At 59.0% G+C, this 242,911-nt stretch overlaps 15 protein-coding genes across 30 annotated transcripts; 9 read left to right on the top strand and 6 right to left on the bottom strand.

The window, feature by feature from the left end:
* Positions 1-2,396: 2,396 nt before the first annotated feature.
* On the bottom strand, positions 2,397-17,170 carry SARNP (SAP domain containing ribonucleoprotein). 6 transcript variants are annotated; one of them, XM_085562811.1, is made up of 12 exons: positions 17,112-17,170; positions 13,298-13,397; positions 13,133-13,179; positions 11,662-11,729; positions 11,023-11,074; positions 10,308-10,381; positions 9,761-9,789; positions 9,466-9,491; positions 9,088-9,156; positions 8,549-8,629; positions 7,879-7,941; positions 2,397-2,614 (listed from the first exon to the last, which is right to left on the bottom strand). In XM_085562811.1, exons 1-11 carry the CDS (start codon positions 17,145-17,147, stop codon positions 7,900-7,902), a joined length of 624 nt encoding a protein of 207 aa, XP_085418937.1. In that variant the 5' UTR covers positions 17,148-17,170; the 3' UTR covers positions 2,397-2,614; positions 7,879-7,899. The 6 variants fall into 6 exon arrangements, with proteins under 6 accessions (XP_085418937.1, XP_085418938.1, XP_085418936.1 ...); XM_077788706.2 differs by lacking the exon at positions 2,397-2,614 and adding an exon at positions 6,820-7,202; XM_085562812.1 differs by lacking the exon at positions 9,088-9,156.
* Positions 17,171-18,425: 1,255 nt separating this feature from the next.
* Positions 18,426-23,359, bottom strand: DNAJC14 (DnaJ heat shock protein family (Hsp40) member C14). Its single transcript, XM_085562845.1, has 4 exons — positions 23,350-23,359; positions 21,244-21,341; positions 20,094-20,197; positions 18,426-18,764 (listed from the first exon to the last, which is right to left on the bottom strand). Exons 1-4 carry the CDS (start codon positions 23,350-23,352, stop codon positions 18,610-18,612), a joined length of 360 nt encoding a protein of 119 aa, XP_085418971.1. The 5' UTR covers positions 23,353-23,359; the 3' UTR covers positions 18,426-18,609.
* On the bottom strand, positions 22,146-30,717 carry PYM1 (PYM1 exon junction complex associated factor). The gene is made up of 4 exons (XM_085562813.1): positions 30,603-30,717; positions 28,393-28,486; positions 23,492-27,480; positions 22,146-22,973 (listed from the first exon to the last, which is right to left on the bottom strand). The coding sequence occupies exons 1-3, from the start codon at positions 30,631-30,633 to the stop codon at positions 26,406-26,408; spliced, it is 1,200 nt and encodes a 399-aa protein (XP_085418939.1). The 5' UTR covers positions 30,634-30,717; the 3' UTR covers positions 22,146-22,973; positions 23,492-26,405.
* Positions 30,718-32,401: 1,684 nt separating this feature from the next.
* On the bottom strand, positions 32,402-48,061 carry PMEL (premelanosome protein). 2 transcript variants are annotated; one of them, XM_085562772.1, is made up of 12 exons: positions 45,014-48,061; positions 42,306-42,425; positions 41,414-41,560; positions 39,465-39,590; positions 38,548-38,709; positions 36,602-37,021; positions 35,484-35,741; positions 34,695-35,042; positions 34,508-34,592; positions 34,211-34,413; positions 33,910-33,997; positions 32,402-32,690 (listed from the first exon to the last, which is right to left on the bottom strand). In XM_085562772.1, exons 1-12 carry the CDS (start codon positions 45,846-45,848, stop codon positions 32,528-32,530), a joined length of 2,955 nt encoding a protein of 984 aa, XP_085418898.1. In that variant the 5' UTR covers positions 45,849-48,061; the 3' UTR covers positions 32,402-32,527. The 2 variants fall into 2 exon arrangements, with proteins under 2 accessions (XP_085418898.1, XP_085418897.1); XM_085562771.1 differs by having other exon boundaries at positions 34,508-35,042.
* An 85-nt stretch (positions 48,062-48,146) lies between these two features.
* On the top strand, positions 48,147-58,633 carry CDK2 (cyclin dependent kinase 2). Of its 2 annotated transcripts, none has more exons than XM_077788709.2 (7): positions 48,147-49,202; positions 49,288-49,365; positions 52,926-53,046; positions 53,970-54,140; positions 55,154-55,255; positions 56,373-56,576; positions 57,764-58,633. In XM_077788709.2, the coding sequence occupies exons 1-7, from the start codon at positions 49,087-49,089 to the stop codon at positions 57,866-57,868; spliced, it is 897 nt and encodes a 298-aa protein (XP_077644835.2). In that variant the 5' UTR covers positions 48,147-49,086; the 3' UTR covers positions 57,869-58,633. The 2 variants fall into 2 exon arrangements, with proteins under 2 accessions (XP_077644835.2, XP_085418961.1); XM_085562835.1 differs by having other exon boundaries at positions 48,943-49,202; positions 53,949-54,140.
* Positions 58,634-59,349: 716 nt separating this feature from the next.
* On the top strand, positions 59,350-66,794 carry RAB5B (RAB5B, member RAS oncogene family). The gene is made up of 6 exons (XM_085562843.1): positions 59,350-59,463; positions 60,681-60,873; positions 61,462-61,613; positions 63,802-63,924; positions 65,289-65,382; positions 66,439-66,794. Exons 2-6 carry the CDS (start codon positions 60,711-60,713, stop codon positions 66,552-66,554), a joined length of 648 nt encoding a protein of 215 aa, XP_085418969.1. The 5' UTR covers positions 59,350-59,463; positions 60,681-60,710; the 3' UTR covers positions 66,555-66,794.
* Positions 66,795-73,093: 6,299 nt separating this feature from the next.
* Positions 73,094-80,019, top strand: SUOX (sulfite oxidase). 3 transcript variants are annotated; one of them, XM_085562796.1, is made up of 6 exons: positions 73,094-73,150; positions 74,140-74,214; positions 74,299-74,530; positions 75,901-77,103; positions 78,254-78,463; positions 78,609-80,019. In XM_085562796.1, the coding sequence occupies exons 2-6, from the start codon at positions 74,183-74,185 to the stop codon at positions 78,651-78,653; spliced, it is 1,722 nt and encodes a 573-aa protein (XP_085418922.1). In that variant the 5' UTR covers positions 73,094-73,150; positions 74,140-74,182; the 3' UTR covers positions 78,654-80,019. The 3 variants fall into 3 exon arrangements, with proteins under 3 accessions (XP_085418922.1, XP_085418924.1, XP_085418923.1); XM_085562798.1 differs by lacking the exons at positions 78,254-78,463; positions 78,609-80,019 and adding an exon at positions 78,194-78,232 and having other exon boundaries at positions 73,096-73,150; XM_085562797.1 differs by lacking the exon at positions 78,609-80,019 and having other exon boundaries at positions 73,097-73,150; positions 78,254-78,594.
* A 2,645-nt stretch (positions 80,020-82,664) lies between these two features.
* On the top strand, positions 82,665-116,634 carry IKZF4 (IKAROS family zinc finger 4). 4 transcript variants are annotated; one of them, XM_085562785.1, is made up of 9 exons: positions 82,665-82,756; positions 87,420-87,473; positions 90,395-90,505; positions 96,840-96,938; positions 99,929-100,237; positions 103,431-103,598; positions 105,250-105,381; positions 108,721-108,846; positions 113,850-116,634. In XM_085562785.1, exons 2-9 carry the CDS (start codon positions 87,434-87,436, stop codon positions 114,536-114,538), a joined length of 1,674 nt encoding a protein of 557 aa, XP_085418911.1. In that variant the 5' UTR covers positions 82,665-82,756; positions 87,420-87,433; the 3' UTR covers positions 114,539-116,634. The 4 variants fall into 4 exon arrangements, with proteins under 4 accessions (XP_085418911.1, XP_085418910.1, XP_085418909.1 ...); XM_085562786.1 differs by lacking the exon at positions 82,665-82,756 and adding an exon at positions 85,884-86,641; XM_085562784.1 differs by lacking the exons at positions 82,665-82,756; positions 105,250-105,381; positions 108,721-108,846; positions 113,850-116,634 and adding exons at positions 85,179-86,221; positions 86,286-86,641 and having other exon boundaries at positions 103,431-105,032.
* Positions 116,635-120,559: 3,925 nt separating this feature from the next.
* RPS26 (ribosomal protein S26) lies at positions 120,560-125,741 on the top strand. The gene is made up of 5 exons (XM_077788710.2): positions 120,560-120,791; positions 120,834-120,931; positions 121,577-121,754; positions 124,192-124,322; positions 125,651-125,741. The coding sequence occupies exons 1-5, from the start codon at positions 120,560-120,562 to the stop codon at positions 125,684-125,686; spliced, it is 675 nt and encodes a 224-aa protein (XP_077644836.2). The 3' UTR covers positions 125,687-125,741.
* A 1,549-nt stretch (positions 125,742-127,290) lies between these two features.
* On the top strand, positions 127,291-160,049 carry ERBB3 (erb-b2 receptor tyrosine kinase 3). The gene is made up of 28 exons (XM_085562851.1): positions 127,291-127,422; positions 131,422-131,573; positions 132,856-133,042; positions 133,811-133,936; positions 134,773-134,838; positions 135,145-135,263; positions 135,927-136,068; positions 136,154-136,267; positions 136,349-136,469; positions 136,558-136,631; positions 136,747-136,837; positions 138,574-138,773; positions 140,351-140,483; positions 141,555-141,645; positions 141,736-141,890; positions 142,643-142,696; positions 143,208-143,349; positions 144,716-144,835; positions 146,013-146,111; positions 146,756-146,941; positions 148,493-148,648; positions 151,242-151,317; positions 152,615-152,761; positions 153,750-153,847; positions 154,830-155,015; positions 155,900-155,971; positions 157,091-157,364; positions 158,627-160,049. The coding sequence occupies exons 1-28, from the start codon at positions 127,335-127,337 to the stop codon at positions 159,151-159,153; spliced, it is 3,996 nt and encodes a 1,331-aa protein (XP_085418977.1). The 5' UTR covers positions 127,291-127,334; the 3' UTR covers positions 159,154-160,049.
* A 1,060-nt stretch (positions 160,050-161,109) lies between these two features.
* PA2G4 (proliferation-associated 2G4) lies at positions 161,110-185,040 on the top strand. Of its 3 annotated transcripts, none has more exons than XM_085562806.1 (15): positions 161,110-161,326; positions 165,630-165,758; positions 166,493-166,598; positions 168,199-168,268; positions 169,651-169,764; positions 170,055-170,118; positions 172,558-172,636; positions 173,560-173,638; positions 174,845-174,978; positions 177,808-177,902; positions 179,383-179,510; positions 180,633-180,686; positions 180,789-183,358; positions 184,615-184,637; positions 184,870-185,040. In XM_085562806.1, the coding sequence occupies exons 1-13, from the start codon at positions 161,239-161,241 to the stop codon at positions 180,852-180,854; spliced, it is 1,206 nt and encodes a 401-aa protein (XP_085418932.1). In that variant the 5' UTR covers positions 161,110-161,238; the 3' UTR covers positions 180,855-183,358; positions 184,615-184,637; positions 184,870-185,040. The 3 variants fall into 3 exon arrangements, with proteins under 3 accessions (XP_085418932.1, XP_085418933.1, XP_077644839.1); XM_085562807.1 differs by having other exon boundaries at positions 180,789-183,401; XM_077788713.2 differs by having other exon boundaries at positions 161,114-161,326; positions 169,672-169,764.
* Positions 185,041-185,784: 744 nt separating this feature from the next.
* Positions 185,785-188,394, top strand: ZC3H10 (zinc finger CCCH-type containing 10). Its single transcript, XM_021554987.3, has 2 exons — positions 185,785-185,882; positions 186,900-188,394. Exon 2 carries the CDS (start codon positions 186,914-186,916, stop codon positions 188,087-188,089), a length of 1,176 nt encoding a protein of 391 aa, XP_021410662.1. The 5' UTR covers positions 185,785-185,882; positions 186,900-186,913; the 3' UTR covers positions 188,090-188,394.
* A 135-nt stretch (positions 188,395-188,529) lies between these two features.
* ESYT1 (extended synaptotagmin 1) lies at positions 188,530-213,106 on the top strand. 2 transcript variants are annotated; one of them, XM_085562768.1, is made up of 31 exons: positions 188,542-189,059; positions 190,278-190,319; positions 192,111-192,245; positions 192,862-192,935; positions 193,063-193,135; positions 193,233-193,322; positions 195,041-195,096; positions 195,168-195,291; positions 196,286-196,462; positions 197,864-197,946; positions 198,045-198,093; positions 198,214-198,303; positions 198,396-198,488; positions 198,581-198,652; positions 198,742-198,828; positions 199,974-200,123; positions 200,711-200,839; positions 201,886-202,062; positions 203,247-203,329; positions 204,442-204,490; positions 205,078-205,167; positions 207,588-207,683; positions 208,719-208,790; positions 209,050-209,136; positions 209,882-210,019; positions 210,092-210,234; positions 211,106-211,198; positions 211,278-211,409; positions 211,489-211,594; positions 211,700-211,749; positions 212,154-213,106. In XM_085562768.1, the coding sequence occupies exons 1-31, from the start codon at positions 188,784-188,786 to the stop codon at positions 212,185-212,187; spliced, it is 3,150 nt and encodes a 1,049-aa protein (XP_085418894.1). In that variant the 5' UTR covers positions 188,542-188,783; the 3' UTR covers positions 212,188-213,106. The 2 variants fall into 2 exon arrangements, with proteins under 2 accessions (XP_085418895.1, XP_085418894.1); XM_085562769.1 differs by lacking the exons at positions 209,882-210,019; positions 210,092-210,234; positions 211,106-211,198; ... (2 more) ...; positions 211,700-211,749; positions 212,154-213,106 and adding an exon at positions 209,562-209,767 and having other exon boundaries at positions 188,530-189,059.
* Positions 213,107-214,150: 1,044 nt separating this feature from the next.
* LOC146764996 (forkhead box protein J1-like) lies at positions 214,151-216,336 on the bottom strand. The gene is made up of 2 exons (XM_085562853.1): positions 215,320-216,336; positions 214,151-215,203 (listed from the first exon to the last, which is right to left on the bottom strand). Exons 1-2 carry the CDS (start codon positions 216,121-216,123, stop codon positions 214,469-214,471), a joined length of 1,539 nt encoding a protein of 512 aa, XP_085418979.1. The 5' UTR covers positions 216,124-216,336; the 3' UTR covers positions 214,151-214,468.
* Positions 216,337-217,270: 934 nt separating this feature from the next.
* On the bottom strand, positions 217,271-226,524 carry LOC110484572 (ankyrin repeat domain-containing protein 33B). Its single transcript, XM_085562852.1, has 4 exons — positions 225,318-226,524; positions 223,288-223,417; positions 221,521-221,661; positions 217,271-219,111 (listed from the first exon to the last, which is right to left on the bottom strand). Exons 1-4 carry the CDS (start codon positions 226,161-226,163, stop codon positions 218,147-218,149), a joined length of 2,082 nt encoding a protein of 693 aa, XP_085418978.1. The 5' UTR covers positions 226,164-226,524; the 3' UTR covers positions 217,271-218,146.
* Positions 226,525-242,911: the final 16,387 nt, after the last annotated feature.

Here is a 242,911-nt window from a genome sequence, read left to right as displayed (position 1 = left end):
ACCCCCGGGGACCCCCGGGCAAGGGCGGCCGCAGGGGCCGGAGCCTCCGCCCGGGCTTTGGATGCAGCCCTGGCACCGGCCCCGGCGCTGCGCCGGGGGGTGAGGGCGGTCCGGCGGCCCGGGGGTCACCCGGAGGCGACACCAGAATTGTTGGGAGGCTCCGGCTGGGGCTGAAATTCCGCTTACGCCGCACATTCGCCTCCCGCTGCCCTCGGAGGGTTTGGGTTTTGTTTTTTATTTTGGTTTTTATTTTTTTTCCCCCCCCTCCTCCCCGTTGTTTGTGTTTGTTTCACGTGAGAACGAACCCCCCGAGGCTCCGCCGCGGTTCCCTCCCGGCCCCGAGCGATGCGGGCGGGGCCGGGACCCGGCGCCGGAGCGGCCGCGGCCGGAGGAGGCTCCGGGAAGGGGGAGAAGCCCCCGCGGCCCCCGGGCCCAGCACTTATCCCCGGGGGGCTCCGGGCGGAGCAGCACTTAGGGCGACTCACGGCCCGGGGGCTCTCGGCATCTTTAGCACTTGTCGCCGGTTCCGCCGCAGCCCCGCGGAGCCCGGAGCGCTCACGGGGCCGAGGCGGCCCCGGGGGGACGACGCGGCTCCCCCGGGACCCCCTCCCGGCGCCGCAGCACTTAGGGAGCCCCCGGTGCCAGGCCGGTGCCGCCGCCCGGTGCCGCCGCCCCGGTGGCGACGGGGACAGCGGGGAGGGGGCAGGGAGGGAACGGAGGGGTCCCCGCGCCCCCAAAACGGGCACAAGCCTGGCCCGCGTGGCCGCCAGCCCCTCACGGTGCCCCCCGGACCCTCACGGTGCCCCCCAGACCCTCACGGTGACCCCTAGACCCTGGTGGTGACCCCCAGACCCTCCTGGTGACCCCCAGACCCTCACGGTGCCCCCCAGACCCTCCTGGTGCCCCCCAGACCCTCACGGTGCCCCCAGCCCTTGGTGGTGACCCCCAGCCCTTGGCGGTGACCCCCAGACCCTCCTGGTGCCCCCCAGACCCTGGTGGTGACCCCCAGCCCTTGGTGGTGCCCCCCAGCCCTTGGTGGTGCCCCCCAGCCCTTGGTGGTGCCCCCCAGACCCTCCTGGTGACCCCCAGACCCTCCCGGTGCCCCCCAGCCCTTGGTGGTGCCCCCCAGACCCTCCTGGTGACCCCAGCCCTTGGTGGTGCCCCCCAGCCCCTGGCGGTGGCCGTGCCCCCCAGCCGGGGATGCCAACCCGGGGTCGGGGGTCGCGGCGCCCCCCGGCCCTGCCCGTCGGTGCCCGGGGGGCTCCGGGGCCGGAGGGGGGCAGGGGACGCCCCCCGTGCCCAGCGCTGCCCGCACCGGGAGGTCCAGAACGACTGGGAGGGACTGGGAGGGACTGGGAGGGACTGGGAGCCCCAAAACCCCGGGCCCCGCACCCCAAAAACCCCGCGGGGACCCGGGGCTGGCACGGGAGGTGGCACTGGAGGGGACTGGGAGGGTGGGAACTGGGACCAGTCAGAGCCGGGCACTGGGACCAGTTGGAACTGGGTACTGGGACCAGTCAGTCCTGGGCACTGGGACCAGTTAGAACTGGGTACTGGGACCAGTCAGTCCTGGGCACTGGGACCAGTTACCCCTTGGCACTGGGACCAGTGCGTGGCTCTGACTGGTCCCAGTTCCTGGTTCTAACTGGTCCCAATACCCAGGACTGACCAGTCCCAGTACCCGGCTCTAACTAGTCCCAGTACCTGGCTCTAACTAGTTCCAGTGCCCAGCTCTAACTGGTCCCAGTGCCCAGCTCTAACTGGTCCCAGTACCCAGCTCTAACTGGTCCCAATGCCCGGTTCTGACTGGTCCCAATGCCCGGTTCTGACTGGTCCCAGTACCCAGTTCTAACTGGTCCCAGTGCCCAGCTCTGACTGGTCCCAGTGCCCGGCTCTAACTGGTCCCAGTGCCCGGTTCTAACTGGTCCCAGTGCCTGGCTCTGACTGGTCCCAGTGCCCAGGAGTGACCAGTCCCAGTCCCTGGTTCTAACTGGTTCCAGTGCCTGGTTCTAACTGGTCCCAGTGCCCGGCTCTAACTGGTTCCAGTGCCTGGCTCTGACTGGTCCCAGTGCCCAGCTCTAACTGGTCCCAGTACCCAGTTCTAACTGGTCCCAGTACCCAGCTCTAACTGGTCCCAATACCCAGTTCTAACTGGTCCCAGTACCCAGCCCTGACTGGTCCCAGTGCTCGGCTCTAACTGGTCCCAGTGCCCGGTTCTAACTGGTCCCAGTGCCTGGCTCTGACTGGTCCCAGTGCCCAGGAGTGACCAGTCCCAGTCCCTGGTTCTAACTGGTTCCAGTGCCCGGCTCTAACTGGTTCCAGTACCCAGTTCTAACTGGTTCCAGTGCCCGGCTCTTACTGGTCCCAGTGCCCGGCTCTGACTGGTGCCACAGGCAGGGGGTGGCAGGGGGGGTGGCGGCCCCCCGAGTATATTATTATTCTAATTATTCTAATTATTCTAATTATTTCCCGCTCTCGGGCTGTGCGTGACGTCTTAGGTTCCTTTTCTGTTGGTCCGTCCGTTGTTTTTGTCCCTCGTTCTGGCGCTCCGGGGGGACCCGGGGGGGTCCCGGGGGGGGTCCCGGGGGAGGGGGGGGCGGGGCCGAACTCAGCACTTGAACAGCAAAAATATAAAAAGAAAGAATAAAAAAAATTCCCAAAAAAAAAAATTAAAAATGGGGTTTTTTAAAAAGAAAAAAAAGAGAAATAATGCGAGCGTTCCGAGGTTTCAGCTCCACCCCGATGTCCCCATTGTCACCTTTGTCACCTCCCGGGGAGGGGTTTGGGGACCTTGGGGGTGGCACCGGGGACAGAGGGGACGGGGGACACCGAACAGCCCCAGGCTGGCACCGGGACAACGGCACCAGGGCTGAGCCCTGGGGCCTTGGGGACAGCGGGCATGGGGACAACATTGGGTGTGGGGACAGTGCCATGGGGACAACATTGGGCATGGGGACATGGGGACAGCGGGCATGGGGACATGGGGACAGTGGGCATGGGGACAACATTGGGCGTGGGGACGTGGGCATGGGGACAACATTGGGCATGGGGACAGTGCCATGGGGACAGCGGGCATGGGGACATGGGGACAGCGGGCATGGGGACATGGGGACAGTGGGCATGGGGACAACATTGGGCGTGGGGACGTGGGCATGGGGACATGGGGACATGGGCATGGGGACATGGGCATGGGGACATGGGGACATGGGCATGGGGACAACATTGGGCGTGGGGACAGTGCCATGGGGACAGCGGGCATGGGGACAACATTGGGTGTGGGGACAGTGCCATGGGGACAGCGGGCATGGGGACAACATTGGGTGTGGGGACAGTGCCATGGGGACAGCGGGCATGGGGACAACATTGGGTGTGGGGACAGTGCCATGGGGACAGCGGGCATGGGGACAACATTGGGTGTGGGGACAGTGCCATGGGGACATGGGCATGGGGACATGGGCATGGGGACATGGGGACATGGGCATGGGGACATGGGGACAGTGGGCATGGGGACAACATTGGGCGTGGGGACATGGGCATGGGGACAACATTGGGCATGGGGACATGGGGACAGCGGGCATGGGGACATGGGGACAGTGGGCATGGGGACAACACTGGGCGTGGGGACATGGGCATGGGGACAACATTGGGCATGGGGACAGTGCCATGGGGACATGGGCATGGGGACAACATTGGGTGTGGGGACAGTGCCATGGGGACAGCGGGCATGGGGACAACATTGGGTGTGGGGACAGTGCCATGGGGACAGCGGGCATGGGGACAACATTGGGTGTGGGGACAGTGCCATGGGGACATGGGCATGGGGACAGTGCCATGGGGACATGGGCATGGGGACAACATTGGGTGTGGGGACAGTGCCATGGGGACATGGGCATGGGGACATGGGGACAGTGGGCATGGGGACAACATTGGGCGTGGGGACGTGGGCATGGGGACATGGGGACATGGGCATGGGGACATGGGCATGGGGACATGGGGACATGGGCATGGGGACAACATTGGGCGTGGGGACATGGGGACAGTGCCATGGGGACACCGGGTATGGGGACATGGGCATGGGGACATGGGGACAACACTGGCCATGGGGACAAAGGGACACCGGGCATGGGGACATGGGGACACTCAACATGGGGACATGGGGACAACATTGGGTGTGGGGACGTGGGGACATGGGCATGGGGACAGCGGGCATGGGGACAGTGCCATGGGGACATGGGGACACTCAACATGGGGACATGGGGACAGTGCCATGGGGACATGGCCACTGCTACACATTTGGGACGGGCTGGGGACATTTGGGACGGGAATGGGGACACTCAGAATGGGCTGGGGACATTTTGGGACAGGAATGGGGACATTTGGGACGGGCTGGGGACACTTGGGACAGGAATGGGGACACTTGGGACAGGAATGGGGACACTTGGGACAGGAATGGGGACATTTGGGACAGGAATGGGGACACTCAGGATGGGGCTGGGGACATTTGGGACAGGAATGGGGACATTCGGGACAGGGCTGGGGACATTTGGGACAGGAATGGGGACATTCGGGACAGGGCTGGGGACATTTGGGACAGGGCTGGGGACATTTGGGACAGGAATGGGGACATTTGGGACAGGAATGGGGACATTCGGGACAGGGCTGGGGACATTTGGGACAGGAATGGGGACATTTGGGGTCCTGGCACGGCCCCATGGCTGTAAAAGGGGATTTTAAAAGGGGATTTCAAATGGGGGAATTTTAATGGGGAATTTTAGGGGGATTTTCAATGGGGGATTTTTAAGGGGGAGGATTTTAAGGGAGAATTTTTATTGGGGATTTTAAGGGGGAATTTTTAACGGGGGATTTTTAATGGGGATTTTAAGGGGGAATTTTTAATGGGGATTTTAAGGGGGAATTTTTAATGGGGGAATTTAAGAGAGGATTTTACTGGGGATTTTAAGGGGGAGGATTTTAATGGGGGATTTTAAGGGGGAGGATTTTAATGGGGGATTTTACGAGCGGAGCCGGAGCCTCATTAGGGGCCGCAGCGATGCCGGGAATGTCCCCGGCTAATTAGGGACCGGAGGCACCCGGGGGTGGCACCGGGGGAGGGTGACACCTTTTTTCCCATTTCCCATTTCCCCATTCCTGGTTCCTGTTCTCCATTTCCCCTTTTTCCATTCCCTTTTCCTGTTCCCTATTCCCATTTCCCTTTTTCCTCGCCCTTTCCCCCTTTCCTGTTTCCCATTTCCTGATCCCCTTTTCCCATTTCCCCTTTTCCCAATCCCCTTTTCCCAGTTCCCATTCCCATTTCCCATTCTCGTTTTCCCATTTCCCCTTTTCCTGTTCCCATTTCCCATTCCCCTTTTCCCATTCCAATTCCCGGTTCCCGTTCCCATTCCCAATCCCCTTTTCCCCGTTCCCCTTTTCCCGTTCCCATTCCCGACCTCCATTCCCCATTCCTGGTTCCCATTTCCCCTTTTTCCATTCCCATTCCCGTTTTCCCATTTCCCATTCCCGGTTCCCCTTTCCCTTTTCCTGTTCCCCTTTTCCCAGTTCCCATTTCCCATTCCCGGTTCCCGTTCCCCATTCCCAGTTCCCATTTCCCCTTTTCCTATTCCTCATTCCCGTTTCCCGTTCCCCATTCCCATTTCCCCTTTTCCCATTTCCCATTCCCCTTTTCCCAGTTTCTGTTCCCATTCCTGGCTCCCCTTTTCCCATTCCCATTCCTGTTTCCTGTTCCCATTTCCCCTTTTCCTGGTTCCCATTTCCCCTTTTCCTGGTTCCCATTTCCTTTCCCCATTCCCCATTCCCATTTCCCATTTCCCGGTTCCCATTCCCGTTCCCATTTCCCCATTCCTGTTTCCCATTCCCGGTTCCCGTTCCCATTTCCCCTTTCCCCATTCCCATTCCCCTTTTCCCGGTTCCCATTCCCATTTCTCGTTTTCCCATTCCCATTCCCATTCCCATTCCCATTTCCCATTTCCCATTCCCATTTCCCATTTCCCAGTTCCCGTTCCCATTTCCCATTCCCATTCCCATTCCCATTCCCATTCCCATTCCCATTCCCACTCCCCCGGCCCAGCTGGAGCCACGGGGCCACCCAGGGTGCCGGGGCGCTAATGAGCACCGTTAATTAACGCTGTTAATTAACGCCGTTCATTAACGCCGCTCATTAACTGAGCGCAACTTGGCCGCGATCCACCCAGCGAGGGGACAGGAATTCCTGGGAAAGCTCAGGAAAATCGGGATTTAACCCCAGGAATTCCTGGGAAAGCTCAGGAAAATCGGGATTTAACCCCAGGAATTCCTGGGAAAGCTCAGGAAAATCGGGATTTAACCCCAGGAATTCCTGGGAAAGCTCAGGAAAATCGGGATTTAACCCCAGGAATTCCTGGGAAAGCTCAGGAAAATCGGGATTTAACCCCAGGAATTCCTGGGAAAGCTCAGGAAAATCAGGATTTAACCCCAGGAATTCCTGGAAAAGCTCAGGAAAATTGGGATTTAACCCCAGGAATTCCTGGGAAAGCTCAGGAAAATCGGGATTTAACCCCAGGAATTCCTGGGAAAGCTCAGGAAAATCGGGATTTAACCCCAGGAATTCCTGGGAAAGCTCAGGAAAATCAGGATTTAACCCCAGGAATTCCTGGGAAATCTGGATAACAGCAGGAAAATTGCAGAAATTCCTGAGACTTGGAAAATTGGGATTTAACCCCAGGAATTCCTGGAAAACCTCAGGAATGGCCCAGGAAAGGAGGGAATTCCCGGAATTCCAGTTCCAGCCCCAAATCCAAACCCCTGGGTAAAAAAAACCCGGGATTTCCTTGGAAAAGGGAAGTTTTTTATTGGGAATTGAGGGACGAGGGGCAGCGCCCGACCCTTCCGAGGGAAAAACCGGGAAAATAGAAAAACTGGGAATAAAAAACCCGGGAAAAAACCGGGAAAAAAAAGAGGGAGGAGCCCCAGGGATGCGCCCGGATCCCGAGGATTTCCGGGATGGGAAGGAGCATCCCGGAAAATTCCCGGAGCTTCCGAGGTTCCCGAGGGGTGGGAAAGGAAAATTCCCAAAAAAATAGAATATCTCAGGCTGGGAACGGCCCCGGAATTCCGGGAATGGCCCCGAATTCCCGAAATTCCCGCCGGGAATTGCAAATCCTGGCAGCTCAAGTCTTCAACAGGGGAAGGGTTCAGGCAACGCCCACCTGGAAATCCAAGAAATTCCCCTGGAATTCCTGCTTGGGTTCCGCGGGAAATTCCCAAAAATCCCACGGGATTGGGATGCTGGGATTCCCCGTGGGAGTTGTTCCATAAATCCCCCAAAATCCCTGGAAAATGCCCCCAGATTCCTGGGAAAATGGTCCCAAAATCCCTGGAAAAACAGCCCCAAATTCCTGGGAAAAACAACCCCAGATCCCTGGAAAATGAGCTTCAAAATCCCTGGAAAAACATCCCCAAATCCATGGAAAAATCTCCTCAAATCCCTGGAAAATTGGTCCCAAATCCCTGGGAAAAACAATCCCAAATTCCTGGAAAAATGGTCCCAAAATCCCTGAAAAAACAGCTCTAAATCCCTGGAAAAACACCCCAAATCCCTGGGAAAAAAAAAAACAAAAACAAAATCCCTGGAAAATTGGCCCCAAATCCATGGAAAAATCTCCTCATATCCCTGGAAAACCCCGATATTTTAAGAATTGTGCCCAAAATTCCCAAGATTTGGGAATTCCCAAGCCCAGCTCCTCACTTTCCCTTCGATTTTTTGGGAAAAATTCAAAAACTGAGGAGGAAAATCCTCAGAGGAAATGGGAATTCCATGGAAAATCGGGAATTCCCTGGAAAAATCGGGAATTCCCTGGAAAGTTGGGAACAGTGGATCCTGACCTGAGGTGGCTCCGGAGCGGCTCAGACGATCCCGAACCTTTCCGCCCTTTTCCGCTTCTTTGCCTGGATTTGGGAAAGGCCAAAAATTGGGAAAATCCCGGAAATCCGTGGGGAGAATCCCGGGAAAGGGAGGGGGGTGGGAATGGGGAAATTCCTGATCCCAAAGGGCAGGAAAATCCCGGGATTTGGGGGGGGTTTTCCAAGGAAATGAGGCCCAAAACACAGGGAATTCCAAACCTGGAATTCCTGGGAAAATATGGCCCCAAATTCCTGGGAAAACAGCCCCAAAATTCCTGGAAAAATGGGTCCAAATTCCTGGAAAAACAGTCCTGAAATTCCTGGAAAAATGGGCCCAAATTCCTTGAAAACAGAACCAGAATTCCTGCAAAAATGACCCCAAATTCCTGGGAAAAAGGCCCCAAAATTCCTGGAAAAATGGGTCCCAAATCCCTGGGAAAACAGTCCTGAAATTCCTGGAAAAGTGGGTCGAAAATTCCTGGGAAAATGGCCCCAAAATTCCTGGAAAAGTGGGTCAAAAATTCCTGGAAAATTGACCCCAGAATTCCTAGAAAATTGACCCCAAATTCCTGGAAAAACAGCCCCAAAATTATTGGAAAAATGGCCCCAAATCCCGGGAATTCCGACCCAAATCCCGGAATTCCGGCCCCACCTCGGAGTCGTCGGCGGCTCCGGCCCCGGTGACGATCCCGAACCGTTCCTTCCTCTTCTTCAGCTTCTCGTCCTCCTCGCTCTGGGAATTCCGGGAATTTCGGGATTGGGAATGTTGGGAACGGCTCCAAATTCCCAAATTCTCCTGGATTTCCTCCCATAATTCCCAAATTTCCCCCCATAATTCCCAATTTTCCCCTCAGATACCCGCCCAGAATTCCCGAACGGGATTGGGAATGTTGGGATTGGGAATGTTTGGAACGGCCCCAAATTCCCCTGGATTTCCCCCCAAAATTCCCAAATTCCCCCAGAATTCCCAATTTCCCCCCAGAATTTCCTCACAGAATTCCCAAATTTCCCCTTAGAATTCCCAAATTCCCCCTCAGATACCCCCCAGAATTCCCAAAAACCCAAATCCCCAAAACTAACAACTCCCAAAAAAACCCAAAATTCCTGAAAAACCCCAATTCCCCAAATTCCCAAAATACCCAAATCCCCAAAATTCCCGGAATTCCCAAAATTCCCGGAATTCCATCTCACCTTCCTGGAGAGGGAGGAGACGTTGAGGCCGAACCTCTGGGCCCTTTCCTTCAGCTTCTCCAGGTTCAGCTGGGAGAGGAAATTTGGGAATTTTGGGGATTTTTTGGGAATTTTTGGGATTTGGGATCAACTTCAAAGGGGGAAATTCCCAAAATTCCGGAGGCTTTTCCAGAGGGGCTGATCCCGGAAAAACTCCTGGGGGTTTTGGGGAATTAAATTCCAGCTGGGATCCCAAAATTCCCAATCCTGATCCCAAAATTCCAGCTGGGATCCCAAAAATTTCAAACTGAATTCCCAAAATTCCCCCCAGAGTCCCAAATTTCCACTTAAATCCCCCCAAAATTCCTTGAGAATTCCCAAATTCCCGGATTTTCTCACCGTGGGTTTGGAGTCAGCCGCGAGCCCTGGGAAGGAGAAAATTCCCATCAGGAATTGCCCAAATTCCTGAATTTTCCCCGGATCTGGGAATTCCCTCAGGAATTCCTGGAAAATCCCAACCCCGGATCCCTCAGGATGAGAATTCCCAGGAAAATCTGGGATCCTCCGGGAGCTTTTCCCGCATTTCCCACTCCCAGAATTCCCAAATTTCCCATTCCCAGAAATGCAGGAAAGGGGATTGGAGATGGCAGAAATTCCCAGAATTCCCAAAATTCCCAAATTTCCGGCTCCTCACCTTTTGTGGGAATTGTGGCCAGGCCGAAGCTGCAGGAAGGAAAAAAACGGGAATTAGGGATGGAATTTTGGGGATCAGGGATGGAATTTTGGGATTTAGGGCAGGAAATTTGGGAATTATAGCCAGAATTTCCCCAAGAATTCCCAAATCTCCCTGGAATTCCCCCCTAGCAAAGTTCCAAAATTTCCACCCATAATTCCCAAATTTCCCCCCAGAATTCCCAATTTCCCCCAGGATTCCCAAATTTCCCCTCAGAATTCCCAAACCTCCCCCCAGAATTCCCAATTTTCCCTGGAATTTCCACCCAAATTCCCAAACTTCCCCCAAAATTCCCAATTTCCCCCGATTTCCCTGGAATTTCCCCCCAGAATTCCCAAATCTTCCTCAGATTTCCCAGGAATCCCCCCCTAAAATTCCCAATTTTCTCCCGATTTCCCTGGAATTTCCCCCCAGAATTCCCAATTTCTCCTCCAGAATTCCCCGTTTTCCCCCAAAACCCCCAAATTTTCCCCAAAATTCCCGATTTTTCCTGGAATTTTGGGCTCACCGCGCCGCCCTCGCCGCCTTTTTGCTCTCCAGGCTGACGGGGACGTTGAAGCGCTCGGCTCGTTTCTGCATCCGCTGCCAATTCCCAAAAAATCCCAAAAATCCCAACAAATCCCATCAACATCCCACAAAAAATCCCATCAACATCCCATTAAAATCCAAAGAAATCCCCAAAAACCCAAATAATCCCATTAGAAACCCACAGAATCCCAAAAATCCCACGAGAATCTCAGAAATCCCACAAAAAATCCCATTAAAATCCCACAAAATCCCATTAAAGTTCCATTAAAATCCTATTAACATCCCATTAAAATAAAAAAAAATCCCACAAATTCCCCAAAAAAAATCCTGTTAAAATCCCACAAAATCCCATTAAAATCCCACTAAAATCCCACTAAAATCCCACTAAAATCCCATTAAAATAAAAAAAAAATCCCATTAAAAAAAAAATCCCACTAAAATCCCTAAAATCCCATTAACATCCCATAAAAATCCCAAAAAATCCTATTAACATCTCACAAAATCCCAAAAATCCCCATTAACATCCCATTAAAGCCCAAAAATATCCCAAAAATCCCCAAAAAAACCCTGAAAAATCCCCACAAAATTCCAAAACTCCCCCCCCCAAAATCACCCAAAAATCCCACAAGATTTTTAAAAATCCCAAAAAACCCTCAAAAATCCCAAAAAATCCCCAAAAATTCCCCAAATTTCACCTCCATCTGGGAGATGTCCGAGGAGATCTTCACCACTTTCTTCTCCTGGATCCTGGAAAAATTTGGGAAAAACGGGAAAAAATCAGGGAAGCTCTGGGGGAATTTGGGATCTGCCCCCATCCCCAGGATTTGGGAATTTCTCTGGGATTTGGGAATTTTTCTGGGATTTGGGAATTCCCCAGAGGAATTTTTAGGGTGGGAAAAGTGCCTGGGATTGGGAAGGGATTGCGGGGAAAGAATTCCAGAGGGTTGGGAATGTTGGGAATTCCAGATCCAGGAATTCCCAAATCCCAGAATCCCAAATCCCAGGAATTCCCAAATCCAGGAAATCCCAACTCCAGGGAATTCCCAATCCTATGGCATTCTAAATCCAGAAATGCCCAAATCCGGGAATCCTAAATCCAGGGAATGCCAAACCCCAGGAATTCCCAAATCCCAAGGAATCCCAAATCCAGGAATCCCAAATCCAGGGAATTCCCAATCCCAGGAATCCCAACCCCACAGAATTCCCAATCCCGAAATTCCAAATCCCGAAATTCCAAATCTTGGAAATTCCAACCCCAGGGGATTCCCAATCCCAGGGAATTCCCAATCCCAGGAGCCCGGCCCCGTTCCCGAGCTTTTCCCGGGAATTCTCACACATCCGGCGACTTCAGCGGCGCCTCCTCCACCTTCCCGGGCGGCTCCGGTGCCTTGGGCTCCTCCTCCTGAAATCCGGGAAAATCCATGGAAAACCCAGGGAAAATCCATGGAAAACCCAGGGAAAATCCATGGGAAACCCAGGGAAAATCCATAAAACCCATGGGAAATCCATGGGAAATCCATAAAACCCATGGAAAATCCATGGAAAATCCCCAGGAAAACCCATGGGAAATCCATGGGAAAATCCATGGGAAAATCCATAAAACCCACGGAAAATCCATAAAACCCGTGGAAAATCCATGGGAAAATCCATGAAAAAATTCATGGAAGAATCCATAATAGAATCCATGGAAAAATCCATGGAAAAATCCATGGGAGAAATTAATGGAAAATCCATGGGAAACCCATCAAATCCATGGGAAATCCATGGGAAATCCAGGGAAATCAATGGGAAATCCAGGGAAAATCCATGGGAAATCCATAAAACCCATGGAAAATCCATGGAAAATCCCCGGGAAAACCCATGGGAAATCCATGGGAAAATCCACGGGAGAAATTAATGGAAAATCCATGAGAAACCCATCAAATCCATGGGAAATCCATGGAAAATCCGGGGAAATCAATGGGAAATCCATGGGAAATCCACAGGAAATCCACGGGAAAATCCATCAAATCCATGGAAAATCCAAGGGAGATCCATCAAATCCAGGGAAAATCCATGGGAAATCCATGGAAAATCCAACGAAAATCCATGGGAAACTCCTCAAATCCATGTGAAATCCAAGGAAAAGCCACAAAATCCCCCCCAGCTCGTGGCCATTCCCAAGGAAAATTCCCAAATCCAGCCCCAAATTCCTGGATTTCCACACATGGGTTCCAAATTCCCAATTTTCCCAAGCTCCAGGAATTTTGGGATGCACGAGGAGCCGGGAATAATTCCAGTGTGATGCTCCCATCCCAAATATTCCATGGAAAAATCAGGAAAATTCCCAATTTCAATCTTCTGCCCAGTAGGAAAAATCAATTCCCGAAGTTTTCTTGGCAAAAAATTCCTTTTTCAGGTGTGATTTCTTCTCAAAATCCAAAAAAATCCCAAAATTCCCCTTTTTTCCTGGATTTTCCCCATCCCAGGGAACTCCAGCCTGATCTGGGATAATTCCAGGGATGGGGAATTCTGTTCTAGGCAGGAATTCCACCCAAAATCCCAAAAAAATCTCCCAAAATTTCCCTTTTTTCCCACCATTCCCCCATCCCAGGGCAGGAATCAAACCCAAAACCTCGGATCCCAAAATCCCAGATCCCAAAATCCCAAATTCCCGGGATCTGGAGCATCCCAGGCACCAAATCCAGCGGATTTAAACCCAAAAAAAAACCCCCCTAAAATTCCACCTGGAGTTTCCACCTGGGAATCCGCCTCAATCCCATCCCAAACCCTCCGGAAAATCGGGATGATCCCAAAAATCCCCACCTCGATCTCCTCCCCCAGCACGTCCTCCTCGTTGGGCTCCTCCTCGGCTGCAGAGAAAAACAGGGAAAGGTCGGAGCGGGAAAATTCCCGGGAGAAGGAGGGGTCTGGAGGGGGTGGGGGGAATTTTGGGAATTCCGGGAATTTTGGGAATTGCGGAGCTCCCACCGTGCTCCTCCAGGTAGGCCTGGAGCCGATGGATCAGGTCCTGCTTGTTGCCTTTGGCCTCCAGGCCCCGCGCCAGGCACTCCTGCTTCAGCTCTGCCAGCTGGGAATTCGGGAAAACCGGGAATGAGGGGGAAACCGGGAATGAGGGGGGAAACCAGGAATGGGGGGGGAAACCGGGAATGAGGGGGGAAACCGGGAATGGGAAAAACCTGGGAATGAGGGGGGAAACCGGGAATGAGGGGGGAAACCGGGAATGGGAAAAACCTGGGAATGAGGGGGGAAACCGGGAATGAGGGGGGAAACCGGGAATGAGGGGGGAAACCCGGAATGAGGGGGAAAACTGGAATGAGGGGGGAAACCGGGAATGAGGGGGGAAACCGGGAATGGGAAAAACCTGGGAATGAGGGGGGAAAACTGGGAATGAGGGGGGAAACCGGGAATGAGGGGGGAAACCGGGAATGAGGGGGGAAACCGGGAATGAGGGGGGAAAACCGGAATGAGGGGGGAAACCGGGAATGGGAAAAACCTGGGAATGAGGGGGGAAACTGGGAATGAGGGGGGAAACCGGGAATGAGGGGGGAAACCGGGAATGGGAAAAACCTGGGAATGAGGGGGGAAACCGGGAATGGGAAAAACCTGGGAATGAGGGGGGAAAACTGGGAATGAGGGGGGAAACCGGGAATGAGGGGGGAAACCGGGAATGGGAAAAACCTGGGAATGAGGGGGGAAACCGGGAATGAGGGGGGAAACCGGGAATGAGGGGGGAAACCGGGAATGGGAAAAACCTGGGAATGAGGGGGGAAAACTGGGAATGAGGGGGGAAAACCCGGAATGAGGGGGGAAAACCGGGAATGAGGGGGGAAACCCGGAATGAGGGGGGAAACCGGGAATGGGAAAAACCTGGGAATGAGGGGGGAAAACCCAGGCATGGGAATGAGAGAGGAATTCGGGAATGAGAGGGAATTTGGGAATGGAAGGGAAATCCAGGAATGAGAGGGAATTCGGGAATGGGAATGAGAAAGGAATTTGGGAATGAGCGGGGAAAACCCAGGAATGAGAGGGAAAATCAGGAATGAGAGGGAATTCGGGAATGGGAATGAGAGAGGAATTTGGGAATGAGCGGGGAAAACCCAGGAATGAGAGGGAAAATCAGGAGTGGGAATGAGAGGGAATTCAGGAATGAGCGGGAAAAACCTGGACTGTGACAGAATCCAGGAATGGGAATGGGAAAGGAATTCAGGAACGAGAGGGAATCCGGAAATGGGAATGAGAGAAGAATTTGGGAATGAGAGGGAATCCGGGAATGGGAATGAGAGAGGAATTTGGGAATGAGTGGAGAAAACCCAGGAATGAGAGAGAAAAACAGGATGGGAATGAGAAGGAATTCAGGAATGAGCGAGAAAAACCTGGGAATGAGAATGAGAGGGAATCGGGGTTGAGTCCCGGTTCTCTCCCATTCCCGGTTCCCCCATTCCCGGTTCTCCCCCAGTCCCGGTTCTCCCATTCCCGGTTCTCTCCCATTCCTGGTTCTCTCCCATTCCCGGTTCTCCCATTCCCGGTTCCCCCATTCCCAGTTCTCCCCCATTCCCGGTTCTCCCCCATTCCCGGTTCTCTCCCATTCCCGGTTCCCCCATTCCCAGTTCTCCCCCAGTCCCGGTTCTCCCCCAGTCCCAGTTCCCCCATTCCCAGTTCTCTCCCATTCCCGGTTCTCCCATTCCCAGTTCTCTCCCATTCCCGGTTCTCCCCCATTCCCGGTTCTCCCCCAGTCCCAGTTCCCCCATTCCCAGTTCTCTCCCATTCCCGGTTCTCCCATTCCCAGTTCTCTCCCATTCCCAGTTCTCTCCCATTCCCGGTTCCCCCATTCCCAGTTCTCTCCCAGTCCCGGTTCCCCCAGTCCCGGTTCTCTCCCATTCCCAGTTCTCTCCCAGTCCCGGTTCTCTCCCATTCCCGGTTCTCTCCCATTCCCGGTTCTCTCCCATTCCCGGTTCCCCCATTCCCGGTTCTCTCCCATTCCCAGTTCTCCCCCATTCCCGGTTCCCCCATTCCCAGTTCTCCCCCATTCCCAGTTCTCTCCCATTCCCAGTTCTCTCCCATTCCCAGTTCTCTCCCATTCCCGGTTCCCCCATTCCCAGTTCTCCCCCATTCCCGGTTCCCCCATTCCCAGTTCTCTCCCATTCCCGGTTCCCCCGGAGCCCTGCCCCGCTCCCCTCGGTCCCGGTTCCATTCCCGCTTCCCTCAGAGCCCCCTCGAGACCCCCCAGAGCCCCTCAGACACTCCGAGTCCCCTCAGAGCCTCCTCAGAGCCCCAGAGCCCCTCAGACCCTCAAAACCCCTCAGAGCCTCCTCAGAGCCTCCTCAGAGCCCCAGAACCCCCTCAGAGCCTCCTCAGACCCCCAGAGCCCCTCAGACCCTCAGAACCCCCTCAGAGCCTCCTCAGAGCCCCAGAACCCCCTCAGAGCCTCCTCAGAGCCCCTCAGACCCTCAAAACCCCTCAGAGCCTCCTCAGAGCCCCAGAACCCCCTCAGAGCCTCCTCAGAGCCCCAGAACCCCCTCAGAGCCTCCTCAGACCCCCAGAACCCCCTCAGAGCCTCCTCAGAGCCCCAGAACCCCCTCAGAGCCTCCTCAGAGCCCCTCAGACCCTCAGAACCCCCTCAGAGCCTCCTCGGAGCCACTCAGACCCTCAGAACCCCCTCAGAGCCTCCTCGGAGCCCCTCAGACCCTCAGAACCCCCTCAGAGCCTCCTCAGAGCCTCCTCAGAGCCCCAGAACCCCCTCAGAGCCCCTCAGACCCTCAGAACCCCCTCAGAGCCTCCTCGGAGCCCCTCAGACCCTCAAAACCCCTCAGAACTCCATCAGAACCCCTCAGACCCTCAGAACCTCTCAGAACCACTCAGAACCCACTCAGACCCCTCAGAACTCCCTCAGAACCCCCTCAGAACTCCATCAGAGCCCCTCAGAACCCCCTCAGACCCCTCAAAGCTCCCTCAGAGCCCCCTCAGAACTCCCTCAGAACTCCATCAGAACTTCATCAGAACCCCTCAGACCCCCCTCAGAACCTCTCAGAACCACTCAGAACCCACTCAGACCCTCATAGCTCCCTCAGACCCCCCTCAGAGCCCTTCAGACTCTCAGAGCCCCTCAGAACTCCATCAGAACCCCTCAGACCCCTCAGAGCCGCCTCAGACCCTCATAGCTCCCTCAGAACTCCCTCAGAACCCCTCAGAGCCCCCTCAGAACTCCATCAAAACTCCATCAGAACCCCTCAGACCCTCAAAACTCCCTCAGAGCCCCTCAGACCCTCAGAGTCCCTCAGAACCCCCTCAGAACTCCATCAGAACTCCCTCAGAACCCCTCAGAGCTCCCTCAGAACCCCTCAGACCCTCAGAACCCCTCAGACTCTCAGAGCCCCTCAGAACTCCATTAGAACCCCTCAGAACTCCCTCAGAGCCCCTCAGAGCTCCCTCAAGACCCTCAGAGCCCCCCAGAGCTCCTTCAGAACCCCCTCAGACTCTCAGAGCCCCTCAGACCCTCAGAGCCCCCCAGAGCTCCTTCAGAACCCCCTCAGACTCTCAGAGCCCCTCAGACCCTCAGAACTCCATCAGAACTCCCTCAGAGCCCCCTCAAGACCCTCAGAGCCCCCCAGAGCTCCCTCAGGACCCCTCCGAGCTTCCGGCCCGTTTCCCGCCGTTCCCCCGCGCGCTCCCTCCGTCCCAGCCGCAGTCCCCGCGCTGCCCCCGCGGGCAGTGGCGGTTGCCGGGTTCTGTCCCCGTTCTCTCCCCGCGGTTTTCCCGGCTCCGTTCCCTCTCCCAGCGGCACCTTCAGCTTGTGCAGCTCCACCGGCTCCGCCGCCATCTTGGCACCCCCGCGCCCGCCCCGCCCCTCCCGCCGCTCCCACCAATCAGCGCCGCTCCCACCAATCAGCGCCGCGCGTCCCCCGCCGTTCCGCCCAAATCCGCCGCTCGCCATTGGTCAGCGCTGCCGGCAGCGCCCGCCGGTGATTGGCTTATCGGGGAATAGAGGCGGGGACATGTTGACTGACGTGCGGATAAACCAATGGAAATAGGGAGGTGCGGGGATACAGCCAATGGGAAGAGAGGGCGGGAAACGCGGACTTCCGGGAGGTGGGGCTAGGAGCGGAGCGGGGTCATTGAGGGACTGGGGTATAATTAATTATTAAAAATTATCTCCCTTCATTAAACTATTAACCTTCCTGGATAAAATTAGATATTTATTATTTACTACCTCTGGTTATTTTGTGTTTATTGCTTATAGTGTTGTTATGTTCTTTGCAGTACTTTTATCTATTATAATATAGCCTTTGTTATGATTTAACTTCATTGTTGTTTAATTATTAGCGAAAATTTGCTTATATTTGCGTTATTTAATTACCGTTTTTGTGCATTAAATGCTTTGCATTAATTCTTTGTTATAAATTCATTCATTATAATTCATTCATTTGTGCTTCACCCAGCGGTGCAGAGCACAAATTTGGGGCCATTTTCCAAAACATTCCTGCGTTTCCCACTCCTTTCCCTTCTCCAGTCGCTGCTCCCAAGGGCTGCTGCTTTATTCCCTTATTAATAAATTATTATCACTTAATTTATTAATAACTTTATTTAGTACTACTGCATATCTTTCTATTTCTCATTAAAAACACTTCCAATCTCCAGCACAGCCTCCGCTTCCCGCGGCTCCTGAGCCACAACCCCCTCTTGTTATCATTAAAATAACTCAAATAATTCAATTAATTCAAATTATTCAAATGAGCTTCTCTTTTGGGCGTGGCGGCCGCCATGATGGATGTCGTGCCCGCCATGATGGTTGCGGGCAACCTCCGTGACGGCAGCGGCCGCTTCCCCGTCGCTCCAAACCGCATCTCCCGCACTAACCGGACACACCCTCCCCCCACGGGTCGTTCCCGGTCGCTCCGGCCCCGCCGCAATCCCGGTACCGGCGCCTGAAGCGCCGCCTTGCCCACACTCAAGATGGCGCCGCGCTCTGCACCCTCATAGAACCCACCAACATGGCAGCGCCCACAACGGCGTCAGTGACGTTAATCTTATTCCTGCGCAGACCGGAAGTGCTGCCGCCATATCGTGATTTAGGGACCCTCAAATTTCCACTCCCCTCTTTTTAAATTTAAAATACAAAAAACACCACTCGATTTTATTTTTAAAAAACCAAATAAAGTCAAATAAAAAAAAATAGATTTTTTAAAAAATTCCAAGCCCTTTTTTTGTGGAGTTTTTAGGTTTTTTGGGGTTTTTTTTTGAGGTTCTTGGTTTTTTGGGGTGAGGGTCTGGGGGGGTTTTTCCTAAGCGCGGCTGCGGCCGCCGCCCCTTCTTCCTCCTCTTGTGCTTCGTGTCCCCCTTGGGGGGACCCCCCTGGCCTTGGGGGGGTCCCTGGAAAAGGTGGGCCAGGAAATCCTGGGGGGCGCTGGGGGAGGGAGCGCTGCCCTTGGGGGAGGCCCTGGGGAGGGAGAGAAAAGGGGTTGGGGCACAGCTGGGCACAGCTGGATACACCTGGGCACTGCCTGGGCACACCTGGATGTACCTGGGCACCCCCTGGGCACACCTGGGTACACCTGGATGTACCTGGGCACTGCCTGGGCACACCTGGATGTACCTGGGCACCCCCTGGGCACACCTGGGTACACATGGATGTACCTGGGCACTGCCAGGGCACACCTGTGTACACCTGGATGTACCTGGGCACTGCCCGGGCACTCTTGGTCGCTCCTTACCATCCCATCCCCAAGGACTGACCACTGGTGTCCAGCTCCAGGTCACTCCAGGCCACCCCTGACACCCCAGTACACCCCTGGGTACCCCCAGAATACCTCGGGACACCCCTGGGTACCCCCAGGACACCCCGAGACACCCCTAGAACACCCCAGGACATCCCCAAGACACCCCAGGCCACCCCAGGACACCCCAGGCCACCCCGGAACACCCCGGGACACCCCCAGGACACGAGGGGACATGGGGGACATGGGGACATTGGGGACACTGGGGACATTGGGAACATTGGGAGATTGGGGACATGGGGACATTGGGGACACTGGGGACATTGGAGAGATTTGGGACATTGGGGACACTGGGGACATTGGGAACATTGGGAGATTGGGGACATGGGGACATGGGGACATTGGGGACACTGGGGACATTGGGTATGGGACACCACCAGGGATATTTGGGACACCAGGAACATTGGGGACACGGTGACACCCCCAGGGACACTGGGGAGATTTGGGACATTGGGGTCATTGAGGGCATGGGCACATTTGTCCCCACAGTGTCCCCAATGTCCCCACAGTGTTCCCAGTGTCCCCAGTGTCCCCTCGGTGTCCCCAATGTCCCCTCGGTGTCCCCAGTGTCCCCTCGGTGTCCCCAGTGTCCCCTCAGTGTCCCCAATGTCCCCACAGTGTCCCCAGTGTCCCCAATGTCCCCTCGGTGTCCCCACTGTCCCCTCAGTGTCCCCAATGTCCCCACAGTGTCCCCAGTGTCCCCAATGTCCCCTCGGTGTCCCCAATGTCCCCACAGTGTCCCCAATGTCCCCTCGGTGTCCCCAGTGTCCCCTCGGTGTCCCCAGTGTCCCCACAGTGTTCCCAGTGTCCCCAATGTCCCCTCGGTGTCCCCAGTGTCCCCTCGGTGTCCCCAGTGTCCCCACAGTGTTCCCAGTGTCCCCAATGTCCCCTCGGTGTCCCCAGTGTCCCCACTGTCCCCTCGGTGTCCCCAATGTCCCCACAGTGTCCCCAATGTCCCCTCGGTGTCCCCAATGTCCCCTCGGTGTCCCCACCTGTGGCACCCCCGCAGCGGGTGCAGCCCATGGCGTCCCTGAGCTCCTCCTGCAGCCGGGCCAGGAACGCGCCCAGCACCAGCTCTAACCACACCAGCTGCTTCCTGCGGCCCAAAAAACGGGAATTAGAGCCCAAAAAATGGGATGGGCACCCCAAAAAATGGGATGGGAACCCCGAAAAATGGGAATGACAGCCCCAAAAACATCCTCAGCACCCACGCCGGCTCCAACCGTGCCAGCTGCTTCCTGCGGCCCAAAAAATGGGAATTAGAACCCAAAAATGGGATTGGCATCCCAAAAAATGGGATGGGAACCCTGAAAAATGGGATGGGCACCCCAAAAAATGGGATTGGCACCCTGAAAAATGGGATGGGCACCCCGAAAAATGGGAATGACAGCCCCAAAAACACGTCCCGTGCCCGCACCAGCTCTGACCGTGCCAGTTGCTTCCTGCGGCCCAAAAAACGGGAATTAGAACCCAAAAAATGGGATTGGCATCCTGAAAAATGGGATGGAAACCCCAAAAAATGGGATGGGCACCCCTAAAAATGGGATGGGCACCCCAGAAAAAGGGATTTATACAAAAAAATGGGATTGGCACCCTGAAAAATGGGAATTACAGCCCCAAAAATGCGCCCAGCGCCCGCGCCAGCTCTGACCATGCCAGCTGCTTCCTGAGGCCCAAAAAATGGGAATTACACCCCGAAATCTGGGATTGGCACCCTGAAAAATGGGATTGGCACCCGAAAACCCAGCATTGCCACCCCAAAAAATGGGATTTATACCCCAAAATCTGGGATTTTTCACCCCAAAGTCACGCCTGGAACTCGCGCTGCCTCTCGGGGCTGCTCACCCGCTCCGATCCCGCCCCAAAACCCGGGATTTACATCCTAATATATTGGATTTTCAGCCCAACATTTGTGATTTTCGCCCCAAAAATGGGACTTACACCCCCAAATTTGGGCTTTTTCACCCCAAACTCACGCCTGGAACTCGCGCCGCCTCTCGGGGCTGCTCAGCTGCTCCCATCCCACCCCAAAACCCGGGATTTACATCCCAATATATTGGATTTTCACCCCAACATTTGTGATTTACACCCCAGAGATGGGATTTACACCCCCAAATTTGGGATTTTTCGCCCCAAACTCACGCCTGGAACTCGCGCCGCCTCTCGGGGCTGCTCAGCCGCTCCCGCAGCACCGGGAACGCCGCCTCCGCCCGGGGGTCGCGGCTCTTGTCGGGGTGCACCTGCCAAGCGACGACCCTCAGCGTCCCCAAATTGTCCCCAAATTGTCCCCAGGATGTCCCCAAAGTGTCCCCAAAGTGTCCCCAAAGTGTCCCCAAAGTGTCCCCGACACCCACCAGCAGCGCCAGCCTCCGGCACGCCCGCCTCAGCTCGGTGTCGCTGGCCGCGGGCTGCACCCCGAGCCCCCGGAACGGCTCCGGCTCCTCCTCGGCCACCACGGCCACCAAACGTGTCACCTCCTCCTCCTCCTCCTCCTCCCGGTGGCCGCCGCCGCCTCCGGTGCCGGTGGCGTGGCTCGCCCGCCGCCGCAGCCACGGGCGCAGCAGGTCCCGGGAGCGGCGGAGGAAGGAGCGGAGCCCCCCGAGGAGGAGGAGGAGGAGGAGGAGGAGGAAGAGCGCGACCCCCGCCCGGGCCACCCCTAGCGACAGCCGCTGTCCCCTCCCGGGGTCGTCGTGGCGTTGTCGCGGTGGCCGCCGCGCCCCGCGGGTGTCGCCGGTGCCGTCCCGGGGTCCCCGGTGGCGGCAGCCGAGGCCGCACGGGAGGTCCCGGGAGGGGCTCGGGGGAGAGCAGCCGCAGCGACCCCCGGGGCTGGGGACACCGGAGGGGTTGGGGACATTGCCCGGGGTGGGGACACTGCGAGGGGTGGGGACATTGGAGGGGTTGGGGACATTGCCCGGGGTGGGGACACTGCCGGGGGTGGGGACATTGCCCGGGGGTGGGGACACTGCCAGGGGTGGGGACATTGGAGGGGTTGGGGACATTGCCCGGGGGTGGGGACACTGCCAGGGGTGGGGACATTGGAGGGGTTGGGGACACTGCCAGGGGTGGGGACACCCTGAGGGTTGGGACACCCTGAAATTTGGGGACACTGCCAGGGGTGGGGACATCCTGAGGGTTGGGACACCCTGAAATTTGGGGACACTGCCAGGGGTGGGGACATCCTGAGGGTTGGGACACCCTGAAGTTTGGGGACACTGCTGGGGGTGGGGACACCCTGAGCTCTGGGGATGCTGACAGGTTTGGGGACATTGTTGAGGGTGGGGAGACCCCGAGCTTTGGGGACATTGCCGGGGTTGGGGACACCCTGAAGTTTGGGGGCACTGCCCAGGGTGGGGACACCCTGAGGGTTGGGGACACCCTGAAGTTTGGGGACACTGCCCAGGGTGGGGACACCCTGAGGGTTGGGGACATTGCCGGGGGTGGGGACACTGTCGAGGTTGGGGACATTGCCAGGGTTGGGGACACCCTGAGCTCTGGGGACATTGCCAGGGGTGGGGGACACTGCCCGGGGTGGGGACACTGGAGGGGTTGGGGACATTGTGAGGATTGGGGACACTCCCGGGATTGGGGACATTGCCGGGGGTGGGGACACTCCCGGGACCGCGGTCGCCACCGGGGCCGGTGACAGGAGGGTCGCGCTCGCCGCTCTCGTCGCCGCCTCCCGCCGTGCCGGTACCGGTCCCGGTGCCGGTGCCGGTGCCGGTCCCGGTGCCGGTGGCAGCGGGGGGGTGGCCGCAGCTCCCGTTGCCGGCGGCGCTGGAGCCCCCCCCGGGCCCGCTCCCCCCGGGGCCGCCCCTGGCCGCCTCCCGGTACCGGGGCCGCTCCATCGGAGCGGGGTTAGGTCACGGCCGTGCCTGGGACAGAGCGGGGACAGGGAGGGGACAGCGGCGTCAGCGCCCCCGGAACGGCCCCGGGACCCCGGAACGGCCCCGGGACCCCGGAACGGCCCCGGAGGGACCCCCGGAACGGCCCCGGGACACCCGAACCGAGCCCGGGGACCCCCAGAACGGCCCCGGGACCCCGGAACGGCACCGGAGGGACCCCCGGAACGGCACCGGGAACCCGGAACAGCCTCGAGAACCCCAGAACGGCACCGGAATCCCCGAAATCCGGTACCGGGGACCCTCTGACCCCTCCCCGAACGGAACCGGGAGCCCCCAAACCGGGCCGGGAGCCCCGGACGCTCGGAGCGGCTCTCGGAGCTCCGGTACCGGGGGGTTCGGGACTCACCATTCCGGTACCGGGGGGTTCGGGACTCACCATTCCGGTACCGGGGGAGTTCGGGACTCACCATTCCGGTACCGGGGGGTTCGGGACTCACCATTCCGGTACCGGGGGGGTTCGGAGGGGTCTGGGGCGGTTCGGGACTCACCATTCCGGTACCGGGGGGGTCCCGGGGGGGTCGCTCCGCCGCCCCCCCCCCGGGGTCCCCTCAAGGCCGCGCTTCCGCTTCCCACCCGTGGCGCGCGCTGGCCACGCCCATTTCCGGGGTGGGGCAGCCGCGCGCGCCCATTGCCTTAAAAGGAAAAGGCCACGCCCCCCAGCGGCACGAGCCCGTCCCTACATGGGCACGGCCTCGTTTGAAATCTGCATGGCCACGCCCCTCATTTGTATAGAGACACGCCCCTTAAACGGGTAACGTTTCTTAAAGGGGCAACGCCGCCATCCCGTCACCGCGGTGGGCCCCAGTGCCCTTCCCAGTGCTCCCAGTTCTCCCAGTTTGGGGTTTCTCCCAGTGCTCCCAGTGCCCCCTCCCAGCGCTCCCACTTCTCCCAGTTTGGGGTTTCTCCCAGTGCTCCCAGTGCCCCCTCCCAGCGCTCCCACTTCTCCCAGTTTGGGGTTTCTCCCAGTGCTCCCAGTTCCCCCTCCCAGTTCCCCCAGTTTGGGGTCTCTCCCAGTTCCCCTTCCCAGTTCTCCCAGTTCCCCCTCCCAGTTCCCCCAGTTTGGGGTCTCTCCCAGTTCCCCTTCCCAGTTCTCCCAGTTCTCCCTCCCAGTTTTCCCAGTTCCCGCAGTTCGGGGTTTCTCCCAGTGCTCCCAGTTCCCCCAATTCCACCTCCCAGTTCTCCCAATTTGGGATCTCTCCCAGCTCCCCTTCCCAGTTCTCCCAGTTCCCCCAGTTTGGGGTCTCTCCCAGTGCTCCCAGTTCCCCCAATTCCACCTCCCAGTTCTCCCAATTTGGGATCTCTCCCAGCTCCCCTTCCCAGTTCTCCCAGTTCCCCCAGTTTGGGATCTCTCCCAGTTCCCCCTCCCAGTTCCCCCTCCCAGTTCCCCCAGTTCCCCCTCCCAGTTCCCCCAGTTCTCCCAGTTCCCCCAGTTTGGGGTCTCCCCCAGTTCCCCCTCCCAGTTCTCCCAGTTCCCCCAGTTTGGGATCTCTCCCTCCCAGTTCTCCCAGTTCCCCCAGTTTGGGATCTCTCCCTCCCAGTTCTCCCAGTTCTCCCAGTTTGGGATCTCTCCCAGTTCTCCCAGTTCTCCCAGTTTGGGATCTCTCCCAGTTCTCCCAGTTCCTCCAGTTTGGGATCTCTCCCAGTTCTCCCAGTTCCCTCTCCCAGTTCTCCCAGTTCTCCTAATTTGGGATCTCTCCCAGTTCTCCCAGTTCCCTCTCCCAGTTCCCCCAGTTCTCCCAGTTCCCCCAGTTTGGGATCTCTCCCTCCCAGTTCTCCCAGTTCCACCGGGCCCCTCTGGGTCTGTTTTTTGGTTTGTTTTTTTTTTATTCTTCCACGTTGGGAAAAACCGAAGCCAAAAAAAGGCAAAAAAAGAGAAAATCGGGGTGGGGGAGGGGCACGGGGGGGGGGGCACGGCCCCGATTTTGGGGTTTTTACCCCCATTTTTTAATCCCAATAAAAAGAGGGAATCGATTCAGGATGAAGGAGCCAAAAGGAAAAAAAAATGAAAATAAAATTAGGGGAAAAAATTGAGAAAAAAGGGGAAAAAAATGGAAATAAAATTTAAAATAATAAAAAATTAAAACCCCAATTAAAAAAAACAAACACCCAAAAAACCCAAAAACCCCCAAAAAACCAAAAAAGGAAAAAAAAAAAAACAAAAAGAAAGCAAAAAACCCCAAAACAAAACCAAAATACCAAAACCAAACAAAAAATAAATAAATCAGTAAAATGAAATGAAAAATAAACAAAAACAAAATAGAAATAAACAAAAATTTCAACTGAAACGAAATAAACTAAAAATGGAAAAATGAAATTAAAATAAAAGAAGAAAAAAAATCAATAAAATAAAAAATTAAACTGGAAAAATCAAAATTTAAAATGAAATTACAGAAAAATAAAACAAAATGAAGTAAAATAAATAAAGCAAATAAAGTAAAACAGAAGAAAATGAAATTAAATAGAATAAAATAAAACAATAAAATTTTAAAAAGTAAAATAATATTCCAAATAAAATTGAAATTAAAATAAACTAAATAAAACCAAATAAAAAGAAAATATTCAAAATAAAATTAAAATTAAAATAACAAACGAAATAAAACAAAAGAAAACCTCCCCCAAAAAACCAACAAAAAAAAAATCAAAGAAACCTTTAAAAAACTAACGAAAAACCCGAAAATCCCTCCAAAAAAACCCAAAAAAAACCCCAAAAATAAATAAAAAAAAAATCCCCGGTTGCTCTGGTCAGGATCCGAGCTCCAGTGTGCGCAGCTGCTCGGGGCTGGGATGCGGCAACGAAATACCCAAAAAAACCTCAAAAAAACCCCAAAAATCCCAAAAAAATAAAATTAAAAAAAACCAAACAACAAAAAAATCTGAAAATAATCCGAAAATCCACAAAAATTTCCCGGGGCTCCGGTTAGGATCCGAACTCCAGCGCACGCAGCTGCTCGGGGCTGGGATGCGGCGAGGAAATACCCAAAAAAACCTCCAAAACAATTCCCAAAAAAACCCCAAAATACCCCAAAAATAAACCCCCAAAAAATCCGAAAAAAATCCGAAAATTCCCAAACAAACCCCCCAAAATCGCGGTCAGGAGCCGAGCTCCAGCGCCGTGTGCCGCGCCCGCTCCCGCAGCTGCGAGGGGCTGGGATGCGGCAACACAATACCCCAAAAAAACCCCCAAAAAATCCGAAAAAAATCTGGAAAAAAACCCCAAAAATTCCCAAAAAACAGGGTTAGGAGCCGAGCTCCAGCGCCCGCAGCTCGGCCTCCAGCGCCCCGCGCCGCGCCCGCTCCCGCAGCTGCTCGGGGCTGGGATGCGGCAACACAATACCCCAAAAAACCCCCAAAAAACCCGAAAAAAATCTGGAAAAAAACCCCAAAAATTCCCAAAAAACAGGGTTAGGAGCCGAGCTCCAGCGCCCGCAGCTCGGCCTCCAGCGCCCCGCGCCGCGCCAGCTTCTGCAGCTGCTCGGGGCTGGGCCGGGGCCCCGCGCCGCCCTCCAGCCGCCGCCGCAGCTCCTCCACCTGCCGCAGCTTTTTCCGCAGGTTCTTCATGCGCCGCCCGCGCTCCGAGCTCCCGCCGTCATCCCCCGCGACATTCCCGGCGATATTCCCGGGGTTGTCTCCCGAAATATCCCCGGAGTTGCTCCCCGAATGCATCGCGGCGTTGCTCCCCGAATCATCACCGGAGTTGCTCCCCGAATTCTTCCCGATGTTGCTCCCCGAATTCTTTGTGGAATTATCTCCGGAGCTTTTCCCGACGTTGCTACCGGAATTCAGCCCGGCGTTATTCCCCAGATTCTTCCCGGAATTATCTCCGGAGCTATTCCCGACGTGACACCCCGAAATATTCCCGGAGTTGCTTCCCGAATTAATGCCGGCATTGCTCCCCGAATTATTCCCGGAGTTGCTCCCCGAATTCTTCCCTAAATTATTCCTGGAATTATCCCCGCAGCTATTCCCGACGTTACTCCCGGAATTCCTCCCCGAATTCTTCCCCGAATGACTCCCGCTGTTATTCCCGCAATTATCCCTGGAATTACTCCCGGAATTAACCCCGGGGTTCTCGCCGGGATTCTTGCTGGAATCGGCGGGATTCTTGCTGGGATTCTTGCCGGAATTCCCAGGATTTTCCACGTTTTTCTCCCCTCCCTTCTCCCCCGCTGTCCCTCCTCCTCCTCCTCCTCCTCCTCCTCCTCCTCCTCCTCCCAGCCCGATTTTTTCCAGCGCCTGGCTCAGTCCGTCCCCGCCGCCGTTTTCCCGATCTTTTTCCTTTTCCTGCTGCTGTTTCCTTTTCTCTTTGCGTTTCAGGTTCCTGCGGGCGCTCTTGGATAAAGTTGGGGAGGGGTCGCAGCCCTCGGGCCGCCCCCCGGGGGGGTTCCCTCGGCTCGATGGGGAGGGGGCGGCCTCGGGGTTTAAACCCGGCGGCAGTTCGGGTTTGCTCCGGAAGAATTTCACGTATTTGTTCTCGTAGCTGTGGTGCAGGGGGGGAAAAAAGGGGAAAAAAAGGGGAAAAAAAAGGGTCAGGGGGTTTTGGGGGGATCCCGAAGGGGGTTGGGGGGCACAGGAGGGGTTTGGGAAGGGTTCTGGAGGGGTTTTGGGGGGTTCTGGAGGGGTCCTGGAGGGATTTAGGGGGTCCTGGATAGGTTTAGGAGGAACAGGAGGGGTTTGGGAGGGGTTCTGGAGGGGTTTGGGGGGCACAGGAGGGGTTTGGGAGGGGTTCTGGAGGGGTTTTGGGGGTGTCCTGGAGGGGTCCTGGAGGGATTTAGGGGGTCCTGGATAGGTTTAGGAGGAACAGGAGGGGTCTGGGGGGGTTCTGGAGGGGTTTGGGGGGCACAGGAGGGGTTTGGGGGTGTCCTGGAGGGGTCCTGGAGGGGTCCTGGAGGGATTTAGGGGGTCCTGGATAGGTTTAGGAGGAACAGGAGGGGTTTGGGTGGCACAGGAGGGGTCTGGGGGGGTTTTGGAGGGGTTTGGGGGGCACAGGAGGGGTTTGGGGGGGTCTTGGAGGGGTTTGGGGGGCACAGGAGGGGTTTTGGGGGCACAGGAGGGGTTTGGGGGGTTCAGGAGGGGATTTGAAGGGTCTGGGGGACCCAGGGAGGACCCAGAGCCAGGCCTGGGTGGGACCTGACCCCTCCCCACACCCTGGGGACCCTCAGGACCTGCCCAGGACCCCCAGGACCCCCAGGACCCCCCACTCACACGGGCACCTCCTCCTGGGACCCCTCCCCACACCCTGGGGACCCCAGGACCCCCCAGGACCCCCAGGACCCCCCAGGACCCCCAGGACCCCCAGGACCCCCCACTCACACGGGCACCTCCTCCTGGGACCCCTCCCCACACCCTGGGGACCCCAGGACCCCCCAGGACCCCCAGGACCCCCACTCACACGGGCACCTCCTCCTGGGGCACGTAGCCCTCCTTGACCCGGCGCTGCTTCCGCCAGGTCCCGTCCGGGCGCTGCGTGGACGGGATGTACCTGCCTGGGGACAGGGGACAGCTTGGGGACAGCCTGGGGACACTGTGGGGACAGCTTGGGGACAGCCTGGGGACATGGGGACAGGGACACGGGGACAGCCTGGGGACACGGGGACAGGGACATGGGGACAGGGACACAGGGACAAAGTCTGGGACACAGCCTGGGGACATGGGGACAGGGACACGGGGACAGCGTGGGGACAGCCTGGGGACACGGGGACAGCCTGGGGACACTGTGGGGACAGCCTGGGGACAGCCTGGGGACAGGGGGACAGCCTGGGGACAGGGGACAGCCTGGGGACAGGGGACAGCCTGGGGACACAGGGATGGGGACAGGGGACAGCTTGGGGACAGCCTGGGGACATGGGGACAGGGACATGGGGACAGCCTGGGGACAGGGGACAGCATGGGGACACTGTGGGGACAGCTTGGGGACAGCTTGGGGACAGCCTGGGGACACTGTGGGGACAGCTTGGGGACAGTCTGGGGACACGGGGACAGCTTGGGGACAGCCTGGGGACACTGTGGGGACAGCCTGGGGACAGCCTGGGGACACGGGGACACTGTGGGGACAACCTGGGGACATGGGGACAGGGACATGGGGACAGTTGGGGACACGGGGACAGCTTGGGGACAGTGTGGGGACACGGGGACAGTGTGGAGACAACCTGGGGACATGGGGACAGGGACATGGGGACGGTCTGGGGACACGGGGACAGCTTGGGGATAGCCTGGGGACAGTGAGGGGACAGTTTGGGGACATGGGGACAGCACAGGGACACGCCCACAAACACCACAGGGACTTGGGGACACCCTGGGACACCTTGGGGACACTCTGGGGACATGGGGACACCCCCAGAGACATCAGGGTGACATGAGGATATCCTGGGGACACCCTGGGGACATCCTGGGACACCCTGGGGACACCCTCAAGGCCCTGCCAGGACCCCCAGGGGGCTCGGGGACATTTCTGGGGACCCCCCCAGGGACCCTGGGCCACCCTCCCAAATCCAACCCTCCCTCAGAGACCCCAAAAACCTCCCAGGGACCCCAAACCCCTCACGGGGACCCCAAAACCCCTCACGGGGACCCCCAGGACCCCTCTCCAAATACCCCAGGACCCCCCCAGACCCCTCAAGGGGGTCCCTGGACCCCTCCCCAAATCCAACCTCCCCTCAGAGACCCCTAAACCCCTCCCAGACACCCCAAAACCCCTCATGGAGACCCCAAAACCCCCACAGAGACCCCAAACCCCCTCAGAGACCCCAAACCCCTCACAGACACCCCAAAAAACCCTCCTGGAGACCCCAAACCCCTCACGGGGACCCCAAATCCCCCTCAGAGACCCCAAACCCCTCATGGACACCCCAAAAACCCCTCAGAGACCCCAAAACCCCTCCTGGGGACCCCAAATCCCCCTCAGAGACCCCAAACCCCTCCTGGAGACCCCAAACCCCTCACGGGGACCCCCAGGACCCCTCCTCAAATACCCCAGGACCCCCCCAGACCCCTCACGGGAGTCCCAGGACCCCTCCCCAAATCCAACCCACCCCCACCCCAGACACCCCTAAACCCCTCATGGAGACCCCGAACCCCTCACAGGGACCCCAAAACCCTCACGGGGACCCCAAAACCCACTCAGAGACCCCAAACCCCTCACGGAGATCCCAAAACCCCTTACGGACACCCCAAACCCCCCTCAGAGACCCCAAATCTCCCTCAGAGACCCCAAACCCCTCACGGACACCCCAAAACCCCTCACGGAGACCCCAAAACCCACTCAGAGACCCCAAACCCCTCACGGGGACCCCAAAACCCTTCATGGAGACCCCAAACCCCCCTCAGAGACCCCAAACCCCTCCTGGGGACCCCAAACCACTCACGGAGACCCCAAACCCCCCTCAGAGACCCCAAATCTCCCTCAGAGACCCCAAACCCCTCACGGACACCCCAAAACCCCTCACGGGGACCCCCGGGACCCCTCCCCAAAACCCTCCCCCCTCAGGCCCCTCACGGGGGTCCCGCCGCCGGGAGCCCCGCGCGGGCTCCGGGGGGGTCCCGGGGCGGCCCCGGGGGGGGTCCCGGAGCCCCCCCCGCCCGCCGGGGCCCCCCCGCGCTCACCGGTTGCGTCCGTCACATAGGGCGTCGCCATCTTTGCGCCCCGGAAGTGACGCAACGGCGGCGGCGCGCGGGGGCGTGGCGCCGAGGGAAGGGGGCGTGGCCACGTCTGGGTTATGCTAATTAGGGGGCGGGGCTAGACGCAGAAGGCAGCGCTGCTTATATGGTAATTAGGGGCGTGGCAATGTGTTAAAATGGAAATTAAGGGGCGTGGCCAGTGAGTAAAACGAATTTGTGTTAGTGTAAGGGGCGTGGCCAGGTGTGGGGTTATGTTAATTAGAGGGTGGGGCTAAAATCAGAAATGAGCGATGCTTAATATGGAAATTAGGGGCGTGGTCATGCGTTAGAGAAATTAATGGGTATGGACAGTGGTGATGTTTAATTAATATGGAAATTAAGGGGCGTGGTCATTGGATAAAATGGGAATTGGGTGGTATTTGAGGGGGTGTAGACATTGATGGATATGGTAATTAGAGGGCGTGGCTAAAAAGGAAATGAGCTTTGTTTAAGATAATATGTTGATAGGGTAATTAGTGAGTGTGGCCACTGAGTATATTTAAATAATAATGAAATTAAGGGGGGTGGTCATCGATGGATATGGAAATTAGAGGGCGGGGCTAAACGCAGAAATTAGCATTGTATATACGGTAATTAGAGAGTGTGGTCGGGAAATTAGTGGGTGGAGACACTGATGATATTTAAATAATATGGAAATTATGGGGCGTGGTGGAAAATGGGGACTGGGTGGTAGTTGGGGGCGTGGCCACTGAGAGATATGGAAATTAGGGGGTGTGGTAATGTGTTGATAGGGAAATCAGTAGGTGGGGACATTGATGATATTTAAATTATATGGAAATTAAGGGATATGGTCATTGGGTAAATTGTGTGGGTGGTAGTTGAGGGGGTGTGGCCATTGGTGGATATGGAAATTAGAGGGCATACCCAAAATAAGGACACGGCCTTTAATTAATATGTAAATTAGAGGGTGTGGTCACTTGGTGGTGTACAAATAGTGGAGATGATAATGAATATGGAAATTAAGGGGTGTGGTCACCCCAAACCCCCCCAGGACACCCTCAGACCCCCAACCCCCCCCCCCAAAATCCCCCAAATTCCCCCCAAAATTCCCCTGAACCCCTCAGAGCCCCCCAAAATCCACTCAGGACAACCCCAGACCCCCCCAAAATCCACCCAAACCCCCCCCAAAACCCCCCCAGGACAACCTTAGACCCCCCAAAACCCAGCCAAAATCTCCCCAAAACCCCCCAGGACACCCCCAGACACCCCAAAATCCCCCCAGGACACCCCCAGACCCCCCAAAACCCAGCCAAAATCTCCCCAAACCCCCCCAGGACACCTCCAGACACCCCAAAACCCAGCCAAAATCTCCCCAGAACCCCCCAGGACACCTCCAGACACCCCAAAACCCAGCCAAAACCCCCCCAAAACCCCCCAGGACACCCCCAGACCCCCCAAAATCCACCCAAAATCTCCCCAAAACCCCCCCAAATCCCCTCAGAGACCCCCAAAATCATCCCAGACCTCCCCCAAAACCCCCCCAGATCCCCTCAGAGACCCCCAAAACCTCCCCAAAACCACCCCAAAACATCCCCAGGACACTCCAAAACTCACCCAAACCCACCCAAAACCGCCCCCAAACCCCCCCAGATCCCCTCAGAGACCCCCAAAACCTCCCCAAAACCACCCCAAAACTCCCCCAGGACACCTCCAGACCCCCCCAAAACCCACCCGGATCCCCTGAGACCCCCAAAACCTCCCCAAAATCCCCCCAAAACCCCCCGGGACCCCCCCAAAAGCACAGAGGGAGCCGGAGCCGCGGCCACATCGGGGATTTAATCTCGGTGTCACCGAGGCCACCACGCGTGTCCCGGGGGGGTTTTGGGGGGTCGGTTTTGGGGCGGGGGTCCCTAAACGGAGCGGCCCCGGAGGAGGGGGCTGCTCTCGCCGCTCGGGACCCCCCCCAGGACGCGCTGCAGCAGCCGCCGGACGGTGACATTTGGGGACAGCCACCCCCGGGGCCACCCGCGGGGCGTGGGGGGCGGTGGGGACAGCGCCGGGTCCTTGACACGTCTGGGGTGGGGGCGACACGGGGAGGGGGGACACGGTGTCACCTCCTTGTCACCTGCCCCCCGTGGGGTGTCCCCGATGTCCCCAACCCCATAAAGGATGTCCCCAACCCCACAGTGTCACCTCCCTCCCGTGGGGTGTCCCCGATGTCCCCAACCCCATAAAGGATGTCCCCAACCCCATAGGGAGTGTCCCCAACCCCACGGTGTCACCTCCAACCCATGGTGTCACCTCCTCCCTGTGGAGTGTCCCCGATGTCCCCAACCCCATAAAAAATGTCCCCAACCCCATAAAGGATGTCCCCAACCCCACAGTGTCACCTCCCTCCCGTGGGGTGTCCCCGATGTCCCCAACCCCATAAAGGATGTCCCCAACCCCATAGGGAGTGTCCCCAACCCCATAAAGGATGTCCCCAACCCCACAGTGTCACCCTCAACCCCAGTGTCATCTCCCTCCCGTGGGGTGTCCCCAATGTCCCCAACACCATAAAGAATGTCCCCAACCCCACAGTGTCACCTCCTCCCCACAGGGAGTGTCCCCGATGTCCCCAACCCCACAGAGAGTGTCCTTGATGTCCCCAACCCCATAGGGAGTGTCCCCAACCCCACAGTGTCACCTCCACCCCACGGTGTCACCTCCTCCCTGTGGGGTATCCCCACTGTCCCCACTGTCCCCACTGTCCCCAGTGTCCTCAATGTCCCCAGTGTCCCCGATGTCCCCAGTGTCCCCAATGTCCCCACTGTCCCCAGTGTCCCCTCAATGTCCCCAGTGTCCCCGATGTCCCCACTGTCCCCAATGTCCCCACTGTCCCCAGTGTCCCCTCAATGTCCCCACTGTCCCCAGTGTCCCCAGTGTCCTCGATGTCCCCGATGTCCCCAGTGTCCCCAATGTCCCCACTGTCCCCAGTGTCCCCGATGTCCCCACTGTCCCCACTGTCCCCACTGTCCCCAGTGTCCCCGATGTCCCCACTGTCCCCGATGTCCCCACTGTCCCCGTATCCCCACTGTCCCCAATGTTCCCGATGTCCCCAGTGTCCCCGATGTCCCCACTGTCCCCACTGTCCCCAGTGTCCCCAGTGTCCTCGATGTCCCCAGTGTCCCCGATGTCCCCAATGTCCCCAATGTTCCCAGTGTTCCTGATGTCCCCAGTGTCCCCAATGTCCCCAGTGTCCCCACTGTCCCCGATGTCCCCAATGTTCCCGATGTCCCCAGTGTCCCCTCACCTGTAGGTGTACGCGGCCGTGCCCAGGGCAGCCGCCACCAGCACGAGCCCCACGAACAGCGTGGTGCGGCCGGTGGCCGGGGTGGCACCTGGGGACAGCGACAGCTCAGTGTCACCCCTTGGGGACATCCCTGGGACCCTGTCCCCGTCACCTCCGGCAGGGCAGGGACAGCTCAGTGCCACCCAAAGGGACCTTGGGGACATCCCCAGGGACATGTCCCCGTGTCCCTGTCACCTCCAGCAGGGCAGGGACAGCTCAGTGCCACCCGGGGGACTTTGGGGACGCCGTCCCCGTGTCGCACCTCCCACGGCCACGCGCGTGGTGGCCACGGCCAGCCCGTTGCCGTTGGCCAGGGACACGTTGAGGCAGAAGAGGCCGGAGCGGTTGAAGTCCTGCCGCAGCACCAGCTCGCAGCCGAGCGACGGCGACACCGGCGAGCACGACTCCGCCTCCGCCGTGCGACACTCGGCGTCCGCCACCACCGTGCACACCTCCTCGGGCACCCTGCGGGCGCGCCCCGTCAGCACCGGAGACACCCGCGCCCGGCTCTGCCGCCGCCGGGGCCGCCACCGGGGCCGCCACCGGGGCCGCCACTCACCCGCCCTCGCACGTCACCGTCAGCTCCACGCTGCTGCCGCCGCCCTCGGGCACCACCTGCACGATGGCCACACTCTCGATGCCCTCTGCGGGGAGCGAGGAGGGGTCGGCGGGGTTGGGGACCCCCGGTTGGGCTCCTCGGGACCGCCCCGGGACCGCCCCGGGACCCCCGGGACCCCCGGACTCACGGACGATGTCCAGCTGGGTGGCGAAGGTGCCGTAGCGGTACAGGACACAGCCGGGCGGGTCCTCGGCCGGGGCCTGGCGCTTGACCAGTGCCAGGGGCTGGGCTGTGGTGCCAGCTGTGGCTCCAGCTGTGGCGCCAGCTGTGGCGCCAGCTGTGGCTCCAGCTGTGGCGCCGGCCGTGACAGCGGCCAGGGACACAGCGGTGGCTCCCGCGGTGGCTTCTATGGTGGCACCCACCGTGACGCCAAGCGTGGCCGCGGCCGTGGCATCGAGGGCAGATCCAGCTGTGGCCGGTCCAGATGTGGCCGATCCAGCTGTGACACCACCCGCGCCTCCGTCTGTCGCCGCATCTGCAGGGACACACGGGAAACGCTGGGCGAGGACAAGGGGACAGCGAGAGCTTGGGGACAGCGAGGACAAGGGGACAGCGAGGACAAGGGGACAGTGACCTTGGGGACAGCGAGGACAAGGGGACAGGGAAACCTTGGGGACAGCGACCTTGGGGACAGCGACCTTGGGGACAGCGACCTTGGGGACAGCGAGGACAAGGGGACAGCGAGGACAAGGGGACAGGGAAACCTTGGGGACAGCGACCTTGGGGACAGCGAGGACAAGGGGACAGGGAAACCTTGGGGACAGCGACCTTGGGGACAGCGAGGACAAGGGGACAGCGACCTTGGGGACAACGAGCCCTTGGGGACAGGGAGCTGTTGGGGACAGTGAGCTCTTGGGGACACCCCCGACACGTCCCCTCCCCGCTGTCGCCACCCCCGGCCCGGGCCAGCACCCACCTGCAGCCGCTGTCCCCTCCGCGGGGACGGCGGTGACAGAGATGTCCCCGGCCGCGGTGGCGGCAGCGGGGGACACGGAGGAGGCGACAGCCGCGGTGCTGGCAGCGGGGGCGGCGGCGGAGGGGACCGAGAGCTCGGTGACAGCGGCGGCAGAGGGCTCGGTGGCGGCGGGGACAGCGGGGTCGGTGACAGCGGGGTCCGAGGGTTCCGCCGCCGAGCCCCCCGTGGGCTCCGCGGGCTCCCCGGAGGCTGCGGGGGCTGCGGGAAAAGTGGGGCTGGGGTCACACCGGGACCCCCCAGAGCAGGGTTTGGGGTCACCTCTGGTTTGGGACCCCCTCAAAGTCCGGGTTGGGGCCACACCGGGACCCCCCCAGAGTCCGGGTTGGGGTCACCTCTGGTTTGGGACCACCCGGGACCCCCCCAGCTCCAGTGTCGGGGGTGCTCCGTGTCCCCTGGTGGCACTGGGGACACACACCGAGGGGTGGGGTGGCTCTGTGGGGTGAGGGGACATTGGGGACACACACTGTGGGGTGAGGGGACACTGGTGACACACCCCATGGGGTGGGGTGGCTCTGTGGGGTGAGGGGACATTGGGGACACACATTATGGGCTGAGGGGACACTGGTGACACACTCCATGAGGTGGGGTGGCTCTGTGGGGTTGAGGGGACATTGGGGACACACATTATGGGGTGAGGGGACATTGGGGACACACCCCATGCGGTGGCTCTGGGGGCTGAGGGGACATTGGGGACACACCCCATGGAGTGAAGTGGCTCTGTGGGGTGAGGGGACACTGGTGACACACTCCATGGGGTGGGGTGGCTCTGTGGGGTGAGGGGACACTGGTGACACACCCCATGGGGTGGCTTTGAGGGGTGGAGGGACATTGGGGACAAACATTATGGGGTGAGGGGACACTGGTGACACACTCCATGGGGTGGGGTGGCTCTGTGGGGTGAGGGGACACTGGTGACACACTCCATGGGGTGGCTCTGGGGGCTGAGGGGACACTGGTGACACCCCCCGTGGCACGGCGGACACTGTGACCACACCCCACGGAGCACCGGGAACACCGGGACCCCCGCAGCGGGCGATGCCACCCCCCGTCCCCCTTACCCGTGCTGGCCACCGGGGCCGCCGTGCTCTGTCCCCCGGCCGGGCTGGTGGCCGCGGGCCCGGTGGCCCCGGTGGGAGCCGCGCTGGGAGCCGCGCTGGGAGCCCCGGTGGGAGCCCCGGTGGGACCGGGCGCGGTCGTGGGGCCGCAGGGGCTGAGCGGGATGGCGGCCTGGAGCACCAGGCGGGCCGAGAAGCTGCCGGTGTCCCGGTAGGTGTGGGTGACGGTGGCGCTGCGCGTGATCAGGGTCCCGCTGTCGTCGCCGAAGTCCCACGAGTAGGACACGTCGGCGTGGCGGAGGTACCGGCTCGGGTCGTGCAGCCGCACCGCGAACGCCACCGGCCGGTTCCGCACCAGCGGAGCGGGGCCGCTGCCCGCGTCCTCCCGCAGCTGCGACACGGCCACGGCCAGAGGGACTTGGTCTGCGGGGACACGGGGGGACACGGGGGACACGGGCGACACGGGGGACACGGGGGACACGGGGGAGAGCAGGGGGACAGAGAGGGGACAGCGAGGGGACAGAGAGGGGACAGAGAGGGGACAGAGAGGGGACAGAGAGGGGACAGCCGGGGACAGCGAGGGGACAGAGAGGGGACACGAGGGACACGAGGGGACACGGGGGACAGAGAGGGGACACGGGGGACACGGGGGGACACGGGGGACACGAGGGGACACGGGGGACACGGGGGACAGAGAGGGGACAGCGAGGGGACAGAGAGGGGACAGAGAGGGGACAGAGAGGGGACAGAGAGGGGACAGCCGGGGACAGCGAGGGGACAGAGAGGGGACACGAGGGACACGAGGGGACACGGGGGACAGAGAGGGGACACGGGGGACACGGGGGGACACGGGGGACAGAGAGGGGACACGGGGGACACGGGGGGACACGAGGGGACAGTGAGGGACAGAGAGGGGACACGAGGGGACACGAGGGGACACGGGGGAGAGCGAGGGGACAGTGAGGGGACAGCGAGGGGACAGCGAGGGGACCCGAGGGGACAGTGAGGGGACACGAGGGGACACGGGGGAGAGCGAGGGGACACAAGGGGACACGAGGGGATAGTGAGGGGACAGAGAGGGGACACGAGGGGACACGGGGGGACACGAGGGGACACGAGGGACACGGGGGACAGAGAGGGGACACGGTGGACACGGGGGGACACGAGGGGACAGAGAGGGGACAGAGAAGGGACAGAGAGGGGACAGCGAGGGGACACGGGGGGACAGAGAGGGGACACGGGGGACACGAGGGGACACGGGGGACAGCGAGTGGACAGAGAGGGGACAGCGAGGGACACGAGGGGACACGAGGGGACACGAGGGGACAGAGAGGGGACACGAGGGGACACGAGGGGACACGGGGGACAGAGAGGGGACAGAGAGGGGACACGAGGGGACACGAGGGGACAGCGAGGGGACAGCCAGGGACACGAGGGGACAGAGAGGGGACAGCGAGGGACAAGAGGGAGGGCAGGGGGACAGAGGTGGGGACGGGAGTTGGTCTGAGCGGTGCCTGGAGTGCTGGCACCAGGTGGCACCTGCAGCCGGTGGCACCCACTGTCACCTGCAGCCGGTGGCACCGACAGCCAATGTCACCTATACCCAGTGCCACCTGCACTGTCACCTGCACTGTCACCTGCACCCAGTGTCACTTACAGCCAGTGGCACCTACAGCCGGTGGCACCCAGCGCCCAGTGTCACCTACAGCCAGTGTCACCCACATCCACTGTCACCTGTGCCCAGTGTCACCCACACCCAATGCCACCATCACCCAGTGTCACCCCCACCCAGTGTCACCCCACCCACATCCCCAGCACCCCTTCACCCACAACCCCCACCCCAACCCCCTGCCCCATTTCCCCGGTGCCCACCCCGTGCCCCCCATGCCCCCTGGTGCCCCCCGGTGTCCCCCCCGGTGTCCCCCCCGGTGTCCCCCGGTGTCACCCACCGGTGATGCTGAACTGGGAGCTGGCGTGGCCGATGGGGATGAACTTCTGGCGGCCCCGGTAGTGGTACACGGCCACCTCCATGGTGTAGGAGCCCAGCGCCACCCCGGCCGTGCCCACCGTGAGCCGCGACGCCGCGCCGTCCACCACCTGCCAGTAGCGCCCTGGGGACAGCGGGGACAGTGCCACCGTGGTGGGGACAGTGCCACCGTGGTGGGGACAGTGCCACCACAGCGGGGACAGTGCCACCGTGGTGGGGACAGTGACACCACGGCTGGGTCAGTGCCACCGTGGCGGGGTCAGTGCCACCATGGTGGGGACAGTGCCACCACGGCGGGGTCAGTGACACCACGGTGGGGTCAGTGCCACCACAGCGGGGACAGTGCCACCACGGCGGGGTCAGTGCCACCGTGGTGGGGACAGTGCCACCGTGGTGGGGTCAGTGCCACCAAGGTGGGGTCAGTGCCACCACAGCGGGGACAGTGCCACCACGGCGGGGACAGTGCCACCGCGGTGGGGACAGTGCCACCATGGTGGGGACAGTGCCACCGTGGTGGGGACAGTGCCACCGTGGTGGGGACAGTGCCACCATGGCCATGCCCACCCTGAGCCTGTCCACCACCTGCCAGTAGCGCCCTGGGGACAGCGGGGACAGTGCCACGATGGTGGGGACAGTGCCACCATGGCGAGGTCGGTGCCACCATGGCAGGGTCACTGCCACCGCAGTGGGGTCAGTGCCACCACGGTGGGGACAATGCCACCCCAGCGTGGTCAGTGACACCACAATGTGGTCAGTGCCACCATGGTGGGGACAATGCCACCCCAGCGTGGTCGGTGCCACCACAGTGGGGACAATGCCACCCCAGCGTGGTCGGTGCCACCTCGGGGAGCCCCGGAGCGGTCTCGGTGCCATCCTCACCCCACGTCCACCAGACGTAGACGAACTTGCCCCGCCTGCCCGCGGGCATGGGCTGCCCGTCCGGAAAGGTCCCGGCGGCGTCCGGCTGCTCGGAGAACACCGGGTCCCCCGGTGCCACCCGCGTGCCTGGGGGACACGCGGCGTGAGGGGACATCGGGGACACCAGGGACACCGAGGGGACATCGGGGACACCATGGGGACATCGGGGACACAAAGGGTGAGGGGACATTGGGGACACCGAGGGGACATTGGGGACACCAGGGACACCGAGGGGACACGCGGTGTGAGGGGACATCGGGGACACCAGGGACACCGAGGGGACATCGGGGACACCATGGGGACATCGGGGACACAAAGGGTGAGGGGACACCAGGGACACTGAGGGGACATCGGGGACATCAAGGGGACATCAGGGACACAAAGGGTGAGGGGACAATGGGGACACCGAGGGGACATTGGGGACACCGAGGGGACATTGGGGACACCGAGGGGACATCGGGGATGCCGAGGGGACACACAGGGCGAGGGGACACCAGGGACACTGTGGGGACATCGGGGACACCGAGGGGACCCAGGGTGGGGGGACTCTGGGGACACCGGGGTTTCAGGGGTTGAGGGGGTTTTGGGGGGTTCCAGGGTTTTTGGGGTGGTTTTGGGTGGTTTTGGGGTGGTTTGGGACAGTTTTTGGGGTGGTTTGGGGTGATTTCAGGATGGCTTTGGGGTTTTGGTATGGTTTGGGTTGGTTTTGGTATGGTTTGGGTTGGTTTTGGGGTGGTTTCGGGTTGGTTTTGGTATGGTTTGGGTTGGTTTTGGTATGGTTTGGGTTGGTTTTGGGGTGGTTTCGGGTTGGCTTTGGGGGTAGTCTGGAGTGGTTTGGGGTGGTTTGGGGTGGTTTTAGGGCAGTTTCGCGATGGCTTTGGGGTGGTTTGGGGCAGTTTTGGGGTGGTTTGAGGTGGTTTTGGGCAGTTTCAGGATGGTTTTGTGCTGGTTTTGGGATGGTTTATGGTGCTTTTGGAGTGGTTTGGGGCAATTTTGGGCTGGTTTCAGGGTGGTTTGGGGTGGTTTGGGGTGGTTTCAGGGTGGTTTGGGACAGTTTTGGGGTGGTTTCAGGGTGGTTTGGGACAGTTTGGGGGTGGTTTACGGTGGTTTGGGTCAGTTTTGGGCTGGTTTAGGGAGGTTTTGGGGCGGTTTGGGACAGTTTTGGGGTGGTTTCAGGGTGGTTTGGGTTAGTTTTGGGCTGGTTCAGGGCAGTTTTGGGGCGGTTTGGGACAGTTTTGGGCTGGTTCAGGGCAGTTTTGGGGCGGTTTGGGACAGTTTTGGGCTGGTTTAGGGAGGTTTTGGGGTGGTTTGGGACAGTTTGGGGCTGGTTTAGGGTGGTTTGGGACAGTTTTGGAGTGGTTTAGGGTGGTTTTGGGGCGGTTTGGGACAGTTTTGGGGTGGTTTCAGGGTGGTTTGGGACAGTTTGGGGCTGGTTTAGGGTGGTTTGGGTCAGTTTTGGAGTGGTTTAGGGTGGTTTTGGGGCGGTTTGGGACAGTTTTGGGGTGGTTTCAGGGTGGTTTGGGACAGTTTGGGGCTGGTTTAGGGTGGTTTGGGTCAGTTTTGGAGTGGTTTAGGGTGGTTTTGGGGCGGTTTGGGACGGTTTTGGGCTGGTTTAGGGAGGTTTTGGGCTGGTTTAGGGAGGTTTTGGGCTGGTTTGGTTCAGTTTTGGGTTGGTTTGGGACAGTTTTGGGTTGGTTTGGGTCAGTTTTGGGGTGGTTTAGGGAGGTTTGGGGTTGGTTTGGGTCAGTTTTGGGGTGGTTTAGAGAGGTTTTGGGCTGGTTTAGGGCGGTTTTGGGGCAGTTGGGGACAGTTTTGGGCTGGTTTAGGGAGGTTTTGGGCTGGTTTGGGTCAGTTTTGGGTTGGTTTGGGTCAGTTTTGGGGCGGCTGGGGGGAATTCGGGTCTCACTGACCGTTGACCGTGCAGTTCTGCCCCCAGACCACGCGGCCGTCGGGCAGGACGCGCTGCGTGCCCGGCAGGCGCAGGGCGATGGAGAAGGTGGCCTGGGCACCCGCCATGGTGGGAGCGTCGTTGCTGATGTCGAAGGTGACATCGCCACCTGCTCGGGGACACCATCGGAGGGTGGCACGGGGGGGTGACACGGCCAGGACCAGGTGGGTGACATGGCCAGGACTGGGTGGGTGACAGGGCCACCATGGGTGAGTGACACAGCCACCATGGGTGGGTGACACGGCCAGGACTGGCTGGGTGACACGGCCAGGACTGGGTGGGTGACAGGGCTAACCCAGGTGGGTGACATGGCCACTCTGAGTGGGTGACACAGCCACCATGGATGGGTGACACGGCCAGCATGGGGTGGGTGACATGGCCAGCAGGGGTAGGGGACAAAGCCAGCAGGGGTAGGGGACAAAGCCAGCACCAGCAGGTGACATGGCCAGGACTGGGTGGGTGACACGGCCACCTCGGGTGGGTGACAGGGCCACGTGGGTGGGTGACAGGGCCACCCCGGGTGTGTAACACGGCCACCCGGGTGGGTGACAGGGCCACGCGGGTGGGTGACACGGCCACCCAGGGTGGGTGACATGGCCACGTGGGAGGGTGACACGGCCACCCCGGGAGGGTGACACGGCCACGCGGGTGGGTGACACGGCCACCCGGGTGTGTGACACGGCCACCATGGGTGTGTGACACGGCCACCCGGGTGTGTAACACAGCCACCCGGGTGTGTGACACGGCCAACCCGGGAGGGTGACACGGCCACGCGGGAGGGTGACACGGCCACGCGGGTGTGTGACACGGCCACCCGGGTGTGTGACACGGCCACGCGGGAGGGTGGCACTCACCTCGCCAGCAGTCGCCCGTGCCCGGCTGCCAGGGAGGGAACCGCGCCGTGTCCCAGCCCCGGAACGGCGCCGCCCGCCCGCCCCAGGCCGGGCTGCGCCCGCGGCTCCGGCCGGCGGCTCCTGCGGGACCCCGGAGCCCGGTCAGGCCGGCGGCGGCGCCACGCCTCACCGTGTCCTGGAGGGCTGCGTGTCCCCCCTGTCCCCACTGTTGGGGTTGGCGTGTCCCCCCTGTCCCCCATTTCCGGGGGCTGCCGGGTCCCACATGTCCCCCCTGTCCCCCACTTTTGGGGTTTGTCGTGTCCCCCCGTCCCCATTTTTGGGGGCTCTCATGTCCCCCCTGTCCCCCACTTTTGGGGATGTCATGTCCCCCCTGTCCCCCATTTTTGGGGGCTCTCATGTCCCCCCTGTCCCCATTCTCAGGGGTTTGTCATGTCCCCCTTGTCCCCCACTTTTGGGGGCTCTCATGTCCCCCCTGTCCCCCACTTTTGGGGTTGTCATGTCCCCCCCATCCCCATTTTTGGGGGCCGTCATGTCCCCACATGTCCTTTGTGCTCAGGGGGATGAAGGGTCCCCCATGTCCCCCATGTCCCCCCTGTCCCCAATGTCCCCCGTGTCCCCCACTCCCAGGACACTGCCAGGTCCCCCTTGTCCCCAACTCACAGGGGTCTGTGAGGTCCCCGTGTCCCCAGTGTCCCCAATGTCCCCCCCAATGTCCCCAATATCCCCCCCAGTGTCCCCAATGTCCCCCTCTACCAGGGGTCTGCCACCCCCACCCCTGGCGTGTCCAGCCTGAGGGGACCCTGGGGTGACCCTGAGAGGACCCGGGGTGACCCTGGGGTGACCATGACGGGACCTGGGGGGACCCAGGGGATACCGGGGGGTACCGGGGATGACCCGGGGGGACCCTGAGGGGACCCGGGGTGACCCTGGGGTGACCATGAAGTGACCCGGGGGGACCCTGAGGGGACCCGGGGGTGACCGGGGGTGACCGGGGGGTACCGGGGATGACCCGGGGGGACCCTGAGGGGACCCGGGGTGACCCTGGGGTGACCATGAAGGGACCCTGGGGTGACCATGAGGTGACCCGGGGGGACCCTGAGGGGACCCGGGGGTGACCGGGGGGGATCGGGGGGATAACGGGGGGTGACCGGGGGTGACCGGGGGGTACCGGGGAGACCCGGGGGGGGGACCCGGGGGCCGCGTGACGGGGCTCGGGTGAGCCACGCGCGGGCAAAGCCATCACATGGCCCCAAAGCCCTTTCATGTGACGCTCAGCTGAGCCGGGCCGGGCCGGGCCGGGACGGGACGGGCACCCCCCGTGAGCCCCCAGGGTCGGGGGGCTGCGGGGAACCCCAGGGTTGGGGGGCTGCGGGGAACCCCAGGGTTGGGGGGCTGCGGGGAACACAGGGTCGGGGGGCTCACAAGGAACCCCAGGGTTGGGGGGCTGCGGGGAACCCCAGGGTCGGGGGGCTGCGGGGCACCCCAGGGTTGGGGGGCTGCGGGGAACCCCAGGGTTGGGGGGCTCACGGGGGAAACCAGGGTTGGGGGGCTGCGGGGAACACAGGGTCGGGGGGCTCACAAGGAACCCCAGAGTTGGGGGGCTGCGGGGGAACCCAGGGTTGGGGGGCCGCAAAGTCCCCCGTGTCCCCCCAAGGTTGGGGGGCTGCAGAGCCCCCTCTGTCCCCCCAAGTTGGGGGGCTACAAAGTCCCCCGTGTCCCCCCCAATTTCGGGGGGCTGCAGCGTCCCTTCATGTCCCCCCACTGTCCCCACGGGAGATTTTGCAGCCCCCCGAAATTGGGGGGGACACGGGGGATTTTGTAGCCCCCGAACACACGGGGGACCCGGCAGCCCCCCAACATTGGGGTGACCCTGTAGCCCCCCAACATTGGGGGGACACCGGGGACTTTGTAGCCCCCCAACTTTGGGAGACACGGGGGATTCTGCAGCCCCCCAACACTGGTTTGCCGGGTCCCCCCTGTCCCCCCACTCCCAAGACCCCCAAGTCCCCCCCATTTTCGGGGGTCTCTCAGCTTCCCCCTGCCCCCCCATTCTCGGGGGTCTCTCAGCTCTCCCCGTCCCCCCTTCACACGGGGCTGCCACTTCCCCCCCACTCAAAAAACGGGGTCCCCCCCTTGACGGGGAAACCCGGGCTGCGTGCCCCCCATTTCCAGCGGGGTGGAGACCCCCACATCCCACCCCACACCCCAAAACCACCCCCTGGAACCCCAAAACCACCCCCTGGAACCCCAAAACCACCCCCGGGGACCCCAAAACCACCCCCGGGGACCCCCCATAACCTCTCCCAATGGGGATTATCGGGGTACAACCGAACCCCGTGAAGGATTTGCCTTTACGGGGGGGCTCTGCACCCCAAAAACCCCCAAAGAATGGGACTCCGGACACCCCCCACACCCCCAAAAAAACTCATTTATGTCCAAGCCCGAACCCCAATGGGGATTATCGGGGTACAACCGAACTCCGTGACGGATTTTTCTTTAAGGAGAGGCTCTGCACCCCAAAACCCCCAAAATATGAAGCTCCGGGCGCCCCCCGCACCCCAAAAAAATTATGTCACAAACCCGCGAACCCCATGGGGATTATCGGGGTACAACCCAACCCCGTGACGGATTTTTCTTTAAGAGGGGGCTTTGCACCCCAAAATATGAAGCTCCGGACGCCCCCCGCACCCCAAAAAAACCCCACTTACGCCTCTGAGCCTCAGCCAGGAGCAGCAGCACCCCAAAAACCGCGATGGCCCCGAGCCCCCTCATGGTCCCCGCTCGTCTCCCCCCACGCTCGGCACGGCCGGGGCAGAGGCGCCGGGCTCGGGGAGAGCCGCACAAAAAGGGGGCGCTCATTTGCATAGCCACGCCCCCCCAAAAAAGGGGGGGACAGGGGCCGTGACCCCCCCAAATCCGCCCCCAAAATCCCCCCCCCTCCCCTGCCACGTGGGGCCACCCGCGGTCACACGGTGCGGGGGGGGGGGAGGTTTTGGGGACCCCCCACAAAACGGCGAAGGGGTTTTGGGGGGACCCCCCCCCAAATTCCGGCACGCGGAGAGCGCGGGGATGGGGTTTGGGGTTTTTGGGGGTCGGGGTTTTTGGGGTTTTGGGGGTTTGTGGGGGGTTTTGGGGACCCCCCACAAAACGGCGAGGGGGTTTTGGGGGGACCCCCCCCCAAATTCCGGCACGCGGAGAGCGCGGGGATGGGGTTTGGGGTTTTTGGGGGTCGGGGTTTTGGGGTTTTTGGGGGTCGGGGTTTTGGGGTTTTTGGGGTTTGGGATTTTGTGGTTTGGGATTTTTGGGGGTTTTGGGATTTGGGGTTTTTGGGGGACCCCCCCCAAATTCCGGCACGCGGAGACCCCAGGGATGGGGATTTGGGATTTTTGGGGTTTGGGATTTTTGGGGTTTGGGATTTTTGGGATTTGGGATTTTTGTCGTTTTTGGGGTTTTTGGGATTTGGGACTTTTGCGGTTTGGGGTTTTGGAGTTTTTTGGGTTTGGGAGTTTTGGGGTTTGGGGGGATCATGGGGGTGACAGCCATGGGGGGGGGGGTCCCCAATTCTGCACACAGCGGGGGGACCCCCGGTTTGACACTCAGTGAGAGTGGGGGACCCCCAGCCTGGCACGGGAGGGGTGGGGACCCCAATTCCGGGGGGTCACCCGTGGGGGCCCCCGATGACACAGGGGGACCCCAAACCTGGTGGGTGACACAGGGGGGGACCCCAATAATGGACAAAAGGCGGAGGGGTCCCCAGTTCTGCACACGCAGGGGGACCCCGAACCTGGTGGGTGACACGGGGGGACCCCGATTTCAGTGGGTGACACGGGGGGACCCCGATGACACAGGGGGACCCCGAACCTGGTGGGTGACATGAGGGGGGGACCCCAACCATGGAGATAACGGGGAGGGGTCCCCAATTCTGCACACGCAGGGCGACCCCAATCTCGGTGGGTGACACGGGTGGGAACCCCGATTTCAGCGGGTGACACGGGGAGGGACCCCGATGACACAGGGGGACCTCGATCTCGGTGGGTGACACGGGGGGGACCCCGATCCCGGTGGGTGACCCCCATCTTTCCTGCTCCGGCCGTTTCCGTGCCCCCGGGGCTGTCCCGGTGCGTGCGGGCCCGTTCCGGTGGGGCCACGTGTGCGGAGAGCCCCGTGACCCCCGGGAGCCCCGTGACCCCCGGGAGCCCCGTGACCCCCGGGAGCCCCGTGACCCCCGTGCGGCCCCCGGGGCTGCTCCCCGTGACCCCCGCGTGTCCGGTTGTGGTCTGGCCGCAGCCCGAGCTGTGGTCCCGGTGTCCGGTCCCGGTGCCCGGTGCCCGGTGCAGGCACTGGCTGAGCAGCCCGGACAGAGGCTGCGGCGTCCCGGTCCTGACCCCGACCCCATCCTGGTCCCTGTCCTTGTTCCGATCCCATCCTTATCCCGGATCCTGATCCCAAATCCCCGGTCCCGGTCTCAGTCCCGATCTGATTCCCGGTCCTTGGTCCCATTCCCGATTCCGATTCCCGGTCCCGGTCTCGGTCCTTGTCCCTGTTTCAGTTGCTGGTCTCGGTTCCTGATCCCAAATCCCCGGTCCCGGTCTCAGTCCCGATCTGATTCCCGGTCCTTGGTCCCATTCCCGATTCCGATTCCCGGTCCCGGTCTCGGTCCTTGTCCCTGTTTCAGTTGCTGGTCTCGGTTCCTGATCCCAAACCCGGTCCCTGTCCCTGTCCCGGTCCCAATCCGGTTCCTGGTCCCGGTCCCTGTCCCCATCCCAAACCCGGTCCCTGTCCCTGTCCCCAATGTCCCGATCCCTGTCCTGTCCCTGTCCCTGTCCTGTCCCTGTCCCCAAAGTCCCAATCCCAATCCCCTGTCCCTGTCCCCAATGTCCCGATCATGTCCCGGTCCCTGTCCCTGTCCCGGTCCCTGTCCCCGGTCCCTGTCCCTGTCCTTGTCCCTGTCCCTGTCCTGGTCCCAATCCGGTTCCTGGTCCCGGTCCCTGTCCCCATCCCAAACCCGGTCCCTGTCCCTGTCCCCAATGTCCCGATCCCTGTCCTGTCCCTGTCCCTGTCCCTGTCCTGTCCCTGTCCCTGTCCCTGTCCCTGTCCCTGTCCTGTCCCTGTCCCTGTCCCTGTCCTGTCCCTGTCCCTGTCCCGGTCCCCAATGTCCCGATCCCTGTCCCTGTCCCTGTCCATGTCCTGTCCCTGTCCCTGTCCCTGTCCCGATCCTTGTTCCTGTCCCTGTCCCTGTCCTGTCCCTGTCCCTGTCCCTGTCCTGTCCCTGTCCCTGTCCCTGTCCTGTCCCTGTCCCTGTCCTGTCCATGTCCCTGTCCCTGTCCCTGTCCCTGTCCATGTCCTGTCCCTGTCCCGATCCCTGTCCCTCTCCCTGTCCCTGTCCCTGTCCCTGTCCCTGTCCTGTCCCTGCCCCTGTCCTGTCCTGTCCTGTCCCTGTCCCTGTCCCGGTCCCCAATGTCCCGATCCCTGTCCCTGTCCCTGTCCATGTCCTGTCCCTGTCCCTGTCCCTGTCCCTGTCCCTGTCCTGTCCCTGTCCTGTCCCTGTCCTGTCCTGTCCTGTCCCTGTCCCTGTCCCTGTCCCGGTCCCCAATGTCCCGGTCCCTGTCCCCATTGCCGCCGTCTCTCCCGGTAGTGTGCCTGTCTCTTTAAGGTATCTCCCGCCTCTCCAGTGACGTCACGCGCGGCTCAGCCAATGGGCGGCGGCGCGGGGGGCGTGGCCGGCGGCAAGGCGGGAAGCGGCGCGGGCGGGGCCGCCGCGGGTTTGGCGCGCGCGGGGGGGACGCGGCGGCCGCGCTCGGGACCCCCGGGAACCCCCCCAGGGACACCCCGGGACAACCGGGGACCCCCAGAACCCCCCCGGACACCCCGGCCCCGCCGGGGACACCCCCGGCACCGGGACTGCCCCGCAGCCCCACCCCCACCCCGGATATCCCTCCCGGCGACCCCCAGAACCCCTCCGGGGCACCCCCGGTGACACCGGGACACCCCCGGGGACACCCAGAGACCCCCGGGATAGCTCCGGAACCCCAGCCCCACCCCGGATATCCCTCCCGGGGACCCCCAGAACCCCTCCGGGGCACCCCCGGTAACACCGGGACACCCCCGGTGACACCCGGACACCCTCGGGAATACCCAGAGACCCCCGGGATACACCCGGTGACACCCCCGGATCCCCACCCCCACCCCGAATATCCCTCCCGGGGACCCCCAGAACCTCTCCGGGGCACCCCCGGTGACACCGGGACACCCCCGGTAACACCGGGACACCCCCGGTAACACCGGGGATACCTCCGGGGACACCCAGAGACCCCCGGGATAGCTCCGGAACCCCAGCCCCACCCCGGATATCCCTCCCGGGGATCCCCAGAACCTCTCCGGGGCACCCCCGGTGACACCGGGACACCCCCGGTAACACCGGGGACACCCCCGGGGACACCCAGAGACCCCGGGACAGCTCCGCAACCCCACCCCGACCCCAGATATCCCTCCCGGGGACCCTCGAGGATACCCAGAGACCCCCAGGGACACCCCCGGTGACACCGGGTACACCCCCGGTAACACACAGAACCCCACCGGCGACACCCCCGGCGACACTCAGGGACCGCCGGGGACACCCCCAGACCCCCGTGCCACCCCCGGCAATCCCCGCCCTTACCCCGGGTATCCCTCCCTGCGACCACCGCCCACCTCCGGGACCACCCCCGTCCCCATTCCCAGTGTGCCCCGCCACTCCCGGTGTCCCCCCGCCACTCCCGGTGTCCCCCCCGGTGTCCCCTCCATGGAGAACTTCCAGAAGGTGGAGAAGATCGGTGAGGGCACCTACGGCGTGGTCTACAAGGCCCGCAACAAGGTGACGGGAGAGGTGGTGGCACTCAAGAAGATCCGCCTGGACACGTGAGTGGGGGGTCCCGGGGGGTCCCGGGGGTCTCCCGGGGGGTCCCCGGGCTCACGGCCACCCCCGGCGCCGCTGTCACGGCAGGGAGACCGAGGGTGTCCCCAGCACGGCCATCAGGGAGATCTCGCTGCTCAAGGAGCTCAACCACCCCAACATCGTCAAGTGAGGCCGGGGGTGCTGGGGGTGGGTTTTGGGGGGCTCTGGGGGGTGATGGTAACGGGCAGGGGTCCCCGGGATTGCCCCGGGGGGTTTGGGGGTGGTGGTAACGGGGAGGGGTCCCCGGGAGTGTCCCGGGGGGTTTTGGGGGGCTTTGGGGGGTGATGGTAACGGGGAGGGGTCCCCGGGAGTGTCCTGGGGGGTTTTGGGGGTGATGGTAACGGGGAGGGGTCCCTAGGATTGTCTTGGTGGGTTTTGGGGGGAGCTGGTAATGGGGAGGGGTCCCCGGGATTGTCCTGGGGGGTTTTGGGGGGGCTTTGGGGGGTGATGGTAACGGGGAGGGGTCCCCGGGATTGTCTTGGGGGGTTTTGGGGGGAGCTGGTAACGGGGAGGGGTCCCCGGGATTGTCCTGGTGGGTTTTGGGGGGAGCTGGTAATGGGGAGGGGTCCCCGGGAGTGTCCTGGTGGGTTTTGGGGGGAGGTGGTAATGGGGAGGGGTCCCCGGGATTGTCCTGGGGGGTTTGGGGGTGATGGTAACGGGGAGGGGTCCCCGGGATTGTCCTGGGGGGTTTGGGGGTGATGGTAATGGGGAGGGGTCCCCGGGATTGTCCTGGTGGGTTTTGGGGGGAGCTGGTACTGGGGAGGGGTCCCCGGGATTGTCCTGGTGGGTTTTGGGGGGAGCTGGTAATGGGGAGGGGTCCCCAGGATTGTCCTGGTGGGTTTTGGGGGGAGCTGGTACTGGGGAGGGGTCCCCGGGATTGTCCTGGTGGGTTTTGGGGGGAGGTGGTAACGGGGAGGGGTCCCCGGGATTGTCCTGGTGGGTTTTGGGGGGAGCTGGTAACGGGGAGGGGTCCCCAGGATTGTCTTGGGGGGTTTTGGGGGGACGTGGTAATGGGGAGGGGTCCCCAGGATTGTCCTGGTGGGTTTTGGGGGTGATGGTAACGGGGAGGGGTCCCCGGGATTGTCCTGGGGGGTTTTGGGGGGAGGTGGTAATGGGGAGGGGTCCCCGGGATTGTCCTGGTGGGTTTTGGGGGGAGCTGGTAACGGGGAGGGGTCCCCAGGATTGTCTTGGGGGGTTTTGGGGGGACGTGGTAACGGGGAGGGGTCCCCAGGATTGTCCTGGGGGGCTTTGGGGGTGATGGTAACGGGGAGGGGTCCCCGGGATTGTCCTGGGGGGTTTTGGGGGGTTTTGGGGGGAGCTGGTAATGGGGAGGGGTCCCCAGGATTGTCTTGGGGGGTTTTGGGGGGACGTGGTAATGGGGAGGGGTCCCCAGGATTGTCCTGGGGGGTTTGGGGGGAGCTGGTACTGGGGAGGGGTCCCCGGGATTGTCCTGGGGGGTTTTGGGGGGGTTTTGGGGGGCTTTAGGGGTGATGGTAATGGGCAGGGGTCCCCAGGATTGTCCTGGGGGGCTTTGGGGGTGATGGTAATGGGTAGGGGTCCCCGGGATTGTCCTGGTGGGTTTTGGGGGTGATGGTAATGGGGAGGGGTCCCCGGGATTGTCCTGGGGGGTTTTGGGGGGAGGTGGTACTGGGGAGGGGTCCCCGGGATTGTCCTGGGGGGTTTTGGGGGGGTTTTGGGGGGCTTTAGGGGTGATGGTAATGGGCAGGGGTCCCCAGGATTGTCCTGGTGGGTTTTGGGGGTGATGGTAATGGGGAGGGGTCCCCAGGATTGTCCTGGGGGTGTCTCGGGGGGTCTTGGGGGGCTCTGGAGGGTCCTGGTGGGCTTTTGGGGGGTTCTGGGGGGGAATGTCACTGAGGAGGGGTCCCCAGGAGTGTCCTGGGGGGGCTTTGTGGTGTCCCTGTGGCCATGGGACCCCTGGGGCTGTGGTGTCCCCGTGTCCCTGTCCCCATGTCCCTGTCCCCAGGCTGTCCCCATGTCCCCAAGCTGTCCCTGTGTCCCCAGACTGTCCCCATGTCCCTGTCCCCGTGTCCCCAAGCTGTCCCCGTGTCCCTGTCCCTCTGTCCCTGTCCCCAAGCTGTCCCCGTGTCCCAGGCTGTGTCCCAGACTTTGTCCCTGTGTCCCTGTCCCCGTGTCCCTGTCCCCGTGTCCCTGTCCCCAGGCTGTCCCCATGTCCCCAAGCTGTCCCCAGGCTGTCCCTGTGTCCCCAGACTGTCCCCATGTCCCTGTCCCCGTGTCCCCAGGCTGTCCCCGTGTCCCCAGGCTGTCCCCACACTGTCCCCACGCTGTCCCCATGTCCCCAGGCTGCTGGATGTCATCCACACAGAGAACAAGCTGTACCTGGTGTTCGAGTTCCTGTCCCAGTGTCCCTGTCCCTCTGTCCCTGTCCCCAAGCTGTCCCCGTGTCCCAGGCTGTGTCCCAGACTTTGTCCCCGTGTCCCTGTCCCCGTGTCCCTGTCCCCATGTCCCTGTCCCCAGGCTGTCCCCATGTCCCCAAGCTGTCCCCAGGCTGTCCCTGTGTCCCCAGACTGTCCCCATGTCCCTGTCCCCGTGTCCCCAGGCTGTCCCCACACTGTCCCCACGCTGTCCCCGTGTCCCTGTCCCCGTGTCCCTGTCCCCATGTCCCCAGGCTGTCCCCAGGCTGTCCCTCTGTCCCTGTCCCCAAGCTGTCCCCGTGTCCCAGGCTGTGTCCCAGACTTTGTCCCTGTGTCCCTGTCCCCATGTCCCAGGGCTGTCCCCACACTGTCCCCAAGCTGTCCCCGTGGTCCCAGGCTGTGTCCCAGACTTTGTCCCCATGTCCCTGTCCCCGTGTCCCCAGGCTGTCCCCGTGTCCCTGTCCCCGTGTCCCCAGGCTGTCCCCACACTGTCCCCACGCTGTCCCCATGTCCCCAGGCTGCTGGATGTCATCCACACAGAGAACAAGCTGTACCTGGTGTTCGAGTTCCTGTCCCAGTGTCCCTGTCCCTCTGTCCCTGTCCCCAAGCTGTCCCCGTGTCCCAGGCTGTGTCCCAGACTTTGTCCCTGTGTCCCTGTCCCTGTGTCCCTGTCCCTGTCCCCGTGTCCCTGTCCCCGTGTCCCCAAGCTGTCCCCGTGTCCCTGTCCCCATGTCCCTGTCCCCAAGCTGTCCCCGTGTCCCAGGCTGTGTCCCAGACTTTGTCCCCGTGTCCCTGTCCCCAGGCTGTCCCCGTGTCCCTGTCCCTGTGTCCCTGTCCCCGTGTCCCTGTCCCCGTGTCCCCAGGCTGTCCCCACACTGTCCCCAAGCTGTCCCCGTGTCCCCAGGCTGCTGGATGTCCTCCACACGGAGAACAAGCTGTACCTGGTGTTCGAGTTCCTGTCCCCGTGTCCCTGTCCCCATGTCCCAGGCTGTCCCCACACTGTCCCCAGGCTGTCCCCATGTCCCTGTCCCCGTGTCCCCACACTGTCCCCAAGCTGTCCCCGTGTCCCCACGCTGTCCCCATGTCCCTGTCCCCAAGCTGTCCCCGTGTCCCCAGGCTGCTGGATGTCATCCACACGGAGAACAAGCTGTACCTGGTATTCGAGTTCCTGTCCCAGTGTCCCTGTCCCCATGTCCCAGGGCTGTCCCCGTGTCCCCAGGCTGTCCCCGTGTCCCTGTCCCCGTGTCCCCAGGCTGTCCCCACACTGTCCCCAAGCTGTCCCCGTGTCCCCAGGCTGCTGGATGTCATCCACACGGAGAACAAGCTGTACCTGGTGTTCGAGTTCCTGCACCAGGACCTCAAGAAGTTCATGGACTCCTCCTCGCTCAGCGGGATCGCGCTGCCGCTCATCAAGGTGGGACCCCGAAACATCTGGGGGGGCCCTAAAACATCTGGGGGGGCCCTAAAACATCTGGGGAGGCCCTAAAACATCTGGGGGGGCCTAAAACTTCTTGAGGACATTGGGGGAACCCTAAAGCACCTTGTGTCATTGGGGTCCCCTGGGTCACTCAGGGGTCACTCAGGGGATGTCCCCAGTGTCCCAAACGATGTCCCCAATGTCCCCAGTGATGTCCCCAATGTCCCAAACGATGTCCCCAATGTCCCCATCGCTGTCCCCAGAGTCACCTGTCCCATCTGCTGCAGGGGCTGCTGTTCTGCCAGGTGACCCCAAAACCCCGAACCCATTCTGGGGGTCCCCTGGGTCACTCAGGGGTCACTCAGGGGTCTGAAACGATGTCCCCAATGTCCCCAGTGATGTCCCCAATGTCCCAAACAATGTCCCCAATGTCCCCATCGCTGTCTCCAGAGTCACCTGTCCCATCTGCTGCAGGGGCTGCTGTTCTGCCAGGTGACCCCAAAACCCCAAACCCACCCCGGGGGTCCCATTGGTCACTCAGGGGTCACTCAGGGGTCTGACCTTGATGTCCCCAATGTCCCAAACAATGTCCCCAATGTCCCCAATGCTGTCTCCAGAGTCACCTGTCCCATCTGCTGCAGGGGCTGCTGTTCTGCTGGGTGACCCCAAAACCCCAAACCCACCCCGGGGGTCCCCTGGGTCACTCAGGGGTCACTCAGGGGATGTCCCCAGTGTCCCAAACGATGTCCCCAGTGTCCCCATCGCTGTCCCCAGAGTTACCTGTTCCAGCTGCTGCAGGGGCTGCTGTTCTGCTGGGTGACCCCAGAACCCCAAACCCACCTCGGGGGTCCCCTAGGTCACTCAGGGGATGTCCCCAGTGTCCCAAACGCTGTCCCCAGTGTCCCCATCGCTGTCCCCAGAGTTACCTGTTCCAGCTGCTGCAGGGGCTGGCTTTCTGCCACGCTCACCGGGTGCTGCACCGGGACCTGAAGCCGCAGAATTTGCTCATCAACGCCGAGGGCTCCATCAAGCTCGCCGACTTCGGGCTGGCCCGCGCCTTCGGGGTGCCCGTCCGCACCTACACCCACGAGGTGGGGCCTGGTGGGGGGTTTGGGGGGGATTTGGGGGGCTCAGAACCCATTTAGGGTCCCCATGTAAACCTACACCCACGAGGTGGGGCATGGTGGGGGGTTTGGGGGGGATTTGGGGGGCTCAGAACCCATTTAGGGTCCCCATATAAACCTACACCCACGAGGTGGGGCATGGCAGGGGATTTTGGGGGGATTTGGGGGGTTTGGGGGGGGATTTGGGGGGCTCAGAACCCATTTAGGGTCCCCATGTAAACCTACACCCACGAGGTGGGGCCTGGCGGGGGATTTGGGGGGGGATTTGGGGGGATTTTGGGGGGTTTGGGGGGAATTTTGGGGGGCTCAGAACCCATTTAGGGTCCCCATATAAACCTACACATATGAGGTGTGGGGTTTTGGGGGGATTTTGGGGGGTTTGGGGGGGGGATTTGGGGGGCTCAGAACCCATTTAGGGTCCCCATATAAACCTACACCCACAAGGTGGGGCCTGGTGGGGGGTTTGGGGGATTTTGGGGGGGATTTGGGGGACTCAGAACCCATTTAGGGTCCCCATATAAACCTACACCCACGAGGTGGGGCATGGTGGGGGGTTTGGGGGGATTTGGGGGGCTCAGAACCCATTTAGGGTCCCCATATAAACCTACACATATGAGGTGTGGGGTTTTGGGGGGATTTGGGGGGCTCACAACCCATTTAGGGTCCCCATATAAATGTGGGGTTTGGGGGGGATTTTGGGGGTATTTAGGGGGCATTTGGGGGGGATTTTTGGGGGTCCTGTCCCTGACAGTGTCCTCAATGTCCCCGATGTCCCCAGGTGGTGACACTCTGGTACCTTTGGGATGTCCCAATGTCTCCTCAATGTCCCCAATGTCCCCAGTGTCCCCAATGTCCCCTCAATGTCCCCGATGTCCCCAGGTGGTGACACTCTGGTACCTTTGGGATGTCCCAATGTCTCCTCAATGTCCCCAATGTCCCCAGTGTCCCCAATGTCCCCTCAATGTCCCCGATGTCCCCAGGTGGTGACACTCTGGTACCGTGCCCCCGAGATCCTGCTGGGCTGCAAATACTACAGCACGGCCGTGGACATCTGGAGCCTGGGCTGCATCTTCGCCGAGATGGTGGGTGGCACTTGGGGACATTGGGGACATTTGGGGACACTGGGGTGTCACACAGCCTGGCTGCATCTTCGCCGAGATGGTGGGTGGCACTTGGGGACATTGGGGACATTTGGGGACACTGGGGTGTCACACAGCCTGGCTGCATCTTCGCCGAGATGGTGGGTGGCACTTGGGGACACCGAGGGGGACATTGGGGTCCTCAGGGTGACACGTGGGTCCCCAAACCCCCTTAGGTGACACCGGGGGTGACACTGATGTCCCCAAAGCCTCCCTGTGATGTCCCACTGATGTCCCCAACATCCCTGTGATGTCCCCAAATGTCCCCAATGTCCCCAGATCACGCGCCGTGCCCTGTTCCCGGGGGACTCCGAGATCGACCGGCTGTTTCCCATTGTGTCCCCAATGTCCCATTGATGTCCCCAATGTCCCCAATGTCCCATTGATGTCCCCAGTGTCCTGTTGATGTCCCCAAATGTCCCCAATGTCCCCAGATCACCTGCCATGCCCTGTTCCCTGGTGACTCTGAGATCGACCAGCTGTTCCCATTGTGTCCAATGTCCCAGTGTCCCATTGATGTCCCCAATGTCCCCAACATCCCATTGATGTCCCCAATGTCCCCAATGTCCCGTTGATGTCCCCAACATCCCATTGATGTCCCCAATGTCCCACTGATGTCCCCAATGTCCCATTGATGTCCCCAATGTCCCCAGATCACGCGCCGTGCCCTGTTCCCGGGCAACTCCGAGATCGACCGGCTGTTCCCATTGTCCTGATCCCATATCCCCAGTGTCCCATTGATATCCCAGGGATGTCCCCAGTGTCCCATTGGTGTCCCCAATGTCCCGTTGATGTCCCCAGTGTCCCATTGGTGTCCCCAACATCCCGTTGATGTCCCCAATGTCCCATTGATGTCCCCAACATCCCAGTGATTTCCCCAATGTCCCGTTGATGTCCCCAATGTCCCGTTGATGTCCCCAACGTCCCGTTGATGTCCCCAATGTCCCATTGATGTCCCCAACGTCCCGTTGATGTCCCCAACATCCCATTGATGTCCCCAACATCCCGTTGATGTCCCCAACATCCCGTTGATGTCCCCAACGTCCCTGTCACCCCCCAGATCACGCGCCGCGCCCTGTTCCCGGGCGACTCCGAGATCGACCAGCTGTTCCGCATTTTCCGCACGCTGGGCACGCCGGACGAGGCCGCCTGGCCGGGGGTGTCGGCGCTGCCCGACTACAAAGCCACCTTCCCCCGCTGGGCGCGCCAGGACCTGGCCAAGGTTTTGCCACCCCTGGACGACGAGGGCCGCAAGCTCCTGGCGGTGAGGCACAATTCCCAATTTCCCCTGGCTTTTCCACAGCTTTTCCTTCATTTTCCCTGATTTTTCTGTGATTTTCCCTGATTTTTCTGTGATTTTTCCTGATTTTCCCACAAGTTTTCCTTAGTTTTCCCCAGTTTTTCCTTAATTTTCCCCCACTTGTTCCCAATTTCCCGATTTTTCCCCAAGTTTTCCTGATTTTCCCCAATTTTTCCTGATTTCCCCCAATTTTTCCTTGATTTTCCCCAATTTTTCCTTGATTTTCCCCACTTTTTCCTGATTTTTCCCCACTTGTTCCCAATTTCCCGATTTTTCCCCAAGTTTTCCTTATTTTCCCCAATTTTTCCTTGATTTCCCCCAATTTTTCCTTGATTTTCCCCAGTTCTTCCTTGATTTTCCCCACTTTTTCCTGATTTTTCCCAACTTGTTCCCAATTTCCTGATTTTTCCCCAAGTTTTCCTGATTTTCCCAAGTTTTCCTTAGTTTTCCCGTTTTTCCTTGATTTTCCCCACTTTTTCCTGATTTTTCCCCACTTGTTCCCCATTTCCCGATTTTCCCCCAAGTTTTCCTGATTTTCCCCAATTTTTCCTTGATTTTCCCCAATTTTTCCTGATTTCCCCCAATTTTTCCTTGATTTTCCCTAATTTATCCTGATTTTTTCCCTGATCTTTCCCATTTTTCCAATTTCCTCCCAATTTTTCCCCAAATTTTCCCTAATTTTTTCCATTTCCCCCAATTTTTCCTTGATTATTTTCCCTTTTCCCTCTTTTTTTTTGCCATTTTCCCCTGATTTCCCTCCCATTTCCCCCCATTTTCCTAATTTCCCCCCATTTTTCCCCATTTCCCCCCCATTTTTCCCCCCATTTTCCCCCATTTCCCTTTTTTCCCCATTTCGTGCCCATTTTCCCAATTTCCCCCATTTTTTCCTGCATTTCCCCCCAATTTCTCTCTGCTTTTTTTTCCTTTTCCCCCATTTCCCCCATTTTTCCCATTTCCCCCCAATTTTCCCGATTTTTCCCCTTTTTTCCCCATTTTTTCCCCAATTTTCCCCTGATTTTTCCCCTTTTTTCCCCATTTTTTCCCCAATTTTCCCCTGATTTTCCCCCTTTTTTCCCCCTCCCCCTCCCTTTTTTCCCCATTTCCCCCATTTTTTCCCCGTTTTTTCCCATTTTCCCCGTTTTTCTCCCCAGCACATGCTGCATTACGACCCCAACAAGAGAATTTCGGCCAAGGCCGCCCTGGGCCACCCCTTCTTCAGGGACGTCACCAGAGCTGTCCCCCACCTGCGCCTCTGACCCCAAAAATGACCCCAAAATATCCCCAAAACCCCCCAAAATTACCCCAACCCCCCCAAAATATCCCCAAACCCCCCAAAAATTACCCCAAAACCAAGAAAAACGGCCCCAAATCCTCCAAAAACGACCCCAAAACCGTCCCAAACAGCCCCAAAAACTCCAAAATATCCTCAAAACCATCCCAAAATGGCCCCAAACCCCCCAAAAATGACCCTAAATCCCCCAAAATATCCCCAAACCACAAAACAGCCCCAAAACCCCCAAAATATCCCCAAAACTAGAGAAAGTGGCCCCAAAACCTCCAAAATATCCCCAAAATGAGACAAAACGGCCCCAAATTCCTCAAAAAAGGTCCCAAACTACCAAAATGACCCTAAAACCCCTAAAATATCCCCAAAACCATGCAGAATGGTCCCAAACTAACAAAATGACCCAAAACCCATCCAAAATCCCCCAAAACCACCCCAAAATTCCACAAATTCCAAGGGCCCCAAAACAGCCCAAAAATGACCCCAAATTTACCCAAAATGTCCCCAAAAGTACCCAAAATACCCCGAATGTCCCCAAAAGGTCTCTAAAACGTCCCAAATGTCCCCAAAATTCCCCAAAATCCCCCAAATTGTCCCCAAATTGTCCCCAGTGCCACCCCCTCCATGTCCCCTTTGTCCCCTCCTCCCCCCTGCCACGGTTTTTGGGGCCGAATTTTGGTTTTTTTGTGATTTTATGGAAAAAATTTGTAATAAAATTTCTGCGGTTTTTAATCCCGGGAAGGTCAGGGTGGCATCGTCACCTCCCCCCCCCCCTCCGTCCTGAGACCCCCAAAATGTCCCCAAGTGTCCCCAAAACCCCAAAAATGTCCCCAAATGTCCCCAAACTCCTCCCCAAGTGTCCTGGAAACCCCAAAAATCTTCCCAAACCCCAAAAATCTCCCTGAAACCCCTAAAAAATGTCCCCGAACCCCTCAAATGCCCACAAACTCCTCAAGTGTCCCCAAAACCCCAAAAATGTCCCGAAACCCCCAAAAAATGTCCCCAAATGTCTCCCCCTGGCTTTCCCAGGCCACGCCCCCTGGTCTACAAACCACGCCCACTCGCGACCACGCCCACAACACAGTCTGAGCCTCTTGATTGGTCCTTCCAAGCCACGCCCCCTTCGCATGAGCTCTCCACACTGTCAATCAAAGTTAGCACCTCTGATTGGGCGAGGCTTCCTCTCTCCCCGCCTTCTCATTGGGTGATGCAGCCGCGCGGCTCCGCCCCCTCCGGTCACCTTATTTGTTGTCCGCCCCGCCTTTTCTCGCGTTTTTTATTTTTATTGGTTGCCAGCCTTGTCACTCACCGCAAACCCCACCTCCTCACCGCCTTTCCCCTTCCCCACTGGCCAAGCTCTCTCCTCTCCTTATTGGCCGCTGTGCTGTCCATCACCCATCCCCTCCATCCTATTGGTGCAGCACAGCGGGGTGTCCCCCACCTCTTTTCCCATTGGCGGAGCGCAAAGGCGGGCTCTTCTCCTATTGGTTCATTCCGCTGTTAGTCCCGCCCCTCTCCGTGAGGGGCTTGGCGGAGCCGCTGTTTGTGCGCCGGCAGGGCCCGGAGGTACCGGGGGGCGCCGGGGGCGGCCCCGGGGGGCTCCGAGCGGCTCCGAGCCCCGGGGCGAGCCGCGCTGAGGGCGGGGCGGGAGCCACGGGTGCGGATTTGGGGGGGGGTCGCGGCCATGAGAGGGATCCGGTCCTGAGGGGGCTCCGGGCTTGGGGGGCCCTGAGGGGGCTCCGGGCTTGGGGGGGCTCCGGGCTCTGGTGGGGTTCCAGCCCCTGAGGTGGTCCCAGCCCTGAGGGGGCTCCGGGCTTGGGGGGCTCCGGGCTTGAGGGGGCTTCATGCCCTGAGGGGGTTCCCAGCCCCTATGATCCCGTCCCAGTGGGGTTATCCCAGTTGGGTTATCCCAGTGTTCTGATCCTATCCCAGTTGAATTATCCCAGTGGGGTGACCCCATCCCAGTGACCCCATTGCAGTGTGCTGACCCCATCCCAATTGGGTTATCCCAGTTGGGTGACCCCATCCCAGGGACCCCATCCCAGTGGGGTGACCCCATCCCATCCCGGTGCTGTGACCCCATCCCAGGGATCCCATCCCAATGGGGTGACCCCATCCCAGTTGGGTTATCCCATTTGGGTGACCCCATCCCGGTGCTGTGACCCCATCCCAGGGACCCCATTCCAGGGACCCTATCCCAGTGGGGTGACCCCATCCCAGCTGGGTTATCCCATTTGGGTGACCCCATCCCAAGGACCCCTATCCCGGTGCTGTGACCCCGTGCCACCCTCTCTGTGTCCCCAGGATTGCGGTGCCATTGCACCCAGCCCATCCCAGTGTTCCCAGTTTGCTGACCGCATCCCAGCTGGGTTGTCCCAGTTGGGTGACCCCATCCCAGTGACCCCATCCCGGCGCTGTGACCCCGTGCCACCCTCTCTGTGTCCCCAGGACCGCGGTGCCATCGTGCCCAGCCCATCCCAGTGTTCCCAGTTTGCTGACCCCATCCCAGCTGGGTTATCCCAGTTGGGCTATCCCGGCGCTGTGACCCCATCCCAGTGACCCCATCCCGGTGCTGTGACCCCGTGCCACCCTCTCTGTGTCCCCAGGACCGCGGTGCCATTGTGCCCAGCCCATCCCAGTGTTCCCAGTTTGCTGACCCCATCCCAGTTGGGTTATCCCATTTGGGTGACCCCATCCCAGTGACCTCATCCCATTCGGGTGACCCCATCCCAGTGACCCCATCCCGGCGCTGTGACCCCGTGCCACCCTCTCTGTGTCCCCAGGACCGCGGTGCCATTGTGCCCAGCCCGGCCATGGCCGCCCGCGGTGCCCAGCGGCCCAACGGGCACTCGCAGCCCAGTAAGATCTGCCAGTTCAAACTGGTGCTGCTGGGAGAGTCGGCCGTGGGCAAGTCCAGCCTGGTGCTGCGCTTCGTCAAGGGCCAGTTCCACGAGTACCAGGAGAGCACCATCGGCGGTGAGCCGGGATCTGGGGATCCCACGGGGATTTGGGGTGTCCTAAAGGGGTCTGGAGCTGTCCTGGCTGGGATTTGGGGTGATTCCATGGGGATCTGGGGGTCCCATGGGGATTTGGGGATGGTCAGGGTGGGATTTGGGGTGATCCCAGGTGGGATTTGGGGTGCAGGGCTTTGTCAGGGGTCAGTTCCACGAGTACCAGGAGAGCACCATTGGCGGTGAGCCGGGATTTGGGGATCCCATGGGGATCTGGGGATCCCACAGGAATTTGGGGTGTAGGAAGGGCTCTTTGGAAAGGTTTGGGACACCCTGAGGTGTCCCTGGCTGGGTTGGTGACACTGGTGACACTTTGGTGACACTTTGGTGGCCCTGTCCCTGTCCCCAGCGGCGTTCCTGACGCAGTCCGTGTGCCTGGCCGGGTTTGGGGTGCAGTGAGGTGTCCCTGGCCGGGTTGGTGACACTGAGGTGACACTGGTGACACTCTGGCCGGGTTGGTGACACTCTGGTGACACTGGTGACACTCTGGCCGGGTTGGTGACACTCTGGTGACACCGAGGTGACACTTTGGTGGCCCTGTCCCTGTCCCCAGCGGCGTTCCTGACGCAGTCCGTGTGCCTGGACGACACCACGGTCAAGTTTGAGATCTGGGACACGGCGGGGCAGGAGCGCTACCACAGCCTGGCCCCCATGTACTACCGGGGGGCCCAGGCTGCCATCGTGGTCTACGACATCACCAACCAGGTCTGGGGGCTTTGGGGGGTCCTGAGGGGGATTTGGGGGGGTCCCAAAGGGATTTGAGGGGGTTTTGGGGTGATTTGAGGGGGTTTTGGGGTGATTTGAGGGAGTTTGGGGGGCTCTCAGGTTGTATTACCGGGGGGCCCAGGCTGCCATCGTGGTCTACGACATCACCAACCAGGTCTGGGGGCTTTGGGGGGTCCTGAGGGGGATTTGGGGGGGTCCCAAAGGGATTTGAGGGGGTTTTGGGGTGATTTGAGGGGGTTTTGGGGTGATTTGAGGGAGTTTGGGGGGCTCTCAGGTTGTATTACCGGGGGGCCCAGGCTGCCATCGTGGTCTACGACATCACCAACCAGGTCTGGGGGCTTTGGGGGTCTCAGGGGGGATTTGGGGGGCATTTGAGGGGCTTTTGGGGTGATTTGAGGGGCTTTTGGGGTGATTTGAGGGAGTTTGGGGGGTCTCAGGTTGTACTACCGGGGGGCCCAGGCTGCCATCGTGGTCTACGACATCACCAACCAGGTTTGGGGGGTCTCAGAGGGGATTTGGGGGGGATTTGGGGGTCTCAGGGGGGATTTGGGGTAATTTGAGGGGCTTTTGGGGTGATTTGAGGGAGTTTGGGGGGTCTCAGGTTGTATTACCGGGGGGCCCAGGCTGCCATCGTGGTCTACGACATCACCGACCAGGTCTGGGGGGCTTTGGGGGGTCCTGAGGGGATTTGGGGGGGATTTGGGGGGGATTTGAGGGGCTTTTGGGGTGATTTGAGGGAGTTTGGGGGGTCTCAGGTTGTATTACCGGGGGGCTCAGGCTGCCATCGTGGTCTACGACATCACCAAGCAGGTCTGGGGGCTTTGGGGGTCTCAGGGGGGTTCTGAACGGATTTGGGGTGATTTGGGAGGGTTTTGGGGTGGTTTGAGGAGGTTTTGGGGGGTCTGTGGGTATTTAGGGAGGGGTCTGAGGTAATTTGGGGAGGGGTCTGAGGTAATTTGGGGAGGGGTCTCACCCTCCCAAATCCCCAGGAAACGTTCAGATGGGCGCGGGGCTGGGTGAAGGAGCTGCAGGGGGGTCTGTGGTTATCTGGGGAGGGGTCTCAGGACTGTGAGGATTTGAGGAGGGGTCTGAGGTAATTTGGGGAGGGGTCTCAGGTAATTTGGGGAGGGATCAGAGGTAATTTGGGGAGGTGTCTGAGGTAATTTGGGGAGGGGTCTCAGGTAATTTGGGGAGGGGTCTGCGGTAATTTGTGGAGGGGTCTGAGGTAATTTGGGGAGGGGTCTCGGGTAATTTGGGGAGGGGTCTCACCCTCCCAAACCCCCCAGGAGATGTTCGGGCGGGCGCGGGGCTGGGTGAAGGAGCTGCAGGGGGGTCTGTGGTTATCTGGGGAGGGGTCTCAGGACTGTGAGGATTTGAGGAGGGGTCTGAGGTAATTTGGGGAGGGATCTGAGGTAATTTGGGGAGGGGTCTCACCCTCCCAAATCCCCAGGAAACGTTCAGATGGGCGCGGGGCTGGGTGAAGGAGCTGCAGGGGGGTCTGTGGTTATCTGGGGAGGGGTCTCAGGACTGTGAGGATTTGAGGAGGGGTCTGAGGTAATTTGGGGAGGGGTCTCGGGTAATTTGAGGAGGGATCTCGGGTAATTTGGGGAGGGGTCTCACCCTCCCAACCCCCAGGAGACCTTCGGGCGGGCGCGGGGCTGGGTGAAGGAGCTGCAGGGGGGTCTGTGGTTATCTGGGGAGGGGTCTCAGGACTGTGAGGATTTGAGGAGGGGTCTGAGGTAATTTGGGGAGGGGTCTCGGGTAATTTGGGGAGGGGTCTCACCCTCCCAACCCCCAGGAGACCTTCGGGCGGGCGCGGGGCTGGGTGAAGGAGCTGCAGGGGGGTCTGTGGTTATCTGGGGAGGGGTCTCAGGACTGTGAGGATTTGGGGAGGGATCTCAGGTAATTTGGGGAGGGGTTTGAGGTAATTTGGGGAGGGGTCTCGGGTAATTTGAGGAGGGATCTCGGGTAATTTGGGGAGGGGTCTCACCCTCCCAACCCCCAGGAGACCTTCGGGCGGGCGCGGGGCTGGGTGAAGGAGCTGCAGGGGGGTCTGTGGTTATCTGGGGAGGGGTCTCAGGACTGTGAGGATTTGAGGAGGGGTCTGAGGTAATTTGGGGAGGGGTCTCGGGTAATTTGGGGAGGGGTCTCACCCTCCCACCCCCAGGAGACCTTCGGGCGGGCGCGGGGCTGGGTGAAGGAGCTGCAGCGCCAGGCCAGCCCCAGCATCGTCATCGCCCTGGCCGGCAACAAGGCCGACCTGGCCAGCAAGAGGATGGTGGAGTACGAGGTCAGCACGGGCCATTTTGGGCCATTTTGGGCCATTTTGGGCCATTTTGGTGATTTTTGGGGATTTTGAGGGGAATATTGGCAGGTTTTGGCTTTTTTTGAGGGATTTTTTGGGGGGATTTTGGGGATTTTTTTGGTGTTTTGGGGGAGTTTTGGATTTTTTGGGGGATTTTTTTTGGGGATTTTGGTGGGTATTTGGGATTTTTGAGGGGATTTGGGGGAATTTTTGGGGGGTTTTAGCGGATTTTGGGGATTTTTTGGGGAATTTTTGGGATTTTTTTTTAACTTTTAGGGGAATTAGGGTTTTTTAAAATTTTTGGAGGATTTGGAGGGGTTTTTTGGGAATTTTTGGGAATTTTTAGGGTAATTTTGCTTTTTTGGAGGGATTTTATTTGGAATTTTGTTTTTTTTTTTATTTTGGGGGATTTGGGGACTTTTTGGACAATTTTGGGGGGATTTTTTGGGGAATTTTGGCACTTTTGGGGGATTTGGGGATATTTTGGGGGGAATTCTTGTGGAATTTTGGGCTCAGTTTGGGAATATTGTGGGATTTTTGAAGGGTAGTTGGGGATTTTTTTGGGAATTTTTGGGGGATTTTGGGGGAATTCTCGGGTGTTTTTTGTAATTTCTGGGATGTTTTGAGGAATTCCTGGGGCTGTTTTTGGGAATTCCTGGGGATGTTTTTGGGAATTTCTGGGGCTGTTTTTGGGAATTCCTGGGGATGTTTTCGGGAATTTCTGGGGCTGTTTTTGGGAATTCCTGGGGATGTTTTCGGGAATTTCTGGGGCTGTTCTGGGACTATATTCAGGAATTTCTGGGACTGCTCTCAGGAATTTCTGGGGCTGTTTTCAGGAATTTTTGTGACTATTTTCAGGAACTTTTTGGGGCTATTCTCAGGAATTTTTGGGGCTGTTTTTAGGAATTTCTGGGACTATTCTCAGGAATTTCTGGGGCTGTTCTCAGGAATTTCTGGGGCTGTTTTGGGACTATTTTCAGGAATTTTTGTGACTATTTTCAGGAATTTCTGGGACTATTTTTAGGAATTTCTGGGACTATTTTTAGGAATTTTTTGGGGCTATTCTCAGGAATTTCTGGGGCTGTTCTGGGACTATTTTCAGTAATTTTTGTGACTATTTTAAGGAACTTTTTGGGGCTATTCTCAGGATTTTTTGGGGCTGTTTTGGAACTATTTTCAGGAATTTCTGGGACTATTTTCAGGAATTTCTGGGACTATTCTCAGGAATGTTTTGGGGCTGTTCTCAGGAATTTCTGGGGCTGTTCTCAGGAATTTCTGGGGCTGTTTCTGGCCCGTTCCCGCGGGTTTTTTGGGGGGATTTGGGGATTTTTGCTGAGCTGTCCCCGCAGGAAGCCCAGGCCTACGCCGACGACAACAGCCTGCTCTTCATGGAGACCTCGGCCAAGACGGCCATGAACGTCAACGACCTGTTCCTGGCCATCGGTGAGGGGCTGCGGGGGGTCCTGGGGGGTCCTGAGGGGCTGCGGGGGGTCCTGAGGGGCTTTGGGGGGTTCCTGGGGGGTCCTGAGGGGGGTTTGGGGGGTCTCAGGGGGTCCTGAGGGGCTTTGGGGGGGTCTCAGGGGGGTCCTGGGGGGGTTTGGGGGGTCTCAGGGGGTCCTGAGGGGCTTTGGGGGGGTCTCAGGGGGGTCCTGGGGGGGTTTGGGGGGTCCTGAGGGGCTGCGGGGGGTCCTGGGGGGGTTTGGGGGGTCCTGAGGGGCTTTGGGGGGGTCTCAGGGGGGTCCTGAGGGGGGTTTGGGGGGTCCTGAGGGGCTTTGGGGGGTCCTGAGGGGCTTTGGGGGGGTCCTGGGGGGTCCTGAGGGGGGTTTGGGGGGTCCTGAGGGGTTTTGGGGGGGTCCTGGGGGGTCCTGAGGGGTTTTGGGGGTCTCAGGGGGGTCCTGAGGGGTTTTGGGGAGGTTCTGAGAGGTCTCAGGGGGGTCTGGAGGGTCTCAGAGGGGTTTTGGGGGGGTCTCAGGGGGGTCCTGAGGGGTTTTGGGGGGGTCTCAGGGGGGTCCTGAGGGGTTTTGGGGGGTCCTGAGGGGCTTTGGGGGGTCCTGAGGGGCTTTGGGGGGGTCCTGGGGGGTCCTGAGGGGGGTTTGGGGGGTCCTGAGGGGCTTTGGGGGGTCTCAGGGGGGTCCTGAGGGGTTTTGGGGGGGTCTCAGGGGGGTCCTGGGGGGGGTTTGGGGGGTCCTGAGGGGTCTCGGGGAGGTTCTGAGAGGTCTCAGGGGGGTCTGGAGGGTCTCAGGGGGGTCCTGAGGGGTTTTGGGGGTCTCAGGGGGGTCCTGAGGGTTTTCTGGGGGCTCTGAGGGGGTCTCAGAGGGTTTTGGGGGGGTCTCAGGGGGTCTCAGGGGGGTCCTGAGGGGTTTTGGGGGTCTCAGGGGGGTCAGGGAAGGCTTTGGTGACCCCAAACCATGCCAAATGACCTGAATTGACCCCGAGTGACCCCAGCTGACCCCGAGTGACCCCAGGTGACCCCGAGTGACCGCCCCTCCCCCGTTGCAGCCAAGAAGCTGCCCAGGACGGAGGCGCCGAGCTCGGCCGGGGCCGGGGGCCGGGGCCGGGGCGTGGACCTGAGCCAGGAGAGCCCCCGGGGCCGGGGCCAGTGCTGCGGGAACTGAGGGATCCGCTGGGATCCACTGGGATCCACTGGGATCCACTGGGATCCACTGGGATCCACTGGGATCCACTGGGATCCGCTGGGATCGATCCAGCCCGAATCCAGCCGGGATCCACCGGACCTGAGCCAGGAGAGCCCCCGGGGCCGGGGCCAGTGCTGCGGGAACTGAGGGATCCGCTGGGATCCACTGGGATCCACTGGGATCTGCTGGGATCCGCTGGGATCCACTGGGATCTGCTGGGATCGACCCAGCCCAAATCCAGCCAGGACCCACAGGACCTGAGCCAGGAGAGCCCCCGGGGCCGGGGCCAGTGCTGCGGGAACTGAGGGATCCGCTGGGATCCGCTGGGATCAATCCAGCCCAAATCCAGCCGGGATCCACTGGACCTGAGCCAGGAGAGCCCCCGGGGCCGGGGCCAGTGCTGCGGGAACTGAGGGATCCGCTGGGATCCGCTGGGATCCACTGGGATCCACTGGGATCTGCTGGGATCCGCTGGGATCAATCCAGCCCAAATCCAGCCGGGATCCACTGGACCTGAGCCAGGAGAGCCCCCGGGGCCGGGGGCAGTGCTGCGGGAACTGAGGGATCCGCTGGGATCTACTGGGATCAGCTGGGATCAATCCAGCCCAAATCCAGCCGGGATCCACCAGACCTGAGCCAGGAGAGCCCCCGGGGCCGGGGGCAGTGCTGCGGGAACTGAGGGATCCGCTGGGATCCACTGGGATCCACTGGGATAGATCCAGCCCAAATCCAGCCAGGACCCACCAGACCTGAGCCAGGAGAGCCCCCGGGGCCGTGGGCAGTGCTGCGGGAACTGAGGGATCCGCTGGGATCCGCTGGGATCTGCTGGGATCCGCTGGGATCAATCCAGCCCAAATCCAGACGGGATCCACCGGACCTGAGCCAGGAGAGCCCCCGGGGCCGGGGGCAGTGCTGCGGGAACTGAGGGATCCACTGGGATCCGCTGGGATCCGCTGGGATCTGCTGGGATCAATCCAGCCCAAATCCAGCCGGGATCCACCGGGATCCGCCGGGATCCACCCCAGTCACAGCCGGGACCCACCGGACCTGAGCCAGGAGAGCCCCCGGGGCCGGGGCCAGTGCTGCAGGAATTGAGATCCAACGGGATCTACTGGGATCAACCCAGCCCAAATCCACTCGGGATCCACTGGGATCTACTGGGATCGATCCAGCCGGGATCCACAGGACCTGAGCCAGGAGAGCCCCCGGGGCCGCGGGCAGTGCTGCGGGAACTGAGATCCAACGGGATCTGCTGGCTCCTCCGGGCTCCTCCAGATCCTTCCTGGATCCACCAGACTCTGCTGGGATCGCCCAGATTCCCAGCTGGATCCTCCAGATCCTTCCTGGATCCACCAGACTCTGCTGGGATCGCCCAGATTCCCAGCTGGATCCTCCAGATCCTTCCTGGATCCACCAGGCCCCTCCTGGATCCCTGAGATCTCACACAGCTCCTCCAAACTCTGCTGGGATCCACGAGAACCCTCCTGGCTCCACCAGATCCCTCCTGGATCCTCCAGGCCCCACTTGGATCTACCAGATCCCACTTGGACCTTCCAGATTGCACATGGCTCCTCCAGATCCCTCCTGGCTCCTCCAGATCCCTCCTGGCTCCTCCAGATCCCTCCTGGCTCCTCCAGATCCCTCCTGGCTCCTCCAGATCCCTCCTGGATCCTCCAGGCCCCGCTTGGATCTACCAGATCCCACCTGGACCTTCCAGATTGCACATGGCTCCTCCAGATCCCTCCTGGCTGCTCCAGATCCCTCCTGGCTGCTCCAGATCCCTCATGGATCCTCCAGGCCCCACTTGGATCTACCAGATCCCACCTGGACCTTCCGGATTTCACACGGATCCTTCAGCCCCCTCCTGGCTCCTCCAGATCCCTCCTGGATCCTCCAGATCTCACACGGATCCTCCAGACTTTGCTGGGGTCCGCCAGATCCTGCCTGGACCCCCCAGACTCCACCAGGATCCTCCAGATCCCTCCTGGATCCTCCAGACTCCTCCTGGCTCCACCAGGTCTCTCCTGGATCCACCAGATCTGCTGGGACCCTGCCAGATCCCTCCTGGATCCTCCAGATCCCTCCTGGATCCTCCAGACTCCACCTGGATCCTCCAGACTCCACCTGGATCCTCCAGACTCCACCTGGATCCTCCAGGTCCCTCCTGGATCCTCCAGACTCCACCTGGATCCTCCAGATCCCTCCTGGATCCTCCAGACTCCTCCTGGCTCCACCAGGTCCCTCCTGGATCCTCCAGACTCCACCTGGATCCTCCAGGTCCCTCCTGGATCCTCCAGACTCCACCTGGATCCTCCAGGTCCCTCCTGGATCCTCCAGACTCCACCTGGACCCCCCAGATCTCTCCTGGACCCCCGAGATCTCACACAGAAACTCCAGACTCTGCCGGGGTCCCCTCCATGGCCCCTGCTGGTCCCAGTGGTGGCCACCATGTCCTCAGGTGGTCCCAGCCATGGTGGCCCTGCAGGTGACATCCCCCAGGTGATCCCAGTGGTGGCCTCAATGTCCCCAGGTGATCCCAGTGGTGGCCACAATGTCCCAATGGTGGCCTCAATGTCCCCAGGTGATCCCAGTGGTGGCCATGATGTCCCCAGGTGGTCCCAGTGGTGGCCACCATGTCCCAATGGTGGCCCTGATGTCCTCAGGTGGTCCCAGCCATGGTGGCCTTCCAGGTGACGTCCCCCAGGTGGTCCCAGTGGTGGCCACGATGTCCCAATGGTGGCCTCAGTGTCTCCTCAGTGGTCCCAGTGGTGGCCGTGACGTCCCCCAGGTGATCCCAATGGTGGCCATGATGTCCCAATGGTGGCCTCAATGTCTCCTCAGTGGTCCCAGTGGTGGCCTCAATGTCCCCAGGTGGTCCCAGTGGTGGCCACGATGTCCCAGTGGTGGCCCTGATGTCCCCAGGTGGTCCCAGCCATGGTGGCCCTGCAGGTGACATCCCCCAGGTGGTCCCAATGGTGGCCTCAATGTCCCCAGGTGGTCCCAGTGGTGGCCACCATGTCCCAGTGGTGGCCTCAATGTCTCCTCAGTGGTCCCAGTGGTGGCCATGATGTCCCAATGGTGGTCACCATGTCCTCAGGTGGTCCCAGCCATGGTGGCCTTCCAGGTGACGTCCCCCAGGTGATCCCAATGGTGGCCTCAATGTCCCCAGGTGGTCCCAGTGGTAGCCATGATGTCCCAATGGTGGCCTCAGTGTCTCCTCAGTGGTCCCAGTGGTGGCCACGATGTCCCAATGGTGGCCTCAATGTCCCCAGGTGGTCCCACTGGTGGCCACGATGTCCCAGTGGTGGCCACCATGTCCCCAGGTGGTCCCAGCCATGGTGGCCTTCCAGGTGACGTCCCCCAGGTGATCCCAGTGGTGGCCACGATGTCCCAATGGTGGCCTCAATGTCTCCTCAGTGGTCCCAGTGGTGGCCTCAATGTCCCCAGGTGGTCCCAGTGGTGGCCACCATGTCCTCAGGTGGTCCCAGCCATGGTGGCCTTCCAGGTGACGTCCCCCAGGTGATCCCAGTGGTGGCCACGATGTCCCAATGGTGGCCTCCATGTCCCCAGGTGATCCCAGTGGTGGCCACGATGTCCCAGTGGTGGCCACCATGTCCCCAGGTGGTCCCAGCCATGGTGGCCCTGCAGGTGACATCCCCCAGGTGATCCCAGTGGTGGCCATGATGTCCCCAGGTGGTCCCAGTGGTGGCCACCATGTCCCAATGGTGGCCCTGATGTCCTCAGGTGGTCCCAGCCATGGTGGCCTTCCAGGTGACGTCCCCCAGGTGATCCCAGTGGTGGCCCTGATGTCCCCAGGTGGTCCCAGCCATGGTGGCCCTGCAGGTGACATCCCCCAGGTGATCCCAATGGTGGCCTCAATGTCCCCAGGTGGTCCCAGTGGTGGCCACCATGTCCCAGTGGTGGCCCTGATGTCCCCAGGTGGTCCCAGCCATGGTGGCCCCCCAGGTGCCACCCCCAGTTTGTCCCTGTCCCCATCCTGGCCCGTCCCCACTTTGCACTTTATGGTCACACGGCCCGAGGTGGTGGCACCCCAAAACTGGGGACACCCCGAGGTGGTGGCACCCGGAATTTGGGACACCCCAGATCGGTGACACACAGAATTTGGGACACCTCGAGGTGGTGGCACCTGGAATTTGGGACACCCCAAAACGGTGACACACGGAATTTGGGACACCCCGAGGTGGTGGCACCCTGAAATTTGGGACACCCCAACTTGGGGACACCCGGATTGTCCCCCCAGGCGTGGGGGGTGGCGGCTGTGGGGTGGAGGGACCCGGTCCTGTGTGACACCCCTGGGGACACCTTGGGGACACCTTGGGGACACCTTGGGGACACCTTGGGGACATTCCCGGTGCTCCAGAGCCTCTGGAGTTGGTGACATCGATGTCCCCAGGGTGGTGACAGAGCCCGCAGGGTCCTTGCCCTGTCCCCACCCTCGGGGACACCTCGGGGACACTCTGGGGACACCTTGGGGACACCTTGGGGACACCTTGAGGACACCTTGGGGACACTCTAGGGACACTTCAGGGACACTGCCAGGGACACTCCCGGAGCCACCTTGGGGACACCTCGGGGACAATCCTGGGGCCACCTTGAGGACACCTTGGGGACATTCCCAGGGACATTCCCGGGGCCACCTCAAGGCCTTTCTGAGGCCACCTTGGGGACACTCTGGGGACACTCCCAGGGCCACCTTGGGGACACCTTGGGGACATTCCCAGGGACACTCCCGGAGCCACCTTGGGGACACCTTGGGGACACCTCAAGGCCTTTCTGAGGCCACCTTGGGGACACCTCGGGAACAATCCTGGGGCCACCTTGGGGACATTCCTAGGGACACTCCCAGGCCCACCTTGGGGACACCTCGAGGCCTTTCTGAGGCCACCTTGGGGACATTCCCGGGGCCACCCTGGGGACATCTCGGGGACAATCCTGGGGCCGCCTTGGGGCCACCTTGGGGACACCTCAAGGCCTTTGTGGGGCCACCTTGGGGACACCTTTGGGCCTTTCTAGAGCCACCTTGGGGACTTTCTGAGGCCACCTTGGGGACACTCCCAGGGCCACCTTAGGGACACCTTGGGGACATTCCCAGGGACACTCCTGGAGCCACCTTGGGGACACCTCGGGAACAATCCTGGGGCCACCTTGGGGCCACCTTGGGGACATTCCCAGGGACATTCCCGGGGCCACCTTGGGGACACCTCGGGGACAATCCTGGGGCCACCTTGGGGACACCTTGGGGACACCTCAAGGTCTTTGTGGGGCCACCTTGGGGACACCTTTGGGCCTTTCTAGAGCCACCTTGGGGCCTTTCCGAGGCCACCTTGGGGACACTGTGGGGACACCTCAAGGGCTTTTTGAGGCCACCTTGGGGCCTTTCCGAGGCCACCTTGGGGACACTCCCGGGGCCACCCTGGGGACATTCCCGGTGCTCCAGAGCCTCTGGAACGGGTGACATCGATGTCCCCAGGGTGGTGGCCCCGTGTCCCAGCCCTGGACACTGCAGCTCCTGCCACTCTTCTATTTTCCTTTATTTTCCCCCTTTTTTTTCTTTCTTTTTTCCCGTTTTTCACCTTTTCCCTCAGATTTCTTTTTCTTTATTTTTTCCCGTTTTTCTCCTTTTCCCTCAGATTTGTTTTTCTTTCTTTTTTCCCGTTTTTCACCTTTTCCCTCAGATTTTTTTTTCTTTCTTTTTTCCCGTTTTTCACCTTTTCCCTCAGATTTGTTTTTCTTTATTTTTTCCCGTTTTCCTCCTTTTCCCTCAGATTTTTTTTTTCTTTCTTTTCTCTGTTTTTCACCTTTTTCCTCAGATTTTTTTTCTTTCTTTTCTCCGTTTTTCACCTTTTTGCTCAGATTTGTTTTTCTTTCTTTTTTCCCGGTTTTCACCTTTTTCCTCAGATTTTTTTTTCTTTCTTTTCCCCCTTTTTCACCTTTTCCCTCGGATTTGGTTTTTCCTTCCTCTCCGGTTTTTTCCCCTGCCCTTGGGGCCGCTCCTCCCTCGCGGTGAAATCACGATCGTGGTAACCACAGGCTCGGGTCGCTGATTCACCCGTGTATTTAATGTAAAAAACAACAAAAAAACGCCAACAAGGACAAAAAAAAAAAAAAACAAGGAAAAAATCCCAAAAAAACCAAAAATTCCCAACTTTTTTTTTGTGTACTCAAGGAGGGGACAGGCGACAACACCGAGGCCACCCGGTGCCACCTGCTGCCAGATGGTGCCCTGCCCTGATAAGGCTTATCAGAGCTGGCAGCTGCCTGGCGACTCCTGTTTTTTGCCGGTTTTTTTGCCTTTTTTTCCCGTTTTTTCCCCCAAATTGCCAGCGGGAAGTTCGGGAGCGGCGTTGCCCCTTTAAAGCCGCGTGGCCGCTTTAAGAGCCCCTTTGAGCGGGCGGCGGTGGGGCCCACCGCGAGGCCACGCCCACCCGGCCCCCGTTAAAGTAAACAGAGGGGGCGTGGCCAGGCGGGCGCGCCTTGCGGAGGCCACGCCCATCGCCCCCCTCTTAAAGCGGCCGCGCCCGCGGGGACATCGCGGGACCGGAACCGTTACGCAGGTGGGCGGCGGGGGGAACCGGGAACCGGGACAACCGGGACGGAAATGGGGCGAGAAAACCGGGAGAGGGGTGGGGCTGAGGGCAGGGAGAAGCGGGACTCCGTTGGGGCTGGAGGGAAAACAACGGGGACCGGGAGAGGTTTGGGGACAACCGGGACTGGCCTGGGCCTGCGGCGGGGACAACCGGGAGCGGACCGGGCTGGGGACGGGATAACCGGGACCGGGATGGCGCTGGGGACGGGACAACCGGGATGGGGCTGGGGACAACCGGACCGGGATGGGGACGGGGTAACCGTGATGGGGTTGGGGACGGGATAACCGGACCGGGATGGCGCCGGGGGAGGAGACAACCGGGACCGGGATGGGGACGAGATAACCGGGACCGGACCGGGCTGGGGACGGGACAACCGGGATGGGGCTGGGGACGACCGGACCGGGCTGGGGACGGGGTAACCGGACCGGGATGGCGCCGGGGGAGGAGACAACCGGGACCGGACCGAGCTGAGAACAACCGGGACCGGACCGGGCTAGGGACGGGATAACCGGACCGGGATGGCGCTGGGGACGGGACAACCGGGACCGGGATGGGGACGAGATAACCGGGACCGGACCGGGCTGGGGACGGGACAACCGGGATGGGGCTGGGGACGACCGGGACCGGACCGGGATGGCGCCGTAGGAGGGGACAACCGGGACCGGACCGGGCTGGGAACAACCGGGACCGAGCTGGCGCTGAGGACAACCGGGACCGGGACCGGGTTGGGGACGGGATAACCGGGACCGGGATAGGGTTGGGGACGGGATAACCGGGACCGGAGTGGGGTTGGGGACGGGATAACCGGGACCGGAGTGGGGTTGGGGACGGGATAACCGGGACCGGACTGGGCTGGGCACAACCGGGACCGGGCCGGGGTTGCGGAGGGGCAGAACCGGAGCGGGAACCGGGCGCGGTTGTGCCGCACCGGAGGCTCCTGATTGTCTCCCCGGCAGCGTCACCGGCGCCGTTTCCCGGTCCCATCCCGCCGCCGCCGCGATGCTGCTGCTCCGGGCCATGGCCGGCCGCAGGTAGGAGCGGCCCCGTCGGGGCTCCCGGTGTCCCCCGGTGTCCCCCGGTGTCCCGGGACCGCTGTGACCCCGCTGTCCCCGCAGGCTCCCGCCGCTGATGCGGCTGCCCCGCGGCTGCTCCCGGTTGGCCGCCGGTAGTGCCGCCCCGGAGGGACACCGGGGAGCGGCCCCGGCCCCGGAGGGACACCGGGGAGCGGCCCCGGCCCCGGAGGGACACCGGGGAGAGGCCCCGGGGGGACACCGCGGAGCGGTCCCGGTGCTGGCGGCGCTGCTCGGGCTCGGGACCGTCCTGGCCTACGGAGAGCGGCGGCGGAGGGTGAGCGACACCGCGGGGACACCGCGGGCGGTGGCACCGGGGTGGCGGCACCGGGAGGGGGGTGGCGACATCCCCGGGGTCCTTCACCCCACGGGAGAACCGGGGTGGGGCCGGATCGCGGCGGGAGGCGGCGCCTGAGGGGCGGATCCCGGTGAGAGGTGACACCGGGACAGCGGGAACGGGGAGCGGGGGTGGCACCGGGGGGTGGATCCCGGGGAAGGGGTGGCACCGGGACAGGGGTGACACCGGGACAGGGGATCCCGGTACGGGAGTGACACCGGGACAGGGGGATTCCAGTACGGGGGGTGACACCGGGACAGGGGTGACACCGGGACAGCGGGAACGGGGAGCGGGGGAGGCACCGGGGGAAGGATCCCGGGGGAAGGGGTGGCACCGGGACAGGGACAGCCCGGGGACCGGGTGGCACCGGGGGAAGGATCCCGGGGGAGGGTGTGACACCGGGACAGGGGGATCCCGGTACGGGGGGTGACACCGGGACAGGGGTGACACCGGGACAGCGGAAACGGGGAGCGGGGGGTGGCACCGGGGGGTGGATCCCGGGGGAAGGGGTGGCACCGGGACAGGGGGATCCCGGTACGGGAGTGGCACCGGGACAGGGACAGCCCGGGGACCGGGTGGCACCGGGGGAAGGATCCCGGGGGAGGGTGTGACACCGGGACAGGGGAATCCCGGTACGGGAGCGACGCCGGTACGGGAGTGACACCGGGACAGGGGGATTCCAGTACGGGAGTGACACCGGGACAGGGGGATTCCAGTACGGGGGGTGACACCGGGACAGGGGTGACACCGGGACAGCGGGAACGGGGAGCGAGGGTGGCACCGGGGGGTGGATCCCGGGGAAAGGGGTGGCACCGGGACAGGGGGATCCCGGGTACGGGGGAATCCCGGGACAAGGGAATCCCGGTACGGGAGTGACACCGGGAAAGGGACAGCCTGAGGACCGGGTGGCACCGGGACAGCGGAAAGCCAGGACGGGAATAGCACCGGGACAGGGATGACACCGGGACAGGAGGATCCCGGTACGGGGGTGACACCGGGACAGCGGTGACACCGGAATAGGGGGATCCCGGGACAGGGGGTGACACCGGGGCAGGAGGATCCCGGTACGGGAGTGACACCGGGACACGGATCCCGGTACGGGAATGACACCGGGACAGGGATCCCGGTACGGGAATGACACCGGGACACGGATCCCGGTACGGGAATGACACCGGGACACGGATCCCGGTACGGGACTGACACCGGGACAGGGATCCCGGTACGGGAATGACACCGGGACACGGATCCCGGGGCGGCGCGGGGGTGACACCGCGATCCCGGGATCCCGCTGACCCTCCCGGTACCCTCAGACCGCCGAGGCCGCCCAGGCGCCCCGTGCCCCTCGGTACCCCCGTTACACCCGGGCGGAGGTGGCGCAGCACCGCAGCCCGAGCGAGCGCGTGTGGGTCACGTACGGCACCGAGGTGTTCGATGTCACCGAATTCGTGGAGTTACACCCGGGGGGACCGGACAAAATCCTGCTGGCGGCCGGCGGCGCCCTGGAGCCTTTCTGGGCTCTTTACGCCGTCCACAGCCAAGCCCATGTGCTGGAGCTGCTCCGTGACTACAAAATCGGCGAGCTGAGCCCCGAGGAAGCCTCGCCGCCACCGGGCGACACCGGCGACCCGTTCGCCGGTGATCCCCCGCGGCACCCGGCGCTGCGGGTGAACAGCCTGAAGCCTTTTAACGCCGAACCTCCCCCGGAGCTGCTGACCCAAAGTTTCCTGACGCCCAACGAGCTTTTCTTCACCCGTAACCACCTCCCGGTGCCCTCCGTGGAACCGGGCTCCTACCGGCTGCGCGTGGAGGGTCCCGGTGGCCGCGCCTTGTCGCTGTCGCTGGCGGAGCTCCGGCAGCGCTTCCCGAAGCACGAGGTGACGGCCACGCTGCAGTGCGCCGGTAACCGGAGGTCGGAGATGAGCCGGGTCCGCCCGGTGAAAGGCTTGGCGTGGGATATCGGTGCCATCAGCACGGCCCGGTGGGGCGGGGCGCGGCTCCGCGACGTGCTGCTGGCCGCCGGTGTGCGCGACAACACCGGCGACAACACCGGCGACAACACCGGCGACGACCGCGAGTGGCACGTGTGCTTCGAGGGGCTGGACGCGGACGCCTCGGGGACGCCGTACGGGGCGTCCATCCCGTTAAAACGGGCGCTGAGCGCCGAGGCCGAGGTGCTGCTGGCGTACGAGATGAACGGGACGGAGCTGCCGCGGGATCACGGGTTCCCGGTGCGCGTGGTGGTGCCCGGTGTGGTCGGGGCGCGGAGCGTGAAGTGGCTGCGGAGCGTGGCGGTGTCGCCGGCGGAGAGCCCGAGCCACTGGCAGCAGAAGGATTACAAGGGTTTCTGCCCGTCCGTGGATTGGGATTCCGTGGATTTCGGGGCCGCTCCCGCCATCCAGGAGCTGCCGGTGCAGTCGGCGATCACCGAGCCCCGGCCCGGGGCTGCCGTGCCCGCCGGGGAGCTGACGGTGAAGGGATACGCGTGGAGCGGAGGAGGAAGGGAGGTGGTGAGGGTGAGTGGGGGAAATGGGGGGGAAATGGGGGGAAATGGGGGGAAATGGGGGGAATGGGGTGGGGAAATGGGGGGGAAATGGGGGGGAAATGGGGAATGGGGTGGGGAAATGGGGAATGGGGTGGGGAAATGGGGAATGGGGTGGGGAAATGGGGGGGAAATGGGTGGGGAAATGGGGGGAATGGGGTGGGGAAATGGGGGGGAAATGAGGTGGGGGAAATGAGGGGGAATGGGGTGGGAAAAATGAGGGGGAAATAGGGGGGAAATGGGGAATGGGGTGGGGAAATGGGGAATGGGGTGGGGAAATGGGGGGGAAATGGGGGGAATGGGGATGGGAAATGGGGGGGAAATGAGGGGGAAATGGGGGGAATGGGGTGGGGAAATGGGGAATGGGGTGGGGAAATGGGGGGAATGGCGTGGGGAAATGGGGGGGAAATAGGGGGGGAATGGGGGGAATGGTGTGGGGAAATGGGGAATGGGGTGGGGAAATGGGGGGGAAATGGGGGGGAAATGGGGGGGAAATGGGGGGAATGGGGTGGGGAAATGGGGGGAGTGAATGGGGATGAGGGGAAATGGGGATGGGGAAAATGAGGGGGAAATAGGGGGGAAATGGGGAATGGGGTGGGGAATGGGGGGAAAATGGGGGGAAATGAATGGGGAAATGGGGGGAAATGGGGTGGGGAATTGGGGGGGGAATGGGGGAGGAAATGAATGGGGAATGGGGAAATAGGGTGGGGAGTGGGATGGGGAAAATGAGGATGGGGATGGGAAAATGGGGATGGGGGAATGGGGAGAAATGGGGGAAATGGGGAGTGGGATGGGAGGAAATGGGGAATGGGATGGGGAAATGGAGATCGGGGAAATGAATGGGGTGGGGAAAATGGGGAATGGAGAAATAGGGGGGAAATTGGGAATGGGGAGAAAATGGGATGGGGAAATGGGGGGAAATGAATGGGGTGGGGAAAATGGGGAATGGAGAAATAGGGGGGAAATTGGGAATGGGGAGAAAATGGGATGGGGAAATGGGGGGAAATGAATGGGGATGGGGGAACGGGTGTGAAAATGGAGAAAGCGTTCCCGTCTCTGGACAGCAGCGGAACGTGGCTCCGTGCTAATGAATTCCCGCTAATTACCGGGATGGTGGCGGGCAGGTGGACGTGTCCCTGGACGGCGGGCGGACGTGGCGCGCGGCCGAGCTGGGCCCGCGGCCGGAGCGCGGCCGGGGCTGGGCCTGGGCGCTGTGGCAGCTGCGGGCGCCGGTGCCCGCGGGCGCCCGCCTGGACATCGTCTGCAAGGCCGTGGACCGGAGCTACAACGTGCAGCCGGACAGCGTGGCGCCCATCTGGAACCTGCGCGGGGTCCTCAGCAACGCCTGGCACCGCGTCAGCGTCAGCGTCACCCGCTGAGGGCACCGGGGTACCGGGGACACTGGGGACACTGGGGACATGGGGGACACCGGGGACACTGGGACATCAGGGACATTGGGGACACTGGGGACACTGGAACCTGAGCAACGCCTGGCACCGCGTCAGCGTCAGCGTCACCCGCTGAGGGCACCGGGGTACCGGGGTACCGGGGACACCGGGGACATTGGGGACATGGGGGACATTGGGGACATGGGGGACACCGGGGACATTGGGGACATTGGGACATCAGGGACATTGGGGGACATTGGGGACATTGGGGACATTGGGGACACTGGGGACATTGGGGACATTTGGGACACTGGGACATTGGGGACATTGGGACATCAGGGACATTGGGGGACATTGGGGACACTGGGGACACTGGGGACATTTGGACATTGGGACATTTGGACATTGGGACATTGGGGACATTGGGACATCAGGGACATTGGTGACATTGGGGACACTGGGGCATTGGGGTATTGGGGACATCTGGAACCTGAGCAACGCCTGGCACCGTGTCACCGTCACCGTCACCCGCTGAGGGACACCATCAGGACATCGGGGACAGCAGGGATCCCTGGAGATCAGTGGGATCTGCAGATCCTAAAGGGTTCCATGGCCACAAAATGTCCTGCTGGCCCCAAATGTCCTGCAGACCCCAAAATGTCCTACAGGCCCCACTGGGTTCTACAGACCCCAAAATGTCCTGCAGACCCCAAATGTCCTGCAGACCCCAAATGTCCTGCTGGCCCCAAATGTCCTGCAGACCCCAAATGTCCTACAGGCCCCAAAATGTCCTACAGGCCCCAAATGTCCTGCAGACCCCAAATGTCCTGCAGACCCCAAATGTCCTACAGGCCCCCAGCTTCTACTGACCCCAAAAGATTCCACAGACCCCAAAAGATTCCACAGACCCCAAAAGGCTTTTAGGGCCCCTCAGAGGATTTTATGGACCCCAAAGGGTTCCACAGACCCCAAAAGGATTTTATGGACCCCAAAGGGTTCCATGGACCCCAGAAGGATTTTATGGACTTCAGAAGGATTTTATGGACCCCAAAGGGTTCCACAGACCCCAAAAGGATTTTATGGACCCCAAAGGGTTCTGGAAACCCCAAAAGGATTTTGTGGACTTCAGAAGGATTTTGTGGACCCCAAAGGGTTCTGGAAACCCCAAAAGGATTTTGTGGACTTCAGAAGGATTTTATGGACCCCAAAGGGTTCCATGGACCCCAGAAGGATTTTATGGACTTCAGAAGGATTTTATGGACCCCAAAGGGTTCTGGAAACCCCAAAGATTCCCACGGCCCCGAAGGACTCTGCGGGTTGGTGCAGCTCGAAGGTCAGCGGGGTTTTATGGCCCCACATTTTATGGCCCCACATTTTATGGCCCCACGTTTTATGGCCCCACACGTTTCTGGCCCCACGTTTTATGGGCGCGGGGGTTTATGGCCCCGCGCTTCCAGCCCGATGTGTGAAAGTGGCTCCTGCCATAAAGATCTGGGAACTTCCATGGGCTCGGCGCCTTCCTGGGGCAGCGAGGGCAGAGAGGGGTGGGGGAGTTCTGCCGCCCCTGACCCGGCGGGACCCCCTGATCCCATGGGACCCCCTGATCCTATAGGGGACCCCCTGATCCTATAGGGGACCCCCTGATCCCATGGGACCCCCTGATCCTGTGGGACCCCTGGGACCCCCTGATCCTGTGGGACCCCCTGACCCTATATGGGACCCCCTGACCCTATATGGGACCCCCTGATCCTATAGGGGACCCCCTGATCCTATATGGGACCCCCTGATCTGATATGGGACCCTCTGATCTGATATGGGACCCCCTGATCCTATATGGGACCCCCTGACCCTGTGGGACCCCCTGACCCTATATGGGACCCCCTGACCCTATATGGGACCCCCTGATCCTATGGGACCCCCTGATCCTATAGGGGACCCCCTGATCCTATAGGGGACCCCCTGATCCTGTGGGACCCCCTGACCCTATATGGGACCCCCTGATCTGATATGGGACCCTCTGATCCTATATGGGACCCCTGGGACCCCCTGATCCTATGGGACCCCCTGACCCTGTGGGACCCCCTGACCCTATACGGGACCCCCTGACCCTATATGGGACCCCCTGACCCTATATGGGACCCCCTGATCCTATATGGGACCCCCTGACCCTATATGGGACCCCCTGATCCTATATGGGACCCCCTGACCCTATATGGGACCCCCTGACCCTATACGGGACCCCCTGATCCTATGGGACCCCCTGATCCTATAGGGGACCCCCTGATCCTATATGGGACCCCCTGATCCTATACGGGACCCCCTGACCCTATACGGGACCCCCTGACCCTGTGGGACCCCCTGATCCTATATGGGACCCCCTGATCCTATATGGGACCCCCTGATCCTATATGGGACCCCCTGATCCTATATGGGACCCCCTGATCCTATAGGAGACTGTGACCCCATGGGATCCCCCTGACCCCACGGGATCCCCCGACCCCAGATAACCCCTGACCCCAGATGACCCCTGACCCTATAGAACCCCCCTGACCCCAGATAACCCCTGACCCCAGATAACCCCTGACCCCACGGGATCCCCTGACCCCAGATAACCCCTGACCCCAGATGACCCCTGACCCTATAGAACCCCCCTGACCCCAGATAACCCCTGACCCCAGATAACCCCTGACCCCACGGGATCCCCTGACCCCAGATAACCCCTGACCCCAGATGACCCCTGACCCTATAGAACCCCCCTGACCCCAGATGACCCCTGACCCCAGATGACCCCTGACCTTTAGGGATTCTCTGACCCTGTGGGAGCTCGTGACCCCAAATCCCCACTGACCCTGCGGGGGCCCGCTGATCCCGGTATGGATCCCGTTATTGATCCCGTTATTGATCCCGTTACTGATCCCGTCATTAGCGGCCATTTATCCATTCCGTTATCAATCCCCGTTATCAATCCCTGTTATCGATCCCGTCATTAACTGCCATTTATTCATTCCGTTATCAATTCCTGTTATCGATCCCTGTTATCGATCCCGTCATTAACTGCCATTTATCCATTCCGTTATCAATTCCCGTTATCGATCCCGTTATTGATCCCGTTATCAATCCCCATTATCAATCCCTGTTATCAATCCCCATTATCAATCCCTGTTATCAATCCCGTCATTAACCGCCATTTATCCATTCCGTTATCAATTCCCATTATCGATCCCGTTATCAATCCTTGTTATCAATCCCGTCATTAACCACCATTTATCTCTTCCGTTATCAATTCCCGTTATCGATGCCGTTATCAATCCCGTTATCAATCCCCGTTATCAATCCCTGTTATCAATCCCGTCATTAACCGCCATTTATCCATTCTGTTATCAATTCCCGTTATCAATCCCGTTATAAATCCCCGTTATTGATCCCCATTATCAATCCCGTAATCAATCCCCGTTATTGATCCTGTCATTAACCGCCATTTATCCATTCCGTTATCAATCCCTGTTATCAATCCCCGTTATTGATCCCATTATCGATCCCCGTAATCAATCCCCGTTATTGATCCTGTCATTAACCGCCATTTATCCATTCCGTTATCAATCCCTGTTATCGATCCCCGTTATCGATCCCCGTTATCGATCCCCGCTATCAATCCCGTTATCGATTCCCGTTATAGATCCCGTTATCGATCCCGTTATTGATCCCCGTTACGGACCCCGTTATCAATCCCCTTATCAATCCCCGTTATCGATCCCGTTATCGATCCCGCTATCAATCCCCGTTATCGATCCCCATTATCGATCCCCGTTATCGATCCCGCTATCAATCCCCGTTATCGATCCCGTTATCGATCCCCATTATCGATCCCGTTATCGATCCCGTTATCGATCCCGCTATCAATCCCGCTATCAATCCCCGTTATCGATCCCGTTATCAATCCCCGTTATCAATCCCCGTTATCGATCCCGTTATCAATCTCCGTTATCAATCCCGTTATCAATCACCCCCTCCCCATCGACTCTCTCGGCGCTCCCCTCCCCGCCCTGCCCCGCTCGATGCTCTCGGCGTGCCCTGTAGGCCCGGGGGCGGCGCCGGAAGTGGCGGGGGCGGTGCCGGAAGTGGCGGGGCGGTGCCGGAAGTGGCGGGGGCTGGGGGGGGCCCGGGGCCTCCTCAGGAGCCGCCGCCGCCGCCCCCGAACCGGCCCCGGGACCCCCCGGACCCCCCCGGGGCTCAGAGCCGGTGAGTGGGGGCGGGGCGGGTCCCGGCCCGGGGTCCCGGGTAAATGGGGGGGGGGAGACCCCGGAGGGGCTCGGGGGGTGCGGGACCGGAACTGGGGGGGCTCGGGGCTGCATTTGGGGGGGGGTCTCGGTTCTTGGGGTCGGTCTCACGCTGAACTTGGTGGGTCCGGATTTTGGGGGGGGTCTCGGCTGGATTTGGGGGGGGTCGTGTCCCCCTGAGGGGTCAGCGATGGATTTTGGGGGGTGGTCTCCTCTTTTTGAGGGGGGTCGTGTCCCTCCCCTCAGGTCCGGATTTTGGGGGGGGTCTGGGTTGGATTTGGGGGGGGTCGTGTCCCCCTGAGGGGTCAGCGATGGATTTTGGGGGGGGGGCTCTGGTTATTCTGGGGGGGGTCGTGTCCCTCCCCTCAGGTCCGGATTTTGGGGGGGGGTCTCTGCTGGATTTGAGGGGGGGTCGCTGGTTCTTCCTGAGGGTCTCAGGGTTGGATTTTGGGGGGGGGTCTCAGGCTGGATTTGGGGGGGGTCGTGTCCTCTCAGGGGTTTTGGCGGACTCAGAATTTGGGGGGGGTCTCTGGTCCTACCTGAGGGTCTCAGGGCTGGATTTGAGGGGGGGTCTCTGCTGGATTTGGGGGGGGTCTCTGGTTCTTCCTGAGGGTCTCAGGCTGGATTTGGGGGGGGTCGTGTCCCCCTGAGGGGTCAGCGATGGATTTTGGGGGGGGGGCTCTGGTTATTCTGGGGGGGGTCGTGTCCCTCCCCTCAGGTCCGGATTTTGGGGGGGGGTCTCTGCTGGATTTGAGGGGGGGTCGCTGGTTCTTCCTGAGGGTCTCAGGGTTGGATTTTGGGGGGGGGTCTCAGGCTGGATTTTGGGGGGGGTCGTGTCCCCTCAGGGGTTTTGGCGGACTCAGAATTTGGGGGGGGTCTCTGGTCCTACCTGAGGGTCTCAGGGCTGGATTTGAGGGGGGGTCTCTGCTGGATTTGGGGGGGGTCTCTGGTTCTTCCTGAGGGTCTCTGCTGGATTTGGGGGGGGTCGTGTCCCCTGAGGGTCTCAGGGCTGGATTTTGGGGGGGGGTCTCCTCTTTTTGAGGGGGGTCGTGTCCCTCCCCTCAGGTCCGGATTTTGGGGGGGGGTCTCTGCTGGATTTGAGGGGGGTCGTGTCCCCTTAGGGATTTTGGCGGACTCAGAATTTGGGGGGGGGTCGCTGGTTCTTCCTGAGGGTCTCAGGGCTGGATTTGGGGGGGGTCGTGTCCCCCTGAGGGGTCAGCGATGGATTTTGGGGGGGGGGCTCTGGTTATTCTGGGGGGGGTCGTGTCCCTCCCCTCAGGTCCGGATTTTGGGGGGGGTCTCAGGCTGGATTTGAGGGGGGGTCTCTGCTGGATTTGGGGGGAGTCGTGTCCCCCTGAGGGTCTCAGGTCCGGATTTTGGGGGGGGTCTCGGCTGGATTTGAGGGGGGTCGTGTCCCCTCAGGGATTTTGGCGGGATCGGAATTTGGGGGGGGTCTCTGGTCCTACCTGAGGGTCTCAGGGTTGGATTTTGGGGGGGGGTCGCTGGTTCTTCCTGAGGGTCTCTGGGTTGGATTTGGGGGGGGGTCTCGTGTCCCCCTGAGGGTCTCAGGGCTGGATTTTGGGGGGGGGCTCTGGTTATTATGGGGGGGGTCGTGTCCCCTCAGGGATTTTGGCGGGATCGGAATTTGGGGGGGGGTCTCTGGCCCTACCTGAGGGTCTCAGGGCTGGATTTTGGGGGGGGTCTCCTCTTTTTGAGGGGGGTCGTGTCCCTCCCCTCAGGTCTGGTTATTTTGGGGGGGGTCTCTGAGGGGGGGTCGTGTCCCCTCAGGGGTTTTGGTGGGCTCAGAATTTGGGGGGGGGGTCGCTGGTCCTACCTGGGGGTCTCGGGGCTGAATTTTGGGGAGGGTCTCCCCTTTTTTGGGGGGGGCATGTCTCTGTGAAGGTCTAAAGGCTCAATTTGGGGGGGGGTCTCGATTTTTTGGGGGGGGTCGTGTCCCCTCAGGGGTTTTGGCGGGATTGGAATTTGGGGGGGGGTCTCTGGTCCTACCTGATGGTCTCAGGCTGGATTTTGGGGGTCTCAGGCTGGATTTGGGGAGGGGGTCTCGATTTTTGGGGGTCTCAGGCTGGATTTGGGGAGGGGGTCTCGATTTTTGGGGGGGTCTCAGGCTGAATTTTGGGGGGGCTCTTGTCCCTTTTAGGGGTCTCTGGTTTTTTTGGGGAGGGGGTCTCGATTTTTGGGGGTCTCAGGCTGGATTTTGGGGGGGGTCTCGATTTTGGGGAGGGGGTCTCGATTTTTGGGGGTCTCAGGCTGGATTTTGGGGGGCTCTTGTCCCTTTTAGGGGTCTCTGGTTTTTTTGGGGAGGGGGTCTCGATTTTTGGGGGTCTCAGGCTGGATTTTGGGGGGGGTCTCGATTTTGGGGAGGGGGTCTCGATTTTTGGGGGTCTCAGGCTGGATTTTGGGGGGCTCTTGTCCCTTTTAGGGGTCTCTGGTTTTTTTGGGGAGGGGGTCTCGATTTTTGGGGGTCTCTGATTTTTTTATTTTTTATTTTTTATTTTTTTTTATTTTTTTTGGATAACGCAAAATTTGGGGAATTTTAACCAAAATTTCCCCTCAAATCCCAAAATTTCCCCTCCCAAAAAAAAAAAAAAATTCAGGTTTTTTCCCCTTTTGGATTTTTGGGAATTTTGGGGGATTTTTTGGGATCTTTTTCCACCTCGGATCCCTCGGGAATTTCGGGATTTGAGGCCGCCGAGATTTTTTTGGGATCTCATCCCGAGGGAGCTGCTCCAGTTTGGAATGAAAATGAAAAAATAATTAAAAATAAATCGGGAAAAGCAGCTGCAGCCTCATCCCAGAAATTCCTGGAATTGTTTTCCCAGGGATTTATCCCAAAAAAAATGAAAATAAATTGGAAAAAGCAGCTGGAGCCTCTTCCCGGAATTGTTTTTCCTTTTTTTTTTCCAGGGATTTATCCCAAAAAAAATGAAAATAAATTGGAAAAAGCAGCTGGAGCCTCATTTTGGAATATCCTGGAATTGTTTTTCCTGGGATTTATCCCAAAAAAATCAAAATAAATCCAGGATGGAGCAGAATCCCAAAAATCCCAGATATTTTGGGGGGGGATTTTTGGGATTTTTTGGAGTTTTGGGGATTTTTTTGGGGGGTTTTGGGGGAGTTTCGGATTTTGGGGGTTTTTTTGGGGGGATTTTTTGGGATATTTTGGGATTTTTTTGGGATTTCTTTGGGAGTTTTGGGGGATTTTTTGTGGGGATTTTTTGGGGGATTTTTTTGGGAGATTTTGGATTTTTTTTTTGGGCATTTTGGGGGATTTTTGGGATATTTTGGGGGGATTTTGGGGGATTTTTGAGAAAAAATTGGAAACCGGGAAAAAAAGTGGGAAAAGTGGGAAAATCCCTGGATTTTAAGGTGGGAGAGGGGAAAAAAGTGGGAAAATCTGGGAAAAAAAGTGGGAAAATCTGGGAAAAAAGTGGGAAAATCTGGGAAAAAAGTGGGAAAATCTGGGAAAAAAGTGGGAAAATCTGGGAAAAAAGTGGGAAAATCTGGGAAAAAAGTGGGAAAATCCCAGGATTTTCAAGTGGGAGAGGGAAAAAGTGGGAACATTTATGGATTTTGGTGGAAAAAAATGGGAAAATCTGGGGAAAAAGTGGGAAAATATGGGAAAAAATTGGGAAAAAGTAGGAAAAAATTGGGGAAAAGTGGGAAAAAATTGGGAAAATTGGGGAAATTCCCGGATTTTGCAGCCTGGGATGGATTTGAGGGAATTTTCCGGAGCCGATCCCGGAATTCCTCGGGATGAGGAGCCGGGGCGGTTTCATTGGAATTTTTCCCGAGGGATTTTTGGGTTTTTTTCCTGGAATTTTCCCAGGTGAGGAAAAGGATTCGGGGCTGCCCCAATTCCCAAATTCCCGAGGGGTCCCTGGCCTGATTTTCCCGGGAATTTCTCCCGGGAATTTGCTTTTTTTGGAGTTTTCTCCTAAAAAAAAAAACCTCCCAAAAAAACCAGGAATGAGCTCAGGGATGGAGGAATTGAAGGAATTTGGATTTTTCCCGGTTTTTAACCAACTGGGATTGAAAAATTCCAACTTTTCCTACTCAGGAACTGAGAATTCCCAATTTTTCCTGCCCAGGAATTGAAGGAATTCTGATTTTTCCTGGAAAAAATCCCCGAATCCTGAGGAATTTTCCAGGATCCTGAGAGATCTCCCAAGGAATTGTCCAGGATTTCCCATGGAATTTTCTGGGATCCTGAGGAATTTTTTTGGGATTTCCCACGGAATTTCCGGGATTTTGAGGCGTTTTCCAGGAGTTCCTCAGGAATTTCCGGGATTTTGAGGAATTTTCTGGGATTTCCTGAGGGATTTTTTGGGGATTTCCTAAGGAAATTTCTGGATTCTGAAGGATTTTTCTGGATCCTGAGGGAATTTCCCGGATCTTGAGGAATTTTTTGGGATTTCCCGAGGGATTTTCTGGGATTCTGAGGAATTTCCCGAGGGATTTCCCGGGATTCTGAGGGATTTTCCCCGGATCCCGAGGGATTTTCGGGATTTCCTGAGGAATTTCCCAGCTCTTGGATTTCCTGGGATCCTCGGGGTTTTTTTTGGGATTTTCCAAGGAATTTCCAGGAATTTTCTGTTCCCTTCCAGGCGGTTCCGGGGCCATGGACGTCGAGGAGTGCAGCGCTCGCTCCTACATCACCGGTGAGCTCAGAATTCCCAAATTTCCGGGATTTCCCTGGAATTTCTGGGATTTTCCTGCATTTCCCTGAATTTCCCCCCGCTTTCCCTGGAATTTCTGCCATTTTCCCTGGAATTTCCCCCCATTTTCCCCTGGAATTTCCCCCCATTTTTCAGGAATTTCCCCTATTTTTTCCTGGAATTTCTGGGATTTCTGTCAATTTTCCTGGGATTTGCCTGGATTTTCCCTGGATTTTCCCATTTTTCCAGGAATTTCTGTGAGTTTCCCAATTTTCTGGGATTTTCCTGGATTTTCCCCCATTTTTCCTGGAGTTTCTGGGATTTTCCCCACATTTTTCATTAATTTTCCTGGATTTCCCTCAAGTTTTCCCGGAGTTTCTGGGATTTCTCCATTTTCTGGGATTTTCCTGGATTTCCCTCATTTTTTCCTGGATTTCCCCTGGATTTCCCCTGGATTTTCAGGGATTTTCTCTGGAATTTCTGGACATTTTCCCCCCCTCCATTTTTCCTGGATTTTCTGGGATTTCCGTCTATTTTCCTGGATTTTTTCCTGGATTTTCCCCATTTTCCCTGGAATTTCTGCCATTTTCCCTGGAATTTCTGGGATTTTCCCCACCTTTCCTGGATTTTCCTGGATTTTCCCCATTTTTCCTGAAATTTCTGGGATTTTCCCAATTTTCTTCCATTTTTCATGGAATTTCTGGGATTTTCCCTGGAAATTTCCCCATTTTTCCTGGATTTCCCCCAATTTCCCCCCAATTTTCCCCATTTTTCCAATTTTTTCCCAGTTTTCCCCCATTTTTTCCCAGTTTATTCCCAGTTTATTCCCATTTTTTTGGATCCCAGGCAATCCCGAGGGACTTTGGACGTTCCATCCCCAAAATCCCGATTTTTCTGGGATTTATCCCAATTCCCACTCAGCTGCAGCAGAAATTCCAGAATTTTTCCAGCTTTTCCTGGAAAATCCCCAGGGAATTTTCCCAAGGGGGAAAATCCGGGAATTGAGGGGAAAAAATTCGGGAATCGGGGTGGAAAAATGGGAATGAAAGGGGGAAAAATGGGAATTAGGGGGGAAAATTGGGAATGGGGGGGAAATTGGGATTTGGGGAGAAAAAACCAGGAATTAATGACAAAAAACTGGGAATTGGGGAGGAAAAAAGCCGGGAATTGGGGGGGAAACTGGGAATTGAGGAGAAAAAACCGGGAATTGGGGAGAAAAAACCGGGAATTGGGGGGGAAAAACCGGGAATTGTGGACAAAAACCGGGAATTGAGGAGAAAAAACCGGGAATTGTGGAGAAAAAACCGGGAATTGTGGACAAAAACCGGGAATTAAGGAGAAAAACCGGGAATTAAGGACAAAAACCGGGAATTGGGGAGAAAAAACCGGGAATTAAGGAGAAAAACCGGGAATTAAGGACAAAACCCGGGAATTGGGGAGGGAAAACCGGGAACTGGGGAGAAAAAACCGGGAATTGTGGACAAAAACCGGGAATTGGGGAGGGAAAACCGGGAATTGGGGAGAAAAAACCGGGAATTAAGGACAAAACCCGGGAATTGGGGAGAAAAAACCGGGAATTAAGGAGAAAAACCGGGAATTAAGGACAAAAACCGGGAATTAAGGAGAAAAAACCGGGAATTGTGGACAAAAACCGGGAATTAAGGACAAAAGCCGGGAATTGGGGCCCGCGGGTGGGAAATTCCCGCCTGGATCGCGGCTGGAATTTCCAGGAGGGGCGGGAAGGGCTCCAATTCCTTCCTGGCAGGAGGGAGGGGAGGGCGGGGATGAAATCCAGGAAAATTCCATCCGGGAGAAGCTTTGGAATGTTCCCAGGGAAGTTTGGAATGTTCCCAGGGCGGGCTGGGGGAGGGGAATTTTCCGCCTCCTCCGGGAGGAGCATCCCGAAAAAATGGGGAAAAATGGGGAAAAAACGGGAAAAACGGGAAAAAGGGGGATGGAGGGAAATCCCGAGCCACTGGGTCCATCCCCAATTCCCTAAATCCATCCCAAATTCCCTAAATCCATCCCAAATTCCCTAAATCCATCCCAAATTCCCTGGGTCCATCCCAAATTCCCTGGATCCATCCCAAATCCCAAATTCCCCAAATTCATCCCAAATTTCCTGGGTCTGTCCCAAATCCCAAATTCCCCGAATCCATCCCGGGTCCTGCTGATTCCCTGGATCCATCCCAAATCCCAAATTCCCCAAATCCCTCCCAAATTCCCAAAAAATTGGGGCTGGAGCCGAATTCCTGCTGGGGGAGGGAGCCCCTGGATCCATCCCAAATTCCCCAAATCCCAAATTCCCTGAATCCCTCCCGAATCCCAAATTCCCCTGGATCCATCCCAGGTCCTGGGTCCGTCCCAAATTCCCGAATCCCAAATTCCCCAAATCCCAAATTAATTCCCGAATCCCTCCCCACATTCCCGGCTCCGTTCCCGCTCCTGGAATTTTGGGAATTCCCCATTTCCCACCCCGGTCCCGCTGGAATTTGGGATCCTGCTCTGCTGCCCTGCCCACATTCCCGAATTCCCGAATTCCCACATTCCCGAATTCCCGAATTCCCACATTCCCGAATTCCCATCCCTCCTCCCCTCCCATTCCCGATGGAATTTCCACTCCCTGATTTTTGGGATGCTCCAATCCCCACCCCCCATCCCACGAAAATTCCCGGAATCCCACTAAAACCTTGGAATTCCTCCCTCCCACATTCCCAAATTCCTGAATTCCCACATTCCCACCCCTCCTCCCCTCCCATTCCCGATGGAATTTCCACTCCCTGCCTGGAAAAATTCCCCTTTTTTCCCTGAAAAACGCTGGAATTTCCCCTAAAATCCTGGAATTCCCCCAAATCCCGGCTCCCTCCCGCCTTTCCCACATTTCTGACGGGATTTTCCCGGTTTTTTTTCCCGGATTTTTTTAGGGATTTGCTCCCCGTGGAAGGTGAGCGGCGCCGCCCCGCGTCCCGCAGGGATCCCGCGCTGCTTCCCGGGAATTCCCATCCAGGGATCCGCGGGATTTCCGCCCCAGCAAGGTACGGATTCCCAAAAAAAACTGGGAAAAATCGATCCCAAAGGATTCCCAAAAAAATCCCCCAAAAAATCGCAAAAAAAACCCGGGAAAAATCGCAAAAAAATCGCAGAAAATGCCAAAAAAATCCTGAAAAAATGAAAATAAATCCCGGAAAAAAACCCCCAAAATATGCTGAAAAAAATCCTTAAAAATTCCAAAAAATCCTCCCAAAAATTCCAATAAAAGTAACACAAACATTCCCAAAAATTTCCTTCCACGCTGCTTCCCTGGAATTCCCATCCAGGGATCCGCGGGATTTCCGCCCCAGCAAGGTACGGATTCCCAAAAAAAAACTGGGAAAAATCAATCCCAAAGAATTCCCAAAAAAATCCCGAAGAAAAAAAAAGAAATCCCAAAAAAATCGTAAAAAAACCCCCTGAAAAAATCGCAAAAAAATCCCCAAAAATGCCAAAAAATCCTGAAAAAATGGCAAAAAATCCTGGAAAAAAAACCCCCAAATATCCTGAAAATAATTCCCAAAAAATCCCCAAAATATCCTGAAAAAATTGCCAAAAAAATCCAACCCCCCCCCCCCCAAAATTCTCCCCAAAAATCCCCGAAAAATGCCAAAAATCCTCCCAAAAATCTGAAAAAATTGCAAAAAATCCCCAAAAAATCCCTCAAAAATAAAAAAAAAATCCCGTGAAAAATCCCCCAAAAAAACCCCCAAAATCTCAATAAAACCCCCCAAAAAAAACCCCAAAAAATCCGGAAAAATCCCCCAAACCCCCCAAAAAACTCCTTAAAACCCCTCAAAATTCCAAAAAATCCCAAAAAACCCCAAAAGCCCCAAAAAACTCCTTAAAAAATCCCCAAAAATCCCAAAAAACCCCCAAAAAACTCCTTAAAAAACCCCAAAAAATCCCAAAAAATCCCAAACCCCCCCAAAAATCCCAAAAACCCCCCAAAAAACCGCAAAAAACCCCAAAAAACTCCTTTAAAAACCCCCAAAAATAAAAAAAAAATCCCAAAAAACCCCTTAAAAAAACCCCAAAAATTCCAAAAAACCCCAAAACCCCCAAAAAACTCCTTTAAAAACCCCCAAAATCCCCCAAACCCCCCAAAAAACTCCTTTAAAAACCCCCAAAAATCCCCCAAAACCCCAAAAAACTCCTTAAAAAAACCCCAAAATCCCAAAAAAATCCCAAAAAACCCCAAAACCCCCAAAAACCTCCTTTAAAAACCCCCAAAAATCCCAAAACCCCCCAAAAAACTCCCTTTAAAAACCCCCAAAAATCCCAAAACCCCCCAAAAAACTCCTTTTAAAAACCCCAAAAATCTCCTTTAAAAACCCCCCAAAACCCCCCAAAATACTCCCTTAAAAATCCCCCAAAATCCAAAAAATCCCAAAAAAATCCCCAAAAACCCCCAAAAAACTCCTTTAAAAACCCCCAAAAACCCCAAAACCCCCAAAAACCTCCTTTAAAACCCCCCAAAAATCCCAGAAAATCCCAAAAAACCCAAAAAGCTCCTTAAAAAATCCCAAAAAATCCCAAAAATCCCCAAAATCCTCCTCACAAACCCCCCGCTGTTTATTTTTGGGCTCCGAGCTCGCGTGGGATTCGCGGAATTCCCGGCTGGAATTCCGGGAGGAGGAGGAAGAAAAGCGGGAACGCTGCGGCGCCGCCCCTGGGCGGGATCCGGGCGGATTTTTGGGAATTTTTTCGGTTTTTTTGGGATTTGGGAGGAGCCGGAGATTCCCGGAGCTCCTCCGGGATTTGGGGATTTGGGGCAGCGAGCGGCGCCGGGATGAGGCTCCAGGAGATTCCCAGAGGTCGGGCCGGGAATTTGGGGAATTTTGGGGTTTTTTTGGGAATTTTGGGGTTTGGGATTTGGGATTTTGGGACTCTGGAATTTCCTTTTCCATGGGAAAATCCCTTCGGGGTCGGATCTGAGCCGGGAGGGGTCGGGAAGAGGCTCCGGGATCATCCCAAAATTTGGCACCGGGGGATTTTTGGGAATTTTGGGGTTTTTGGGGTTTCTGGGAATTTGGGATTTTTGGGGATTTGGGATTTTGGGGTTTTTTGGGATTTGGGAGGAGCCGGAGATTCCGGAGCCTCCGGGATTTGGGGATTTGGGGATTTGGGGATTTGGGGATTTGGGGAGCGGGATGAAGCTCCAGGAGATTCCCAAAGGTCAATCTGGGAATTTTGGGAATTTTGGGGGTTTTTGGGATTTGGGATTTGGGATTTTGGGACTCTGGAATTTCCTTTTCCACGGGAAAATCCCTTCGGGGTCGGATCTGAGCCGGGAGGGGTCGGGAAGAGGCTCCGGGATCATCCCAAAATTTGGCACCGGGGGATTTTTGGGAATTTTGGGGGTTTTTTGGGAATTTTGGGGGTTTTTTGGGATTTGGGATTTGGGATTTGGGGTCCTGGAATGGGATTTTGGGACTCTGGAATTTCCTTTTCCATGGGAAAATCCCTTCGGGGTCGGATCTGAGCCGGGAGGGGTCGGGAAGAGGCTCCGGGATCATCCCAAAAATTGGCACCGGGGGATTTTTGGGAATTTTGGGATTTTTGGGGTTTTTGGGGTTTCTGGGAATTTGGGATTTTTGGGGATTTGGGATTTTGGGGTTTTTTGGGATTTGGGAGGAGCCGGAGATTCCGGAGCCTCCGGGATTTGGGGATTTGGGGATTTGGGGAGCGGGATGAGGCTCCAGGAGATTCCCAGAGGTCGGTCCGGGAATTTTGGGAATTTTGGGGTTTTTGGGATTTGGGATTTGGGATTTTGGGACTCTGGAATTTCCTTTTCCATGGGAAAATCCCTTCGGGGTCGGATCTGAGCCGGGAGGGGTCGGGAAGAGGCTCCGGGATCATCCCAAAATTTGGCCCTGGAGGATTTTTGGGAATTTTGGGGGTTTTTGGGATTTGGGATTTGCCTCTGGAATAAGCAGAGATGGGATTTGGGATCCTGGAATTCCCTTCCCAGGATAGAGGAGTCAGATCCAGCTCCAGAGGGAAATTTGGGAATTCTGGAGAGGAAAAATTTGGGAATTCTGGAGAGGAAATTTGGGAATCCTGAAGGGGAATTTAGGGATGCAGGAGAGGAAATTTGGGAATCCTGAAGGGGAATTTAAGGACCCTGGAGAGGGAAATTTTGGGAATTTTGGAGGGGGATTTGGGGATGCTGGACAGGAAAAATTTGGGAATCCTGAAAGGGATTTGAGGGTCCTGGAGAGGAGAAATTTGGGAATTTTGGAGAGGAAAAATTTGGGAATTTTGGATGTCACTTTAAGGATCCTGGAGAGGGAAATTTTGGGAATTCAGGAGGGGGATTTGGGGATATTCAGGGATAATTCTGGAGAGGAGAAATTTGGGAATTCTGGATGGGACTTTAAGGGTCCTGGAGAGGAAAATTTGGGAATTTTGGAGGGGGATTTAGGGATGCTGGAGAGGGAAATTTGGGAATTTTGGAGGAGAAATTTGGGGATGCTGGAGAGGGAAATTTGGGAATTTTGGAGGAGAAATTTGGGGATGCTGGAGTGGAAAATCTGGGAATTCAGGAGGGGGATTTGGGGATATTTAGGAATAATTCTGGAGAGGAGAAATTTGGGAATTCTGGTTGGGACTTTAAGGGTCCTGGAGAGGGAAATTTGGGAATTTTGGATGTCACTTTAAGGGTCCTGGAGAGGGAAATTTGGGAATTTTGGATGTCACTTTAAGGATCCTGGAGAGGGAAATTTGGGAATTTTGGATGTCACTTTAAGGATCCTGGAGAGGGAAATTTGGGAATTCTGGATGTCACTTTAAGGGTCCTGGAGAGGGAAATTTTGGGAATTCTGGATGTCACTTTAAGGGTCCTGGAGAGGGAAATTTGGGAATTTTGGATGTCACTTTAAGGGTCCTGGAGAGGGAAAATTTGGGAATTCTGGTTGGGACTTTAAGGATCCTGGAGAGGGAAAATTTGGGAATTTTGGATGTCACTTTAAGGGTCCTGGAGAGGGAAAATTTGGGAATTCAGGAGAGGGAATTCAGGAGGGGGATTTGGGGATGCTGGAGAGGAAAAAATGGGAATTCAGGAGAGGAAAAAAAAAGGGAATTCAGGAGGGGGATTTGGGGATATTCAGGGATAACTCAGAGAGAATTTGGGAATTGTGGAACCTGAGAAATCCCAATTTTTCCCGGGATTCTCCCCTGGAATATCCGGATTTTCCAGCCCCGGCTCCCCTCTCCCTTCCCCCAGCCCGGCCTCGACATTCCCAACATTCCCCGGGATGGGAACGGCTCCTCCCGGCCTTTCCCAGGCTTTTCCCGGGAATTTGGGAATTTTCCAAGCCCTCCCCCCTCGGGAGATTTTCCCGGGAGTTTTTTTTGGGTTTTTTTTTTTTGGCAAACGGTAAAAAAATTCCAGCTGGGCCGGAAAAAAAAAAAAACCAAAAAAACTTTTGGAAATCTCATTCCCAGCTGCTCCAGGGGGAATTTTCCAGCCCCAAAAAATTCCGGCTGTTCCCACGGAAGGAGGGGGAGGGGAGGGGGAGGGGATTTGGGAGGGAAATTTTGGGATTTTTTGGGGGGAAATTTGGGGATTTTGGGGGATTTGGGATCAGAATTTGGGATGGGGAGGGAATTTGGGATTGGGGAAAGGGAATTTGGGGATGGAGGGGATTTGGGGGAGGAAATTTGGGAATTGCGGGGGGGGGAAATTTGGGATTTGGGATCAGAATTTGGGATGGGGAGGGATTTTGGGGGGGAAATTTGGGATTTTGGGGGGGGAAATTTGGGATTTGGGGGATTTGGGATCAGAATTTGGGAATTGGGGGGAAAATCTGGAACTGGGGAGAAAATCTGGGATCGGAAATTTGGGATGGGGGAAAGGAAATTTGGGGATGGAGGGGATTTGGGGGAGGAAATTTGGGATTTGGGGGAGGAAATTTGGGAATTGGGATCAGAATTTGGGATGGGGAGGGAATTTGGGATTTGGGGCGGAAAATCTGGAATTGGGGAGAAAATCTGGGATCGGAAATTTGGGATGGAGGAAAGGAAATTTGGGATTGGATGGGGGAGATTTGGGATTGGGGAGGAAATTTGGGAATTCCAGATCCTGGGAAAGGGACCTGGGGGGGAATTGGGGAATTGGGATGGGGAAAATTCCCAAATCCAGGGGGAGATTTGGGATTGGGAATTCCCAGAATTCCCAAATCCGGGGGAGATTTTGGGATTGGGAATGGGGGAAATTCCCAAATCCAGGGGGAGATTTGGGATTGGGAATTCCCAGAATTCCCAAATCTGGGTGAGATTTGGGATTGGGAATTCCCAGAATTCCCAAATCCGGGGGAGATTTTGGGATTGGGAATTCCTGGAATTCCCAGGTCCAGGTGAGAATTTGGGATCGGGAATTCCCAGAATTCCCAAATCCAGGTGAGGGTTTTGGGAATTTTGGGAATTCCTGGATCCATCCTATTCCCGTGTTTCCCATTTTCCCCATTTTTCACATGATTTTTCCCATTTTCCTGTTATTTTTCCCTTTTCCAATTTTACCCGTTTTTCCCTTTTTTCCCATTTTTTCCCCATTTTTCCTGGTTTGTCCAATTCTTTCCCATTTTTCCTGTTATTTTTCCTGTTATTTTTACCATTATTTTTCCAAATTTTCCCATTTTCCCATTTTTTCCCTTTTTCCTGTTTTTTTTCCCCATTTTCCCATTATTTTTCCTGGGTTTTTTTCCAATTTTTCCCATTTTCCCCATTTTTCCCATTTTTTTGTTATTTTTCCCGTTATTTTTCCCATTATTTTTTCCCTCTATTTTTCCCATTTTTCCTGTTATTTTTCCCATTATTTTTCCCATTATTTTTCCCCTTGTTTTCCCCCATTTTTCCCATTATTTTTCCCATTATGTTTCCCGTTTTTCCTGTTATTTTTCCTGTTGTTTTCCTTGTTTTTCCCATTATTTTTCCCGTTATTTTTCCCCCCATTTTCCCTATTATTTTTCCTGTTATTTTTCCCGTTGTTTCCCCCATTTTTCCCATTATTTTTCCCGTTATTTTTCCCATTATTTTTCCCCTTGTTTTCCCCGTTTCTCCCATTATTTTTCCCATTTTTCCCCCGTTTTTCCCATTATTTTTCCCCTTGTTTCCCCATTTTTCCCATTATTTTTCCTGTTATTTTTCCCCTTTTTTCCCCCATTTTTCCCATGATTTTTCCCCTTGTTTCCCCCATTTTTCCCGTTATTTTTCCTGTTATTTTTCCCCTTTTTTCCCCCATTTTTCCCGTTATTTTTCCCGTTGTTTCCCCCATTTTTCCCATGATTTTTCCCGTTGTTTTCCCCATTTTTCCCATGATTTTCCGTGTTTTTCCAGGCCGGGGGGATTCCCCTCTGGAGCAGGAATTCCGCTCGGCCGTGGGGGGAGGGGCGGCCCGGAGCCCCCCCAGCCCCCGCTCGTCCCCGCGCTCGCCCGGTGAGTGGCCCAGAATTCCCAAAGATTCCTGGGATAGGCCCTAAACATTCCCAAAAGATTCCCAAAATATTCCCAAAATATTCCCAAAAGATTCCCGGGACAGCCCCTAAACATTCCCAAAACATCCCCAAAAGATTCCCAAAATATTCCTGGGACAGCCCCTAAACATTCCCAAAACATCCCCACAATATTCCTAAAAGATTCCCAAAATATTCCCGGGACAGCCCCTAAACATTCCCGAAACATCCTCACAATATTCCCAAAATATTCCTGGGATAGCCCCTAAACATTCCCAAAACATCCCCACAATATTCCTAAAAGATTCCCAAAATATTCCCAAAATATTCCTGGGATAGCCCCTAAACATTCCCAAAACATCCCCACAATATTCCCAAAAGATTCCTGGGATAGGCCCTAAACATTCCCAAAATGTCCCCAAAATATTCCCAAAAGATTCCTGGGACAGCCCCTAAACATTCCCAAAACATCCCCACAATATTCCCACAATATTCCCAAAAGATTCCTGGGACAGCCCCTAAACATTCCCAAAACGTCCCCACAATATTCCCAAAAGATTCCCAAAATATTCCTGGGACAGCCCCTAAACATTCCCAAAACATCCCCAAAATATTCCCACAATATTCCCAAAATATTCCTGGGACAGCCCCTAAACATTCCCAAAACATTCCCAAAATATTCCCAAAATATTCCCAAAATATTCCCGGGACAGCCCCTAAACATTCCCAAAATGTCCCCAGAACAGCTCCAAAAATATCCCCAGAATATTCCCAAAATATTCCCAGAATATTCCCACAAGATCCCCAAAATACTCCCAGAATCTCCCAAAATATTCCCAAAACAGCCCTGGAATACTGCCAAAGGATTCCCAGAATATTCCCAGAATATCCCCTAAATATTCCCAAAATATCCCCGAAATATTATCAAAATATCCCTGAAATATTCCCAGAATATTCCCCAAATAGTCTCAGAACATCCCCATAACGTTCCCAAAAAATTCCCCAAATATCCCAAAACCAGCTCTGAAATATTCCCAAAATATTCCCTAAACATCCTCAGAATATTCCCAAATCCCAAAATCCCTCCCCAAATCCCAGCCCTGATTCCCAAATCCCAAAATCCCAGCCCTGATTCCCAAATCTCCAAATCCCAAAATCCCAAATCCCAAAATCCCAAATCCCAAAATCCCAAATCCCAAAATCCCTCCCCAAATCCCAGCCCTGATTCCCAAATCCCCAAATCCCAAATCCCAAAATCCCAAATCCCAAAATCCCAAATCCCAAAATCCCAGCCCTGATTCCCAAATCCCAAAATCCCAAAATCCCAAATCCCCAAATCCCTTCCCGGATTCCCTTCCCTGGTTCCTTTTCCCAAATCCTTTTCCCCATCCCATTTTTCCACATTTTCCCTCTCCTGATCCCATTTTTCCCTCTCCCCATCCCAGAATTTCCCCTCTCCCAATCCCATTTTTCCCCATTTTTCTTCTCTCTCCCCCATTTTTCCCCATTTTCCCCATTTTCCCCCTCTCCCAATCCCATTTTTCCCCATTTTCCCCATTTTCCCCCTCTCCCAATCCCATTTTTCCCCATTTTTCCCCATTTTTCCCCATTTTTCCCCATTTTTCCCCATTTTTCCCCATTTTTCCCCATTTTTCCCCATTTTTCCCCATTTTCCCGTCTCCCAGTCCCATTTTTTCCCATTTTTCCCGATTTCCCCTCTCCTGTTCCCATTTTCCCCTCTCCCAATCCCATTTTCCCCCATTTTCCACCTCTCCTGATCCCATTTTTCCCCATTTTTTTTCCCCATTTTTCCCCATTTTTCCTGATTTCCCCTCTCCCGATCCCATTTTCCCGATTTCCCGATCCCATTTTCCCCATTTTCCCATTTTCCCGATTTCCCAATCCCATTTTCCCCTCTCCCATTCCTGTTTTCCCCCCTCCCGATCCCATTTTCCCATTTTCCCGATTTCCTGATCCCATTTCCCCATTTTCCTGATTTCCCTATCCCATTTTCCCCATTTTCCCAATTTCCTGATCCCATTTCCCATTTTTCCCGGTTTTCCCCGTCTCCCGATCCCATTTTCCTGATTTCCCAATCCCATTTCCCCATTTTCCCGATTTCCCGATCCCATTTTCCCATTTTCCCCCTCTCCTGATCCCATTTTCCTGATTTCCCTCCTCCCGATCCCATTTTCCCAATTTCCCTATCCCATTTTCCCGATTTCCCGATCCCATTTCCCCATTTTCCCGATTTCCTGGTCCCATTTTCCCCATTTTCCCAATTTCCTGATCCCATTTTCCCATTTTTCCCGATCCCATTTCCCCATTTTCCCATTTTCCCAATTTCCCTATCCCATTTTCCCCATTTTCCCATTTTCCCGATTTCCCAATCCCGTTTCCCCATTTTCCCGATTTCCCGATCCCATTTTCCCGATTTCCCGATCCCATTTTCCCCATTTTCCCGATTTCCCGACCCTGTTTCCCTGTTTTCCCCTCTCCCAATCCCATTTTCCCCCCTCCCAATCCCGTTTTCCCGATTTCCCGACCCCGTTTTCCCCATTTCCCCATTTTCCCGATTTCCCAATCCCATTTTCCCGTTTTCCCGACCCCGTTTTCCCCATTTTCCCATTTTCCCCCTCTCCCAATCCCATTTTCCCATTTTCCCGACCCCGTTTTCCCCATTTTCCCATTTTCCCCCTCTCCCAATCCCATTTTCCCGTTTTCCCGACCCCGTTTTCCCCATTTTCCCATTTTCCCCCTCTCCCAATCCCATTTTCCCATTTTCCCGACCCCGTTTTCCCCATTTTCCCATTTTCCCCCTCTCCCAATCCCATTTTCCCGTTTTCCCGACCCCGTTTCCCCCATTTTCCCATTTTCCCCCTCTCCCAATCCCATTTTCCCATTTTCCCAATCCCGTTTTTCCCGTTTTTCCCGTTTTCCCGCCCGCTGACGCCGTTCCCCGGGGATCCGCAGCCACCTCCATCAAGGTGGAGATGTCGTCGGACGAGGAGTCGCCGGGCCGGGCGCTGGCGCAGGACGAGCGGGAGGCGCTTCCCGAGGATTCCCTGCCGGAGCCCTTCCCGGAGCAATTCCCGGAGCAATTCCCGGAGCAATTCCCGGAGCAATTCCAGGAACAATTCCCGGAACAATTCCCGGAACAATTCCCGGAGCCGACCTCGCCGGGCGGGATCCGCCTGCCCAACGGGAAACTCAAATGCGACGTCTGCGGCATGGTGTGCATCGGCCCCAACGTGCTGATGGTGCACAAGCGCAGCCACACCGGTGAGGGGAAAAATGGGAAAAATGGGGAAAAATGGGGAAAAATGGGGAAAAACGGGAAAAAATGAGAGAAAACGGAGCAAAAATGGGGAAAAAGGGAATTCCGGAGTGTGGGATGGGCGGCATCGGCCCCAACGTGCTGATGGTGCACAAGCGCAGCCACACCGGTGAGGGGAAAAACGGAAAAAATGGGAAAAATGGGGAAAAATGGGGAAAAAATGGGGAAAAACGGTGAAAAAATGAGAGAAAACGGAGCAAAAATGGGGAAAAAGGGAATTCCGGAGTGTGGGATGGGCGGCATCGGCCCCAACGTGCTGATGGTGCACAAGCGCAGCCACACCGGTGAGGGGAAAAATGGGAAAAATGGGGAAAAATGGGGAAAAATGGGGAAAATGGGGAAAAACGGTGAAAAAATGGGGAAAAACGGAGAAAAAATGGGAAAAAAGGGAATTCCGGAGTGTGGGATGGGCGGCATCGGCCCCAACGTGCTGATGGTGCACAAGCGCAGCCACACCGGTGAGGGGATGGGGAAAAACGGGAAAAAATGGGGAAAAATGGGAAAACGGTGAAAAAACAGCAAAAAAACGGGGAAAAACGGAGCAAAAATGGGGAAAAGGGGAATTCTGGAGTGTGGGATGGGCGGCATCAGCCCCAACGTGCTGATGGTGCACAAGCGCAGCCACACCGGTGAGGGGAAAAATGGGAAAAATGGGAAAAAATGGGGAAAAATGGGGAAAAATGGGGAAAAATGGGGAAAAAATGGGAAAAAATGGGGAAAAAATGGGGAAAAATGGGGAAAAATGGGGAAAAATGGGGAAAAAATGGGGAAAAAATGGGGAAAAAATGGGAAAAAATGGGGAAAAAATGGGAAAAAAGGGAATTCTGGAGTGTGGGATGGGCGGCATCGGCCCCAACGTGCTGATGGTGCACAAGCGCAGCCACACCGGTGAGGAGATGGGGAAAAATGGGAAAAATGGGAAAAATGGGGAAAAAATGGGGAAAAATGGGGAAAAAATGGGGAAAAACGGGGAAAAAATGGGGAAAAACGGTGAAAAAATGAGAGAAAACGGAGCAAAAATGGGAAAAAAGGGAATTCCAGAGTGTGGGATGGGCGGCATCGGCCCCAACGTGCTGATGGTGCACAAGCGCAGCCACACCGGTGAGGAGATGGGGAAAAATGGGAAAAAATGGGGAAAATTGGGGAAAAATGGGGAAAAATGGGGAAAAAATGGGGAAAAACGGTGAAAAAATGAGAGAAAATGGAGCAAAAATGGGGAAAAACGGAGCAAAAATGGGGAAAAAGGGAATTCCCAAGTGAGGGATGGGCGGCATCGGCCCCAACGTGCTGATGGTGCACAAGCGCAGCCACACCGGTGAGGAGATGGGGAAAAACGGGAAAAAATGGGAAAAATGGGGAAAAAATGGGGAAAAACGGTGAAAAAATGAGAGAAAACGGAGCAAAAATGGGGAAAAACAGAGCAAAAATGGGGAAAAAGGGAATTCCCGAGTGTGGGATGGGCGGCATCGGCCCCAACGTGCTGATGGTGCACAAGCGCAGCCACACCGGTGAGGGGAAAAATGGGAAAAATGGGAAAAATGGGGAAAAATGGGGAAAAACGGGAAAAAATGGGGAAAAACGGTGAAAAAACGGGGAAAAACGGAGCAAAAATGAGAGAAAATGGAGCAAAAATGGGGAAAAAACGGGGGTAAAACAGATTAAAACCGGGGATAAAATGGGAAAAAAACCCCTTGGAATTCTGGAATTCCCATTGGGATTTTGGTGTTTCCAGGATTGGTAGTTGTGGGTTTTGGGACCCGTTTCCATGGAATTTTGGGAATTTCGGGAATGTTTTCCAGAACGGACGTTCCAGTGCCAGCAGTGCTGGTTTAGGTTAGAATTGGGATTATTTGAGATCCGTTCCCATGGGAATTTTGGGATTTTGGCGTTTCCCATGATTGGTATTTGTGGTTTTCGGGCTCCGTTCCCATGGGAATTTTGGGAATTTCAGGAATTCCAGGACTGTTTTCCAGGAGAACGGCCCTTCCAGTGCCAGCAGTGCAGGCTCAGGATCAGGGTCAGGATCAGGATCAGGATCAGGGTCGGGATCAGGATCAGGGTTCTTTGGGATCCATTCCCATTGGGATTTTGGCATTTCTCAGGATGGGTATTTTTGTTTTTCGGGACCCGTTCCCATTGGAATTTCGGGAATTCCGGGACTGTTTTCCAGGAGAACGGCCCTTCCAGTGCCAGCAGTGCAGGGTCAGGATCAGGCTCAGGATCAGGGTTGGGATCAGGGTCAGGGTTCTTTGGGATCCATTCCCATTGGGATTTTGGCATTTCTCAGGATGGGTATTTGTGTTTTTCGGGACCCGTTTCCATTGGAATTTCGGGAATTTTGGGACTGTTTTCCAGGAGAACGGCCCTTCCAGTGCCAGCAGTGCAGGGTCGGGATCAGGATCAGGGTCAGGCTCAGGATCAGGCTCAGGATCAGGGTCAGGATCAGGGTCAGGGTTCTTTGGGATTTTGGGGTTTCTGATGGATCTCATGATGAGGAATTGTGTTCTTTGGACCCGTTCCCATTGTAATTTTGGGAATTTGGGAATTTTGGGACTGTTTTCCAGGAGAACGGCCCTTCCAGTGCCAGCAGTGCGGGCTCAGGATCAGGATCAGGGTCAGGGTTCTTTGGGATCCATTCCCATTGGGATTTTGGCATTTCTCAGGATGGGTATTTTTGTTTTTCGGGACCCATTTCCATTGGAATTTTGGGAATTCCGGGACTGTTTTCCAGGAGAACGGCCCTTCCAGTGCCAGCAGTGCAGGGTCAGGATCAGGCTCAGGATCAGGGTCGGGATCAGGGTTGGGATCAGGGTCAGGGTCAGATTCAGGCTCAGATTCAGGGTCAGGGTTCTTTGGGATTTTGGCATTTCTCAGGATGGGTATTTGTGTTTTTCGGGACCCGTTCCCATTGGAATTTCGGGAATTTCAGGAATTCCGGGACTGTTTTCCAGGAGAACGGCCCTTCCAGTGCCAGCAGTGCAGGCTCAGGATCAGGGTCGGGATCAGGGTCAGGATCAGGGTTCTTTGGGATCCATTCCCATTGGGATTTTGGCGTTTCCCACGATTGGTATTTGTGTTCTTTGGACCCGTTCCCATTGGAATTTCGGGAATTTCGGGAATTCCGGGACTGTTTTCCAGGAGAACGGCCCTTCCAGTGCCAGCAGTGCGGCGCGTCCTTCACGCAGAAGGGGAACCTGCTGCGCCACATCAAGCTGCACTCGGGGGAGAAGCCCTTCAAGTGTCCCTTCTGCTCCTACGCCTGCCGGCGCCGCGACGCCCTCAGCGGCCACCTGCGCACCCATTCCGGTGGGAAGCCGGGAATTCCCGGAGCTCGGGAATCACGGCGGGAAAACGGCCCGGAGAAGCCGTTGGGGTGGGAAAGGGAATCTGTTGGGTGGAAAGGGAATTTTTTGGGTGGGAAAGGGAATTTGTTGGGTGGGAAAGGGAATTTGTTGGGGTGGGAAAGGGAATTTGTTGGGGTGGGAAAGGGAATTTGTTGGGTGGGAAAGGGAATTTTTTAGGTTGGAAAAGGGAATTTGTTGGGTGGGAAAGGGAATTTGTTGGGTGGGAAAGGGAATTTGTTGGGTGGGAAAAGGGAATTTGTTGGGTTGGAAAGGGAATTTGTTGGGTGGGAAAGGGAATTTGTTGGGGTGGGAAAGGGAATTTGTTGGGGTGGGAAAGGGAATTTGTTGGGTTGGAAAGGGAATTTGTTGGGTGGAAAAGGGAATTTTTTGGGTGGGAAAGGGAATTTGTTGGGTGGGAAAAGGGAATTTGTTGGGGTGGGAAAGGGAATTTGTTGGGGTGGGAAAGGGAATTTGTTGGGTGGGAAAGGGAATTTTTTGGGGGGAAAAGGGAATTTGTTGGGTTGGAAAGGGAATTTGTTGGGTGGGAAAGGGAATTTTTTGGGGGGAAAAGGGAATTTGTTGGGTGGAAAGGGAATTTGTTGGGGTGGGAAAGGGAATTTGTTGGGTGGGAAAGGGAATTTTTTAGGTTGGAAAAGGGAATTTGTTGGGTGGGAAAGGGAATTTGTTGGGTGGAAAGGGAATTTTTGGGGTTGGGAAAGGGAATTTGTTGGGTGGGAAAGGGAATTTGTTGGGTGGGAAAGGGAATTGTTTGGGGTTGCTGGAGGGTTTGGGGTTGGGAAAGGGAATTTTTTAGGTTGGGAAAGGGAATTTTTGGGGTTGGCAAAGGGAATTTTTTGGGTTGGAAAAGGGAATTTTTTGGGTTGGCAAAGGGAATTTTTTGGGGTGGAAAACGGAATTTTTTGGGGTTGCTGGAGGGTTTGGGGTTGGCAAAGGGAATTTGTTGGGGTGGCAAAGGGAATTTGTTGGGGTTGCAAAGGGAATTTGTTGGGGTTGCAAAGGGAATTTTTTGGGTTGGCAAAGGGAATTTTTCAGGTTGGAAAAGGGAATTTGTTGGGTTGCAAAGGGAATTTTTTGGGTTTGCTGGAGGTTTTTGGTGAGGGTGGAGGGAGGTGGGAAATGGGGAGAATCCAAAAGGAATCCAGTTCCCATAGACAGTATCCCAAATCCCAGGTCCTAAATCCTGATCCCAAATCCCAAATCCTGATCCCAAACCCCAAATCCCAAATCCTGATCCCAAATCCCAAACCCCAAACCCCAAATCCTGATCCCAAACCCCAAATCCTGATCCCAAATCCCAAACCCCAAATCCTGATCCCAAACCCCAAACCCCACATCCCAAATCCTGACCCCAAACCCCAAATCCTGACCCCAAACCCCGTTGCAGTCTCCTCGCCCGTGGTGGGGAAGCCGCACAAGTGCAGCTCAGCCTGTGAATCCTGACCCCAATTCCCAAATCCTGATCCCAAATCCCAAATTCCAAACCCCAAACCCCAAATCCTGATCCCAAATCCCAAATCCTGATCCCAAATCCTGATCCCAAATCCCAAATCCTGACCCCAATTCCCAAACCCTGACCCCAAACCCCGTTGCAGTCTCCTCGCCCGTGGTGGGGAAGCCGCACAAGTGCAGCTCCTGCGGCCGCAGCTACAAGCAGCAGAGCAGCCTGGAGGAGCACCGGGAGCGCTGCCACGGGCACCGGCACCGCCGCAGCCCCGCGCCCGCAGGTGGGCTGGGAATCCCCAAAATCCCGGGAAATATCCCGGGAAAATCCCGGGAAAATCCCAAAAATAGCCCAGAAAAATCCTGGGAAAATCCCAGAAATAGCCCAAAAAATATCCTGGGAAAATCCCAGAAATAGCCCAGAAAAATCCTGGGGAAATCCTGGAAATAGCCCAGAAAAATAGCAGAAATATCCCAAGAAAATCCTGAAACAATCCCAGAAAAGTCCTGGGAAAATCCCAGAAATAGCCCAGAAAAATCCTGGGAAAATTCTGGAAAATTCCCAGGAAAATCCCGGAAAAATTCCAGAAATATCCCAGAAAAATCCAGGATCCCAAATCCATGGATAAAGGGAGCGTTGCCAGAGCCACCGGCACCGCCGCAGCTCCGCGCCCCAAAAATCTTGGGAAAATTCCTGGGAATACCCCAAAAATATCCCAGAAAAATCCTGGGAAAATCCCAGAAAAATCCTGGGAAAATCCCAGAAATATCCTGGGAAAATCCTTGGAAAATCCCAGAAATAGACCGGAGAAATCCTGGGGAAATCCCAGAAATATCCTGGGAAAATCCTTGGAAAATCCCAGAAATAGACCAGAAAAATCCCGGAGTAATCATGGGAAAATCCCACAGAAGGCCCAAGAAAATCCCAGAAAAATCCCGGGAAAATCCCAGAAATATTCCAGGAAAATCCTGGAAAAATTCCAGGAAAATCCCAGAAATAGCCCGGAAAAATCCTGGGAAAATCCCAGAAAAATCCTGGGACTATTCCAGAAATATCCTGGAAAAAATCCCGGGAAATCCCAGAAAAATCCTGGAAAAATCCTGGAGACATTTTGGAGAAATCCTAGAAAAATCCCAGAAAAATCCTGAAAAAAATCCCCGGAAAATCCCGCAAAAATCCCAGATCCCAAACCCCTGGGGACAGGAAAAGGGGTTGGGAATGCGATCCCAAATCCATGGAAACGTGTGGGAAATTTTGGGAATGTGATCCCAAATCCATGGAAAAGGGCTGGGAAGTTTTGGGATCATGCTCCCGGTGCCGTGAGTCGACGCCCCCACAGCAGATTTTTGGGAATATTTTAATTTGGGATTCCCAGGATTTTTGGGAATGTTCCCATTTGGGATCCCATTCCAGAGCAGGATTTTTGGGAATATTCCCATTTAGGGTTTCCAGGATCAGAGCCCATTTCAGAGTGGGATTTTTGGGAATATTCCCATTGGGATTCCCAGGATTTGGGGCCATTCCAGAGCAGGATTTTTGGGAGCCGGATCATTCCTAATTAGGATTTTTAGGATCAGGGACCATTTCAGAGGAGAATTTTTGGGATCAGGGATAATTTCAAAGGAGGATCTTTGGGATCAGGGATCATTTCAAAGGAGGATTTTTGGGATCAGGGATCATTTCAAAGGATTTTTAGGATCAGGGATCATTTCAAAGGAGGATTTTTAGGATTAGGGATCATTTCAAAGGATTTTTAGGATCAGGGATCATTTCAAAGGAGGATTTTTAGGATTAGGGATCATTTCAAAGGATTTTTAGGATCAGGGATCATTTCAAAGGAGGATTTTTAGGATTAGGGATCATTTCAAAGGATTTTTAGGATCAGGGATCATTTCAAAGGAGGATTTTTAGGATCAGGGATCAAAGGAGGATTTTTAGGATTAGGGATCATTTCAAAGGAGGATTCCCGGGATCAGTGACAATTCCTGCCTGGAATCCCTCAGCTCCGGGACCATTCCCAAGCAGGATTCCCAGGATCAGTGACCATTCCCAAGCAGGATTCCCAGGATCAGTGACCATTCCAGACCGGGATTTTTAGGCTCAGGAACCATTTCAGATCAGGATTTTTAGGATGACTGACCCTTCCCAAGCAGGATTCCCAGGATCAGTGACAATTCCTGCCTGGAATCCCTCAGCTCAGTGACCATTCCCAAGCAGGATTCCCGGGATCAGTGACCATTCCAGACCGGGGTTTTTAGTTTCAGGAACCATTTCAGATCAGGATTTTTAGGCTCAGTGACCCTTCCTGACCAGGATTTCTGGGATCGGTGACCATTCCCAAGCAGGATTCCCGGGATCAGTGACAATTCCTGCCTGGAATCCCTCAGCTCAGTGACCATTCCCAAGCAGGATTTCTGGGATCGGTGACCATTCCCAAGCAGGATTCCCGGGATCAGTGACAATTCCTGCCTGGAATCCCTCAGCTCAGTGACCATTCCCAGGCAGGATTCCCGGGATCAGTGACCATTCCAGACCGGGATTTTTAATCTCAGGAACCATTTCAGACCAGGATTTTTAGGATCACTGACCCTTCCTGAGCAGGATTCCCGGGATCCGTGACCATTCCTGCCTGGAATCCCTCAGCTCCGGGGCCATTCCCGCCCGGCATTTTTAGGCTCGGTGACCCTTCCCGAGCAGGATTTCTGGGATCAGTGACCATTCCCAAGCAGGATTTCTGGGATCAGTGACAATTCCTGCCTGGAATCCCTCAGCTCAGTGACCATTCCCAAGCAGGATTCCCAGGATCAGTGACCATTCCAGACCGGGATTTTTAGGCTCAGGAACCATTTCAGATCAGGATTTTTAGGATGACTGACCCTTTCCAAGCAGGATTCCCAGGATCAGTGACCATTCCAGACCGGGATTTTTAGTTTCAGGAACCATTTCAGACCAGGATTTTTAGGCTCGGTGACCCTTCCTGACCAGGATTTCTGGGATCGGTGACCCTTTCCAAGCAGGATTCCCAGGATCAGTGACCATTCCTGCCTGGAATCCCTCAGCTCAGTGACCCATCCCAAGCAGGATTCCCGGGATCAGTGACCATTCCAGACCGGGATTTTTAGTCTCAGGAACCATTTCAGATCAGGATTTTTAGGCTCGGTGACCCTTCCTGACCAGGATTTCTGGGATCGGTGACCCTTTCCAAGCAGGATTCCCGGGATCAGTGACCATTCCTGCCTGGAATCCCTCAGCTCCGGGGCCATTCCCGCCCGGCATTTTTCGGCTCGGTGACCCTTCCCGAGCAGGATTTCCGGGCTCACTGACCCTTCCCGAGCGGCATTTTTCGTCTCGGGAGCCATTTCACAGCGGCACTCTCGACCCCCGAGCGTTCCCGGCAGGGTTTCCGCGCTCCCCGCCCGTCCCTCCCTCATCCCCGGCCGGGCCCGGCCGCTCCGGGGCCATGGCGGGGCTGGAGCCCTGAGGCCGCCTCCTCTCCCTCCCCTCACACCGCTCCGCCAGCGCCTGCCGCACATCCCGTCCCGCCCCGCTCATCTCCTATTTTTTCTTTTTTTTTTTTTTCCTTTTTTTTTTTTTTTTTTCCGTCTTTGTTTGCCGTCTGCAGGAGAGGAAATCCGGGAGCTGGACATGGTGCCCGAGGCGTTGCTTCATCCTGAGCGCCCCACCTTCATCGAGCGTTTGGCAGGCAGCTTTACTAAAAGGAAACGATCCACGCCTCAGAAATTTGTGGGTAAGGAAAAAGATGGAAAAGGTGGAGGGAAAAAAATGGAAAAGCTGGAAAAATTCCCTCGGCGGGAAGTGAGGGGCGGACTCGGGGATGGGCGAGTGGGGGGGGGGGGACAGGGAACGATTTCTCCACACAAAGGCCTCAAATTAATTAAAAAAAACCGGCTTAAAGTGAAAGATAAATTCAACTTTTTAAAAATCATCCCTTTAAAAAAAACAGAAAAAATACTATTAAAATTTTTTTCCCTCACACTAAAAAAAAAAATCCCTTTAAATGTAAAAATACCCGCAAAATAACAAAAAAAAAAAGCTGAAATCAGCAAAAATCCGAGAGGAAATTCTCCAAGCCGCAGAAATTTGTGGGTGAGGAAAAGATGGAAAAGGTGGAAAAAAATTGGAAAAGGTGGAAAATTTCCTCAGCGGGAAGTGAGGGGTGGACTCGGGGATGAGCGAGTGGGGGGGGGGATAGGGAAGGATTTCCCCACACAAAGGCCCCAAATTAATAAAAATCCTGCTTAAAATGAAAAATATATTAAATTTAAAAGTAAAGCATCCGTTTAAAAAAACATAAAAAATACTACTAAAAAATTTTTCCCTCACAATAAAAAAAAAATCCCTTTAAATGTAAAAATACCCGCAAAATAACAAAAAAAAAAAATCCTGAAATCAGGAAAAATCTGGGATGAAACAAGCTGCAGAAATGTGTGGGTAAAGAAAATATGGAAAAGGTGAAAAAAAATGGAAAAGCTGGAAAAATTCCCTCAGAGGGAAGTGAGGGGCGGACTCGGGGATGGGTGGGGGGGGTGGGAAGGGATTCCCCACACAAAAGCCTCAAATTAACAAAAATCCTGCTTAAAATGAAAAATATATTCCATTTAAAAGTAAAGCATCCCTTTAAAAAACCATAAAAAATACTACTAAAAAATTTTTCCCTCACACTAAAAAAAAAATCCCTTTAAATGTAAAAATACCCGCAAAATAACCAAAGAAAAAATGCTGAAATCAGCAAAAATCCGAGAGGAAATTCTCCAAGCCGCAGAAATTTGTGGGTGAGGAAAATATGGAAAAGGTGGAAAAAAATGGAAAAGATGGAAAAATTCCCTCAGCGGGAAGTGAGGGGCGGACTCGGGGATGGGTGGGGGGGGTGGGAAGGGATTCTCCACACAAAAGCCTCAAATTAACAAAAATCCTGCTTAAAATGAAAAATATATTCAATTTAAAAGTAAAGCATCCCTTTAAAAAAACATAAAAAATACTATTAAAAAATTTTTCCCTCACACTAAAAAAATCCCTTTAAATGTAAAAATACCCGCAAAATAACAAAAAAAAAAATCCTGAAATCAGCAAAAATCCGAGAGGATATTCTCCAAGCCACAGAAATTTGTGGGTGAGGAAAAGGTGGAAAAAAATTGGAAAAGGTGGAAAAATTCCCTCAGCGGGAAGTGAGGGGTGGCCTCAGGGATGGGTGGGTGGGGGGGGAGCGGGAAGGGATTTCCCACACAAAAGCCTCAAAGTGGAGCTCAGATTAACAAAAAAAACTGGCTTAAAATTAAAAATATGAATTAAAATTAAAATAAAAACATCCCTTTAAAAGATAAAAAAATTATTTAAAAATTTTTCCCTCACATTAACAAAAAATCCCCCTTAAAGGAAAAAATACAAAATAACCAAAAAATATCCTGAAATCAGCAAAAATCCGAGAGGAAATTCTCCAAGCCGCAGAAATTTGTGGGTAAGGAAAAGCTGGAAAAGGTGGAAAAGATGGAAAAGGTGGAAAAATTCCCTGGGCGGGAAGTGAGGGGCAGCCTCAGGCATTCCCCACACAAAGCCCTCAAATTAACAAAAATTCGGCTTATATTGGAAAATATAAATTCAAATTAAAAGAAAAGCAACTTGTTTTTTAAAAAAGCTTTAATTAAAGAAAATTCGCCTCACGCTAAAGAAAAACCCCCTTTAAAATAAAAAATGCCCGCAAAATAACCCACAAAATGGAGCTCAGGTTAACCAAAAACCGGCTTAAAATGAAAAATATAAATTCAAATTAAAAGCAAAGCCGTTCATTTTTTTAAAAAAGCTTTAATTAAAGAAAATTCCCCTCACACAAAAAAAACCCCACCTTAAATTAAAAAATATCTGCAAATTAATGGAAAAAACCCTCAAACTAACAGAAAATAGCTCAAATTGAAAAATACAAATTTAAATTAAAAGAAAAGCCGCTCATTTTTTAAAAAAACTTTTAATTAAAGAAATTTCTCCTCACAGTAAAGAAAACCCCTTTAAACTAAACAATACCTGCAAATTAATGAAAAAACCCTCAAATTAACAAAAAAACCACCTCAGTTTAAAAAAATACCCTTAAATTAAAAAAGAACCCCTCGAATTAAAAGAATTCTGCCTTTAAATTATAAAAAAACACCTTAAATTAACAGAAAAAACCCTTAATGGCTCAAATAAACAAAAAAAGCCACATCAAATTTAAAAAAAATACCTTAAATTTAAAAAAAAACCCTCAAATTAAACAATTTTGCCTTCAAATTTAAAAAAAACCCCTAAATTTACCAAAAAAACACCTAAAATCAAAAATACTTCTCAAATTAAAAAATTCTCTCCTCAAATTAACAAATCCCCCCCTCAAATTCCAAATTCTCCCCTCAGAATAAAAATTCACCTCAATTAAAACCCCTTAAACTAAAAGCAGCCCCTCAAATTAACAAAATACCCTTTTAAAATTTTTAAATATTATTTTTTTTAATTTTTAAAAAAATTTTAAAAGCCCAAATTTGGGTGTCCTCGTTCCATCCCAACCCCTCTGTCTGATTTTGGGGTTCCCCCATCCCACCTTGACCCCTTGTCAGAGATTTTGGGGTGTCTGTTCCCCACCCCTCTCTCTGATTTTGGGGCGCCCTGATGGTGTCCCCACAATTTCTCTCTCTGATTTGGGGTCCCCTCTCACATTTTGGGGTCCCCTCTCAGATTTTGGGCTTCCCGTCTCACATTTGGGGTTTCCCTCTCAGATTTTGAGGTTCTCCTCTCACATTTTGGGGTCCCCTCTCAGATTTTGGGGTTCCCCTCTCACATTTGGGGTGCCCCTCTCACATTTTGGGGTTCCCTCTCAGATTTCGGGGCTTCCCTCTCAGATTTTGGAGTCCCCTCTCTGATTTGGGGGTTCCCTGTCAGATTTTGGGGTTCCCTCTCTGATTTTGGGGTTCCCTCTCTCAGATTTCGGGGTTCCCCTCTCATATTTCGGGGTGCTCCCCTCCGATTTCGGGGTGCCCCTCTCAGATTTTGGGGTTCCCCTCTCAGATTCCAGGGTTCCCTCTCCAATTTTGGGCTGCCCCTCTCAGATTTCAGTGTTCCCCTTTCACATTTGGGGTTCTGCTCTCCGATTTCAGGATTCCCTCTCCGATTCCGGGGTTCCCTCTCTGGTCCCTCTCAGATTCCGGGGTTCCCTCTCCGATTTTGGGGTGCCCTTCTAACATTTCAGTGTTTCCCTCTCAGATTTTAGGTTCTGCTCTCTAATTTCAGGATTCCCCTCTCAGATTCCGGGGTTCCCTGTCAGATTTTAGGGTTCCCCTCTCAGATTTTTTTTTTTTCTGTCTGATTTTGGGGTGCCCTTCTCCCCGTCTCTGATTTTGGGGTGCCGCTCTCAGATCTTGGTGTTCCTCTCTCAGATTTCGGGGTTCCCCTCTCATATTTCGAGGTGCTCCCCTCCGATTTTGGGGTGCCCCTCTCAGATTTTGGGGTTCCCTCTCAGATTTTGGGGTTCCCTCTCCAATTTTGGGCTGCCCCTCTCAGATTTTGGGGTTCCCCTGTCAGATTTTGGGTTCCGCTCTCCGATTTCAGGATTCCCTCTCCGATTCCGTGGTTCTCTCTCAGATTTCGGGGCTCCCCTCTCACATTTTGGGGTTCCCTCTCAGATTTCGGGGCTTCCCTCTCACATTTTGGGGTCCCCTCTCTGATTTTAGGGTTCCCTCTCTCAGATTTCGGGGTTCCCCTCTCCTATTTCGGGGCTCCCCTCCAATTTTGGGGTGCCCCTCTCAGATTTCAGTGTTCCCCTCTCAGAGTTTGGGTTCCGCTCTCCGATTTCAGGATTCCCTCTCCGATTCCGGGGTTCCCTCTCAGATTTCGGGGCTCCCCTCTCACATTTTGGGGTTCCCTCTCACATTTTGGGGTTCCCTCTCTGATTTTGGGGTTCCCTCTCTCAGATTTCGGGGTTCCCCTCTCATATTTCGGGGTGCTCCCCTCAGATTTTGGTGTTCCCCTCTCACATTTTGGGTTCCGCTCTCCGATTTCAGGATTCCCTCTCCGATTCCGTGGTTCCCTCTCACATTTTGGGGTTCCCCTCTCAGATTTTGGTGTTCCCCTCTAACATTTTGGGTTCCGCTCTCCGATTTCAGGATTCCCTCTCCAATTCCTCGGTTCCCTCTCTGATTTTGGGGCTCCCTTCTCACATTTTGGGGTTCCCCTCTCAGATTTTGGTGTTCCCCTCTCACATTTTGGGTTCCACTCTCTGGTTTCAGGATTCCCTCTCCAATTCCTCGGTTCCCTCTCACATTTTGGGGTTCCCTCTCACATTTTGGGGCTCCCCTCTCACACTTTGGGGTTCCCCTCTCACACTTTGGGGTTCCCCTCTCACACTTTGGGGTTCCCTCTCTAATTCTGGGTTCCCCCGCAGGTGAGAAGCAGATGCGCTTCGCCCTCTCGGAGCTGCCCTTCGATGTCAGCCCCGCGTTCGACAAGGACGTGGGGGTTCCCTCTCTCACATTTTGGGGTTCCCTCTCACATTTTGGGGTTCCCTCTCTGATTTTGGGGTTCCCTCTCTCAGATTTCGGGGTTCCCCTCTCATATTTCGGGGTGCTCCCCTCAGATTTCAGTGTTCCCCTCTCACATTTTGGGTTCCGCTCTCCGATTTCAGGATTCCCTCTCCAATTCCTCGGTTCCCTCTCACACTTTGGGGTTCCCTCTCACATTTTGGGGTTCCCCCTCTAATTCTGGGTTCCCCCGCAGGTGAGAAGCAGATGCGCTTCGCCCTCTCGGAGCTGCCCTTCGATGTCAGCCCCGCGTTCGACAAGGACGTGGAGGTGCTCCCGTCCCGCGGCCACTCCCTGGAGCCGCCCTACGCCGGGCCGCTCTCGCTGCTGGGCTCCGCCGACCCTCTCCGCCCGCTCCGCCTGGCCACCAACTGCATCACCGAGGTCACGCCGGTCATCAGCTCCGTCTACACCCAAATCCAAGCCCTGCCCGCCCGCCTCGAGCTGCCGCGGGGCCGCGGCGACTCCTCGGAGGACGGCGCCGAAGGAATCCCGGTGATTTTCCGCAGCTCGGCCGGCGGGGCGTCCCCGTCCAACGGCTGCCACGACTCCACGGACACCGACAGCACCCAGGAGGAGCGAGCGGGCGGCGGCAGCAGCCGCCACAGCCCCGCCTATGCCAAGGAGGAGCCCAAGGAGGATCCCGACGGAGCGGCGAGGTGTTTCCCCAAGGAATCGCTGCGGGTGCTCAACGAGGAGGGCGAGCAGCTGCGGGCGTTCTGCTGCGAGCACTGCCGCGTGCTCTTCCTGGACCACGTCATGTTCACCATCCACATGGGCTGCCACGGCTTCAGGGACCCTTTCGAGTGCAACATCTGCGGCTACCGCAGCCAGGACCGCTACGAGTTCTCCTCGCACATCGTGCGCGGGGAGCACAAGATCTGAGGTGGGAGACGTCGCCCTTTCCTGCCTCCAATTTTCTGATTTTACCCCGGTTTTCCCCTCCTAAATTGTGCTCAGCAAACACAAATGTGAGATGGGAAAATTCCCCCTTTTCTTGCCTTCAATTTTCTGATTTTACCCCGGTTTTCCCCTCAAATCGTGCTCAGCAAACACAAAATGTGAGATGGGAAAATCCCCCCCTTTCCTGCCTCCAATTTTCTGATTTTACCCCGGTTTTCCCCTCCTAAATCGTGCTCAGCAAACACAAATGTGAGATGGGAAAATCCCCCCTTTTCCTGCCTCCAATTTTCTGATTTTACCCCGGTTTTCCCCTCCTAAATTGTGCTCAGCAAACACAAAATGTGAGATGGGAAAATCCCCGCTTTTCCTGCCTCAGATTCCCCAATTTCTTCCTCCTAAATCGTGCTCAGCAAACACAAAATGTGAGATGGGAAAATCCCCCCTTTCCTGCCTCCAATTTTCTGATTTTACCCCGGTTTCGCCTCGGTTTGCCCCTCCTGAGTTGTGCGTGGCAAGCACAAGATAGGGGTAGGAAAAGTTCTCCCCTTTTCCTGCCTCAAATTTCTCAATTTTCCCCTCCTAAATCGTGCTCAGCAAACACAAATGTGAGATGGGAAAATCCCCCCCTTTCCTGCCTCCAATTTTCTGATTTCGCCCCAGTTTTCCCTTCAAATCGTGCTCAGCAAACACAAATGTGAGATGGGAAAATCCCCCTTTTCCTGCCTCAAATTCCTGAATTTTCCCTTCCTGCATTGTGCAGGGCAAGCACAAAATGTGAGATGGGAAAATCCCCCTTTTTCTGCCCCCAATTTTCTGATCTCACCCCAGTTTTCCCCTCCTAAGTCGTGCACAGCAAACACAAATGTGAGATGGGAAAATCCCTCTTTTTCTGCCCCCAATTTTCTGATTTCACCCCAGTTTTCTCCTCCTAAGTCGTGCACAGCAAACTCAAAATGTGAGATGGGAAAATCCCCTTTTTCCTGCCTCCAATTCCCCAGTTTTCCCCTTCCAAACACAAAATGTGAGGTGGGAAAATCCCTCCCTTTCCTTCCTCCAATTCCCTGATTTTCCCCTCCCAAACAAAAAATGTGAGTTTGGAAAATTCCCCATCCTCAAATTCCCCTTTTTCTCCTCCCATTTCCTCTCCCACATTGTGGGCAAAATGTGAGGTTGGAAAAAAAAATCCCCTCTGTCTCAAATTCCCACTTTTCCCCCCCAATTTCCCCTCCTATTTCCCCTTTTTTTCCCTGTCCCATTTTCCCCTTTTCCCCTTGATTTTCCCCTCCTATTTTCCCATTTTTCCCTGATTTTCCCCTGCTATTTCCCCTTTTTCCCCCCTCCTATTTTCCCTTTTTCCCCCCAATTTTCCCCTCCCACATCATGCGCCACGAGCACAAAATGTGAGGTTGGAAAAATTCCCTCAAATTCCCTTTTTTCTCCCCAATTTTCCCCCTCCCTCCCATCCTTATAGGGCATGGAACTGTTGGGTTGTGTTATTTTTATTTTTATTTTCTTTTATACTCCTTTGCACTGACTTTGGCTAGAAAAAACAACAAAACAACACAAAAAAGTATTTAACAACAACAACAAAAAACCCCCAAAAAAACCCCAAAACCCGACCAGCCCCACCTAGGGAGAGCCCTTAATCCTCCTTTTTATAAACAAAGTTATTTAAATATTGAATAGGAACTTTTTTTCTGCTTTTTATTTCCCTTTCCCCTCGTTATTTATTAAGCTTTTCCGTTGCTCTTTTGATAATTCTTGGGGTTTTTCACCCCAAAAAAAAAGACAAAAAAAAAAAAAAAAAGACAAAAAAAGGTCTCACTTGAATTTTTGGAGACTGTTCCCCCCCTTGCCCTGCTCCCGCCCGTTCCCGGGCTAAAGGAACCTCAAAATTCGGTGCTAAACCCCCCCGGGACCCCCCAAAACTCAGCCTGACCCCCCCAGCCCGGGGGGAGCTGCCCCATCCTCAGCTTTAACCGGGGTACCCCGGAATGGGACGTGGGGACCCCCAAATCCTGCCCCAAATTCTCCCCCACATCCTTCCCCAATCCTTCCCCAAACCCCCAAAAAAGTCTCCCCCAAATCCTCTCCCAAATCCCCCAAATTCTTCCCTAAATCCCCCCAAAATCCTTCCCCAAATCCCCAAAAAATCCTGCCCCAAATTCTCCCCCAAATCCTTCCCTAAATCCTGCAAAAATTCTCCCCCAAATTCTCCCCCAGATACTTCCCCAAATTCTCCCCCAATCTTTCCCTAAATCCCTAAATTCTCCCCCAAATCCCCCAAAAATTCTCCCCAAATCCTTCCCAAATTCTCCCCCAAATCCTTCCCCAAGTCTCCCAAAAATCTTCCCCCAAATCCTTCCCAAATTCTCCCCCAAATTCTGCCCCAAATCCCCCAAAAATTCTCCCCAAATCCTTCCCAAATTCTCCCCCAAATCCCCCCAAGATTCTCCCCAAATCCTCCCCAAATCCTTCCCCAAATCCCCCAAAAATTCTCTTCCAAATCCCCCCCAAATTCTTCCCCAATCCTTCCCCAAATTTTTCCCCAAATCCCCCCCAAATTCTTCCCCAAGCCCCCCCCAAATCCTCTCCTGACCCCCCTAAATTGAGGGTGGGGGTCCTGGGGTCTCCCCCTCCCCCTGGGCACAGCCAGGGTGGGACCCCCAGATTTGGGGGATCCCCCAAATTTGGGCTGTGACAAAGAGGGAGGAGCTGGGGGGACCCCCAACCCCAGCCCCCCACCCATGGGGGACCCCAACCCCTCAGATTTGGGGGACCCCAGCCCCATTTCCCCCCATTTTGGGAGTCATCCCGCCCCCCATTTCCCTTCCAATTTGGGGGTCCCCCCCACCCCATTTCCCCCCAATTTTGGGGGGTCCCTCCACCCCACTCCCCCCACTTTAGGGGTCCCCCAGCCCCATTTCCCCCCACATTGGGTGGTCCCCCCACCCCATTTTGTGGGTTCCCCCCACCCCACTCCCCCATTTTGGGGGTGCCCCACATTTCCTCCCACATTTTGGGGGTCCCACTCCCCCCCACTTTGGGGGGGTCCCCCATTTCCCCCTTTTAGGGTCCCCCCACCCCATTTCCTCCTTTTAGGGTCCCCCCACCCCATTTCCCCCCCACTTTGGGTGCTCCCCCCACTTTGGGGGGATCCCCCCCATTCCCCCCCACATTTTGGGGTCCCACTGCACCCCCATTTCGGGGGTCCCCCATTTCCCCCTTTTAGGGTCCCCCCACCCCATTTCCTCCTTTTAGGGTCCCCCCACCCCATTTCCCCCCCACTTTGGGTGCTCCCCCCACTTTGGGGGGATCCCCCCCATTCCCCCCCACATTTTGGGGTCCTCCCCCATTCCCCCCACATTTTGGGGTCCCACTGCCCCCCATTTCGGGGGTCCCCCCACCCCATTTCCCCCTCTTAGGGTCCCCCCACCCCATTTCCCCCCCACTTTGGGTGCTCCCCCCACTTTGGGGTCCTCCCCCATTCCCCCCCACATTTTGGGGTCCTCCCCCATTTCCCCCCACATTTTGGGGTCCCACTGCCCCCCATTTCGGGGGTCCCCCCAGTTCCCCCGTTTGGGGGTGCCCCGGCCCAGGACGAACCAAACCAAAGCCGTTCCCTCGTGGGGACACCCGAGCACCTCAGCAGCGCCCGCTGCCCCCCCCCAAATTTTGGGGACTTTTGGGGACTTTCCCCCTCCCCCACGGCGCTCAGGGGGGGTCCCCCCATTTTTGGGGTACCCCCACCCCTCCCCCGGCGCCGGAACCGACCCAAAAAAGGGGCTTTGAACCCCAAAAAAGGGTTTGAGTTTTGGGGACTTTTGGGGACTTTTCCCCCTTTCCCCTCCCCCACGGCGCTCAGGGGGGTCCCCCAATTCCCATCCCCATTTTTGGGGTACCCCCACCCCTCCCCCGGCGCCGGAACCGACCCAAAACAGGGGCTTTGAACCCCAAAAAAAGGGTTTCAGTCCCAAATGGGGCTTTCCCTTTTTTCCATTCTTTTTCCCCTTTTTTCTCCCACATTTTCCATTTTATTTCCCTTTTTTTCCCCTTTTTTCTCCCCTTTTTCCTCCCCATTTTCCATTTTATTTCCCTTTTCCTCCCTTTTTTTCTCCCCTTTTCCATTTTATTTCATTTCCTCCCCCTTTTCCCCCCTTTTTTCTCCCCCTTCCCTATTTTATTTCAGTTTTCCCCCTTTTTTCTGCCCCTTTTTCCTTTTTCTCCCCCTTTTCCATTTTATTCCCCTTTTTTCCATTCTTTTCCCCCCATTTTTTCCACTTTTCCATTTTATTTCCCTTTTCCCCCCTTTTTCCATTCTTTTTTCCTCCTTTTCCATTTTATTCCCTTTTTACCATTCCTTTCTCCCCTTTTTTCTCCCCTTTTCCATTTTATTTCATTTCCCCCTTTTTCTCCCCCTTTTTTCCTCCCTTTCCCATTTTATTTCCATTTTCCCCCCTTTTTTCCTCCCTTTCCCATTTTATTTCCATTTCCCCCCTTTTTTCTCCCCTTTTCCCCATTATTTCCCCCCCATTTTCTTCCCCTTTCCCATTTAATTTCCATTTTATTTCCCTTTTTCCCCCTATTTCCCCCCCCCCACCCCCCAAACTGTAGGAATTTAAGAATTTAGGAAATTTAGGAATTTTCTACGACCTCCAGGTGGCTTTACCCTGTAAATATCTATTTTTTAAACCCGACAGATGAAGAACAAAACGAGGATGTGCAATACCCCCAACCCCCCAAAAAAATCCCGAGGAATTCATGGATTTGCCGTTGTTTTTTTTGATTTTTTTTCCTTTTTTTCCCTTTTTTTGTGAGGTTTTGGAGCCTTTTTTTCCCCCCCTTTTCCCGGGAGCTTTTGTAGCTGTAAAATATTGTAATTAATGACTTGTTGTTAACGAGATCTGCTGTAAGTTTTGTACTGTAACTGCCCGAGGCTCGGCTTCCAATTAAACGGGAATAATTTAATGTGCCCCAAAATTCCAGGGCCTGCTTGGGGACACTGGGGACAGAAATGGGGATAAATGACACAGAAATGGGGAAAAAGGACACGGAAATGGGAATAAAGGACACGGAAATGGGGAAAAAGGACAGAAATGGGGATAAAGGACACGGAAATGGGGATAAAGGACACGGAAATGGGGAAAAAGGACACGGAAATGGGGATAAAGGACACGGAAATGGGGATAAAGGACACGGAAATGGGGAAAAAGGACACGGAAATGGGGATAAAGGACACGGAAATGGGGAAAAAGGACACGGAAATGGGGATAAAGGACAGAAATGGGGATAAAGGACACGGAAATGGGGATAAAGGACACGGAAATGGGGATAAAGGACACGGAAATGGGGAAAAAGGACACGGAAATGGGGATAAAGGACAGAAATGGGGATAAAGGACACGGAAATGGGGAAAAAGGACACGGAAATGGGGATAAAGGACACGGAAATGGGGATAAAGGACACGGAAATGGGGATAAATGACACAGAAATGGGGATAAAGGACACGGAAATGGGGACAGGGATGGGGACAGGGGACATTTGGGACATTGGGGACATCCAGAAATGGGGACAAAGGGCAGAAATGGGGACAGGGAAAATCAGAAATGGGGACAGGGGACACTGGGGACATCCAGAAATGGGGGCAGTGGACATTGGGGACACAGAAATGGGGACAGGGGTAGAAACGGGGACATTGGGGACACAGAAATGGGGACAGGGGACAGAAACGGGGACATTGGGTACAACCAAAAATGGGGACAGGGGACACAGAAACGGGGACAAGGGACATGGGGGACATCCAGGAATGGGGACAAAGAGCATGGGGGACACCCGGACATTGGGGACACTGGGGACAAAGGACATTGGGGTCTCTCTTAGGGGATTTTGGGGGGGCACAGGACACTGGGGATCCCCAAGAGGGGACAGGGGACACTGGGGATCCCCAAGAGGGGACAGGGGACACTGGGGACACCCGGCCTTGGGGACACCCCCATGTCACCGATGCCCCCCAGAAATGGCGGCGGGGCCACCGCCCCATTCCGGACTCCATTTCCCAGCAGCCCTCGCGGCGCGCGCGCCCTGCGGATGACGTCACACGCACAGCGCGGGAGCAATCTCACGTGCGCGGCGCGGATCCCTCCGCCCACCGCAGGAAAAATAGTCCCCAAAACCATCCCCGCTCCCGTTAATTCCCCCGCCGCTCTCCGCCCGCCCCACCCGCTCCGGTGCCTCGGTGGAGTCTCCGCGAGTCTTTCTGGGGTATCCGCGTGAGAAGCGGAGCGGAGGGAGCGGAGGGAGCGGAGGGAGCGGAGGGATATAAGGGCGGCGGTGCTGCGGTCGCGCCTCTTCCGGTTCTCCCTCAGAGCCGCCATGGTGAGCGCGGCGTGGCCGGGAGCGCCCGGGGGGCTCGGGGGGGATCGTGGGGGGACCGGGAGGGATCGGGGGGGGCTCGGGGGGCTCCGAGGGACCCTCTGAGGGGGGGCGGGGGGGCGGGGGAGGGGTTTGGGGGGGGGATCGGAGAGGGGTGTGGGGTCTGTGTGGGGCTGGGGGTGCTGAGGGGGATTTGGGGTATCCAGGAGGATTTTGGGGGCGATCAAAGAGGGTTTTGGGGTCTGTGTGGGGCAGGGGGTGCTGAGGGGGTTTTGGGGTCTCCAGGAGGATTTTGGGGGACACAAAGAGCAGTGTGAGTTTTTGGGGCTGATCCAGGTGAGTTTTTGGGATTTTTCTCACACTAATCCAGATGAGTTTTTGGGATTTTTCTGAGCCTGATCCAGGTGAGTTTTTGGGGCTGATCCAGGTGATTTTTTGGGATTTTTCTGACGCTGATCCAGGATTTTTCTTGGGCTGACCCAGATGACATTTTTGGATTTTTTCTTAGCCTCACCCACTCAAAATTCCTCTCTTTTCCTCGCGCTTCACCGAATTCCCCCCAGCACTTTCCCCACTGGACCTTTCACTATTCCCCCCACGCCAGCCCATAATTTCCCCCTTTCACCCCCTCGTTTTTCCCCCTTTCAGACCAAGAAGAGGAGGAACAACGGGCGTGCCAAGAAGGGCCGGGGGCACGTGCAGCCCATCCGCTGCACCAACTGCGCCCGCTGCGTGCCCAAGGACAAGGCCATCAAGAAATTCGTCATCAGGAACATCGTGGAGGCTGCTGCAGTCAGGGACATCTCCGAGGCCAGCGTCTTCGACTGTGAGTCTGGGGAACCCCAAAAAACCTGTCCCTGCTGGGCCCTGAAATCTGGGATTTTGGCGCATCGAATAATTCAAATTTTTCGCTCCAAAAAGTTGTTACTGTGCTTTCGAAATTAGCGGCGTTGAGCCCCCAAAACAGTGTTTCTGTCAAGCCAAAATAAAGCACTTTTCACCTCAAAAAATAGTCCTTGTCCCAGCCCAAAAAGTAGTAATTGTCATCCTCGAAAATTAGTCTGTCACCCCTAAAAAATAGTTCTTGTCACTCCCAAAGCAGTGCCACTGTAACCCCTAAAAAATAGTCCTTGTCACCCTCAAAACAGTGTCTCTGTCACCCCCAAAAATAGTCCTTGTCACCCCCAAAACAGTGTCTCTGTCACCCCTAAAAAAATAGCTTTTGTCACCCATAAAAGTGTCTGTCACCCCCAAAAATAGTTCTTGTCACCCCCAAAACAGTGTTTCTGTCAAGCCAAAACAAAGCACTTTTCACCTCAAAAAATAGTCCCTGTCCCAGCCCAAAAAGTAGTAATTGTCATCCCCAAAAAATAGTCTGTCACCCCTAAAAAATAGTTCTTGTCAGCCCCAAAATGAAGTCCTTTTTACCCCCAGAAAATAGTCCTTGTCACCCCAAAATCGGTCCCTGGTGTGCCCTGAAATCGGGGGTTTTGGTGTTTGGAGCTTGGAGTATTTTGTGCTGTTCACCCCCCAAAAAATTGTCCTTGTCTCATCCCAAAATAGTGCCTCTGTCACCCTCAGAAAATTGTCCCTCTCATCCCAAAATATTGTTCTTTTCTCACCCCAAAAAAATAGTTCTTCTCACCCCCAGTCCCAAAAACTCCAATCCCAAAAATCCCAAAAACTCACCTGGATCAGCCCCATAAACACCCCGCAGATTGACCTGGATCAGGCTCAGAAAAATCCCAAAATCTCACCTGGATCAGGCTCAGAAAAATCCCAAAAACTCACCTGGATCAGGCTCAGAAAAATCCCAAAGACCCCCTGGATCAGCCCCAAATAGTGTCCTTGTTACCCCAAAATAAAGTCCTTTTTATCCCCCAAAAATAGTCCCTGTCACCCCCAAAAAATAGTCCTTGTCTCCCCAAAAAACAGTCCTTGTCACCCCAAAAAACAGTCCTTGTTTCCCCAAAAAACAGTCCTTGTCTCCCCAAAAAACAGTCCTTGTCACCCCAAAAAACAGTCCTTGTTTCCCCAAAAAACAGTCCTTGTCACCCCCAAATAGCCCCTATGGCACCCCAAAATAGTGCCTGCCACCCCCAGGGTCCCTGGCTGTATTTTTGGGGTCCCTGGATATGTTTTTGGGGGTCCCCGAGTGTATTTTTTGGTGTTTTTGGGGTTCCTGGTGTGGGGTTTTTGGGGTCCCTGGATGTATTTTTGGGATCCCTGGCTGTGTTTTTTGGGGTTTTTGTTATCCCTGGATGCGTTTTTTGGGGTTTTTGGGGTCCCTGGGTGTGTTTTTTAGGGTTTTTGGAATCCCTGGTTACATTTTTGGGGTCCCTGGTTACGTTTTTGGGGTGTCTGAACCCCGTTTTCCCTCCCCAGCCTACGTGCTGCCCAAGCTGTACGTGAAGCTGCATTACTGGGGGTGTTTTTGGGGTCTCTGAGTGTATTTTTTTGGGGTTTTTGGGGTCCCTGGTTACGTTTTTGGGGTCCCTGAACCCCGTTTTCCCTCCCCAGCCTACGTGCTGCCCAAGCTGTACGTGAAGCTGCATTACTGGGGGTGTTTTTGGGGTCCCTGGGTGTGTTTTTGGGGTTTTTGTGATTCCTGGTTACATTTTTGGGGTCCCTGGGTGTGTTTTTTGGGGTTTTTGGGGTCCCTGGGTGTGTTTTTGGGGTCCCTGGTTACGTTTTTGGGGTCCCTGAACCCCGTTTTCCCTCCCCAGCCTACGTGCTGCCCAAGCTGTACGTCAAGCTGCATTACTGGGGGTGTTTTTGGGGTCCCTGGGTGTGTTTTTTAGGGTTTTTGAGCTCCCTGGGTGTGGTTTTTGGGGTTTTTGGGGTCCCAGGTTAGGTTTTTGGGGTCCCTGGTTACATTTTTGGGGTCCCTGGTTACGTTTTTGGGGTGTCTGAACCCCGTTTTCCCTCCCCAGCCTACGTGCTGCCCAAGCTGTACGTGAAGCTGCATTACTGGGGGTGTTTTTGGGGTCCCTGGGTGTGTTTTTTAGGGTTTTTGGGGTCCCTGGGTGTGGTTTTTGGGGTTTTTGGGGTCCCTGGTTACGTTTTTGGGGTCCCTGAACCCCGTTTTCCCTCCCCAGCCTACGTGCTGCCCAAGCTGTACGTCAAGCTGCATTACTGGGGGTGTTTTTGGGGTCCCTGGGTGTGTTTTTTAGGGTTTTTGGGGTCCCTGGGTGTGGTTTTTGGGGTTTTTGGGGTCCCTGGTTACGTTTTTGGGGTGCCTGAACCCCGTTTTCCCTCCCCAGCCTACGTGCTGCCCAAGCTGTACGTCAAGCTGCATTACTGCGTCAGCTGCGCCATCCACAGCAAGGTGGTTCGCAACCGCTCCCGCGAGGCCCGCAAGGACCGGACCCCCCCGCCCCGCTTCCGCCCCGCCGTGAGTCTGGGGGGTCCCCGAGGGGTTTGGGGGGGTCCCCGAAGGGTTTGGGGGGGTCCATGAGGGGTCTGGGGGGTCCTTGAGGTGTCTGGGGGGGTCCATGAGGGGTTTGGGAGGGTCCCCGAGGGGTCTGGGGGGGTCCATGAGGGGTTTGGGGGGGTCCATGAGGGGTTTGGGGGGTCCCCGAGGGGTTTGGGGGGGTCCATGAAGGGTTTGGGGGGTCCCCGAGGGGTCTGGGGGGGTTTATGAGGGGTCTGGGGGGTCCCCGAGGGGTTTGTGGGGTCCCTAAGGGGTTTGGGAGGGTCCCCGAGGGGTCTGGGGGGGTCCCTGAGGGGTTTGGGAGGGTCCCTGACGGGTTTGGGGGGTCCATTAGAGGTTTGTGGGGTTCTCAAGGTGTCTGGGGGGGTCCCCGAGGTGTCTGGGGGGGTCCATGAGGGGTTTGGGGGGGTCCATGAAGGGTTTGGGGGGTCCATGAGGGGTTTGGGGGGGTCCCCGAGGGGTCTGGGGGTGTCCCTGAGGGGTTTGGGAGGGTCCCTGAGGGGTCTGGGGGGTCCATGAGGGGTTTGGGGGGTCCCTGAGGGGATTGAAGGGTCCCAGGTGTGTTCAAAAGGGGTTTGGGGGGGTCTCTGTGGGGTTGGGGGTGTCCCCGATGGGTTTGGAAGGGTCCTGGAGGGGTTTGGGGGGGTCCCAGGGCGGTTTGGGGGTGCCCCAGGCTTCTTTGGGGGCATCCCTGAGGGGTTTTGGGGGGTCCCCGAGGGGTTTGAGGGGTCCCAAGGGTGTTCAGAAGGGTCCTGGAGGGGTTTGGGGGGGTCCCCCAGGGGTCCCAGGGGCTTGGCGGGGTCTGGGGGTGTCCCTGAGGGGTTTTGGGGGTCCCTGAGGGGTTTGGAGGTCCCAGGGATGTTTGGGGGGGGATCCCCAAGGGGTTTGGGGGGTCCCAGGGGTGTTGAGAAGGGACCTGGAGGGGTCCCAGAGGGGTTTTGGGGGGTCCCAGAGGGCGTTTGGGGGGGTCTGGGGGTACCTGGAGGGGGTTTTGGGGGTCCTAAAGGGTTCTTGAGGGGGTCCCAGGGAGCATTTGGGGGGATTTTGGGGGCACCAAAGGGGTTTGGGGGGGTCCTTGGGGGTCCCACACAATTTAGGGGATCCCAAGGGGTCTCAGGGGGTTTTGGGGGGTCCCAGGGGACGTTTGGGGGGGATCCTGGAGGGGTCTGGGGGTACCTGGGTGGGGGTCCCACACAGTTTTGGGGGTTCCTGGAAGGATTTTTGGGGGGTCCCATGGGTCTGTGCCCCCCCCCCCTCCAGCCCCCCTAATTTTGGGGTTCTCTCTGCAGGGAGCCGCCCCCCGCCCCCCCCCAAAACCCATGTGAGGACCCCCGGAGCCGCGGGACCCCCAGAGCAGCGTCAATAAAGGATCTGCCCCAGCCCGCTCGTTTTGGGGGGATTTGGGAATTTGGGGGGTCCTGAGGGTGTTTTGGGGGGGATTTGGGATTTTTGGGGGGTCCTGAGGGGTCTCAGGATCTCCCCCAGCCCGCTCGTTTTGGGGGGATTTGGGAATTTGGGGGGTCCTGAGGGTGTTTTGGGGGGGATTTGGGATTTTTGGGGGGTCCTGAGGGGTCTCAGGATCTCCCCCAGCCCGCTTGTTTTGGGGGGATTTGGGATTTTTGGGGGGTCCTGAGGGTGTTTTGGGGGGATTTGGGATTTTGGGGGGTCCTGAGTGAGGGGGTCTCAGGATCTGCCCGAACCCGTTCGATTTTTGGGGGGACTCGGGGTTTTGGGGGGTCCTGAGGGGGTCTCTGATCTTACTCCGTGGTTTTGGGGATTTGGGGGGGCTCCGGGTTCCTCCAGTGTGGCCTGGGGGTGTTTGGGGCCAGACCCCCCGTTTTTGGGGTGTTTGGGGCCAGACCCCCCCCATTTTGGGGTGTTTGGGGCCAGACCCCCCGGTTTTGGGGTGTTTGGGGCCAGACCCCCCCCATTTTGGGGTGTTTGGGGCCAGACCCCCCGTTTTTGGGGCCAGACCCCCCCCATTTTGGGGTGTTTGGGGCCAGACCCCCTGGTTTTGGGGCAGGACCCTCCCCGTTTTTGGGGTGTTTGGGGTCAGACCCCCCGGTTTTGGGATTTTTTGGGGTCAGACCCCCCGTTTTTGGGGTGTTTGGGGTCAGACCCCCCGTTTTTGGGGTCAGAACCGCCGGTTTTGGCATTTTTGGGGTCAGACCCCTGCCCCCGTTTTGGGGGGGGTCTTCAATGGTCCCTACCTCCCCTCCCCCTCCCGTTCGATTCTTTGGGGAGGGGTCTCGATGAGACCGGGGGGTACAAACGGGGCTGGGGGGCACCGGTGACCGGACCGGGGGCATGGAGAGGGTGAACCGGGACCGGGGGTGTGAACGGGACCGGGGGCACGGAGGGGGCGAATTGAGACCGGGACCGGGACCGGGGGTCGGCGGGACCGGGCGTGTGAACGGGGCTGGGGGCACCGGCGACCGGACCGGGGGTCCAGAGGGGGCGAACCGGGACCGGGACCGGGGGTGTGAACGGGACTGGGGGCACCGGGAGTCCGGAGGGGGCGAATTTGCTCCGGTACCGGGACTGGGACCGGGGGCGCGGCGGGACCGGTGGTGTGAACGGGGCTGGGGGGGCACCGGCGACCGGACCGGGGCTCGGAGAGGGCGAACCGGGACCGGGGGATGTGAACGGGGCCGGGGGCACCGGGAGCTCGTAGAGGGCGAATTTGCACCGGGACCGGCACCGGGACCGGGCTGGGGGCGTGGGGGCTTCACTTGACCGGACCGGAGGGCCCCGGGCCGGGCTGGAGGCGCCGCGCGGGGCCGGTCCCGGCCCGGTGAGGGCGGCCGCTGCCGGTGCCACCGCCCCGGGCGGGTCCCGGGAGGGGCGGGGAGGGGCAGCGGGGTGTCCTCCCCCCCTCCGCCATCCCCGGCCCGGCCCGGCCCGGCCCCGCCCGCCCCGGGGCCCCGCGCCAGGTGCATTCCCGGGCACGCTCCGCCGCTACCGGCGCCCGCGATGGAGCCGCACCGGGAGCGGCACCGGGCGCTGCTGCCGCTGCTGCTGCCGGTGCTGCTGCTCCCCGCGCCCGGCTCCGCGCAGGCAGGTGAGCACCGGCACCGGCACCGGCACCGGCACCGGGGGGAGCGGGGCTGCACCGCGGGATCGGGCACAGGGGAACCGGGGAAGCACCGGAGCGCTCGGGGCTCCCGGGATGGGCGGCGGGAGCGGGAGCGCTCGGGGCTGGCGGCGGTGCTGCTGTCCCGACTCCGCCGGTACCGGACCCCGCTCCAATCCCGGTAATTCCCGCGGCTGTTTCCGCCGCGGGGGCGTCCCGGGATCCCCCGGTGCTGCCCCCGGGGGGACCGCACGGCTCCGGGGACACCGGGACCGGCGCTGAAACCTCCCCGGGACTGCGGCTCCGGCGGGGCTGGGGCTCGGTGGCCGCTCCCGGGGCTCGGTGCCCCTTTCCGGGACTCGGTCCTTGGCTCGGTGGCCGCCCCCGGGATCCGTCCTAGACTCGGTGCCCCTTCCCGGGGCTCGGTCCCGCTCTCGGTGCCCTCTCCCTGATTCGGTCCCGGGGCTCGGTGCCCCTTTTTGGGGCTCGGTCCCGTTCTCGGTGTCCCCTCCCGTTCTCGGTGTCCCCTCCCGGGGCTCGGTGCCCCCTCCCGGGCTCGGTGTCCCCTCCCGGGCTCGGTCCCGTTCTCGGTGCCCCCTCCCGTTCTCGGTGTCCCCTCCCGGGCTCGGTGTCCCTTCCCGGGCTCGGTCCCGTTCTCGGTGCCCCCTCCCGTTCTCGGTGCCCCCTCCCGTTCTCGGTGCCCCCTCCCGTTCTCGGTGTCCCCTCCCGGGCTCGGTCCCGTTCTCGGTGCCCCCTCCCGTTCTCGGTGCCCCCTCCCGTTCTCGGTGTCCCCTCCCGGGGCTCGGTGTCCCCTCCCGGGCTCGGTGTCCCCTCCCGGGCTCGGTCCCGTTCTCGGTGCCCCCTCCCGTTCTCGGTGCCCCCTCCCGTTCTCGGTGTCCCCTCCCGGGCTCGGTCCCGTTCTCGGTGTCCCCTCCCGTTCTCGGTGTCCCCTCCCGTTCTCGGTGTCCCCTCCCGGGCTCGACACCTGCGGCCCCGCAGCTGCCCGCGCTAATTTTAGGCTGCGGGGCCGAGCCCGGCGATGCTTTTGGGCTCCGGGCGGGACCCCCGAGGGGGGTCGGGGGTGGGGGGGATCCTTCCAGCGGGGGACCCCCGGAGGATCCCCCCGGTGCCGTCCCGCGAGGCCGCCCCGCACCCCCGGTACCCCGGAAGGGCCGCGGCCGCCCGGGAGTTGTTTTTCAATCCCCAAAGGAAAAACACCGAGGGCTGGACGCGCAGGTGGGGCCGGCGCCGCCCCGAAACACCGGGGGATGCCCGGGGGGGTGCCCGGGGGTGCCCGGGGGGGGTGCCCGGGGGTGGGGGGCACACCGGGGGGACCCCTCGCTGTGTCCCCCGCTCCATGTGCCACCGGCGACGCTTCGGGTGCCACCCACGGGCTCCGGATCCGAGGGGACAGAGGGAGCCTCGGGGACACTCGGGGGGCTCGGGGACACTCGGGGGGCTCGGGGACACCCCGGGGACACCCCGGGGACACCCCGGGAGCGGCCCCAGCTCTGCACCCCCCAAACCCCGGCTCTGAGAGCCCCCTTTGTTCGGGGCCCGGCACGCACACAGCCCCCTTTGTGCCGCCGCCGGGACCGAGGGCAGGAGGTCGCTCCGAGCCCCTCCCGGTGCCCCCCGGTGCCCCCCGGTGCCCCCGGTGCTATTCCTGGCGCCGGGGGCCGCGGTGGCACGCGGTTGATAGCGGGGACGTGCCGGAGCTGCCGGCGGGGCCCCGCGCTGATAACGCCCGGTCCCGCCGCCGCCGCGGCGCCCGGGGGGAACCGGGGGGGTCCCACCATCGCCGCCCACCCCCCCGCGGGCAGGTGCAACCGGGGGTCGCGGCCCCCCAAAATCCCCCCGCGGGACCCTCGGAGCCTTGAAGGTGTCGGTGGGTCATTAACGGAGGAGCCGGCGGACAGGGCTGGATGCTGCCCCCCGGCACCTTGGGGTCCCCCCCGGTGTTTCACGGGGGTCGCAGCACCCCCCGGTCCGGGCTCCCCCCGTGCCCCTCCCCGGTGCGGCGGGGCCCGGGGCCGCTGCCGTCGCAGCTGGGACCTTTTTATAGCCCCGTTCCCTGCTCAAATGGCCCGGGCCGGGCCGGGGGGGCCCTTCCCGTGCGTGCCCCGAGCTCCGCCGCCGCCCCCGGAGGGGTCCCGGGCCGGACAAAGCCGCCTTTGACCGCGGCCCCCCCTCCCCGCGCCCCGGCCTGAGTCACGGCTGGCGGATCCGGGGGGGCCCCGCGCCCCTCGGTGCCCCCGGGGGTCCCGGTTTGGGGGGCGTCCCCCGCCACAATCGCGGCTTTGTGCGGTGCCGGCCCCGCGCACAAAGGGGGCCCTGTGCGCCCGCACGACAACCGGGGGACCCCGAGCCGCCGCCCCCGCCGGGACCCCGCAGCGGGGCGGGCGCGGGGCTCGGCCCGCGGGGCGGCGGCGGCGGCGGGGCCGAAGTCCGGGCGGGCGTGGCGGGGCCGTGCCCGAGGCGCCCGCCTTGCGCAAGGCTCGCCCGGCCGGTTCGGGCACCGCGAGCGGGGAGGGACCGCGAGGGAGCGGCGGGGGAGGACCCGGGGCGGGGAGAGCGGCGGGGAGGGGGACACCGCGGGCTGGGTGACACGGAGGGGACAGGGACACCGCGGGCTGGGTGACACGGAGGGGACAGGGACACCGTGGAGGGGACAGGGACACCGTGGAGGGGACAGGGACATGGAGAGGACAGGGACATGGAGGGGACAAGGACATGGAGGGGACAGGGGCGTGGTGGAGGGGACACAGCCACCATGGAGGGGACAGGGACACCGTGGAGGGGACAGGGACACGGAGGGGACAGGGACATGGAGGGGACAGGGACATGGAGGGGACAGGGACACCGCGGGCTGGGTGACATGGAGGGGACAGGGACACCATGGAAGGGACAGGGACACCATGGAGGGAATAAGGACATGGAGGAGACAGGGGCATGGTGGAGGGGACAAGGACATGGAGGAGACAAGGACGTGGTGGAGGGGACAGGGACACCCTGAAGGGGAACACCATGGAGGGGTGGGGACGTTTGCAGGGGACACCATGGAAAGGACAGAACCCCCATGGGGACACTGCCATAGCCAGGAGACCATGGAGGGGACAGGGCCACCACGGGGGCCACCACGGGCAGGACATGTCCAGCTCTGAGGGGACAGGAGTAGTGACCATCCAAGGGACGTTGTGACCACTGAGGAGGTGACACAGCGACCATGGGGACCGTGGCCAGTTTGGAGGGGTTGGGGACATCAAGGGACGTGAAGGGGATGACATGGCCATGAGGAGGTGACACAACCACCACGACCGTGGCCACCACGGGCAGGACATGGCCAGCTGGGAGGGGACATTGCTGTGACCGTGCAGGGGTGGCTGTGGTGGCCCCAGTGGCCCCGTTGCCCATGGTGGCTGTGGTGGCCCTGGTAGCCCTGGTGGCCCTGGTCACCCTGGTGACTGTGGTGGCCCCAGTGACGTGGTGGCCCTGGTGGTCATGGTGGCCACGGTGGCCCCGGTGACCCTGGTGATCCTGGTGGCCCTGGTGACCCTGGTGATCCTGGTGGCCCTGGTGACCCTGGTGGCTGTGGTGGCCATGGTGGTGGCCCCAGTGGCCCTGGTGGCCCCGGTGGCCATGGTGGTCCCGGTGACCCTGGTGGCCCTGGTGGCTGTGGTGGCCCTGGTGGCCCCAATGGCCCTGGTGGCCGCGGTGGCCCCGGTGACCCTGGTGGCTGTGGTGGCCCTGGTGGCCGTGGTGGCCCTGGTGGCCCCAGTGGCCCTGGTGGCCGTGGTGGCCCTGGTGGCCCCAATGGCCCTGGTGACCCTGGTGGCCATTGTGGCCCTGGTGGCTGTGGTGGCCCCGGTGGCCCTGGTGGCCATGGTGGCCCCGGTGACCCTGGTGGCCCTGGTGGCCGCGGTGGCCCCGGTGACCCTGGTGGCCGTGGTGGCCGCGGTGGCCCCGGTGACGCGGTGGTGCCCGCAGTGTGCGCGGGGACGCTGAACGGGCTGAGCGTGACGGGCGACGCGCAGCACCAGTACCAGACCCTGCACAAGATGTACAACAACTGCGAGATCGTCATGGGCAACCTGGAGATCGTCCTCATCGACCACACCCAGGACCTCTCCTTCCTCCAGGTGACCCCCAGGGACACGCGGGGGTGGCCGAGGGGGGGACGTGGCCAGCTCCGAGGGGACAGGGACCTCAGAGGGGACAGGGACCTCAGAGGGGACAGGGACCTCAGAGGGGACATCGCTGCGGTCATCAAGGGGAGGACGTGGCCAGTTTGGTGGTCACATGTCCACCATGGAGACCATGGCCACCATGTGCAGGACATGGCCAGCTGGACATGTGGACACGGGACCATGGTCATTAAGGGGAGGACGTCACCATTGAGGTGACACAGCCACCATGGGGACAGTGGCCACCATGTTCAGGACATGTCCAGTTGGACATGTGGATGTGGGACCATGGCTATCAAGTGGAGGATGTGACCATTGAGGTGACACAGCCACCACAGGGACAGTGACCATCAAAAGGAGGACATGGCCAGTTTGGGCATGACATGTCCATCATGGGGACCATGGCCATCAAGGGGAGGATGTGACCATTGAGGAGGTCACATGTCCACCATGGGGACCATGGCCACCATGTGCAGGACATGGCCAGCTGGACATGTGGACATGGGGCCATGGCCATCGAGGGGAGGACGTGACCATTGAGGTGACACAGCCACCATGGGGACCGTGACCATCAGTTGGAGGACATGGCCAGTTTGAGGGCCACATGTCCACCATGGGGACAATGACCACCAAAAGCAGGGCATGGCCAGGAGGACATGACCAATTTGGAGGTGACATGTCCACCACGGGGACAGTGACCATCAAAAGCAGGGCATGGCCAGGAGGACATGACCAGTTTGGAGGTGACACAGCCACCACGAGGACAGTGACCATCAAAAGGAGGACATGGCCAGTTTGGAGGTGACACAGCCACCATGGGGACCATGGCCATGGCCACCATGTGCAGGACATGGCCAGTTTGACATGGGACCATGGCCATCAAGGGGAGGACGTGACCATTGAGGAGGTGACATGTCCACCATGGGGACCATGGCCATGGCCACCATGTGCAGGACATGTTCAGTTGGACACGTGACCATGGCCATCAAGGGGAAGATGTGACCATTGAGGAGGTGACATGTCCACCACGGGGACAGTGACCATCAAAAGGAGGACATGGCCAGGTGGACATGTGGACATGGGGCCATGGCCATTGAGGGGAGGACGTGACCATTGAGGTGACATGTCCACCACGGGGACCGTGACCATCCATTGGAGGACATGGCCATTTTGAGGGCCACATGTCCACCCCGGGGACAGCGGCCATGGCCACCAGGTGACCCCGAGCCCCCCGCAGACCATCCGGGAGGTGACCGGCTACATCCTGATCGCCATGAACGTGTTCTCAGCGCTGCCGCTGCAGAACCTGCGCGTGATCCGCGGCACGCAGTTCTACGAGGAACGCTTCGCGCTCTTCGTGCTGCTCAACTACAACCCCAACACCACCCACGCCCTGCGCCAGCTCGGCCTCAACCAGCTCACGGGTGGGACACCGGCCTGGGGACACCACTCAGGCTTGGGGACATCGTGGTGGGCCGGGGACACCGGCCTGGGGACATCATGGAGGGTTGGGGACATTGTGTGGGGTTGGGGACATCATGGAGGGTTGGGGACATTGTGTGGGGTTGGGGACATTTTGGGGTGTTGGGGACATCATGGAGGGTTGGGGACATTGTGTGGGGTTGGGGACATCATTGAGGGCTGGGGACATCACAGGGGGTTGAGGACATTGCAGGGGCTGAGGACATTGTGGAGGGTTGAGGACATCATTGACGGTTGGGGACATTGTGGGATTGGGGACATTGGGTGGTTGAGGACATTATGGGGTTGGGGACATCGTAGGAGTTGGGGACATCACAGGGGCTGGGGACATCTTTGAGGGTGGGGACGTCATGGAGGGTTGGGGACATCACGGGGCTTGGGGACATCGTGGAGTGTTGAGGACATTGTGGTGGGTTGGGGACATCATGGAGGATTGGGGACACCGTGGTGGACTTGGGACATCATGGAGGGTTGGGGACATTGTGGGGGGCCGGGGGGTCTGTCTTGTCACCCCCTGTCACCCCCTCATGTCCCCCGTCCTCTGTGCTGTCCCTTGGAGCAGGGATGGTCCCCAAGGTTCCTGTCCTGTTCCTGCTCTACCAGGCGGGTCTGGGGGGGTCTGTCCGTCCTTGTCACCCCCTGTCACCCCGATGTCACCCCGATGTCACCCCCTGTCACCCCCTGTCACCCCGTTGTCCCCCTGTCCGCAGAGATCCTGGCGGGGGGGGTGTACATCGAGAAGAACGCGCAGCTCTGCCACGTGGACACGGTGGAGTGGAGGGACATCATGAGGGACCCGCGCCTGGAGCCGCTCGTGCGGGACAACGGCCGCGGCTGTGCGCGGGGACCCGGCCTTCGGGGGGCTGGGGGCACCCCGGGGTGTGGGGGGCTGGGGGCACCCCGGGGTGTGGGGGCACCCCTGGGTGTGGGGGGCTGGGGGCACCCCTGGGTGTGGGGGCGCCCCTGGGTGTGGGGGGCTGGGGGCACCCTTGGGTGTGGGGGGCACCCCTGGGTGTGGGGGCACCCCGGGCTTCGGGGTGTGGGGGCACCCTTGGGTGTGGGGGCACCCCGGAGTGTGGGGGCACCCCTGGGTGTGGGGGCACCCCGGGCTTTGGGGGGCTGGGGGCACCCCGGGGTGTGGGGGGCTGGGGGGCACCCCGGAGTGTGGGGGCACCCCTGGGTGTGGGGGCACCCCGGGGTGTGGGGGGCTGGGGGCACCCCTGGGTGTGGGGGCACCCCTGGGTGTGGGGGCACCCCTGGGTGTGGGGGGCTGGGGGCACCCCGAGTTTGGGGGGCTTGGAGGTCACCCCTGGGTGAGGGGTCACGTTGGGGTCATCCCTGGGTTTGGGGTCAATCCTGGGTTTGGGGAGCTTGGGGGTCCCTGTGGGTGCCCCATTTTTGGGGTAACCTTTGGGGTGCCCCATTTTTGGGGTCTCTTTGGGGTGCCCCATTTTTGGGGTCCCTGGAGGGTGTCCCCATCTTTGGGGTGCCCCATTTTTGGGGTCCCTTCGGGGCGCCCCATTTTTGTGGTCCCTTTGTGGTGCCCCATTTTTGGGGTAACCCTTTGTGGTGCCCCGTTTTTGGGGTCCCTTTGTGGTGCCCCATTTTTGGGGTAACCCTTCGGGGCGCCCCGTTTTTGGGGTCCCGGGGTGACGCCCGCTCCGTCCCGCAGGCGCCCCGTGCCACGAGAGCTGCGGCGGGCACTGCTGGGGGCCGGGCCCCGACGACTGCCAGAAACGTGGGTACCGGGGGGCTACGGGGGGGATCGGGGGTTCGGCCGGACCCCCGGCCCCGGTGGTGCCCCGGTGGTGCCCCGGTGGTGCCCGGTGGTGCCCCGGTGGTGCCCCGGCGCCCCGGTGGTGCCCAGTGGTGCCCGGTGGTGCCCCGGTGGTGCCCGGTGGTGCCCGGTGGTGCCCGGCGGTGCCCCGGTGCCCCGGTGCCCCGGTGGTGCCCGGTGGTGCCCGGTGGTGCCCGGATGGCGCCCCAGTGCCCCGGTGGTGCCCGGCGGTGCCCCGGTGCCCCGGTGACCGCGCTGTCCCCGCAGTGACCAAGACCATCTGCGCCCCGCAGTGCAACGGGCGCTGCTTCGGCCGCGCGCCCAACGAGTGCTGCCACGAGGAGTGCGCGGGCGGCTGCACCGGGCCCCTGCGCACACACTGCTTCGTACGTCCGTCCGTCCGTCTGTCTGTCCGTCCGGCTGGCTGTCTGTCTGTCCCTCCAGCTGGCTGTCCGGCTGTCCGGCCACCCCTGTGTCTGTCTGTTTGTCCGGCCAACCGCCGGCCCCTGTGTCCGCTCGGCGTTCGGCCGGCCGGCCATCCCTCCCCGTGTGCGTGCGTCCGTCCATCCCTGTGTCCGTCTGTTCATCCGTCCATCCATCCTATGTCCATCTGTCCGTCCCTGTGTCTATCCATCCATCCAACCATCATCCATCCCCATGTCCATCTGTCCATCCATCCATCTCCATGTGTGTGCGTCCATCCATCCATCCGTCCATCCCATGTCCGTCCGTCCATCCCCTGTCCATCCGTCCATCCCATGTCCATCCATCCATCTGTCTGTCCATCCGTCCATCCATCCCATGTCCGTCCGTCCATCCCCTGTCCATCCGTCCATCCTCTGTCCATCCATCCATCCCATGCCCACCTGTCCGTCTGTCCGTCCACAGGCCTGCCGCCACTTCAACGACAGCGGCTCGTGCGTGCCGCTGTGCCCATCCCTGTGTCCATCCCCGTGTCCATCTGTCCATCCCCATGTCCATCTGTCCATCCCATGTCCATCTGTCCATCCGTCCATCCCATGCCCATCTGTCCGTCTGTCCGTCCGCAGGCCTGCCGCCACTTCAACGACAGCGGCTCGTGCGTGCCGCTGTGCCCGCAGCCGCTCATCTACAACAAGCTGACCTTCCAGCTGGAGCCCAACCCCGACACCAAGTACCAGTACGGGGGGGTCTGCGTGCGGCAGTGCCCCCGTGAGTTTCGGGGGGTCTCGGGGGGGTTCTGGGGGCGGCCCTGGGGTGGGGGGGACACCGAGCGACCCCCGAGGCGTCCCCCCAGACAACTTCGTGGTGGACCAGAGCTCGTGCGTGCGCGCCTGCCCCAACGACAAGATGGAGGTGGAGAAGAACGGGCTGAAGATCTGCGAGCCCTGCGCGGGGCTGTGCCCCAAGGGTACGGGGGCAGGTTTGGGGTCCCCCATGGGGGGTCTGGGGGTGGTGAGACCCCCCCTGACCCCCTGCCCACGCCCCGCAGCCTGCGAGGGCACCGGCGCCGGCAGCAAGTACCAAACGGTGGACTCCAGCAACATCGACACCTTCATCAACTGCACCAAGATCCTGGGCAACCTCGACTTCCTCATCACGGGCCTGGAGGGGTGAGGGGTGGAATTTGGGGGGCTCGTGGGGGGGCTTTAGGGGGTGCAGCCCCCCTCCCCAGCCCCGCTGACCCCCCCGGCCCCGCAGGGACCCCTGGCGCAACATCTCGGCGCTGGACCCGGAGAAGCTGAACGTGTTCCGGACGGTGCGGGAGATCACGGGTGAGCAGCGGGGCTGGGGGTGCTGGGACCCCCCCGGAGCCTCCCCGAGACCCCCGGGACCCCCCGGGACCCCCGAGACCCCCCGGGACCCCCTGAGCCCTCGGTGTCCCCCCAGGCTACCTGAACATCCAGTCCTGGCCCAAGCACATGAACAACTTCAGCGTCTTCTCCAACCTCGAGACCATCGGGGGACGGAGCCTCTACAAGTGAGGAGCCCCTGCCCGGCATCCCCCATCCCCAGATTCCCCCTTTTCCCATCCCCGAATTCCCCCTTTTCCCCATCCCCAAATTCCCCCTTTTCCCAATCCCCAAATTCCCCCTTTTCCCATCCCCGAATTCCCCCTTTTCCCCATCCCTGAATTCCCCCTTTTCCCCATCCCTGAATTCCCCCTTTTCCTCATCCCTGAATTCCCCCTTTTCCCAATCCCCAAATTCCCCCTTTTCCCCATCCCTGAATTCCCCCTTTTCCTCATCCCTGAATCCCCCCTTTTCCCAATCCCCGAATTCCCCCTTTTCCCAATCCCCAAATTCCCCCTTTTCCCAATCCCCAAATTCCCCCTTTTCCCCATCCCCGAATTCCCCCTTTTCCAATCCCCGAATTCCCCCTTTTCCCAATCCCTCATTTCCCCCTTTTCCCCATCCCCAAATTCCCTCTTTTCCAATCCCCGAATTCCCCCTTTTCCCCATCCCTGAATTCCCCCTTTTCCCAATCCCCGAATTCCCCCTTTTCCCAATCCCTGATTTCCCCATTTTCCCTAATTCCTGCATCCCTGAATTCCCCATGTTCCCAATCCCCGAATTCCCTGTTTTCCCTAATTCTGCATCCCCCGGTATCCCGATCCTTGAGCATCCCCTCAATCCCAGAATATCCCCGCGGCTCCCGGGGCATCCTCCCGGTTCCTCCCCCGGCTCCCGGTTCACCCCCAGGCTCCCGGTTCGCCCCCGACCGTTCATTCCCGGTTCACCCTCTGCCTCCCGGTTCACTCCCGGTCTCCTGGTTCCCCCCCGCCTCCCGGAGCATCCCCTGGCCGTTCATTCCCGGTTCACCTCCGGGCTCCCGGTTCATCCCCAGTCGTTCATTCCCGGTTCATCCCCCGACTCCCGGTTCATTCCCGGGCTCCCGGTTCATTCCCCGGCTCCCGTTCATCCCCCGACTCCCGGTTCATCCCCGGGCTCCCGGTTCATCCCCCGACTCCCGGTTCATTCCCCGGCTCCCGTTCATCCCCCGACTCCCGGTTCATCCCCGGGCTCCCGGTTCATTCCCCGGCTCCCGGTTCATCCCCTGCCACTTATTCCCGGTTCACCCCCGCCTCCTGGTTCACCCCCAGGCTCCCGGTTCGCCCCCGACCGTTCATTCCCGGTTCACCCTCTGCCTCCCGGTTCACTCCCGGTCTCCCGATTCCCCCCCGCCTCCCGGAGCATCCCCTGGCCGTTCATTCCCGGTTCACCCCGGGCTCCCGTTTCACCCCCGTCCACTCATTCCCGGTTCATCCCCCGACTCCCGGTTCATTCCCCGGCTCTCGGTTTCCCCCCGGGCTCCCGGTTTCCCCCGGTTTCCCAAAGCATCCCCGGCTGCTCATTCCCCGTTCATCCCCCGACTCCCGGTTCATTCCCGGGCTCCCGGTTCATTCCCGGGCTCCCGGTTCATCCCCGGGCTCCCGGTTCATTCCCGGGCTCCCGGTTCATCCCCGGGCTCCCGGTTCATCCCCCGACTCCCGGTTCATTCCCGGGTTCCCGGTTCATCCCCGGGCTCCCGGTTCATTCCCGGGCTCCCGGTTCATCCCCGGGCTCCCGGTTCATTCCCGGGCTCCCGGTTCATCCCCGGGCTCCCGGTTGCCCCCCGCCTCCCGGAGCACCCCTCGGCCGCTCATTCCCGGTTCCCCGCCGGTGTCCCGGTTCCCCGCCGGTTGATCCCCGGTGTCCCGGCGCCCCGTTCCCGCAGCCGCGGCTTCTCGCTGCTGATCATGAAGAACGAGAACGTGACGTCGCTGGGGCTGCGCTCGCTGCGGGAGGTGAGCGCGGGCCGCGTGTACATCACGGAGAACCGGCGGCTCTGCTTCCTGCACACCGTGCACTGGGCCGCGCTGCGCCGCAGCCGCGCCGACCTCGACATCCGCAACAACCGGCCCCGCAGCAAGTGCCGTGCGTGGGGGGCTGCGCGGGACCCCCGGGACCCCCGGGACCCCCCGGGACCACCGGGACCCCCCCGGGACCATCCCCGGGACACCCAGACCCCTCGGGAGAGTCCCGGTCCATCCCACAGGGACCCCCAACAACCGGCCCCGCAGCAAGTGCCGTGCGTGGGGGGCTGCGCGGGACCCCCGGGACCCCATGGAACCCCCCGGGACCCCATGGGACCCCCCGGGACCCCCGGGACCCCATGGAACCCCCCGGGACCCCATGGGACCCCATGGGACCCCCCCCCGGGACCCCCCCGGGACCCCCCGGGACCCCATGGGACCCCCGGGACCCCCCCCCGGGACCCCCCGGGACCCCCGGGACCCCCCCCCGGGACCCCCCGGGACCCCCGGGACCCCCCCGGGACCCCCACCGGGACCCCCCGGGACACCCAGACCCCTCGGGAGGGTCCCGGTCCATCCCACAGGGGAGGGGTCACCGGGACCCCCAACAACCGGCCCCGCAGCAAGTGCCGTGCGTGGGGGGCTGCGCGGGACCCCCGGGACCCCACCCCGGACCCCCCGGGACCCAAATCCCACACTGAACCCCAATCCCTTACCCTGCGAGGGGCGCGGGACCCCCGGGACCACCCGGGGACCCCCAGACCCTCCCGGGGGCGATCCCAAACTGAGACCCCCGGGGACCCCAAACTGAGACCCCCGGGGACCCCACACTGAGACCCCCGGGGACTCCACACTGAGACCCCCGGGGACCCCAAACTGAGACCCCCAGAGATCCCACACTGAGACCCCCAGAGATCCCAAACTGAGACCCCCGGGGCCCCCACACTGAGACCCCCAGAGATCCCAAACTGAGACCCCCATCCATCCCATAGAGAAGGGGAGACAGGGACCCCCAAATCCCGCACTGAACCCCAATCCCTTACCCTGCAAGGGGCGCGGGACCCCCGGGACCACCCGGGGACCCCCAGACCCTCCCGGGGGCGATCCCAAACTGAGACCCCCGGGGACCCCAAACTGAGACCCCCGGGGACCCCACACTGAGACCCCCATCCATCCCATAGAGAAGGGGAGACAGGGACCCCCAAATCCCGCACTGAACCCCAATCCCTTACACTGGGAGGGGGCGTGGGACCCCCCCTGGGACCCCTCGGGGACCCCGAGACCCACTCTGAGCCCACGGGTGACCCCAGCCCCTCTCTGCCCCCCAGCCCCACTCTGAGCCCACGGGTGACCCCAGCCCCTCTCTGCCCCCCTGCCCCCCACCCCTCTCAGACCCCCAGGGTGACCCCAGCCCCTCTCTGCCCCCCAGCCCCACTCTGAGCCCACGGGTGACCCCAGCCCCTCTCAGACCCCCTGCCCCCCACCCCTCTCAGACCCCCTGGGTGACCCCAGCCCCTCTCTGCCCCCCTGCCCCCCAGCCCCTCTCAGACCCCCTGGGTGACCCCAGCCCCTCTCTGCCCCCCTGCCCCCCACCCCTCTCAGACCCCCAGGGTGACCCCAGCCCCTCTCTGCCCCCCACCCCTCTCAGACCCCCGTGCCCCCCCAGCCCCCCGTGACCCGTGCCCCCCGTGCCCGCAGAGCAAGAGGGCAAGGTGTGTGACCCGCTGTGCTCGGCCGAGGGCTGCTGGGGGCCCGGCCCGGGGCAGTGCCTGTCCTGCCGCTACTACAGCCGGAGGGGCGTCTGCGTGCCCACCTGCCGCTTCAGCCAGGGGTCAGCGGGCACCGGGGCACGGGGGGCACCGGGGGCACGGGGGGCACCGGGGGAACGGGGGGTGAGGGGGGCACGGGGGGTGAGGGGGGCAAGAAGGGCACGGGGGGAAAAGGGGACATGGAGAGCATGGGGGGCAAGGGGGCAAGGGGGGCATGGTGGGTGAGGGGGGCACGGAGGATGAGGGGGGCAAGGGGGGACATGGGGGGCACGGGGGTATGGAGGGCAAGAAGGGCACGGGGGGATATGGGGGGAATGGAGGGCATGGGGGACAGAGGGAGACGTGGGGGGCACGGGGGGACATGGGGCACACGGGGGGTGAGAGGGGCACAGGGGGATAGGGGGGACATGGGGGGCATGGGAGCGGTTATGGGGGCACGGGGGATATTTGGGGCACGGTGGGCACAGGGGGCAAGGGGGCATGGGGGGCATGGGGGGCACAGGGGACATGGGGGGCACAGGAGGCAAGGGGGGCACAGGGGGTACAGGGGACAAGGAGGAAATGGGGGGACACTGGGGGACAAGGGGGGCACGGGGGGGGACATGGTGGGGTGGGGGGACACCGGCCCTGTCACCTTTGGGGTGTCCCTGTCACATCAGACTGTCCCTGGCACCCCGGGGTGTCCCTGTCACCCCAGGGTGTCCCTGTCACCCCTGGGATGTCCCTGCCACCCCCGGGATGTCCCTGCCACCCCCATGGTGTCCCTGTCACCTTCGGGGTGTCCCTGTCACCCCGGGATGTCCCTGTCACCCCCATGGTGTCCCTGTCACCTTCGGGGTGTCCCTGTCACCCTGGGATGTCCCTGCCACCTCGGGGTGTCCCTGCCACCTCGGGGTGTCCCTGCCACCCCGGCATGTCCCTGCCACCTCGGGGTGTCCCTGCCACCTCGGGGTGTCCCTGCCACCCCGGGATGTCCCTGCCACCTCGGGGTGTCCCTGCCACCCCGGGATGTCCCTGCCACCTCGGGGTGTCCCTGCCACCCCAGGGTGTCCCTGCCACCTGGGGATGTCCCTGCCACCCCATGGTGTCCCTGCCACCCCGTGTCACCCCGCTGAGCGCTGGGGTGGCCGCAGGGAGCCGCGGGAGTTCTCGCAGGGCGGCGAATGCTCCGAGTGCCACCCCGAGTGCCAACCCATCGCGGGCGCTGCCACCTGCAACGGCTCGGTACGGCCCCGCCGCCGGCCCCGCGCCGTCCCCGCCGTCCCCACGCGGCTGTCCCCACCCGTGTCACCCACCCACCCCCCAAAACTGCAGGGCGCCGACACGTGCACGCGCTGCGCCCACTATCGCGACGGGCCGCACTGCGTGGCGCGATGTCCCGACGGGGTCCTGGGCGAGCGCGGCCCCATCTTCAAATTCCCCGACGGCGGCCGCGAGTGCCGGCCCTGCCACGAGAACTGCAGCCGCGGGTGGGCGCCGCCCCGGGGGGCTTCGGGGGGCTGGGGGGGCGGGACCCCGCTGGGACCCCGTACGGGGCGGGGTGGGGGTCCTGGGGTGTCGCTTAGGGCAGGGTGGGGGTCTCCAAACCTCTTTGGGGAGGGAATTTGGGAGTCCTGGGGCATCATTTTGGGGGTCCTGGGCAGGTTGAGGGGCTCAGGACCCCCTGGGACCCCGTACAGGGCAGGGTGGGGGTCCTGGGGTGTCGCTTAGGGCAGGGTGGGGGTCCTGGGGTGTCGCTTAGGGCAGGGTGGGGGGTCCCCTGACCTCTTTGGGGAGGGAATTTGGGAGCCCTGGGGCAGGGTGGGGGTCCTGGGGTGTAAGTGGAGGAGCCCGGGGGGGGCTGGGGGACTCAGGACCCCCCTGAGACCCTGTGGAAGTCAGGGTGGGGGTCCCCAGAACTCTCTGGGGAGCAGGGTGGGGGTCCTGGGGTGTTGCTTAGGGCAGGGTGGGGGTCCTGGGGTGTCACTGGGGGCAGGGTGGGGGTCCCCAAACCTCTTTGGGGAGGGAATTTGGGAGCCCTGGGGCATCATTTGGGGCAGGGTGGGGGTCCCCAAACCTCTTTGGGGAACAGGGTGGGGGTCCTGGGGTCAGGACTGGGGGCTCGGGACCTCCCTGGTGGTATTTTGGGGTCTGGGGACCCCGCGGGGCACAAGTCGGGGTTCGGGGTCCCCCCATCCTGGGGGGGTCCCCCGGGGGCTGAGCCCCATCTCCCACCCCACAGATGTGTGGGGCCGCTGCTGCGGGACTGCCTGGGGGACGCCCTGCCCGTGGCCAGGTACGGGGGGCTCGGGGGTCCCGGGGGGCTCGGGGGTCCCGGGGGGCTCGGGGGGCTCGGGGGTCCCGGGGGGCTTGGGGGTCCCGGGGGGCTCGGGGGGCTCGGGGGGCTCGGGGGTCCCGGGGGGCTCGGGCGGGGGTGTTGGGGGGCTCGGGGGGTTCGGGGGATCCCGGGGGGGCTGCAGGGACCCCGAGGGGCAGCGGGGACCCTCAGCCGGTGCTTTTCCCCATCCCCATCCCCATCATCTCCATCTCTTGCCCGTTCCCACCCCGGTCCCGCCTGTTCCCGGTACCGTTCCCGGTGCCATTCCCGGTGCCGTTCCCGGTGCCATTCCCGGTGCCATTCCCGGTGCCGTTCCCGGTGCCATTCCCGCCCGCTCCCGGTGCCATTGCCGGTGCCGTTCCCGGTGCCGCTCCCGGTGCTGTTCCCGGTGCTGTTCCCGGTGCCATTCCCGGTGCCATTGCCGGTGCCATTCTCGGTGCCGTTCCCGGCGCCGCTCCCGGTGCCGCAGGCGGACGCCGACGCTGATCGCGGTCATGGTGGTCGGGGCCGTTTTCCTCTCGTGCTCGCTCGTGCTGCTGGCGCTGCTCTACTGGCGGGGCAAGAAGATCCAGAAGAAACGGGCGATGCGGCGCTACCTGGAGCGGGGCGAGGTCAGCGCCGGGACAACCGGAGCGGCGCCGGGAGCGGCCCCGGGAGTGGTCCCGGGGCGCGGGGAGGGGTCCCGAGATGGCGGGGAGGGGTCCCGGGGCGCGGGGAGGGGTCCCGGGGCGGCGGGGAGGGGTCCCGGGGCGGCGGGGAGGGGCCCCGGGGCGGCGGGGAGGGGTCCCGGGGCGGCGGGGAGGGGTCCCGGGGCGGCGGGGTGGGGTCGGGTCCCGTGTCCGGCCGGGCAGAGCCGCGTCCGGTCTCGCCACCGGCCCCGTCCGGCCCCGTCCCTCTCCAGCTCTGCTTCCGTGCCGGTCGCTCTCCGTCCTCGTCCTGCTGTGCTGCTGTCCCTGTCCCTGTCCCTGTCCCTGTCCCTGTCCCTGTCCCTTTCCCTGTCCCTGTCCCTGTCCCTGTCCCTGTCCCTGTCCATGTCCCTGTCCATGTCCCTGTCCCTGTCCCTGTCCTGTCCCTGTCCATGTCCCTGTCCCTGTCCCTGTCCCTGTCCATGTCCCTGTCCCTGTCCCTGTCCCTTTCCCTGTCCCTGTCCCTGTCCCTGTCCCTGTCCCTGTCCATGTCCCTGTCCATGTCCCTGTCCCTGTCCCTGTCCCCAATGTCCCTGTCCCCAATGTCCCTGTCCCTGTCCCTGTCCCTGTCCCTGTCCCTGGTCCCTGTCCCGTGTTCCAATCCCAATCCCTGTCCCTGTCCCTGTGTGTGTCCCTGTCCCCATCCTATTCCCATTCCATCCCTTTCCCCATGCCTGTCCCCACGCCGTGTCCCCATCCCATGTCCCCATCCCCACACTGTGTCCCTGTCCCCACGCTGCGTCCCCTCGCCGTGTCCCTGTCCCCATCCCCACGCCGTGTCCCTGTCCCCACCCCATGTCCCCACGCCGTGTCCCCATCCCGTGTCCCCATCCCGTGTCCCCACGCCATGTCCCCATCCCGTGTCCCCATCCCGTGTTCCCGTCCCCACCCCGTGTCCCCACACCGTGTCCTCATCCCGTGTCCCTGTCCCATGTCCCCACACCGTGTCCCCATCCCGTGTTCCCGTCCCCACGCCGTGTCCCCATCCCGTGTCCCCTCGCTGTGTTCCCGTCCCCACGCCGTGTCCCCATCCCGTGTCCCTGTCCCGTGTCCCCACGCCGTGTCCCCATCCCGTGTCCCCATCCCGTGTCCCCGTCCCCACACCGTGTCCCCATCCCGTGTCCCCATCCCGTGTCCCCATCCCGTGTCCCCACACCGTGTCCCCATCCCGTGTCCCCATCCCGTGTCCCCACACCGTGTCCCCATCCCGTGTCCCTGTCCCGTGTCCCCACACCGTGTCCCCATCCCGTGTTCCCGTCCCCACGCCGTGTCCCCTCGCCGTGTCCCGCAGAGCCTGGAGCCGCTGGACCCCAGTGAAAAAGCCAACAAGGTCCTGGCCCGGATCTTCAAGGAGTCGGAGCTGAAGCGCCTCAAGGTGCTGGGCTCGGGCGTCTTCGGCACCGTGCACAAGGTGGGGCTTGGGGTGCCACCCCATGGATCCCCCCATGGACCCCCCATGGATCCCCCCATGGATCCCCCCATGGATCCGCCCCATGGATCCCACCCCATGGAACCCACCCCATGGATCCACCCCATGGATCCCCCCATGGACCCACCCCATGGATCCCCCCATGGATCCCCCCATGGATCCCCCCATGGATCCCCCCATGGATCCACCCCATGGATCCACCCCATGGATCCCCCCATGGACCCACCCCATGGATCCCCCCATGGATCCACCCATGGATCCCCCCATGGATCCCCCCATGGATCCCCCCATGGATCCACCCATGGATCCCCCCATGGATCCCATCCCATGGATCCACCCCATAGATCCCACCCCCATGGATCCACCCCATGGACCCACCCCATGGATCCCCCCATGGACCCACCCCATGGATCCACCCCATGGATCCGCCCCATGGATCCCATCCCATAAATCCCACCCCATTGATCCCACCCCATGGATCCACCCATGGACCCACCCCATGGATCCCCCCATGGACCCACCCCATGGATCCACCCCATGGATCCACCCCATGGATCCGCCCCATGGATCCCATCCCATAAATCCCACCCCATTGATCCCAGCCCATGGATCCCCCCATGGATCCCCCCATGGATCCCCCCATGGATCCACCCATGGATCCCCCCATGGACCCACCCCATGGATCCACCCCATGGATCCGCCCCATGGATCCACCCCATAGATCCCACCCCCATGCATCCACCCCATGGATCCACCCCATAGATCCCATCCCATAGATCCCACCCCATTGATCCCATCCCATAAATCCCACCCCATGGATCCATCCCATGGATCCACCCCATGGATCCCATCAATCCCACCCTCACTGATCCCATAAATCCTACCCCATAGATCCCACCCCATGGATCCACCCCATGGATCCACCCCATGGATCCATCCCATGGATCCACCCCATAGATCCCATCCCATAAATCCCACCCCATTGATCCCATCCCATAAATCCCACCCCATGGATTCACCCCATGGATCCACCCCATGGATCCCATGGATCCCACCCCACTAATCCCATAAATCCCATCCCAAATCCCATAAATCCCATCCCAAATCCCATCCCAAATCCCGCCGCTCCCGTTACCGCCCCGTGGCTCCGGCCCCGCAGGGGATCTGGATCCCGGACGGGGATTCCATCAAGATCCCGGTCAGCATCAAGGTGATCCAGGGCTGGAGCGGGCAGCAATCCTTCCACGCCGTCACCGACGTGAGCGCCGGGCACCGGGGGCACCGGGGGGGGGGCACCGGGGGGTTTGGGGGGTCCAGGGGCACTGGGGGTTTGGGGGGTCCGGGGGAACCGGGGGGTTTGGGGGGGTCCCCCTTGGGCCGGGGGGTCTGGGGATGCTCCAGGGCAGCTCTGGGGGGCTGACGCTGTCCCCCCAAAGCCGGGGGGATTTGGGGACACCCTGGGGACACCCTGGGGCCACTGGGGATGCTCTGGGGACACTGGGGACACCCTGGGGACACCCAGTGACACCCAGTGACCCTCGGGTCTGACGCTGTCCCATGGAAACCAGGGGGATTTGGGGACACCCTGGGGACACCTGGTGACATCCAGTGACACCCGGTGACCCCGGTGACCCCGGTGACCCGGTGACCCCGGTGACCCCGGGTGTGACGCTGTCCCATGGGAGCCAGGGGGATTTGGGGACACCCCAGTGACCCCGGTGACCCGGGTGTGACGCTGTCCCATGGGAGCCAGGGGGATTTGGGGACCCCCGGTGACCCGGTGACCCGGTGACCCCCGTGACCCGGCGTGGCGCTGTCCCATGGGAGCCAGGGGGATTTGGGGACCCCCGGTGACCCCGGTGACCCGGTGACCCCCGTGACCCGGCGTGGCGCTGTCCCCAGCACATGCTGGCCATCGGCAGCCTGGAGCACTCGTACATCGTGCGCCTGCTGGGGATCTGCCCGGGCCCGCAGCTGCAGCTGGTGACGCAGCTGCTGCCGCTGGGCTCGCTGCTGGCCTACGTGCGCAAGAACCGCGCCAGCATCGGGCCCCAGCTGCTGCTCAACTGGTGCGTGCAGGTGGCCAAGGTCGGTGCCGGGGCTCCTCGCCGCCTCTGGGTCCCAGAAACGGGGAGAGAAGGGGTTGGGGGGATCCTCGGCTTCCTTCTGTCCTAGAAACGGGGAGAGAAGGGTTTGGGGGGATCCTTGGCTTCCTTCTGTCCCAGAAACGGGGAGAGAAGGGGTTGGGGGGATCCTCGGCTTCCTTCTGTCCTAGAAATGGAGAGAGAAGGGGTTGGGGGGCTCCTTGGCTTCCTTCTGTCCTAGAAACGGGGAGAGAAGGGTTTGGGGGGATCCTTGGCTTCCTTCTGTCCTAGAAATGGAGAGAGAAGGGTTTGGGGGGATCCTTGGCTTCCTTCTGTCCCAGAAACGGGGAGAGAAGGGGTTGGGGGGATCCTCGGCTTCCTTCTGTCCTAGAAATGGAGAGAGAAGGGTTTGGGGGGATCCTTGGCTTCCTTCTGTCCCAGAAACGGGGAGAGAAGGGGTTGGGGGGATCCTCGGCTTCCTTCTGTCCTAGAAATGGAGAGAGAAGGGTTTGGGGGGCTTCTCGCATTCCTTCTGTCCCAGAAATGGAGAGAGAAGGGCTTGGGGGGCTCCTGTGCATTCCTTCGGTCCCAGAAACGGGGAGGGAAGGGGTTGGGGGGATCCTCAGCTTCCTTCTGTCCTAAAAATGGAGAGAGAAGGGCTTGGGGGGATTCTCGCCTTCCTTTGGGCTTAAATACTGAGCATGAAGGGTTTTGGGGGGATCCTTCACTTCCTTCTGTCCTAAAAATGGAGAGAGAAGGGGTTTGGGGGCGCTCCTCGCCTTCCTTCGGTCCTAAAAATTGAAAAAGAAAAGGGTTTTGGGGGAATCCTGCTGATTCATTCTGTCCCAAAAACCAAGAGGTTAAATGGGGATGAGGGTTTGAGGGGCTCCTGTCTATCCCTGCTGTCCTCAAGGCTGAGGGTGAAGGGTGTTGGGGTGGTTCCTTATTTTATAAATTTAATATAATAATATAATATAACATAATATAATAGATTATATTACTTATTTTACCTACATAACATTATGTTATATTACATTACTTTAAATTATATGATGGTTATATAACATAATGCAATGTAGGTAAAATAAGTACTATAATATAATCCATTATATTATATTACTTGTTTTACCTGCATTACATTATATTATATTGTTTTATATATATATGATATGATATGATATGATATGATATGATATGATGATATGATATGATTGATATGATATGATTCTATTCTATTCTATTCTATGATTATGATTTATATTATATTATATTTAATATTATATTATATTATATTATATTATATTATATTATATTATATTATATTATATTATATATACATCAATACATAATTATCAACACAATACAACCAACACAACACTTGCAATCCACAATAATGCAAATAATACCCCTCTACACCCCTAAAACAACACTCCCCATCCCCCAGAACAACACATACAACAACACAATCTTTTATAATTTTTTTTTAATACCCAAATACCGATTATTTTATCGACAAACCCCCCAAAATCCCCTTTTCCACCCGCTGCGGCCGCAGGGCATGTACTACCTGGAGGAGCACCGCATGGTGCACCGCAACCTGGCGGCGCGCAACGTGCTGCTGAAGTCGCCCAGCCAGGCGCAGGTGGCCGACTTCGGCATCGCCGACCTGCTCTACCCCGACGACAAGAAGTACTTCTACAACGAGCTCAAGGTGGGCGCGCGGGGACACGGGAAACGGCGTTGGGGACACGGGAAACGGCGTTGGGGACACGGGAAAATGGCATTGGGGACATGGGAAATGGCACAAATGGCATTGGGGACATGGGAAATGGCATTGGGGACATGGGAAATGGCACAAATGGCATTGGGGACAGCAAAATGGCATTGGGGACATGGAGAATGGCACTGGGGACACGGGAAATGGCAGCGGGGACACGGGAAACGGCGTTGGGGACACGGGAAATGGCACTGGGGACATGGGAAATGGCACAAATGGCATAAATGGCATTGGGGACAGCAAAATGGCATTGGGGACACGGGAAATGGCATTGGGGACACGGGAAACGGCACTGGGGACACGGGAAATGGCACAAATGGCATTGGGGACATGGGAAATGGCATTGGGGACACGGGAAATGGCACTGGGGACACGGGAAATGGCACAAATGGCATTGGGGACACGGGAGATGGCACTGGGGACACGGGAAATGGCACTGGGGACACGGGAAATGACACTGGGGACACGGGAAATGGCACTGGGGACACAGGAAATGGCACTGGGGACACGGGAAATGACATAAATGGCATTGGGGACAGCAAAATGGCATTGGGGACATGGAGAATGGCATTGGGGACACGGGAAATGACACTGGGGACACGGGAAATGGCAACAGGGACACAGGAAAATGGCATTGGGGACATGGAGACTGGCACTGGGGACATGGGAAAATGGCACAAATGGCATTGGGGACACGGGAAATGACATTGGGGACACGGGAAACGGCATTGGGGACACGGGAAATGACACTGGGGACACAGGAAACAACACTGGGGACATGGGAAACGGCACAAATGGCATTGGGGACATGGGAAATGGCATTGGGGACACGATAAACGACACAAATGGCATCAGGGCACAGGAAAATGGCACAAATGGCATTGGGGACACGGGAGATGACACTGGGGACACGGGAAACGGCATAAATGGCATTGGGGACACAGGAAATGGCATAAATGGCAGCGGGGACACGGGAAACGGCACTGGGGACATGGGAAAATGGCATTGGGGACATGGAGAATGGCACTGGGGACACGGGAAATGGCATCAGGGCACGGGAAAATGGCAAATGGCATTGGGGACAGCAAAATGGCACAAATGGCATTGGGGACACGGGAAATGGCACAAATGGCATCGTGGACAGCAAAATGGCACTGGGGACATGGAGAATGGCATTGGGGACACGGGAAACGGCACTGGGGACACGGGAAATGGCACAAATGGCATTGGGGACACGGGAAACGGCATAAATGGCATTGGGGACATGGGAAATGGCATTGGGGACACGGGAAATGGCATAAATGGCATTGGGGACATGGGAAAATGGCATTGGGGACATGGGAAACGGCATTGGGGACACGGGAAATGACACTGGGGACACGGGAAATGACACTGGGGACACGGGAAATGGCACAAATGGCATTGGGGACACGGGAAACGGCATTGGGGACACGGGAAATGGCATTTGGGACACGGGAAATGGCATAAATGGCATTGGGGACACGGGAAATGGCACAAATGGCATCGGGGACACGGGAAAATTGGCATTGGGGATATGGCAAAATGGCACTGGGGACAGATAAATGGCACAAATGGCAGCGGGGACACGGGAAATGGCACAAATGGCATTGGGGATATGGCAAATGGCATTGGGGACAAAAATAAATGGCACAAATGGCACTGGGGACATGGGAAATGGCACAAATGGCATCGGGGACACGGGAAATGGCATAAATGGCATTGGGGACAGCAAAATGGCACTGGGGACACGGGAGATGACACTGGGGACATGGGAAATGGCATTGGGGACACGGGGGTGGCAGCAGGGACACGGAGAATGGCAGCGGGGACATGGGAGAATGGCACAAATGGCATTGGGGACAAAGATAAATGGCACCCATGTCACCCCAAATGGCATCCCATTGTCCCCATGTCCCCACATTGTCCCCGTGTCCCCATGTCCACGTGTCCCCGTGTCCCCATATCCCCATGTCCCCATGTCCCCGTGTCCATGTCCCCATGTCCACGTGTCCCTGTGTCCCCATGTCCCCATACCCCCATTGTCCCCATGTCCCCATGTCGCCATGTCCCCGTGTCGCCATGTCCACGTGTCCCCCTGTCCCCATGTCCCCATGTCCACGTGTCCCCATGTCCCCGTGTCCCCATGTCCATGTGTCCCCATGTCCCCCTGTCCCCATGTCCCCATGTCCACGTGTCCACGTGTCCCCATGTCCCCATACCCCCATTGTCCCCATGTCCCCACATTGTCCCCGTGTCCCCATGTCCACGTGTCCCCATGTTCACGTGTCCCCATGTCCCCATGTCCATGTCCCCATGTCCATGTGTCCCCGTGTCCCCATATCCCCATGTCCCCATGTCCCCCATTGTACCCATGTCACTGTGTTGTCCTCACATCCCCATGTCCCTGTGTCCCCACGTTGTCCCCACGTTGTCCCCATGTCCCCCACTGTCCCCATGTCCCCACATTGTCCCCATTGTCCCCGTGTCCGTGTCCCCTGTCCCGCAGACGCCCATCAAGTGGATGGCGTTGGAGAGCATCCACTTCGGCAAGTACACGCACCAGAGCGACGTCTGGAGCTACGGTGAGCAGCCCGCTGTCCCCAGGGTCCCCAGTGTCCCCAAAGTCCCCTTGTGTCCCCCTCTGTCCCCCAGTGTCCCAACTGTCCCCAGTGTCCACAATGTCCCCCTGCTGTCCCCCTGTGTCCTCCCATGTCCCCTGCTGTACCCCTGGTGTCTCCGGCTGTCCCTGCTGTCCCCTACTCTCCCCTGGTGTCCCTGCTGTCCCCGCTGTCCCCTGGTGTCCCCGTGGCTCACGAGCTGTCCCCTGGTGTCCCCCCTGTCCCCTCTGTCCCCCAGGGGTGACGCTGTGGGAGATGATGACCTTTGGGGCTGAGCCCTACATCCCCTGTGTCCCCACTGTCCCCTGCTGTCCCCGGTGTCCCCATAGCTCACGGGCTGTCCCCATGGCTCATGGGCTGTCCCCACTGTCCCCTGCTGTCCCTGGTGTCCCCATTGTCCCCACAGGGGTGACGCTGTGTGACCTTCAGGGCCGAGCTGTACATCCCCTGTGTCCCCACTGTCCCCTGCTGTCCCCAGTGTCCCCATGGCTCACGGGCTGTCCCCATGGCTCATGGGCTGTCCCCACTGTCCCCTGCTGTCCCTGGTGTCCCCATTGTCCCCACAGGGGTGACGCTGTGTGACCTTCAGGGCCGAGCTGTACATCCCCTGTGTCCCCACTGTCCCCTGCTGTCCCCGGTGTCCCTGTGGCTCACGGGCTGTCCCCTCTGTCCCCCCTGTCCCCTCTGTCCCGCAGGGGTGACACTGTGGGAGATGATGACCTTCGGGGCCGAGCTGTACATCCCCTGTGTCCCCACTGTCCCCGGTGTCCCCATGGCTCATGGGGTGTCCCCATGGCTCACGGGCTGTCCCCACTGTCCCCCTCTGTCCCCAGTGTCCCCATGGCTCACGGGGTGTCCCTGTGGCTCACGGGCTGTCCCCTCTGTCCCCCCTGTCCCCTCTGTCCCGCAGGGGTGACGCTGTGGGAGATGATGATGTTCAGAGCTGAGCCCTACATCCCCTGTGTCCCCACTGTCCCCGGTGTCCCCATGGCTCACAGGCTGTCCCCATGGCTCATGGGCTGTCCCCACTGTCCCCTGCTGTCCCCGGTGTCCCTGTGGCTCACGGGCTGTCCCCTCTGTCCCCCCTGTCCCCGCTGTCCCGCAGGGGTGACGCTGTGGGAGATGATGACCTTCGGGACTGAGCTGTACATCCCCTGTGTCCCCACTGTCCCCTCTGTCCCCAGTGTCCCCATAGCTCATGGGGTGTCCCTGTGGCTCACGGGGTGTCCCCTCTGTCCCCCCTGTCCCCGCTGTCCCGCAGGGGTGACGCTGTGGGAGATGATGACCTTCGGGGCCGAGCCCTACGCCGGGATCCGCCTGGCCGAGGTGCCGGACCTGCTGGAGAAGGGCGAGCGGCTCTCGCAGCCGCACATCTGCACCATCGACGTCTACATGGTCATGGTCAAATGTGAGCGCCGGGGGTCCCCGCTGGCGCCGGGGGGTCCCCAGGGCGGGGAGGGGTCCCCAGAGCGGGGAGGGTCCCCAGGGGTGTCCCCAGAGTGGGGAGGGGTCCCCAGGGCGGGGAGGTTCCTCAGGGGTGTCCCCAGAATGGGGAGGGGTCCCCAGGGCGGGGAGGTTCCTCAGGGGTGTCCCCAGGGCGGGGAGGGGTCCCCAGAGCTGTCCCCAGAGTGGGGAGGGGTCCCCAGAGCTGTACCCAGAGTGGGGAGGGGTCCCTAGAGCGGGGAGGGGTCCCCACGGGTGTCCCCAGAATGGGGAGGGGTCCCCAGAGCTGTCCCCAGAGCTGGGCAGGGTCCCCAGAGCGGGGAGGGTCCCCAGAGCTGTCCCCAGAGTGGGGAGGGGTCCCCAGAGCGGGGAGGGGTCCCCAGAGCTGTCCCCAGAGCTGGGCAGGGTCCCCAGAGCGGGGAGGGGTCCCCAGAGCTGTCCCCAGAGCTGGGCAGGGTCCCCAGGGCGGGGAGGGGTCCCCAGGGGTGTCCCCAGAGCGGGGAGGGGTCCCCAGGGGTGTCCCCAGAGCGGGGAGGGGTCCCCAGGGGTGTCCCCAGAGTGGGGAGGGTCCCCAGAGCGGGGAGGGGTCCCCAGAGCTGTCCCCAGCCCTGGACAGGGTCCTGCTCCTGTCCTCACCCCTGTCCCCACCCCAGGGTGGCTCCTGGCCGTGTCCCCACGTGTGACCATGTCCCCAGGGCCATGTCCCCACCCCAGGCCGTGTCCCCACCCCTGGCCGTGTCCCCACGTGTGACCGTGTCCCCACGTGTGACCGTGTCCCCGGGGCCATGTCCCCACCCCAGGCCGTGTCCCCACGTGTGACCGTGTCCCCACGTGTGACCGTGTCCCCGGGGTGGCTCCTGGCCGTGTCCCCACCCCAGGCCGTGTCCCCACGTGTGACCGTGTCCCCACGTGTGACCGTGTCCCCACTGTGACCGTGTCCCCGTCCCCCCCAGGCTGGATGATCGATGAGAACATCCGCCCCACCTTCAAGGAGCTGGCCAACGAGTTCACCCGCATGGCCCGCGACCCCCCGCGCTACCTGGTCATCAAGGTGAGACCCCCGACCCCCCAGAGCCCCCCCAAGACCCCCCCAAAGACCCCCAACCCCCCCAGAACCCCCCAAACCCCCCCGAGAACCCCCCAAACCCCCCCAAACCCCCACGCTACCTGATCATCAAAGTGAGCCCCCCAGACCCCCCAAGGACCCCCAGACCCCATCCCCAACTCCCCAACCCCCCCTAAACCCCATCCCAGACCCCCCAAATCCCATCCCCGACCCCCCCAGACCCCCCAAACCCCATCCCCGACCCCCCCCAAGGACCCCCAGACCCCACCCCAGATCCCCCAGACCCCATCCCAGACCCCCCCAAACACCCTCAAACCCCATCCCAGACCCCCCAGACCCCCCAGACCACATCCCAGACCCCATCCCAGACCCCCCAAACCCCATCCCCGACCCCCCCAAACACCCTCAAACCCCATCCCAGACCCCCCAGACCCCCCAGACCCCCCAGACCCCCCAGACCCCATCCCAGACCCCACAAACCCCACCCCAGACCCCCCAGACCCCCCCAGACCCCACCCCAGATCCCCCAGACCCCACCCCAGACCCCCCAGACCCCCAAGGACCCCCAGACCCCATCCCAGACCCCCCAGACCCCATCCCAGACCCCACAAACCCCACCCCAGACCCCCCAGACCCCCCCAGACCCCACCCCAGACCCCCAAGGACCCCCAGACCCCATCCCAGACCCCCCAGACCCCACCCCAGACCCCCCAGACCCCATCCCAGACCCCCCAGACCACATCCCAGACCCCCCAGACCCCACCCCAGACCCCCAGGGACCCCCAGACCCCATCCCAGACCCCCCAGACCCCACCCCAGACCCCATCCCAGACCCCCCCAGACCCCACCCCAGACCCCCAAGGACCCCCAGACCCCATCCCAGACCCCACAAACCCCACCCCAGACCCCCAGGGACCCCCAGACCCCACCCCAGACCCCCAAGGACCCCCAGACCCCATCCCCGCAGGAGAGCGGGGCCGCGCCCCCCGGCGAGCCCCCCACCCTGAGCGAGAAGGAGCTGGAGGAGGTGGAGACGCTGGAGCTGGAGGAGGAGGAGGACGAGGAGCAGGAGGAGGAGGAGGAGCTGGACGCGGCCTTCGGCCTCGCCGGCCCCGGGCTGTGCCCGCAGCGCCCGCGGGGCAGCTGCGGCCGGGTGAGACCCCCGGGACCCCCGCGGGGGCTGGGGGGGGTCCGGGGAAGGGGGAAAGGGAGGGAAGGAGGGATTGGGGAATTGGGGAATTGGGGAATTGGGGGATCGGGGGATTGGGGAATTGGGGGATTGGGGAATTGGGGGATTGGGGGATTGGGGAATTGGGGGGATTGGGGAATTGGGGGATCGGGGGATTGGGGGATCGGGGGATTGGGGGATCGGGGGATTGGGGGATTGGGGGGGATTGGGGAATTGGGGGATTGGGGGATTGGGGGATCGGGGGATTGGGGGATTGGGGGATTGGGGGGGATTGGGGAATTGGGGGGGATTGGGGGGATTGGGGAATTGGGGGATTGGAGGATTGGGGGATTGGGGGGGATTGGGGAATTGGGGGATCGGGGGGGATTGGAGAATTGGGGGGGATTGGGGGGGATTGGGGGGATTGGGGGGGATTGGGGGGATTGGGGAATTGGGGGATCGGGGAATTGGGGGGGATTGGGGAATTGGGGAATTGGGGGGGATTGGGGAATTGGGGGGGATTGGGGAATTGGGGGGGATTGGGGAATTGGGGAATTGGGGGGATCGGGGGGGATCCAGGATCGGGGGAAAGGGGGAAAGGGGGGGTGTCCCCTCGGTGCCAGCCCCGCCGTGTCCCCGTGATGTCTCCATAGTGCCCCTGTGATGTCCCTGCCGTGTCCCCATAATGTCCCTATGGTGTCCCCTTGATGTCCCCTCGATGTCCCCGCGGTGTCCCCGCGGTGCCAGCCCCGTGTCCCCGCGGTGTCCCGGTGTCCCCGCGGTGCCATCCCCGTGTCCCCTCGATGTCCCCTCGATGTCCCCTCGATGTCCCCGCGGTGCCAGCCCCGTGTCCCCGCCTGTCCCCGCAGAGCCCGAGCCTGCTGAGCGCCCCCGCCGGGTACATCCCCATGAACCCGCCGGGCCTGGGCTGCCCCCGCCAGGTACGGGGGGCTCGGGGGGCTCGGGGGGCTCGGGGGGATCGGGGGGATCTGGGGGATCGGGGGGATCTGGGGGGCTCGGGGGGATCGGGGGGATCTGGGGGATCTGGGGGATCTGGGGGGATCGGGGGGATCGGGGGGATCTGGGGGGATCGGGGGGATCTGGGGGGATCGGGGGGATCGGGGGGATCTGGGGGGATCTGGGGGGCTCGGGGGGATCGGGGGGATCTGGGGGATCTGGGGGATCGGGGGGATCTGGGGGATCGGGGGGATCGGGGGGATCTGGGGGGCTCAGGGCAGGTTTGGGGTGTCCCCCCTCACCATCCCCCTGCTGTCCTCAGGCTGGGGGGTCCCAGGGTGGGTTCGGGGTCCCATGACCAGTTCGGGGTCCCGGGGCCGGTTGGGGGTCCTGGAGCCGGTTGGGGTCCCGGGGCCGGTTGGGGGTCCCGCGGTGAACTCGGGGTCCCGGGGCCGGTTGGGGGTCCCTGGACAGGTTCGGGATCCCGGGGCCGGTTGGGGGTCCCGGGGCCGGTTGGGGGTCCCGGGGCGGGTTCGGGGTCCTGGAGCCGGTTGGGGTCCCGGGGCCGGTTGGGGTCCCGGGGCCGGTTGGGGGTCCCGCGGTGAACTCGGGGTCCCGGGGCCGGTTGGGGTCCCGGGGCCGGTTGGGGGTCCCTGGACAGGTTCGGGGTCCCGGGGCCGGTTGGGGTCCCGGGGCCGGTTGGGGGTCCCGGGGCCGGTTGGGGTCCCGGGGCCGGTTGGGGGTCCCGGGGCCGGTTGGGGGTCCCGCGGTGAACTCGGGGTCCCGGGGCCGGTTGGGGTCCCGGGGCCGGTTGGGGGTCCCTGGACAGGTTCGGGGTCCCGGGGCCGGTTGGGGTCCCGGGGCCGGTTGGGGTCCCGGGGCCGGTTGGGGTCCCGGGGCCGGTTGGGGGTCCCGCGGTGAACTCGGGGTCCCGGGGCCGGTTGGGGTCCCGGGGCCGGTTGGGGTCCGGGGCCGGTTGGGGTCCGGGGCCGGTTGGGGGTCCCGCGGTGAACTCGGGGTCCCGCGGTGAACTCGGGGTCCCGGGGCCGGTTGGGGTCCGGGGCCGGTTGGGGGTCCCGCGGTGAACTCGGGGTGTCCCCCAGCCCGCGGGCTCGCGGCCGCCGCGGCGGGGCCGGCAGGACTCGCTGGGCCGGTCGGTGTCGGAGTCGTCCGAGGGTCGCGGCGCCGGCTCGGAACCGGAGCCGGGCGCGGGGGGCGGCCCGGCCGGGAGCCTCGGGCGCGGCCGCCGCCCGCGGGGGGACGGCGCCGGCCCGGGGCACCGGGAGAGCCGCGCCCCGCCGGCCCCGCCGCCGCCCGGCTCCCCGGGCAGCGAGGAGGACCCCGACGGATACGTGACCCCCACCTGCGCCCTCCGCGGTGAGGGGACCCGGGGGTCCCATCGCGATGGGAGTGGGGGCTCCCCCTGTCCGGGGGGTCCCTGTGGGGCTGCAATGGGGCTGGGGGTCTTGGGGAGGGGGTTTCCATCCCATTGGGTCGGGTTTTGGGGCTCCCCGTGTCCTGGGGGTCCCTGTGGGGCTGGAATGGGGCTGGGGGTCTTGGGGAGGGGGTTTCCATCCCATTGGGTCGGGTTTTGGGGCTCCCCCTGTCCTGGGGGTCCCTGTGGGGCTGGAATGGGGCTGGGGGTCTTGGGGAGGGGGTTTCCATCTCATTGGGTCGGGTTTTGGGGCTCCCCCTGTCCATGGGGGTCCCTGTGGGGGTCTCATCCCGCTGGAATGGGGCTGGGGGTCTTGGGGAGGGGGTTTCCATCCCATTGGGTTGGGTTTTGGGGCTCCCCCTGTCTTTTGGGTCCCTGTGGGGGTCCCATCGCGATGGGATGGCAGTGGGGGTCTTGGGGAGGGGGGTCTCTATCTCATTTGAACGGGTTTTGGGGCTCCTCCTGCCCGTGGGGGTCCCTGTGGGGGTCTCATCCCGCTGGATCAGGGCTGGGGGTCTTTTCCCATCCCATTGGATCGGATTTTGGGGCTCCCCCTGTCCATGGGGGTCCTTGTGGGGGTCTCATCCCGCTGGAATAGGGCTGGGGGTCTTGGGGAGGGGGTTTCCATCCCATTGGGTCGGGTTTTGGGGCTCCCCGTGTCCTGGGGGTCCCTGTGGGGCTGGAATGGGGCTGGGGGTCTTGGGGAGGGGGTTTCCATCCCATTGGGTCGGGTTTTGGGGCTCCCCCTGTCTTTTGGGTCCCTTTGGGGGTCCCATCCCTCCAGGGTTTTGGGTTGGGGTCTCTTGTGGCTCTGGGGGCGGTCCATCCTATTTTTGGGGTGGGGTCCATCCCCTGTTTTTGGGGGGGGTCCCATCCTGCAGAGTTTGGGGGGTTCATGTGTCTCTGGGGGGGTCCATCCCCTCTTTTTGGGGTGGGGGTCCACCCCGTTTGTGGGGTGGGGTCCATGCCTTGTTTTTTGGGGTGGGGTCCATGCCCTGTTTTTTGGGGTGGGGGTCCACCCCGTTTTTGGGGTGGGGGTCCACCCCGTTTTTGGGGTGTTGGGTGCACCCCCTGTTTCTGCGGTAATTCCGGGGCTGCTCTTTCCTCATTTCGCCCTGCTCTGAGCCCAGCCGAGCCCCCCAAACCCCTCTGGCACCCCTGGGGACCCCTGCCCGGTGCGTGACCCCCTCCCCACCCCCGGCAGACCCCGCCGCGGGCTCGGTACCGGCACCGGCGGAGGAGGAAGAGGAGGAGGAGGAGGAAGAATACGAATACATGAACCGACAACGGGGGGGATCCCGGGGACCCCCCCAACCCCGCCCGGCCTCGCTGGAAGAACTCGGCTACGAATACATGGAGGTGAGCCCCGAGCCGGGGGGACCCCCGGGAGCCCCCCAGCCGGGGGGACCCCGCCAGGAGGATGAGGAGGATGAGGAAGAAAACTACGAGTACATGAACGAACAACCGCGGCTCAGCCGCTCGCTGTGCGCCGTGCCGGGAGCCCCGGGCCACGACGGCTACACCGAGATGAGAGCGGCCGAGACCCCCGCGACCCCCGGCGGGGCCGAGCAGGGCTACGAGGAGATGGAGGCGGTGGCGCGGCCCCGCCGCTGCCGCGGGGCCCCGGCCATGAAGGCGCTGCGGAGCCTGGAAGCGTCGGACTGCGCCTTCGACAACCCCGACTACTGGCACAGCCGCCTCTTCGCCAAAAGCGATGCCCGGCGGACGTAGGGGACCCCCTTGCGACCCCCGAACGCCCCCCTGCATCCGAGACCCTCCCCCAAATTCCGGGGGTTCCCATCGGATGCGAAGGATCCCCCCCGGGTGGGGTTTCAGCGCTTTTTCGGTCTCTTCTCGCTTTGATTTTTGATTTTTTGGGGGTTTTTTTAGGGGCGGTGATTGAGGCTGAGCACGCCCAGGTGGGGAGGGGGCAGAGGAGACCCCCGGGATTTCCCTCCCATCGTTGATTTCCGCCCTTGAGACCCCCAAACGCCCCCCTCCATCCGAGACCCTCCCCCAAATTCGGGGGGTTCCCATCGGATGTGAAGGATCCCCCCCGGGTGGGGTTTCAGCGCCTTTTCGGTCTCTTCTCGCTTTGATTTTTGATTTTTTGGGGTTTTTTTTAGGGGTGGGGAGTGAGGCTGAGCACGCCCAGGTGGGGAGGGGGCAGCGGAGACCCCCGGGATCCCTCTCCCATCTTGATTTACCCCCTTGAGACCCCCGAACGCCCCCCTCAATCCGAGACCCTCCCCCAAATTCGGGGGGTTCCCATCGGATGTGAAGGATCCCCCCCGGGTGGGGTTTCAGCGCCTTTTCGGTCTCTTCTCGCTTTGATTTTGGATTTTTTTTTGGGTATTTTTGTTTTTTGGTTTTATTTTGGGGGGTCTTGAGCATGCCCAGGTGGGGAGGGGGCAGCGGAGACCCCCGGGATTCCCCTCCCATCTTGATTTAACCCCTTGAGACCCCCCCAAACCCCCCCAAATTCGGGGGGTTCCCATCGGATATGAAGGATCCCCCCAGGTGGGGTTTCAGCGCTTTTTTGGCTTCTCGCTTTGATTTTTTTGGGTTTTTTTTTGGATTTTTTTGGGTTTTTTTTAGGGATGGGGGGGTGAGACTGAGCACGCCCAGGTGGGGAGGGGGCAGCGGAGACCCCCAGGATCCCCCTCCCATCGTTGATTCCTCCCCCCCCATTCACTGAAGGTGCTCCCCAAATTTTTGGGGGTCCCTTGGGGGTCCCTGGCCCCACCCGCGGGTGCCGGACGGGATTTCTGAAGGACCCCCGACTCATTTCCAGGCTCCCCATTCCCTGCTGAGTGAAGGTTTTGGGGTGTCCCCCCCACGAGGGACCCCCGGGATCCCTTTTTGGGGTGTCCCCCTCCCCTGACGTCACCCGGGGTCCCGTTTTTGGGGTGTTTCTCCCGGTTTTTCGGGGGTTTCCCGGTTTTGGGGGGGGGGGTTGGAACCCCCGTTCAGGGATCGCCCCCGGTCCCGGGGGGGGGTCGCGCGTGATGGAAATAAATGAAAATAGAAGAATTTAGTTAAAACCTCGGAGGGGCTGGACCGGGGACACCCGGGGGGACACCGGGGGGGACACCGGCACCGGGCTCCGGGACACCGGCAGCCCCCGGTACCGGTACCGGTGCTTGGGGGGGGTCACGGAGGTCGAGGGGAGCACCGGACCGGGGTGTCCTGTGGTGTTGGGACCGTGGGGGTGATGCCGGTGGGTGGCTCCGGTGTCACGGTCCGGGAACACCGGGGACCGAGAGCGGGGACCGGCCCCGGTGTGGCCGCGGTGCCGGTGCTGGGGTTGGGGGGGGTTGAATGGGACGGGCGCGGCGGGGCTGGGGGCTGTGAGTGGGAGCGTTGCTGCAGGGTTGAGCCCAGGAACGTGGCGAGGAAGCGCTGGCGGAGGGAGGAGCAGAACGACCGGTCCCGGCGGCGTCCCGGCACCGAAATTCCGCACCGGCACTTCCGCCTACAACCCCCATCGCCCCCCGCGCGCCGCTTCCGCTCTCACCCCCCACCCCTTCTCGCGAGAGCCGCGCTGCACGCCGGGAGTTGCAGTCCGCAGCGCGAGCGTGGGCGCGGCGCAGCGCGCTCCCGTCCGGGGGCTGGGTTTGCCCGCGGGGGGTGATGGGAGTTGTAGTCCAGGGGGGCGTGGAGGCCTGGCGTTCCCAGCGTGCCCCGCGCGGAGCCCGCGCTCTGCCCTGCTCGCGCCTCCGGTCTCGCGGTCCCGGGGCTCCCTCAGCACCGGGGGGGGGGGGCGGCTCCAGCAGGCCCGGGGGGGCACCGGGAGGGCTCCGGGGGGCTCCCACCATGTCGGGAGAGGAGGAGGCCGCCGAGCTCACCATCGCCGAGGACCTGGTGGTGACCAAGTACAAGATGGGGGGGGACATCGCCAACCGTGAGTGCGGGCCGCGGTCGGTGCGGGGGGGGGGGGGGGGAACGGCGGGAGGGGGGGGGGAGCGGGTGGGACCGGGCGACCCCCGCCGGTGGGAGAGCCCCGGGTTCGGGGGTCCGGTGGGCTGTTCGGGGGTGGGACCCCCCCGCGTGTCCCGGTGGGACCCCCCCGGGGCTCGGTGCCCTCCCGGTGCCGGCGGGGCCCGGCCCCGCGCCGCCGCCGCCGCCGCCGCCCGCACGTGGTACCGCGCCCCACGTGCACCGGCGGCGCGGGGAGCGGGGCCGGGCCGGGCCTGCCGTGCCCCGGACCCTCCCGGCGCCGCTTTTGTTCCGGTGGGACCCCCCCACGGACCGGGGCTCCTCTCCGGTCCCGGTTAGCGCCGGGACGGGATGGGAGCGGGACGGGAGTCCCGGGGGGGCGGCCCTGGCTGGGTTTGGGGGGTGGGGGCTGACCCGGGAACGGGGTCCGGTTCTGGGGACGGGGTCCGGTTCTGGGAACGGGGTCCGGTACTGGGAATTGGGGTCCGGTACTGGGAATGGGGTCCGGTATTGGGAATGGGGTCCGGTTCTGGGGATGGGGTCCGGTACTGGGAATTGGGGTCCGGTACTGGGAATTGGGGTCCGGTACCGGGAACGGGGTCCGGTATTGGGAATGGGGTCCGGTACTGGAAATTTGGGTCCGGTACTGGGAATGGGGTCCGGTATTGGGAATGGGGTCCGGTACTGGAAATTTGGGTCCGGTACTGGAAATTTGGGTCCGGTATTGGGAACGGGGTCCGGTATTGGGAATGGGGTCCGGTATTGGGAACGGGGTCCGGTATTGGGAATGGGGTCCGGTATTGGGAATGGGGTCCGGTATTGGGAATGGGGTCCGGTATTGGGAATGGGGTCCGGTTCTGGGAATTGGGGTCCGGTTCTGGGGACGGGATCCTGTCCCGGGAACGGGGTCCGGTTCTGGGGATGGGGTCCGGTTCTGGGAATGGGGTCCGGTTCTGGGAACGGGGTCCGGTTCTGGGAATGGGGTCCGGTACTGGGGATGGGGTCCGGTACTGGGAATGGGGTCCGGTTCTGGGAATGGGGTCCGGTACTGGGAATTGGGGTCCGGTTCTGGGGACGGGATCCTGTCCCGGGAACGGGGTCCGGTTCTGGGGACGGGGTCCGGTACTGGGAATGGGGTCCGGTTCTGGGAACGGGGTCCGGTTCTGGGAATGGGGTCCGGTACTGGGAATGGGGTCCGGTATTGGGAACGGGGTCCGGTATTGGGAATGGGGTCCGGTATTGGGAATGGGGTCCGGTATTGGGAATGGGGTCCGGTATTGGGAACGGGGTCCGGTATTGGGAATGGGGTCCGGTATTGGGAATGGGGTCCGGTATTGGGAATTGGGGTCCGGTTCTGGGGACGGGATCCTGTCCCGGGAACGGGGTCCGGTTCTGGGGACGGGGTCCGGTTCTGGGAATGGGGTCCGGTACTGGGAATGGGGTCCGGTTCTGGGGACGGGATCCTGTCCCGGGAACGGGGTCCGGTTCTGGGGATGGGGTCCGGTTCTGGGGATGGGGTCCGGTACTAGGAACGGGGTCCGGTACTGGGAACGGGGTCCGGTACTGGGAATGGGGTCCGGTATTGGGAATGGGGTCCGGTATTGGGAATCGGGGTCCGGTACTGGGAACGGGGTCCGGTTCTGGGAATGGGGTCCGGTATTGGGAATGGGGTCCGGTTCTGGGAATTGGGGTCCGGTACTGGGAACGGGGTCCGGTACTGGGAACGGGATCCTGTCCCGGGAACGGGGTCCGGTACTGGGAACGGGGTCCGGTATTGGGAATGGGGTCCGGTACTGGGAACGGGGTCCGGTTCTGGGAACGGGATCCTGTCCCGGGAACGGGGTCCGGTACTGGCAATGGGGTCCCGAACCGGTCTGAGGATCCTGTCCCGGTCCCGGGGCTCCTGTCCCGGTCCGGGACATGGATCCAGTCCCGGGCACGGGTCCGGTCCCGGTCCCGGGGCTCCTGTCCCGGTCAGGTTGTGGATCCGGTCCCGGTTCCGGGGCTCCTGTCCCGGTCAGGTTGTGGGTCCGGTCCCGGTCCCGGGGCTCCTGTCCCGGTCCAGGAGGTGGATCCAGCCCCGGGCACGGGTCCGGTCCCGGGGCTCCTGTCCCGGTCAGGTTGTGGGTTCGGTACCGGGCACGGGTCCGGTCCCGGTCCCGGTCCCGGTCCCGGTCCCGGTCCCGGGGCTCCTGTCCCGGTCCAGGAGGTGGATCCAGCCCCGGGCACGGGTCCGGTCCCGGGGCTCCTGTCCCGGTCAGGTTGTGGGTTCGGTACCGGGCACGGGTCCGGTCCCGGTCCCGGGGCTCCTGTCCCGGTCCAGGACATGGATCCAGTCCCGGGCACGGGTCCGGTCCCGGTCCCGGGGCTCCTGTCCCGGTCAGGTTGTGGGTTCGGTACCGGGCACGGGTCCGGTCCCGGTCCCGGGGCTCCTGTCCCGGTCCAGGACATGGATCCAGTCCCGGGCACGGGTCCGGTCCCGGTCCCGGGGCTCCTGTCCCGGTCAGGTTGTGGGTTCGGTACCGGGCACGGGTCCGGTCCCGGTCCCGGGGCTCCTGTCCCGGTCAGGTTGTGGGTTCGGTACCGGGCACGGGTCTGGTCCCGGTCCCGGGGCTCCAGCCGCCCCGCTCCCTCCCTTTCCCGTTCTTTCCGCTCGCTGCCGGTGTCCCGGCTCCGGGAAGCCGCCCGGACCGGTTCCGCGGGGCTCCCCGGTGTCCCACGCCGCTTCCCGCTGACTCCAGCGCTTCTGTGGAACCGGCGCCGGTGGCCCGGGAGGGGATTCGGGGATTGCGGAGCCGGGATTCCCTTCGGGCTCCCGGGAGAACTGGAAACTCGGCCGCCTCCCTTCCCGGGGGCAACGGCAGCTCCGCTCCACGGAGCAAAACCCGGCCAAAAACCGGTTTTTTAGGGGTAAAAATCGGTTTTTTAGGGTTAAAATTCGGTTTTCTAGGGATAAAAATCGTTTTTTTTAGGGATAAAAAGTGCCTTAACTCCCTAAAAAACATGGGGAAGGAGGGAGGGATTCCAGGAATGTTCCTGTTCCTCTGATCTCTTGGAATGCTCCGAGGGTTTTCCACCTTTATCTGCTTTTATTTTATTTTTTTTTAATTTATGTTTTATTCCCCGCTCCGTGTGCCGCCGCCTCTTATCGGGAATGTTATCCGTGCTTTCAAATGTTCCCAACTTTCCCGTGGAAAAAGGGGCTGGAATTTGAAGGCCTCGCACAGGTGACAGGGCCGCAGAATTCCCGAGGATTCCTTGGAATCCTGAGGAAGGTGGGACAGAGGGGAACAGAGGGGACATTCCAGGATCCCGGGATATTTTGGGGTCACATCCCGGGATTTTTCGGGATCCCATCCCAGGATATTTTGGGATCCCATTCCAGGATATTTCGGGATCCCATTCCAGGATATTTTGGGATCCCATCCTGGGATCCCATTGAAGGATCCCAGGATATTTTGGGGACCTCATTCCAGAATATTTTGGGATCCCATCCCAGAATCCCAGGATATTTTGGGATCCCATTCCAGGATATTTTGGGATCCCATCCCAGGATATTTTGGGATCCCATCCCAGGATATTTTGGGATCCCATCCCAGGATATTTTGGGATCCTATCCCAGAATCCCAGGATATTTTGTGATCCCATCCCAGATCCCAGAATATTTTGGAATCCCAGAATATTTCAGGATCCCATCCCAGCATCCCAGGATATTTTGGGATCCCATCCCAGGATATTTTGTGATCCCATCCCAGATCCCAGAATATTTTGGAATCCCAGAATATTTCAGGATCCCATCCCAGCATCCCAGGATATTTTGGGGTCCCATTCCAGAATATTTTAGGATCTCATCCCAGCATCCCAGGATATTTCGGGATCCCATTCCAGGATAGTTTTGGATCCCATTCCAGAATATTTTGGGATCCCATCCCAGGATATTTTGGGGACACTTATTTCCCTAGGAAGGCACGATGCAGGCTGGAATTCCTGTTGGATATTTTTTTTTGGGGCGTGGAGCGTTCCCCAAACTTCCTGGGGCTGTGTCAGCCCGTGGATCCCTTTGGAAAATTCCTTGGATTCCTTGGAATGGCTTTGATGTCTCCCAGCCATTCCCAAACCTGTTCCGGAGGAATTTGGCAGCGTGCCTCTCCCTCTTCCCAAACACCATTCCCAAATCAATTCATTCCGGCGGGCTTTATGCCTTTCCCGGTGTGGAATTTCAGCTTTTTTTGGGGAATTTTTTTGGGAATTCTTGTTGGGAATTGCAGGGGTTCTGCGTGCCGTGGTGGAGGCGGCGGCTCCCGGCGCGTCCGTGCTGTGCCTGTGCGAGAAGGGCGATGCCATGATCATGGAAGAGACGGGGAAAATCTTCAAAAAGGAAAAGGAAATGAAAAAAGGTGAGCAACTTCTCGGCCAGGAAGGAAAAATTCCGAGTTTTTCCATGGTTTTAACTCACATCTTCCTCCCTGCTGAGCCTCAGCTTCCAGGTTTTATGGATCCATTGGGAAAAGGTGGGTGGAATGGAGCTTTAAGGATCCCAAATCCCAAATTTTGAGGTGCTGGAAGGAAGTTTAGGTTGGATTTCAGGAAGAAATTTCTCTTTGGAGGTTCTGTAATGGAATTCCCATCCCTGCAAGGTGATCCCATCCCGGGATATTTTGGGATTGGAGCAGCCTGGGAAGGAGGAAGGTGTCCCAGGAGGGTGGAATGGAGCTTTAAGGATCCCAAATCCCAAATTTTGAGGTGCTGGAAGGAAGTTTAGGTTGGAATATTGGGAAGAAATTCCTCTTTGGAGGTTCTGGAATGGAAATCCCATCCCTGCAAGGTGATCCCATCCCGGGATATTTTGGGATTGGAGCAGCCTGGGAAGGAGGAAGGTGTCCCAGGAGGGTGGAATGGAGCTTTAAGGATCCCAAATCCCAAATTTTGAGGTGCTGGAAGGAAGTTTAGGTTGGAATATTGGGAAGAAATTCCCCTTTGGAGGTTCTGGAATGGAAATCCCATCCCTGCAAGGTGATCCCATCCTGGGATCCCGGGATATTTTGGGGTTGGAGCAGCCTGGGATGGGGCAGTGGAACTTTAAGCGCCCCGAGTCCCAGAGCATTCCCCAAATCCAGGTTTTTTTTCCCAGGAATCGCCTTCCCCACCAGTATATCCGTCAATAACTGCGTGTGCCACTTCTCCCCGCTCAAGAGCGACCAGGATTACATCCTCAAGGACGGGGACCTGCTCAAAATGTGAGTGCCAGGATCATTCCATGGGAATTCCCTCTGCCTTCCCAGATTCCCAACGTTCCTCCTGCTGCCGGGACCTGGCCGACCCCCCCCCATTACCGCGTTAATTCCGTGCTAATTAAAGCTTACTAACGAGCCTGGAGGGGCTCCTGGGGCACCTTTCCCACTCTGGCAATCCCAGTTCCCATCACCATTCCCAGTTCCCGTTCCCAGTTTTCCATTTCCACTTTCCCATTCCCAGTTCCCAACCCTGTTCCTATCCCAGTTCCCGTTTCCCACTTCCAATCCCCATTCCCAGATTTCCATTCCAAATTTCCCATTCCCAGTTCCCATTCCCAGTTCCCATCACCCTTCCCAGTTCCCCATTCCCAGTTCCCATTCCCAGTTCCCATTCCCAGTTCCCATTCCCAGTTCCCATTTCCCATTCCCAGTTCCCAGTTTTCCATTCCCAGTTTTCCATTCCCATTCCCAGTTCCCCATTCCCAGTTCCCCATTCCCAGTTCCCCATTCCCAGTTCCCATTCCCAGTTCCCATCACCCTTCCCAGTTCCCCATTCCCAGTTCCCATTCCCAGTTCCCATTCCCAGTTCCCATCACCCTTCCCAGTTCCCCATTCCCAGTTCCCCATTCCCAGTTCCCCATTCCCAGTTCCCCATTCCCAGTTCCCATTCCCAGTTCCCATCACCCTTCCCAGTTCCCCATTCCCAGTTCCCATTCCCAGTTCCCATTCCCAGTTCCCCATTCCCAGTTCCCCATTCCCAGTTCCCCATTCCCAGTTCCCATTTCCCATTCCCAGTTCCCAGTTCCCAGTTTTCCATTCGCAGTTTTCCATTCCCATTCCCAGTTCCCCATTCCCAGTTTCCCCTTTCCCAGCCCCATTCCCAGTTCCCAGTTCCGCATTCCCAGTTTTCCATTCCCATTCCCAGTTCCAATCCCCATTCTCATCCCCATTTTTCCATTCCCAGCTTCCTATTCCCAGTTCCTATTCCCACTTCCCATTCCCAGTTTCCCATTCCCAGTTTCCTGTTCCCATTCTTATTCCCAGTTCCAATCCCCATTCCCACTTTCCCATTCCCACTTTCCCATTCCCACTTTCCCATTCCCAGTTGTCCATTCCCAGTTGTCCATTCCCAGTTTCCCATTCTCAGTTTCCCATTCCCAGTTCCAATCCCCATTCCCAGTTTCCCATTCCCAGTTTCCCATTCCCAGTTTCCCATTCCCAATTCCCAATTCCCATTTTCCCATTGTGCTGGAATTCCCAGCATTCCCGGAATTTCCCCTCTCTCTCTGGAATTCCCGGAATTTCCCCTCTCTCTCTGGAATTCCCAACATTCCTGGAATTTTCCCCTCCCTGGAATTCCTGGCATTCCCGGAATTTCCCCTCTCTCTCTGGAATTCCCAACATTCCTGGAATTCCCCTCCTGGAATCCCCGGCATTCCCGGAATTCCGCCCTCTGGAATTCCTGACATTCCCGGAATTTTCCTCTCTCTCTCTCTCTCTGACATTCCTGGAATTCCCCTCCTGGAATCCCCGGCATTCCCGGAACTTCTCCCTCTGGAACTCCCTGGAATTCCCGGAATCTCTCCGGAATCTCTCCCGGCAGTGACCTGGGCGTGCACGTGGACGGTTTCATCGCCAGCGTGGCGCACAGCCTGGTGCTCGGCGCCTCCAAGGTGGGTCCTCCGGGGGCGTGGTGGGACCACCGGAGCCGTGGTGGGACCACCGGAGCTCCTGGATCCATGGTGGGACCACCGGAGCCGTGGTGGGACCACCGGAGCTCCTGGATCCATGGTGGGTCCTCCGGGGGCGTGGTGGGATCATCCCGAGCTCCTGGATCCATGGTGGGACCACTGGAGCTCCTGGATCCATGGTGGGACCACCGGAGCCATGGTGGGATCATCCCGAGCTCCTGGATCCATGGTGGGATCATCCCGAGCTCCTGGAGCCGTGGTGGGACCACCGGAGCCGTGGTGGGACCACCGGAGCCGTGGTGGGACCACCGGAGCTCCTGGATCCATGGTGGGATCATCCCGAGCTCCGGAGCCATGGTGGGACCACCGGAGCTCCTGGAGCCGTGGTGGGACCACCCTGGAACCTCTGGATCCATGGTGGCACCATCCCAAAATCTCTGGATCCATGGTGGGACCACCGGAGCTCCTGGATCCGTGGTGGGACCATCCCAAAATCTCTGGATCCATGGTGGGATCATCCCAAAATCTCTGGATCCATGGTGGGATCATCCCAAAATCTCTGGATCCGTGGTGGCACCACCCCAATCCTTGGCAAGGCAATTCCTGCTTCCCCTTTTCCTGCTGGAATTCCCAGGATGAACATTCCCAAAAATCAATATTTTTTCCCATTTTTCCTGCTGGAATTCCCAGGATGAACATTCCCAAAAATCAATATTTTTTCCCATTTTTCCTGCTGGAATTCCATATAATGAACATTCCCTGCTTCCCAAAAAAATCAATATTTTTTCCCTGCTTTTTCCTGCTGGAATTCCCAGGTTGAACATTCCCATTCCCCACCCCAAAATCAGTTTCTGCTTCCCAAAAATCAATATTTTTTCCCATTTTTCCTCCTGGAATTCCCAGGATGAACATTCCCAAAAATCAATATTTTTTCCCGTTTTTCCTCCTGGAATTCCCAGGATGAACATTCCCATTCCCCACCCCAAAACCAATCCTCACTTCCCAATTTTCTCCTGGAATTTTCCCCGTCTGACACCTTGGGAATTCCAGAATTCCTCGAAGTTATCCCATCCTCTGGGAATAAATCCCGAGGGAAAAAAAAAAACAAAAAACTGGGAAAATTGGGAAAAAAAAAATCCCAATTTGGGAATGGTTTTACTCCAGTGATTTTGGGGGAAAAACCCCAAAATTCCCCATTGGAATTTCGCTGGACTCATCCCAATGCCTGGAAATCCTCTGGAATTCTTTCGGGGGCTGTTGACGTGGGAGGATTTTTCCACTTCCCGACCAAATTCCAGGGATTGGGATAAATCCCAAACGTTGCATCCCCGCCCCCAAACCCTGAGAAATCCCAAATTTCCCAGGAAATCCCAAATTTTCCCCAGGAAAATCCCGTGTCCGGCCGCAAAGCCGACGTCATCAAGGCGGCTCACCTGTGTGCCGAGGCCGCCCTGCGCCTGGTGAAACCCGGGAATCAGGTGGGAATTTGGGGGAATTTGGGAATTTTGGGAATTTTGGGAATTTTGGGAATCCCGGGATCCATCCTGTGGGATTTTGTGGGGGGATCTCTGTGGAAAATCGCTTTTTTTCAGTTTTTTTTTTAATTAATTTATTTTTTTTGAAGCAGCTGCTGGGTTGGGGTTTTTTTCCTGAAATATTTGGGATTTAAGGAAAACTCGGGATGGGGATTTTTTTTTGGGAGATAAAATGTGGTTTTTTTTTGGGGGGTTTTTGGGGTTTTTTGGGTTTTTTTTTTGTTGTGTCCCAGAACACGCAAGTGACGGAGGCCTGGAATAAAATCGCCCACGCGTTCCACTGCACGCCCATCGAAGGTGAGGGAAGGGAATTCCAGGGAAAGGGAATTCCAGGGAAAGGGGATTCCAGGGAAAAAGGGAATTCTAGGGAAAGGGGATTCCAGGGAAAAAGGGAATTCAGGGAAAAGGGAATTCCAGGGAAAAAGGGAATTCCAGGGAAAGGGGAATTCCAGGGAAAAAGGGAATTCCAGGAAAAGGGAATTCCAGGGAAAGGGAATTCCAGGGAAAGGGAATTCAGGGAAAAAGGGAATTCCAGGGAAAAGGGAATTCCAGGGAAAAGGGGATTCAGGGAAAAAGGGAATTCCAGGGAAAGGGAATTCCAGGGAAAGGGAATTCCAGGGAAAAGGGAATTCCAGGGAAAGGGAATTCCAGAGAAAGGGGAATTCCAGGGAAAGGGAATTCCAGGGAAAAGGGAATTCCAGGAAAAGGGAAATTCCAGGGGAAAAGGGAATTCCAGGGAAAGGGAATTCCAGGGAAAGGGAATTCAGGGAAAAGGGAATTCCAGGGAAAAAGGGAATTCAGGGAAAAGGGAATTCCAGGGAAAGGGAATTCCAGGGGAAAAGGGGAATTCCAGGGAAAAGGGAATTCCAGGGAAAAAGGGAATTCAGGGAATGGGAATTCCAGGGAAAGGGAATTCCAGGGAAAAGGGAATTCCAGGGAAAGGGAATTCCAGGGGAAAGAGAATTCCAGGGAAAAGGGAATTCCAGGGAAAAGGGAATTCCAGGGAAATAGGGAATTCCAGGGGGAAGGGGAATTCAGGGAAAAGGGAATTCCAGGGGAAAAGGGAATTCAGGAAAAAAAGGAATTCAGGGAAAGGGGAATTCAGGGAAAAGGGGATTTCAGGGAAAAAGGGAATTCCAGGGAAAGGGGATTCCAGGGGAAAGGGATAAAGAGGAAAGGGGATAAAGGGAAAAAGGGAATTCCAGGGAAAGAGGATTCCCAGAAAAAGGATTCCAGGGGAAAGGGGATTCCATGGAAAAGGGAATTCCCGGGAAAAGGGAATTCCAGGGAAAGGGAATTCCAGGGAAAGGGAATTCCAGGGAAAGGGAATTCCAGGGGAAAGGGGATTCCATGGAAAAGGGAATTCCATGGAAAAGGGAATTCCCGGGAAAGGGATCCCGGGCTGGCTGGGAAGGCTCCGGGGTTGTGCATTGGGATCTTTCAGGGGTTAAATTCCCTGGAATTCCGGGAATTGCTGCTGCCTCTGGAGTGGGCCGGGAATGTTGGGAATGCCGGGAATGTTGGGAATGCCGGGAATGTTGGGAGTGAGGGGTGGAAAAGGGGGGAGTCCAGTGACCCCAGTCCCTCCCAGTCCGTCCCAGTTCATCCCAGTGCTCCCAGTCCCTCCCAGTCCCTCCCAGTCCCTCCCAGTGCTCCCAGTTCATCCCAGTCCCTCCCAGTCCCTCCCAGTTTATCCCAGTCCCTCCCAGTCCCTCCCAGTCCCTCCCAGTCCCTCCCAGTCCCTCCCAGTGCTCCCAGTTCATCCCAGTCCCTCCCAGTCCCTCCCAGTCCATTCCCAGTCCCTCCCAGTCCCTCCCAGTCCATCCCAGTGCTCCCAGTCCCTCCCAGTCCGTCCCAGTTCATCCCAGTGCTCCCAGTCCCTCCCAGTTCCCCCCCAGTTCCCCCCCAGTCCATCCCAGTCCCTCCCAGTCCCTCCCAGTCCATCCCAGTCCCTCCCAGTCCATCCCAGTGCTCCCAGTCCCTCCCAGTCCCTCCCAGTCCCTCCCAGTCCCTCCCAGTCCCTCCCAGTCCCTCCCAGTCCCTCCCAGTTTATCCCAGTCCCTCCCAGTCCCTCCCAGTCCCTCCCAGTCCATCCCAGTTTATCCCAGTCCCTCCCAGTCCCTCCCAGTCCATCCCAGTCCATCCCAGTTTATCCCAGTCCCTCCCAGTTCCCCCCCAGTCCCTCCCAGTCCCTCCCAGTCCCTCCCAGTCCCCCTCAGTCCCTCCCAGTCCCTCCCAGTCCCCCCCAGTCCCTCCCAGTCCCTCCCAGTCCCTCCCAGTTCCCTCCCAGTTCCCTCCCAGTCCATCCCAGTTTATCCCAGTCCATCCCAGTCCCCCCCAGTGCCCCCCAGTCCCCCCCAGTCCATCCCAGTCCCTCCCAGTCCCTCCCAGTTCCCTCCCAGTTCCCTCCCAGTCCATCCCAGTTCCCTCCCAGTTCCCTCCCAGTCCATCCCAGTTTATCCCAGTCCATCCCAGTTCCCCCCAGTCCCTCCCAGTCCCTCCCAGTCCCCCCCAGTCCCTCCCAGTCCCTCCCAGTCCCTCCCAGTCCCTCCCAGTCCCTCCCAGTCCATCCCAGTTCCCCCCAGTCCCTCCCAGTCCCTCCCAGTCCCTCCCAGTCCCTCCCAGTTCCCCCCCAGTTCCCCCCCACTCCATCCCAGTCCCTCCCAGTCCCTCCCAGTCCCCCCCAGTCCCCCCCAGTCCCTCCCAGTGCTCCCAGTATCCCCAGTTCCCCCGCAGGGATGCTGTCGCACCAGCTGAAGCAGCACGTGATCGACGGGGACAAAACCATCATCCAGAACCCCTCGGACCAGCAGAAGTGAGGGGCAGAAATGGGGCAAAAACGGGGGAAATTGGGCAAAAACGGGGGAAATTGGGCAAAAATGGGGGAAATTGGGCAAAAACGGGGGAAATTGGGCAAAAACGGGGGAAATTGGGCAAAAACGGGGGAATTTGGGCAAAAACGGGGGAATTTGGGGGGAAAATGGGGGAATTTGGGGGAAAAATGGGGGAATTTGGGCAAAAATGGGGGAATTTGGGGGTAAAAATGGGGGAATTTGGGGGTAAAAATGGGGGGCAAGGGCAGAAATTGGGCAAAAATGGGGGAATTTGGGGAAAAATGGGGGAATTTGGGGAAAAATGGGGGGCAAGGGCAAAAATTGGGGGTAAAATGGGGGCTTGGGGTAAAAATGGGGGAGCTTGGGGGTAAAAATTGGGGAAAAAATGGGGAGAAATGGGATTGGGGAAAAATGGGGGAGTCCGACTGGGAATTTGGGGGTTAAGGTGAAAATTTGGGGGGTTTGGATGAGAATTTGGGGGGTTTGGATCAGAAATGGGGTCAGGGGAAAAATTTGGGTTGGGGGGAAATGAGATTGGGGGGGGTGAGGTTGAAAAATGGGATCAGGGTGAGAAATGAGGATTCAGGGGGAAAACGGGATTTGGGGAAATTTTGGGGCAAAAATTGAGGGATTGGGGGAAATGATGGAGAATCGAGGGAAAACGGGATCAGGAAGAAAAAGGGAAAATCAGGATGAGGAACGGGGGCTTTGGAAAGGAAGATTTGCCAGGAATATTTTGAGTTTCTAGGAATGCTTCGAATCTCCTTGGAAGGTTTTTGGTTTTCCTGGGAAATTCTGAATTTCTAGGAATGTTGTTTTTTTATTTTTTATTTTTTTTTTTTTTGGACCTTCCTGGAAGCTTTTCCCTCCAGAATTCCCAGATTTTCCTGCCTTTTTCCCCCAGGAAGGACCACGAAAAAGCCGAATTTGAGGTGCACGAAGTCTACGCCGTCGACGTCCTGGTCAGCAGCGGCGAGGGAAAGGTCGGCCCAAAACTGAGGAAAATCCCAGGAATTCCCAGGGGCTGGGAGGGCTCTGGGAAACCCCCCAAATTTTCACCCCAAACCCCGAAATTCTCACCCCAAACCCCCCATTTCTCACCCCACATCCCAATTTCTCCCCTTAACCCCCAATTTCTCACTCTGGCTCCCCCATTTTCCCCAATCCCCTTTCTCACCCCGATCCCATTTTTTTACCCTGATCCCATTTTTTTACCCTGATCCCATTTTTCATCCTCGCCCCCCCATTTCTCCCCCAACCCCTCAATTTTTTCCCCTGAACTCCCATTTGTCCCCCAATCCCATTTCTCCCCTGATCCCAATTTTCTCCTCTGATCCCATTTTTCCCGTGGGCCCATTTCTCCCCCTGACCCCCCTAATTTTTTCCCCTGACCCCCCATTTTCCCCCAATCCCATTTTCCCCTGATCCCAACTTTCTCCCAGACCTCATTTCTCCTCCTGACCCCCTCAATTTCCCCAACCCCTCAATTTTCCCCCAGTCCCATTTTCCCCTGATCCAAGTTTTCCCCCTGATCCCAATTTTCCTCAAATCCCATTTTCCCCCAATCCCATTTCCCCCTGATCCCAGTTCTCCCCTCATCCCATTTCCCCCGATCCCAGTTTTCCCCCTCATCCCATTTTCCCCCAATCCCATTTTCCCGATCCCATTTCCCTGATCCCATTCCCCCAATCCCATTTCCCCAGTCCTATTTCCCCCGATCCCATTTCCCCCTGATCCCAATTCTCCCCCAGTCCCATTTCCCGGATCCCATTTCCTGGATCCCATTTCCCCGATGTTTTCCCCGATCCCATTTCCCCGATCCCATTCCCCAATCCCGTTTCTCAATCCCATTTTCCCCGATCCCGTTCCCCGATCCCGATCCCATTTTCCCTGATCCCGTTCCCCAATCCCATTCCCCAATCCCATTCCCCAATCCCATTTTCCCCAATCCCATTTCCCCAATCCCATTCCCCGATGCCATTTTCCCCGATCCCATTTTCCCCAATCCCATTCCCCAATCCCATTCCCCAATCCCATTTTCCCCAATCCCATTCCCCAATCCCATTCCCCAATCCCATTCCCCGATCCCATTCCCCAATCCCATTTCCCCAATCCCATTCCCAATCCCATTTTCCCCGTTCCCGTTCCGGCTCCCTGGCCCCAGCTGGGTTTTTCCGGCTGTGCGGCAGGCGCGGGACGCGGGGCAGAGAACGACCATCTACAAGCGGGACCCGTCCAAGCAGTACGGGCTGAAGATGAAAACCTCGCGCGCCTTCTTCAGCGAGGTGGAGCGGCGCTTCGACACCATGCCCTTCACCCTGCGGTGAGGAGCCCGAGTCCCGCCCGAACCCCAAAAATCACCTGAACCCCCCAGAACCCCACCTGAACCCCAAAAATCACCTGAACCCCAAAAATCACCCTGAACTGCCAAAATATCACCTGAACCCCAAAATATCACACCTGAACCCACCAAAATATCACCTGAACCCCAAAAATCACCTGAACCCCAAAATATCACACCTGAACCCCAAAATATCACACCTGAACCGCCCAGAACCCCACCCGAACCCACCAAAATCACACCTGAACTGCCAAAATATCACCTGAACCCCAAATATCACCTGAACCCCAAAATATCACACCTGAACCCCAAAATATCACCTGAACCGCCCAGAACCCCACCCGAACACACCAAAATCACACCTGAACTGCCAAAATATCACCTGAACCCCAAAATATCACACCTGAACTGCCAAAATATCACCTGAACTGCCAAAATATCACCTGAACCCCAAATATCACCTGAACCCCAAAATATCACACCTGAACCCCAAAATATCACCTGAACCCCCCAGAACCCCACCCGAACACACCAAAATCACACCTGAACTGCCCAAAATATCACCTGAACTGCCCAAAATCACACCTGAACCCCAAAGTATCACCTGAACCCCAAAAATCACACCTGAACCCCAAAATATCACCTGAACTGCCAAAATATCACACCTGAACCGCCAAATATCACCTGAACCCCAAAATATCACACCTGAACCCCCCAGGACCCCACCCGAACCCACCAAAATCACACCTGAACCCCAAAATATCACCTGAACCCCAAAATATCACACCTGAACCCCAAAATATCACACCTGAACCCACCAAAATATCACACCTGAACCCCAAAATATCACCCGAACCCCAAAATATCACCTGAACCCACCAAAATATCACCTGAACCCCAAAATATCACACCTGAACCCCAAAATATCACCTGAACCCCAAAATATCACCCTGAACGGCCAAAATATCACACCTGAACCCCAAAATATCACCCTGAACTGCCAAAATATCACCTGAACCCCAAATATCACACCTGAACCCCAAAATATCACCCTGAACTGCCAAAATATCACCTGAACCCCAAAATATCACCCTGAACGGCCAAAATATCACACCTGAACCCCAAAATATCACCCTGAACTGCCAAAATCACACCTGAACTACCCAAAATCACACCTGAACTGCCCAAAATCACACCTGAACTGCCCAAAATATCACCTGAACCCCAAAATCACACCTGAACTGCCCAAAATCACACCTGAACTGCCCAAAATATCACCTGAACCCACCAAAATATCACCTGAACCCCAAAATCCCACCTGAACCCCCAAAATCCCACCTGAACCCCCAAATTCTCACCCCAGACCCCCCAAATTCTCACCTGAACCCCCCCAGTTCTCATCCAACCCCCCAAATTCTCCCCCAAATTCTCATCCAAACCCTCATTTCTCACCCAGTCTCCCCATTTTTACCCCCCAAGCCCCATTTTTGCCCCTGGCCCCAGGTGGGGCTGGAATCACACCTGGAATCACACCTGGCACACCTGGATGGGGCTGGAATCACACCTGGAATTCCACCTGGCACACCTGGATGGGGCTGGAATCACACCTGGCACACCTGGATGGGGCTGGAATCACACCTGGAATCACACCTGGCACACCTGGATGGGGCTGGAATCACACCTGGCACACCTGGATGGGGCCGGACTCACACCTGGAATCACACCTGGCACACCTGGATGGGGCTGGAATCACACCTGGCACACCTGGATGGGGCTGGAATCACACCTGGAATCACACCTGGCACACCTGGATGGGGCCGGAATCACACCTGGAATCACACCTGGCACACCTGGATGGGGCTGGAGTTGCAGGGGTTGGAGCCTTTGCCAGGCGGGTGTGCCCAGGTGTTGGTTCAGGTGTGTGCCCAGGTGTGCCCAGGTGCACCAGGTGTGATCATGGGTGCACTCAGGTGTGCCCAGCTGCACCCAGGTGTGTCCCCAGGGTGTGCCCAGGTGCTCTCAGGTGTGATCCCAGGTGTGCCCAGGTGTGCTCAGGTGCACTTAGGTGTGATCTCAGGTGTGCCCTCAGGTGCTCTCAGGTGTGATCCCAGGTGTGCCCAGGTGCCCAGGTGTGCTCAGGTGCACTCAGGTGTGATCTCAGGTGTGCCCTCAGGTGCACTCAGGTGCGCCCAGGTGCACCAGGTGTGCCCCCAGGGTGTGCCCAGGTGCCCTCAGGTGCACTCAGGCGCCCCAGGTGTGCCCAGGTGAGCCCAGGTGCACCCAGGTGTGCGCCCAGGTGTGCCCAGGTGCCCTCAGGTGCACTCAGGCACCCCAGGGTGTGCCCAGGTGCCCCAGGGTGTGCCCAGGTGTGCCCAGGTGTGTGCCCAGGTGCCCCAGGTGTGTGCCCAGGTGCCCAGGTGTGCCCAGGTGCCCAGGTGTGCTCAGGTGCACTCAGGTGTGATCTCAGGTGTGCCCTCAGGTGCACTCAGGTGTGCCCAGGTGCCCTCAGGTGCACTCAGGCACCCCAGGGTGTGCCCAGGTGCACCCAGGTGTGTGCCCAGGTGCCCCAGGTGTGTGCCCAGGTGCCCAGGTGTGCCCAGGTGCCCAGGTGTGCTCAGGTGCACTCAGGTGTGATCTCAGGTGTGCCCTCAGGTGCACTCAGGTGTGCCCAGGTGCCCTCAGGTGCACTCAGGCACCCCAGGGTGTGCCCAGGTGTGCCCAGGTGTGTGCCCAGGTGCACCCAGGTGTGCGCCCAGGTGCCCCAGGTGTGCCCAGGTGTGCCCAGGTGCTGAGCGAGGGCGTGTCCCGCAGGGCGCTGGAGGACGAGAAGAAGGCGCGCATGGGCGTGGTGGAGTGCGCCAAGCACGAGCTGCTGCAGCCCTTCAACGTGCTCTACGAGAAGGACGGTGAGCCTGGGGACACCTGGGGACACCTGGGGACACCTGGGACACCTGGGACAGGTGACACACCTGGGACAGATGGGGACACCCAGGGACAGGTGACACACCTGGGGACAGGTGGGGACAGGGGGGACACCCAGGGACACGAGCTGCTGCAGCCCTTCAACGTGCTCTACGAGAAGGACGGTGAGCCTGGGGACACCTGGGGACACCTGGGGACACCTGGGACACCTGGGACAGGTGACACACCTGGGACAGATGGGGACACCCAGGGACAGGTGACACACCTGGGGACAGGTGGGGACAGGGGGGACACCCAGGGACACGAGCTGCTGCAGCCCTTCAACGTGCTCTACGAGAAGGACGGTGAGCCTGGGGACACCTGGGGACACCTGGGGACACCTGGGACAGGTGGGACACCTGGGGACACACCTGGGGACAGGGGGGACACCCAGGGACACGAGCTGCTGCAGCCCTTCAACGTGCTCTACGAGAAGGACGGTGAGCCTGGGGACACCTGGGACACCTGGGGACACCTGGGGACACCTGGGACACCTGGGACAGGTGACACACCTGGGGACAGGTGACACACCTGGGGACAGGTGGGGACAGGGGGGACACGCAGGGACACGAGCTGCTGCAGCCCTTCAACGTGCTCTACGAGAAGGACGGTGAGCCTGGGGACACCTGGGGACACCTGGGGACACCTGGGACACCTGGGACAGGTGACACACCTGGGGACACCTGACACACCTGGGGACAGGTGGGGACAGGGGGGACACGCAGGGACACGAGCTGCTGCCGCCCTTCAACGTGCTCTACGAGAAGGACGGTGAGCCTGGGGACACCTGGGGACACCTGGGACAGGTGACACACCTGGGGACACACCTGGGGACAGGTGGGGACAGGGGGGACACCCAGGGACACGAGCTGCTGCAGCCCTTCAACGTGCTCTACGAGAAGGACGGTGAGCCTGGGGACACCTGGGGACACCTGGGACACCTGGGACAGGTGACACACCTGGGGACACCTGACACACCTGGGGACAGGTGGGGACAGGGGGGACACGCAGGGACACGAGCTGCTGCAGCCCTTCAACGTGCTCTACGAGAAGGACGGTGAGCCTGGGGACACCTGGGGACACCTGGGACACCTGGGACAGGTGACACACCTGGGGACAGGTGGGGACAGGGGGGACACCTGGGGACATCTCAGGACAGGTGACACTCATGGGGACAGGTGGGGACACCTGGGGACAGGTGAGACCTGGGGGACAGGTCTTGGCAGGGCGGTATCCCAGGGTCACCCCAGGTCCTGGCAGGGCGGTATCCCAGAGTCACCCCAGGTCCTGGCAGGGCGGTATCCCAGAGTCACCCCAGGTCCTGGCAGGGCGGTATCCCAGGGTTACCCCCAGGTCCTGGCAGGGCCGTAGCTCACCCCAGGTCCTGTCAGGGCGGTATCCCCGTTAACCCCCGCGTGCCCGCAGGCGAGTTCGTGGCGCAGTTCAAGTTCACGGTGCTGCTGATGCCCAACGGGCCCATGCGGATCACCAGCGGCCCCTTCCAGCCCGAGCTCTACCGCTCCCACCTGGACGTGCAGGACGGCGAGCTCAAGGTGGGCCCTCGTTAATATTCACTGATCATGCAAATTAGCTGGCCCTCAAAGCGTAAAATTAATTAAAATATTTAGAGAAAAAAAAATTAATATCTCATTCCCGCCTATTTAGTGTTTTTGTCCCTTATATTAATTTTTAATAGTTATATATAAGGTTGGTTCCTCATTAATATTCATCAATTATGCAAATTAGCTGGGCATCTAAGCATAAAATTAATTAGAATATTCATAGGAAAAAAAACCCCATATTTTATTCCTGCCTATTTAGTGATTCTGTCCCTTATATTGATTTTTTAATAATTATATCTAAGGTTGGCTCCTCATTAATATTCATCAATTATGCAAATTCGCTGTCGATCTAAGCATAAACTTAATTAAAATATTCTTAGGAAAAAAAAAGTCAGTATTTTATTCGTACCTCTTTAGTGTTTTTGTTGAGTTTTAATAGTTCTATTTAAGGTTGGCTCCTCATTAATATTCATCATTCCTAATCAGATTGTGCAAATTAAAATTAGTTTCTATTCCATAAAAAATACTAATAGAAAAAAATGATATTTTATTTGTATCTATTTAGTGGTTTTGTAATTTATATTGATTTTTAATAGTTATTTTTAAGGTGGTTTCTTATTAATATTCATCAGGTTATGCAAATTAGGTGTCCATGTGAGCATAAAATTAATTTGTTTCGATTTCCATATAAAATATTCATAGGGAAAAATCAATATTTTATTCGTGCCTATTTAGTGGTTTTGTTACTTATATTGATTTTTAATAGGTTGGTTCCTCATTTATATTCATCATGAATTTGTTATTATTAGCTGATTAACAACCTAAGAATTTAAATTAATAAATGAAAGATTAATACCTGACTTTAAAATTAAATAAATTAAAAATTAATATGTTAATAATTTATTTGTTAATATATTCCTCTTTATTATTAATTTATTGTTATACACTGATTAGCAAATTAAGAATTAATTGAAGTTAATAAATCAAATACTGCTAATTAATAAAGCAGCACCTCCTGGGGATCAAGTAAATGGAACCAAACCCCGAAAATGACCAAAAAATTCCCATTATCCCCCCAAAAAATCAAATTATTTCCCAATTTCTCTTTTCCAGGCCCTTCTACAAAGCTCCGCCAGCCGCAAGACCCAGAAAAAGAAGAAAAAAAAGGTAAAATTTGGGCAATTTTTATTTGGCAATTCCTAAAATTTGAAATTTTTGGGTTTTTTTTGTGGGAAAAATCCCTAAACTATTTGGATTTTTCCTCCCCAGGCTTCCAAAAACGCTGAAAACGCCACCACAGGGGAGACGGCGGAGGAGAACGAGGCGGGCGATTGAAAATCCTCAAATCGTCCTTTTTTTCCCCAAAAAAAAAATTAAAAAATTTTAAAAATCCCCCCAAGAAAAACCCTAAAAAATTCCATCTGGAAAGGAAAAAATTCGATGTTTTTTCAGGCAGTTTGGAATTCCCACAACATCCAACAGCTCCCGAGGAGGGAGGAATTTTTTGGTCAAAATTGAAAAAAAAAAAATTGAATTAAAACACCCCCAAAAAAGCAGCAAAACAAAACAAAACAAAACAAAAAATTAGGAGTGAAAATCACTTTAAAATCCTAAATATTCCCCATATTTTGAGAGGTGAATTTGGAATATTCATCCTCCTGCTGCTTTTTTTTAAAAATATTTGTTAATTTTTCCTTTTGGGACTTTTCACCAAAAAAAAAAATAAATTTAAACTCAAATTATTCCATCCAGAAAATTGAAATAATTCAGGATTTTGTCTTTTTCATCTTTAAAAATTGGGAAAAACATTCAATTTTTATATAAAATTTAAGTTCTTCCTCCCACCATAACCCACCAGGAGCCTTTTTTCTGCCTTTGCCTTGATTTCTGGGATTTCACAAAAAAAAAATAAAATAAAAAAATCACTATTTTTTAACAAAAACTGGTTTTTAAAAATAATCCAAACCAACATTCCGACCTTGCGGAGTTAAATTCCTTAAAATCCCGGGGTTGGGTGTTTTTTATCCTTTTTAATATCCCCGACAGCAAATTCCAATTTTTCCCCTGTGAAACAGAAAATAATATTAATTTTTTTTCATTTTTTCCCTCAAAATTTTTTGCTATTTTGGAGGAAAAAATTTTTAAAAAATTAAATAAAAATCCCATTAAAATTCAGAATTTTTCAGGGGAAAAGTGAGGGAAGAGCTGATCCGGGATAAATCCGAGAACCGAGGGGTATCGCTATTTTATAGTCGATTTTTTACATAAAAAAAGCAGAAAAAATGAGAAAAAAAACCGATTAAAGTTGAATATTTGAGGTTTTTTTTTTCTTTCTCGATACCCCCGGTTTATTTTTCCCGCTTTACCCTCAATTTTTTGGGAATTCTGATTTTCTTTTTCCCGGGTTTTCTCCGCAAGCCGCGGGTTTTTTTCCTCATCAAAATCTGAATTTTCCAGCCCGAAAAAATAAAAATAATAAAAAAAATTAAAAAAAAAAATAAAATAAAAACTCCACACGTGCAAATGTTACCAAAGTGAAAATAAAAAAAAGAATAAAGGATGTGATATTGGATTTTATTCTGGGTTTTTTTTTTTTATGAATTCTGTTTTTCTCTGGGGATTTGGGATTGGGGGGTGGAAACGGGGTTTTTGAGGGGAAAATGATAATTTTTGAGGGAAAAATGGTAATTTTTGAAGGGAAAATGGTAATTTTTGAGGGGAAAATACTAATTTTTGAGGAGAAGATGATTATTTCTGAGGGGAAAATCCTCATTTTTGAGGGAAAAATTATAATTTATGAGGGGAAAAAATTGCATTGAAGGGAAAAATAAATAATTTTAGGGGAAAATTCTCATTTCTGAGGGGAAAATATCATTTTTAAGGGGCAAACCATCAACTTTTAAGGAAAATCCCCTCATTTTATTGAAAAAAAATGATTTTGGGGGGAAAATGTAAAATTGATGAGGAAAGCTCATTTAGAGGGGAAAAAAATCTATATTTTAAGGTAGAAATATTCCTTATTTTAAGGGAAAAAAACCTCATTTTGAGGGGAAAATCTTATTTTTGAGGAAAAAACCCTTTATTTTGAGGGGAAAAAAAACAAATTTTGAGAAGAAAAAACCAAAATTTGAGGGGAAAACCCCCTTATTTTCAGGGAAAATAAATGTTGAGGGGGAAAAATTCCGTTTTGAGGTCAACTCCCTGTATTTTGCAGGAGTAAAAATCTCATTTTGAGGGGAAAAAAAACTTTCTTAATGGGAAAAAAAATCAAAACTTTAAATTTTAAATCAGGAGACAGCAGCAAAAAAGCTTTCCCAATCCTCAGCAAGGATCTAAAAACCGCAGAGAGTCGCCGGAATTTTATTTAATTTTCTATTTTTTACCTTTCATGCTACAATATAAAAATATTTTATATTTTTACTTGAAAGGAGATTCTCCGGAGGGGCTTGGGCATGCAACAACAATCCCGTTAAAGCCTTGGATAAGCGAAAATTGTTGAATAAAAAATTAAATTTGTTGGTTTTATTTAATTTATTTAATTGAGGGGGGGGACCGAACCCCGCGGCGGCGCAAAATGGCGGCCGGGCGCGGGACTACAACTCCCATGATGCTCCGGCAGCGAGGAACTACAATTCCCGCCGTGCCTCGCGCGACGGTGGGCGTGGCCTGAGCGCCTCCCTATAAATAGGCCCCACCGGGCGGCGCGCGCCCCTCTCGGCCGCCGCCATCTTGGTGCTTCCCCGGCGCCGCCGCCGCCATCCGGCTCCATCCGCCGCCATCCGCCGCCCCCCGCCCGCCGGGACTGAGCGGGGCTCCGCCGGAACGCCATGAGGGCCAAGGTGGGCGGCGGGGGGCGGCGCTGGGGCGGCGGATGGCGCCTCGGTAATGGCCGCGCCTGGATGGGGTCGGTGCGGGTGGGGTGAGGCCTGGACGAGCCCTGGGGTGGGGGGTGTGGGGTCCCTGGGGGTGTCTGTGCTGGGAGGAACTGGGGGGGAACTGGGAGGACTGGGAGAGGGAAGGCAGTGTGGGACTGGGGGAACTGGAGGCGCTGGGGGAGCTGGACCAGTTTGGGACTGGGGCACAGAGAGCTGAACCAGTTTGGGACTGGGAGAACCAAACCAGTCTGGGACTGGGGGCACTGGGAGAACCAAACCAGTTTGGGACTGGGGCACAGAGAGCTGAACCAGTTTGGGACTGGGAGAACCAAACCAGTCTGGGATTGGGGGCACTGGGAAAACCAAACCAGTTTGGGACTGGGGGCACTGGGAGAACCAGACCAGTCTGGGACTGGGGGCACTGGGAGAACCAAACCAGTCTGGGACTGGGGGCACTGGGAGAACCAAACCAGTCTGGGACTGGGGGCACTGGGAGAACCAAACCAGTTTGGGACTGGGGGCACTGGGAGAACCAAACCAGTTTAGGACTGGGGGCACTGGGAGAACCAAACCAGTTTAGGACTGGGGGCACTGGGAGAACCAAACCAGTTTGGGACTGGGGGCACTGGGAGAACCAAACCAGTTTAGGACTGGGGGCACGGAGGGAAATAAACCAGTACGGGACTGGGTGAACTGGTGGGACTGGGAGCACAGGGGGCACTTGTGGGAACTGGAGCACTGGTTTTACTGGGAGCACCGGGGGACACTGATTGTCCTGGTGGCACTGGGAGCACTGGTGGGCATTGGGGGGGCACTGGTTGTACTGGGAGCACTGGCGGGCACTGGTGGGCACTGGTTTTGCTGGGGGCACAGCTGGGCACTGGTGGCACTGGCTGTACTGGGGAGCACAGGTGGGCACCGGGTGGCACTGGGAGCACTGGTTGTACTGGTGGGCACTGGTTATACTGGTGGGAACTGGGAGCACTGGTGGCACTTGAAACACTGGTTGTACTGGGGGGCACAGCTGGGCAGCGGTTGTACTGGTGTGAACTGGGGGCACTGGGGGCACTGGTTGTACTGGGGGGCACAGCTGGGCAGCGGCTGTACTGGTATGAACTGGGGGCACTGGGTGGCACAGCCGGGCACCGTCTGTACTGGTTATACTGGGAGCACTGGGAATGCTGGCTCTGACTCTCTCCCTCTCTCTCTCTCCCCCGCAGTGGCGTAAGAAGCGAATGCGCAGGTGAGTGACCGAGAGTCCCCGGTGCTCTCCCGGGGCTCCCGGTGCCTTCCCGGGGGCTGCCGGTACCCCCCGGTGCCCTCCCAGGGATTCCCGGTACCTTCCCGGTGCCCTCCCGGGGCTCCCGGTATCTTCCCGGTGCCCTCCCGGGGCTCCCGGTACCTTCCCGGTGCACTCCCGGTTCCTTCCCGGGGGCTCCCGGTGCCTCCCGGTGACGCCGCCGCTCTGTCCGCAGGCTGAAGCGCAAGAGGAGGAAGATGAGGCAGAGGTCCAAGTAACGGCCGGTACCGGGGGCACGGCCCGGGGACGCCCCCGGTGCCCCGGGGCTGTCCCGGTGCCCTCCCGGTGCCCCGGGGCCGTCCCGTTCTTTGCTTTGCGGCAAAATAAAATTCGGTTGTTGCTAAAACAGCGTGGGGGTGCTCTGCCGGTAACCGGGGAGGGGCTGGGGCGGGGGGGGGGAACGAACCGGGGATCCCCCGGTAACGGGGCTGGAAGGAACCGGGGATCCCCCGGTAATGGAGCTGGGGGTGAAACCGGGGAATCCCGGTAACGGGGCTGGCGGTGGAGCTGGGGGTCCCCCAGTAACGGGACACCGGAGGGGGACCGGGAATCCTCCGGTAACGAGATACGTGAGCGGGACCAGGGTGGTGATTCCTCCGGTAACGAGACGCGGGACCGGGGATGGGAATCCCCCGGTAACGGGACCGGCGGTGGGAATGCTCCGGTAACGGGACCGGGGATGGGAATCCCCCGGTAACGGGACCGGGGATGGGAATGCTCCGGTAACGGGACCGGGGGTGGGAATGCTCCGGTGACGGGACCGGGGGTGGGAATCCCCTGGTAACGGGACCGGCGGTGGGAATCCCCCGGTAACGGGACCGGGGGTGGGAATCCCCCGGTAACGGGACCGGGGATGGGAATCCCCCGGTAACGGGACCGGCGGTGGGAATGCTCCGGTAACGGGACCGGGGGTGGGAATGCTCCGGTAACGGGACTCGGGAGCGGGGTGAGAACCCCCGGTAACGTGAGCTCGCTCCGACCCGGCACCGGCACTTCCCGGTTCCTGCCGGTCCCTTCCGGGACGTCGCGCGCGGCGCGGTGCGCGCGCTCCCGCCGGTGACGTCACGGTGACGCAGTTCCGGCGCGCCGCCCGGTCCCGGCGCCGCGCGGGGGAAGCGGCACCGAGCGGGTCCCGCCCGCCGCCGGCACCGGAGCGGCCGGAGCCCCGCGGGGAGGCCGCGCCCGCCGGTGAGTGCGGGACCGGGGGCGCCGGGGCTGTCCCGGGGCTGTCCCGGGCTCGGTGCCGGTCCCGGCTCCGGTGCAGCGCCGGGACCCCGCGGTGGGGGTTCCCGTCGGTCCGTCCGTGCCCGGTGCGGGTGTTCGCCCCCGGTACCGGGAGCGCTCCCGGTCCGTCCCCTCTCGGTTCCGGGGCCGCTCCCGGTTCCGTCCCTCCCGGTGCCCCGGGGTGGGTGAATCCCCCCGTTCCCGGTGACCCTTCCCGGTGCCCCGGGGTGGGTGTAGAGCCCCTCCCCGTCACTACCGCGGTCCCTCCCTCCCTCCCGGTGCCCCGGGAGTCTCCCCGTTCCCTCTCCCCCATTCCCTCTCTCCGTCCCTCCCGGTTCCCCGGTGTGTGACTTCCTCCATTCCCTCACCGTCCCTCCCTCCCTCCCGGTTCCCCGGGACTCTCCCCATTCCCCATTCCCTCTCCCTCCCTCCCTCCCCTTTCCTCGCTGTGACATTCCCCCATTCCCTCTCTCCATTCCCTCCCTCACCCCGTCCCTCCCTCACCCCGTCCCTCGGTGTGGGATTCCCCAAATCTCTCTCCCCATTCCCTCCCTCACCCCGTCCCTCGTCCCTCCCTCCCTCACCCCGTCCCTCCCTGTCCTCTTTCCTCGGTGTGGGATTCCCCAAATCTCTCTCTCCATTCCCTCCCTCACCCCGTCCCTCCCTCTCCCATTTCCTCGATGTGGGATTCCCCAACTCCCTTTCCCCTTTCCTTGCTGTGACATTCCCCCATTCCCTCTCTCTGTTCCCTCCCTCACCCCGTTCCTCCCTCCCTCACCCCGTCCCTCCCTCACCCCGTCCCTCCCTCTCCCCTTTCCTCGCTGTGACATTCCCCCATTCCCTCTCTCCGTTCCCTCCCTCTCTCCGTTCCCTCCCTCACCCCGTCCCTCCCTCACCCCGTCCCTCCCTCTCCCCTTTCCTCGCTGTGACATTCCCCCATTCCCTCTCTCCGTTCCCTCCCTCACCGTCCCTCCCCTCCAGCCCCTCCCGCCGCCATGCCGGACCGCGATGCCTACGCCGCCGCCCCGGCCCCCGGCCTCGCCCCCGGCAGCGCCGCCGGCGACGACGCGGCGGCCGGCGCGGACGACGACGACATCTGCCGCGACTTCCTGCGCAACGTCTGCAAGCGCGGCAAGCGCTGCCGCTTCCGGCACCCCGACATCTCCGAGGTCACCAACCTGGGCGTGCGCAAGAACGAGTTCATCTTCTGCCACGACTTCCAGAACAAGGAGTGCGTGCGCCTCAGCTGCCGCTTCATCCACGGCTCCAAGGAGGACGAGGACTGCTACAAGAAGACGGGCGAGCTGCCGCCGCGCCTGCGCCACAAGGTGGCCGCCGGCCTGGGGCTGTCGCCCGCCGACCTGCCCAACAGCAAGGAGGAGGTGCCCATCTGCCGGGATTTCCTCAAGGGCGACTGCCAGCGCGGCGCCAAGTGCAAGTTCCAGCACCTGCAGCGGGACTACGAGCAGGGCCGGCGCTACGAGCCCTACGACGGCCTCTACGAGCCCGACGAGCCGGTGCTGAAGCGGCGGCGCGCCGAGGGGCTCTACGAGGGCTACGAGTACGGCTTCGGCGGCGCACGCGCCGTGGAGTACCGGCTGCTGGAGGAGGAGAACGCGCTGCTGCGGAAGCGCGTGGAGGACCTCAAGAAGCAGGTGAACAACCTGCTGGCCACCAACGAGGTGCTGCTGGAGCAGAACGCGCAGTTCCGCAACCAGGCCAAGGTGATGACGCTGAGCTCCACGGCGGCGGCCACCGAGCAGACGCTGGCGCCGGCCGTGGGCTCGGTGACCAACTACAACCACGGCATCGCGCAGACGCACACCACGCTCAGCAGCCAGGCGCTGCAGCCGCGCCCCGTCACCCAGCAGGATCTGGTGGCCCCGGCCGGCGCCCAGGCCGCCCCGCCGGCCACCGCCGCGCCGCCGCCGCCGCCGCCGCCGCCCATGAACCCCGAGATCGCGCCGCTGTCGGCGGCGCTGGCGCAGACCATCGCCCAGGGCATGGCGCCGCCGCCCGTCTCCATGGCGCCCGTGGCCGTGTCGGTGGCGCCGGTGGCCGTGTCCATGGCGCAGCCGCTCGGCGGCATCACCATGAGCCACGCCACCACGCCCATGGTCACCTACCCCATCGCCTCGCAGAGCATGAGGATAACGGCCATGCCGCACTGACCGCCCGGCGCCGGCGGGACCCGGCCGTTCCTCCTCTGGTGGTTTATCCGGTAACGGGAGGCGGGAGCCGGGGGGAGAACCCCTCCCCGGTAACGTCGCCGCGGGCAGAGACCGTGAGCTCGCTCCGACCCCGCACACGGACCCACGGACGCTGTGGGAGGGACGTCCTCCCCGGTGCCGGGAGCCCCGGGATGGACTGGACAGAGCACCGGGGACGGGGTGGGGGGTGGCGGCACCGGGGCTCCCGGTGCGCTGTCGTGTTTTCGGCTATTAAAACAGAAAAAAAACCCAAAAAAAAGCCCAAACCCACTCGGGCCCGGCTGGCCCGGTAATGCCGGGAAGGGCTGGGGAGAGGGGGGGACACCGGAACGGGGAAACCGGGATGGGAACAGCGGGACCGGGACACCGGGACCGGACACGCCCCTCGCCGTGGCCACGCCCACACCGTGGATCAGGGCGTGGTCGCCCCGCCCACAGGGGCGTGGCCAAGACCTGGCGGTCACTCCGTGAGTGACGCGGGGGGCGTGGCCAGGAGCTGGCTGGCGTCCAATGGGCGTTGCGTGCGTGCGGAGGGGGCGTGTCCCGGGCGGCGCGGCTCAGCCAATCAGCTCCGCGTGCGTGCGCGGGGCGCGGCCGGGGCGGCGGCGGCGGAGCGGGAGCGCACCGGGAGCGCACCGGGAGCGCACCGGGAGCGATGGAGCGGCGCAGCGCGCCCGGCCTGGCGGTTCTGGGCGCTTTGGGCCGGCGGCTGCTCTGGGCTCTGCCCGCTTACGCCGCGGGGCTGCTGGGGCTGGGCGCGGGCGCCGTGGTGCTCGCCGTGGCGCTCTACGCGGGCTGGCGGCGGCGGCGGCGCTCCCGGGAGCGCGGGATGCGCGCGGCCGAGCGCCTGCAGCGCGACGAAGAAGCGGCGGTGCGCGCCGCCGCCGCCGCCGCCGGGCTGGGCGCGGCCCGCGGGGAGCTGCCGGCCTGGGTAAGCGGCGGCTCGGGAGCGCCCCGCCGCGCCGTTATCGCCCGCGGGAACGGCGCCGGGGAAAGCCGGGCGGGATCCCCGCACCGGGCACCGCCCTCCCCTCGGCGGGGCTTGCGGGGTTTGGGAAGCGCAGCCGCCCCCGGTGGGACCTCCGGGCACCGCTGGAGTTCCCCGCACCCCCGGGCGGGTCCCGGTTCTCTGCTCCGCTGCTCCGCTTGCCGCCCCCGGGGATCCCCGCACTCCCCGGGCTTCCCCGGGGAGCTCCCCGCCCCGCCGGGACCCCCGCCGCACCGAGCCCCGCTGGGGTTGTCCCCGTTACCGGGACCCCCGAGGCACCGCACGGTCCCCGGTGCGACCGCCGGGGCTGTGCCGCGCATCCCGCACCGGCCCCGCTGCGGGACCCCCCGGGATCCCCGGGCCGGGTCCCTTCTCTGCACCGGGACCCCCGGGCATCACCGGGCCGGGTCCCCTCTGTGCACCGGGACCCCCGGGCATCACCGGGCCGGGTCCCTTCTCTGCACCGGGACCCCCGGAGCCTCCCGGGCATCCCCGGGCTTCCCTCGCTGCCGCTCCCCGCCCGTTCCTTGGGGATTCCCGGTGGGGCGGGGCCGCACCGAGCCCTTCTCGGAGCTGGCGGGACCCCCGGGGCCGGGGTCGCCGCCCCACCGGGACCCCCCCCCCCCCACGCTGTCCCCGGGCGGGGTCCCCGCGCTCCGTTCCCGCAGGGCCGGGACGGCCCCGGTACCGCCCGGGCCTTCCGGCAGTGCCGTGACTCACCGGGCCGGGGGGGGCCGCTTCCTGCCCGGCCGGGGGGGCCCTGGGGCCCCTCCCGCGGGTTGGGGACGGTCCGGACCCCCTTTCCCGGGACCTCCCCCCCGTTTGGGGGTCCGCACCCCCTTTCCCGGGACCTCCCCCCCGTTTGGGGGTCCGGACCCTCTTCCCGGGACCTCCCCCCCGTTTTGGGGGTCCGCACCCCCTTTCCCGGGACCTCCCTCCGTTTTGGGGTCCGGACCCCCTTTCCCGGGACCTCCCCCCCGTTTGGGGGGTCCGGACCCCCTTTCCCGGGACCTCCCCCCCGTTTTGGGGGTCCGCACCCCCTTTCCCGGGACCTCCCCCCCGTTTTGGGGACCCCCGGGAAGGGGCGGGTGTTGGGGGGTGGCAGCGGGAGGTTGGGGAAACTGAGGCACGGGGCTCAGGACCCTCCCCCCCGTTCCCCAGGTGAGCTTCCCGGACGTGGAGCGGGCGGAATGGCTCAACAAGGTGCGGTGTCCGTGTGTCTGTCCGGAGTGTCCGCGTGTGTGTCCGGAGTGTCCGCGTGTCTGTCCGGAGTGTCCGCGTGTGTGTCCGGAGTGTCCGCGTGTGTGTCCGGAGTGTCCGTGTGTGTGTCCGGAGTGTCCGCGTGTCTGTCCGGAGTGTCCGCGTGTGTGTCCGGAGTGTCCGCGTGTGTGTCCGGAGTGTCCGCGTGTCTGTCCGGAGTGTCCGCGTGTGTGTCCGGAGTGTCCGTGTGTGTGTCCGGAGTGTCCGCGTGTCTGTCCGGAGTGTCCGCGTGTCTGTCCGGAGTGTCCGTGTGTCTGTCCGGTCCCCGCTGCTCCCGCGTCCCTCCATCCTCCCTTCCTCCCTCCCTCATCCTCCCCTCTCTCCTTCCGGCACACCTCCCTCCTTCCCTCCCTCCCTCCGGGATCCTTTCATTCCTCCCTCCCTCCTCCGTCCTTCCTTCCATCCCTCCTCCCCAGCATCCTTCCCTCCCTCCTGGTTTCTTTCCTTCCCTCCCTCCATTCCCTCTGTCCATCTCTCCATCCCCAGTGTCCATCTCCGTTCCCAGTGTCCATCCATCTGTCCATCCCCAGTGTCCATCTCCGTTCCCAGTGTCCGTCCATCTGTCCATCCCCAGTGTCCATCTCCATTCCCAGTGTCAGTGTCCATCTCCATTCCCAGTGTCCGTGTCCATCTCCATTCCCAGTGTCCGTCCATCTGTCCATCCCATGTCCATCCCCAGTGTCCATCTCCGTTCCCAGTGTCCGTCCATCTGTCCATCCCATGTCCATCCCCAGTGTCCATCTACATTCCCAGTGTCCGTCCATCTGTCCATCCCATGTCCATCCCTCTGTTCTCAGTGGCCGTCCCTCATTCTGTGCCCCCCCCATGTCCATCTGTCCGTCCCCGTGTCCACCCCGTGTCTGTGTGTCCGTGTCCGTGTCCGTGTGTCTGTGTGTCCATGCCGTGTCCGTGTGTCCGTGTGTCCCTCCCGTGTCCGTGTGTCCATGTCCGTGTGTCCATCCCATGTCCGTGTGTCCATGTGTCCATGCCGTGTCCGTGTGTCCATGCCGTGTCCGTGTGTCCATGCCGTGTCCGTGTGTCCATCCCGTGTCCGTGTGTCCGCAGGTCCTGGCGCAGGCCTGGCCGTTCCTGGGGCAGTTCCTGGCCCAGCTCCTGCAGGGCCGCGTGGCTCCGGCCGTGTCCGTGTGTCCGTGTGTCCATCCTGTGTCCGTGTGTCCATCCCGTGTCCGTGTGTCCATCCCGTGTCCGTGTGTCCGTGTGTCCATCCCGTGTCCGTGTGTCCATCCCGTGCCTGTGTGTCCGTGTGTCCATCCCATGTCCGTGTGTCCGTGTGTCCATCCCGTGTCCGTGTGTCCATCCCGTGTCCGTGTGTCCATCCCATGTCCGTGTGTCCGTGTGTCCATCCCGTGTCCGTGTGTCCATGTCTGTGTGTCCATCCCGTGTCCGTGTGTCCGCAGGTCCTGGCGCAGGCCTGGCCGTTCCTGGGGCAGTTCCTGGCCCAGCTCCTGCAGGGCCGCGTGGCTCCGGCCGTGTCCGTGTGTCCATGCCGTGTCTGTGTGTCCATCCCGTGTCCGTGTGTCCGCAGGTCCTGGCGCAGGCCTGGCCGTTCCTGGGGCAGTTCCTGGCCCAGCTCCTGCAGGGCCGCGTGGCTCCGGCCGTGTCCGTGTGTCCATCCCGTGTCCGTGTGTCCATCCCATGTCCGTGTGTCCGTGTGTCCATCCCGTGTCCGTGTGTCCATGTCTGTGTGTCCATCCCGTGTCCGTGTGTCCGCAGGTCCTGGCGCAGGCCTGGCCGTTCCTGGGGCAGTTCCTGGCCCAGCTCCTGCAGGGCCGCGTGGCTCCGGCCGTTCGCGCCTCCAGCGCCCACCTGCAGAGCTTCGCCTTCACCCGCATCGACCTGGGCCGGAAGGTGACCCCGAGACCCCCAAATTCACCCCAAAATACCCCCCAAAACCCCCGGTCTCCCGGGAGACCCAAAACCCCCCAAATTCACCCCAAAATTCACCCCAAAACTCCCCAGATTCACCCAAACACCACCGGTCCCCTGGGAGCCCCAAACCCCCACAAAAAACCCTCAAACCCCCCAAATTCACCCCAAAATCCCCCCAAACACCCCCGGTCCCCTGGGAGCCCCAAAATCCCCCAGAATCCCCCCAAACTCCCCCCAAATTCACCCAAATCCCCCCAAAAACCCCCGGTCCCCTGGGAGACCCAAAACACCCCCAACCCCCCCCAAATCCACCCCAAAACCCCCCAAATTCACCCCAAAATACCCCTAAACCCCCCCCACCACCCCCAGGACCCCCCGATCTTCTGCAACCCACCCAGGAACCCCAAAATCCCCCAGATTCACCCCAAACCCCCCCCCGATCCCCCCCAAAACCCCCCAAACCCCCCAGGATCCCCAAAATCCCCCCAAAAAATCCCTCATGACCCCTCCACCCCAAAAAATCCCATCTTGGGGGATCAAAATCAGCTGTGACCCCCCCAAAAATCCCCCGACCCCCCAAAAATACCCCCCACAGCCCCTCCGCATTTTGGGGGTCCGCGCCCACCCCGGCACCCACGACAAACAAATCCTGCTGGACCTCAACATCAGGTGGGATTTTTGGGGCTTTTATTTTTTTTTTGGGGGGGTCTCTGCCCCCTCCCCCATTCTGAGGAGGAGTTTGGGGGGTCTCAATGACGCCCCCCCCCAAAAATAATTTAAATTTTGCCCCCCTCAGTTACGTGGGTGACGTCCAGATCGACGTGGAGGTGAAGAAGTTCTTCTGCAAGGCGGGGGTGAAGGGGGTGCAGGTGAGGGGTTTTGGGGGGATTTTTGGGGGGTTTGGGGTTTGGTTTTTTTTTTGGGGGGGGTCCCCAGCTGATTTGTGACCCCCCCACCCCAAAAAAGCTGCACGGGGTGCTGAGGATCATCCTGGAGCCGCTGCTGGGGGAGGCGCCCATCGTGGGGGCGCTCAGCCTGTTCTTCATCCGGCGGCCGGTGAGTGCGGCACCCCGAAAATGGGTGGGGGACCCCGAAAATGGGTGGGGGCAACCCAAAGGGTGGGGGCATCCCGAAAATGGGTGGGGTACACCGAAAATGGGTGCGGCACCCCGAAAATGGGTGGGGTACACCGAAAATGGGTGGGGGAACCCCGAAAATGGGTGGGGGCACCCTGAAAATGGGTGGGGCACCCCGAAAATGGGTGGGGGACCCCGAAAATGGGTGGGGGCACCCTGAAAATGGAGGTGGCACCCTGAAAATGGGTTGGGCACCCCGAAAATGGGTGGGGTACACCGAAAATGGGTGGGGCACCCCGAAAATGGGTGGGGTACACCGAAAATGGGTGGGGCACCCCGAAAATGGGTGGGGGACCAAGAAAATGGGTGGGGGACCCCGAAAATGGAGGTGGCACCCTGAAAATGGGTGGGGCACCCCGAAAATGGGTGGGGGACCCCTAAAATGGATGGGGGCACCCCGAAAATGGGTGGGGGACCCCGAAAATTGGTGGGGACACTCTGAAAATGGAGGTGGCACCCTGAAAATTGAGGGGGCACCCCGAAAATGGGTGGGGGACCCCTGAAAATGGAGGTGGCACCCCGAAAATGGGTGGGGGACCCCGAAAATGGGTGGGGCACCCTGAAAATGGAGGTGGCACCCTGAAAATGAGTGGGGGCATCCTGAAAATGGGAGGGGGCACCCCGAAAATGGGTGGGGGCACCCCGAAAAATTCATGGGAACCCCCCCAAAAAAAGGAAAAGGACTTCCCCGAAATAAAGGAATGGGAACACCCCCACCCCCAAAAAAAAGGGATGGGACACCCCCCAAAAAAAGGAACAGGAGCACCCGAAAAAAAAAGGAAGGGGACACCCCGAAAAAATGAATGGGAGCCCCCCAAAAAAGGGACGAGACCCCCCAAAAAAGGGGATGGGAATGCACCAAGAAAAAGGAATGGGAACACCCCCCAAAAAAAAGACCCCAGACCCCCAAAAAGCACCCAGACCCCCTAAAACTGATCTCAGACCCCCAAAAAAGCACCCAGACCCCCTAAAACTGTTCTCAGACTCCCAAAAAAGCACCCAGACCCCAAAAAAATCCTCCAGACCCCCCCAAAAATCCCCCAGAACCCCCCAAAAAGGACCCCAGACCCCCCAAAAAAGTACAAAAAGGACCCCAGAACCCCCCAAAAAGGACCCCAGACCCCCCAAAACTGATCCCAGACCCTCCCCAAAATCCCCAAAAGGACCCCAGACCCCCCCAAAAATTCCCCTGACCCCCCAAAAAGGACCCCAGACCCCCCCAAAAATTCCACTGACCCCCCAAAAAGGACCCCAGACCCCCCCAAAAAATTCCCCTGGCCCCCCAAAAAGGACCCCAGACCCCCCCAAAAAATTCCCCTGGCCCCCCAAAAAAGGACACCAGACCCCCAAAAAAGCTTCGTGACCCCCCAAAAGCACAAAAAAGGACCCCAGACCCCCCCAAAAATTCCCCCAGACTCCAAAAAATAGCCCCCGGACCCCCCAGTCCACACTGAGGACCCCCCCAAAGAGCCCCCAGACCCCCAAAAAACCCCCACACCCTCCAATAAAGGACCACAGACCCCGCCCCCCCCCAAAAAAAAACCCAGACCCCCTAAAAACCTCCCAGACCCCCCCCAAAAAATCCCCCAGCCCCCCCAAAAATCCCCCAGCCCCCCCTCCCTGGCCCCATCATTGCAGACCCTGGACATCAACTGGACGGGGCTGACCAACCTGCTGGACATCCCCGGGCTCAGGTGAGACCCCCGGGGCTTTGGGGGACCCCCGGGGCTTTTGGGGGGCCCCGCTGAGCCTCGGGCCCCCCCAGCTCCGTGTCGGACTCGCTGATCATGGACAGCCTCGCCTCCTGCCTGGTGCTGCCCAACCGGCTGCTGCTGCCGCTGCTGCCCGAGCTGCCCGGGGCGGCGCGGCTGCGCTGCCCCCCGCCCCGGGTGAGCGGGACCCCCTTGGGGGGGCTTCTGAACCCCCCCTTGGGGGGCTGGGAAACGCTTTTGGGGGGCTGGGACCCCCTTTTGGGGGGCTGGGAAACACTTTGGGGGGCTGGGAAACGCTTTTTGGGGGGCTGGGATCCCCTTTCGGGGGCCTGGGAAACGCTTTTTGGGGGGCTGGATCCCCTTTGGGGGCTGGGAAACGCTTTTGAGGGGCGGGGATCCCATTTTGGGAGGCTGGATCCTCTTTGGGGGCTGGGAAACGCTTTTTGGGGGGCTGGGACCCCCTTCGGGGGGCTGGGAAATGCTTTTGGGGGGCTGGGATCCCCTTTGGGGGGCGGGATCCCCTTTGGGGGGCGGGATCCCCTTTGGGGGGCAGGGAAACGCTTTTTGGGGGGCTGGGATCCCCTTTGGGGGCTGGGAAACGCTTTTTGGGGGGACTGGGATCCCCCTTTGGGGGGCTGGGACCCCCTTTGGGGGCTGGGAAACGCTTTTTGGGGGGCTGGGATCCCCTTTTGGGGGGATGGGAAACGCTTTTTGGGGGGCTGGGATCCCCTTTTGGGGGGCGGGACCCCCTTTGGGGGGCGGGACCCCCCTTTTGGGGGGGCGGGGACCCCCTTTGGGGGCTGGGACCCCCCTTTTTGGGGGGGCTGGGAAACCCTTTGGGGGGCTTCTGAAGCCCCCTTTGGGGGGCGGGACCCCCCTTTTGGGGGGGCGGGGACCCCCTTTGGGGGGTGGGACCCCCTTTTTGGGGGGCGGGGACACCATTTTGGGGGCTGGGATCCCCTTTTGGGGGGCTTCTGAACCCCCCTTTTTGCCCTTCTGAACCCCTCTTTTTCATTTCCCCCATTTTCATTTTCCTCTTCTGACACCCCCTTTTTGGGGGTCCTGACCCCTGTGACCCCTGGGTGACCCCTGTGACCCCTGGGTGACCCTGGGTGACCCTGGGTGACCCCTGTGACCCCTGGGTGACCCCTGTGACCCCCGGTGACCCCAGGGCGTGGTGCGGGTGGCGCTGGTGGCCGCGCGGGCGCTGCCCAGCAAGGACCGGTTCCTGGGCGGGCTGGTGGCCGGGCGCTCGGACCCGTACGCCGTGCTGCGCGTGGGGACGCAGGCGGCCGCCAGCCGCGTCATCGGGGACTGCAGCGACCCACAGTGGGACGAGGTGTACGAGGTCAGACGGACGGACGGACACGGGGATGGACAGGGGGATGGACACAGGGACAGGGGATGGACACGGGGATGGACAGATGGACAGGGGATGGACACGGGGACAGGGGATGGACAGGGGATGGACACGGGGATGGACAGATGGACACGGGGATGGGCCGCCAGCCGCGTCATCGGGGACTGCAGCGACCCGCAGTGGGACGAGGTGTACGAGGTCAGACGGACGGACGGACACGGGGATGGACAGGGGGATGGACACGGGGACAGGGGATGGACAGGGGATGGACACGGGGATGGACAGATGGACACGGGGATGGGCCGCCAGCCGCGTCATCGGGGACTGCAGCGACCCGCAGTGGGACGAGGTGTACGAGGTCAGACGGACGGACGGACACGGGGATGGACAGGGGGATGGACACGGGGACAGGGGATGGACAGGGGATGGACAGATGGACACGGGGATGGGCCACCAGCCGCGTCATCGGAGACTGCGCAGAGCCACGCTGGGACGAGGTGTACGAGGTCAGACAGACAGACGGACAGATGGACAGACAGACACAGGGATGGATGGGGGGACAGGAGATGGACACAGGGACACAGGGATGGACACGGGGATGGACACAGGGATGGACACAGGGACAGGGGATGGACAGGGGATGGACAGATGGACACGGGGATGGGCCGCCAGCCGCGTCATCGGGGACTGCAGCGACCCGCAGTGGGACGAGGTGTACAAGGTCAGACGGACAGACGGACACGGGGATGGACAGACAGACACAGGGATGGATGGGTGGACAGGGGATGGACACAGGGACAGGCGATGGACACGGGGATGGACAGATGGACATGGGGATGAACACGGGGACAGGGGATGGACACGGCGATGGACACGGGGATGGACAGATGGACACTGCATGGACAGAAGGCTGCAGGGAGGGAGCGGGGGAGAGGGGGACCTGCAGAGTCCCCCCAAACCCCCGGGTGGGACATGGGAACACCCCCAAATTCCTGGGTGGGACCCCCAAACCCCCGGGTGGGACCCCCAGTGTCACCCCAAACCCCCCAGGTGCGACATGGGGGGGCTGTGGGGTCAGGGACCCCCAAACCCCCGTGTGGGACATGGGGAACCCCCAAACCCCCAGGTGGGGCCCCCAAAGGGGCTGTGGGGTCAGGGACCCCCCAAACCCCCCGGGTGGGGCCCCCAAAGGGGCTATGGGGTCAGGGACCCCCCAAACCCCCCGGGTGGGACACGGGGACTCCCCAAAACCCCCAGGTGGGACTCCCAAAGGGAGTGTGGGGACAGGGACCCCCCAAATTCCCGGGTGGGACCCCCCAAGCCCCCCGGGTGGGACACGGAGACCCCCCAAGCCCCCGGTGGGACCCCCAAGCCCCCCCTGCCCCCCAGTTCATGGTGCACGAGGTGCCGGGCCAGGAGCTGGAGGTGGAACTGTTCGACAAAGACCCCGACAAGGACGATCTCCTGGGCAGGTGAGGGCGTGGGGAGGGGGGTCCGCACCCCCAAATTTGGGGGCTCCGCACCCCTAACCCGCCGCCCCCTCCCCAAATTCCCGGCGTTCCCCCCCCAGGATGAAGCTGGACCTTGGCGAGGTGCTGCAAGCGCGGGTGATGGACGAGGTGGGTGCCGGGTGGGGGGCTCGGGGTGGGATTTTGGGGTGCCGGGGGGGTTTTTTGGGGTGCTGGGGATGGGGCGGGGGTCTCGCTGATGCCCCCTCCCCTCTTTTTGCCCCCCCAAAGTGGTTCCCGCTGCAGGGCGGGGGGCAGAGCCGGCTCCACCTGCGCCTGGAGTGGCTCTCGCTGCTCCCCGATGCCTCCAAGCTGGATCAGGTCAGTGCCGACCGAAATTTGGGGTTCAGCTGGGTTGGGGGGGGGTCCCGCTTCATCTGACCCCCCCCAAAATTTGTTGGCGCGACCCCCAGGTTTTGGAAATGAACCGAAATATCGTGGCCAACCCCGACCCCCCCTCCTCCGCCATCCTGGTCGTGTACCTGGACAGGGCTGAGGGGCTGCCCGTGAGTTGTTTTTTTTGGGGAGGGGGTTTTGGGGGGTCTTTGGGGGAGTTCAGAATTTGGGGACCCCCCCTGACCCCCCTGTTTTGGTGCAGTTGAGGAAAACAGGCAAAGAGCCCAACCCCGTGGTTCAGGTGTCGGTGCAGGACGTGACGAGGGAGAGCAAGGTGGGAGTGGCTCGGGGGGGATTTTTGGGGGGATTTTGGGGGGTTTTGGGGTTTTTGGGGGGGTCTGATCTGAGCAAACCCCCCCCAAGGTGGTCTGCAACACCTCGGACCCCGTCTGGGAAGACGCTTTTCAATTCTTCCTGCACGACCCCCGCAACCAGGAGGTGGATTTCCAGGTGAGACCCCCCCAAAAAAACCTGAAATCCTCCAAAATTTCCCCCAAATTCCCTCAAATCCCCTCCAAATTCCCTTTAAATGCCTTAAATCCCCCAAATCCCCCGAAATCTCTCCAAATTCCTCCCAAATACCCCAAATCCCCCCAAATTCGCCCCCAAATCTCCCCGAAATCCCATCAAATCTCCCCCCAAATCCCTCCCAAATCCCCCCCAATTCCTGCCCAGTCTCCCCTAAATCCCCTCAAATCCCCCCCAAAATCCTCCCAAAATGCCCCCTGAATCCCCCCAATTTCCCCCCCAAATCTCCCCTAAATCCCCTCAAATCTCTCCCCTAAATCCCCCCCATTGCCCCCCATTGTCCTGGGGGTCCTGGGGGGTCCTGGGGGTGTCCTGGGGGTCCTGGGGGTGATGATGGGGGTCCTGGGGGTGGTCCTGGGGGGGTCCTGGGGGGGTCCTGGGATGTCCTGGGTCTCCTGGGCGGTCCTGGGGGGGTCTCGGGGGGTGTCCTGGGGGTCCTGGGGGATCCTGGGGGTGAGGATGGGGGTCCTGGGGGGGTGTCCTGGGGGTGTCCCGGGTGGGTCCCGGGGGGTCTCAGGGTGGTCTCAGGGTGGTCTCAGTGCCTGGGGGTGTCCCGGGTGGGTCCCGGGTGGGTCCCGGGGTGGTCCCGGGGGGTCCCGGGGGGTCTCAGGGTGGGCTCAGTGCCTGGGGGGTCCCGGGTGGGTCCCGGGGTGGTCTCGGGGGGTGTCCCGGGTGGGTCCCGGGGGGTCTCGGGTGGCCTCGGGGGGTGTTCTGGGGTGTCCCGGGGGTCCCGGGGGGTCTCAGGGTGGTCTCAGTGCCTTGGGGGTCCTGGGGGGGGTCTCCGGTGGTCTCAGTGGCTGGAGGTGTCCCGGGTGGGTCCCGGGGTGGTCTCGGGGGGTGTTCTGGGGTGTCCCGGGGGTCTCAGGGTGGTCTCAGGGTGGTCTCAGTGCCTGGGGTGTCCCGGGGGGTCTCAGGGTGGTCTCAGTGCCTGGGGGTCTCTTGCGGGGTCCCGGGGGGTCTTTGAGGAGTCTCGGCAAACCGAGGCAGGCTCCGGGCGCTGCCGGGGGAGTCGGGGGGTGGCGGCTGCGCCGTCCCCCGGCGGAGCCCCCCGAGCTCGGTGTCCGCAGGTGAAGGACGACCCCCGGCAGGCGGCCCTGGGCTCGCTGGCGCTGCCGCTGCCGCGGCTCCTGGCGGCGCCGGCGCTGGCGCTGGCCGGGCCCTTCCCGCTGCGGGGCGCGGGGCCGGCGGCGCGGCTGCACCTGCAGCTGGAGCTGCGGGTGAGGAGGGGTCGGGGGGTCTGGGGGTCCTGGTGAACCCCTCCCCCAGATCATTGTCCCTCCATTGTCCCCCCAATGTCCCTCCATTGTCCCCCCAGTGTCCCCCATTGTCCCCCCATTGTCCCCCCATTGCACCTGCAGCTGGAGCTGTGGGTGAGGAGGGGTCGGGAGGTCTGGGGGGGGGTTTTGGGGGGTTTGAGGAGGGGGCTCCGGGGGTTTTGGGGCTCCTGGTGAACCCCAACCCCTCCCCCTGATCATTGTCCCCCTGATCATTGTCCCCCCATTCCCCCTCAATGTCCCCCCATTGTCCCCCATTGTCCCCCATTGCACCTGAAGCTGGAGCTGCGGGTGAGGAGGGGGCTCTGGGGGGCTTTGGGGGTTTTGGGGGGTCCTGGTAACCCCCACCCCTTCCCCCCGATCACTGTCCCCCCATTGTCCCCCCAATTTTCCCCCATTGCAGCTCCAGCTGGAGCTGCGGGTGAGGAGGGGGCTCCTGGGGGGCTCCTGGGGGGGTCCCGGGGGGGTCCGGGGGGTTTTGGGGGGTTTTCGGGGGTCTCGGTGACCCCCACCCCCTCCCCCACCCCCAGGTGTTGTTCCCGGAGCCCCCCGAGGTCCCCCCGGGACAAGCGGAGCCCCCCAAAAGTGACCCCGAGGGACCCCCCCCAACCCCGCGCAGACCGAGCCGGGCCGGCCCCGACCCCCGGATGGGCACCGAGGTGGGGAGGGGTCCTGGGGCTCCTGGGGGGTTTCGGGGGGTCCTGGGGGTCCTGGGGGGTTTTGGGGGGTCCTGGGGGGCCTGGGGGGTTTCGGGGGGTCCTGGGAGGGGGTCCGGGGGGTCCTGGGGGTCCTGGGGGGTTTTGGGGGGTCCTGGGGGTCCTGGGGAGGATCCTGGGGGTCCTGGGGGGTTTTGGGGGGTCCTGGGGGGGTCCTGAGGGGTTTTAGGGGTTTTTTGGGGGGGGTCTTGAGGGATTCTGGGGGGTTCTGGGGTCCTGGGGGGTCTTGGGGGGTCCTGGGTGTTTTTGGGGGCTCTTGGGGGGGGTTTGGGGGTCCCGGTGATCCTGGGGGGATTCGGGGGTCCCGGTGGGGTTCGGGGGGTCCCCGGGGGTCCCGGTGGTCCTGGTGGGATCTGGGGGGTCCCGAGGGGATCTGGGGGGTCCCGGTGGTCTCGGTGGTCCCGGTGGGGTTCAGGGGTCCCGGTGGTCCCGGTGGTCCCGGTGGTCCCGGGGGGGTTCAGGGGTCCCGGGGGGGTCCCGGTGGGGTTCAGGGGTCCCGGGGGTCCCGGTGGGGTCCCGGGGGTCCCGGGCGGTCCCGGGGGTCCCGGGGGTCCCGGGGGGGGTCCCGGTGGTCCCGGGGGGGTCCCGGTGGTCCCGGTGGTCCCGGGGGGTTCCCGGGGGTCCCGGTGGTCCCGGTGGGGTTCAGGGGTCCCGGTGGTCCCGGGGGGGTTCCAGGGGGGTCTCGGGGGTCCCGGGGGGGTCCCGGGGGTCCCGGTGGTCCCGGTGGTCCCGGGGGGGTCCCGGTGGTCCCGGTGGTCCCGGGGGTCCCGGTGGTCCCGGGGGGGTCCCGGGGGTCCCGGTGGTCCCGGTGGGGTTCAGGGGTCCCGGTGGTCCCGGTGGTCCCGGGGTGGTCCCGGGGGGTTCCCGGTGGTCCCGGGGGGGTCCCGGGGGGGTCCCGGTGGTCCCGGGGGGGTCCCGGGGGGGTCCCGGTGGTCCCGGGGGGGTCCCGGGGGTCCCGGTGGTGGCGGCGCCCCCAGCCCCTGCCGCAGCGCGTGCTGCGGGTCCATCTGCTGGAGGCGGAGGCGCTGGCGGCCAAGGACGCGCGGCTCGGGGGGCTCGTGCGGGGCCGCTCCGACCCCTACGCCGAGATCCGCGCCGGGGGGCGCCGCTTCCGCAGCCGCGCCGTGCCCCGGGAGCTGAGCCCGCGCTGGGGAGAGAGCTACGAGGTGAGGGAAACTGAGGCACGGCACCGGGGGGAGTGAGGGACCGGGCCATGCCCCGGGAGCTGAGCCCGCGCTGGGGAGAGAGCTACGAGGTGAGGGAAACTGAGGCACGGCACCAGGGAAACTGAGGCACGGCACCGGGGTGGTGAGGGACCAGGAAACTGAGGCACGGCCGGGGAAACTGAGGCACGGCACCGGGGAAACTGAGGCACGGCACCGGGGAAACTGAGGCACGGCACCGGGGGGGGTGAGGGACCGGGAAACTGAGGCACGGCCGGGGAAACTGAGGCACGGCACAGGGGGGAGTGAGGGACCGGGAAACTGAGGCACGGCACCGGGGAAACTGAGGCACGGCCGGGGAAACTGAGGCACGGCACCGGGGAAACTGAGGCACGGCACCGGGGGGGGGTGAGGGACCGGGAAACTGAGGCACGGCCGGGGAAACTGAGGCACGGCACAGGGGGGAGTGAGGGACCGGGAAACTGAGGCACGGCACCGGGGGGAGTGAGGGACCGGGCCATGCCCCGGGAGCTGAGCCCGCGCTGGGGAGAGAGCTTCGAGGTGAGGGAAACTGAGGCACGGCACCGGGGGGGGCACGGGAGCTGAGCCCGCGCTGGGGAGAGAGCTACGAGGTGAGGGAAACTGAGGCACGGCCGGGGAAACTGAGGCACGGCACCGGGGAAACTGAGGCACGGCACCGGGGAAACTGAGGCACGGCCAAGGGAAACTGAGGCACGGCCGGGGAAACTGAGGCACGGCCAAGGGAAACTGAGGCACGGCCAAGGGAAACTGAGGCACGGCACCGGGGGGCGGTGAGGGACCGGGAAACTGAGGCACGGCACCGGGGAAACTGAGGCACGGCACCGGGGGCGGCGGGAAACTGAGTCACGGCCAAGGGAAACTGAGGCACGGCACCGGGGGGGGGTGACGGAGCTGAGCCCGTGGTGGGGAGAGAGCTTCGAGGTGAGGGAAACTGAGGCACGGCCAGGGAAACTGAGTCACGGCACCGGGGAAACTGAGGCACGGCCAAGGGAAACTGAGGCACGGCACCGGGGAAACTGAGGCACGGTACGGGGAAACTGAGGCACGGGAGAATTCTGGAAGGGGAAACTGAGGCCCGGGAGGGAAACTGAGGCACGGGAGGAAGAACGAGCCATCATTTGAATTTTGGGCGTTTTCGGGCCCAGGTGATCGTGGACGACGTCCCCGGGCAGGACGTGGAGTTCGAGATCTTCGACAAGGACATCGACAAGGACGATTTCCTGGGCCGGTGGGTTCGGGGGGCTGGGGGGTTTTGGGGGGTCTGGGGGGGTTCTGGGGGGGGCTGGGGGATTTTTGGGGGGTCTGGGGGGATTTTGGGTGGGCCCTGGGTGGGTTTTGGGGGGTCTGGGGGGTTTTGGGGGGTCCTGGGGGGGTTTTGGGGGAATTCTGGGGGGGTTTTGGGAGGGGGCTGGGGGGATTTTGGGGGGTTTTGGGGGGGCCTGGGGGGATTTTTGGGGGGTCTGGGGGGATTTGGGGGGTCTGGGGGGATTTTTGGGGGGTCTGGGGGGTTTTGGGGAGGCTGAGGGGGGATTTGGGGGGGCCTGGGGGGGATTTTTGGGAGGCTGGGGGGGGTTTTGGGGGGTCCCAGGAAGATTTTGGGGGGATTTGGGGCTGGATTTTGGGGGGCCTGGGGGGAGTTTGGGGGAATTTTGGGGCTCTGGAGGGGTTTTGTGGGGGGGTTTGGGGTGGTTTTGGGTGGATTTTGGGTGTTTTTGGGTGGATTTTGGGTTTTTTGGGGGGTTTTGGGGTGGTTTTGGGTGGATTTTGGGGTGTTTTGGGTGGATTTTGGGTTTTTTGGGGGGGTTTTGGGGTGTTTTTGGGGGAGTTTTGGGGTTTTTGGGGGGGTTTTGGGGTGTTTTTGGTGGATTTTGGTGTTTTTTTGGGGGTTTTGGGGTGTTTTTGGGTGGATTTTGGGGTGGGTTTGGTGGATTTTGGGTATTTTTGGGGGGGTTTTGGGGTGTTTTGGGTGGATTTTGGGTGTTTTTGGGGGGGTTTTGGGGTGTTTTTGGGGGGGTTTTGGGGTGTTTTGGGTGGATTTTGGGTGTTTTTTGGGGGTTTTTGGGGTGTTTTTGGGTGTTTTTGGGTGTTTTGGGGTGGATTTTGGGGTTTTGGGTGGTTTTGGGGTGTTTTTGGTGGATTTTGGGTTTTTGGGGGTTTTTGGGGGGTTTTGGGGTGTTTTTGGGGGGGTTTTTGGGTGTTTTTGGGTGGATTTTGGGGTGGGTTTGGTGGATTTTGGGTATTTTTTGGGTGGTTTTGGGGTGTTTTTGGTGGATTTTGGGTTTTTGGGGTGTTTTTGGGTGTTTTTGGGTGGATTTTGGGGGTCTCACCCTGCCCCCCCAGGTGCAAGGTGCCCCTCAGGAGGGTCCTGAGCAGCCGCGTGCTCGATGAGGTGGGGGAGGGGCTGGGGGGGATCTCACGTTTTGGGGGGGGGTCCCACCAAGGGGGGGGTCTCACCTTTTGGGGGGGTTTATAAAGGGGGGGGTCTTACTTTGGGGGGTGGGTGTCTCCAAATTTTGGGGGGGGTCTCCCAAAGTGGGTGGGGGTCTCACACGGGGGGTCTCATGGGTGTGTATCTCAATTCGGGGAGGGGTCTCTCGTGGGTCTCACGGGTTATCCCAATTCGGGGAGGGGTCTCACGGGGTTGTCCCAATTCGGGGAGGGGTCTCACGGGGTTGTCCCAATTCGGGGAGGGGTCTCGGGGGTCTGGGGCTGTATCCCAATTTGGGGAGGGGTCTCACGGGGTTGTCCCAATTCGGGGAGGGGTCTGGGGCTGTATCCCAATTTGGGGAGGGGTCTCTCAGGGGTCTCGAGGCTGTATCCCAATTCGGGGAGGGGTCTGGGGCTGTATCCCAATTCGGGGAGGGGTCTCACGGGTTATCCCAATTCGGGGAGGGGTCTCTCGGGGTTGTCCCAATTCGGGGAGGGGTCTCTCGGGGGTCTCACGGGTTACCCCAATTTGGGGAGGGGTCTCCGCAGTGGCTGCCGCTGCAGGACACGCGCTCCGGCCGCCTCCACGTGCGCCTGGAGAGCCTCGAGCCGCGCGGCAGCGCCGAGCTGCTGGAGCAGGCACGGCCCCGAAGGGGTTAAAAACTCCGCAGGGTCCCAAAAAACCCAAAAACAGCAAGTACAGCCCCAAAAATCCCAAAAAACATCGAATGGGTCCCAAAAACCCCAAAACCAGCAAGTACAGCCCCAAAAACCCCAAAAAACTCCGCAGGGTCCCAAAAAACCCAAAAACAGCAAGTACAGCCCCAAAAACATCAAATCCAGCAAGTACAGCCCCAAAAACCCCAAATGGGTCCCTAAAAACCCCCAAAACCAGCAAGTACAGCCCCAAAACCCCCAAAAAACACCGCAGGGTCCCAAAAAACCCAAAAACAGCAAGTACAGCCCCAAAAACCCCAAAAAACATCAAATGGGTCCCAAAAACCCCAAAACCAGCAAGTACAGCCCCAAAAACCCCAAAAAACTCCGCAGGGTCCCAAAAAACCCAAAAACAGCAAGTACAGCCCCAAAAATCCCAAAAAACATCGAATGGGTCCCAAAAACCCCAAACCCAGCAAGTACAGCCCCAAAAATCCCAAATGGGTCCCTAAAAACCCCCAAAACAGCAAGTACAGCCCCAAAAACCCCAAAAAACACCGCAGGGTCCCAAAAAACCCAAAACCAGCAAGTACAGCCCCAAAAACCCCAAATGGGTCCCAAAAAACCCAAAACAGCAAGTACAGCCCCAAAAACCCCAAATGGGTCCCAAAAAACCCAAAACCAGCAAGTACAGCCCCAAAAACATCAAATCCAGCAAGTACAGCCCCAAAAATCCCAAAAAACATCGAATGGGTCCCAAAAACCCCAAAACCAGCAAGTACAGCCCCCAAAACCCCAAATGGGTTCCTAAAAACCCCAAAAATATCAAATAAAGCCCAAAAAACCCCAAAAACATCAAATCCAGCCCCCAAAACCCCAAAAACATCAAATACAGCCCCAAACCCCCCAGAACATCAAATGTGTCCCCCAAAACACAAATATATCCCAAAAAACATCAAATGGGTCCCCAAAAATCCCAAAAAACATGAAATCCAGCCAAAAAAATCCCAACAAACATGAAATCCAGCCCTAAAAAACCCAAAAAACATCAAATGGGTCCCCAAAAACCCCAAAAACATCAAATCCAGCCCCAAAACCACAAATATATCCCAAAAAACATCGAATGGGTCCCAAAAACCCCCAAAAATATCAAATGTGTCTCTAAAAACCCCAAATGGGTTCCCAAAACCCCCAAAAACATCAAATACAGCCCCAAAACCCCAAAAACATCAAATGGATCCCCAAAAACCCCAAATGGGTCCCTAAAAACACAAATGTGTCTCTAAAAAATCAGATGGGTCCCCAAAAACCCAAAAAACATCAAATGTGTCCCTAAAAAACCCCAAAACCATCAAATACAACCCAAAAACCCCAAAATAATCAAATACAGCCCAAAAAACCCCCAATGGATTCCTAAAAACCCCAAATGGATCCCTAAAAACCCCAATGGATCCCTAAAAACCCCAATGGATCCCTAAAAACCACAAATGGATCCCTAAAAACCACAAATGGATCCCTAAAAACCCCAATGGATCCCTAAAAACCACAAATACCCCCGGGGGTCTCTCCCCAGCCCCGTTCCCACCCCGGGGGTCCCCAATCCCCGTTCCCACCCCGGGGGTCTCCCATCCCCGTTCCCACCCCGGGGTCCCCAATCCCCGTTCCACCCCGGGGGTCCCCAATCCCCGTTCCACCCCGGGGGTCTCTCCCCATCCCCGTCCCACCCCGGGGGTCTCTCCCAATCCCCGTTCCCACCCCGGGGTCCCCAATTCCCGTTCCCACCCCGGGGGTCCCCAATCCCCGTCCCACCCCCGGGGGTCTCTCCCCCAGCCCCGGTGCGACCCCCGGGGGTCTCTCCCCAATCCCCGTTCCCACCCCGGGGGTCTCTCCCAATCCCCGTTCCCACCCCGGGGGTCCCCAATTCCCGTTCCCACCCCGGGGGTCCCCAATCCCCGTCCCACCCCCGGGGGTCTCTCCCAATCCCCGTTCCCACCCCGGGGGTCTCCCCAATCCCCGTTCCCACCCCGGGGGTCTCCCCAATCCCCGTTCCCACCCCGGGGGTCTCTCCCCCATCCCCGGTGCGACCCCCGGGGGTCCCCAATCCCCGTTCCCACCCCAGGGGTCTCTCCCCAGCCCCGTTCCCACCCCCGGGGGTCTCTCCCCCAGCCCCGGTGCGACCCCCGGGGGTCTCTCCCCCAGCCCCGTTCCACCCCGGGGGTCCCCAATTCCCGTTCCCACCCCGGGGGTCTCCCAGCCCCGTTCCCACCCCGGGGGTCTCTCCCAATCCCCGTTCCCACCCCGGGGGTCTCTCCCAATCCCCGTTCCCACCCCGGGGGTCTCTCCCCATCCCCGTCCCACCCCGGGGGTCTCTCCCCAGCCCCGGTGACCCCCGGTGCCCGCAGGTGCTGCAGACCAACCGGCTGCTGCAGCCCGCGCACGGCCCGGGGCTCTCGGCCGCGCTGCTCCGCGTGTTCCTGGCCCGAGCGGCCGAGCTGCCGGTGAGGGCGGCCCCGGGGCCACCGGGGGTCTCCGGGGGTCTCCGGGGGTCACAGAGGGTCCCCAAATATCCCCGAGGGTCACCGGGGATCACCGGGGGTCCCCGAGGGTCACCGGGGGTCACAGAGGGTCCCCAAATGTCCCCGGGAGTCCCCGAGGGTCACCGAGGGTCCCCAAATGTCCCCGAGGGTCACCGGGGGTCCCCAAGGGTCACCGAGGGTCACAGAGGGTCCCCAAATGTCCCCGAGGGTCACCGGAGGTCACAGAGGGTCCCCAAATGTCCCCGAGGGTCACCGGGGGTCCCCAAGGGTCACCGAGGGTCACCGAGAGTCACCGGGGGTCACAGAGGGTCCCCAAATGTCCCCGAGGGTCACCGGGGGTTACCAGAGGTCCCCAACGGTTACCGGGGGTCACCAGGGGTCCCCAAGTGTCCCCAGGGGTCCCCGAGGGTCACCGGGGGTTCCCAAGTGTCAGCGGGGGTCCCCAAATGTCCCCGAGGGTCACGGAGGGTCCCCAAATGTCCCCGGGAGTCCCCGAGGGTCACTGGGGGTCCCCAAATGTCAGCGGGGGTCACCGGGGGTCCCCAAGGGTTACTGGGGGTCACCGGGGGTCCCCGAATGTCCCCAGATGTCACCGCGGGTCCCCGGGGGTCCCCAAATGTCCCCGAGGGTCACCGGGGGTCACGGAGGGTTCCCAAATGTCACCGGGGGTCCCCAAATGTCCCCAAATGTCCCCAGGGTGACTCTCACAGTGTCCCCAAATGGTCCCCAAATGTCCTCGAGGGTCCCCAAGTGTCAAAGAGGGTCCCCGAGGGTCCCCAAATGTCCCCAAAATGTCCCCGGGGTGACCCTCACAGTGTCCCAAATGTCCCCAAATGTCCCCGAATGTCCCCTGGGTGTCCCCAAATGTCCCAAAATGTCCCCGAATGTCCCAAAATGTCCCAAAATGTCCCCGAATATCCCCGAATGTCCCAAAATGTCCCAAAATGTCCCCAAATGTCCCAAAATGTCCCCAAATGTCCCCGAATGTCCCCGCAGCTCGGCAGGGGCTCCGCGCCCCCCGCCGCCCTCGCCCGCCTGGCCGTGCGCGACGTCTCCTTCCAGACCCGGGTGAGGCGGGGGGATTTGGGGGTTCGGGGGATTTGGGGGATTTGGGGGTTCGGGGGATTTGGGGGATTTGGGGGATTTGGGGGATTTGGGGGTTCGGGGGATTTGGGGGATTTGGGGGTTCGGGGGATTTGGGGGATTTGGTGGATTTGGGGGATTTGGGGGTTCGGGGGTCCCTCCCCCCCCAGACCTTGTTCGGGGGGTCCCTCATCCCCTCCCTCCCCCCCAAACCTTTTTCGGGGGTCTCACACTCCCCCCCCAGACCTGCGCCCCCTCCTCGGAGCCCGTGTGGGACGAAGGCTTCTCCTTCCTCATCCTCAGCCCGCACGAGGAATCGCTGGAGCTGCAGGTCCGGGCGGGGGTCCCGGGGCCAGGGCAGGGGTCTCACCCCGGGGGTGCCAGGGTGGGGGTCTCACCCTGGGGGTGCCAGGGTGGGGGTCTCGGTGCCAGGGCGGGGGTCTCACCCTCGGGTGGGTGCCAGGGTGGGCGTCTCAGTGCCAGGGTGGGGGTCTCACCCTGGGGGTGCCAGGGCGGGGGTCTCACCCCGGGGGTGCCAGGGCGGGGCTCTCACCCTCGGGGTGCCAGGGCGGGGGTCTCGGTGCCAGGGTGGGGGTCTCACCCTGGGGGTGCCAGGGTGGGGGTCTCAGTGCCAGGGTGGGGGTCTCGGGGCCAGGGCGGGGGTCTTGGTGCCAGGGTGGGGGTCTCACCCCGGGGGTCCCGGGCGGGGGTCTCACCCTCAGGGGGGGTCCCGGGCGGGGGTCTCGGTGCCCGCAGGTGAAGGAGGAAGGGGGACAAACCCTGGGCACGCTGAGCCTGCCCCTGGCACGGCTCCTGGCCCTCGAGGGGCTCACCATGGCCGGGGGCACAGCTCGGGATGGGTCGGGGGTCCCGGGCGGGGGTCTCACCCTCGGGGGGGTGCCAAGCGGGGGTCTCGGTGCCCGCAGGTGAAGGAGGAAGGGGGACAAACCCTGGGCACGCTGAGCCTGCCCCTGGCACGGCTCCTGGCCCTCGAGGGGCTCACCATGGCCGGGGGCAGAGCTCGGGATGGGTCGGGGGTCCCGGGCGGGGGTCTCTGAGCCCGGCCGTGCCCGCAGGTGAAGGAGGAAGGGGGACAAACCCTGGGCACACTCAGCCTGCCCCTGGCACGGCTCCTGGCCCTCGAGGGGCTCGCCATGGACGGCTGGCTGCCGCTGGCCGGGGGCGCCCGGCTCCTGCTGCGGGCGCAGCTCGGGGTGAGTCCGGGGGTCGCGGGGAGGGGCCGGGGGCCGGGGGGAGCCCCCGTGACCCCCGATTTCCCCCGGTAGGTGCTGGTGCCGCAGCAGGTGGAGGAGCGGGCGGCGGGCAGAGCCCCCGAGCCGCGGGAGGAGGAGGAGGAGGAGCGCGGCGGGGATGGGGATGAAGAGCGAGGAGCGGGGGCGCTCCGCCGGCGCATCCCCCCGGCGGCGCGGTGAGAAAAGGGGCTCCGAGCCCAAATCCCCGCGGATTTGGGGGTTCTGGGGTGTTTTTTGGATTTTTTTGGGGGGTTTTAGGAGGGATTTTGGGTTTTTTGAGTATTTTTGGTGGGTTTTTTTTGGAGGTTTTGGGGGTTTTTGGGGGGTTTTTTGGGGGGTTTGCGGAGGTTTTGGGGGGTTTTTGGGTTTTTTGGGTATTTTTGGTGGGTTTTTTGGGGGGTTTTGGGGTTTTTTAGGGGGGTTTTTCGCGGGTTTTTGGTGGGTTTTTTGGGGGTTTTGGGGGGTTTTGAGGGTTTCTTGGGGGTTTTGGGAGGTTTTTTGGGGGTTTTTGGTGGGGTTTTGCTGGGTTTTTGGTGGGTTTTTTGGGGGTTTTCGGGGCTTTTGAGGGTTTATTGGGGGGTTTTGGGAGGTTTCTTGGGAGTTTTTGGTGGGGTTTTGCTGGGTTTTTTGCGGTTTCATTGGGGGTTTTTGGTAGGTTTTTTGGGAGTTTTTGTTGGGTTTTTTTTTTGTTTTTTGGGGTTTTTTTAGTGGGTTTTTTTGGTGGTTTTGGGTTTTTGGGGGGTTTTGGTGGGTGTTTTGGGATATTTAGGGGGGTTTTTGGTGGGTTTTTGGGGTATTTTTGGTGGGTTTTTTGGGGGTTTTTTTGTGGTTTTTTTGGGATTTTTTTGGTGTATTTTTGTGGTTTTTTGGGGGTTTTTTGTGGGGGTTTTTTGGGTTTTTTGGGGTTTTTTTGGGTTTTTGGGGTTTTTTGGGATTTTTTGGGTTTTTTGGGTTTTTTTGTGGGTTTTTTTTTGGGTTTTTTGGGGTTTTGGGGATTTTTGGGGATTTTTGGGGATTTTTTGGGGTGCTGACCCCTCTCCCCCGCAGCCGCCCCGAGCCCACCGAGGGTCCCCGGCTGCGCCTCTCGCTGTGGCACCACCGGGAGCAGCGCAAGCTCGTGGCCATCGTGCACGCCTGCAGGTCAGCGGCGCTTCGGGGGTCTCCTGGAGGGGCTCCCCGAATTTGAGACCCCCGGGGTGACCCCACGACCCCTCCCCAGAGATCTCCGGGCGACCCCCAAGGAGCTGCCGGACCCCTACGTGTCCCTGCTGCTGCTGCCCGACCGCGGCCGCGGCAGCAAGAGGAAAACGGGGGTGCAGAAAAGAACCCTGAACCCCGACTTTAATGAGAGGTGAGCTGGGGGGTCCCGGGGGGTTTTGGGGGGTCTCTGGGGGTTTTTGGGGGGTCTCAGCACAGCTCGGCGTGCCCAGGTTCGAGTGGGAGCTGGCCCCGGAGGAGGCGGCGCGGCGCGGGCTGGAGGTGACGGTGAAGTCCACGCTGTCCTTCGTCACCCGCGAGAAGGAGGCGCTGGGCAAGGTTTGGGGGGTCCCGGGGGGGTTTGGGGGGTCCCGGGGGGGTTTTTTGGGGGGTTTGGGGGGGTTTTGGGGAGCCCTCATTGAGTTTTTGGGGACCCCCCCGCAGCTCCAGCTGGATTTGGCGCAGGTGGATCTGGACGAGGGGGAACCACGGTGGTGAGTGGGGATGGGGGCGGGTGGGTTTTTGGGGGGGGTCTGTGGGGTTTTGGGGGGGTCTGGGGGGTTTGAGGGAGGCTGGGGGGTTTGGGGGTCTGTGGGGTTTGGGGGGATGTAGGGTTTGGGGGTCTGTGGGGTTTGGGGGGGTCTGTGGGGTTTGGGGGTCTGTGGGGTTTGGGGGGATGTAGGGTTTGGGGGTCTGTGGGGTTTGGGAGGGTCTGTGGGGTTTGGGGGGGGTCTGTGGGGTTTGGGGGGTCTGTGGGGTTTGGGGGGTCTGGGGGGTTTGGGGGTCTGTGGGGTTTGGGGGGGGTCTGGGGGGTTTGGGGGGTCTGTGGGGTTTTGGGGGGGTTTGGGGGGTCTTTGGGGTCGGACCCCCCTTATTCCCCCCCCCCCCCCCCATCCAGGTACGAGCTGCAGGATGAGCGGAGCCTCCCCTAAATTTGGGGGACCCCCCCCAGGGACCCCCCCCTCAATTCCTATGGGGGTCCCGGGACCCCCCCCCCAAAATACCAAAGCCGGGCCGGGCCCCCCCCCCGCGCCCCCCAGACTGTTCCGGACCGCGTGCCTTGAGACCCCCCCCCCAATTCCGGGGGTCGCTTGTTCGAGCTGCTGCTGCCACCGCCGGGATGTCCCCAAAATGTCACCGGGATGTCCCCAAGATGTCACTGCTGGGACATCCCTGGATGTCTCTGGATTGTCACCGGGATTTCCCTGGGATGTCTCCGGATGTCCCCAAAATGTCACCTGGGATGTCCTGGACATGTCTCTGGATGCCACCGGGATGTCCCCAAAATGTCCCAAAGATGTCACCGCTGGGACGTCCCCGGATGTCACCGCTGGGATGTCCCCAAGATGCCACCGGGATGTCCCCAAAATGTCCCAAAGATGTCACCACTGGGATGTCCCCGGATGTCACCGCTGGGATGTCCCTGGATTGTCACTGGGACGTCCCCAGATTGTCACCGGGATGTCCCCAAGATGTCACCACTGGGACGTCCCCGGATGTCACCGCTGGGATGTCCCCTGGACGTCCCCAAGATGTCACCGGGATGTCCCCACGTTGTCACCATGATGCCACCACCGTGCCACCCCCGGGATGTCCCCGGGTGTCACCGGGATGTCCCCGCTGTGCTGCCACCGCCTCGCTGCCACCGCCGGGATGTCACCCCCGGGGTGTCACCCCCGGGATGTCACCCCCGGGATGTCACCCCCGGGATGTCACCCCCGGGATGTCACCTCCCCGATGTCACCTCCCCGATGCCGCCCCCGGGGTGTCACCGCCGCGCCACCGCCGCCGCCCCGCTGCCTTCCCGGGGCTGTCCCCGTCCCCACGCGAATAAAGCAGGGAGGACACGGCCGTGGTGGCTTCGCGTGGCCTCGTGGGTGGCGCTGTCCCCTCGTGTCACACCCGCGGGCGCATGGGGCGGGGGGCACGGCGAGAGTGGAGCCGTGGGGCTGGGGGGGCACCTTTGGGGGCTGGGGGCACCTTTGGGGGCACCTTTGGGGCACCTTTGGGGGTGCTGGGGTGGGGTGCATTGGGGCTGGGGGCACCTTTGGGGGCCGGGGGCACCTTTGGGGCACCTTTGGGGGTGCTGGGATGGGGCACGATGGGTCTGGGGGCACCTTTGGGGGCACTTTTGGGGGCACAGGGCTCGGAGGTGTCCTTGAGGGACACAAAGGGCTGGAGTGTCACGGGCTGGGGGGCACGGGGACACTGGGGGGACATTGGGGACACTGGGGGGACACTGGGGGCACTGGGACACACTGGGGACACATTGGGGACACACGGGGGACATTGGGGACACTGGGGGCACTGGGGACACACGGGGGACATTGGGGACACTGGGGGCACTGGGGACACACTGGGGACACACTGGGGACACTGGGGGACATTGGGGACACACTGGGGACACATTGGGGACACACGGGGGACATTGGGGACACTGGGGGGACACTGGGGGGACATTGGGGACACACTGGGGACACACTGGGGGCACTGGGGACACTGGGGACACTGGGGGACATGGGGGACACACTGGGGGCATTTGGGATACACTGGGGACACACTGGGGACATGAGGGCCCCGGAGCTCCTCAGAGCATCCCCAGGGCTGGGGTGGCACCGGGACAGTCCCGGGAGTGGCACCGGGACAGTCCCAGGAGTGGCACCGGGACAGTCCCCGGGAGTGGCACCGGGACAGTCCCAGGAGTGGCACCGGGACAGTCCCCGGGCAGTGGCACCGGGACAGTCCCGGGAATGGCACCGGGACAGTCCCGGCAGTGGCACCGGGACAGTCCCGTCCCGGGGCCGGGTCAGCCCCAGGCGCTGCCAGCCGGGTGGGGAAGGGGACGGGCCCGGCTCGGAGCGGCTCCCGAGCACCCCGAGCTCAGCCCGTGCCTCAGTTTCCCCCAGGGCACGGGAGGAGCTGCCCTGGGCTGGGTGGGCAGGGCAGGGCTGGGCAGATCTCCCCGGCCTCCAGGGCCGAGCCAAGGGTGCCGGAGCGAAACCAGAAGGTGAAACGGGAGTTTTTCCTCTGCTTTCTTTTCTTTATTCTATCTCTTAAAAACTGCCAATCGAATGAAAAAAAATTTTTAAGTGGCCAAACATCTTCAGCACCATTCCCCAAGCCAAAACTAGAACAGAAAGCAGCAAAAAGAAACCTCATCCATAAAACCATCTACATCCACCCCTAAAGCTCTTCTGAGCCTAATCTCATCTCCTATCTCCCATCTCTAAGAGAGTCTTGAGCGGGCCAGAGAGTCTCAATCCCTGAAATCCCGCTGGGCAGAGGGGCCGGGATGTCTCCGGCCCCCTGCTCCACGGGGACGCAGCCGGGGAGGTTCCCCCGCACCTCCCGGTGCCACGCAGCCTCCAGGAAAGCCGCGGCCGCCAGGGTCTCCTCCAAGCCCGGCTTGGCGGGGCTGAGCTCGGGGAGGACTCGGGGCCAGCCCGGCTGCTGCCCCCGCACCCTCGCGGGTCCGGGCTGGGTGGGAGGTGGGAACTGCCCAAAAGCCGCGAAATCTCCCTGAGTTTCGAGCAGAGCGTCCCACTCGCTGCTGCCCTTCAGCTCCGTCAGCTCGCCCGGCCAAGAGGCTTCTTGTGCCGGGGGCCAGCGCTGCTCGCCCTGCCGGCCCGCTCCGTTCTCCGCGGGGCCGCCGCCTCCGTGGCTGCTCTGGAACTCCTCGAACTCCCGCAGCAGCCGCTGCAGCTCCGCGCCCACCTGGAAGGAGCCGCGGGGGCTGCGGAGGAGGCGCCGCGCTCCCGGCCGGGCTGCGCCGGGGTTTGGTGCCCGGCCGGGCTCGGGGAGGGCTCCGCGCCCTCGCCGGGTGCTGCTCTTGAGCCACGAGGCGTACTGGGGGTGAAGCTTCCAGAAGGCGCCTCTGCCCGGCTCGCCCTTCTCGCGGGGCACCTTGACGAAGCGCTTGTTGATGCACAGGTTGTGCCGGATGGAGCTCTGCGCGCAAAAAAAGAACAGAAGCCCGGGGTTGGATCCTGCCCATCGATCCTGCGGGGCGCTGCGGGCCGGAGCTGCGCGGAGAGCCCCACCGAGGGCTCCAGACCTCCTCCTACCTTCCAGCTGGGGTGGGCGCGGCGAAAGTAGCAGAAGTTGTCGCTGATCCACTGGCAGATCGCGGCCAGGGTGAGTTTGGGCTGCTCGCTGGCTTCCATGGCCATGCAGATGAGGCTGGCGTAGGAGTAGGGCGGCTTGAGGCGCTCGTCGCTCCGGTAGTCGGGGTCCCCCGGGGGCTCGGGGGGCCGGGGCAGGCGGCGGGCGGGGGTCGCGGCCGCCGCCGAGGAGGGCGAGCGCGGGATGTCGAGGTAGCGGCGGAGCTCCTCGGAGCTCAGGGGAAACCCCGGGCACTGGAAGTTCACCAGGCTCACCAGGTTCTCCCAGATGCTGCAGCGATCCTCGGGGTCCTGGGAGATGGGCGCCAAGCCGATGTGCGCGCCCGTGAGGCCGGCCAGCCACAGCAGGGCCGGCTCGCCGGAGCTCGGCGGTGCCGGAGCGCTGAGCGCGGGGCTGGAGCACCCCATGGCTCGGCGCTGGGCCTGGAGGGGACGCGGCGGCGGGGAGGATGCTGCAGGAGGAAGGGGCAGAGGGTTGAGGTTCTGCCTGGCAGCTGGGCAGGTGTTGCTGGAACATCTGGAACGCGGCTGTTCCCAGCGCCGCTGGGTGACGCCGTTCCCCGAGCACCGGGCACGGAGCCGCACGCCTGTCCCGAGGGTTTTACAGCCCTGAACCTCGGGGAAATTCCCACTAAGACCCCTAAACCCGCCGGGCTGGCGCTGACCAGTGAGGTTTTGGCCACAGGAAAAAGGAAAGAAATCAACGTCCCCTCCTGCCCTTAAACAACACAAACCCAGTCCTGCCATCCCACCAAGCGAGGCTTTTTCCTCATTCCTGCCACGGGTAGCAAGAGGGTCCAACCCCTCGACCCTAAAATACTCATCCGTCCCCTCCTATCCCATCCTTCGCTGCGATGCCATTTGTTTGCCACCTCTCCCTTCCCCCGGTCCCCAAAACCAACCGGGAGCAGGGAGCGACCCCAAGCGCAGCGTCCCTCGGAGCGAGCCGGCAGCTCGGGCGGGCGGGGACGTGGCGCCGGCTCGGACCGGGCTGCGAAGCCGGGATGCCGGCGTGGCTCTCGGGCCGGGAGAGGGAGGGAGAGGCGCGGGGGGAGCGGCCGGAGAGCGGCCGGCCCGGCTGCGGCGGCGGGAGCGCTGCGGAACCCCCGGCGCGCGGGGGCGCGGCCGTTTGGGGCGGGGGGCTCGCGGGGGGCTCCCAGGAACGGGCATGGACTCGCCCGGTGGCCAGAGCGGCTCCTTGGAGCCTTGTCGGGATCGGCGCGGCGGCGGCAGCGAGGGAGCCGCGGCATCCCCCGAGCGCTCCCTCCCCGGGGCCGGCGGGCTCGCAGCGGGGACGGTGCCCGGGGCTGCCGGGGCACCCGCCGTGCCCAGACCGGGGCCGCAGGCAGCGCCAGCGGCCCCGAAGGCTCTGTCCTGCCCTGTGTCCTGCCGTCTGTCCTGTGTCCTGCCATCTGTCCTGCCATCTGTCCTGTGTCCTGTGTCCTGCCCTGTGTCCTGCCGTCTGTCCTGCAATCTGTCCTGCCATCTGTTCTGTGCCCTCTGTCCTGCCCTGTGTCCTGTGTCCTGCCTGTCCTGCCCTGTGTGTGTCCTGCCGTCTGTCCTGACTGTCCTGTCCTCTGTCCTGCCCTCTGTCCTCTGTCCTGCCCCCTGTCCTGCCATCTGTCCTGCCCTCTGCCCTGTGTCCTGCCTGTCCTGCCCTGTGTGTGTCCTGCCGTCTGTCCTGACTGTCCTGTCCTCTGTCCTGCCCTCTGTCCTCTGTCCTGCCCCCTGTCCTGCCATCTGTCCTGCCCTCTGCCCTGTGTCCTGCCTGTCCTGCCCTGTGTGTGTCCTGCCGTCTGTCCTGACTGTCCTGTCCTCTGTCCTGCCCTCTGTCCTCTGTCCTGCCCCCTGTCCTGTGTCCTGCCCCCTGTCCTGCCCCCCCGGAGCACCCGCAGCCCTTTGGCTGCCCCCCGTGCCCCCATCCCGACCCGCAGCCCTGAGGGCAAAGCTGGGGGCACGGGGAGCTGGCAGAGCCCTAAATTAAAGGGTTAAAGGGGGGGGGGGTTTCTCGTTGAAAGCACAAGATCCCAGCCCGAGGTTTGGAAGAGAAATCCCCCCCTGCCCTCCCCAGGGGTCTCCCCGAGCCTGCGGCCCCCAGCCCCTCTTTTTGAGAGGGGTCACAGCTCCTCTCTTTGGCAAAGAAATCACATTTAGGTGAGCACGGGTGGGTCAGGGTCAGGGTCAGGGTTAGGGTCAGGGTTAGGGTTAATATTGGGGTTAGTGTTAATATTGGGGTCAGGGTTAGGGTTGGGGTTAGTTTAATATTGGTTTAGGGGTAATATTTGGGTTAGGGTTAGATTTTGAGTTAAGGTTCAGTGTTTTTTTAGGGTCATGCATTCACGGCACCAATGCTGCTAACGTGGCAACCGCTTCCATTTTAATTTGCTCGGCCACCTTCCGACGCACGCCGCAGGATTGAGAGCGCGGGGAAAATCAAAGAGGCCAAAAACAACAACAAAAAAAAAAAAAAGGAGAAAAAATAATTAAAAAAAAAAATAAAAGGGAAAACAGGAAGGACTTGTGGCACAGTCCTGCTCGCTGGAATTCCTGGAGATGGCTCCAGGGTCTCAGGACATCGGTGCCCAGCACGACATGTCCCATGAGAGGGTGGCCACCCTTGGGGTGGAGAGGACGAGAGCCAGGCAGGGGCCTGGAACCCTCGGGGATATTTCATTCCCATCCGCCGGGAACAAACCCACCCCTGCGCCAGAAAAGGCAGCAGATCCGAGGGGACAGCAAGAACCTTGTCGCCAGCACGACACCTCCAGCCTTAACCTTTCTTTTTCTTTTTCTTCTTCTTCTCGCCCTTCTTGGCCTCCTCGGCCGCTTTCTTCTCCTCCTTCAGCACCTTGTACCTCCACTGGGGCGGCTGCAGGAGGTGCTTGTCCTTCACCCGGGGCTTCCTCTCTCCGGCGGACGAGCCCGAGGCTTTGCTCACTTTGATTTTGGGGACGGGCTCCCCGGGCCAGACGCTGTTCCCCCGCCGCAGCCACAGCGGCAGGAGGCTCAGCAGGCGGCCGGGCGGCCGGAGCTCGGATCCCCCCGGGCAGGAGGAACCCCCCGAGGAGGAGGAACCCCGTGAGCAGGAGGATTCCAGTGAGCAGGAGGATCCCCTCGAGCAGGAGCATCCCCCCGAGCATCCCCCCGGGCAGGAAGAACCCCGTGAGCAGGAGGATCCCCCTGGGCAGGAGGATCCCCTCGAGCAGGAGGATCTCCCTGAGCTTCCCCCCGAGCAGGAGGATCTCCTCGAGCAGCAGGATCCCCCTGAGCCCGGCTGTGAGGATGACTCCGGTTCCTCCTCCGGTTCCTCCTCCGTCTCCGACGCGTGCTGCCCGAGGATCTCGGGCACCGACAGCCTCCTCTTGCCCACCTCGGGCGGGCTGTCGGGGCACACGGTTTGGCAAGCGGTGGCCACGAAAGGGCTGCCGAGGGCCGTGGTCATCCTCACCATGTGGTCCAGCACGCCGTCCTCCTCGGGGTCGCGGGGGATGCTGAGGGTGAAAAAGGATCGGATCTTCTCCGACAGCCTCTCGCTCCTGGATTTGGGGCTCAGGGCTTTGGCCACCAGCTGGGCCAGCGCCGGCCACTCGGGCCGGTAGCGGGCCGTGAACTGCTCGGCGCGCGGGCGCCGCAGGAGGCTCCGGATGCGCGCGGACGTCTCGAAGCGGCCGGTGAAGGTCGCCCACTCCTTGGCCGTCTTGCCCTTGACGGCGTCCACGGCCTGCAGGTCGGCTCCTGGGGACACACGGAGCACCGTGAGGCTGCCGGGATTGGGATTTGATGGGATTTTAAATCCTCTGGTGTATCGGGGCGGAACTCTAAACTCCACGCGCATAGTGTCTTTGTGTTTTGGTCAGATAAAGGAATTCAGCTAGGCCTGAAATTCAAGGATATCCAACAGCCTCAGGCCCTGAAAAGTATAAAAAAAGTGATTTTTTTTTTGGTCACACAATCCAATTCATCTAGGCCTGAAATTCAAGGATATCCAACAGCCTCAGGCCCTGAAAAGTATAAAAAAAGTGAATTTTTTTTGGTCAGACAAAGCAATTCCTCCAGGCCTGAAACTCAAGGACACCCAACAGCCTCAGGCCCTGAAAAGTATAAAAGAAGTGAATTGAGGGGGTACAAATTGGGGGATATGATTTAATTAGCTAAAGGTAATTGGAGGATTAATCCCTGATATACAAATGAACCAAACTTATATCTGTCTGAAAAACAGCAGTGGGCAGCAGTGTCACCAGTGCCACCCTGTCCAGCAATGCCACCAGTGCCACCCTGTGCCAGCAGTGTCACCCTGAGCAGCAGTGCCACCAGTGTCACCCTGAGCAGCAGTGTCACCCTGTCCAGCAGTGCCAGCAGTGTCACCCTGAGCAGCAGTGTCACCCTGTCCAGCAGTGCCAGCAGTGTCACCCTGAGCAGCAATGCCACCAGTGCCACCCTGTCCAGCAGTGCCACCCTGTCCAGCAGTGCCACCAGTGCCACACTGTCCAGCAGTGTCACCCTGTGCCACCAGTGCCACCCTGTCCAGCAATGCCACCAGTGTCACCCTGTGCCAGCAGTGCCACCCTGTCCAGCAGTGTCACCCTGTCCAGCAGTGCCACCAGTGCCACCCTGAGCAGCAGTGTGACCCGGACCGGCAGTGCCGCCCTTTGCCACCCCGTGCCTGCTGTGCCAGCCTCCCGTGCCCGCCGTGTTAGCCTCCCCGCTCCCGTGCCCAGCACCCTGTTCCCTGCTCCCATGCCCGTTCCCGTGCCTGATACCCGCTCCCATGCCCTGTGCCCATTCCTGTGCCCGTTCCTGGTGCCCATTCCCATGCCCGGTGCCCATTCCCATGGCCAGTACCCGCTCCCATGCCCTGTGCCCATTCCCATGCCTGTACCCGTGCCCTGTGCCCGTTCCTGTGCCCATTCCTGGTGCCCGTTCCCGTTCCCGTGCCCATTCCCGTTCCCGGTACCCGCCAGCAGCAGCGCGGTCACGCAGTCCCTCTGCCCTGTGCCCATTCCCGTGCTCATTCCCGTGCCCATTCCCCGCGAGCAGCAGTGCGGTCACGCAGTCCCTCCGCCCCGTGCCCACTCCCATGCCCATTCCATGCCCGTTTCCGTGCCCACTCCCATGCCCATTCCCGTGCCCGTTCCTGGTACCCGCCAGCAGCAGCGCAGTCACGCAGTCCCTCCGCCCCGTGCCCATGCCCGTTCCCGTTCCCATGCCCATTCCCATGCCCGTTCCTGTGCCCGGTGCCCGTTCCCGTTCCCCGCGAGCAGCAGCACGGTCACGCAGTCCTTCCGCCCCGTGCCCACTCCCGTGCCCGTTCCCATTCCCATGCCCATTCCCGTGCCCGTTCCCATTCCCATTCCCGTGCCCATTCCCATTCCCGTGCCCGTTCCCATTCCCGTGCCCATTCCCGTGCCCGTTCCCGTTCCCGTGCCCGTTCCTGGTACCCGCCAGCAGCAGCGCGGTCACGCAGTCCCTCCGCCCCGTGCCCATTCCCATGCCCATTCCCGTTCCCGTGCCCGTTCCTGTTCCCGTTCCCATGCCCGTTCCCGTGCCCATTCCCGTGCCCGTTCCCGTGCCCGTTCCCGTGCCCATTCCCGTTCCCGTGCCCGTTCCCATTCCCGTGCCCGGTACCCGCCAGCAGCAGCGCGGTCACGCAGTCCCTCCGCCCCGTGCCCATGTCCGTTCCCGTTCCCATGCCCATTCCCATTCCCATTCCCATTCCCATTCCCATTCCCATTCCCGTGCCCGTTCCCATTCCCGTGCCCATTCCCGTTCCCGTTCCCATGCCCGTGCCCGTTCCCGGTACCCACCAGCAGCAGCGCGGTCACGCAGTCCCTCCGCCTCGTGCCCATATCCGTTCCCGTTCCCATGCCCATTCCCATGCCCGTTCCCATTCCTGTGCCCATTCCCGTGCCCGTTCCCGTTCCCATTCCTGTTCCCGTTCCCATTCCCGTTCCCGTTCCCATGCCCGTGCCCGGTACCCGCCAGCAGCAGCGCGGTCACGCAGTCCCTCCGCCCCGTGCCCATGTCCGTTCCCGTTCCCATGCCCATTCCCATTCCCATTCCCATTCCCATTCCCATTCCCATTCCCATTCCCGTGCCCATTCCCATTCCCGTTCCCGTTCCCATGCCCGTTCCCGTGCCCGGTACCCGCCAGCAGCAGCGCGGTCACGCAGTCCCTCCGCCCCTGCAGCGCCGCCTTCATGAGCGCCGTGAGGCCGCGCGGGTCGCGCCGCTCCAGCTGCAGCGCGGGCGAATAATTGAGCAGGAGCGAGACGATGGTGGCGTGACCTGGGAGCAGCGAGAGGCGAGCTCAAAGCCAGGGGAAACCAGAGATTGTGAATTCACAGGGAAAACCAAAGATTGTGAATTCACAGGGGAAACCAGAGATTCCGAATTCACACCGAAAACCAGAGATTCCGAATTCACACCGAAAACCAGAGATTGTGAATTCACAGGGAAAACCAAAGATTGTGAATTCACAGGGGAAACCAGAGATTGTGAATTCACACCGAAAACCACAGATTGTGAATTCACACCGAAAACCAGAGATTGTGAATTCACAGGGGAAACCAGAGATTGTGAATTCACACCGAAAACCAGAGATTGTGAATTCACACCGAAAATCAGAGATTGTGAATTCACAGGGGAAACCAGAGATTGTGAATTCACAGGGGAAACCAGAGATTGTGAATTCACACCGAAAACCAGAGATTCCAAATTCACAGGGAAAACCAGAGATTCCGAATTCACACGGAAAACCAGAGATTGTGAATTCACACCGAAAACCAGAGATTCTGAATTCACACCGAAAACCAGAGATTCTGAATTCACACCAAAAACCAGAGATTCCGAATTCACACCGAAAATCAGAAATTCCGAATTCACACGGAAAACCAGAGATTCCGAATTCACACCGAAAATCAGAGATTCCGAATTCACACCGAAAATCAGAGATTCCGAATTCACACGGAAAACCAGAAATTCCAACCAGGCAAAAGACAGAAGAGAGATGGAGAATTTAAATAATTCTTTATCTTGCTTGTGGTTCACATTATAATAATAATTATATTATATATATATTTTATTATATATATTATTATATAAAATAGAATTATAGATATAATTTTATAAATATAATTGTAGTATTATATAAATATAATTATATGAATATAAATATAGAAATATATTTATATTTATATTTATATCATTATATATAATTTATATAATATAATAATATACAAATATAATAATATAATATAAATTTATATAATTATATATAAAATTATATAAATATATATTTATATAAAAAATATATAATATATAAATAAAATTATATATATAATTATATATAATTATATAACTATAATATAATATATAATATATATATTTTATAAATATAATTATATAATTATATAATTATATAAATATAATTGTATATATAAACACATAATAATATATTAATACATATTAATAATATTAATATTAATATTAATATTATTAATAACAATAATAATAATAATAATAATAATAATAATAATAATAATAATAATAATAATAATAATAATAATAATAATAATAATAATAAATATATACACAGAGCTCAGAGCCCGACTGGAATTTTGGAGCTTCCAGAACCAGACTGGAATTTTGGGGCTTTCAGAGCCCAACTGGAATTTTGGGGCTTCCAGAACCCAACTGGAATTTTGGAGATTTCAGAGCCCAACTGGAATTTTGGGGATTTCTGCCCCCGGCGATTTCTGGGGCACACGGGGCAGCTCCAGCCCAGCCCAGCTGCCCCATCTCCATTTCCACCCCATTTTTAGAGCGGAGCTGATGCCGCGCGTCCCCTGGGATCACCCAGGAGCTCGTTCTGGGGTTTTTGGGGGGGTCACATCCCGTTTTTGGGGCGCGGACCTGCCTGGGCTGCCATCATGAGGGCCGTGTTGCCATCGTTGTCCTGCTGGTTGATGTTGATGTAGGGACACTTCTGCATCAGCGGCACGATGTCCACGAAGCCCTTGGAGCAGGCCACCATCAGCCCGTTCTGCCCAGGGGAACAAGGATTTCATTAAAAAAATCTGGATTTTGGTCCGGTATCGATACCCAAATGTGGCAGACAAAAACTCTCCAAGTGTTTAAAGTTAGAAAGTGATTTATTAAAAAATATGGATATTGATCTGGTACTGATATCCAACTGTGAGGGATAAAAGCTCTCCAAGAGTTTAAAGTTAGAAAGTGATTTATTAACAAATATGGATATTGATCTGGTACTGATATTCAACTGTGAGGGATAAAAGCTCTCCAAGAGTTTAAAGTTAGAAAGTGATTTATTAAAAAATATGGACATTGATCTGGTATCGGTACCCAACTTTGTGAGGGACAAAAATTCCCAAACAGTTTAAAGTTAGAAAGTGATTTGTTAAAAATACAGATATTGATCTGGTATCGGTACCCAACTACAAGGGACAAAAACTCTCTAAGGGTTTAAAGTTAGAAAGTGATTTATTAAAAATATGGATATTGATCTGGAATCGGTATCCAACTGTGACAGAAAAAAATGCTCCTAAAGTTTAAAGTTAAAAAGTTAAAAAATATGGATTTTGATCTGGTATCGGTACCCAACTGTGAGGGACAAAAACTCTCTAAGAATTTAAAGTTACAAAGTTTGTGTTTACAAAACTCCTGCTCTGAATAATTAAAGAAATCTGGATATTGATCCAGTACCGATATCCAACTGTGAGGGACAAAAACTCTCGAACATTTTGAAGTTACAAAGCGATTTATTAAAAATATGGATATTGATCTGGTATCGATACCCAACTGCCCCACTTTTATCAGGTTTAGATCAACCCCAGGACCCCCATCGCACCCTCCTGCCCCACTTTTACCAGTTTGGATCGACCCCAGGACCCCCACCCCACTCCCTGCCCCACTTTTAGCAGGTTTGGATCAATCCCAGTTCGGATCAATCCCAGTTTGGATCAACCCCAGTTTGGATCAACCCCAGGACCCCCATCCCATCCTCCTGCCCACCCTTCAGCAGGTTTGGATCAATCCCAGCTTAGATCGACTCCAGGACCCCCATCCCACTCCCTGCCCCATTTCAGCCTCCCCCAGCCCCGGGGATTTTTCAACCCCGCAGGGCACCCCCGGCCCCTCTGTGCACCCCCGGCCCCTCTGTGCACCCCCAGTCCCCGCTGGGCACCCCCAGTTCCCGCTGGGCACCCCCAGCCCCCGCTGGGCACCCCTAGCCCCTCTGGGCACCCCCAGTCCCCGCTGGGCACCCCTAGCCCCTTCTGGGCACCCCAGTCCCTCTGGGCACCCCCATTCCCCTCTGGGCACCCCCAGCCCCTCTGTGCACCCCAGTCCCCTCTGGGCACCCCCAGTCCCCGCTGGGCACCCCCAGTCCCCGCTGGGCACCCCCATTCCCCTCTGGGCACCCCCAGCCCCTCTGGGCACCCCCATTCCCCTCTGGGCACCCCCAGTCCCCGCTGGGCACCCCCAGTCCCCTCTGGGCACCCCCATTCCCCTCTGGGCACCCCCAGCCCCTCTGGGCACCCCCATTCCCCTCTGGGCACCCCCATTCCCCTCTGGGCACCCCCAGTCCCCTCTGGGCACCCCCAGTCCCCTCTGGGCACCTCCAGCCCCCCTGGGCACCCCCAGCCCCCGCAGGGCACCCCCGGCCCCTCTGGGCACCCCCGGCCCCTCTGTGCACCCCCGGCCCCTCTGGGCACCCCCAGTCCCCTCTGGGCACCCCCAGCCCCCGCTGGGCACCCCATTCCCCTCTGGGCACCCCCAGTCCCCTCTGGGCACCCCAGTCCCCGCTGGGCACCCCCAGCCCCTCTGGGCACCCCCAGCCCCTCTGGGCACCCCCATTCCCCTCTGGGCACCCCCAGCCCCTCTGTGCACCCCAGTCCCCGCTGGGCACCCCAGTCCCCGCTCACCCTCCCGTTGCTGTCCAGCTCCGTGGCCTCGCTGCGGCTCACGCCCCGCTCCAGCCGCTCCCGCAGCAGCCTGGCATCGTTCCTGGCACAGCACTGGTACAGAGTGAGCAGCCCCGCGCCCCCAGCCTCGGCGGGCACCTCGGAGCAGGGGTAGATGGAGTCCTCGGAGAAGATGCTGCTGGTGTCCGAGGGCTGCGAGGATCCTGCTGCTTCCTCCTCCTCCTCATCCTCCTCATAGTGCAGCTCCGGGTCGGAGGCGTCCAGGCTGGCATCGGTCATCCGGCCCGGGCGGGGGCAGCGAGCCCGGCCTGGGGCCAGGAGCCTCTCCCGGGCGGCCGAGGGGGCACTGGGGCTGTCGCTGCTCCTGGGCACACACAGAGGGGGTGTGGGAATGGCAGGGAACCAGCACAGCCCAGCCCGGCACAGCCCGGCACAGCCCGGCACAGCCCGGCACAGCCCGGCACAGCCCGGCACAGCCCGGCACATCCCAGTACAGCCCAGCACATCCCAGTACATACCAGCACATCCCAGTACATCCCAGCACATCCCAGCACAGCCCGGCACGTCCCAGTACAGCCCGGCACATCCCAGTACATCCCAGTACAGTCCGGCACATCCCGGCACATCCCAGCACATCCCAGTACATACCAGCACATCCCAGCACATCCCAGCACAGCCCAGCACATCCCAGTACATCCCAGCACATCCCAGTACATACCAGCACATCCCAGTACATACCAGCACATCCCAGTACAGCCCGGCACATCCCAGTACAGCCCAGCACATCCCAGTACATCCCAGCACATCCCAGTACAGCCCGGCACATCCCAGTACATCCCAGCACATCCCAGTACAGCCCGGCACATCCCAGCCCAGCCCAGCACATCCCGGCACATCCCGGCACACCCCAGTTTATCCCAGTCCATCCCAGCCCATCCCAGTTTCTCCCAGCCCATCCCAGTTTCTCCCAGTTTATCCCCCAAGACACCCAGACTGTCCCAGCAGCAGGGTGAGGATTTTGGGATCAGCAGCTCCCCCAGCACTCCCAGGCTGTCCCAGCAGGGTGAGGATTTTCCCAAGGGAACACCCAGACTGTCCCAGCAGGGTGAGGATTTTGGGATCAGCAGCTCCCCAGGACACCCAGACTGTCCCAGCAGGGTGAGGATTTTGGGATCAGCAGCTCCCCAGCACACAGATCCCTGGAACAGGAGCTGTGTGCAGGGACACCCAGGCTCAGCCGGGCTCAGCAGGGATCAAACCCTTTTGCTCCTAAGCCGAATTCATTAAGCAATGAATTAACGGGTGCCACGAAAGGAGGAAAAATCAAAATCCCGCCGGACTCCCCCACCCCTGAGGTGCTGCCGCTGCTCCTCTCACCTGGATCTTCCCTGGGGCTGCTCAGATTTTGGCTCCCTCCTCAGCTGGGCAGCATCGCGGCCACGAGCAGAGGGAGAAGTCACCGAGCAACCACGAAATGTCCCTCTGGACCCTCTGCGGGGCAAAAGAGCTTCGTGCTCTGTGGCCGAGGTGGCCTTTTGGCACCTGAGCTGTGACAACCTGCACGTTGACGTGGGCTCAGCCACCCGAGAGATCTTAAATTAAATTGTTGCTTAAAATGGCTGCATGCAGCCTGAGCAGGATCAGGGCAGGATTTAGTGCCTTGAGCTGCTGGGAGCCCCGGGCTGGGTTTTTATTCCTGTCTCACTTCGGTGTGTTGGCCTGGGCAGTGCCACGGGCTCAGCTGCCACCCCAAAAACTCCTTCCACCTGACTTTTTAGCCAGGTGAATTGGCTGAGCAGATAATTCTGGGAAGCTGCCGCTCCAGGTTTGGACACCTGAAATGTCCACGTGCGTTCAATAAACTCTGTGATTTCCCTTTAAAGCTGCCTTGGAGTTTGCATCCCTCCTGCTCCACCAGGAATGAATTCCAAAGCTCTCAGGGCTGAACCCTGGAGCTGCAAAAATTGTTTCCCAAATTACACATGAAGCCCGACTGTTCTCTTCTTTTTCACCTTTAAAGGGTTTTTTGGTGCTGTTGTTTGTACATTGTTGAGGTTTTTATGTGTTTTCCTGAAGTTCAGGAGCCATTTGGACTGTGGAGCTACAAAAGGACATTTCCAGACCCTGGATCAGCTATTTTCTCACCAAAAAAATCTGGAATTTGGTACCAAGGCAAATGGTGGGAGGCCGTGCTCCTCGTTTTCAGCAGAGCCCCAGAGGGTATTTCACTGCACCCCTCAAGGTGAAAATATGGATCAGAGGAAGAATCCCTGCTGCTCCCTCTGTGCTGGGGAGCAGGAGCTGGGAATCCTGGAGCTGAATAAAAAAATCCTGGAGCTGAATATAAAAATCCTGGAGCTGAATATAAAAATCCTGATGCTGAACACCAGAATCCTGATGCTGAGTGTAAAAATCCTGATGTTGAACATCAGAATCCTGATGCTGAACATCAGACTCCTGATGCTGAGTGTAAAAATCCTGTTGCTGAACATCAGAATCCTGATGCTGAATGTAAAAATCCTGATGATTAATGTAAAAATCCTGATGCTGAATATAAAAATCCTGATGCTGAACACCAGAATCCTGATGCTGAACATCAGAATCCTGATGCTGAGTATAAAAATCCTGATGCTGAGTATAAAAATCCTGATGCTGAACATAAAAATCCCGATGCTGAATATAAAAATCCTGATGCTGAATATAAAAATCCTGATGCTGAACACCAGAATCCTGATGCTGAACATCAGAATCCTTATGCTGAATGTAAAAATCCTGATGCTGAATGTAAAAATCCTGATGCTGAATATAAAAATCCTGATGCTGAATGTAAAAATCCTGATGCTGAACATCAGAATCCAGATGCTGAACACCAGAATCCTGATGCTGAACGTCAGAATCCTGATGCTGAATATAAAAATCCTGATGCTGAACATCAGAATCCTGATGCTGAATTTAAGAATTCTGAGGCTGAACATGAGAATCCTGATGCTGAACATCAAAATCCAGATGCTGAAGGTGCAGATACCAGAGATGGCAGGCCACCATGGCGTCACAAGCTGTGCCACCTCCTGCCACCCTCCTGCTCTGCCTCAGCTCAGGGAAAGACAGGGAGCAGATTTAGGGCTTAGGAGTCACCCTGGCAGCCATGTGCCATAATCTGATGCTGGAAAAGCCAGGAGGGGCTGAGACAGTTACGTAAAGACAGGGATGGGTGCTGGAATGGGTGTCAAGGTGGGAGCCAGGGAGGGGATATACCCCAGAGGGAAGTTGTCCCCACCTCAAACTTGTGCTGCCCTGATAGACCCAAGGGAGCCCTACAAACTGACATCAGGAACCTGGACTGCTGAGTTTTCTTTCCCAGGGAAAATGGCCAAAGGATGTGCCCAGGGACCCCTAGCCCTTACTGGAAAAAATCCTTATATCGAAGGATGGACGCCACACCGAAGTTGTCCCCACCTCAAACTTGTGCTGCCCTGATAGGCCCAAGGGAGCCCTACAAACTGACATCAGGAACCTGGACTGCTGAGTTTTCTTTCCCAGGGAAAATGGAAAAAGGATGTGCCCAGGGGACCCTTGCCCTGGGCTGGGTCCTCACTGCGAAAAATCCTTATATCGAAGGATGGAACCCACACCGAAGTTGTCCCCACCTCAAACTTGTGCTGCCCTGATAGAACCAAGGGAGCCCTACAAACTGACATCAGGAACCTGGACTGCTGAGTTTTCTTTCCCAGGGAAAATGGAAAAAGGATGTGCCCAGGGAAAATCGCCCTGGGCTGGGGCCTCACTTCAAAAAACCCTTATATTGAAGGATGGACCCCACTCCAAAGTTGTCCCCACCTCAAACATGTGCTGCCCTGAGAGACCCAAGGGAGCCCTACAAACTGACATCAAGAACCTGGACTGCTGAGTTTTCTTTCCCAGGGAAAATGGAAAAAGGATGTGCCCAGGGGACCCTTGCCCTGGGCTGGGTCCTCACTGCGAAAAATCCTTATATCGAAGGATGGAACCCACACCAAAGTTGTGCCCACCTCAAACTTGTGCTGCCCTGATAGACCCAAGGGAGCCCTACAAACTGACATCATGAACCTGGACTGCTGAGTTTTCTTTCCCAGGGAAAATGGAAAAAGGATGTGCCCAGGGTCCCCTCGTCCTGACTGCAAAAAAGTCCTTATATCGAAGGATGGACCCCCCACCGAAGTTGTCCCCACCTCAAACTTGTGCTGCCCTGATAGACCCAAGGGAGCCCTACAAACTGACATCAGGAACCTGGACTGCTGAGTTTTCTTTCCCAGGGAAAATGGATAAAGGATGTGCCCAGGGGCCCCTGGCCCTGACTGCAAAAAATCCTTATATCGAAGGATGGACCCCACACCGAAGTTGTCCCCGCCTCAAACTTGTGCTGCCCTGATAGACCCAAGGGAGCCCTACAAACTGACATCAGGAACCTGGACTGCTGAGTTTTCTTTCCCAGGGAAAATGGAAAAAGGATGTGCCCAGGGAAAATGGCCCTGGGCTGGGGCCTCATTTCAAAAAACCCTTATATCGAAGGATGGACCCCACACCGAAGTTGTCCCCACCTCAAACTTGTGCTGCCCTGATAGACCCAAGGGAGCCCTACAAACTGACATCAGGAACCTGGACTGCTGAGTTTTCATTCCCAGGGAAAATGGCCAAAGGATGTGCCCAGGGTCCCCTAGCCCTGACTGCAAAAAACCCTTATATCGAAGGATGGACGCCACACCGAAGTTGTCCCCACCTCAAACTTGTGCTGCCCTGATAGACCCAAGGGAGCCCTACAAACTGACATCAGGAACCTGGACTGCTGAGTTTTCTTTCCCAGGGAAAATGGAAAAAGGATGTGCCCAGGGGACCCTTGCCCTGGGCTGGGTCCTCACTGCGAAAAATCCTTATATCGAAGGATGGACGCCACACCGAAGTTGTCCCCACCTCAAACTTGTGCTGCCCTGATAGACCCAAGGGAGCCCTACAAACTGACATCAGGAACCTGGACTGCTGAGTTTTCTTTCCCAGGGAAAATGGCCAAAGGATGTTCCCGGGGGCCTCTGGCCCTGACTACAAAGAATCTTTATATCGAAGGATGGAGCCCAGACCGAAGTTGTCCCCACCTCAAACTTGTGCTGCCCTGATAGACCCAAGGGAGCCCTACAAACTGACATCAGGAACCTGGACTGCTGAGTTTTCTTTCCCAGGGAAAATGGCCAAAGGATGTGCCCAGGGGCCTCTGGCCCTGGCTGCTAAGAATCCTTATATCGAAGGATGGACCCCCCACCGAAGTTGTCCCCACCTCAAACTTGTGCTGCCCTGATAGACCCAAGGGAGCCCTACAAACTGACATCAGGAACCTGGACTGCTGAGTTTTCTTTCCCAGGGAAAATGGAAAAAGGATGTGCCCAGGGGCCCCTGGCCCTGGGCTGGGGCCTCACTGCAAAGAATCCTTATATCGAAGGATGGACCCCCCACCGAAGTTGTCCCCACCTCAAACTTGTGCTGCCCTGATAGACCCAAGGGAGCCCTACAAACTGACATCAGGAACCTGGACTGCTGAGTTTTCATTCCCAGGGAAAATGGCCAAAGGATGTGCCCAGGGACCCCTAGCCCTGACTGCAAAAAATCCTTATATCGAAGGATGGACGCCACACCGAAGTTGTCCCCACCTCAAACTTGTGCTGCCCTGATAGACCCAAGGGAGCCCTACAAACTGACATCAGGAACCTGGACTGCTGAGTTTTCTTTCCCAGGGAAAATGGCCAAAGGATGTGCCCAGGGGCCCCTGGCCCTGACTGCAAAAAATCCTTATATCGAAGGATGGACGCCACACCGAAGTTGTCCCCACCTCAAACTTGTGCTGCCCTGATAGACCCAAGGGAGCCCTACAAACTGACATCAGGAACCTGGACTGCTGAGTTTTCTTTCCCAGGGAAAATGGAAAAAGGATGTGCCCAGGGGCCCCTGGCCCTGACTGCAAAGAATCCTTATATCGAAGGATGGACCCGACACCGAAGTTGTCCCCACCTCAAACTTGTGCTGCCCTGATAGACCCAAGGGAGCCCTACAAACTGACATCAGGAACCTGGACTGCTGAGTTTTCTTTCCCAGGGAAAATGGAAAAAGGATGTGCCCAGGGTTCCCTGGCCATGGGCTGGGGCCACACTGCAAAAAATCCTTATATCGAAGGATGGACCCCACACCGAAGTTGTCCCCACCTCAAACTTGTGCTGCCCTGATAGAGCCAAGGGAGCCCTACAAACTGACATCAGGAACCTGGACTGCTGAGTTTTCTTTCCCAGGGAAAATGGAAAAAGGATGTGCCCAGGGGCCCCTGGCCCTGACTGCAAAAAATCCTTATATCGAAGGATGGACCCCACACCGAAGTTGTCCCCACCTCAAACTTGTGCTGCCCTGATAGACCCAAGGGAGCCCTACAAACTGACATCAGGAACCTGGACTGCTGAGTTTTCTTTCCCAGGGAAAATGGAAAAAGGATGTGCCATGGGGCCCCTGGCCCTGGGCTGGGGCCTCACTACAAAAAATCCTTATATCGAAGGATGGACCCCACACCGAAGTTGTCCCCACCTCAAACTTGTGCTGCCCTGATAGACCCAAGGGAGCACTACAAACTGACATCAGGAACCTGGACTGCTGAGTTTTCTTTCCCAGGGAAAATGGAAAAAGGATGTGCCCAGGGGCCCCTGGCCCTGACTGCAAAGAATCCTTATATCGAAGGATGGAGCCCACACCAAATTTGTCCCCACCTCAAACTTGTGCTGCCCTGATAGACCCAAGGGAGCCCAGGAACCTGGACTGCTGAGTTTTCTTTCCCAGGGGAAATGGAAAAAGGATGTGCCCAGGGGCCCCTGGCCCTGGGCTGGGGCCTCACTACAAAAAATCCTTATATCGAAGGATGGAGCCCACACCGAAGTTGTCCCCACCTCAAACTTGTGCTGCCCTGATAGACCCAAGGGAGCCCTACAAACTGACATCAGGAACCTGGACTGCTGAGTTTTCTTTCCCAGGGAAAATGGAAAAAGGATGTGCCCAGGGTTCTTTGGCCATGGGCTGGGGCCACACTGCAAAAAATCCTTATATCGAAGGATGGACCCCACACCAAAGTTGTCCCCACCTCAAACTTGTGCTGCCCTGATAGACCCAAGGGAGCCCTACAAACTGACATCAGGAACCTGGACTGCTGAGTTTTCTTTCCCAGGGAAAATGGAAAAAGGATGTGCCCAGGGGCCCCTGGCCCTGACTGCAAAAAATCCTTATATCAAAGGATGGAGCCCACACCGAAGTTGTCCCCACCTCAAACTTGTGCTGCCCTGATAGACCCAAGGGAGCCCTACAAACTGACATCAGGAACCTGGACTGCTGAGTTTTCTTTCCCAGGGAAAATGGAAAAAGGATGTGCCCAGGGGCCCCTGGCCCTGGGCTTGGGCCTCACTACAAAAAATCCTTATATCAAAGGATGGACCCCACACCGAAGTTGTCCCCACCTCAAACTTGTGCTGCCCTGATAGACCCAAGGGAGCCCTACAAACTGACATCAGGAACCTGGACTGCTGAGTTTTCTTTCCCAGGGAAAATGGAAAAAGGATGTGCCCAGGGGCCCCTGGCCCTGACTGCAAAAAATCCTTATATCGAAGGATGGAGCCCACACCGAAGTTGTCCCCACCTCAAACTTGTGCTGCCCTGATACACCCAAGGGAGCCCTACAAACTGACATCAGGAACCTGGACTGCTGAGTTTTCTTTCCCAGGGAAAATGGAAAAAGGATGTGCCCAGGGGCCCCTGGCCATGGGCTGGGGCCTCACTACAAAAAATCCTTATATCGAAGGATGGACCCCACACCGAAGTTGTCCCCACCTCAAACTTGTGCTGCCCTGATGGACCCAAGTGAGCCCTACAAACTGACATCAGGAACCTGGACTGCTGAGTTTTCTTTCCCAGGGAAAATGGAAAAAGGATGTGCCCAGGGGCCCCTGGCCCTGGGCCCCGTACCCTGACTGCAAAAAATCCTTATATCGAAGGATGGACCCCACACCAAAGTTGTCCCCACCTCAAACTTGTGCTGCCCTGATACACCCAAGGGAGCCCTACAAACTGACATCAGGAACCTGGACTGCTGAGTTTTCTTTCCCAGGGAAAATGGAAAAAGGATGTGCCCAGGGGCCCCTGGCCCTGACTGCAAAAAATCCTTATATCGAAGGATGGACCCCACACCAAAGTTGTCCCCACCTCAAACTTGTGCTGCCCTGATACACCCAAGGGAACCCTACAAACTGACATCAGGAACCTGGACTGCTGAGTTTTCTTTCCCAGGGAAAATGGAAAAAGGATGTGCCCAGGGGCCCCTGGCCCTGACTGCAAAAAATCCTTATATCGAAGGATGGACCCCACACCGAAGTTGTCCCCACCTCAAACTTGTGCTGCCCTGATAGACCCAAGGGAGCCCTACAAACTGACATCAGGAACCTGGACTGCTGAGTTTTCTTTCCCAGGGAAAATGGAAAAAGGATGTGCCCAGGGTCCCCTAGCCCTGACTGCAAAAAACCCTTATATCGAAGGATGGACGCCACACCGAAGTTGTCCCCACCTCAAACTTGTGCTGCCCTGATAGACCCAAGGGAGCCCTACAAACTGACATCAGGAACCTGGACTGCTGAGTTTTCTTTCCCAGGGAAAATGGAAAAAGGATGTGCCCAGGGGACCCTTGCCCTGGGCTGGGTCCTCACTGCGAAAAATCCTTATATCGAAGGATGGACGCCACACCGAAGTTGTCCCCACCTCAAACTTGTGCTGCCCTGATAGACCCAAGGGAGCCCTACAAACTGACATCAGGAACCTGGACTGCTGAGTTTTCTTTCCCAGGGAAAATGGCCAAAGGATGTTCCCGGGGGCCTCTGGCCCTGACTACAAAGAATCTTTATATCGAAGGATGGAGCCCAGACCGAAGTTGTCCCCACCTCAAACTTGTGCTGCCCTGATAGACCCAAGGGAGCCCTACAAACTGACATCAGGAACCTGGACTGCTGAGTTTTCTTTCCCAGGGAAAATGGCCAAAGGATGTGCCCAGGGGCCTCTGGCCCTGGCTGCTAAGAATCCTTATATCGAAGGATGGACCCCCCACCGAAGTTGTCCCCACCTCAAACTTGTGCTGCCCTGATAGACCCAAGGGAGCCCTACAAACTGACATCAGGAACCTGGACTGCTGAGTTTTCTTTCCCAGGGAAAATGGAAAAAGGGTGTGCCCCGGGAAAATTGCCCTGGGCTGGGGCGTCACTGCAAAAAACCCTTATATCGAAGGATGGACGCCACACCGAAGTTGTCCCCACCTCAAACTTGTGCTGCCCTGATAGACCCAAGGGAGCCCTACAAACTGACATCAGGAACCTGGACTGCTGAGTTTTCATTCCCAGGGAAAATGGCCAAAGGATGTGCCCAGGGGCCCCTGGCCCTGACTGCAAAAAATCGTTATATCGAAGGATGGACCCCACACCGAAGTTGTCCCCACCTCAAACTTGTGCTGCCCTGATAGACCCAAGGGAGCCCTACAAACTGACATCAGGAACCTGGACTGCTGAGTTTTCTTTCCCAGGGAAAATGGAAAAAGGATGTGCCCAGGGGACCCTTGCCCTGGGCTGGGTCCTCACTGCGAAAAATCCTTATATCGAAGGATGGAACCCACACCGAAGTTGTCCCCACCTCAAACTTGTGCTGCCCTGATAGACCCAAGGGAGCCCTACAAACTGACATCAGGAACCTGGACTGCTGAGTTTTCTTTCCCAGGGAAAATGGAAAAAGGATGTGCCCAGGGGCCCCTGGCCCTGACTGCAAAGAATCCTTATATCGAAGGATGGACCCGACACCGAAGTTGTCCCCACCTCAAACTTGTGCTGCCCTGATAGACCCAAGGGAGCCCTACAAACTGACATCAGGAACCTGGACTGCTGAGTTTTCATTCCCAGGGAAAATGGCCAAAGGATGTGCCCAGGGACCCCTAGCCCTGACTGCAAAAAATCCTTATATCGAAGGATGGACGCCACACCGAAGTTGTCCCCACCTCAAACTTGTGCTGCCCTGATAGACCCAAGGGAGCCCTACAAACTGACATCAGGAACCTGGACTGCTGAGTTTTCTTTCCCAGGGAAAATGGCCAAAGGATGTGCCCAGGGGCCCCTGGCCCTGACTGCAAAAAATCCTTATATCGAAGGATGGACGCCACACCGAAGTTGTCCCCACCTCAAACTTGTGCTGCCCTGATAGACCCAAGGGAGCCCTACAAACTGACATCAGGAACCTGGACTGCTGAGTTTTCTTTCCCAGGGAAAATGGAAAAAGGATGTGCCCAGGGGCCCCTGGCCCTGACTGCAAAGAATCCTTATATCGAAGGATGGACCCGACACCGAAGTTGTCCCCACCTCAAACTTGTGCTGCCCTGATAGACCCAAGGGAGCCCTACAAACTGACATCAGGAACCTGGACTGCTGAGTTTTCTTTCCCAGGGAAAATGGAAAAAGGATGTGCCCAGGGTTCCCTGGCCATGGGCTGGGGCCACACTGCAAAAAATCCTTATATCGAAGGATGGACCCCACACCGAAGTTGTCCCCACCTCAAACTTGTGCTGCCCTGATAGAGCCAAGGGAGCCCTACAAACTGACATCAGGAACCTGGACTGCTGAGTTTTCTTTCCCAGGGAAAATGGAAAAAGGATGTGCCCAGGGGCCCCTGGCCCTGACTGCAAAAAATCCTTATATCGAAGGATGGACCCCACACCGAAGTTGTCCCCACCTCAAACTTGTGCTGCCCTGATAGACCCAAGGGAGCCCTACAAACTGACATCAGGAACCTGGACTGCTGAGTTTTCTTTCCCAGGGAAAATGGAAAAAGGATGTGCCATGGGGCCCCTGGCCCTGGGCTGGGGCCTCACTACAAAAAATCCTTATATCGAAGGATGGACCCCACACCGAAGTTGTCCCCACCTCAAACTTGTGCTGCCCTGATAGACCCAAGGGAGCACTACAAACTGACATCAGGAACCTGGACTGCTGAGTTTTCTTTCCCAGGGAAAATGGAAAAAGGATGTGCCCAGGGGCCCCTGGCCCTGACTGCAAAGAATCCTTATATCGAAGGATGGAGCCCACACCAAATTTGTCCCCACCTCAAACTTGTGCTGCCCTGATAGACCCAAGGGAGCCCAGGAACCTGGACTGCTGAGTTTTCTTTCCCAGGGGAAATGGAAAAAGGATGTGCCCAGGGGCCCCTGGCCCTGGGCTGGGGCCTCACTACAAAAAATCCTTATATCGAAGGATGGAGCCCACACCGAAGTTGTCCCCACCTCAAACTTGTGCTGCCCTGATAGACCCAAGGGAGCCCTACAAACTGACATCAGGAACCTGGACTGCTGAGTTTTCTTTCCCAGGGAAAATGGAAAAAGGATGTGCCCAGGGTTCTTTGGCCATGGGCTGGGGCCACACTGCAAAAAATCCTTATATCGAAGGATGGACCCCACACCAAAGTTGTCCCCACCTCAAACTTGTGCTGCCCTGATAGACCCAAGGGAGCCCTACAAACTGACATCAGGAACCTGGACTGCTGAGTTTTCTTTCCCAGGGAAAATGGAAAAAGGATGTGCCCAGGGGCCCCTGGCCCTGACTGCAAAAAATCCTTATATCAAAGGATGGAGCCCACACCGAAGTTGTCCCCATCTCAAACTTGTGCTGCCCTGATAGACCCAAGGGAGCCCTACAAACTGACATCAGGAACCTGGACTGCTGAGTTTTCTTTCCCAGGGAAAATGGAAAAAGGATGTGCCCAGGGGCCCCTGGCCCTGGGCTTGGGCCTCACTACAAAAAATCCTTATATCAAAGGATGGACCCCACACCGAAGTTGTCCCCACCTCAAACTTGTGCTGCCCTGATAGACCCAAGGGAGCCCTACAAACTGACATCAGGAACCTGGACTGCTGAGTTTTCTTTCCCAGGGAAAATGGAAAAAGGATGTGCCCAGGGGCCCCTGGCCCTGACTGCAAAAAATCCTTATATCGAAGGATGGAGCCCACACCGAAGTTGTCCCCACCTCAAACTTGTGCTGCCCTGATACACCCAAGGGAGCCCTACAAACTGACATCAGGAACCTGGACTGCTGAGTTTTCTTTCCCAGGGAAAATGGAAAAAGGATGTGCCCAGGGGCCCCTGGCCATGGGCTGGGGCCTCACTACAAAAAATCCTTATATCGAAGGATGGACCCCACACCGAAGTTGTCCCCACCTCAAACTTGTGCTGCCCTGATGGACCCAAGGGAGCCCTACAAACTGACATCAGGAACCTGGACTGCTGAGTTTTCTTTCCCAGGGAAAATGGAAAAAGGATGTGCCCAGGGGCCCCTGGCCCTGGGCCCCGTACCCTGACTGCAAAAAATCCTTATATCGAAGGATGGACCCCACACCAAAGTTGTCCCCACCTCAAACTTGTGCTGCCCTGATACACCCAAGGGAGCCCTACAAACTGACATCAGGAACCTGGACTGCTGAGTTTTCTTTCCCAGGGAAAATGGAAAAAGGATGTGCCCAGGGGCCCCTGGCCCTGACTGCAAAAAATCCTTATATCGAAGGATGGACCCCACACCAAAGTTGTCCCCACCTCAAACTTGTGCTGCCCTGATACACCCAAGGGAACCCTACAAACTGACATCAGGAACCTGGACTGCTGAGTTTTCTTTCCCAGGGAAAATGGAAAAAGGATGTGCCCAGGGGCCCCTGGCCCTGACTGCAAAAAATCCTTATATCGAAGGATGGACCCCACACCGAAGTTGTCCCCACCTCAAACTTGTGCTGCCCTGATAGACCCAAGGGAGCCCTACAAACTGACATCAGGAACCTGGACTGCTGAGTTTTCTTTCCCAGGGAAAATGGAAAAAGGATGTGCCCAGGGTCCCCTAGCCCTGACTGCAAAAAACCCTTATATCGAAGGATGGACGCCACACCGAAGTTGTCCCCACCTCAAACTTGTGCTGCCCTGATAGACCCAAGGGAGCCCTACAAACTGACATCAGGAACCTGGACTGCTGAGTTTTCTTTCCCAGGGAAAATGGAAAAAGGATGTGCCCAGGGGACCCTTGCCCTGGGCTGGGTCCTCACTGCGAAAAATCCTTATATCGAAGGATGGACGCCACACCGAAGTTGTCCCCACCTCAAACTTGTGCTGCCCTGATAGACCCAAGGGAGCCCTACAAACTGACATCAGGAACCTGGACTGCTGAGTTTTCTTTCCCAGGGAAAATGGCCAAAGGATGTTCCCGGGGGCCTCTGGCCCTGACTACAAAGAATCTTTATATCGAAGGATGGAGCCCAGACCGAAGTTGTCCCCACCTCAAACTTGTGCTGCCCTGATAGACCCAAGGGAGCCCTACAAACTGACATCAGGAACCTGGACTGCTGAGTTTTCTTTCCCAGGGAAAATGGCCAAAGGATGTGCCCAGGGGCCTCTGGCCCTGGCTGCTAAGAATCCTTATATCGAAGGATGGACCCCCCACCGAAGTTGTCCCCACCTCAAACTTGTGCTGCCCTGATAGACCCAAGGGAGCCCTACAAACTGACATCAGGAACCTGGACTGCTGAGTTTTCTTTCCCAGGGAAAATGGAAAAAGGGTGTGCCCCGGGAAAATTGCCCTGGGCTGGGGCGTCACTGCAAAAAACCCTTATATCGAAGGATGGACGCCACACCGAAGTTGTCCCCACCTCAAACTTGTGCTGCCCTGATAGACCCAAGGGAGCCCTACAAACTGACATCAGGAACCTGGACTGCTGAGTTTTCATTCCCAGGGAAAATGGCCAAAGGATGTGCCCAGGGGCCCCTGGCCCTGACTGCAAAAAATCGTTATATCGAAGGATGGACCCCACACCGAAGTTGTCCCCACCTCAAACTTGTGCTGCCCTGATAGACCCAAGGGAGCCCTACAAACTGACATCAGGAACCTGGACTGCTGAGTTTTCTTTCCCAGGGAAAATGGAAAAAGGATGTGCCCAGGGGCCCCTGGCCCTGACTGCAAAGAATCCTTATATCGAAGGATGGACCCGACACCGAAGTTGTCCCCACCTCAAACTTGTGCTGCCCTGATAGACCCAAGGGAGCCCTACAAACTGACATCAGGAACCTGGACTGCTGAGTTTTCTTTCCCAGGGAAAATGGAAAAAGGATGTGCCCAGGGTTCCCTGGCCATGGGCTGGGGCCACACTGCAAAAAATCCTTATATCGAAGGATGGACCCCACACCGAAGTTGTCCCCACCTCAAACTTGTGCTGCCCTGATAGAGCCAAGGGAGCCCTACAAACTGACATCAGGAACCTGGACTGCTGAGTTTTCTTTCCCAGGGAAAATGGAAAAAGGATGTGCCCAGGGGCCCCTGGCCCTGACTGCAAAAAATCCTTATATCGAAGGATGGACCCCACACCGAAGTTGTCCCCACCTCAAACTTGTGCTGCCCTGATAGACCCAAGGGAGCCCTACAAACTGACATCAGGAACCTGGACTGCTGAGTTTTCTTTCCCAGGGAAAATGGAAAAAGGATGTGCCATGGGGCCCCTGGCCCTGGGCTGGGGCCTCACTACAAAAAATCCTTATATCGAAGGATGGACCCCACACCGAAGTTGTCCCCACCTCAAACTTGTGCTGCCCTGATAGACCCAAGGGAGCACTACAAACTGACATCAGGAACCTGGACTGCTGAGTTTTCTTTCCCAGGGAAAATGGAAAAAGGATGTGCCCAGGGGCCCCTGGCCCTGACTGCAAAGAATCCTTATATCGAAGGATGGAGCCCACACCAAATTTGTCCCCACCTCAAACTTGTGCTGCCCTGATAGACCCAAGGGAGCCCTACAAACTGACATCAGGAACCTGGACTGCTGAGTTTTCTTTCCCAGGGGAAATGGAAAAAGGATGTGCCCAGGGGCCCCTGGCCCTGGGCTGGGGCCTCACTACAAAAAATCCTTATATCGAAGGATGGAGCCCACACCGAAGTTGTCCCCACCTCAAACTTGTGCTGCCCTGATAGACCCAAGGGAGCCCTACAAACTGACATCAGGAACCTGGACTGCTGAGTTTTCTTTCCCAGGGAAAATGGAAAAAGGATGTGCCCAGGGTTCTTTGGCCATGGGCTGGGGCCACACTGCAAAAAATCCTTATATCGAAGGATGGACCCCACACCAAAGTTGTCCCCACCTCAAACTTGTGCTGCCCTGATAGACCCAAGGGAGCCCTACAAACTGACATCAGGAACCTGGACTGCTGAGTTTTCTTTCCCAGGGAAAATGGAAAAAGGATGTGCCCAGGGGCCCCTGGCCCTGACTGCAAAAAATCCTTATATCAAAGGATGGAGCCCACACCGAAGTTGTCCCCATCTCAAACTTGTGCTGCCCTGATAGACCCAAGGGAGCCCTACAAACTGACATCAGGAACCTGGACTGCTGAGTTTTCTTTCCCAGGGAAAATGGAAAAAGGATGTGCCCAGGGGCCCCTGGCCCTGGGCTTGGGCCTCACTACAAAAAATCCTTATATCAAAGGATGGACCCCACACCGAAGTTGTCCCCACCTCAAACTTGTGCTGCCCTGATAGACCCAAGGGAGCCCTACAAACTGACATCAGGAACCTGGACTGCTGAGTTTTCTTTCCCAGGGAAAATGGAAAAAGGATGTGCCCAGGGGCCCCTGGCCCTGACTGCAAAAAATCCTTATATCGAAGGATGGAGCCCACACCGAAGTTGTCCCCACCTCAAACTTGTGCTGCCCTGATACACCCAAGGGAGCCCTACAAACTGACATCAGGAACCTGGACTGCTGAGTTTTCTTTCCCAGGGAAAATGGAAAAAGGATGTGCCCAGGGGCCCCTGGCCATGGGCTGGGGCCTCACTACAAAAAATCCTTATATCGAAGGATGGACCCCACACCGAAGTTGTCCCCACCTCAAACTTGTGCTGCCCTGATGGACCCAAGTGAGCCCTACAAACTGACATCAGGAACCTGGACTGCTGAGTTTTCTTTCCCAGGGAAAATGGAAAAAGGATGTGCCCAGGGGCCCCTGGCCCTGGGCCCCGTACCCTGACTGCAAAAAATCCTTATATCGAAGGATGGACCCCACACCAAAGTTGTCCCCACCTCAAACTTGTGCTGCCCTGATACACCCAAGGGAGCCCTACAAACTGACATCAGGAACCTGGACTGCTGAGTTTTCTTTCCCAGGGAAAATGGAAAAAGGATGTGCCCAGGGGCCCCTGGCCCTGACTGCAAAAAATCCTTATATCGAAGGATGGACCCCACACCAAAGTTGTCCCCACCTCAAACTTGTGCTGCCCTGATACACCCAAGGGAACCCTACAAACTGACATCAGGAACCTGGACTGCTGAGTTTTCTTTCCCAGGGAAAATGGAAAAAGGATGTGCCCAGGGGCCCCTGGCCCTGACTGCAAAAAATCCTTATATCGAAGGATGGACCCCACACCGAAGTTGTCCCCACCTCAAACTTGTGCTGCCCTGATAGACCCAAGGGAGCCCTACAAACTGACATCAGGAACCTGGACTGCTGAGTTTTCTTTCCCAGGGAAAATGGAAAAAGGATGTGCCCAGGGTCCCCTAGCCCTGACTGCAAAAAACCCTTATATCGAAGGATGGACGCCACACCGAAGTTGTCCCCACCTCAAACTTGTGCTGCCCTGATAGACCCAAGGGAGCCCTACAAACTGACATCAGGAACCTGGACTGCTGAGTTTTCTTTCCCAGGGAAAATGGAAAAAGGATGTGCCCAGGGGACCCTTGCCCTGGGCTGGGTCCTCACTGCGAAAAATCCTTATATCGAAGGATGGACGCCACACCGAAGTTGTCCCCACCTCAAACTTGTGCTGCCCTGATAGACCCAAGGGAGCCCTACAAACTGACATCAGGAACCTGGACTGCTGAGTTTTCTTTCCCAGGGAAAATGGCCAAAGGATGTTCCCGGGGGCCTCTGGCCCTGACTACAAAGAATCTTTATATCGAAGGATGGAGCCCAGACCGAAGTTGTCCCCACCTCAAACTTGTGCTGCCCTGATAGACCCAAGGGAGCCCTACAAACTGACATCAGGAACCTGGACTGCTGAGTTTTCTTTCCCAGGGAAAATGGCCAAAGGATGTGCCCAGGGGCCTCTGGCCCTGGCTGCTAAGAATCCTTATATCGAAGGATGGACCCCACACCAAAGTTGTCCCCACCTCAAACTTGTGCTGCCCTGATAGACCCAAGGGAGCCCTACAAACTGACATCAGGAACCTGGACTGCTGAGTTTTCTTTCCCAGGGAAAATGGAAAAAGGGTGTGCCCCGGGAAAATTGCCCTGGGCTGGGGCGTCACTGCAAAAAACCCTTATATCGAAGGATGGACGCCACACCGAAGTTGTCCCCACCTCAAACTTGTGCTGCCCTGATAGACCCAAGGGAGCCCTACAAACTGACATCAGGAACCTGGACTGCTGAGTTTTCATTCCCAGGGAAAATGGCCAAAGGATGTGCCCAGGGGCCCCTGGCCCTGACTGCAAAAAATCGTTATATCGAAGGA

The sequence above is a fragment of the Lonchura striata genome, chromosome 29, assembly GCF_050655825.1.
Source record: "Lonchura striata isolate lonStrDom1 chromosome 29, ASM5065582v1, whole genome shotgun sequence".
Lineage (NCBI taxonomy): Eukaryota > Metazoa > Chordata > Aves > Passeriformes > Estrildidae > Lonchura > Lonchura striata.
This window is presented reverse-complemented; position numbering and strand designations above follow the sequence as displayed.

Excerpts from the sequence above, each read along its gene's own strand:
- SARNP (XM_085562809.1), bottom strand. The coding sequence starts at position 17,147 with ATGGCGGCGGAGCCGGTGGAGCTGCACAAGCTGAAG. Across the intron at positions 11,730-13,132 it reads TGCTGGGGGAGGAGATCGAG|GAGGAGGAGCCCAAGGCACC; the intron begins GTGGGGATTTTT and ends CCCGGATTTCAG. Across the intron at positions 11,075-11,661 it reads CCGCTGAAGTCGCCGGATGT|GATCCAGGAGAAGAAAGTGG; the intron begins GTGAGAATTCCC and ends AAATTTTTCCAG.
- DNAJC14 (XM_085562845.1), bottom strand. Across the intron at positions 20,198-21,243 it reads AGGCGGCGCGAGTTCCAGGC|GAAGCAGCTGGTGTGGTTAG; the intron begins GTGAGTTTGGGG and ends TTTGGGCCGCAG. Across the intron at positions 18,765-20,093 it reads CCGCTGCGGGGGTGCCACAG|GGCCTCCCCCAAGGGCAGCG; the intron begins GTGGGGACACCG and ends CTCCCTCCCCAG.
- PYM1 (XM_085562813.1), bottom strand. The coding sequence starts at position 30,633 with ATGGCGACGCCCTATGTGACGGACGCAACCG. Across the intron at positions 28,487-30,602 it reads CTATGTGACGGACGCAACCG|GCAGGTACATCCCGTCCACG; the intron begins GTGAGCGCGGGG and ends CCCTGTCCCCAG. Across the intron at positions 27,481-28,392 it reads CCCCAGGAGGAGGTGCCCGT|CTACGAGAACAAATACGTGA; the intron begins GTGAGTGGGGGT and ends CCTGCACCACAG.
- PMEL (XM_085562771.1), bottom strand. The coding sequence starts at position 45,848 with ATGGCTGTCACCCCCATGATCCCCCCAAACCCCAAAACTCCCAAACCC. Across the intron at positions 39,591-41,413 it reads GCAGAACTGCACGGTCAACG|GCACGCGGGTGGCACCGGGG; the intron begins GTCAGTGAGACC and ends CGTGTCCCCCAG. Across the intron at positions 37,022-38,547 it reads CTCCCAGTTCAGCATCACCG|ACCAAGTCCCTCTGGCCGTG; the intron begins GTGGGTGACACC and ends GTGTCCCCGCAG.
- CDK2 (XM_085562835.1), top strand. The coding sequence starts at position 49,087 with ATGGAGAACTTCCAGAAGGTGGAGAAGATCGGTGAGGGCACCTACGGC. Across the intron at positions 49,203-49,287 it reads AAGAAGATCCGCCTGGACAC|GGAGACCGAGGGTGTCCCCA; the intron begins GTGAGTGGGGGG and ends CTGTCACGGCAG. Across the intron at positions 54,141-55,153 it reads TCCGCACCTACACCCACGAG|GTGGTGACACTCTGGTACCG; the intron begins GTGGGGCCTGGT and ends CGATGTCCCCAG.
- RAB5B (XM_085562843.1), top strand. The coding sequence starts at position 60,711 with ATGGCCGCCCGCGGTGCCCAGCGGCCCAACGGGCACTCGCAGCCCAGT. Across the intron at positions 60,874-61,461 it reads CCAGGAGAGCACCATCGGCG|CGGCGTTCCTGACGCAGTCC; the intron begins GTGAGCCGGGAT and ends CCCTGTCCCCAG. Across the intron at positions 65,383-66,438 it reads CGACCTGTTCCTGGCCATCG|CCAAGAAGCTGCCCAGGACG; the intron begins GTGAGGGGCTGC and ends CCCCCGTTGCAG.
- SUOX (XM_085562796.1), top strand. The coding sequence starts at position 74,183 with ATGCTGCTGCTCCGGGCCATGGCCGGCCGCAG. Across the intron at positions 77,104-78,253 it reads GAGGAAGGGAGGTGGTGAGG|GTGGACGTGTCCCTGGACGG; the intron begins GTGAGTGGGGGA and ends GGTGGCGGGCAG. Across the intron at positions 78,464-78,608 it reads TCTGGAACCTGCGCGGGGTC|CTGAGCAACGCCTGGCACCG; the intron begins CTCAGCAACGCC and ends GGACACTGGAAC.
- IKZF4 (XM_085562784.1), top strand. The coding sequence starts at position 86,379 with ATGGATTTTGGTGGAAAAAAATGGGAAAATCTGGGGAAAAAGTGGGAA. Across the intron at positions 90,506-96,839 it reads GGGATTTCCGCCCCAGCAAG|GCCGGGGGGATTCCCCTCTG; the intron begins GTACGGATTCCC and ends GTGTTTTTCCAG. Across the intron at positions 100,238-103,430 it reads GCACAAGCGCAGCCACACCG|GAGAACGGCCCTTCCAGTGC; the intron begins GTGAGGGGAAAA and ends ACTGTTTTCCAG.
- RPS26 (XM_077788710.2), top strand. The coding sequence starts at position 120,560 with ATGCCCCCCAGAAATGGCGGCGGGGCCACCGCCCCATTCCGGACTCCA. Across the intron at positions 120,792-120,833 it reads CCACCCGCTCCGGTGCCTCG|CGGAGCGGAGGGAGCGGAGG; the intron begins GTGGAGTCTCCG and ends CCGCGTGAGAAG. Across the intron at positions 120,932-121,576 it reads TCTCCCTCAGAGCCGCCATG|ACCAAGAAGAGGAGGAACAA; the intron begins GTGAGCGCGGCG and ends TCCCCCTTTCAG.
- ERBB3 (XM_085562851.1), top strand. The coding sequence starts at position 127,335 with ATGGAGCCGCACCGGGAGCGGCACCGGGCGCTGCTGCCGCTGCTGCTG. Across the intron at positions 131,574-132,855 it reads AGGACCTCTCCTTCCTCCAG|ACCATCCGGGAGGTGACCGG; the intron begins GTGACCCCCAGG and ends AGCCCCCCGCAG. Across the intron at positions 135,264-135,926 it reads CCCTGCGCACACACTGCTTC|GCCTGCCGCCACTTCAACGA; the intron begins GTACGTCCGTCC and ends GTCCGTCCGCAG.
- PA2G4 (XM_085562806.1), top strand. The coding sequence starts at position 161,239 with ATGTCGGGAGAGGAGGAGGCCGCCGAGCTCACCATCGCCGAGGACCTG. Across the intron at positions 173,639-174,844 it reads TCAGCAGCGGCGAGGGAAAG|GCGCGGGACGCGGGGCAGAG; the intron begins GTCGGCCCAAAA and ends GCTGTGCGGCAG. Across the intron at positions 180,687-180,788 it reads AGAAAAAGAAGAAAAAAAAG|GCTTCCAAAAACGCTGAAAA; the intron begins GTAAAATTTGGG and ends TTTCCTCCCCAG.
- ZC3H10 (XM_021554987.3), top strand. The coding sequence starts at position 186,914 with ATGCCGGACCGCGATGCCTACGCCGCCGCCCCGGCCCCCGGCCTCGCC.
- ESYT1 (XM_085562768.1), top strand. The coding sequence starts at position 188,784 with ATGGAGCGGCGCAGCGCGCCCGGCCTGGCGGTTCTGGGCGCTTTGGGC. Across the intron at positions 192,246-192,861 it reads GCATCGACCTGGGCCGGAAG|CCCCTCCGCATTTTGGGGGT; the intron begins GTGACCCCGAGA and ends TACCCCCCACAG. Across the intron at positions 205,168-207,587 it reads GCGCCGAGCTGCTGGAGCAG|GTGCTGCAGACCAACCGGCT; the intron begins GCACGGCCCCGA and ends CGGTGCCCGCAG.
- LOC146764996 (XM_085562853.1), bottom strand. The coding sequence starts at position 216,123 with ATGGCAGGACTGGGTTTGTGTTGTTTAAGGGCAGGAGGGGACGTTGAT. Across the intron at positions 215,204-215,319 it reads GCGCCCACCCCAGCTGGAAG|AGCTCCATCCGGCACAACCT; the intron begins GTAGGAGGAGGT and ends TTTTGCGCGCAG.
- LOC110484572 (XM_085562852.1), bottom strand. The coding sequence starts at position 226,163 with ATGTGCTGGGATGTACTGGGATGTGCCGGGCTGTACTGGGATGTGCTG. Across the intron at positions 223,418-225,317 it reads AGCTGGACAGCAACGGGAGG|AACGGGCTGATGGTGGCCTG; the intron begins GTGAGCGGGGAC and ends TCCCCTGGGCAG. Across the intron at positions 221,662-223,287 it reads CATGATGGCAGCCCAGGCAG|GTCACGCCACCATCGTCTCG; the intron begins GTCCGCGCCCCA and ends CGCTGCTCCCAG.